Genomic DNA, 288,358 nt, shown 5'->3' with positions numbered 1-288,358 from the left:
AAATAGCCTCCATTTGAATTTCTACACAACTGATACGCTTGTCATATAGTAAACCCACCTGTGTTAATAGTGTTATTGTGGGATGTGCAAATTCCTCTTACATTACATGCTTAGGTGCTCTATAAAAATCTGAATTCCACTAATGTAACCCCTTGTTAGAGCCAAATCTGGGTTGGACGTGATTTGTGGAGCTTCCTCTGGTGTTGTGATTGTGGACTTTGACGTTTGTGAAGTATTTTGACAGGTACATGGGTGTCTTTGTGGTGTAGTTTATCTTGTAGACCAGGCCCATTGCAAGTTGCTGTACTCTGTCCTCTGCCCCGAGCCATCCGAGCCTAGCAAAGTGAGCAGGGGTTAGATGAGTTGTAGATAAGGCCAAGAAGTAGCCTTACCAGCAGCTTGTTTTGGGATGTCTGGAGCCTTGTTTTTAAGGCCTTTGTGGTGTGTACTGTGTACAATGAGGTGCATACATAAAGTCAAGAGAACCCGAGTGAGAGCAAGTCCTGTGTGGCCGTGTCATCTTTCTGCACCATTAAGGGACACAACCACCAAATCCACAAAGAGTAGACTTTTGAGTAAGCTCCAGAAAGTTGTCTGCTTCCACTAGACCTAGGCCTATGTGGTGTGTTCTTCTCAAGAGGCTGTCATGGTTGTTGCTTACAATAAATAAGCTATTTTTGTGAAATTGCAAATTTTCACCTGTGATTTTTTTTTGCCTGTGTGCAATCATTTTCTTTCAAATACAATACGATAATTTAACATTTCCCATCTGGCAACACTGGGCCCCAGTAACCCACACACCTAACACTAAGGCCTGATAATAATCATTGCTGTAGGCTATAGACTCTATACAGCAATTGTTCTTGCTGAACAAATACTCTATGGTATATGCCTACTATAGAGTCTTTGTTCAGTAACAGCCAGGGGTCTCTCCATCTCTAACGCTCTTTAACAAACAGAAAATACATTTTCAGGTGGGTTGCCAATTTCATCCAATCAAGAGTACCATTTATCAGCTTAAATTTATAGTGTTCCAGTTTGAAAATGCTCTGCTCTTGTCTTTGTGTGAACACTTCTAATTTCACTTGTTTATCCTGCATGTGTTGTCTCTCCTGGTATCCCGGACTGAAAATGCATTTTCTGTTTACTAAAGAAATGGAGAGACAGGGTGACCCATACTGAACAGTGATCACTGCACACTACAGCAATGCTTGCTATCAGCATATAGAGCTAACACTTATGTCAATTTCACTTACTGCACCTCATAGTTTAAAGTGTGTACAAATGTGTATAGAAACACTTCTCCACAGCTTTTAACCAATCTGCTGTGCTACATAACCTTATGTACTGTAACCTTATGTTTATGTGTATGGCACCTGAGTCAGTAAATTACATCATCGCTGTCATAACGGACCCTACACGTGGTTCTCCACTAGACTGTGGAATTAGCGCACATGTTTGTACGTCCGAAACTGAACAATGTGGGCTATTTGTATTTTATTTTTATTTTCCTTTCTGTTATTTTACTGTGTTGTGTTTTTACTTGTGATATGGATCAACCTAGGTCTGAAATAAAGATAGAATTGAATAACCACTTCTACCAACTCTACTAGTTGACCAGGGTCTCCCAGGGCTCGCTACTGAAAATAGCTGATGTCTTGTGAGCTTGTACATCTGCTATTTTCGCCTAATGTTTGCCCCAGAATAGAGATGCAAGGGTTTCTGTGGTTAAACTATGTTGAAAGACACGAAATCAGCAGGAATCACAAAATTGTAAATATATTTTTCATAAACATTCCTATTTAAGGCTACCAATGTATACTTTTATTTTTAAACTTGTGTATGCTTTATTTCAAACCTTTGAAAACAGATTATTTGGCTCTATCTAGTGGCAGCACTGAGAACAAGGGAATGGGATTATGGGAATGCATGTTCAAAATAAGGGGGAGTGAATTCTGATGGGGAGTTGGAAAAAATGGCACAACACCTGCCCTGACATCTGTGTATTCTATTGCACTTACCTATACTGTATCTTGTGAACCAGGATCTTGACACTGTGATGTCAAGGTCATGACTGTGGTCATAGTCTAGACTGTAAAGTTTACTCATACAGTGAGTTATGCTGTAAGCTCTTTGACCACAACAAACTCATGCCTAGCCTACCCATCCATTATAAATATTCATACGTTAAATACAACATCGACAAAGCATAATGTGTCAAAAGTTATGATTCGTAAATATCAACAGAAGGGAATGAATGTCACAAAGCCACCTGAACACGTCAATGACAACAAGTGCACGACTGATGACTAATTGTGAGGAGTGAAGTAAAAGTGCTTTACAAATAAGTGAAAGGTCATGTAGGCAACCAGAAGCAATCTTTTTCTACCACATAGCCTACATAAAACAAACAGTCTATCTGTCTTGTAATTTATCCACAAGATTAACCTTTTCACTTAGGCTATGGGCTGGTAGAAGGACACGGTCATTTTGGCTAATGTTATTCAGGTCACTTGTAAAGAGCCTTTGTTAAGAAATGCAAATGCTGGAAAAACAAGCCGGTTTAAAGAGGTTGCATGGGGGGGACCCACAATCCACTTCCCTTCTTTTAAAGCCACAGGTTTCTTTAGTCCATTACTCTATTTGTACATCACCCTGTCCCCTTGCACGATGAAGCTGTGTGGAACCCTGGCATTTCTGTTTATGACTATATCTACAGGTAAGAACTGGTATATAATCATTAAAGGTTACAATTCAGTATAAATGATTGTCTTATTACTGCAATTTGTTTACAGAGGTTTTCCATGTAACTAGCCTGGGATGAATAACATTATAGTAGAATAATGAGGCCTTTTCTAGCTCAACTTGTAACAGTAATGTCTCCTTAGTTCATGGATTAAGATGCTTCTCATGTACTGCAACTGAACCCTATTCGTGCACAGACACCAAATCATGTCCCATCATCTTCAACCGCTGTTTCTCCTTACAATTTGATGGTAAGATAGCACACCACACGTGTAGCAAATATAGTTCGTATTTAGTTTAGCATGGGTGAGATGTCACATTTCATCATAAAGCTTGCAAGTTTGTGTAATCAAGTAACCGGAAGCCTACACTTGTACCAACCAATTGATGCAATTTATTTAGGTCACTGTTTAATTTCTTTCCTTTTCTTCTGTTTACCAGGTTATAACATGGTCACCAAGGGCTGTCAGAGCAGCATAGCGTGTGGAGGTGCAATGGCTTGCTGTGAGGGAGACTTGTGTAACAGCGGCAAGCACAACGGTCCTAGCATCATACCGTGGCTGTTGTCCTCAGCTGTTATTCTCCTCAATTTGAAGATCTGAAAAAAGGAACTAATTCCTCCGAATGAAACAGCAACCCTTTGTTCTCTCCTTGCACCACTTCCTGTCTCTTATTTGTTTGATTCAATGAGAAGAAAACAATGTGTGTTAAACTTAAGTCTCTTGTCTTCCTGGTTCCTAAACACAATAATAAACAGAAAAACAATTAAACCTAATAATTGGTCACCACAAAACTGCTACATTTTTTTATTGACCACTATCGGTACAGTGTTCACATTTCCAGTTAACGATAGGTTGGTTACAAAAACCTATTTTGAAAGGACAGGGATAAAACGACAAATCATATTTCATGAGAAAAAATAAAAACACATGGTTTTATGAACTTGAGGACTGGTGTATCAATGTGACATACACAGTCAAATCTGAAGTGTTAATCTAACTCTGAAAGTGTAATTAACACTACAGATGTTACTGCATAGCTTCTAAAGTCATGTTTTCTCCACATTCAAAGCAATCGACAACAGGATGACAAACCAGAAGGCCACTATTTGCCCCCCAAAAAAGAAAATGTAAAGCGTAGCATCTTTTCCACAAAAACTAGGAAATCAGGCAATGTGGTTTATATCTATGGCACACTGAGGCTATAAGTCCTCAAATAGTCTTAATGAGGCAGAAAAGTTAACGTTTATCGGAGGCTGGAATAAGAAAATCTACACCTTACTAGAAAAGCATTAAGGAGTTTAAGAGTGACAACATACTAATGAGTGAAAAATAAATAAATTACTTAATGCAGTGTTGTTTCATTGTATGGACTGGAGCAGTTATACATTCATAGTATCTTCCGTTTAAGTTGCAGCAAATACACTATGAAAAACCACAACCACATATTGCTGTAGTCTTTGGCAGTACACCTAAATAATGCAAGAATATTCATCCATGGCTTTTTGAAGGCTCTCCCATGGTAGTGAGCCCATGGCCCATCGTCATTAGCTAATAAAAGAAACATCTTTTATTAGCTTATCGAAGCACAGAGTTGTGTACTGCAAAGGAAGAGATGGACTTTTTGTTTATGTAATCCCTTATTATATCCCTATCAAATTTAGCTTCAAGAAAGCAATCTAAGATAATATTAATACATGTAATATTACATAAAAAATAATAGATTACATAGTGAAAATAAATTAAGCCAGGCATTTCAAAGCATTTCCTTGCAATATATTACTACGACAACTGTTGACGTTGAGAAAATCTCAAAGGTGCAAATTATTATGATCATAGGCAGTTGGATAAATTACATTGTAATTTCAATATTATTTCAAGCTTTCATGGCCATCAGGTAGGAAATTGAAGGCCATATCGGCATAAATTATAATGCAGCAGGCAAGTTGTTTTTTAAAACTAAACTTGGCTGTTTTAAGGTTATGATATCTTGACTGAGCTGATAAGGCAAAGGAACAAGGCCGGAGCATGTTGCTGAAAGACATGGACGGGATGTGAATCTGGCATCTTTGAGGACAATCCCTGATTAGCAAGGCAAATGAGCAACGCAAATATTCAAACTATTGCTACAATGTCCTTCATATGAGTTAACTGCACACTTTTGAGTAGATATAAATAAAATAAATGTATGGGCTCTTTAATGTCTCCCCTGAGCTGTGATTGTATTAACCAGTGCGAGTGAAAAATGCACAATACAGTAGCTGTTGGCACTCAAATGGTGAACTGTTTGTTAAAACACCACAGATCAAGGAATGTTGACATAAACATTGTCAGTGTGCTGAGTGACACGCCTAAGCATGTTCTACATAACAAAACACCCATCTGTACAGATGCTACAATCCTATCCAAAAGCTAAAAAGGAAAAACTAAGCTAGGTTGACTACTGTGCACACACAATGGGCCTGAGAATGCAAATGGTTGTAATATACGTAGAGTTTTGTTCATTTTGAGCTCAACTGGTGGGACCCTTAGGCTTTCCTATAATAGAGCCAATTCCATGTTGACATCAGGTCAGGAAACATCAGGTAAACTTGGAATGTCCTCTGAGTCGGGGTGCAATGTCCAACTCAGAGTGCATTATTTGTTGCGCTTCAGGAACCAAACAGTGTCAAACCACAAACTAAAATACACATTGCTTATAATACCAGTATATCTTTTACTCTCACACACAAACCCACATGGTAAAATGGACTTAGTCTTGCGTAGACATATGATCAAAGATCGGCTAAAACTGGGTGGAAACAATTAACAGTGTGTTAAAATAACAGCATTGCAGAACCAATGCAAAGACTTTAGGGCGGTCCTTCATATTGGGACGGTATCAAAGCAGTAGGTTTGTTCTCTACGATCCACGCCTATTCAATAAGACGTATCAGTAGGCGTAGATCTTTGATTGCCTGGCTACGCGAGACTAAGTGGGACTAATCCCACTGCTGAAATAAAGTTCAAAAGATGGCAGAGATGGGGCGCCCAGGTAGCTTACCTGGTGGAGCATGTACCTATGAAAACTAAGTCCTTCCCGTGTGGCATGGGTTAAAATCCCACCTGAGGCCCTTTGCTGCATGGCAACCCTTTCCTGTATTTCTTGTCACTATCACAGAATACTGGGAAAAAAATCTTTAAAAACATGGCACAGAGACACGGCGATAGTCGGCGAATGTTGATCCTAAACCACCACAACCATTCAAGCCTAGCTGCTGTAGACCAGGAAGTAAAGTCTTGAATCTAGACAGCCGTAAAATGGAAGACTGTGTGATCACGATACAATCTCAGGTCAGTTGACTATTAGCTGTGGAAGGCACACATGAGGATGAGGAACAGCTTAAAGATGAGAGTCAAAGGATTAGAAAGTGAATGTGAGTTTCGCTCTAATCCCGGCAATGGGGCATTACTATGATCTAGCTGTGGGCAGAGAGCAGGGTCAGTAAAGATGTGGGGTTAATTGTTATTTACGGAGATCACTCACACTCACAAACATCCTGCTCTCCCTTGACTTGTGTGCTCATTAGAATCTGTGTGGTTGTGTTTAAGCCATTCAACTTGTGTGCCCAGTAGAATCAGTGTGTGTGTGTGTGTGTGTGTGATGGGGGGTGCATGTGGATTTGGTTGTGTGTATAGACGTGATTGTGTGATTGTGATCTGTCATTCAGTGCACCCATGTAAAGTAGGCTATTTCATCCAGGTCCACAGGGTAGTCTGTGAGATACATTGGGCCCTTATCGAAGTGCTCTCCCTTGTAGCTCTTCCACCGTCCTGCCGGCAGGTAGATGTCTCTCTCCTGCTTACCGGGCTCTAGCACCGGAGCCACCATAAGGTCATCCCCGATCAGGAACTGGGAGTCGATCTTATAGGCCGCCTCATCGTCATTGGCGATCCACCAGAGGGGACGTACAATCGGGTCTCCCGTGTCGAGCACTTCTCCGGCCAGTTCTAGAACCCTCGGGGCCACCAAGGTCTCATGAAGCTCAGTGAACTTCTGCGCTATCTCCACAACCTTTGGATAACGGCATAAATATGTTAGTATGACAGGGTAACCAGGACCTTGAATGACCATCAGCAATTTGAGCATAAACTCCTTATCATGATGTATTATGATGTATTATCTTGTGTCCTTGCTTACTGTAAGTCGCTCTGCATTAAGAGCGTCTGCAAAACTGTAAACTGTAAACTGTATTGATGGCAAGTTGGCACATTGGTTAGGGACACTACCTTGTAGCAAGGGCTGCTGCCTCCTTAGGTGTATTTATTGGCAAGTACATTTACCTGCTTACCCCCTAACCAGGGATCGACATTATGAATAGTCTGCTGGCCCAGAAGAACTATTTAAAACGTCTGGGCCAGTAGAGCACACCTTCCACTTGCCTGCTCGGGCTACTAAAATAAAGCCTTGTAAAAAGGCATTGACCTGCAGTAGGTCAATGCTTGCCCCCGCGAGACGTGCGCGTTCACTACAGTGCACAGAGCGGTGTTTATTTAATCTTTGTGGTAAAAGTATTTAAAACCAGTTACAAAGAAAAGAAAGTCACTGGAAGATTTGAGGGAGAATAAGTGTACAAGAGGAAAAGAGAAACTTTCCGCCAGCCGCACTCTGTTCTGATGTGTACATAAATCATGAGTTATGCTGTGTACGTTCCAGCATAATCCCAGTGCAGGGCTAAGAGTAGCCAATAATACCTAACCATTATATATATACACTTCCTGACAATGACAGAAAAGCAGAAAGTTAATAATAAAAAGAATAATATTCTTTACCCTTGTGATCAGAATGAGATATTTTGACCATAACCATGATATAATTATTGTAATAATAATCCAAAACAATTTCTTTATAGAAATGTATAGTATCTAGTTATAGTAGTTATTTACATGTATTTACACACGATATGGAATAGGCTCAGATGTGAGTTTTTTTTTATTCTTGATGAATTGTCCTGGGCTAGTGGTTACAATAATAACTAGAAAAAGTGCTCCTCGGAGCACAACTCTCCGCTGTTGGGAATGTTGGGAATGTTCTATCTGTATAAGTGTCCTATCCGTCCTGTCTGTATAAGTGTCCTATCCCTCCTGTCTGTATAAGTGTCCTATCCGTCCTGTCTATGTAAGTGTCCTATCCGTCCTGTCTGTGTAAGTGTCCTATCCGTCCTGTCTGTGTAAGTGTCCTATCCAATTGTTACAGTATCCGCCATTTCTCAACCATTTCGTGATTGTTCCTGTCTTACCTCACTCTTACCAGACTTGTGTTGGGAATGTTGGGAATGTTCTAATTCTTATGTTCTAACTGTCCTATCCATCCTGTCTGTATAAGTGTCCGATCCGTCCTGTCTGTATAAGTGTCCTATCCGTCTGTATAAGTGTCCTATCCGTCTTGTCTGTATAAGTGTCCTATCCGTCCTGTCTATGTAAGTGTCCTATCCCTCCTGTCTGTGTAAGTGTCCTATCCCTCCTGTCTGTATAAGTGTCCTATCCGTCCTGTCTGTATACTGTAAGTGTCCTATCCGTCCTGTCTGTATACTGTAAGTGTCCTATCCGTCCTGTCTGTGTAAGTGTCATATCCCTCCTATCTATGTAAGTGTCCTATCCGTCCTGTCTGTGTAAGTGTTCTATCCGTCCTGTCTGTATAAGTGTCCTATCCGTCCTGTCTGTATAAGTGTCCTATCCGTCCTGTCTGTATAAGTGTCCTATCCGTCCTGTCTGTGTACTGTAAGTGTCCTATCCGTCTGTGTAAGTGTCATATCCCTCCTGTCTATATAAGTGTCCTATCTGTCCTATCTGCCAATTATGTATCAGCCATGCAGCCATTTCGTGATGGTTCCTGTCTTACCTCACTTTGACAGTGTCAAGACACTGTCAAAGTGATGCCATGTATTTATACAGTATTTCACCGTATTGTCACGTGTCACGTGAGGCTTGACCAATCGGTGTGTCATATTTAGAAAGTGAAAACAATACTCTCCTGCGGAGAGTAATGATAATGAAAAGCCACTGGCCCGGAGCAAACTTCCCTTAACGTCTACCCTGCTCCTAACCGTTATAATCCACTCTCCAGCACCCTGACACCACCTCCAGCTCAAAGGCCAGGCCTTTTTGATCAAGGGCACCGTTATGAGCAGAAAGGCCCCAGTCGGCACCCAGTGGGATTCAAACCCGAAACCGTCTTGTTGTGAGCCAACAGTGCCCCTGTAGCCACCCACAGGTACCTAGCTGCTCGGTCTGCGTACCAACTTATTCCAAGGACAGTAACTTTATTATAATTATGACTGCGATCATTATCAACTGGTTAGCTTTGCTCACCTCTTTGTCATAGGCCCAGGGTGGTATAGAGAACTGCATGGCAGGCATGAAGGCAGACAGCTCTAACCATCGGATGTAGAGCTCCTTATCCGGCAGACCATCTTCACCATCTAAACCACCTAAAACACAACACAGTACTCAAGACTCTACCCTAGATTATGAAACCACATCAAAACAAGTCTAACTTCAACACATGTGTTCTGTGGGTGTTACGTACGTGTGGTGCGGTTGGGGTACGCGTTGCCTCCTATCATGTCAGGCAGGACGAACTGGTAACCCAGTATGCTTATAGTCAGCACAGTGGGGATGATGGACTTGAGGCCCAGCTCATAGCCCCACACAGAGTCCCTGTCAATGATCCTGAAAAAGCAGGAGATGTTCTGACTCTGGTATCCCACCCTTAACTCAGCACGTTCGCTGAATGGCATGGCCATCTCTGTGTAGCGGCGGGTGAAGGTGGAAGGGTCAGCGAGGGGCACCAGGGTGCTGAATTGGCGCGGGAGGTAGCTAGTCTCCCCGGCGTCAAACTTGAAGGAGACCACATCGTAGCGCTCCTTGAGCTCATGGAGTTGTGCAGAGTACCACTCGCGGGCATCCGGGTTGGTGAAGTCTAAGATCCCGCCGATGCCATTCCACCACCGGACGAGGGCGGGCAGCTCGCCACTTGGCTCGCGCACGAACAGCCCTCGCTCCACACCGACACCAAAGTTAAAGGAGTCATAGTTGATGAACGGATGTGTCCACAGCGTCACCCGGAAGCCATCCTCACGGAGTTTGTCGAACATGTCGCTGGCGTTGGGGAACTTCTGTGGGTCGAACTCAAACTCCCCATAGTCAGCGGTGTAGCGGTCATCCAGCTCCAGGTGGGAGCAGTTGAAACCATGCTTGGTGATGTCAGAGGCATAGCTCAGCAGCTTCTCCTGGGTGACGGCTGTCTTGTGGAGGGCCCAGGTGGACCACACCGGGTGTTTGAACACTTCAGGGGCAGGGACCTTGATTGGCTTCTGGAAATACCTTCGTACCTGTGCAAAACAAAAAATGTTGGCAACATTTTTATAGATTAAAAAGAAAATAATAATTGTTGATGTCATACGGTATATGTGTCAATATAAGTAATATTTTGGACAGGTACTAAATTATAGCTCTTCAATCAAAACAAGGTAAGAACATATGGCTTAGTTTGAGAACTCACCATGTATTTGTGAATGGAGGTGACGTCAGACCCCACACACACCCTGTAGCTGAGCTCAGGCAGGGCCTTTTGTCCTTCCAGTGGTTTGTATGGCGAGTCCTGGTAGCGCGCCTGGAACCTCAGAGTCCTGTCCCGCTCCGACCAGCCCAAGTGAAAGGGAACCGAGTCGTTAATCTTGATGGCCGTGGCATTCGACGACAGCCAGTAGCGTTCCAGGATCCCCCCAAAAGCATTACGGTTGGAATAAACGTCACTCGTGATGAAAGGGCGCGGCTCCTCTTCACCCTGGAAGCTGATTGGCCAGTGCTGCACCGCAGTCTCCGCCCCTCCGTACCAGTGGGAATCATTATAGGACATGGCGTGTTCCACCAAGCGCTCATGCTCCAGCTCCTCCCAGCGAACGCGGTAGCACATGACCGTGTCCTTGTGTCCATCCACTGTCTGGATGAAGAAGTTGAGCTTCCCGGAGTCTGATTGGCTGCAGGACAGAGTGTTCCTTTCCTTTTTTGAGCACGAGTCAAGGTCTAGCGTCCCGGACCTGAGGAGAAGAGGAAGTGAGATTATGTGGTGGTTATGCACAGTACTTGTACACGGGTAGTTACTATTTATTAACCCCTTAAGCCACATATACATCGTTGTACACCGAATAAAAAAGAAACAGGCGATCAACATGGTCACAACGTGTCACAACTCACAATGCAATGCGTTGTGAGCTTGTAGATTGGCTATTTAAGCTATCTTTATGAAAAATGTTAAATACATTTACCTGAATTAACTCGCAAGCTATGCATAATTTATATTATATGAATTACACAGTAAAATCTGAAGTGTTCATTTAACTATTGAGAGTGAAGAACTGTAACCAAATGGACCAATATGGGTCCATTTTGTTTGATTTTACTGTGTAATATCATTCGACCCCCATGCTAACTGTGTGTTATTCATACTCCTTCTCTCCTAACTGCAGGACATTGTTTTGCCTCTGTTTCTGTCCATAAGAGAGCAAATCTACCGAGCATGTGACCATGTTTTGTTCGTTCCCCTCAGGGTGTGTTATCATGTGTCGGTCTAGTGTCCAGCTTCTCATTGTCCATCCACACAGCACATACACACACAGGCAGGCCTGGTACAACTCGGCACCCAGCAGGCAGCACTATTCTCATTATGATCGTGTGCATTGTATTGATTGATGTCACCAATGGGAGGGTGAGTGACAAATAACCCCTCTTGATTATTGGTTCAAACAAGCAAACATGACACAAAACTACACTTCTGAATGAAACGTAGCCTAAAATACAAATATGCGATGCAGTGTGTCAAAAGCAGTATGATAAGATTTCACTTCATACATTAAACACAGAGTTGGTCCAGCAAGAGAAAAGAGAATGGGGACAGAGAGCGTCTACATAGAAAGAGAGGGGAGACAAGAGGCTTAGGAGTCAGCCCACCTGAAGGCCATAGTGAAGATGACAGCCCCCGCCTGGTTGCGGATGACAAAGCCGTCCTTGTTGAGGTCGAGAAGCTCGGCCTTCAGCAGCTGAGCCTTACGCAGCGAAGCGGAGTAGTAGCACCAGGACACCACAGCGGCCAGCACCAGCACACAGCCCAACATGCCCGCCAGCACCAGGGGGCGTCCTTCGCGGCCCAGCTTCTTCTTCATTGGGGAGCCGGCCGGCCCGCCGCCCATCATCTGGTCCCCAGGACCTCCGGGGACGATCTGGTACATAGTGCTGCTGTGATTTATTTTCTAAATCACTGCTGGTTTGTGCATGCCTGGAAGAGTGGGATTAAACATTCAGGCTCGGTAAGGTATATTGTGTAGATCAACAGATCTAAAAGGTGTTAAGGTTCCATCTATGAATAAGTAAGTAGCCTTGGGAACCGTTGGTTCCCAAGCCATGTGACCTATAGACAGGTTTCCTGTTAGTAAACATTGAGAGGAATATGACCGCGCAGCTGCGGGGGGAAGCCTATGGGTGCGTTTGGAAATTACGCACCGGAGCACACTCGCCTATTAGTTTGTATTGGCCAGTGCGCTCACTGCCGCTCAGGGCTGTATTTTCGAACGCGCCTTCCACCCCCAGGCATGCGCAGATTGCGCATTCTGCTCTGTGATGACGTCGCTCGGAAACCCGTCTATAAGTCAGGAAGGAGCTGTTTCTTGTTTCTGTTTCCTTAGCATGAGGCAGCTTGATGTAAGTACACATGGGACACAACGCTGGAAGTATTTCACTGGAAGTTAACCCCAATCCACCCCGTGATTAGGTCTGTCACAATTATGAAATAATCGCATAATCGCAATTATCTGAGATAATTGCTATTATTTTGCATAAATAGTTATAATCATTTCCATGTTGACAACTGTTCATCCATTTTCAAACATTTTCCAGAATTCTACAGAAAATCGGCTTGGCAATTTCTTTTTTTCAATTTTTAACATTTTAAAAGTATAAAAGTATTAAATATGTCAGTAATTTCTTCACATTGATTCGTCATATCTGTCCTGTGCAATTTTTGTTTACAAAGCCTAAAAGGCACACATAATTCGTATTCATATGGTCCAATGTTCAATGACAACAACACAATTAAAACGTTAGTCGCAATTATTTAATTTATATGACAATTAATCATCAAGTAAAATTTCACAATCGTGAATCGTGATAGCCCTACTCGTGATGCCGAGTGCCAAGCAGGGAGGCATTGGGTACCTTTTTTTCTTTTTGATAGTCTTTGGTATGACTCAGACGGGGATAGAACACCGACCTCCTAGTCTCACTTTAACCACTGAGATGTCATGTTTCACAATCTATGAATGAACCGCTATAAATACCAACCAGTCTGTTATACCATGTGCTGCTGTAGATGCCAGATGACAAAAGGGTCACTTGCTTCACAAATCCATTTTAAAAGGTCTCCCGATGCAATGGATTCAGGCCAAGTTAAAAACGCACATGCAGCCAACCAGCTCAGTATGTGACATGTATTATGTGTCATCTCAAAGAAAGGTATGTACTACACAGGACAATCCTCAGTGTTAATGTATCCACTTATATCTAAGAGTGAACAAATGTAACTAAATGGACTCAAACATTTGTACACTCTCACAGTTAAATTAACACTGAGGATTTTATGTCTACATTGTGCTTGTGTCCTGCAACAGAGTACAGCAGCTGCTTGCAGCAGCAGCAGCAGCAGCAGCAGTTCAACTGAGAGCACGGTGGAATTCTTCTGGTGTGTGGCAGCATGTGGCAGCATGCCAAGCCCTGGAGGTAAAAGCACCAGCTACACCACAAAACACCCTCTTAGATTCTACGATGCTAACCTGCAGACACCCTGTCAGCATGTTTCAATTACATTTATGAGATCAGGGTACCTTGGAAATCTGTAAACACTATTTATCTGGGGTAGCCCTCAAATAACTGTACTGCTACAGTTCAGTTGTGGAAAGCCTATATTTCCAAAACCACATTGCGGGCCAATCATCCACAGCAGAGCTGCACAATTACACTACACAGTCTCTTTGGGACTAGAGGTTTCTGGGGTTCTGTGCCAGCTCGGCTAGCTTTATTGAAATGTTAAGTTTTCATCCACACGGCATCCTCACTGAGGAAAGAAAAGGGATGCAATGTTTAAAAGGGATGCAACAGTTAATTTAACTAACAAATCGATTAGCGATTATAAAAAATGATACATTTTCAAAAATAGTATGCAGTATCTACAAGCTCACAAGTCCCGATGTGACACTGCTATTTTCGCATGACACCGTTGTATGACAATTGATTTAGTCAATTACAAAATAATCTATTATCATTTTTCAGTGTTGATGCATTGATATATAATATAAACAATGTAATCATCAAAAAAGACTTGCTTCAATCGATGATTCAATTAATTGAAAAAGTAATCAACTGAATAATCTGTACTGCTTTTGTCTCAAAACTCTGGCACAGGTCGTAGTTGTGTGTTACAGGTAACGGCCTAATAAAACCGTTGTGGTATTGAGAGGAAGCCTGCAAGCTAAAAAATAGTTCCTGTGTACGTGAATAAGTTATAAACCTTCTTAATTCAAAATGTGAAATGAAATATCATGATACTTGACCTTATTAGTAATTTAAAATGCTTTATAATGTGTTATGATTATTGTTATAAAGCATTATGATTATTTCTGAGTTCTTATAACTATAATTATTCCGTGTTATAAGCAGATCATAATGCCTTATAAGTATGTATATAATGCATTATAGACACGGGATGCAAAGCAAGTGTTACCCATTTTTCATTGGAGAATCACAAAAAGAAAAACGTTTCTGGGTGGATTGAGACATGTCTTTTGTATTTTAGTTACAGGTTAATGGTTTAAATTGGATCCATAAGCATAAGGAATATGAAGATTTCCATTCCACATTTTCAAACCCAACGTTTCAAATCATTCTGTAGGTAAATGCAATAATTACTGGAGAAATTGAACTTTGTTGTTAATGTGACTTATTTTGGGCTATTTCATTACTGATATTTTGTGATTCGAAATGCATCCTTTTATCAATTAAAAGATGGCTTGTACAGAACTTAGTATATAGCGTATCTGTGCCATAGACATAGTAGCATCAGTGTAAGTATACCAGTATACTGTCAATGGCCTGATCCTCTCTCTTGCTCTCATGACTGTTTACATCTCGCTCTCAATACTGTTTACATTACCTATCCTGTTTTTAAGTAAAGTAAATTATACATGATTAGAACATGCTTAAACATTCGACAATTAAGGTCTAATATTTCTACAATTGCTACAAAACCTGTATATCCAGTCATTTTGGGGCATAAACAAGAAGTTGAAGGATACAATTAAGTCTGATAATGATGTACCATGCATGTTTCAAATATTATTCTTTTTTACATTTTGGACAAAATAGAAGAGGTGCCCAGATGTCCCTAGTGCCCACCTATCCTGTATCCGTATATATCTTAGTTAGTTAGTTAGTTTAGTCTAGCCTTGGATCAAGACTATCATAGATGTATTTTATCGAGTCTGACTTTTACTTTCTATCATAGATGTGCAAATGTAAAAATCGATCAAAAATACATCTATGATAGTCTTGATCCAAGGCTAAACGGTCAAAGTGTGTTTAATAGCCTTTGATTGCTCAACACACCATTGTTTTCTTACTTTGTTGACTGATGGTAGACAACTGCTACATTGTGGCTGCAGGTCCAGCTAAGCATGCGTAGTGTTCGCAGTTGAATTATTCTACCCGAGGTAGAGGTGACATACTTCTCTACAGTACTAGGACCATAATAGGCTATTATGATATCATTCTAGTACAACACTACCCATTACAGTATGCATTCGACAGCCGTGGAAAAACTCATCGATATTCTTGCTGCATCTCTGGGAGGTTTACTGTAACCAAGTTGCTCCATATTTGCGCTATATCTCCATGGCAGTTTACTAACGCTACCTTTGAATAAACACGTTAATTTCAATGAGCAACAAACGCCTATACTTTTAGTCCAATATGCAAGTTAACTCACCTTTCCCCCCGACTCCTGTGTGTTCGTGTGTTCGTGTGTGTGTGTGTGTGTGTATATGTTGTGGAGCACTGCGCATTTGCAAAACAAGTTTTCGTCATGTGACCGGATGTAGACCGAAAACAAACGAACCCGCGTTATGGGCTTCTGGGAAATGTAGTGCCGTTGTGCCAATACCAGTCATAGAGCTATATATTTAAATAAATACATAATATATGGTATTATTACCGCTATATGTAACAACACACGTTACACAACGAACATATAACAGATAAACAAGCACGAATTGCGGACACAACAGATCTATAAACAACGGACATAACAGATCTAACAAGCTCTCTGTTCTTTTGACAAGAACACTATGACAGTATTGCCAGGTTTTGAGAGAGAAACAAGCAACCAGGCCTATGAAAACAAAACAAGGCCAAAAGAAGCGAGCCCTTCGCCTTTTAAACATTGGCTATTTACAAATAAATCTGGAAAACAATTTGACATTTTAACAACACAAATCTTGTATGGGGGTCCCCTGGCATAAAATCTTTTCAGATGGGGGTCTGCAGACAAATACATATTAATGTGGGGGTTCTTGACATTTTTTTCATGGTTTAAACAACATTAGGGAACAAGCCCAAATAAGTAACTACACTTTAGAAACAAGCCCAAATAAGTAACTATATTTAAGAAACAAGCCCAAAAAAAGGCAACCCGCAACTACCAATATTTACAAGCAACTTTACATAAAAACAAGCCCAAATTCGCTTATAATAAGCGGACATGGCAACATTGCATTTCCCCTGACCCAGGAAATGCAGAGTTGCCATGTTCACTTATTATAAGCGGGGCCCGAGCGTTATGAAAAGCAATCAAACTCACCTAGCTGCAGCTGAAGACGCTGGTTGAAAAGCAACATGATATTAAAGTGTGACAGGGTCAAAGCAGGGGGGTGAAACCAAATTGTAACATTTTTTATTGATGATGAAAAACCTGTATTACGCACTTAAAAACATCATTCTCTTAACTATATTTCTGCACTGCATGTTTTATGGTTGACAATGTATTTCCCCCCGGTCCCCGAGCCACTTGACATTGGACTCCCCTATAGGCTGTGTGACATTGGCCTTGTGACAGCGGACGGCCAATGTCCCCAGGTCACGCTGGTGGCAGAGCGAATGAGGGCGGAGTAGGGTGTGGCCCACCTTATTCAAAAGTGAGCGCGAGCCACTTGGACAGCAGAGAGACAGGCATACAGGGCAGTGTGGAAGTGACAGCCAGAAGGGACGGTTGTGCACAGGAGGAGCAGACATACCACGGAGCAGAGGTGGGGAATACAGTGATCGCGGCACGTACCAAGCCACCAGCAGCGGACGGTGAGCAGACGGCGCAGTAGCAGCAGAGACGGGGAGGACAGACAGACGAACCAAGGAACGGAGGAGAGGTCCAGTGGCGATAACGTTGCGCGCTTCACACCCTCAAAGCCAGACGTACAGTCTGGCGGGCGAGTAAGTGTCCTTCTATGCAACGTTACCTTTATAAACCCACGGTCCTAAACCTCATATGTGAAATATACCTGAACAGATGAACTGGTTCTAGTTTCTATGATTGCAGGCAATACGCACGAAGACAAGAAGAGACAGTGATTCCTGGCCTAAACCCCCGCTCCAGTTAAACCCCATATAAGGACATTCCCACCTTTTGCATTGAACCGTGATGAGTATATGACATATAGCAATTGAATTGGCACTTGGCACTTTACTGCTTCAGTAATAGTTGGCACTTTAACGCTAAATTCATTATTTATTTGCTATAGTTTGCACAAGCCCTGTCTGTTTTTAGTGTTTGGTGATTGTCTGTATTCCTGTATTTTAGTTAGTTAGTGGGCGCATTAGGAGGTTGAGGTTTTAGAATTAGTGTTATATTTTGTTTATGCTTTTCAATATTTTATGGCTTATAGACGCCACTGTATTAGCTTAATAAAATAGATTACCTTTTTATACAAACCTGTTTCCGTCCAGCTTTCTCCAAGGGATATGTGTTGAAGTGTTGTTCTCATTTAAAAGTATTGTACTTACCTGGGTAAACTCGAACCTGTGAATAGCCTAAGAAAGAGTGTTACAGAGGACCCTACCTCTTAAATAAAAAGGTGGCGTAGTCTTGCAGTACCTAACAAACAGTATTATTCTCACAGTAATTACGCACCCCGCACTTTACCGTGCAACTGATATTTTATTGTTGTGAGTTTAATGTGTATTGTTATTTATTTATTATTGAGACAAAGTAAAGAGTGTCAGCATTCTAAAAAGAAGTGGCAAGTTACATGTGACAACCTGGCCACCGTCACATATTTGGCGTAGCGCGGCAGGACTGGGTAGAGAACAACACAAAATCCCTAAGAGAAACTGTATTGAAATTTTGCTGTTTTGCTGCTTTTTGTTTTGTTTTGTTTGGTTGAATCAAGAAAGTAATGATGATGATGCCAGTGTATCCAGGGGCACCGTGGCTACCTAAGTTTTCGGGCATAGAAGGTGAGGAGAAATACAGGGAATGGAGAGAACAGATTAAAGGATTATTGGGCACTCAGGATTTAACAGAGGAGAAAAAAGTTGCTTTTGTAGTACAGACCCTTACTGAGGAAGCTAAGCGACAAATTAGTGTAATTGACAAGGAAGATCGCAATACAGTGGCCAAAGTCTTTAAATGTTTAGACACGTTGTATAAAACATCTGTTTCTGCTTCCCAAGCTCGTGCCTTGTTCTATGGCTGTGCGCAACGCGCAGGCGAAAGTGTGCAGGCTTATATTTTGAGGCTTAGAGAGTTGTTCTGCGGGCTGCGGCGGCTCGACCCAGACACCGCTCCCTCCGATGCCATTCTGCGAGAGCAGTTACTTGTAGGACTGTCTGAAGGCCCTCTGGGTCAAGCCTTAAGAATATATGCCCGTCGAAACCCCACAGAAGACTTCGCCGCCCTAAAAAATGAGGCCTTCCTACTAGACACTGAACATAGAAGAGAAGGGACTGCTGAAATCTTGTGCCATGCTGTTAAACCTGTCTCTATCCCAACACCCTCACAGGAATCTGAATGGAGAGAGAAACTGAAACAGGAGATTATGGAAGACGTCAAATCGCAAATGCAGGGGTTTACGCAGGAGCTCATGAAAGAGATCAGACCGCTCCTTCGACCCAACACCACCGATACACGACCTCGCGGTTCGCCTCCATCTGAACGACGCCGGGAGCCGTACCAACGCAACGAGTGGGATGAGGGAGGTAGGCCGATCTGTAGGAGCTGTAGGCAGTCTGGGCACATTGCTCGCTTTTGTAAATCTGACCCCAATCATTTAAACTAGTACGCCCTGTCGCCGAGGTCCGGGAGACAGGGGTGCAGCGCGCACTCGCCAGATCAAGGGCTAATGAAGTGTTTATTGGGGACTGTCCGACTATTGGGATCACTATGGGAGGAGTCCACTTAAGGGGGTTACTGGATACTGGGTCACAAGTCACATTAATGCAGCAAAGCTTATTTGAGGAAAAATTCTCACACCTAACGTTGGGAAATGGGCCCCTTGTTTTTAAATTACGCGCCGCTAATGGTCTTGACTTACCGTACACTGGCTATGCCATATTGGACCTAGAGCTGGAGGGAATGAAGATCCCAGGGAGAGGAGTTGTAATCGTGAAAGATGAACATTGTACTCAACCGCTGATTATTGGGATGAATGTCGTGAACGCTGTATGGCATGCCCTCTTTAAATGGCCTGGGAGGCCTGTGTTTCCATGTCAGCAGGGAAGGACGCTGTGGAAGGACGCATTCGCCACCTGTAGGAGGGTGGAGGCAGTGACGAACGAAGATGGGTCCATCGGTTATGTGTGGCCGGTCGGCCGGCGGAAGATTCGAATCCCCGCGCAGAGTGAAGTGATGATCTGGGGCCGCGCTTGGAGAGGACCAAATGGAGCGGACTACGAGGCCTTGATGGAAGCCTTGCCGGATGGAAAAGATTTGGGAGTGGCCCGTGCCCTCGTCACGGTGCGCCACGGACGTGTTCCCATACGAGTGTGCAACCCACACGCATATAGTCTGGTCCTGGACCGCCACCAGAAGCTGGGGAGGCTGTACCCGGTGGAAGAAGCGGATGTCCGAGGCGGCAGGGACCTGAGCCTGTCCCTGGGGACCGACGGAGAGGTGGAAGTGGCCGTAATCAGTGTGGAAGATGATGGACCACTGAAGACCCTGCCCGAAGAGATGGAAGTGTTGACGGGGCGTGATGACCTGCCGGAGGCGCAGAAGAGAGAGTTACACGAGATGTTGTGTCGGTGGAAGAAGGTGTTCGCCATCCATGACGAGGATTTCGGACGGACGGACGTCGTGCAACACCAGATACCGACCGGAGACGCGGCACCCATACGAGAGCGACACCGGCCGTTGCCGCCCTCCATGTACCGGGAGATGAAGACCCTCCTGAATGAGATGCTGGAGAAGGGAGTCATCAAGGAGAGTTGCAGTCCGTGGGCGGCACCTATCGTACTGGTCAAGAAGAAAGATGGCAGCTGGAGGTTCTGCGTCGACTACAGGAAACTTAACGCCGTGACGCACAAGGACGCCTTCCCCCTACCCAGGATAGAAGAGACGCTCACCAGCCTGACGAAGGCGCAATGGTTCTCCACGTTAGACCTGGCCAGCGGGTATTGGCAAGTAGGAATGGATCCCCGGGACCGGGAGAAGACCGCCTTTACGACCCCGCTGGGCCTGTTCGAGTTTCAACGCATGCCGTTCGGGCTTTGTAATGCGCCCGCGACGTTCCAGAGGCTGATGCAGCAGTGTCTGAGTGGTCAGGTGACAGAATCCTTGCTGGTATATCTTGATGACATTATAGTATATTCACCTGACTTCTCCTCTCATCTACAGCACCTCGAGCTCGTCTTCCAACGCCTGTGGAGACATGGACTGAAGCTGCGGTTAGACAAATGCAAACTTCTGCGGAGGGAAGTGCAATTTCTGGGCCATGTCGTGGACAAAGAGGGAGTGCGGCCCGATCCGGAGAAAGTGGTGGCAGTGCGGGACTGGACACCACCCTCAACGGTCCGCGAGGTCCGCGCGTTTCTAGGTCTAGCGGGTTACTATAGGCGTTTCGTGTCCTCTTTTGCTGCTATAGCACGACCCTTAAACAACTTATTGATAGGAATCCCAAATGACGTAAAATCCCACCAGTGTAAAGTCGAGTGGACTTCGGAGTGCCAGCGGGCGTTTGATGCGTTAAAGAGTGCCCTCACACAAGCCCCGGTGTTAGCGTATGCGGATTATACACAGCCTTTTGTGGTTTACACTGATGCGAGTGGCCGTGGGTTGGGAGCGGTTCTAGCCCAGGTCCAAGACGGTCACGAACGTGTAATAGCTTATGCAAGCCGCAGTCTCCACCCGACCGAGCAGAATGACGCAAATTATAGCTCGTTCAAATTGGAGCTTTTGGCCCTTAAATGGGCCGTGACCGAGAAGTTTAAAGATTATCTCACTGGCGCTCGATTCACAATATTCACGGACAATAACCCTGTTGCGCATCTCCAAACGGCTAGATTGGGAGCTGTGGAACAACGGTGGGCTGCTCAACTTGCGTCGTTTACTTTCGACATCAAGTATCGACCGGGCAAAAACAACGCCAACGCTGATGCCCTATCGCGGTTCCCAGTGCAGCCTGTAGATGTGGCGGCTGTACAATCGACGCCAGCAGCCCGGGAGGATGAGTGGAGGGAGACGCAGGATCGGGATCCAGATGTGCAGGTGGTGAAGAGGTGCGTGGAACGGGGGAGAGCCCCTAATATGGTGGAGAGGAAGAATTGGACTCGGGGAGCGCGGCAACTGTTACGCCAGTGGAACAAACTGATTATACGAAATCATGTGTTATATAGGAAGGTGACCGATCCTTATACCAAAGAACAATACTCACAGATCATTTGTCCAGGTTCACGCAGAGAGGAGGTATGGAGAGGAATCCACACGGCCGCGGCGCATGCTGGGTTGGAGAGGACCTTGGCCCAGCTGCGACGTCGGTTCTATTGGCCAGGCATGGAGGGAGCGGTGCGTCAGTTACAACAGGGTTGTGTCGCCTGCAGCCTGCAGAGGAACAGGTCAGAGCCTCGGGCCCCCTTACAACCCTTTGAAGTCTCATATCCACTAGAAGTAATAGCCATTGATTTCCTCACATTAGGTAGGCCTGCTGATGCGTGGCAAAACATTCTGGTAGCTACTGACTTATTCACCCGTTATAGTTGGGCTATTGCCACCCGAGACCAGACTGCGCACACCACTGTCCGTGCGTTATGGACGCATATTATCCAGCCGTTCGGCTGTCCGGCCCGGTTCCACTCAGATCGAGGCCCCAACTTCGAGTCCGAGTTAATGCACCATTTATGTCAGACTTATGGTATTGCAAAAAGTCGCACCACTCCGTACCACCCGGCTGGGAACGGTGGAGTGGAACGATTTAATCAGACATTACTGAACATGTTGCGATCACTAGACACTGATAAACAAGGAAGATGGAATGAGCACTTACCCGAGTTAGTTCATGCTTATAACAACACGATCCATAGTGCTACGGGTTATGCCCCCGCCTACTTAATGTTTGGCCGACATTTGAGGCGCCCTATAGATGTCCAGTTAGGAGTGCAGTCAGCGCAAGAGCGCATGGGAGTGGGTGGCTGGGTACAGGACCACCAACAGAGAATGGCGACAGCTTATAGGACCGCAGGGGAGAGGATGGGAGAAACGGCCAAGAGGAGAAAGCAGGTTTATGACCGTAGGGCCGGTATTACACCCCTATTACCAGGAGAGAGAGTGTGGATTCGAAATAGGAAGAGAGATGGCCAGGGGAAATTGAGTACGTGGTGGGACCCCGAGCCTTACGCAGTGATGGAACAGGTGGGAGCTACGGGGTTGGTGTACCGAGTCAGACCCGAGAAGGGGGGGCGAGAAAAGATACATAGAAATGCGTTGAAAGTGTGTGTAGCCCCCAGGTCGCCCCACGAGGACCCCCCAGCTGTAGTGCAGCCCGAGCAGGTAGAAGCAACAACGCCGCAGTATTATGGGTTTCTCTCCGTCCCGAGAGCACCAGATGAGCCACGGCGCTCGGGAAGAGCAAATATAGGCCAGCCACCCCAGAGGTATGGACATGATTAGGGACAGTTGCAGGGACTGGCAACGGAAAAGTGGGGGGGGATGTGACAGGGTCAAAGCAGGGGGGTGAAACCAAATTGTAACATTTTTTATTGATGATGAAAAACCTGTATTACGCACTTAAAAACATCATTCTCTTAACTATATTTCTGCACTGCATGTTTTATGGTTGACAATGTATTTCCCCCCGGTCCCCGAGCCACTTGACATTGGACTCCCCTATAGGCTGTGTGACATTGGCCTTGTGACAGCGGACGGCCAATGTCCCCAGGTCACGCTGGTGGCAGAGCGAATGAGGGCGGAGTAGGGTGTGGCCCACCTTATTCAAAAGTGAGCGCGAGCCACTTGGACAGCAGAGAGACAGGCATACAGGGCAGTGTGGAAGTGACAGCCAGAAGGGACGGTTGTGCACAGGAGGAGCAGACATACCACGGAGCAGAGGTGGGGAATACAGTGATCGCGGCACGTACCAAGCCACCAGCAGCGGACGGTGAGCAGACGGCGCAGTAGCAGCAGAGACGGGGAGGACAGACAGACGAACCAAGGAACGGAGGAGAGGTCCAGTGGCGATAACGTTGCGCGCTTCACACCCTCAAAGCCAGACGTACAGTCTGGCGGGCGAGTAAGTGTCCTTCTATGCAACGTTACCTTTATAAACCCACGGTCCTAAACCTCATATGTGAAATATACCTGAACAGATGAACTGGTTCTAGTTTCTATGATTGCAGGCAATACGCACGAAGACAAGAAGAGACAGTGATTCCTGGCCTAAACCCCCGCTCCAGTTAAACCCCATATAAGGACATTCCCACCTTTTGCATTGAACCGTGATGAGTATATGACATATAGCAATTGAATTGGCACTTGGCACTTTACTGCTTCAGTAATAGTTGGCACTTTAACGCTAAATTCATTATTTATTTGCTATAGTTTGCACAAGCCCTGTCTGTTTTTAGTGTTTGGTGATTGTCTGTATTCCTGTATTTTAGTTAGTTAGTGGGCGCATTAGGAGGTTGAGGTTTTAGAATTAGTGTTATATTTTGTTTATGCTTTTCAATATTTTATGGCTTATAGACGCCACTGTATTAGCTTAATAAAATAGATTACCTTTTTATACAAACCTGTTTCCGTCCAGCTTTCTCCAAGGGATATGTGTTGAAGTGTTGTTCTCATTTAAAAGTATTGTACTTACCTGGGTAAACTCGAACCTGTGAATAGCCTAAGAAAGAGTGTTACAGAGGACCCTACCTCTTAAATAAAAAGGTGGCGTAGTCTTGCAGTACCTAACAAACAGTATTATTCTCACAGTAATTACGCACCCCGCACTTTACCGTGCAACTGATATTTTATTGTTGTGAGTTTAATGTGTATTGTTATTTATTTATTATTGAGACAAAGTAAAGAGTGTCAGCATTCTAAAAAGAAGTGGCAAGTTACATGTGACAACCTGGCCACCGTCACAAAAGTGCTGCAAGAAAAACGTCAAACGTGACAAGTAATTATCAAACACCTCAACTCTGATCAAAACAAGTAGTTTACTCTCTGGGCCTTTTCATACCACCTGCCAGTGCAGCGTGCGAGCTTGTCGCTGGTCGACGTGGTCGTTGATTGGTCAGTAACTTCGAGTCACCGGTGCAACATTTAAAAATATATGACACGCGCACATTCCCTGATTCTGATTGGTCAACGCAACCTATCGGCCTCGCGATTGGCCAGGCTTTGAACGCTGTGGCGATTAAATCCGAGCGGAGCAGGTGCAGTCGTTGTAGAGTAGGAGAGACAACCAGAGAGAGAAGCACCGGAGAGACAACCAGAGAGAGACCGAACTACCAACCAAAGCAAGCTAGTCAGCAGACATCAGTTAACGGCTTTTTGTTCATCATGGGTCAATGTATTTCCCGACGGAGACCCCATCACCGTGTTCCACAGACCTTCATCCCGAGGACCAGATACTCCATTCTTCAACCCTGTGATCAGGTAAGTGTCATAACGATGAGGACGTTGACATAACGATGCGTTATAGAGACGCCATGTTTGTGCATATTTTGGAGCTTTGTGCTACAGCAGTTTAAATATGGAAGCAAGCGGCAAGAAAGACGTTGCTCTTTGTGGACTTCTGGTTCCATAAAGCTAGACAGACAAAGCTTCAGGATGATTATGTTTTCTACTTTATTTTGTTATTATAATTTTAACTTGCATTTACGGCATGTCATGTTGCCAGTAGCCTCGATCTCCAGGCTTTAATTGTTTAGTTTTGCTAAAAAAAATATGTAGCCAGTGGTGCAAAGAAACTAAGTACATTTAAGTACTACTGTCATTACCTAAGTAACATGTTTAGGTATTTTTACTTTATTGGAGTATTTCCAGTTTCCAGTACTTTTACTTCTACTCCACTACCCCGCAAAGGCAAATATTGTACTTTTACTCCACTACAATTATTTGAAAACTTTAGTTAGTAGTTACTTTGTAGATTTTGATTATTATTACAAAACCTACATTAAACACGAATTCAGCCACATTTCGGCCATTTGAAAATAGCCGTTACAAGCTCACTAATGCGCCGGGATGCCACGCATTGTGAGCTTGTTGATCGGCTATTTTCAAAATATTTTATACAATTTATACACTTAAAAACGTGTGAAATGGGACATTCTGCATATTGAGTACTTTCTACTTTTGGTACTTCTTAAGTAAATCGAATTCCGGACTTTTGCTTGTGAAAGAATATTTCTACACTGCAGTATTGATGCTTTTGAAACATGTGAATACTCTTTCCACCACTGCATGTAGCTACTCTAGTTGTTTTGATTTGAAAATAGACCGTCTAACGTCTATCCGTGTACAGTAACAGTACAGTAGTACTACATTCAAGTTTTGATTTGGAATAGACTGGACTGGACTGGATATCAGGGGTTTGTGTACAAATGTCACCAAATGGACCGTTACTGATCCACTTGGTTCCGTTTGTGTCTACTCTCTCAGAGTTGCATTAACACTGGGGACTTTACAGTGTAGATTGAACGCGGGCTCCATGACCTGATGTACAGTATATCAAACTGGAGCTCCTAGAAATTAAAAAGGTTGAGAATTACTGAAATAATAGGCCATTAAAGAATGTAAGCATATTCAACTCAATAATGCTATTGGCATTTCTTCATAAATATATGTACTACAGTGCTTCACACAAAGCAGAATTACAATTTGTGTTCTCTGTTGATAAAAAAATATGATCATTTAAAATGTTCTCACCATTGACTTACATTGCACGATGAAACAGGTTGTAAAGTCACTCTTAGCATACAAACAAATACACAGTGGATTATGACAGTATATAACATTACAAAACCCGACACTGCATTGATTTATTCTACAATTTGAATTTGAAAAAATCTGATTGGATACTATTCCGATCTTAAAATATCAAAATCAACACAAAGTTGACATTTGTATTTAAAAAAGAAATGCAATGTCAGGTTTTGTTACAGTATACGTTGGCAGAATCCACTTTGTTTGCATTTGTTTATGTGATAAAACTGTTTCACTGTGCAATGTAAGTCAATGGGGAGACTATTTTGGACTATCAACGGAGCAACTGCTGAAGATATCTCACCATTTATTTGAAGTTACATCATATTGTTAATGTGCCTATTAAAGATAGTGTAAGTGATGTTTAAGTTTTTTTAATGAAAAAGTCCAAGTAGTAATCAGCTATAGAGTGTTGGTTCAGTAACTGGGGTTTCCCTGTCTCTCCATCTCTTTGATAAAAATATATTTTTTTGTAACCATATCTTTGTTACATATTGTAGTAAATCGGAAATACATATGAAATAATGGTTAATACTATTCTGTTCTGCCAGGTTGAGGTAAAAGCCTTGGTGCCAGAGGATGCTCACAAAGATGAGGGATATGACTCTCTGGAGAGACCCACCAGACCCTTCCTGAGGAAGTCCAAGTACAAATCCAAGTCAAGAAATGTGTGGCGCTGGCGACGCCGGCGAGTCACATTTGCCACTAAAGTGCAGGTATGAGTGTTTCATTAATATGTTTATTAGAGTCAGGCACAACAAACTGACTGTTTGTTAGATTTGCATGAGATTGCATATACTGTCTATAGGTATGTAAACAAAACGTATGTGACAAAATAGGTTTAACAACTTCTTAACACCAGTGAAAATGTGGCAACAAAAGTAATCAAGAAAGTCAACCAAAGAACAAGATTTATGGGCAGGATCTCCTCGTTGGTCAGTAGGAATACACTGAGGACACTAGCTGGAGCACTAATACAATGTCATTTTGACTATGCATGCACCTCATGGTTAGCCTGGTAAACCCTCCCTCCGGAAATCTCATTTTACCCAGGGGGCAAAGGGGGGTATGCTGCATTTGCTCTGCTATAAAAGGTTGGCCACCAGAAATAATATCTATGACCCCGTAGGATCAAAACCTATATGGACAACCCGGTCAATTTTTTGCTGGAAATCCAATATGGCCGCCTCAATATTGGCCCCTATCAGTACCCAGGGGCAAAGGGGGTATGCTGCATTTGCCCTGCCATAAAAGGTTGGCCACCAGAAATAATATCTATGACCCAGTAGGATCACAACCTATATGGACAACCCGGTCAACTTGCTGCTGGAAATCCAATATGGCCGCCTCAATATTGGCCCCTATCAGAAAATAGCTTTGGCAATAACTTTTGAACCAGATGGGCTAGAAATATAAACTTGGAGCATGAGAAACTCAATGAAATACTTATCTTTATGATTGGGTGTGTCTGGACCTTTAATTTGCATGTTTCCAAGATGGAAAATGAGTTTTACTATGACTTTTACAGTGACAGCTTACTGTTATGGCAAAAAGTCTGCTTTTTAAGCAATATGAACACATTTGGTCAGTTTGAGCTTTCATTTCTATTTTGTCAATATGCCTGCAGTCATAAATAATGTATGGCATTACATTTTTCTCCAGATGTATTGATTTATAGATCTATTGTGGGGATGTTTGCAGAGAAAAAACGGAGAAAAAGCCCACAATGTATCTTATGTATCTTATATCATTTTAATAAACTAAATACAATATAAACATACACATGCACACTCCAAGACTTGCCAAAAACTTCAACTTTAGGGCTATACAAATTAACATAGTGGTATGCATTCAAGTAACATAACAAAATATAGACTACTTAGTGACAAATAGAGTAAAGGTGGAGTTGAGGTTGCCTACAAAAGGTTCATTTTGACCTCTATGGTGCTGTCTTGCCTGATTCTAAAGCCAATGATACTATGGTACAATGCTATTCACTGTCACTGTTGTCATGTGTTGCACTGATCCTGCTGCATTGTGTCTCCAGTACCTGGCAACGGCATCCTAAGTAGCATGGAATTGCCTTCTTTGCACAGGAACAGAGGCATGATATTGCCTTGTTCATTGACAAAGGCAAGGCTGGCTCGGTAGATGCAAGGGGGACTGCATTGCTAGCACTGAGAGACCAGCCATACTCTGTGAAAGAAGGAATATCCGGCTTGGCGATATGTGCACATTTATCTATTATGGTTGCTAGAGCAGCTCTTCTCAGGTGCAGGTCAAAGGCATTCTCTGTCGGGGGCAGCAGCTTTAAGAGGGTTGATCTATTATTGAGGAACTACACTCTAAGCTTACTCAGGTCAAAATCCTCCGGGTGGTCCGCTTTGGATGTATATACAGCAATTGTGAGGTCTCGTGCCTGATTGATGACTTCATATGAGAGGGAATCAGAAGAGTTTTCACCAAACTCCTCAAGTGCAGGGAGATCCAGACGCATGCTGGCCTTGAACCATGCCTTCTTCCCAGTGAAGAAGGGATAGCTGGTGGTATCTCTGCCACTTAAACTATGGATAAAGGGCAGGGCATGACACTGTGAAAGCCCCAGTGCTGATACCATTTGATGGATAGGAAGGTATGAATATTGCTCTGTTCTCACCCACAGCTCTGGAAGGCATCTGAGATGGGTTGCTGCATAGTAAAGGCACATGATGATGATGTCTGTGTCATTGGCATGGATGACAACTCTGTCAACTTTGTCATTCTGGACACTGTACAGGGTGTGGAGTATTATTCTTGTATCAGCTTCCTGTTGTGTGGATTCTAGTGCAGGGACATCTTCAATAGACCCCTCCTTGATCACCACACTCCTTGTCTCTTCTTTAAACCACCCACCCAGGTAAAGATGTGTTGGACCAAGGGCCGACTTAAGTTTCTCATTTTCACACCATTCGTCACAGAGGAAACTCAATAGGTTTGCCTTGTTAGCTGACACAGCAAAAAACTCCTGAGGATCTGGAGCTGTGTAACGCATACTGACTTCATATTCTTTGGTAGGTTTTGGTCGAGCATATCTGTGTTCTTGCTCAGCTGTCTTAAGACTAGGTCCACTGTACCGGTCACAACAGAAGTGAATGATCTCTGTGCCAGCAGGCACATCATTCAACAGCAGACGTTGGTATCGTTCAGCGATGGTTCCAAATGCTTCACCTTTCAGGAACGACCAATGGCGTATGGCATACATGGCATCAATAACTACTGCTGTTTTTCTGTCTTCTGTAGGCAGGTCAGGGATGCATGCAACTTTGGTCTCCTCTTTCAGGACCTTCACAAGGCTTGCCTTGGTACCTGTTCTCATCCTGCCATCTTCCTGGAAGAGGGAAGAGGGGAAGCCACTGCACTCGTGGTTGCCTATAAAGTCAACAAGGTTGAGTTCTCCACCACTGGCTATGATTTGGGTCATGCGCAGGAGGGCAGTAATTTCATTGCTCTTGCCAGGTGCTGAGGTTTTCCCCTTAGATTTTTTAGATTTTGTGTTTTGAGTGTGGGAAGTGTTAAGCTTCATTATGCTTGTCTTCTTCTGTTCACTGGACAATGAATCCCACAGTGCCTTCAGACCCAGTTCTTTCACACTCATCAAGTGGTCCTTGACTGTGGAATCAGCACACTGTCCTGTGGATATGTTGATCGTGGATGATGTGCTCACTGTAAATGGGTTAGTCTCCACTGCTGCCATGACCTTGACTACCATCTCTGCATCCCGGATTACACGACTCTGACCAGACTCATGGTGTGGGTTGGAGGAGTGGAGGTGGAGCATAGACTTGAGCTCTGCAGAGACAGCTGCAGTGAGTGGTTTTGTGTAGACCCATTTTGTCCTGGCAGCAGGGCTGAGTGTAATGCCATCCAGACTGCTTGCTTCCTTGGCATCGGCATTATAGGTCTGCTCCAGTAGCATGTCAAGAGAAACACTGTTGTGGCTGCCATCTGCTCGTCTGCCAACAAATACACCTGCCATCAGTGCTTCATGTACCTCTGAAGCTGTTTCTGGTAGTTTCTTCATCTCAGCCAAATACAGAGGTAAAGATTGCTGCCCGTACTTGTAGTGGCCTGCTGCAGTGAGGTAGGGTAGCATTCTTGCTGATTCACAGAGATGTCCTGTCCAGTCACCTTCCCGATCGTAGTAGATAAACCTTTGGAGAATATCTGACATCTCCAGGAAGGTTGCCCAGAGGACTGCAGTTGGTTGCCCATTCAATGATTCCTGAAAAAGCAGCAGCTGCTCTCTTAGGATTGCCATCTCTGTTGCCATAACAGTCAGCTGTCACTGTAAAAGTCATAGTAAAACTAATTTTCGCGTGGCGTCCATCTTGGTAATATGCAAATTAAAGGTCCAGACACACCCAATCATATTCCATTGAGTTTCTCATGCTCTGAAACCATGAAATAGACACCAAGTTTTTATTTCTAGCCCATCTGGTTCAAAAGTTATTGCCAAAGCTATTTTCTGATAGGGGCCAATATTGAGGCGGCCATATTGGATTTCCAGCAGCAAGTTGACCGGGTTGTCCATATAGGTTGTGATCCTACTGGGTCATAGATATTATTTCTGGTGGCCAACCTTTTAGGGCAGGGCAAATGCAGCATACCCCCATTTGCCCCTGGGTACTGTTAGGGGCCAATATTGAGGCGGCCATATTGGATTTCCAGCAAAAAATTGACCGGGTTGTCCATATAGGTTGTGATCCTACGGGGTCATAGATATTATTTCTGGTGGCCAACCTTTTATAGCAGGGCAAATGCAGCATTCCAAAAAAAAGGGGGTTTTGCCCCCTGGGTATTTGGAAATGAGATTTCCGGAGGGAGGGTTTACCAGGCTACCTCATGGTACTCTAGCACCACAAAGGCATTAAAAGCAAAACTCCAGACCTCTCAAAACAACTACTCACACCTAGGACTGACCTAACCCCTGCTCATTATGCTATGGTGGGATGGCTCAGGGTAGAGGACAGAGTACAGAAACTTGCAATGGGCCTGGTCTACAAGATACTCAAGGGATCAGTGCCCAGTATGTGTCAAACTACTTCAACAACGTGAGAGACATACACAGGCACAACACAACACCAGAGGGAGCTCCACTGATCTTCTCATTCAACCCATATTCGGCACAAACATGTTTAAATGGTTAAATTTGTTCTACTGTTATGCCACCAAAATGTGGAATGCCCTACCAACTGCCATCAAAAACTGTGACTCCTTCCTTACCCTCCTTCAAAACTGCCATAAAAGAACTGTAATTTGCAACGGGTCCTAGAAAAGTCTTCTATGCTTGACACCAGAAATGACTCCCCCAATTGTTTTCTGTACATATAGCCTACTTTTATTACTACTAATGTTGATGATTTTTTGGATGTTAATCGTATATCTTTATATGTCTTGTTGGTTGATTGAATACATACTAGGACCACAAAGGTTGTGTTATCCTTTTAGCATCATTGTATAATCGTACCACTGTACTACGGTATTTAGCAAACTGTTAATAAAGTATTCAATCAATCAATCAATCAATCAAAAATATTTCAGATCTTTGTATGCTCTTAAGACACTAACCCCCCCCCCCTTTTTTTTTACACCCACAGGTACAAGTGTTTGAAAGAGAGACAGAATCAGAATCAGAGACAGAATCAGAGACACACGAGAGTCCCACCGAGCCACCCGTTCCTCAGAAGATACTGGTACTCACCTTTCAATGGAAGGACGTCCTGGCCGAGCTGTATGGTCCGCCTCTCGCCACGCCTCCCAGTGGAGACACAAGACATTAGCCTTGTTGGCCTTGACTGCCCCAGTGCCAGTTTGTACATATTACTGATTGCTGTTGAATACTGTTGATACTTTGTAAATATTTTTTGTAAATGTATTGTAAATAAATTATTGTGTGAAATTAACTTTTTTCATTTATTTCGCTAATAGTTATACTATTTATTTAAAAAAACATTGATGAGAAAATGGGCAATATTTGCTTACCTACAAGCTCACAAAGCTTTGCAATGTGAGTTTCCATTTAGAATTATTTTTAACTGTATAACAATGTTAAGAGGTCTGCTCTTTAATAAGGTAATAACATTCTTTTCATAATTTTGGTAGCCTCCATTTGAGAACACTGTAGGTTGCACTTATGTCGATAGAGGCCTTATCCCACAGGTAATGGTTTTATTGAAGAGGGTTGTGTTGTTCAAAGCCTTTGCCAACTAAAATGAACTCAGAATTCAACATGGGTATACTCCAGCATAAAATGTGTCTGACAGAGTGCAAAAAAGCAACTACTGAAGAATTGTTTTGGGTTAAACAGAATGACAAGCACCATGCCCTGGTCATCCCTGTTTGACCGTGTTTAGCAGGAACCAGGCTTGTGGGAATACCATCTAAACATTTGAATCTGACCTGGGATCAATGATTACTCCTTGAAATTGGTTCATCATTGTTAAAATCTATATTCTTGTTGAGAAGCAAACATTTTTGGTCACAAGCATGAACAGACATGGGGAATAGAGAAAGATAACTCATAAACTACAGTATAATTAAATGAGCTAATGATCTGTTAAAATATAACAGATCATTGTGTTACATCTATCATGGCCAGACATTTACAATAGCAGAAAGAGACAGAATTATATCAAATAGACATAGACCAGGGTGCCTGGTGGCTCAGGCACAGACCATATTTGAAAACGGTTTGAATCAAAATATTTCAAAAACAAATGCCAAAAAATAATTATAAGAAATTTCAAAAATGAATAAAAATGTATGTTCCATTTTAACTGACTGATCTTCAGCAGGTCATGGGTTATCTGGAAGGCTGGTTAATTGTTCATTGTTGAAGTACTGAATCTATTTTCCAAATAATACCGATTTATATGATATATTCTAGGCCAAGTTTCAATTGAATCTATGATCCAAATAATACCGAATTATATGATATATTTTAGGCCAAGTTGCTATTAGTTAAATATGCTGTGAAATAGAAATATAGAGAGATAGAGGTCTGTCTGGTCAAATTATAATGTACAGTAATGAGGCTCCCATCATCCATTTTAAATGCCTGATGAAATAGTTTTAGATATATTTTTCCTTTTCTAAATGGTGGTAATTGAAGCTGCTTGCGGGTAAGGGAGAGGATGATACATGTGGCCACAGTCTTTTTTTGGAATAAGGTAGTTAATTATTGTAGTAAATGATTACAGGAGGTGGCGGTGTCGCACACATTACCCCTGCTTTAGCAGTATTTAAACCCTGGTTAATTTAGGAATGGGCAGTGGTGTAAAGTAACTAAGTACATTTACTGAAGTACTGTACTTAAGAACAATTTTGGCATATTTTTACTTTACTCAAGTATTTCTAATTTTCAATGCTTTTACTTCTACTCCACTACATCTCAGAGGCAAATATTATACTTTTACTCCACTATAATTATTTGAAAACTTTAGTTACTAGTTACCTTGTAGACCTATATATACATTGGCAATTAGAAAATAGCTGATCTACAAGCACATAACGTGTCGCTTTGCGATGTGTTGTGAGCTTGTAGATCTGCTATTTTTAAAGGATTTGTATACATCATACTTCTGTACTTTTACTCAAGTACATTTTTAATTCTGGACTTTTACTTGTAAACAGAGTATTTCTAGTTCCTAAGTAAAACATGAGAGTACTTTTTTGACCACTGGGAATGTGTTTGGTGTAAACTACACTCATATTAATACATGCAGTCACTTTGTGCAATGCAATCATGTCATCTCCTTTTGTATTGTTTTAAGTTGTAAGTACGCCTACAATTCCGTAATTAAAGTTCGAGAGTTGATCTATTTTAGTAGCCTACTCCAAATACTCTTTTCTTTAAAATTATATATTTCACTCCATTTTATTAAGGTTCAAATGTTATTTATATTGTCACATACATACAGTACAGGTAGTACAGTACAATAGCAACATTGGAAGCAGTGCAATTCTTGTACTTCAACCTTCCTCAACAGTGTTGATAACACTAAGAATGAAATATACTATTATAAAATACTATAGTACATTGTAATAGTAGTAATAATCTTCCTATTAAATGAAGCTAAATAGTGCAGTAAGGTTGATTAAGCAGACACACTAAAAATTAATCTTTGAAAGTTGTTCTGCAGTCGTTTTCTTTCAGCAGTGAATTAAGTGCAGAAAGAAAGGCCAACTGAGGAAAATAAAAACTTCAAAACTTCCAGTAATGGATATCAATTATTGTAATTTTCTCACAGAACATTGTTAATTACATTATTCCTACTAAAGGGTAGAAAAGGAGTTGGAATAAGCATGATTGTTTGGCAATTTAAACCGTCCTATCATGTTCCAAACGACAGTTCATTTAAAGCATAGAGCCTCCCTCAACCTCAATGAGAGCCCCCCAGAAGATGAAATCCTGACCAATGAGCCAGAGTCGATTTAATTTAATTTAATTAACAGGTTTTTATTTTGTTTTACCACTAGGGGTCAGCACTAGACAACATATCACTTTGGAAGCTTCATTGGAGGGTGATTTATTTCCAATTTATAAACAATTATTGGTCAAAAAATGTGTTAGTCAAGGCTGTTTAAAATTATGCAGAGACGATGGAATTTAAGCCTAATCTCGCTTTCCTCAATGTTATTTATTGTTGATGACAGCACTTTTGTCTTCAATTGCAGCCATTTCACCAGTGAAACTGATTGAATTTGAAACTGTTCTTTATTTTTGTTTTCGTTTTGTGTTAATTTTTTGATGTTTACAGTAAACTGTTGGCCTCTTTGAGCATCCTCCCCATGCACATCAAACATTTCCACTATACTTTTTTTGTTTGTTAACCATGGTGAAAGCACATGACAGACACAGTATCTAAGACGTCCGCCTAAATTGCTTATGCTGTGTATGTTAATATGAATGAAAGTGTTCAAGTGTGTGTGTGTGTGTGTGTGTGTGTGTGTGTGTGTGTGTGTGTGTGTGTGTGTGTGTGTGTGTGTGTGTGTGTGTGTGTGTGTTTGTGTGTGTGTTTGTTTTTGAAAAAACACACACACAAAACATTTTGCACTTCCGAAATCACAAAGAAAAACGAATAAAAGGAATATCAGATTAAAAGAGAAAAAATAGAGAAAGTAATCTAAACATATCCGAAAAGGAGTGAGATGAAGTAAAACTTTTAAATTCCCAGCCCTTTTATATCTGTAAGTTAAATAATTACTCGCTGACTTCCATGCTTCACATTATACCACTCACAAATACACCCTTCAATTATATATCAAAATGTATATCCTATATAAATATATATATATACACACACGTACACACACATATACATCCATATCATCCATATTATCAGTGTGTGTGTGTGTGTGTGTGTGTGTGTGTGTGTGTGTGTGTGTGTGTGTGTGTGTGTGTGTGTGTGTGTGTGTGTGTGTGTGTGTGTGTGCGTGCGTGCGTGCGTGCGTGTGTGTGGTGGTGGGGTTTTCATGTCTGCCTGTTTGGTGTGTGGTTGGTGTGTACAACACATTTTACAATGTTCGCCTGAACATCCTGTCACGAGTGTGTGAATGTGTGTTCCCAGGCTCTGATGCTGGCTCCTGGCTGTCCATGTGCGCAGGCTAAGAAAAAACATTAGTCTAGTAATCCTGATCCAATGAATGAAACAACAGTACCCCTCCCCCCTCTATCTCTATCCCTATCTCCATCTCCTGTCTCTCCCCCTCCCTCTCTCCCTTGCAGAGTTCCATGTGTAGGCAGAGGAGAGAGGTCAGGCTGTGTTGGACTGTTTCCTCCATCAGCATGGTCTGGTGTTGGAAAGACCACTGAAGCCTACATACAGTATCACTGGTCCCCTGGAATGAACAAGGTGCTGAGACTCTGTCTCACCTCACAACAAAAAGAAAGAAAGAAAGATATAATTTTGAAAAATATAATTTTGACTAAAGCTGACTCTAGCTGTATAACCACGAATATGGCATTTACTCCTCCACACTTTCTCCATCACTCGTGGCTTCCGAGTGAAGCTGGCTGAGAGTGTTTAAAGCTCTGGTTTTCAGGCGTGGTGCTGAATCAGCTGCGTGTGAACGGACGGGGGCTGCTCGCTTCAGGACCAAACTGGAAACATCTTCCCCTGAGTCACCTTCCTGCTCAACAATAGACCATAGAATGTAAACAAATGTTGTGTCACCAACTGAGGCAAAAGGCCTCCTCCTGGTAATCTGATGCTTGATTTATAGTTTGTCATAAATCTAATTTGGGTTAAGTAGCCACTGCGCTTCTCCACTCCAGGTCTGGTGAACCACAGTACTGCTGGTTTTCACTCAAGCCATCTCATAATCTCAACCTTTCCTACGCCCCCACCCAGCCTCCACACTTGTTGCCTGCCTGCTTTACATGACCTTTATAATCAAGTAAACTGTCACATAACTTTTTGTTTTACCTTTCTTATCTTTTTTTAAATATATTTGTATTCGCTGTCCTCTGCCCACCCACACTTCCAAGCCTCTCGTCATTCTGCCCTCCCTGACCACTCGTCTTTTCATGCCACTAAACACCTGCTGCAGTCTGTCTCCATTGTGGTCACCGCCCTGTGTCTGGCAGGCAGCGTAGGCCCTGAGACGGTGAGTGAGTGCAGCTGAGGAGCTACTAGTAGGAAGTAAATTAAGCACGCGTGAAGACGAGAGAGATGATACAATACAGAAGCCATACAGTACGTGACCAATGAGATAATATATTATAAGATATACTTTATTCCCACAAGGGAAATTTGTCTTGGGCTCCAAGTCGTTGCATGATATACACACTAGCCGGCAACATCACAAAACACATAGATCATAGATACATGATACACTCAAGCTGCACACATGAGCTTAAATTCACATGTTGAGAGTGAGGCAGTAGTTTATTGAAATAACAAAATAGTAAAAAGACAATAGTGTCAAATAATAAACCCAGATATAATTAATAAAACCATATAATAGAATCACAATATCTTAGTCCCCATCATCACCCGTAAACACGCAACAGGTTTCAGGTAAATATGCAAAGGGTACTTTTTTGCTATAATGTTGAGGAATCAAAACCAACAGCCTTACACAACAGCTGCTGTCTAATTAGTACCCAATGAGTCATGGCATGAGTCAGCTTTCTATCAAATATTCAAATTCGGAAACCTCATTCCTAGAACAGAAAATATAGTTATGAGACCACAGCACGCACACACCCCAGCAACAAACTGCTTGGCTTAACACACCATCAAAAGCCAGTTGGCAAGAACACATCAGTAAGCTGACCCTGGCAGGGACACGTTTTGCCCTGAATGGAAGGATGGTGGCAGCCACGTGGGAGAGTGCATGATGGGAACAAGGGATGGGGTAAATCTCCCACATTACGTCTTTTTTCCGCAGAGATTAATATTCCCAGCCACCCAATGAATCCCTGATAATCCCCCAGTGAGAGTGGGGGAGGGGTGGAGGAGTGAGAGCCACGTGCACCTATTTTCATATTTATTTATTTATGTATTTAATTTATTCATTCATTCAGAGAGACTGAGGCGAGGGCAGAGCTTTCCACTAGTGATGCAATTTTGCTCCAGTCCAGAAGCACTGTGCTCTTGTGCCCTGGTCAAAAGTTCAAAACTATGTCTCCTTTTCTTTAATAAAATTGATTAGTCACCCCATGGAGACTTGAATTCATGGATATGTTTTTGTTTTTGTCGCATTCCTAGGTAGGCAGCGGTTCCGGTGTATCTGTACCTGTTCCCTGTATGTACCGGTAGGAGACACAAAGGAGACTCTTTGTGTCTCCTACCGGAATTGTTGCCGGTCATCAAATTATTGGCTTCGGACAAAAACAAAAAAATATCCATGAATTGAAGTCTCCATGGGGTGACTAATCGATAGAAAGAAATACATTTTGGGGGTGAACTATCCCTTGAAGTGACATATGGGATTTATTTATCACATGTGGTCTGGTCTGTTCCAAAACACTTATCTCACTATGATCACTGTTGTTTTTATACATAATATTTGCTGGCCAGTATGTTTATGACACCAATCAATGTGTCACTCCCAGGATGTAAACCATAGCGTTGGTTAACTCAAATCCTGTGCTTAATTCTGAAAACTACAATAATCTTTGTAGTATGTATATATTGTATATATGTCAGATACTGAAATGACTCTTATATGGAACTGAAAGTTATCAATTGATTTTGCATTAGTCATCCGTCTGAAGCAGTCTTTCAATCTAGAATCCCCATTCTATTATTGAGTCAGGTCGTATTTACAGGGAGTTTCCCAATACACTCTACTTGTTTGAGGAAAAAGTCATTGATGATGAACCAGTTTGAACATTGGACGTTGATGAGTATTAAGCAGGGATGTACATGTATACTCAGTTCTCCAATTCAGCCTCAACAGCAGTTTTACAGTTTTTCTCAATTGCTAAGTCACTTCGCATGAAACTGTGATCCACCTACAAATGTTAAGTAACTACTGTATACAATTTCTTCATCAATTTCCTTTATGTAATCATCATTCTTTCTTACAAATGTCTTTACAGAATTCAACAACAACCCTGTGCTGGTGGCAGGGGTAAAGTCTTCTCTGTCATAGTGAATATGGTTGTTGTCAACAATGCCATACGATTAGAAATTCAGACAGCAGTCATTCAGGACCACAATATGTTTACCAATGTCAAAAGTTGAAATGTAGTCACCGCTGACTGAGTCCCAACAGAAAAGTAATAGTGAAAGAGATAAGATACCACCAAGTACAGGTAAAGGGGTTTACCAATGACATGTATTTTCTTACAGTAAAGGATTACATACATGCAGCTGGAATATTTTACAATGTTTTTGTAGCATTTATAATGATCTTTAAATAGCTGGAATTGTGTTTATTTATGTATGTGCATGAAGCAGGCTTCAACCTGTCAAAGGTAAACAAGCCATTGTAAATGTGCCAGGTAAAAGGGTTGCCAAAATAACCATGTGTGCTGCAATCTCCAGTGAGGGTGTTCTTATCCACATTCCCAGAACATATTAAAATACTAGAAAGGAATATTCAGTGGAGTGCAAATCTCCACGAGAAGGCACGGCCCTCCCTACCTCCATCGCTGTGTCTGCATGTGTGGTGAATGATGGCAATGTTTTGCTGTTGTGCGCGTGTATGAAAAGGCACAGGACAATGGGGGGAAAGGCTATAATAAAGGATGCTGATTGTTAATGCCCTGTAGCAATTATGTTTGCGCAGGTCCAGAATGGGAATACAAATCAGGGCAGGAATATAAATAACAGCGGGCCCCATGTCTGTCCAAATAGACATACAAACCAAGAGGCATGGCCCTATCACCCCCGATCGTAGTGTCTGTGTGGAGCATGTGATGACATTGTTTTGGCATTGTGCATATTTATGAAAAGGTACAGGACATGTCTGGAAGGCTATGACAAAGTATGCTGATTGTTAATGCCTTGTGTCAATTATGTTAGTACTGAGCCAGATGAGAACAAAAATCAGGCCCATATCTGTCCAAACGGATGTATACAAAATAATAAACAAGTTGCAGCAGTCAAGTGTGTCATACAGTTGATTGGCTAAAGTGTGGTATACAGTTTAAGTTGAGGCCCCTCAACATGTGATTCAAATTTGTGGTTGATTGGATGCTGTGATCATAATGTATTTTTTGTAATGCCACATATCATTTTGGAAGCCAATTAAGTAGAACGTGTCCCTTCCTGCTTCAAGATGTTCATTGCACGAACCGAGGAATCCAAAAGTCAAAATTGTGAGTCTACGACCTACGATTCAAGACTTGTAGGCCAAAACATGAAGTGGGATATTATTCAGGATACACTTCAATACACTTCCTTGCCTTGTTGGCAACAAGACATTATGCGGTCGGTCTAATAGGTTGTTTATGAGATTAGCTGCAAACATACACAGACACACAGGGATGAAAATGTTATCTCCGCCTCCGGCCCTGCCTTCAGCCTGGGAGAGATAATAAAGTAAAGCCTTTTGTTGCAGTTATTGCTCCTCAGGGAAATGCATTCTGCTTTAGTCTTCTCTTTAAGGCTTTCTTTTTAGGAAACAAGAATACAGGCCATGCTGTGATAGAATGTTTATTGGCCATAAAGTGTATACTGAAGTATCAAAAAGCGGCACACACACAAAATGGGTGGTAGCCATATTATAGTGTATTGACAGTTGAAGTGTATATTGTGCCAATAGGTATGTCTCAATTCAGGGGTTGCGTCCTGAATTGAGACATACCTAATGTCTACTAATGATTGAGAGAAATAACTTAAATTTGACATGACAAGTTGTGCTGTTTTGGTGGACATATTACATTTTCTCATATGCATGCATTCTATGTTGTGTGTGTGTGTGTGTGTGTGTGTGTGTGTGTGTGTGTGTGTGTGTGTGTGTGTGTGTGTGTGTGTGTGTGTGTGTGTGTGTGTGTGTGTGTGTGTGTGTGTGTGTGTGTGTGTGTGTGTGTGTGTGTGTGTGTGTGTGTGAGGGAGGGAGGGAGAGAGAGTAACAGGTGGGTGGATGCAGAAGGTTGAGGATGAGTGACAGGATGTGTGTGGTAGTGTTTCCTGTTTGGCTGACATGAGGGAGGACCACCAAAAATGAGAACACATTCAACTACTGCTAAACTTTGTGTGTGTGTGTGTGTGTGTGTGTGTGTGTGTGTGTGTGTGTGTGTGTGTGTGTGTGTGTGTGTGTGCGTGCGTGCGTGCGTGCGTGCGTGCGTGCGTGCGTGCGTGCGTGCGTGCGTGCGTGCGTGTGCTTGAGCGTATCATGCAAACCTAAGAGTGGGTTGAGAATACAGTAAATGTCTGCTCATCAACTCTACTGACAGCCATGATTAAGTGAGGGCCAGAGTGGTATGAAAATGCAGCATCAGCAGTGACTGAGGGAACATGACACATTTGGAGACCTGCTGAGGGAAGAGTGGGAAAGGGAGCATAAGGGAAGTTGTGTTGGAGGTTTGAGTGGGAGAAATACAACAGAGAGAGAGCGAGAGCGAGAGAGAGTGAGTGAGTGAGTGAAGAAGGGGTTGTGGGTTGAAAGGAAGTGAATGGGGGCTGGGGGGGGGGGGGGGGGATTTCTCCTGTAATAAAAACGACACAATAGGCTAACCAACTTCCTCTTCCTCATTGGCCAGCAATGAACCCAAATATATAATCACCCCCTCAGGGAAAACAGATAGGACCTGACAGGGCCCTCTAATCCAGAGGATAATTAGTACATCCAAAACCCGGGAAAAGGGGGTGAGTATACAAACTGTCACAGTACTACCTCATTATCACTTCTGTTCTGTGCCTCTGGTTTTGTCAGAGATCTAGTGTGTGACACATCATGGCAGAGAGACACAGACAGACACATGCAGACTGAAAGAAAAGGGGAAGAGAATGCAATCAGAGAATTAACAAACAATTATCACATATGTTACAAGCACATTTGACAAATATTGGGGACTATCTTCATAGTTAGACTATATGTTTTATTATATTTCATGGTGAACTAAGAACAAATGGAAAACAGAAGTAAAAGGGAGTATTATTTTATTACTACAGCAGTAGTAATCTACACAGAACAAAAATAAACATGTCCCAGAGAGGTTGAAGAAAAATAATCTAGCGCAAATAATAGTTTACCAAGTCCCTTGGGGTTGAGTTTTAATGGAGAAAAACGTCATTCAACACAAAAACATGAGATAACCCACAGAACCACGTGCGTGGTAGGAAAGTCACAATACGTCAATCTCCATATTTGGAGTACCGGGACATTTACCAACGACCAAATATGACTGTTCCGCTGTGACGTTGTTCCTTCAGTGGAAAGAACTGGGTGTTACCAGAGTTGCCAGGTTTTATGAGAGAACCAAGCAACCAGGTCTATGAAAACAAGCCCAAAAGAAGCAACTAATAGGCCACATGGCTGTTTGAAAATAGCAGTGAAATAGCGGGCTGTGAGCTTGTAGATCTGCTATTTTCAAAGAAAAATCTTTTTTTTTAATTGAAAATTGTGGAATATTTCCAAATCCACACAAATCTTTTATGGGGTCCCTGGCACAAAATAAATTCAGAAGGGGGGGGGGGTCTGCGGACAAATACATAATAATTTGACATGTAAAATCAATGGTTTAAACAACATTTAGATTACAAGCCCAAAAAACGCAAGCAAGCAACTTTACAGAAAAACAAGCCCAAAGTCGCTTATAATAAGCGGACATGGCAATCCTGGGTGTTACCCTACCCTGGCTTACCAGAGCCTTGTGGCCCAAGCCCAACCCACGAATCCCCGCCCCTCAGCCAGCTGTTATCAATGAGACAAGTGAAACAATCAATTTAGAACAACTCTGTCTGAAGCTGAGCAGCGTAGTAGTCACTGAAGTATACACAGTACAATTGAAATTTACAGTAGCCAGCTTAGAGTTTGTAAAGATTATTTCTATTTGTAACGAAAACCCAACAGGTAGCCTAATAGCTTCTTTTTTTTTTCATCCACATTTACACACCACTGCCCACACAGTTTAATTTTATTTCTCTTTTTTTTTGGGAATCTAAACGTTTTAAACTATGAGTTTAAACAGTGAACCGCTGGAAATCGCAGGGAATGAACTGGTTCATATCCTCAGGACTCCTCAGGACCAGTACACCTCCTCGGGTGGATGTGTGGTGCTGGACTGCAGGCCCTTTCTATCATTCTCCTGGGCACACATACGCGAATCGAGAAATGTCAACTGGAACTCGATGCTCCGCCGCAGGTCAAAGAGCTCAGCGGTGTGTCTGGAGTGGCTGGTCCCGGACAAGGCCCTCCTAGGAGGGCTGCGCCGCGGGGACTTCTCGCCCGTCGTGGTGGTGGATGAGAAGAGTCGCTGCGTGGGTGAACTAAAGGGTGAGAGCCTGGCCAATATGCTGCTCACCTCGCTTCAAAACGAAGTCCGTGGAAACTCCGATGTACAGATCTGTTTTCTACAAGGTAAATTAATGTTTTGTTTTTCTCCAAAAAACTTTCTGCAAATAGTCTATATTCAAATTAATGACATGTTTGTGCTCCTTTAAACCAATACAATATTGGAGCTGAAATACTCCCAAATACTGAAAAATAACTACTCGTTTATGTGATGTTGTTGCATATTATTGTTTGTCTTTAAATGTTTCAATTAATTGAATACCCCAATGGAAACAAGCCATAGTGCTTTCTTGGGTTTATCCTTTTAGCATCCTTTTGTATGGAACTTTAACTCTTTTTTCCCCCCATCAAATCAATTTCAAATCAATCAAAAATGCTGCCCACTATGTACAAAACCATTAAAAATGAGCCATTCCATTAATCACACAGTAGGGTAGACTTGAGGTTTACCATTCATTAATATGGTATAATTTATTTCCAGGTGGCTTTGAAGGATTCTCAGAGGCCTATCCAGACATGTGTTACACTTCACCCGGTAGTACCCTTACTACAATGGAGCCGGAGCCGATGGTAACAGGCCGGAGCACACCATTATATGATCAGGTCAGCAAAAAAAATCAATATGTTGGTCATAATCCTATTACACTTAGGCATAACAGAAATGTTCATCAGACTTAAGACACAAGGCCACAAAATTCAACCTGAAAGACCAAATGTGACAACCGAAAGTGAAACTTCAGTCTTGATCTTATAATATCTTTTGCCACATACAGTATGGTTAATTGTATTGATTGTTTGATACACAGGAGGGTCCAGTGGAGCTGCTTCCCTTCCTGTTTCTGGGAAGTGCCATCCATTCGTCTCGCAGGGAGACCCTGGCAGCGGCAGGCATCACGGCCGTGCTCAATGTGTCCTCGTCCTGTCCCAACCTGTATGAAGGGGAGCTGATGTACCTGAGACTGACTGTGGAGGATAGCTTGGCTGCTGATATCGGAGCCTGCTTTTCAGAGGCTATTGCCTTCATTGGTGAGTACAGCATTCCCCTTCAGTCTACAGTACATAGTGTAGCTCTCTGGCACTATGCTGTCTAATCATAGATTTGGGTGGAAAAGACCTGTTGTAGTGACTATGACACTGTGTGACTGTGATCTTTAAAGAAAACTGGGCAACCCACGGTGTTGTCATTAGAGCTTCATTGATAAGCTCCCCTCTCTCTCTCTCTATAGAATCTGTGAAAGAACGTGGCGGCCGGGTGTTAGTGCACTGCCAGGCGGGTATCTCACGCTCAGCCACCATCTGCCTGGCCTACCTCATGCACGCCCAGCGCGTCAAGCTGGACGAGGCTTTTGACTTTGTGAAGCGCCGTCGCCAGGTCATCTCTCCAAACCTTGCATTCATGGGACAGTTGCTTCAGTTTGAGACGGACGTTCTCTGTCACGCATGAGGAAGATTCAGGGGAGGGGGGAGGGGGGGGGGGGGGGTGGGGGGTGGTACTGCAGGCACAGGGAAGAAAACACACAGAACTGTATCCGTTTTTTCTTTTTCTTTTTTTAATGTTGTGTAAACGAAGACGTAATGGTTATGCAGGGGCCGGGGGTTTCAGAGAGACCTATACCTATAACGTTACGTCTCACACTTTAGATTCAGAGCAAAGCTGCTCGTTGCTGCTATTACCACACGGCATGCAGTTCTGGATTCTTACATGCTGAACAAACTGAGAAACTATTATTGCAACCAACTTTGTTATGGGATAACATAGACACAACATGAACTGACTGCTGTATGACCAGCTGAGCTGTGTCAAGGTCGTTTCCATTTGATTGTGAAGCAGAATGATGAGAGTATGTACTGTATTTCCTGAATTACGTGTGTGCCTGATAGTGTTTTGTGTGCCTGGGTGCTTTGAGTGGATGTGAGCAAGTGTACAGTCTCTGTACAGTTTTGTGCCTGGTCTTTGAGGGTTTTCTATTTCAAATACCCAAAAGGTACCGAGATAGTGATTACTGTGACGTGATCTATCTTGTTATGACAACCACTGTCTTTACATACTTGTTTTACCCGTTAAAATACAAAGATGCACTTATTTGTGATGTCATGTTATTCTACTGCACCACAAGAGACTGGAAAAAGACCTGTCAACTTTTTAAATTTTAAATGTTTTTATCTTGTACATTATTTTTTTTACCTCTTATTTATTATCTTTTGTGACAGAATTGTATTTCTTGCTGTCTGTTGCTGCACTTTATATGTAAATGAGTATGGCTGTTCTCATCCCTAGTCAAATTAAACATGCTGGAAAACCAACACATTCTCAACCACAACTTGTCTGCTCTTTACTGCAACTTTGTATTTTCTGCCATTAAAGTACCATATCCTGCCTTATGTGTAAAAACAAACACAAACACTGGTACAAGCGGAGGAAATTGTTTGATCTCGTGCTAATTTTAGTCTATAATTTTAATTGTGTTAAGTATTTGATCCTCTAACAAAACATGACTTGGAAACCCTTGTTGGCAAGTACAGAGGTCCGATATTTATGCGCAATTTGTTTTGATGGCAACAAATTGTATAAAGAATCTAGATAATTGTTTCCCAGTTCTTAGTGGTCAACATGAAACGGCAGAGCTAGCTGACATAAGCGTTAGGACCTCTTAACGGCTTTGTTCACAGTTTGGAAGTGTGTAAACCACACACTTGTACATGTATATTCTAAGCAGTATTGATTGTCACCATCCAACTGACCTGTTTTATCTTCATGTAGCCTACTATATATTGCAGTGGTGTGCCATTTGAAAAGCCTTGAGATTTTCTGACATCCACACATTACGATATATACTGTATAGCTTACAACTATACAAAAAGTTATTTCTTTTAAATGTGCATACTTTCCCAATACAGAGGAAAATTCTATACCCTTATAGTGTTTCCTTTTTTCTTCCATCAAGGAACTCAATATGTATACAGGTGTGCTTTGACTTGCCCATTGGTGTGCATTGGGCACAAAAAGTTTGAAAACCACTACTGTAGATATATTGACTTGGCAGAAGATAATATAATTGCTGTTGGCAGAAGAACAGAGTCCATGACTAAAATACTTACAAGCAACACCAACAATAGCCTTTTGACATTTTTTGTCACATTCATGCCATATAATATAACAAACCCTGAGTAAGACAGTAATTGTCGAAACGTTGGTTTCTTTTCATTAAAACTTTCTGCATCGTGGCTAAGAGTTGTGCGGCCTCATCCTTATCAACATATAATATACCACAGCTCCAGTTGAAGTAGATTTTTTTCATGTGACCTTTAATCAGCTAACATAGCTCATCTATAATAAGCTTCAGTAATCATTGGAGTTCTACCAAATTGTCCTATTTTGCTGGCATTTGCTGGCTGGTCAAAGAGACACAGGATTTTAAATATATTCAGACTGAGTAAACGCATCATATGTACCCAGCAGCGCTCTCAAATAAAAGGTCTTCCATATGAGAGCTGGCAGCCGATTTATGAAATAATAAATCAAAACCTCCTTCATCTCACCTTCCTATCTTAATTATTCAGTTCTGTAGACCCTGCCTTCCACCACAGCTCTTTGTTAACTATTATCCTGTATTTTTCCACCGGTTACATGGCAAAATATTAAGTGTTAGGCCTAATTTAATTCTGAGTGTGTAAAATGTGACCTGTGAGTTTCCACGGACATTTTTTGTATGTTTTTTTGTATGCTGTTTTGTATTTTTTTTTTGCACTTGTTGTATACACTATTGTTACCCCTGCTTTTTCCATATCTATGACTGTATCTTTCCAAAGTGGGCTTGCAGAAAGGCATCTTGGGTTAACTTATGAAAGCTATATTATGGTTTAAGTTTTGGACTGAGGTTAAGATGTTATTGACAAGCAGAAAAAAAGCATATTTTTTTCTATGCATATCTGAAATCAGATTTATTTAGCTTTATCTTTGTTTCACCCTTCTGCAATTAGCAGACATTCATCTAACAAAAATATACATGTCTGTTTTCATATTGGGTATTTTTAACTTTGGTGGGATTTCCCTTCAACACTGGCTTCCTGGTTTGATGGGAAACAATGACATTTTTAAACAAATCTCATCTGTCACGGTCAAATCATGTAGGCTACACCTATACAGGCGGTTGAGCCTGTTTATTTTCTAGGAGAGTGGGCAGCTGTCCTCTGTCTTCTAATTGATTGAAGACTAAAGATGGTAAAGAAAGGAGGGCATCTTTGTCTGTCTTATAAACCTCTTTCAGTGTAGTGTTTAAAACTCCAAAGTATATCCTATGTTTAGTCAGTCTCAGCTTTCCTGTTGCTGAGGAGAGTAGAGTATCCACTGCTCACTCTCCTTTAAAGAAAGGAAAAGACATGGCAGGAGTCAGGACTTTCTATATTAATCCATGTTAAAACCCACTTTGTCAAATAACTTTGGCCATGCTGGGAGTTTCCCAGGGAAGCACACTGCCAGGATAAAACATTCTCTGTTTTTGTGTGTTCTGTGTTAACAAAACAGTAGGCTACTTGTTCTCAGAGAGTCAGAGACAGACCAAGAGATCCATCACTGGGCAAGTGTGAATGTCCATGACTAGTTTATGGTTATACAGCGCTCTCCAGTGACAATTTTAGGAATTACTACAAACCAAAGTTTTTGTATTATCCAGTAGATGACGCTATCAGACTGCTAACCATGCTCGACTAACCTTCCATTGTAATTTGTCACTATATGAATTGCCCAAGTCTTCACCTCAAGTGTTGTGTGTAGGCCTGCATGTGTTTGTAGATTTTAATGTGCCTGCCTATGTAGGCTTTACACACTCATACAAAAACGTGGGCACTAGAGAAGAGTGGGCACCAGGAAGACTGGGCACTGGGAAAATGTGGGCACCCGGAAAAGTGGGTACTTTGTGGGGGGAAGAGTGGTCACCTGAAGCCTTGGGATTCATGTCCACAGAAAGTGTTTTGCATGTGATAAAGACAGTATTATTTATTATTGCTATTATTATTTTTTTTACTTTGGCAGTTGCTGGAGTGCTGTTATTTACGACCTGGCGTTCAATGTTGTTTCAGCACACACTTGTGAGCTAGATTTGTGAGTAGATTTGCTATTCCCCCCCACAAATTGTATGGAGTGGATTTCCTGCTGTAGCCTAATATGTAGGGTGCAGTGGGGATTATTAAAATCACGTGTCCAGGGTTTGGCGAACAATAGACCAAGCAATTGTAAATGTCCACTCTTTATAGTGTTCAATTTTCCCGGTGCCCAGTTTCCCTGCTGCCCACTCTTCTGTAGTGCCCACTCTTCTCCCTCCAAAGTGCCCAGATTTCCCTACACAAACACACACACACACACACACACACACACACACACACACACACACACACACACACACACACACACACACACACACACACACACACACACACACACACACACACACACACACACACACACACACACACACACACACACACAAAGTCTTACACTGCATAGCCTGATAAATATTGCCACAGTCTAATGTTATCAGGCAATCCTGACGCCACTTTAATCTGGAAACAGAAAGTGGGTAAGAATTGAGTCTGCTTATTAGTCTTCACAATGCTCACTGCTGGGGAGGCACAACAACGATACAGTGATTAAACAATCCATGTAGGCCACACAAAAGTAGGGCGGACAACTGTGTGCTCTACATGCTGAAGTTTTAGATGGTCAGGTAGAAATAATGGACCAGTCTCCACACGTGTGTGTGTGTGTGTGTGTGTGTGTGTGTGTGTGTGTGTGTGTGTGTGTGTGTGTGTGTGTGTGTGTGTGTGTGTGTGTGTGCGCACGCGCGCACGCACAGGCATGAAATCATATATATATATAAATACAAACAGAACTTAAGGCTGTACTTTAGTGAGTAGAGCCAGGGGGCGTCTAGTAATCAGAAGGTCACTGGTTCGCCCCCCAAACAAGTGGGGGGGCCCAAAAATTGTGAAACGGCACTGAAATGTATCTGGTTCTGTTATAATCTGCTCATGTTGGTCTTCCTCGTTTTGGGAGACGTCGTCCCCGCCCCCCTATTTTGTTTACTGGTTAATTAAAATCTTTCTGCTGGTTTACTGACTCCTTGGAAATTGTCTTGAATAAAATATGAGCTTTAATTAGAGCATGCAAATCCCCATGTCTTCTCAAAATGTTTTGGTCTGGGCAAGACGTTGGACTGAATCAGTTTCAAATAAACTTTAGGCTATTGACAGACAAAAGTAGCCTACATCAATGCTGAGTGTTAATATATCCATTTAACACTGACAATGTAGCCTACTAATGCACCAAATGGATCACTATGCATTACAGGTCCATTTGGTTTCATTTGTGTACACTCGTAGTTAAATTAACACTATAATATACAGTGTTATATTTCCTATATCAGTGAGCTGTGAGTGTGTGCGTGTGCACATGCGAGGGCATGGATTCATTCATGTTGGCTATGCCATGCGTGCTCTGTGTGTGTGTGGGGGGGGTATTTGGTGTGGATTTGGTTGTGTGTATACGTGATTGTGTGATTGTGATCTGTCATTCAGTGCACCCATGTAAAGTAGGCTATTTCATTCATCCAGGTCCACAGTAGTCTATGAGATACATGGGGCCCCTATCGAAGTGCTCTCCCTTGTAGCTCTTCCACCGTCCTGCCGGCAGGTAGATGTCTCTCTCCTGCTTACCGGGCTCTAGCTCCGGAGCCACCAAGGTCTCATGAAGCTCAGTGAACTTCTGCGCTATCTCCACAACCTTTGGATAACAGCAAAAACATAACAACATTACACTCAGGTTAAATTAACACTATGTGAATATTACAGTGTTATATTTCCTATATCAGTGAGCCGTGAGTGTGTGCATGTAAGGGCATGGATTCATTCATGTTGGCTACAGTAGGCCCATGCGTGCTGTGTGTGTGTGTGTGTGTGTGTGTGTGTGTGTGTGTGTGTGTGTGTGTGTGTGTGTGTGTGTGTGTGTGTGTGTGTGTGTGTGTGTGTGTGTGTGTGTGTGTGTGTGTGCGTGCGTGCGTGCGTGCGTGCGCGCGAGAGGCAATAGACCCGGCGGCCTTCCAGGGGTATGTTTGTCCGCTGTTCTAATAGCAATGGGTGGACTTACAGGCCCATGAGAACAACTACAGAGAGCGCTTTAACATCAAGCAGCAGGACTTTGTTTCCTCTGGTGATACAGCCTAGGACACACATACCCACGGACTGGTTGTTGGAGGGTTTCGACAACTTGGGATGCCCAAAGAGGCAGAAAGGCTGGCAAAGTATTGTGCTGTCTCTGCTGCCATATATGGCGGAGAGGCCGCTACTTGTGCCTATGGAGTGCTGAGTGATATGCGTATTGTATCATGAGGACATATCCATGAGTTTGTGAATGTAACCTTTACTGCACCTAGAATATTTATGTCCTTGTATGCTTTCCCTGTGTGTGGACATAAATAAATGTGTGTGTGTGTGTGTGTGTGTGCGTGCGTGCGTGCGTGCGTGCGTGCGTGCGTGCGTGCGTGCGTGCGTGCGTGCGTGCGTGCGTGCGTGCGTGTTCACTGTGTGTGCATAACCTTGGCCTCCGTGGTCCTTGTGCACGCCCCCACCCCTCCGGAAACCATTTTCAATGTTTCACATAACTACAGTTCACGAAAACATAGACACTTGATTGAAGTGCACTCTCCAGCTAAAAGCTTTATTCTCTTTACCCCTTTATATTGACAATGTGTGGTGTGGAATCGTTGGGGGGAAAATGCACCTAGCCATTATCGGCTGCAGTTTGAGGTCACATAAATGAATCGAGTGTTGCTTAGAATTGTCATTCCATGGGTGACTGACTGGGTTTCTCTCACTAAACGAGCTGCGTGGGGGAAGCACTACAAAAGCAAACAAACATGGACCACCTACTCACACACCATTCATAATAATATGTGTATGCGACGCGTGCATGTGTGAGTGTTTAGCCTATGCGAATTGACGTGGGAGAGGCCACCTGCCTACCCAGAACACACCATCCCAGTAATATTCAAATTGTATGCGTCTATATAATGGACAGCTTAATGTGTTTTTGACTTGCTAATTGAACATCAGCCACTTGATCTTTTGTTGGAGGGCGAGTCGTGAGTGGGGTTCTTTGTGGGGAGGGGGTATGCAACAAAGGTGTGTGTGTGTGTGTGTGTGTGTGTGTGTGTGTGTGTGTGTGTGTGTGTGTGTGTGTGTGTGTGTGTGTGTGTGTGTGTGTGTGTGTGTGTGTGTGTGTGTGCGCGCGCGCCTGCGTGTGCGTGCGTGCGTGCGTGCGTACATGCATGGGTGTGTGGGTGGGTGAGAGAGAGAGAGAATATATAAAGGCCGGGTGAGGTGCAAATAAAATACTCAGTGTTTTTGTATATGTCTTTACCAATCTGCATAGTATATGTTAATACAATTTAACTACGTCTGCTGTCAGGTAGGACAGTTAACATTAGCAGCTGGACAAGTGGTATAGGCTACTGTCTGAAACTCCTAATGCAATATCCCCCCTGATGTTTTATTGGAAGAACAGTAGAAATGTGGTCTCATGTTGGAGACCCAGGTTCGAATCCTAGGTCAACACACATGGAAGTTATGGATTGTGGCTTTAACTCTGAGAGCGTACAAATGTAACCAAATGGGGTCCATTTGGTTACATTTGTACACTCTCAGAGTGTAACGGATAAATGAACACTGAGGATTTTGCCATGAATGCACCTGCACACATACAGGCTCTCTGTGCTCAGTGCCTCAACGCCTGCTTGCCCTTTGCTCTTTCCCTCACACGGCAGAGTCCTGGTAATATGCTCATGTAGTGTGCCTTTGCTGCTGTTTCCACTTCAAATGAGGCAGGATGCCTGTAATAAGTAGCCTAATGCAGCCATCAAACAGAACACCTTATCTGTCCCTTAAAAGGTTTTAGACGTGTGCATGTGCTTTATTTGTCTTGGGCCTGTGTAACCTCTCCCCTTTTCCATATTTTGATGATGTATGGTCCTGGAGCTGAAGGAAGTTATAGGCCAATAAAAGCTGATGAAAGTGACCGTCCTGATAAGCAGTTCACCACATAGTAAATTCCCTTTAGAATCAGAATCAGAATTGTTTGTATTGTCAGGTATGTTTGCACATACAAGGAATTATAGTCACAGTGCAGGTTGATGCATTTCACAGAAGCAACCATATGGATATAAAAAAAGAAATTGTACTAATATTTACTCAGAATACACAGATATGAGTATAAATAGCTAGACATTAAAATATGATTGGCAGTATAGGCTATTGTACGACGTACACTATACTGGTCCCTGAGTCACCTCCCTGGTCCACCATCTCCTTTTTAAGTTATCATCATCAATTGTGTTGTATTGTTTGTCTTGTTGCTTGTCTAAATGTTGATTTTTTTTTGTGATTATCCATTTGGCTTTTTTAGCGTACAACAGTGCTGTCAATAACTTATAGCAGCACTCAGTGTTAAACTGAAATTCCTAATTTTGCACTGTATGTTCTTAGAGCATGTATGTGACCAAAGCCCTACACATAGCCTGCTACATGAGGATGATGATCATGATGACATTTCATATTGGTGAAGATGGTGATAATGGAGAAGGAGGCGGAATAAGAACATGAAGAACATGGGAAATGGAGATAGAGGAGTAGGCCTTGTATACAGAGCATATGATGGTGGTGGTGGTAACAAGCACACAGGATTATACATCCATATGTTCCATAGTTCCAGCAAAACATAGTGCTAGTTTTTCCCGAAGAGGCCAGCCATATAACATCTGATGTCAGCCAAATGACCTCAGCTGGAGATTGCAGAGTCCCGTGGAGTTAATTGACCAAAGCTATTGCCATTTATTGCAGTATATATAGGCTTATTGGCACTGTCGCATTGGGAATAGGCTTACATTCGCTTGCAGTGTGTGTGTGTGTGTGTGTGTGTGTGTGTGTGTGTGTGTGTGTGTGTGTGTGTGTGTGTGTGTGTGTGTGTGTGTGTGTGTGTGTGTGTGTGTGTGTGTGTGTGTGTGTGTGTGTGTGTGTGTGAGAGAGAGAGAGAGAGAGAGAGAGAGTGAGTGAGTGAGTGAGTGAGTGAGTGAGTGAGTGAGTGAGTGAGTGAGAGAGAGAGAGAGCTAGGCCCCATCTATCTCGCTCTCTCTATCTCTCTCTCTCTCTAGTGGTTGGAGAGAGAGAGAGAGAGAGAGAGAGAGAGAGAGAGAGAGAGAGAGAGAGAGAGAGAGAGAGAGAGAGAGAGAGAGAGAGAAAAGAAAGGGTCCCATGACGTTGGTGACAACACGCTGACATCACTTGGTCCGTGAAGAGATGCGGGGGGAGTTGAGAGACGCTGTGGTTATAGGCGCTCTGATGCTGCTGCATCTCTATGAGGATGAGGCTATGGGATGAGGAGGTTTGTGATGAGCGTCACAATCAGGGGCGTCTCGTTGAACTTTTGAGGAAACAGCCGCGCCAGCACAGAGTTAGTTTAGGCAGCACCACACATTACGCGCACCGACAGGACCAGGAGACAACTCATGAGACGCGGTTACTATTGCTGTCCTGCGCGGATCATTCATTTCACAACTCATTAACAAACGCGATTTAAAAAAAAAGTCAACGTATCTCGCGTCAATCGGGGCTTTTAACGTGTATTTCCCCCCGGGTACTTTCCAAACGTTCGTGATGTGTGGATAGCAATTTGGCAAAGAGTGTTCCACCGCTTATTATAGAAACTGGACATCAAAAGAGGTTTGGATATTTCTTACATTGAAATGCTATAATTATAGAACTACATACCGTTATTGTTTTTTAATTTATTTAACCGTTCCATCTGCATGACAGGAGAGCCATGCATGCTTACGCACGTCTTCAGTGCAAAACGCGCTGAAGGTGCAAATAGGCTATAATGCCGTTCATACTAATTTGAAATGTCGTATATAGCTCCATCATCTCGATGGTCTGACATTTTAGGATATTAATATTTATTTTCCAATTTTAAAATGTCACAGAAATCAAACCTCAAAGCAGAAAATGAAAGCTTTTTGTGCGCTAAATAAGTTTTAATTGTTTGGACTTCATTTTAAGTCTGCAAGTGCTGGTTCACAAAGCTGTAGGCTACATAACGGGAAAATGCTGTGAACATTTCATTGCAACGATTTTTTTAAATTCAAAGTCATTGTCTTGACGCATTACGGACTATTTTGAAAGATTAAAATGGAATTAGAGGACCTGCCGTGGAGGACGCGAGAAAGCTAACCTTTGACAAGAACAGAAGGAAAAAACAAAACAAAAAACAGACGAGGTAAATATCACACTTTTAAAAAATAAAATAAAAACGAATTATAGCCTATAGCCTAAAGGGCAACATTTCTAATTATGAAATACTTTCTTCCTGTAAAAAGAAGAGCTGTCAAACTAATTATTCTAAACATGTCAACATATTTTCATATTTTTTGTGACAATCATTATTTTATTTTATTTTTAAAATAATCTTCCAAATCCTAGGCAAATCCGATGGCCTCAGTTATGGACAGTGGTTGCTCCATGGAGCTGAGTGGCTGGAACAGCAGTGTCAGTGTGAGACCCTCCATCCCCTGCAACCAGAGTGTGGTGAAAGCTGCCCCTTACTCCCCTGAAGCCACAGCGGTCTTTGCTACTGCCATAACGCTCATGGTCGTCTTCACCATCGTGGGAAACATCATGGTCATCATTGCCGTTCTGACCAGCCGGTCACTTCAAAGTCCACAGAATCTGTTTTTAGTATCACTGGCTGCAGCTGACATTTTAGTGGCCACTCTTATCATTCCTTTCTCACTAGCCAATGAGCTGCTTGGGTACTGGTACTTCAAATCTCTGTGGTGTGAGATCTACCTGGCGCTGGACGTTCTCTTCTGCACCTCCTCCATTGTTCACCTGTGTGCCATTTCACTGGATCGCTATCTGTCAATCTCCCGAGTCACCTATGGTCGTCAGCGGACCTCCAAGCACATCAAGGCTGCCATCATAGTGGTGTGGCTCATCTCAGCCATTATCTCCTTCCCTCCTCTGCTGTCGCTGAACAAGAGTGAGGTTGGACCTGAGGAGCGGGAGAGAGGACCTCAGTGCCAGTTGAACGATGAACGCTGGTATATCCTGTATTCAACCATCGGCTCGTTTTTTGCTCCCTGTCTCATCATGATACTGGTCTACGTAAGAATCTACCAAATTGCCAAGCAGAGAACGAGGTGCCCACCGGGAGAGCCCAGAAAAGATGGGGTGGGCTGCGCCACCCCCATTCAGCCTCAGCGGAACGTCCATGCCAATAGAAACGGAGACAGCACCTCCCCTTCGCAGGAGAAGACTTCCAATGCCAGACCACCGACCCTCGCCATCACCCCTTCTCCCTCCCTGAAGATGGACAAACAATCCCCGTCCTGTGATAACCCCACCCCCAATAACCTCCTGCAACCCCCATCCCCATCCCCAGCCCTGACACCCAACTCTCTCACAGTCTCTCCCCATGGCCCTTCACCCACCTCTGTCTCCCCCTCAGCCCCAGCTGCTCCGCCTCAGCATTGCCCTGCAAAGTCCAAAGCGGAGGGTAAAAAGAACAAGCGAGCAGCAGGAAGGAAGGCTGACAACAACAACGGTGACAGCTCGAGCAATGAAAGTGACATTGAGCACAGTCACAGAGAAGGCAGTGTCAGCACCAGCACAGCAGGCTCCCCGGCAGGAGGGGGAATTCACTCACCAGCATCGGCCCATCACTACCGGGACATGCTAGCCACATCTAAGGGGGCTCAGCTGGTGCCTGAGAGGAGATCTCAGCCAGAGCCTGGAGCCGCCAGGCGTAAAGCCATGGTCAACCGGGAGAAACGTTTTACCTTTGTACTTGCGGTGGTGATTGGGGTCTTCGTGGTCTGCTGGTTCCCTTTCTTCTTCTCCTACTCTCTGCAGGCGGTGTGCCCTGACACCTGCACCATCCCTGACCCGCTGTTCAAATTCTTTTTCTGGATCGGCTACTGCAACTCCTGCCTCAACCCCGTTATATACACCATCTTCAACAAAGACTTTCGTAAAGCCTTCAAGAAGATACTTTGCAGCAACACTAAGGGCACGTTCTACTAGATGTTGTGTGTACTGAATAGACGCTAAAAAAGAACAACAACCACTGTAATTTCAGGGGTGTTGGAGAAGACTTTGTTTGCTCAGTTGTCACCAATATCACAAAGGGCTGCTGATTCAAAATGTGTAACTGTGTCCATTCCATCATAATATTCAGAAGTGGGAGGGCGGGAGGGGCACTGTTTAAATTACACTGTTTGTGTCTCAACTGGGATTGAGAAATGCCAGCTTACATTCAGTACACACATCATGTTATACTGGAAGCAGACCTACAAATGGGAATGGAATCGAAGTATTGTATGCTGCTTCACCTGTGTTGCTGACATTTTGTAAGCATGCACCAAATACTGAACAATGCCAGGATGCAGAAGAGAGTGGGTTCTCGGTTTACTGAATGTCCTAGGTTTTTAGCAGAGCTATAAAAGATTGTTGTAAAACATACTGTAAGCGAGATGTGGGTACGTAAAAATCATTCTGTCAGCAAAGTGAGAGGTGAGAAATCAGATACAAGACAGTAAGAATGTCAGGCAAAGGCAAAAGCACACCACACAAAATTCAATCATGATTAGCAGGGCTGACAAAGTTTTTCTTAATGATTAAAATACGTCAGTATGAATTTTGTCCTCAGTTTCATTGGGAAATGAAAAAAGAAAAAAAAAAGGTGATCAAGAAGAAATTACCTCAGATACCTGTGAGCCTAAGGCACCTTATTTATCAGTACAGAGCATGAGGAGCACACAATGCTAGTGATGATTTCTTTCATCTGCAGTCTCCATTTATCTGGCTGCAGGGCCAGCATGTGTTAATCCCAGATTTTATCTGAGCAGGCCGACAACAACTGAGCTTGTCTGCAGATCCTTACGGCAGCAAATAACTCACAACAGCACCCTCTCAAACTGAGCTCATGGGATTCCGCTTTGAAAGACACCTTTGTACACCTTACCCATGGCTTCAGTAGGTCATGATATGGACAGCCAGTATGTCCTAAAACATTTTATGGGCTCTTGGTACCCTCACTATCACCACAACCCACCTCACAACATTATTGAAATACAGAAAAGCCATACGGTGTCGCATGGACTCTTTTTTGGCTTAAGAATGTGAATAGAAAAAACTAAATGATGGGAAAAGGACAGAGTAAAGGAAAACACTTTTAATGAAATAGAAAACAGGAGGTCTAAATTGACCATTATGTTTTCTTCTTCCTAACACGATATGGACCATCGACTGCCTCATCGATGGACTGGACTAAGCAATCATCCCCGCATCACATTCACAGAAACACTGAATGTCTGCCTCACATCTTGAACTGCCTGAAGTGATGGTTATATACTGTATATGTGTACGTACGTAATTGGCGGGAGGGTGTTACAGAATGGCAGGCTGTCCACTGCAGAATGAAAGCTATTTGAATCTTACTACGGTACGCCTGATTTGTACTTTGTCGTACGATGGTGTCGCATGCCGAAATTTGCCCATATACAAACTCACAACACGTTGTTTCTGTGATGTGTTGTGAGCTTGAGATCTTCTATTTTTGGCTGCAACACTGTCGTACAACAAAGCATAGATTAGGCATAACACTTTATAATCAAGAGTTGATCTGAAGCCATGGCTCATTACAAGGCACAGCTCATATATAGACTTTTAAAACAGACATAAATCACAAAGGATACATGCATTTATGGACATGTTATGTAACCCACAGTTATGTCTCCATGAGGTATTTTGAGAACTATTTTTTAGTCACTATTTGACTGATTGATTTGGGATATTGCTTTGATGCTGAGAGGCACTGATGCCTTTTATTTCTCCCACAAAGAAACTGATGCTCTGTGGGTTTGTCCTACATAAAAGAGTGTCTAACTGTGAATGCTATACTTGCATATAGACTCAATGGGACAAGGGCTGTCAGCAAAGACAAGTGTCTAATCTTGTCTAATTCTGCTGACCTGTATGCATGTGTGTGTGTGTGTGTGTGTGTGTGTGTGTGTGTGTGTGTGTGTGTGTGTGTGTGTGTGTGTGTGTGTGTGTGTGTGTGTGTGTGTGCGTGTGTGCGTGCGTGCGTGCGTGCGTGCGTGCGTGCGTGCGTGCGTGCGTGCGTGTGTGTGTGTGTTTGGGGGGGGGGGTGAGAACATGTTCATGTGTATGGGTGTACATAGATACTGGCTTGTGCAAGAGAGTGTGTTGTTTGTGTGTGGGGGTGTGTGAGGCTGGGTGCGTGTATGTGTGCGTGTATGTGTGTGTGTGTGTGTGTGTGTGTGTGTGTGTGTGTGTGTGTGTGTGTGTGTGTGTGTGCGTGTGCGTGCGTGCATGCGTGAGTGTGTGCGTGCGTGTATGTGTGTGTATTTCTTTATGAGTTTGTTGAATGCATGTTGGTCCATTTTTTGTGGCAACAGCATGCCAGAGTGCTAATCTTTTTCAACTCAGTTCTTCTCCAGGGAGTGTCAGTGCCTCCTGGATGCTGTGAGATACAAATCTATTATGCCTAATTTATGCTCCGTCGTAGATTGGCTATTTTCAGCGCACAACACTGTCATACGACAAAGTATAAATCAGGCTTTACTGCTAAGATCAGCTAATTTAATATCCTGGGATATAGCCTAGGCAAAGGTGAACATGCTCGATGGACAAAAGTGGCAATATTAAAAGCTCATTATATGGTATGGAGAACACATTAGGGTTAGAGTCAGCATTAAATGAAATATGTGGAGTGCATGGCTTTTTTGTCTTTACCCTCGAGGGACCAAAGAGCCTTAGGACCAGCTAGACTCGATTATAAATGCCTCCGTGCTGCTTTAATAAAGCAGCATTTGATAGATGGTGTATGAGAAAGATTGAAAACGCTTAATTATTTATTTATTAAAAACAATTTTCTGTTTTCTGCATATTTATTTTTTTGTTCCCTGTTCCTAATTGTACATTAAGTTAAGATGGACAAAGAGCAAGAACATTGTACAGATTCTTTGTTGAATAATGTTTTCTCTTTTCTTTTGTTTTTTTTTTCTTTTGAATTTTTTAACTATAGGCATTGAGTTGGGGACATATTTGTATTGAAAATGAAATATGTCCATAATACAAAACCTGCAATGCAATGTGTATTGTTGTCGTTTCCTCATGGTACTGTAAATTGCACAATCAAAAATACAAGCACACTCATAAACAGACTATTTTGTCAAACATAGCTACAGAATACTCCCTCTCATAGTGTTGCTAGATATGTAACCACATATGAAATTGTCAACTGGACTTCTAACCAGTTTCAACTATAATTTTGGGGCTCTGCAGGACAGCAAAAGTACAGTCTGTGGTAGATAAAAACTCTGACATTAATGAAAAAAAACAACAACCCAATTGTCTCAGAGAACTTTGCTCTACAGTTGCTTCTCTGGCTTAACCTACTGTATGGTGGTCGCTTTTTCTCCACAATTACAAACAGTATGGCATCACAGTGTATGCAGGCTTCTTTCCGTAAATAGGAGACTACTCAATTCCTACTCCACAGCTTTACTGTACATTATGTGGTGAGACTGCTGCTTTGTTTTACAATATTGAAATATGGCGCTAAGGTGACAGATGCAGTTGTCTGTCCCTTATTAAACTTGATCTTTCCTCTGAAACCACCTGAATGCTCTCTCTCTCTCTCTCTCTCTCTCTCTCTCTCTCTCTCTCTCTCTCTCTCTCTCACTCTCTCTCCCATTTGGGCCATGACTATGATTTGAGCCGTATCATCTTCTATCCTCCCATCTGTCACACTCCCTATTCAGTTTGGAAATAAAGCACTTTGAAAAAGCACAACATTGTGTCTGTCTGATTTGATGGAATCCACAGCATCAGGAAAGTCACAGGAAATAAATAAGAGCGGAGCTATAACTACAAATACCCTTATCAATCATTTGCGAGTCATTACTGACACAGTATGAATGCAAATGATGCTACTTTTCTAGTATATCAGATATATGTTCAAATATATTCAAATTGAAGCACAATGAACATCCCTCAGTCATTATGGAGGAGGCCTTGTTTTTTTTGCAGGAAATATCCATTTCATAGTGGCGGAAATGCATTAAAGATGACACTGGTAAATCATTTACCACGACAAGATATGAGAAGTAGGACACTACAAAAGCACTAGAACTAGGCCCACTGCCAGCAGTCATCAATCTATATGGAATAGGAACGTGTTTATTACGTGGCAAACTGCACATGTGCATAAACACACTGTCAGGTCCGCAATGAATGTAACAACCATGTGTGAACTGTCATATGGATCTCAAGGCTTACAGATGGTGACACCTGCAAGTGGCAAACAGACACATACGTTCTTATGACAGCATGTTTACAGTGAGGTCAGCAGGTCTGAATTGCGGATGGTTTACGCTGATAGGTAGCTTAGGGAGTTCTCATACCCCCCACGCTGTATTCCTCGCCTCCCTCTCTCTCTCTCTCTTTCTCTCTCTCTCTCCATCTCTCTCTGTCTTTCTGTCTTTTCTCTCTCTCACTCACATCCACAGACCTCCACTTACGCACAGCAGGCACTTAAGTGGTACCCCACCACCACATGTCTTCACCGCCCGATTTCCATATTCATGCAGAGGTGTTATTAAGCAGCGAGGGGGAGGTGTTGAACAGATGACTTATTGTAGCCAAGTGCAGACAACAGTGAAGTACATATTTTCACTGTTCTATATTCACAGAGGCAGCTGCTCTTTGCAACCTGCCCAGCTCTCCAGCCTTGGCAGGAATATAAAAGAGGCTGGAGTGGACACTGTCATGGAGCATGTACATGCGTGACCAAAATGACCCACGCATTCATTAAGCCTCTTGCTCACACATAAACAAAGGGTTATTTGTAAAAAAGAAAAAAGAAAAGGAAAAGAGGTTGTGTGTGTGTGTGTGTGTGTGTGTGTGTGTGTGTGTGTGTGTGTGTGGGTGTGTGGGTGTGTGTGTGTGTGTGTGTGTGTGTGTGTGTGTGTGTGTGTGTGTGTGTGTGTGTGTGTGTGTGTGTGTGTGTGTGTGTGTGTGTGTGTGTGTGTGTGTGTGTGTGTGGGGGGAGTTACATTTTCTTTGTCCTATTATATTTCTTTGATGGATGCCAGGGTTTATGTGGTTAACATACATCTTTTTTTCTTATTTTTTTCCCCAAAGATATATCTTTGGGCTTCTGCCTTTATGATAGTCTGGAGATGGACAGGAAACAGGGAGAGAGAGATGGGGAGAGACATGCAGCAAAGATCGTCGGGAACGGGACTCGAACCCACGATGTGCTGTCAGGCTACATTAGAGCCTAAGTTCCCAGATCCGGGCCATTAACATCTTTAATAAATTGTTAAATTGTGATATTATCAAATAAAATAAAATAAATATCAAACATATCAGAGCGTCTACAGTTCCCAAAATTACATTTGTGTATTTAATTTAGTCTAAACAGAAGCAGGGATAAAACATATCCCCACTGGTGATTAAAAACAAATGACCAGAGGGGCGTATCACAAGCAGAGGCATGGATTCATCCTTCTGCACAGCAGCAGTGTAAAGTAACTAAGCACATTTACTCAAGTACTGTACTTAAGTACAATTTACAAATGAGGAACTTTTACTTTACAAGAGTATTTCCAATTTTCAATAATTTTACTTCTACTTTTTACTCTAAAAACCTTAGTCACTAGTTACTTTGTAGATTTGAATGATTATTACAAAACATATTTGACAATAGCCGATCTACATGCTCACAACTTCTGCTATTTCCAAAAGATTTTAATACACTTTATAAAAATAAAAATCAAATCTTGTGAAATGGGACATTCTGCATAATGAGTCGCCTACTTTTACTTTATACTTAAAATATATTTTGACGCCAATACTTTTGTACTATAACTCAAGTCAATTTTGATTACTGGACTTTAACTTGTAGTGTTTCTACATTGCAGTATTTATACTTTTACTTAATTAATGAATTTGTAGTAGGCCTACTTTTTCCACCACTGCTGCACAGTATGGTCCCACAGGATGCATGCATACATTTCTGAGGTGAAAAGTCAGTACAATATTTAGTATAAATTTGAGGTAGGCTACATTTACTTTACTTCTCAATTAAAAATTGTATTGGACTACTTTTTTTCCCACTACATCTTTAAAGTCAAATATTTTACTTTTTACTCCACTACCATTATTTATAATACATAAAGTCATTAAAATCATCACCACCTCTACCACCGACAACATTAACCATGCAACATCCATATTCGGCGGAAATATGGATGGATGCTGCAGATCTATAGAAGATCTACAAGCTCACAACGTGATGTGTAACTTTTTCAATTAAACAAAAGTAATTTTTGACCATAACCATTCCACATAAAAGTGTTTTTGACAACTCATCTAAACACAATTAAACACAATTTGTATTCGCAAGTGTCTACTCCCGACACTCGTGCCAAAATGACGATGTAACGGATGTATTTATTTGTATTTTACAGTTAATAAATTCAGTTTCTGACCACCTGTTTTTGCGTTCCAAAACATCGTTGGGCGCTATAGGACTTTTCCTTTTCCGTAATCTTAAAGTCGTAGTATGACTTGTCTTTAAGATTACCAACAGCAAGCTAGGAGTATTTATTTCTTCCACCACTGCATTTCTCTCATTGACACACAGGCACGCACGCATGCATGCACGCACACGCACACGCACGCACGCACACGCACACACACACACACACACACACACACACACACACACACACACACACACACGCTAACTTTTGTTTTTAGATTTATGATGGATGTAGCATTGGCCCAGTATGAATATGTATGTGTTTGGAGGGTGTTCAGCTGCATTGAACATTTTCTATTTCCAATCTCCTTCACTTTATAACACCAGATAGCTTTCTTGACTCCATAATTTGACTGTTGGAAACAGCCGAGAGGCTGGGTGAAAAATGGGAGCCGGAACGCAGTCTGGCACTCTCCCCAGTTAAAGTCAATGTAGGCTACACAGTAAAATCCTCAGTGTTCATTTAATTCTGAAAGCGTAAAAAAAGAGCCCATGGTCCATTTTTACACTCTCAAAAATCAAATACATAAAACATGGAGGATTTTCCTAGGTAGTTGAACTTAGTAAAGTCTACAATGAGAATTTTGTAAAGTTTGGGATATTGAATTATAAAAAATCTATCTATAGGATTGTACAGCTGATTCAAGCTGAACATTCTGTGAGTGTATTCCTTACAACACGTTAGCAAACAGGCCTTTGCATCTGTATGCATGCTTGCTTGCGTGTCATGTATGCAAGATGCACTGGTGCATCTTCTTATGTAACATTAATTAAGCCTTAATCAATAATCTGTCTACTGTAAAATCTAATTTATCAGAATAAAAGACATGCTGTTTCTCAGCCAGTAGAATTAAGATGATCTGGAGAAGAATATTCCCGTACATAGCATTGAATTAGGAATGAGATTCATATCTGCCTCCCCTTTGGATACAATTACCCTCATGTTATTTATGTTTTTATGGCCATCGTCACGCCTCCTATTAGTGGAGATTGGAAGGCATTGCGTGACGCTCACATTCTTATCACTACTTGACACTGGGCTGGGCTAGAACAGATGTCTTAGCTCTGTATTTCCTTAGGAAAGTTGCAGCTTGGCAACTGCTCAGACACATGGGAGTAGGGTCAGGAACAGTCTAAAAGTTCTCTGATGTTCAAGTTCTGAATATAAAGGACAAAAATCATTACGGACGAGTCATTGATTAAAAAATCCTGCTTGTGAAGTAGAGAGTTCAAAAGAGGGAAAGTGAGAAAGAGAGAGAGATGAATTATCTGTGTGAGATTTCTAAGTGAGGTTACCAAATATGCAGAGACAAGAAGGACTGTTGTGTCTTTATTTAGCCAAGCCTGCATGGAAAGATCACATAGTTTGTTCTGACACACACATACACACACACACACACACACACACACACACACACACACACACACACACACACACACACACACACACACACACACACACACACACAGCACACACAGCACACACAGCACACACACAAAGCACACACAAAATACACAAAAAGTACCCTATAAAACACACTTGCACATCCAAAATAAACACACAGAGACAAATACAACGATGTGAGCAGACACACTCCTCTGCCTTTCCTTTGACCCTTAATGGTAAAACTGATAAATGACTTGTATGTACAAACACGCACGCACGCACGCACGCACACGCACGCATGCACGACCACCTCCGTTGTTTTTATTTGTTTTACAAATAACCCTGGGTTTCTGTGTGACCAAAAGGCTAAATGAATGTGTGTCATTGTCACACACTACATTGCAGTATTACATGCACATGCATTGCAGTATTACATGCACATGCATGCACTACATGCACATGCATGCATGAACAGACGCACGCACACACTTAGGTTCTCCAAAGATCTCCGGACATATTGATTTTTGGACATATCCAGTCAAGTCATCTTTAACTCTGTAATCGTAGTCTGATATATTATCCATTCCCCCATCGATCTGTAGTAATCACCCCACCATTATGCTTGAATCCTCTGATAAAGCATGCTGTAATTATGTGTGTGTGCGTGCGTGCGTGCGTGCGTGCGTGCGTGCGTGCGTGCGTGCGTTTGTGTGTGTGTGTGTGTGCACGTGTGAATGGCAAAAACTATTATTGTGGTGGAAAAGGGAAAAGGAAGGGGATTTGTTGACGTGTGTGTGTGTGTGTGTGTGTGTGTGTGTGTGTGTGTGTGTGTGTGTGTGTGTGTGTGTACACACACACAAAGTTGGGTGTGCGCCATGTGTTTGTGTGCTTGTTCATGTTTTGGCACAGGAAGATATACAGGATGTGCTATTTGGATGCAACAGTTTCAGCAGTAGCACAGTAGCATGCCTTTCACAGCGCGCCGCCCTGCTTCCATTACAATCACTAATTCACTTTCTCACATGAACTTAAATGTCCTGCTATAATTCACTGTTCTGCTATAGCCCAGTGCAAAAAATGGTCAGAGACAACACTGTCACAAGATGGAAGTTAACAGGGTTGTCATATTTGTTTAACCACTTAAAGGACAACTTTGGTTTTTTACAACCAATGTTTATGTTTTAGATTGTAATTAAAGTAAATAAAAGATGAGTGTTAAATTTTTTAAATGTACTGCTTTCTATAGTTTTAGCAATTTTCACAATCTTTTTTACAGTGTTTTCACAGTGGGCGGGGGCATTCTGTCCGGTGGCTAAATATGTATTTTTTTAACACATTAACCCGGCGTTTTCTTTATTATTATTTACAGTAGCTCTTCTAGCCCCCAATAACTCACATCTGGCCATCTCAGACAGCCGGACCTTTTTTATTGTGTAAAAAAGGCATATTTAGCCACCGGACAGAATGCCCCCGCCCACTGTAAAAAATATTGCAAAAAATGCTAAAACTATAGAAAGCAGTAAATGAAAAAAAAATTACATTCATCATTTATTTACTTTAATTACAAGCTAAAATATAAACCTTGGTTGTAAAAAACCAAAGTTGTCCTTTAAGCCTTGCGACGCATCGTGAGCTTGTAGATCGTCAATTTCCACACATTTTGAAAGAGTGTGAAAATTCTTGAAAATGTTGAAATGTTATCAACATTTTTGAAATATTTTGCCTACAATTCAAATTGGTTTTATGTGTACACTATGTATGAACACACACAGGATTTACAGTGTAGTACAGCAAATTGTGATCTTTGGCTCCCTCCCAACAGACGATATAATATTATCAGCTGCTATAGTCAAACATTAAATGCTTGGTCACCTGTGCCTCTAGCTCCACGACTTAGACACTGACTGATTCCACCAGTTGTTTTCTTGTCTCTGATGTGGATCAGGGCTCCAAAGTGACTAATGAGTAGGACAGCATCCAGTGGAAATACAATAAATAAAAGAGGGCATTTATTTCTAAACACTATAACTGTGATGTCAGTTGATCCTTGTACCAAGAAATTCTGACACGGTTTCTGTGCTTTTGAAGTGCTGTGTTATACCATGCAGTATAATCACTTTTCTAGTTGGTCTTCTATACCCATTTAGACCTGAGGCCGATTCTAAAAACGCCTTCTAAATCCCACCTACATTTTCAGAAAAACATCAAATTCAAAAATAGCAAAAGTAGCAGATCTACAAGCTCAAAATGAATCGCTTGCTTGTGGATCTGCTACTTTTTATGCTTTTGTGCGACGCTGTAGTTAGTATCATCAAGTAAGGCGTTAAATTTACGAAAAAACACAAAAAGTTAGAATATGGAAATAAGAGGTTTCTGCCCAACAACGATATATAGCAACAACTAAAATGACACAGAGGCGTTCCCAGCTTGATGGTAACAGGTCTAAATAGGTTAATAAACCCTACCTTGTACATTAGATAAAACTTAGTAAACCGCTATTCCTATCTGAAGTTGGAACTTGTGACCTACTGCTTTGGCTAATTTATTCTTCATCGGGGGACATTGGCTCATGCTATTCTGTTATACTGTAGAACTGCATTCAGTTTATGAGTCACATGAGATGTTCTGGACGGATATCTACTGTAAATCAGTCTCTGACATATAGGGGGAATTATCTCAAACAGTATGTATCTCTGAGAGATAAAACCCCTCTTTAGTCTTTCTTTTGTGAAAGCAAGTGCAGCCAAATGCAAATCTACTTCCGTTCCCATGGCAATGATTTGGGCATACTGAACAGTCATCGAAGCTATTTTATGGCATGCAAATTTGATTTTTTTTCATCGCTGAGCAGACAACAGAAGAAGGACCCTATAGCTTCATATAAACCTAAGTGAATTATGGTAAAACAATTAGTTTGGGGATGCTGGTGAGATCCATGGAGAAATCTGCTCACTCATCATGGGCCAACCCTCGTACATATTCATACATGTTCACAGGCACACGTGCACACACAAACCCTTGTATAATTTCATGCATGTTCACAGCTACACACACACACACACACACACACACACACACACACACACACACACACATGCACACACATGCACACACCCACACAAACACACGCACGCACGCACGCACGCACGCACGTACACACACACACACACACACACACACACACACACACACACACACACACACACACACACACATAGCTGTATATTCATGCACATTCACAGGCACACGCATGCACACACACACAAAAGCATGGCCTATACAAAAATAATTTCAACTTCTGGTAGAAGTTAATTGGAGCAAGTGAGATGGAAGCGCTTGTTTTGGTGACAAACGTATTCTATTTAAAGTTAACTCTGCCCCTTGAGAACACTAACAGGATGCATATTTGAGAGTTTCATAACAGATGAACTACAGCCAAATACACAGCTTGCCACGCATATCCTCAAAGACAGTATGGAGTGTGTGTGTATGTGTATGTGTATGTGTATGTGTATGTGTATGTGTATGTATGTGTGTGTGTGTGTGTGTGTGTGTGTGTGTGTGTGTGTGTGTGTGTGTGTGCGGTCGTGCGTATACATGTGTGTGCGAATGTGTGCTTGCATTTCCTCTCAAACACATTCCACAGTCAAGTCTAAGCACAAAATAATACATGAAAGGACTGTCGCACCAATGGACAGCTTTCAATGGCAGCTTTTCTTGCAACTGACAATGTATACAAAGTGAATAAGTTGGCATTCTATAGGTCACAAGGGAAAGACAGATTGGAAAAAGCCATGTGTGATTTCATTGGGATGTGAAACAGCAGTGAAATTCTCCAGACTGGTTTAGTGGACACTGAGTGATGGGATGAATAATCAACAAAGCAGAAAGAAGGGAAAAAGGACAAGATTCAATATTTAAATCGCTGCATTTATGGAAGCATACAAATATGGGTGGGTGGGTATGTGTATGCACATATTCATATGGATATCTACATCAAACTAGGGTAGCTTAAACCCCCCAAACACATACATAGACACACCCACATAAGCAAGAATGTTACAAAAGGTCTGTGACCAACGTAGCGAGAAAACATTTAATGGGAGAGTACACAACTGCGGAATTACTCACAACACACAAAGACGAGCATGCACTCACACAGACTGCAAACATAGTATTGTCACTCTCTCTCACACACACACACACACACACACACACACACACACACACACACACACACACACACACACACACACACACACACACACACACACACACACACACACTCACACGAGGCAATAAATAAGTGGATAATAGCAACTGTGGTGCCACTTCAACAAAAAAGCCTGATTCGCCAGTCATACTGCTGCTCTACTGACTGTTGCAAACTCCTGTTACTGTTGCATATTCCTGCTGATGCTACTTTTGCATACTCCTAAAGATGCTATTGTTGCGTATTCCTACTGATGCTTCTGTTGCATAGTTCTACTGATGCTTCTAATGCATAAACTGGAGGCTTGAATAAACTAAGCCTGAGTGACGACAACACACAATCGCACTCCCTCTGTATTGCCAGGCGTGGCTCTCCAAGGGTAATGGCTCCAGCAGCTATAATCACACCAGGGCCATGTGTGAATGTGCTGCTGAGACTGTTTAGGCTGCTAATAGGGTAATTGTATGCACACATACAGTATAGTGACTCTAGTAACAATGATGTTTATTCCAAAATATATTGTTTGTGCTAATTTTAAGGCTGCATTCTGGTGAATTATATCCTGATTTGTCTTTGAGTGGCTAATAAACATCAGGAAATGTGACATACCTGTTCAACCCTGGCCCTGTGTGTGTGCACACACGCCCGTCTATGCATGAGTGCGTGTGTGGGCAGATGCCTAATTAACTTAAATCAACCCCAGCTTGCCTGGCAGAAAGCACACTAAATAACGTATTGACAACATCTATAGATGGCAGCAGAACGCCCCCACATGCAATAGAGACCAATTAAAGACATCTGTAATCAGACATTTCTCTTTCTTTCTTTGTCTCTCTCCCTTTCTCTCTATCTCTGTGAACATCTGCAGGTCTATTTCTGGGATCAGCCGCTTGCTTTCTGGCCTTATTTCCCATTTAGGCTCTCCTTTATACAAGCTGCAGTTTATCTGCCTTGGTCTGATGACATGGTTTATTTGTAGTGGTCAGGTCACAAATACGGAAGGGTGTTGGGAATCACAGCAGCCTTACACAAGATCCTCATGTTCCCAGGGTTGATTCCTCCATAGTTCAGTTCAAGTCCAATGGTGGAGACCATGTAGAGGGTTAGTTGTAAATGAGCCACCATGACCTCTAGTTAAGAAAGCTTGATAAAAGTCAGAATCAAAAGTTGTCCATGAAAATGGACCTGGGTTGCAGATACAGTACAATGGCATTCACCTATGAACTGTGCCCCTGAAGGATAGCAGACAGTTAGGCCTAAGTAGGACCTGGGTAAACATGGTGTACAATTGGCAAACAAGTCAAGATTATAGAGACCAACAACTGACAGCATCTATACATATCTACAGTAGGCTAGTCAGTCAGCCTCTCCTGCTCTCACTGTATGGGGATATATTATGTGCATATTGGATGGGGGCCATCACACTGTATGGTACTGTATGGAAATACAGTGGCTACTCCCAGGATGCGGAAGCTGCTGCTGTTGGACATGCACACCACAGGGAGCTCCATCTTGTCAGTGCAGGATGCATATGACAGCAGGTGCTTTGGTAGGGCTAAGAGGATTAGCTAGAACATATAACACCCTAGTAACAGGGTGTTTGTGACAATGTGGACTGCCAAGCGCTTGAGGTGAGCCTTGGGATCAAGGCTTATAGAAAAAGCTCTTTCCCTGCAGCTGTCAGAACTAGTCCATTTGACGTTCTCATGTGTTCAATACTCAACCTAAATAGTTGTTTCCTATGAAGTTTTTTTGTTGATTTGTGTTCATGTGGCGAAAAAGCCCAAAGGCTCGACTGGCTATCTAAACCTGAGCCAAGACCCACTGCAATGGTGTCGAAGCAGAACTTAAACCCAGATGTTCAACCTAAGTGGTTCACAAGGTGACGGAGTACTAGATGGAAAAAGAGAATCAGTGGGATGGGCTCTGTAGTCGCCGGAGTATCTGGGTTGTAAGGCCAGATACCCTGGGAGGGCTCTGTAATCGCCTGATTATCTGGGTTGTAGTGCCAGATACCCTGGCTAGTACATAGTAAGCTCCCGGTGAGAGGTTTGAGGGGTTTTCATGCGTGTAGAATCAATTTCTAATGTAATATTTTAAATTGCAGGTCAATCTCACCTCTCTAGCCGGTGCAGCTCTATAATGTAATCGACGATTGTGCATTGGGGTGGGATGCATATCATACAGCCATTCCTCAGCTGCATCGCAAAACTGATGCAGAGATCAGCATTAGAAATGCATGTGGTTGCAGCCTATGGGGGGCTGACAGGCGACTCAAATGGTATCCTGAGTGAAAGTCATGAGGGCCCTTCAGTGTGTAGTGGTTTCTGCCAATTGGGCTGAAGACAGTTGAACACATTACACATACAGTACCAGTACCTGGACACTGCTCCTGCTGGCTGACAGTGAAGTAGACTCCTTCATTCTTCCTACACTTCTCATACACCGGTGCAGAGAAAGAAGGTGACATTAGCTTGTCACCTTATCTCTCAGCACATGATGAAGTACTTCTTCCTTGCTGGCCATGTGCAGTATGCTTGATATCTATGTGTTGAGTGACGGCTCATTTACAAGTGATATTGTGGAAAGGGGCAGACCACCAAGCTCCACCTGACGAGTCGGCTGATGTTATACTGTACTTTGGATGGGAGAAGTTAAAAATGTGCAATGGCGTTCAGTGGCCATCTTGGATTATGCAAATTACAAGACTTGCCCAAAGTTGCTGTTTGGGCAATCAAGCTAAATTGTTCTATGTCCCCATATGAATGCAAATCAACAACAACAAAAAGTAAAAACATTTCTACGTTTAGTATTGAACAGATAGAAATGTTAAATTCACCTGAGGTGAGATTGAACTGTTATTTAAAATAGAACATCAGAAATTCTACACACATGGAACCCCTAGAAAAGAGGTATTACACATCGTTCTAAGAACTTAATAGGAAACAACAATTTAAGTTTTTGAAATTTCAAATGGACAAAACCCTGCACAGGACATGGACAAAAAACAAAACAAAGCGAACAAGAAATAAATAAATACAAATAAAACTGCATTCATCCATAAACAACCATGCTTGTTTTGCTCACACTGTTACTTGCACTAATGTATGCAGTAGAATAGATGAGTGTTCTTGATGCAGCCTGTGTTACCTCAACCTGCATTCTATTACCCCCCTAATTCTGCACATTCCCCATTGTTGTTTTTTTTTGTATTATTTTCTTCGTTTTCCTTAAAAAAAGGCCTGCAATTCATAATGATATTTTTGTTGTAAACTGTACTGTTGGTAGTGTTAGTACAGTCTGTCTTGCAGAACACAGCAACATTTTGCTGTCCCCTATGAGTGACAAATTTAAAAAAAAACTTTCTTGGTTGACTCACACCTGCAGTTGATAAGGATTGATTAAGGCATTAGCAAAAGTGATTCCGCAGTAGGCTTACGTTGTAAATGTGTCCACATTGGTAAGGGAATTATTTAGGCTAATGCTGTGTAGACTTTAACGCATATAAGGCCGTCACCACAGCAAAGCTATCGAGTCGTCATTATAATACAACACAATACCATTTCATATCAAATTTGTGGTAATATTTGTGTCGTGTCTTCCTGCAGAATTCGCAACACCTGCTGTGCTGTTGATGTCAAGTCAACAGTCGACCACATGATTTATCTGTTATCTTCAGGAGAAATCCCACTCTGTCCAGTAAAGCCTGGGGACGCGAGGTTGCAGTACAGTATCCCTAACTATTGGTAAGTAATTTGCTGTGTTTTAAACCAATTTCCACGTATATCGTTCAGTGCCAAGTTAACAAAACGCTTTGACTTCATAGACAAAAGCCGACTCTAAAAGCAACGTTTTAACGGTGAACATAGGTAGCTTTTTTTTTGTCAGCTGATTTAAGCTAATGAGGAATTTTTCGTGCTAGCAACTTTGTAGATTCTCTCCAGAAACCCCGTATCAGGTAAGGAAATGATGCTACAGTGTGTGTACAGTTGCAGTGGTGGAAAGTAACTAAGTACATTTACTCAAGTAGGCTATACTGTAATTAAATACAAATCTGAGGATTTTTTACTTTACTGGAGTATTTCCAATTTTCAGTACTTCTTCTACTCCACTACATCTCAGAGAGAGATATTGTACTTTTACTCCACTGCAATTATTTGACAACTTCAGTAACTACTTTGCAGATTTTGATTATTATTACAAAACATACATTAACCACAGCCCTATATACATTTCAGTATGCAAATAGCCGACCTTTAAGCTCACAATGCTTCACATCGCGAGCTTGTAGATCTGCTATTTTCAAAAGGTTTTTAAACACTTGAAACACGTGAAATGGGACATTCTGCATAATGAGTAGTTTTACTTTTGCTAATTTAAGTACATTTTGATAACAATACTTTTGTACTTACTCAAGTTTGATTGAATACTTTATCTAGAAAGACATGGTAAAAGTACATGGAAGTACAATTCACAATACAAGGTCCTTAAGGTCCCCTAAACTGGATCGCTCAGATAAAAGCCAAGTACATTTTGAATTCCGGACTTTTACTTGTAGGCTAACGAGTATTCTACATTGCAGTATCGATACTTTTACTCAAGTAAGACATTTGAGTACTTTTCCCACCACTGTACAGTACGTAGGAACAGTGGGAGTGGGGCATCTTTATAATCAGTGAACAGAACACTGCACACACGTACCCCTCTATCTCCTGGCTTATTCAGCGCCCTTCAATGTTGAGGTATGGCCCCTAATATACTGAAACGTCAACGTAGCAGGCATTTTGGTTAGGCACTTTTGTGCATCGTTTTACGTTTAGAAATGATTTCCATGTGCAAGCATTTTTGACTTTACAAATAACAGGTCTAGTCTCTTTGTGACCATTTGAATACCTAAGTGTCTGCTTGGGTTCAAGATTCATCATTTGCAATAGTCTAGGCTACTTTGCAGTATTTCCAATAGTTGCCATGCGGGAACAAACCGTTCATGCACGTTTGTGTATTTCTTGCTGACAGTGCCACTTAATGGCTGAGCTGTAAGTTAAATTATCATTTTTATACTCCAGTGAACATTTGAGTCCTTTTCTGTGGAGGCAGCGCTTTGTTAATTTAAAATGATTTTGTGAAGGGAAGAGGTCAGCTACAATCATGTAGCCCTGCCTCAACGGAATCGAAGACAAAGATGGAATTGATCAGTGCCTGACAGCCTCTGTGTTGATCTGCAAATACTATGTGTGAAATTGAATTGTATTACAGAATGTGAGAAATATCATCTGGTAGTAGGTTATTTATTGGACCGTAAGGTTCCTTCCCTAGACTATTTGCAGCCCTATCCAAATACTTAAGCCAGTTTTTAACTTAAAGGTAGGGTAAGTGATTTGCTTTGGTTAAAATAAGTGTTAAATAGCTCTATATTCTGATAGTACTCATTGCTATAGAGCAGTGGTTCTCAACCTTTTTACAACAAGTACCACCTCAGATTTTATCTGTCATTCCAAGTACCATTACCGCCAAACGTGCACGCGCGCGCAGCGCGCGTGCATGTTTGGCATCGTGCGCGCGCGAAGCGCGCGTGCGATATTTTGCGCGCGCGCAGCGCGCGCGATTTTTTGGGCGGTTATTAGCGGTTATTGATGCTTTTTGGGCGGGTTTAGGATGGATTTAGGGCAGTGGTTTTCAACCTTTATCATGCCAAGGACCCCTAAATTGATAAACATTCGGCCGTGGACCCCCATTTGAAAATGTTTTGTGCCAGGGACCCCCAGAAGCAAAGATATCAGTTCATTTTAGCTTTAAAAAAAAATATATATTCAAAGATATGCAACACTTTTTCAAGGTTTTTCCAAAAATAGCAGATCTACAAGCTCATAGCGCGGTGCCTGCTATTTTTGAATAGCCAAAGCTAAGTGGTTAAAAATGATTGTGACGCTAACTCATGTCCAACTTGACCATACTGTACAATACCAAGTACATTTTCAAAAAGCCAAAGTTTAAATGGGGCTGAAGCGGTTTATGTATTATGTATGTTTTGTCATAATAATTAAAATCCACAAAGTTACTAGTAGTAACTAAAGTTTTCAAATAATTGAGGTGGAGTAAAAGTATAATATTTGCCTCTGAGATGTATTGGAATAGAAATAAAAATATTGCAAATTGGAAATACTCCAGTCAAGTAAAATTACCTTAAAATTATACTCAAGTACAGTATTTGAGTACATGTACTTAGTTACTTTCCACCACTGTCAGCATTAGATAAGATGAATTACTCACCTTCTGAAAAGATGAAAGAAAACACACTTTTGTTCCATAGCCCCACATTGTCTTGGTTTCAGAGATCATGGTTGTAAATATGAACTTTTGCCACAAAGTCTTTATATTCCATAATGTCCCATGACCCACGTCCGTGTTATTGACATTTTGACGATGCACGTTAGTCAAGTGGAGCTGTGTTCCGTGAGCAGAAAGCTGTCAAGTGGCCTCCAGAAAATAAATCTGGTTTCCTTTCAAAACGATGTGCATTTCAGAATAAGAGGTTTTTAAAACTCTATCCTTGTAATGTTACAATTCAACACACGTTTTATTTTGAAATCATACTACTGGAAGTAGAAGTACCCAGGTAGCCTAGTTGAAACTACTTAACTTCACGCGAAAGCAGCTGTTTATGCGGAACGGGGGAGAAAAAAAAAAGTCAGACAAACAGTGGGGGGAAATCACGGATCTGTGAGAGTGTCCCGTCGTCCCGTTTGACTTTTTCTTAACGGAACGGCGTTCCGCCACCGAATCTTTTACCGGAACGCCGTTCCGGACCGTGCCGGCCCACTTTCACCCCTGCCCTTCACCGTGTTTGTTTTGATCGTGGCTACCAGTACCGGCGCATTCAAAGTAACAGCCAGGAAATGCGCTGTTCCCACGCTGACAAAGTGTTCAACAAAACCTTTTTTAAATTAAATTTGAGTGATATTATGGTAATGTTATTTCCATTCAAAGTAGTATTTCGATAGTTTTATTATGTTTTCATATATATAATTTTTTTTTTTTTTTTTTTTTCATTTTCCCCACACTTTTTTCGTTTTTGGGAAGATTCTTCCGCGTACCACCAGGGGGGGGCTCAAGTACCACCGGTGGTACGCGTACCACAGGTTGAGAACCACTGCTATAGAGTGTTTGTTCAGTATTAGGAGTCTCCTTGTCTCTCCACCTCATTATTAAACAGAAAATGCATTTTCGTTTCAGTTTCAGTTTCATTTCCAATTTTATCCAACCGGGACAGAGAACTCAATCAGGATACAGATTAAACAAGTGAAATTGGAAGTGATGACACTAAGAAATGAGCAGACAAAATTTTAACTGGAACACTATACAAATTAAGCTTAAAAATGGGTACTTTCTCCTGATTACCGAAAAATGTAGTTTCTGTTTATTAAAGAGCTGGAGAGACAGGGAGACATCTGTTACTGAAAAAGCACTCTGTAGCAATGATTACTATCAGAATATAGTATTTTAACCTTTTAACAAAATATTTTTTGTTTTAACCAAAAAATATCACTTACCCTACCTTTAACTAGTATTGCATATTTGTATATGTATGTTAACTAGTAGGCTTAACTAGATTTATATACATTTATGGTTCTTCAAGTTAGAAAGTGTAACAAAATGGCATTAGATATTGTCATAACATTCCGTTAGCAATGTAAATGGTAAACTCAAAGCAGCAAAAAAAGTTGTTCTACGTAGATCACAAGAATAAACATTTTAAAAAGGAAGTCAAAAGAAAAGATGCATACATGTGCATTGTGCATGCCTGCTGCCTGGTTTGTTATCAGTAGGTGGATGCAGTTAAATTATCTACAGTTATAGAGTAGTGTGCAGCTGTACCAGTTATGCATTGTCTCTACTGTCTTCCTCCCTCTCTCTGTCATGCACATTCATTGTCTACCAGTTGTAATGTACATTGTCTCCACTGTCTTCCTCCCTCTCTCTGTCATACACATGTAACACATTCATTGGGAGCGATTCACGTAAATAAAGTGACTAAAGGAGGGTTTCTCTAAGCAAAAACCGACGTGCAATTCACAAAGGGGTGTGTAAATCCCTAATAAGTGCGGATCACAGTTGTTCCTCATTTTTGCCTGAAGGTCAGAGGCACGTTCATGTGGGAGATCATTAGCATTGGTCCACGGCGTGCGCCCCATTTAAGACCATAAAAGGCAACCGGAAACTGACGACAAGCGATGCAACTCTCCAAAAGGGACAGATCTACAAGCTTATAATGCGCAGCGACGCACCACATGACAACTTGTAGATCAGCGTAAGCAAGTCCCTCACGCGATTAAACGTTTATAAAGTAAATGGCGAACTCTCATGTCACGTGTTAGAAGTTTACAAAGTTTAATCCCACCACCAAATAATAGGCTAATAAAACAACAACAAAATAATATTATATATGCCTTTTCTACTGAACATTGCTCACCTTTACCGAGGTGAAAAGATGATGCTAGGATCCAGCCGAACATACTGACACGCTGCTATTAGATAGATTATGGACCAGAGCTTTATTGATTTCTGAGGGGAAATTCTTCTTTTGGATTAATAGCCCATCACTGTCCTACAGTATGTCCAAATAGCTAGATTTCATCCCCTGTTTCCTCATCAGATGGTAAGACTTATTAGGCTAAGTGTGGCGCTCATGTGATATTGATCATGTGATCATGTGATCAATATCACATGAGCGCCACACTTAGCCTAATAAGTCTTACCATCTGATGAGGAAACAGGGGATGAAATCTAGCTGTTTGGACATACTGTAGGACAGCATAAATCAATACCACGAGTCCACGACACAATCAGATGGTAAGACTTATAAGTCAGATGGTAAGACTTATTAGGCTAAGTGTGGCGCTCATGTGATATTGATCACATGAGCGCCACACTTAGCCTAATAAGTCTTACCATCTGATGAGGAAACAGGGGATGAAATCTAGCTGTTTGGACATACTGTAGGACAGCATAAATCAATACCACGAGTCCACGCCACAATGGAGGCGCGTATGTGCGACATTAAGGCATGATAGACTATTTTCATCATTACGTGAAACTTTAGCTGAATCAGCCGACACTGGCAAACACGCTGAGGGAACTAATAATTCAGCTCTAAATGCAACTGATAGCCTACAAAATTAATACAAATCGGTGTGTATGTCTATATTATGCATAGGCTACAAGCAATACATTCTTTGACTTGTTTTTATGTGTGTTGACAAATGTTGGGCACATACATATTTTATTTGAGGTTTGGCACTATTGTAATTGATTTTGCGTGAAGAATAAGGCATTCTAAAGACATACGCAAGCCTCGGAGCAGACTTGAGAAAGAGCGGACCTCCTGCAAAATTCACTGACAATTAAAGATTAGTGAATCAGACTTGTAACTTGGGAAGTTGCGTAAATTCCTTTTATGTTCATTAATGGGCGTAAACAGCTTAGTGAATCGGGCCCATTGTCTATCTTTCTCCATCTTTCTCTCTATTGGGACATGTGATGACAATGTTTTTGAGGTTATATGCGCGATAAGGCACAGGGCAATGGGGTGTAAAGGATATAACAAAAGATTCTGATAACATTATATCTACTAGACAGAATAGATAAGACAGACAGTGACAGAGTATATGGAGACAAGTATTTGGACACTGGACACATTGACAAATTGTGTGCCATGATGTCATCACTAGGATAAAGTTAAAGATGGAGTGCCATGATATTTTTCAACCCTAAAACCTGATCATAAGGTATTATTATGTAAGGATTTTTTTTCAAAAAAAAAAGTGTACAGAAATTGTTAAAAAAAAAAAATATATGTGGACACGCCTCCAGTTCATTAAGTATGCCTGGTTCTCACCTTAGCACCTCCTCCACCACCTTAGCACCACCCACCTGTCCTAGTCCCTCCTCCTCCTCATGCCCACACCTGTTGTGTTATGATAATGAGGGGGAGGGTATGTTTTTTGGGGGCTCTGTGATGTCACTATGCCCCTGTTTTTGGATTGGCACGTTTGACTCAAGGTTTCAGCCTCCAGGAAAAAACTCCAAATAGTCAGAGAAGACATGAAACACCATAAAACCACCAGCGGGGGCCTTAATGAAGTTCTATCAACCTCATAGACACATGAAAAACAGAAAAAGTGCAAAACCATGGCACCACCTCTTTAAGATGTTATAGCCTGATTGATACATTGCAATATGTGCCTGACCCTTCGCAAAGTCTGATTATTTCCTGGTGTTGCTAATGTATCACCAGTCAATCAAAGGTTGTGATTGGAGATAAGTATAGAGTTTTTGTTGCCCCAAACTTGCTCTGTGAGTCCTGTATGTTCTGTGTGTACAGTGAAGAACAGAAGCAGGCCAAAAATAATAATACAAAAATATATTTTTTTCTCATTTACTCCCATTAGTTGTTGCCTGTTCCGATTTACACTGCGGTCTGTGTCCACCTGCCTCCTCTGATACACATGAAGTTGCCAGACGTTTTTCAGCTGACTGCGAATAGTTTCACCGGACAAGCTTAAGGTAGGCACTATAGTAGCGACTGCTGACGTTGGAGCGCCCGGCCATGGCACCGGAGCGGCACTGCACGGTTACTGGGATCCGAACTGGGCCTCTTCTTTTACCTATACACCACCTGGATATCCCATTATAAGAACCAATAGCCTAATCTGTGGTCTGAAGTCTTACAGCTTATTAATCATAAAGGGTCCAGTGATTTCTAACATGGCATAGGAGTGGAGTACAAAATATGAACTAAAATTCTTTAGTGGGACAGAACAAGAAAGAGAGGGGGGGGGGGGGGGCAGGATTGGACAATTTAAGCACCGACGTTGTCATGTATTATCTTTGAATGTCAACTACGGAGAATGGCCAACCTTATTGTCCCTTTTTCTTAGGTTTTGTAAACATTAAATGGGGTCTTTGGTTGATTCTTGATCGGACATGATAGAGCTACTCTAGATAAAAGAACCATAGGCCTTATTTAGATCCGGTCACTTCTAAAGAACATTGGATTGATTGTGAGGCTATCCCTTTGTATCAAAGCACTGAGATGGAGTTTGTGTTTGTGACACACACTTTTAATTAACTTTTAATCAATAATTTAATTATGTCCACATAAGAGATACAATACAAGTACACAAATATTTACAAGGTGCTGTAAAAATGTACAGTCAGCAAATCTTGGAGAAATACCCACACACCCTTCAGGGGTACAAGTAACAGCGTCTTCACCATATTTGTCGGCGTTCATAGAAGAGATTGCACAGAATTTTGCTAGCCGTGTAGCTGCTTTTTTGGCATCCCAACTTGTTTGAAGCATGTCCTAGGTTGCCAAAGATGAACACAAGTAGATTGCACCTATAACCTAGCTCTGTGATGGTATGGAGGAGTGGCTGGTAGCTGGTATTTAATGACTTGAGTCATAAAACGCACGCATGCAAGCACGCACGCACACACACACCATTTAATTTGAATTCAAACACTTATATAGTGGCTCATAAAGGGACCCTGAACAAAATTCTGCTCCTCTACGAGTTTATGGATGGAATGGAAATGTTGACTGGAGCAGTAATATTGGTATATTACTATATATAAGATGCTGTAAGTCATTGCCTAAAGTGTTTTCCTTCTTTATCTCACCTCCTACGTGTAAATTGATGTCTTTTGTGATGGGCCAAAATCGTTTATTCTATAGTCTAAACCATGCAATTTTGCACAAAAAGCCAGTAATCGCAGGTTTATTTAACCCATTTAGACCTGAGGCCGATTTTAAAGACGCCTTCTAAATCCTACATTTTCAGAAAATCTTATATGTTTTCTTCTTCAAAAAAAAAATCCTGTTGCTATATACACGGAAACATTTAAAATGGCAACGTATAGGCTTTCCCGGTCTCTCAAGTACATAACGAACATTCAGGGTAAATAGGCGAACATTTGGCGAAAATAGAAGATCTACACAGACAGTCAGACACACAGACGGGCAGATATGGAGATTTGCGGATTTATAGTAATTTCTGGACAACTGCCAATCTCACTGACTTCCCACTTGGCACATCACTTCCTCGGGTCTACGCCAAGTTTGAAGTCGATTGGTCGGACAGTTCTCAGGATATGAGGGGGACAGATGGAGAGACAAGCACACAAACTCAATGCAGTCTGCATTGCGATGCGTTGTTGTGAGTTTGGAGATCGGCTAGATTGGCTGTACTGTAGGTGTTGGTCTAAAAGTGAAAAAATAGCGTAGTCCTACCAAGTAGGCTACAGTTGTAGGTGTGTTTGACTAATTGAGGGTTTACGTGGTTCAGATTAAACTATAGCCTATGTTTCCTAAATTATATTGAATTGCATGATTTAAAAAATAAAAGGATCAACGATCAAGCACTGAAGATCAAGCCTAGTTTTGTATGAATCTATTTGAATAGATCACTCCGACGTGCACAGTAAGGCTGCAACTAACGAATGATTCCATAATCGATGAATCGGTCGATTATTTTAACGATTAATCGGATTATCCCACTTATTTAGCAATTACCTTATAATTTTGATTTTAGGTTGTTTTAGGCATGTTGTTTTAGGCATGTTCTATCTAACAATAAAGACAATACAGATGAATAATTAATTAAAAAGTACATGTTATACAATTTTGCTCAGCTGCTGATTAAGCTACTACCCATAAAATACATATACAAATAAATAAAAGCCACCTTTATGGTACCTTTTATCTTCTTCTGACTGCTTGATTTGATTAAAAAAACATTTTAGGCTGAAAGGTAACGGTACTCTTTTAAATGAATACAGGATAGGTGGGCACAAGGGACATCTGGGCACCTCGACGTACAAATTGGCTATTTTGTCCAAAATGTTAAAAATAAAAATGTTAAGCCTGAGTAGATGATAAAATGACCCAATTTAAAAAAAAGAAGTGAAATATCCCTTTAAGTAGTCCTAATGTCAATGTGTATAGGTAGTACCTATATGATGTTTTAATGCAGATTAATAAAAATAAGGAAACAAACACACAATAATTGAATAAGTGAGGGAAAACTCATTGGTTTGTGATCAGATTGACTGCTTAATGAACAGTAAAGGCAATATGATTAGTTAAACCTGGCAGTTAGCCTGGTCCAGACCAGGCTAACTTCACAGCTAAATGTCCATGGTAACTAATGTGGCATTGCTTTCATGAAACCGAGTCATGGACAAACATATCCAGGTTAACTGGCTAAATTAATCTGGTGAGATGGCGCATCTTTCATGAAACCGATTGATGGCTAATCCAAGATAAATTCATCCAGGATCATTGATAAATCCCGGGTTAATCTGCTATCTAGGTTTCGTGAAACAGGCCCCAGCTGGTCCATGACCTCTGTTATTGTTTGACCATAATCTGTAAATTGCCACGGGAAGGTCACAGCTAGTACGCTGTGAAACGGAACCCCTTTCAATAGTTTATAATGTATTGATACTGGATATGATACTATTTTCGTAGTTGTACGAAGTAGTGGCCTGTAGAACATATTGTGCTATACAAAGATGTGTTGGACTGATGGAGGAATGGGAGAGAGGAGACATGATTGATGAGCTGTGAAGAAGTGATACTGAACCATTGTGAGGAATAATTCCCTCATATCAGCGAATTTAGCCAATGTGTGAACTTTCCCCTTTTTGCAGCGGTTCCAGGGTATATGGAAAGAAATCTGACTAAAGTTGACTTTCGAAACAAACTTTTGTGCTGGCTTTGACAAAGCAGGGACCTAGGAGAGGAGTTAAAAGGATTTTGGGGTTTTGGCAATGTCACTCTGGTCCAAAACAAGATGTCTCGAAGATTACTGGATGGATCGCAATGGAATTTGCTGTGCAACTTCACGTGTTTATGTGCCAGCATTACATTAACTGTACAGGAGTTGTCAATGCTGGTATGGAATATACTCACAAGTATTGCATTCAGCTGCTGCCGGTCACCCATCTGCCAAGTTTCATTCATGCCATTAATCATTTTAAACACACCAGGGCAATAGTGGATAGACTGGATGTGTACGAATTACTGCTCTTAACTTAAACTTCATAATGAATCGGTTCGGGATGGGTCCCCGACTCGATTTTATTTTGGTTCTACAAAAGTCAATTCATAGTAATGTGGCTTGCGCTCATGGCTGGCGCCGAAGTCGCTTGTAAATATTGGGGGTCCTTGACATGAAAATATTTGTGGCCGGGAACTGCCACTCTGGCTGGGGAGTAGGGACAGACCCGGCAAGGGGGATGAATGGCGATAAATATGTCCCGTAGTTGTTTAATACAGCCTCTTTATTTTCGAATGCGCACTCATTTAATAAACTAGAGTTTCGGAAGGCTCTCACATCTAGAGTTCGGCGCCCATATATGGAGATATGGAGATATCTGTCAGTCCTTGTCCCTTTAATGCCCATATATGGATATCTCTGTATTTGCAAAAATGGGCAATATGGCAAAAGATGTTTTTTCTCAAATGCTGTTAGGCTGTGTGGTACAGCTGACTGTGTCTGCTGGTATGTTGTTGCACTGTTAATGGGGGGCGGGGGGGTGCTCACTGTTTCACCCGCGGGCCGCGTTTAAACAGGACTAACGTTGAGTGACTAACGTGTCGAGTCGCGACACGTTATTGTTAGCTTGTAGATCTGTTCTTTTTGGCAGATGACACCGCCGTACTACAGAAGTATAAATTAAGTTATAGAACTGCAGCTCATAGACTGTGCACTCGCTGTATCGCGATCTATATGATCTCTCTGGAAAGGCAGATGGTATGCCTTTATACAGTCTGTTTGGAAAACTGACTTACTGCCGTAAGAGCTGTGTCTCTCTCTCTCTCTCATTGTGTCGGCGTCTGTGTGACACACACACACACACACACACACACACACACACACACACACACACACACACACACACACACACACACACACACACACACTCGCACTCACTTATTGTGTTAATAATGGAGAATCATACAAACTGTACATAGTGTAAGTATACATGTGCGGAAAGCAGCTGTGGCTTTCTGTTGTTGTTGTTGTTGTCTGTTCCACAGATAACATCGTGAAAATAGTAGAACTACAAGCATGTTGTTTTTTAAATCGCCGATCTACAAGCTCACAACACTTGATTCGTTTTGATGCAGTAATGGTATTTTTCCTTTTCTTTCTTGAGGTATTAAAAAGATCTTAAAAGTCCTTAAATTGTGACTCCACTGTCATCTGGGGACGTTGAGAACCACTGTCCAGATGTACATTCTATATGCTACTTCTTGTAGTCACAAGCTCAGAATACAGGGTACCAACTAAGATAGTTCGTAATAATACTATGAAAAAGATAATTTACACTTCACAGGAGCAGAGATGGAACTAAAGAACAGAGATATTTGTTTTAAGAAAAGTAGATGTTTGTGCCAGTATTTATTGCTGTTGTTTTTGTAGTCCTCACTTGTGCCACTAGTCGGTGAGTGACACTTCTAGTTGTAACTTGTGTAATCGTGTAATCTGGGCTAGTCTAGGTTTAGTTTTAGGTTCGACTGCTGGAGCTGTGGGGAATACCTAATGAGACTCAGACACAAAATGTTAACTGATTGCCGGCTATTTATATTGAAAAATGATAAACATATAAAACAAACAAACAACATCAACAATGGGGAATACAAAATGGTTGGTACCAACAATGTAACAATTGCTTTGTCACTTAAATTCTCAAATTCACTTTATCTACTTGAACCTTGAATTCCCTTCTAACTTGAACCTTCAGTTGTCAACTTGTCAACATTAAATCCAAGCTTGTTCTGTTCCAGTTATATCAAATCAACAATATCAAAATAGGACAATTGCATCAAACAAAACATCCACCCTTTAAATAAGGTAATTATTCACTCAGTCAGTTCCCAATTTGAGGAGGTAAGGTAAAGTTCAGTATATGCGTCAAGGGATCAGAGTTCCAAGGATAAACCAGGAGGGTAGGTCAGTATACGTGTCAGAGTTCCAGGTGGGTTCCAACAGTGTTGGGAAAGTTCACTTAAAATATGAACTAGTTCAAAGTTCAGTTCACAAATTTTAAAATGAACTAGTTCAAAGTTCAGTTCATAATTCAAAATTTTGAACTAAAGTTCATGGTTCAAAAAATGAACTAGTTCAGTTCTTTTTCGTTCTTTTTTTCCAATATATATTAGTGCTGTCAGGCGATTAAAATTTTTAATCGCGATTAATCGCATGATTTGTGTAGTTAATCGCGCGATTAATCGCTTATTAATCGCATATTTTTATTGTCTCAAACTTGAATGATTAACTGAAAAGCAGTGCATTGTATTGTATTGTATATGGAGCAGGATGCATCCGAATCTATTATTTATTATTATTACTATACTTTTATTTTTTATCCAATACATTATATTAAATAAATAACCAATGTTATTTATTTAATTTTCTTATACATTATATCCTCTCTGGTGTACATACACAAAGCACCCTATATTTATTATTTCCAGTGGTGTAAAGTAACTAAGTACATTTATTCAAGTACTGTACTTAAGTACAATTTTGAGGTACTTTTACTTTACTAGAGTATTAGCAGTTTTCAGTACTTACTTACTTACTTCTACTCTACATCTCAGAGGCAAATATTGTACTTATTTTTAATTATTTGAAAACTGAAGTTACTAGTTACTATGTAGATTTTGCAAATACATGAATCACTTCAGCCCTATTTAAGTTTTGGCTATTGGAAAATAGCCGATCTACAAGCTCACAACCTATACCTCTATGCTCACAACAGGTCACGGTGCGACACAGTGAGCTTGTAGATCTGCTATTTTCTAAAGATTTTCATTCATCTTGGTGGGAGGCCTACTTTTCTTGGACGCTTTTTTTCTCTCTGCCAAAAATAGCAGATCTACAAGCTCACAACGCGTCGCGCTGCAACACGTTGTGAGCTTGTAGATCGGCTATTTTTGGCTTATGTTCCCCCCATCTGGGGTTCATGTGGTTAATACTAATGTAATGCATAATAATGTAATGGTGTTTTAATTTTTCATTCATCTTGGCGGGGGGGCTGGGGGCTTGTCAAAGTGAGTGTATGACACTGTTAACATCAAAAGCCAGGTGCAGAAGTCCACTTTTAATGCCAAAATAAAGTCGGGTCGCACGTCCAGACTACAATACGTTCATTCAGAGGTTCGGGGGCCGGGGCTACCGTCCTAAAGTCGGCTGTAGGCTACGGTGCACGACGCATCAGCCACGGTCCGGACATGTTGTTGTAACATCCCAAACTCATTTCGCCGTTCCGCGGTGTTTACTTTATTAATTCAGCCCAGCTTCAAGTTAATTTTGTCGGCAGTGAAGCCAAGGAAACAACACCGATACTTTGGAAGAGACACAAGTCAACTTCCAAATGCTTGTGGCCGGGAAATGAGCTTCGCAGAGCGGATAAAGTGTCAGCTCTTCGCCCTGGCCGAGTGGCCGTAACTGTCTGTGCTGTTCACTAGCTGTCGCTGCAATGAGACTTTTCACTCGGAGTCGGTCTCCGTGCTGCGCACATGAATGTGAGACGCCGCCTTGCTTTTCTATTTTTTTGGCTGATGGTGCGTTCAAGACGCCTCGGAAACACAGAATAGGATGAAATACAACATGACCAGGGGTGCACATAACTTTTTAGGTCTGGTACGCAGAGGAGCACCTGGACATGTGACTTGGTGCGCATGGCGCCCGTCCCGTTTTGTCAACGGGGGGGGGGGGGGGGGGGGTTTTCAGCCCGGACAGTTTTGTCAACGGGGGGGGGGGGGGGGGATTCAGCACGGTGCCCGCCGGACAGTTTTGTCCGGCGGGGGGGGGCGAGAAAAAAAGGACGCTCTGCTTCTAAATTCCGCCGATTTTCGCCGTTTTTTTTTCTCATGCTGTTATATAAAGCCCCCAAGGTTGGTGCCCTGTGCTGCTGCGCTGATTTTATCCGCCAGATTGGGACGTTCACGGCATATTTTGCACCATTACGGTGCGTTCATCATCGGTGACGAGTGCCTCTAACAGCCGCTGCTGGCTGCGTGCACGCAGCCAGGCAATGCGAGGCGATGCGAGGCGACGCGAGTCATATCTCTACCCCTCCACCTAATGGCTGTACATGGGGCCGACGGGTGCTTTAGAGTGATTGTGTGAGTGTGGCTTCAGGAAGTAAATTCCTAGCCTCGATCTCCAGGCTTTTATTTTTTAGTTTTGCTAAAAAATAAAAGCTTGGAAATTCCTGTCCCAGCTGTTGGTGCGCAAAAGCGCCTCGCGTCGCCTGATGTGGTGCGCATTTTTTATTTTGGGTGCGCATCCGCACCTGCGCACCAGTTATGTGCACCCCTGAACATGACAAACCGATGTAACCATGGAATTTTGGGACACTCTTGAACGAAGTTTGAACGAAGAGAGAACGCCGTTCACAAACGCCAGAATGAACGCGTTCACAATAACGTTCATCTAGCGGATATACAGTACGTTCAGTTCACGTTCGCCCAAAATACGAACGAGTTCATGAACGATCGTTCATTGAACGCGTTCAGGCACAACACTGGGTTCCAATACCTATAGACAGGGCCGAAAATGGAAAATTCCCCCTGGAAAAAATGTGGTAGGCATTTTTGAGTAAAAGTACGAAGTGAGTTGTTTCTATATGATTTTTAGGCGCTGAATCCATTTCTGCCGGATGCCGAGCTGTAAAAGTCTCGGTTTAGGCAGAAATTTGCATAATGAGCAACTTAATTGCCAAAAACTGGGAAAAGGCTATAATTTAGCTTTTAATTAACTTATAAAGGTAATCTAAGAGTTTAAGTCCATGTTTATGATGTCCAGAAATCCATCTATTACCATGGTGCAATCATGCTAACTTTCCTTATTAGCATAAATTATGCAAGAATTTGGTAAAAGCCAGGACATTACAATTCGTTTTTCTCTTTTAGTCCTAAAAGTTTAGCTCTCGAGTCTAAGTCTATGTTTTAATGTCCAGAAAGCCATCTATTGTCATTAATACATATTTTCTTCATTTGCATGAATTATGAGATAGTCCAAAACTAGGAAATATACCAAAATTTGACAAATCTCCATAAAAGGTGATAGGGATCTGAAGTATTTGATGTGTTGTTTCTGTACGTTTTTTGGGTGCTGAATGCATTTCTGTTTTAAAACAAGCTGTAAAGGTTAAGTCATAAATGATGATGATGATGATGATGATGATGATGATGATTATGATGATGATAAATAGAAAATGTAATAAAAAACACCATCCATTTATTGAATCCATCAAAAGCAAAAACTAAAAATGTACATGGTACAGATCTATTGAAACTAAACTTTTGATTCATAGGTTATTAAAGCATTTAAATAATAATAATATAATAATTAAAACAAAATTGAAAGGGACATATAGACTGTCAATACACAGCGAAAAACAAGCAACAATATTTCCAAACACGTTGCAAAACACAGAACTTTCCACAAATTAGTTATTCATACAGGTATCACTTGAGTGTCTGCACTTGCAAGATGCAGTACATGGGTTAGGTTTGCAGCCGCATCGGGCTGTCTTGCATCCAGTGGTGCAGCCACAGGTAATTAGCTCCTCACAAGCGTGTGGAACTGGAGGCAGCGACATAAGTTGAGGAACAAGCAAATTGTCCTCCATCTTCCATCCCATCGTTTCGGGGGGTGGCAGAACTGGGTGCTGCAAGTGTGCCTGCCGCCAGACCAAAGTCTGGAAGTGTGAACGCTGAATATGAAAGTAGAGAGAATCTTTGGTTGGTGGTAGTCTCTCTATTGTCATGCCCTTAATGAACATGCTTGACCGAACTTCATTGATATTGTATCAGCAGTATCAAGACGTCTGTGTCTCTTGCAGAGACGACAATGGTCGCAGCACTGCTTTTGATGTGTCTGCTTCTTCATGTTTAGCTTCTAAGCTATCAGTGTCAAGGGTTGGGTCAGAAGCTTCAACCCTCTCTTCATCACTGAAGCCACCTGCAGCAACTATGGTCTTGTTGGCTGGTGCTCTCAGAATCAGCTGTTGTGAGATAAAGCGAGCAAGGTCTGCTTTGTTGTCCTGGTGAGAAATGAAGTTCTCCCACTTTGCAGGAAGTGGTAAATCTCTGCTCGTAACTGGTCTCCTGATTGCCACGGAGCCTCTTCCACGGCGTTTCCGTGTTCCACTTTTGATTGAGTGCTTGTGGTAGCGATCGAAGAGGACATCAATTCGCTGGAACTGTGCCCCACTTTGGAGAACGGATTCAACAAAGATGTCTGCAAGATCTCCAAAAGTCTTTGCTGCTTGTGGCTTTCCAATGGCAATGACCAGAGCTTGACCATCAATGACAAGCATTGGCTCATCCTGTAGGTCTCTGTCTTTAAGGTTCTTGGGACATGGAATGTCAGCAGTCAAGATCTTAGCAAGTATTGCCTTTGAACCTGAACGAAGCTGCCCATCCACCCCTGCCAAGGACAGAGGTACAACAAACAGTTCATGTGTCATAATGTTGTCGAGATTGACTGGGCGTCCTGCTTCATATGCAGCAATGAGGCGCTGCAGGATGTTTCTGTCTGCCTTGACAGTTTTTGCCTTCCCAGTTTTTGGGTCTGACTGTCGCACTTCATACAGTGAAGCTAAAGTCAAATACTTGTTCTGTGTCAGTTTGTCCCTGAACGTAACTCTTCTTTCCTCAGATGGCATCAGCCTCTCCTCCACAAAGGCATCCAACTGATCTTGCCCTTTCTGTGGAGCTGCCAACAGATCGTCTTCAATTTCTTGGGTAGCCAAGTCTTTGTTTGCAGTGTCTGGGGCAGTTCAGCTGAAAAGAGACCAAATCTCTGCAAGACTGTGAGCAAGTTGTCTTCATCTTTGGAGTCTCGTTTCATTCTGCTTTTCGTGGTCTCATTGTGGATGCAGTCATCACCTATTCCTAGACCAAAGGCAACTCTGGTGTCATGGGCAAGTTCGGTTCGGAGGTTGAAAGACAGAGCCCAGCGGCTGAGAGCTGAAGATGTCTTTGTGATCCCAATGATGCCTCCTCCTGTTTTGCCAATACAGCCTAGCCATTCCTGACTCTGGTCTGGGTCCACTTGGTTGAAATGCTGTAAAGAGCGCTTGACTACAAAGTTTCCAGCCTCAAACTCCTTCTTGACATGCTGCGGAAGTTGGTGCATCTCATTCAGATAGATGGTCCCCCAGCGAGCATAGTTGACATGGTTATACCGCATAAAAAAAGGCAACATTCGCTGGAATGCACAAAGGTGAAGGTCCCAGATTCCTTCCCTCTGAGCGCGAGTGAACATCAGAAGGATTTGGACCATCTGCATGTAGCCCCACCAAAACTTGAAGTTTGGGTTGTCGTTGGCTGCAACGTACGCTTCTGTGACAGCTTCAAACTCTTCGGAAGCGAGCAATGTCACAAGATCTTCTGCAGGGCCATTCTTTGTCTTGTCCAATTGTTCTTTAAGGTCAGGATTCTGGTCTTCCAAGAAGCTAAGCAGCTGAGGAATAAGGAACTGAAACTAAATGTCCAGTGTCCCTTCCTGATTTGCTGAGGCCTTAATTGGTATTTCACCAGAAATTAAACTTAAGCCCCAGCCCTACACAGGGCGCTCAAGGGACCATTCAAGCCCCAATGCTGACCTTTTGAACAATAGGCCACAGCTATTTGCCATGCCCTGTTTTAGCCAGTGGATGTGTAAAGTGCATCCGTTCTTTCTTAGGCGATGACCATCCCTGCTACAAAGTTTTGTGGCGTTATGTGAAGCCATTTGGGAGTTGGGTGTCTTTTTGCGATTGACCACGCCCTTTGCCCCGCCCCCTTATGGCCGAGGGGCATGGGAAGTTAATTTGGTTCATCATCAGCCCATGCTACACCCTTCCACCAAGTTTCATAAAAGTTGGCGCAGTAGTTTTTCCGTAATCCTGCTTACAAACAGACGCTCAGACAAACAAGTGGTGGTGAAACCATATCTTCTTTGGCGGAGGAATAAAAAAAACTGGGACCCTTATTTCACCGGCATCCGGTGGATTCTTGTTGGGGACACATTGAACTTTGAAAAAATGCTGGATGCCAACTTTTACTCAAAAATGCCTACATGGTTACAGAATTTTCCATTTTCGGCCCCGTCTACTAGGAGGTAAGCATCTGAGTTCAGAGTTCCAGGGGAGTGTGTGTGTGTGTGTGTGTGTGAGGGAGAGTGGGAGAGAGGGGGAATTGGGAGTACTGCAGCTGAGACTGGGGGAGTCTGCAGAAGTAGGCCTACCACACCGTAGAGTGCAGTAGAACTGTCCAGTGATCGCTGTCAATCACTTTCTAGATCCTGGGTGGGTTAGCTCGCCATCAATTGGAACGGTCACTGGAAAAGATCCAATCCAACAAAAAACCTGACCGATTCTGTGAAACAGGCTGGGCACAGACATGAAATGGCTGCCCCAGTGAATCCACAATTGGGTTCTTGCTTCTCTGTGGTTTGCATATATATTTTATTCTTCTAGATCTCAACTTCTCCTCTCTGTGTTCTGTGCTGTCTGTTCTGTGCAACAGTGGCTTTTTTCTGGCTTCCTCCAACCTCAACAGCTGAACTGACTCTAGCTTGATTGGGGATTGGTTTGATTAGTGCAGGACTGCAGGTGTGTGTAACTGGCTGCCTTTGTAGGTCAGCATGACCTGATTGACTGCTAAATTGGCCAGAACCACTTGTCACTCTAATGTCAGTGGGAGATAATGTGCAGGTATTCTGCACCACTCAGTTGTGTAGTCCATTCCATATCATGTGTGTTACATTTTCTTCTTGCAAAGTAGGATTCCCTTCAAATGATTTATGCTTGTGTCGCACTGAAAACAACGTGTTGTGCGTCAGGGTTTCGGCTCGCGGTGGAGTGCGGGTTGCTTTGGTGCACGGCCTGAGGGTCGTGGGTCGCTTTGGTGCACGTGCTCGCGGGTCGTTTGGTTCGCGGGTCGTTCTGGTGAGCGGCTCGCTTTGGAGTGCGTCTTGCGGCTTGCTTCTGTTGTATGCGTCCCATGGACGCCTTGATTGTTGGTTTAATGCGTCCTTTATTAAAAATGTGCGTCAGATACACAGGATGCAGGACTAGCAGCATCACTGAGCATGCAGATGTTTTAGGTAGACTATTACAACAGCAGCATGCAGCAGTGTGAGGTAGCCACAGTGTTACAATACAATAGCATGCCGATGTGTGATGTAGCCACAGTGTTAAAATGCAATATAATGTAGATGGGTGTTGTAGCAATAGTGTCGCAAGACAGAAGAATGCAGATGTGTAAGGTAGCCACAGTGTTACAATAGAATGCACATGTGTGGTGTTTTGTAGCAGCAATGTCCCAATACAGTAAATGCAGATGTATGGTGTAGCCACAGTGTTCTACAATACAGTAGAATGCAGATGTAGCAACGGTTAAAATGTGTGGTTCTCTTAATTGGTTTAAAAGAGTTGGAGACACGAAGACCCCTGTTACTTCACAAACACTATAGAAATGATTACTATCAGAATATTTTAACATTTAGTTTAACCTTTCAATTACTTTTTTGTTTTAACAAAATAATAATAATTGCTTACAGCACCTTTTAAATAAACATTTACTTAATTTAAAGGTGCTGATTTTACTTTGTAGTCTGTAGAGAATAAGAAAAATGAATCCTTCAGTCATGACTCATGCAGCTCCTTGGTAAAGAGTGCATATTGCATTTTATGATAGGCATGCAACTCCCCCAAGAGGAAGAGAAAGACTGAGAGATTAATCTATGAAGATGACTCATTGGTTTACTCATTTGAAATGTGTGGAGTGTTCTTTGTGGCTGCGTCATCCACAAACGGTTCTTACCCCCAGAAATATTTGCTTGTTTAAGATTGACTCGTTTAACATTACTAGACCATACCCGTAGGGGAATATGAGCACCCAAAGTGTGCAGTTTGGCTTATGCGCTGAGAACAGACAGTTTATCAGGGATCGAAAGTGAGTTTGTACTGTGTAGTGCAGTGGTTCTCAAAGTTTTTATGTCAAGGACCCCCAAATTGACACTTGTTAGACCGCGGACCCCCATTTGAAAAGATATGCCAGGGACCCCCATAAGAGACGTTTTTTTTTACGGCTCTTGCAGTGAATCTCAACCATTTTAATTTCAAGGACCCCCAGTTTGACATGCATTAGGGCTATATGGACCCCCATTTAATGGCATTTCTATGTCTTGGACCCCAATTTATATAGTAAAGTCTATGTTTATTTAACTCTGAGAGTGTACAAATGGAACCAAATGGACCCCTTAGAGTCCATTTGGTTCCATTTGTACACTCTCAGAGTTACAGACCCGTAAGGGTCCATTTGGTACCTAATCCAACATTTAGCTGGGGACCCCCTGGAACTCCCTCAAGGACCCCTGGGGGTCCCCAGACCCCACTTTGAGAACCAATGGTGTAGTCGTGTGTACACACACACACGCACATCCCGTCGTGGAGGCTCAGAACACACACAAACACCCGCGCATATAACAGGCGGAGCCGTCCCCCGTCGGCCGCCGCGAGCGCACACACACACACACACACACACACACACACACACACACACACACACACACACACACACACACACACACACACACACACACACGCACACACCACGGTACATCCTCACGTCGGGAACACACACACGGGCGTCGCGCAAACACAAATAATGTACATTGTGACACGTGGCTCCCTAACGTGCATGCGCACGTGCGTGTCCACGCATACACGGCCGCGGACCCAAGTTGTGGTGCGATCAGATTCATCTCCCCCCACCCACACACACAGCACGGAGAATGGCGTAGGCATGTGGCGTAGGCATGTTGCTCCTATAGACCTTGTTGCTTGTAGGGTTCGTTTCGTTTGGCCTTGTTTTCATAGACCTCGCTGCTTGTTTCTCTCGCGAAACCTGGCAGGCCGCGCCTCCGCCCAAGTGTAGCCTACTATGAAACTCTGCTCGGCTTGTGGCTCTGTCTGTCTGTCTGTCTGTCTGTGTGTGTGCAGTATGTGTGCACTGCCTGCACTGCCTGTGTGCAACCGACAGAGTGCGCCAGAGTGCAGCTACAGTCAAAACACACACATACACACACACACACACACACACACACACACACACACAGTCCGTAAATACACAATATTTTCGAGCTGCGTTCGCTTCCAGCGTTCGCGCGTCTTACTTGTAGTTAGATTACTTATGTGATATTAAGTATTCTCCTGGTGTTGTGACAACCTCTTTTGAATAAAGATGCTATTCAAACAGAGGAACTGGTTTCTCTGACCACTGAGGAGAGATCAAAACAGACAAATCGATAAACAATGTTAATGTCTCACACACACACACACACACACACACACACACACACACACACACACACACACACACACACCATAAAAGCTGGTCATGTGCCACAGCCATTCTTGTCCTGTTCTCATGAGTTTATCATGCTAGTCCTGTTTTACAGATATATGCGATCACAGGCGGGGCTTGCATGTTTTTTTGTAATTACATTTTTATAGAAAAAGATACTGTATACAGAATCTTACAGGAACAACAGGAGGTAAGCAATTATCCACTTAAAACCTTCGACTTAAAGTAAACTGAATCTATGTTGGCTCTGTTCTTGGATCGCCTTTTTCTAGGGATGTTCGATATTATCGGCCTCCCGATATTATCGGCCGATATTAGCATAAAAATCGATATCGGAAAATATCAGTATCGGTTTTTGATTTTTTTCTTTTTTTTTTCTTTTTTATAAGTTACAGGAGTTCTTACTGTATGGTGTGTGTGATATGAAATTTGAGCTTACCCTAATCACAGTAATCCCTGCATATATCGGTATCGGTTGATATCGGTATCGGTAATTAAGAGTTGGACAATATCGGTATATCGGTTATCGGTAAAAAAAGCCAATATCGGACAACCCTACCCTTTTCTGTTCACTAAATCTCCTTGCCAAAAATAGCAGATCTACAAGCTTGTAGATCTGCCATTTTTGGCCAATGTTACCCCCAGAATATGGATGCTGGGGTTCAAGTGATTAAAGCAGGAGCTCCAAGTAAGGGTTCATTTACGTCTCTCGACTGGCCTGGCGTTTTTTGCAAGGTGCACATGCAGTACCACTCCAAAAAACGGCAAAATAAGTGAGGTTCATTCCCCTATGATGTTCTGTTATGCAGTAATACGCAGATAACTTTCATATAAACATTACAACTGTCCTTCCAGGTTGGATGCATTTTTCATCCATTTCCCCAAGCTGAAATCTGCACTGACAAATGTAGGCTGTGGCTGTGTTGCTGAACACAAACACAGCGTCGGGGAAATTACACTGCTCAACCACCCAGGTGATGACAATAATAGTACTGATTATAATTACATCAATTGTAATAAAGGTACAAATCATATAAAACAAACAAATGTTAAAATCATACCCACTCCAGAGAACACAGATCTCTGCCAGCTTGTAAATCAAATTTCAATTCAATTAACTTTTTTATTTTTTTACTATAATGTTCTTACTTGATTCAGATGCCGTCCATCTCATTGGAATGGTAGCAGGCCATTCTCTTGTAGAAAGCTACAGAGGTACCGTGTGCAGCTGTAGTTGACCTTCACTTACAGTATGTTATTTTTGTTAAGATCAGGGGTAGCTTCATGCAACACAGTGGCGTTCTGTCAGTTTTTTTTTTTTTTGTAGGATCACACACACGCACATACTGTACACCGGCATGCCCTTTCGTGCCCGCCAGCATGCGTTTCCATACTATGGTCACTTGTACTACTGTAGTACCCAATACCGCTGTTGTAGCCTATCATGCAGATTAGTTGTTGGTAGGATAGCTACATCAGGAAAACAATAGCCAGCAGTAGGCATTTCACACCACATCAACCCAACCCCTGTCTGGTCTCTCCGTTCAGTAGAATGCGTTAGTGCCAGGGCAAAGGAGTTATTTTCTCCTCTTTGTTGTCTGTGTGTGTTCATGGGAATAATTACAACAGAACATAGACACGTAGCTATGACAAAATACTGCTGAAAAGTGAGTTTAAGAATCTTTTTTTATTTTCAGAAGCCATAGTCAGGATAGCTTATCTGATCATTGTCACACAACACACTCAAAATAACAATGCAAAATGATCACCCTATCCTGGCTTCGACCACTACCACCATAGGCGCAGGGCCTGAATGTCCCCCACTATTGAGGGGACACTATTGCGATCGACTGGTCTATTTATTTTCTGACCGGCGCTGGTCTAGCACCCCACTGTTTCCCATTGTGTCGCGCAATCGTTGTTGCGTATTGGCTGCAGTCTTGCCTCTCGCCGCAATGACCTTTCTGTTTTACTGGCTACGTGCAGTTGTTCTCTCAACTCGATCAACTAGGTGCCAGACAAGCTAATACACAACAAATCGTTGTTCTTTGTATGCTGGCTGTGGGTGTGAAAGAAGTGAATGCCCACGGGGCTCGGGCTGCTAGAATCAAGTGCTGCTATGATAGACTGACTTACCAGGGATCAGATTACTGCAGCGCAATATGGGGGAGCAAAGATGTTCCCCCGTCAGATAAAGTGAGAGCCGAGAGCGCACACACAAAGGGCATCAAACTATACCTCCGTGGAATCAAAGTACACCGTGGCATGTGTGACATGGACCCGATTCCTTATTTCAACTTAAGAGAGACTTCACGCTAAGATGAATGCAATGATATTTATTGATAAATACAGATGATGACATGAATGTAGTAGTATGCATGTATGAATAGTAGTACAATATTATATTTGATATGTTGGAACACTTTGGCGCAGGCCCCATCGCAGGAGAAGAATCAGATCAGATCCGTCCTGATCAGATCCTGCCTGCCTAAGGCAGGGGGCTCTTCAGGAGCCTGCCCCCTGTAGATGGGGCCAACCTGGTGGTGCCTGCTGCTTGCGCGGTGTCGGGAAGGTGGTGGGTGACCTGAACAGAGAGTATGAGAGTGAGACAAGGAAGGAGTAGGCTATAGCTGACATCTCGCTGACTGTGTTAGAACAGCATTTCAGGTTTGTCGGGTCCATAAAATAATGGGTGCCGTCCGGGTGCGTCTTTTAAGTTTTATGTCGGCTCCACTCAGATCTCGGCACCAATTTCAGGGGTCCATTGGGGTTTGGTTGGTGAGGCACAAAACCGAAAGCTCACGTGGCTTACAGAAAATCATAGACGCATCCCCATTAAAACAGTTCTTAACTAGAAAAAGTGCTCCTCGGAGCACAAGTCTCCATGAGGCTGATGTGAACGTTTTCAAGTGACATTTCTTCCTGGGCCAAGTGGGAATCTACGTGGATAATTTCACGGAAATCGCATGCTGCGTTCATGATTTGAGGCATTTTGTTCAAAACAAACCAATCCTGCAAACTTTGGAAGACAATCTTAGCCAATCAGGATGGAATATCGAAAATAGATCCATGTTGATCACATGACTATAGAGATACTGTGTACTGATTTGTGTGTTTGGACAAAATCTGTAGGAGTAATATCCAAAAATGTGTTTAGCAAAAGTCGGCCTCATGGTGGCGCTATGACAGGCTGATCTGAAAAATGTGGGGTAGAGGTTCTGCTGTGGCATCCAGGGAGTGTGTGTGTGCAGTTTCACAGCGACTGGGCCAACGGTGGCGGAGATTAGCTGTTAACAGACAGAAGGACGGACGGACGGACACACGGACAGACGGACGGACAGACAGGGGGCAAAACATACTCTTTCGGCCTGGCGGAGACAATAACAATTCACTACGAGAATTTCTACAAGAAAGTAGTGATTGCACAAACCAGAAAGTGCAACTTTACTAGGGAAGGGGCTTGTAAAGAAAACCACCGCTCCCCTTCCCACGTTGAATCACAGCGTAGAATCAAATAACGCACCTGTGACTGACCAGCTGTATGTGGTGTATATACGGTATTGTATTTTAGCACCGGAATCAGCCAATCAACGGATTGTCCCATGGATTGGGACTATCCGTTTTAGAAGTGTAAACGGAGCTGTCAACTTTGCCACCAGGTTAAGTATAGCAGGTGCAAAACTTATAAATACAAACTAAGAAATTGCGTTTTTCATTTTAGAAAAAATACAAACACATAAACAAAGATACTTGATAACAAAGATACTTGGTAAAAATGTAAGAAATGGCAGCACTTTTTCAAATGCATTTAAAGTTATATACTCTGTAGTAATATGTACTGAGAGCATGCTAAATGCTAAATGACTGTAATTAGCTAGGCAGATACCGGGAATAATCGTTCACTTCCGGATAAAAGCGCCAAAATTGGTACACATACTCCTTGGGTAGTACTGTTTTGATAAAACCCGTTAGCCACCTGAAAATTCAAGATGGCGTCCATTTTTCAAGATGGCCGCCATTGAATATACAGTAATATTACATTTCCCAACAAAATCCCATAGATACAAGCGCCAAAATTGGCAAACATACTCCTTGGGTATTGCTCTTTTGATAAAAAACAAAGATTTTAAGATGGTGGCCATTTTTCAAGATGGCCACCATTGAATATACAGTAATTTGCAGTCATTTCACAATAAAATGTCATAGATATGCACCAAAATTGGCACACACACTCTTTGGGTATTGCTCTTTTGATGAAACCTGTTACCCATGTAAAAATTCAAGATGGCAGCCATTTTTCAAGATGGCCACCATTGTACAGTAGGCTATATACAGTCAAATCCCATTTAGAAGTAAAATAGCTTAGAAGCAAGCACCAAAATTGGCTCATATACCATTCTTTTAATAACATATTAGCAGCCACCTAAAAATTCAAGATGGTGGCCCTTTTTCAAGATGGCTGCCATTTAATATACAGTATTGCTACATTTTGCAATAAAATCACATAGATTAGCGCTGAGAGACTAGCGGATCTTGCAAGTGTAGATTACAAGTAGTAATAGTGCCCTGGGATCACCCTTCGTCTAGTCTCTACCCTTCGACCTGTTTGGCTTGGGTAACCCTGCCAGGAGTACAAGACTCCTGCCGACATAGTTCTAGGGGTCATGGAGACATGCAAACTGCCCCACCACGATAAGGTGATGATCCCGTTGAGGCAGGTTGTTTTTTTGTCTTTTCTTTATTTTTTTATTTTTATATAGACAGTAGGCCTATACTTATTCGCTTGACCAAATTGTCTGTTTGTTCGCTTATTGTCTTGCTGCCTGGATGAGGAAGACACTTCTAAACCTCGCATCTGCAGCTGCACTGTGCCGTGCAGGTCAGACCAAATCTATAGCATTTGCATCGACCGCAGCACTCCGACTTGCATCCACACTTGGTCAGCTGCTTGCAACTCTCTGCAATGGGTGGGAGCTCTGTCCAAGATATCTGCCACAGATCTCCATTCTTCTTCCAGCCCCAGTTGGCAGGATCCTCTGTTTCTGGTTGACTTATTGTTGACTGACTCCAGATACAGCCCGCCTGGTAGGCAGCACGCTTTACATGCTCCTTCAGCGCTGATCGGGTTGGAGGAATAGCTTCATATGGTCTCTGCTTCCGAGCAAACATGTCCAACCTTGCATCATCAACACCTTCAGCTGCGCTTGATCTGTCATACATCATGAGCGAACTCTCTCTCCTCTGTCCTGATACTCCTGGACCTGTCTGCAGCGTTCGACACAATGAACCATCAGATCCTCCTCTCCACCCTTAAGGGGATGGGTGTCTCAGGCTCTGCACTCTCCCTGTTTGCATCCTACCTGACGGGTCGCTCCTACCAGGTGATGCTGAGAGGGTCTGTATCAGAACCACACAGACTCACTACTGGGGTTCCCCAAGGCTCGGTTCTGGGTCCTCTTCTTTTCTCTCTCTACACTACATCTCTTGGTGCTGTCATCCACTCCCATGGCTTTTCCTACCACTGCTATGCCGATGACACCCAGCTGATCCTCTCATTCCCCCCCTCTGACACACAAGTGGAGGCACGCATTGCTGCTTGTCTGGCTGACATCTCGGAGTGGATGTCGACGCACCACCTGAAGCTCAACCTGGACAAGAGTCAAGACCGAGCTGATGTTCCTCCCGGGGAAGGGCTGTCCGCACCGAGACATGGCCATCACCATTGATAATGCTGTGGTGACGTCAACTCGGACTGCGAAGAATCTGGGTGTGACCCTGGACGATCAACTGTCGTTCTCGGCAAACATCGCATCAGTGACACGGTCCTGCAGATTCCTCCTCTACAACATCAGGAGGATTCGCCCCTTCCTCACGGAGAAGGCAGCCCAGGTGCTCATCCAGGGCCAGGCTCTTGTCATCTCCCGCCTGGACTACTGCAACTCCCTCCTGGCTGGTGCTCCGGCATCTGCCATCAGACCTCTGGAGCTTGTTCAGAAAGCTGCAGCTCGTCTGGTGTTCAACCGCCCCAAGTTCTCCCACACAACTATCCTTCTCCGATCTCTACACTGGCTCCCCGTAGCAGCTCGGATCCAGTTTAAAACCCTGGTGCTAGCCTATAGGGCAGTGAAAGGAACAGCTCCTTCTTACTTCCGGGCTATGGTCGATGCCTACACCCCTGCCCGACCACTTCGGTCTGCCACCTCGGGGCGACTGATTGCCTCGTCACTCAAGGGTCCTTCTGGTCGATCGACACGGTCACGACTTTTTTCTGTTCTGGCCCCACAGTGGTGGAATGAACTTCCCACTGATGTCAGGACAGCAGAGTCACTGCCCATCTTTCACCGCAGGCTGAAAACACTACCCTTCCTCTTTGTCTTGTACAAGAAAATGCTACACATAATAGACTTATAACATAGCATGATCCCCTAATTTAGCAGAAGATTAGGATTCCGGGGCTGATATATGGTACAAGGAAGCCAGTGAGTCAGTCCATGGGTCCAGATTCAGATTCTACATAGTGAAAAATGTATGATTTGACACCAAGATTACTCAAATAGGACATTTCTTGGTGATTTTATTCAGAAATGCATTATTAGTGTATATTCAATGTCGGCCACCTTGCAAATGGCCGCCATCTTGAATTTTTAGGTGTCTGCTAAAATGTTATTAAAAGAATGGTATATGAGCCAATTTTGGTGCTTGCTTCTAAGCTCTTTTACTTCTAAATGTGATTTGACTGTATATAGCCTACTGTACAATGGTGGCCATCTTGAAAAATGGCTGCCATCTTGAATTTTGACATGGGTAACAGGTTTCATCAAAAGAGCAATACCCAAAGAGTGTGTGTGCCAATTTTGGTGCATATCTATGACATTTTATTGTGAAATTACTGCGAATTACTGTATATTCAATGGTGGCCATCTTGAAAAATGGCCACCATCTTAAAATCTTTGGTTTTTATCAAAAGAGCAATACCCAAGGAGTATGTTTGCCAATTTTGGCGCTTGTATCTATGTGATTTTGTTGGGAAATGTAATATTACTCTATATTCAATAGCGGCCATCTTGAAAAATGGACGCCATCTTGAATTTTCAGGTGGCTAACGGGTTTTATCAAAACAGTACTACCCAAGGAGTATGTGTACCAATTTTGGCGCTTTTATCCGGAAGTGAACGATTCGCCTGTTTTTCACCTGTTATCTGCCTAGCTAAATGTAATAAAACAGGATTACATGTATGATTGACGACTTACTTTTCCTAGCCTTTTCTTATCTTTATTGTCAAATGTTATATTACTCTTAAACTTAACACCAATCAGTACACATTATCTCTATAGTCATGTGATCAACACGGATCAGTCCAAAAGATTGGCTTCCAAAGTTTGCAGGACTGGCCCGTTTTGAACAAAATGCCTCAAATCATGAACGCATCGTCCGATTGCCGTGAGACATTCCATCTATGCCAAGGAAGAAATGCCATCCTACATTTTTCAAATCGGCCTCATGGTGGCGCTATAACAGGCAGATTTCTGTGAGAAGCTAATCTCTGGCAACGTTGGAGCGATCGGTGTGAAACTTTGCACGCATACTCATTGGAGGCCAAGTAAAAAACAAATTTCTCACATTGGCCTGTTACAGTGCCACAAGGAGGCCGAATTTTTTATTATTCTTTTTCATGGTGGTTGTATTCCATTGGATGTCCTTTTCCTGTCACAACAGATCACAAATCTTGCTGCTCTGTTTGCACATTGTTGCTCTCAGTCACTCACTCAGTGGGAAGGATACAGTATGTCTCTGTCTTGGTACAGTTGGCAGGTATTTAGAAAGTGCAGCTCAGTTCCCACATGTCCCTCTCTTAACTGAACTCTCTCTCTCTCTCTCTCTCTGCCTCTGCCTCTGCGCCTGTACTGCTGTCTCGTCTATTTGTGTTGCGGGCCTAATGCATGCACCCTTGATATGAGTCGCAATGTATCTGTGTGTCATAGTTAACCACGCGCGGTTCGTGTGTGGGTTGCGTTTGTTACTGTGTGTGAGGAATTGTAAAACTGCTGAATTGTAAAAAGTGTGGAGCTTGTAAATCCAATGCATTCACAAAAATATGAAATAACTTAGTTGTCGTTGATGGTCGGAGAGATATATATATAGTGAGTGTCTTCCTTGGCCTACTGCAGGCCTAGCTGTGACAGCACAAACAAAATGCAAAAAGTAATGAAATAAACAGACACATTAATTAAAATGAAATTATAATGATCTAATTTAATGTTAATGCATGATTGGTGCATTTGTTTTGAAGTTTCTAGTTATGCCGTTTCTTGCCATGGTCACTGTTTAACCTGCACCAGCTGTTGATCGCTCTGTGCTATGCTGTCCTCCTTCTCTACTAAATGTTTTGGATGATTAATTACAATCAATGAGGGAGCATTGAATCTGCTCATTAGCAGCATTATAACCAAGGACAAAATAATAATCCAATATGATCACAGAAAACACATTACAGCTCCATCATGTACATACACACAGACAGAACACACATACTCAAACACTTGAGACACAGACAGAACACACATACTCAAACACTTGAGACAATGTGCGTCTGACAATATCGTATGTTTTTTTGTCTCCGCCAGGCGTTTGTCTGTGTAATGATAATCTCCGGCACCGTTCGACCGATCGCTGTGAAAGGTTGATGTCAGGCGTTCACTGTGGGGTAACGAAGAATCATCCACAAAACCGCTCATTGACAGCGTTAAAAATAAGATGTAACATATCTGTCAGCAGTAAATCTTATAGCTATATGAATGACGTAAATGACGGAGAGTTGGTGTACTGTCTGGCTGAGAATCTTGTGCTCGGCGTACTTCCTTGGCCTCCCGGGAGCAGGCACACTCCCTAGAGCCAAGGAAACCTCTGCCCCAAATCTTTACATCGGACTGTTAAAGTGCCACCAGGAGGCCGAGTCTTGCAAAACATTTTTTTATATTATTACTACCGATTTTGTCCAAACATCACGCCAGTTTGCAGGAGTGGCCCGAACAAAATGCCTAAAATCATGAACGCAGCGTCCAATTGCCGTGAAACATTGCTGGCCCACACTAAGCTACCTGCCCTGGCAGAGACCTACTAGTCATCTTTTAAATGGCATCCTCCAACAGTGCTACACATTCAACTTTAAACTTAATGAAAGTTATTATGTTAAAGGTTTGGAAAGTAATCTATTGAAAGGTTGTGTACCTGTGTACTTGTAGCACGGTTCATTACCTACCTTTTTGCTGAGCACATGGTTGTAAAAGAGCATTCTCTAAACACCCTGTTCCCATTGCGTGGGTTGAGGTTAGGCAAATGAAGGTAGGGAGCAATGAGAGATGGAGAGCACTGCAGAGGCTGAATCAAAGCCTAATGCAATGTGTTGGAGCTCTAACGGGATCAGAGGTATCATGTTATTTCACCCTCTGATGGAGAGGAGAGGAGAGAAGAGCCACAGCATTGTTACACGAGCTAATCCGCCTCTCATGCCCCCCCTATGCGTAGGCCGTGGGTGCCTTGACGTCCATTTGGAGAGAGCAGGTGTGAGACAATACTCTAATCTGCGTATTTCCTGTCCCACCTGCGCTCATCCACTGCATGTGCGTGTGCTGGAAGCGGTATGTAGCATGACATGCGTGTTTGTCAGTATGTGTGCATGCTTGTGTCATAGTAGATGGAGAAATGAGGTGATCACTCCCCTCTGTCCCCTCTAGGCTCTCCTGTCTCTCAGGTGTCTCCCACTGTGCATTCATGTTTCTGCTATTACCGCTGATTTTTGCTTGTGTGGATGTGAATACCCAATCATATTGAAGATGTGCACTTTTATTCGCTGAATCCCCTCTCTCCACTGATTTGTTTTGCTCTTCTCATTGCCTCTTCTCTCTGTGCCTGTGAATATAACACGCTGTACTACCATAGCTAGCTTCATACCGTAACAGATTTACTTGTTTTTACGTCTCAATCTGTCTCTCCACACACACACACACACACACACACACACACACACACACACACACACACACACACACACACACACACACACACACACACACACACACACACACACACACACACACACACACACACACACACAACCAACCTATGTACATGTCCTAGGCTGCTAAAGATAAACACAAGTAGATTGCACCTATAACCTAGCTCTGTGATGGTATGGAGGAGCGGCTGGTAGCTGCTGGTATTTAATGACTTGAATCATAACACACACACACACACACACACACACACACACACACACACACACACACACACACACACACACACACACACACACACACACACACCCCAGGTGTTCATCTACTTGCAGTCACTGAAAAGTAAATGGCTTCCTTTCATTCCGCTAGCATGGACAGATGTGGCCTTGAGTGCCTCAAAATATTTTCTCAATGTCTTTTGTTGTGAAAACTGTTTTTATTGTGGAAAACAGTGTTTTATTGTGAAGACAGCCTTGAGCCTCTGGCTTCTAACAGTATTCAGCAAATCCAACCCTGCTGGTGATTGGGGACAAAGTGAGATCAATATGAGTCTTTCCTGTCACCAACCTTGTCCCACAAATGTGGAATGGACTCTTGCTTGCAATTATGTGCATGTTTGTGTCCACATGTGGGTGTACAACAGTCTCATACTTATTCATGCATGGTTGCTGGGGGTATTATGCCCTTGGGGTTGCTCTCAAGGCCTTGGTTGGGGGGCCTACAGCCGTGCTATGGAAAATATATTGAACAAGTCACTTAGTTGCTATGTTACAAGTGACCATAGCAACAGTCCATCGTCATCACTATCTGCAAGCAATGGGTTTTTCTGTATTCTGTGTAAACATCCACTGAATTTTAAGCACAGTCCAGTCCACCAAATTCTGTGTATGCGTGTTTGCAGCCATGAAGTGTGGGGAAAACGGTACCATAGAGGGAGACAGGGCAAGTGGCATTTTGATGATGAAATATCTCTCTATGGATCTAGGAATATAGATGAACCTACTTAATCACAGTGGTAAAGAGAGAATAATGCGCCCTCTCACTCTGACAAACTTGGTAGGAATAATTTGCACAGTTAGAAATCTCTATTTCTCTTGCCCTTCCTTTTTACTTGCATTCTCTCTACACAAAGCTACAGAATAAACCTTGAATGCTGGTTGGATGCAGCCAACTTGATTTGCATTTGTTCTTTTGAAGTGGTGTGTCTTATGAGTGCCTTTTGTCGAGGGAACTGTAGCGGTGATGGATGGCATCTGCTGGACAATGATTGCATCTGTCTCAGTCTACATAAGAGCTCTTGAGGGACTATGGTAGTTAATCTGTTTATATGTCTGTGTTAGGGCTGCAATGGGTTTTAAAAACAAAGGTGTAAAGGAGACGGGTCTCCAGGGAATGTGGTTTAGAGTGGCGCAAGGTATGGATGTGTGTCCCGGTTAAAGGACACAGAAGGAACCAGACTTTCCCAGTTGAGGGGATTTATTACAGCTGTGGTCTTTGGGCATCCACACACAGCAAATAATAAAAGGAACCGTAGCACACGGCAAAACTGAAGAGCGAGAGAGGGACAAACTCCCGGCCAGGTCAAACTAGAACTGAATCAAAGGCAATCAGCTGGTATACATGGCTGAATTAAATGATAAGCATCTATGATCAGAGTGAACTAGGAAGAAGCCATACCCAATCAGTATCGGGAGGCAATAAACACAATTATTAGGTAAGGTCGTGTGGCCTTTCTAACAAAAGGTGTTTGTCAACTGTCTCAAAATTTTCATTACATTTTCATTCAGTATTACTTTAAAATTAACTTTAAAATAAGTTTGAAGTTTACTAAAACTTGACTAAGCTCTTTAAAAAAAGACTGAGATGAATGATGAGCGAGTATTTTGTGGGTATGCACATCGTCAATTAATAGACCATAAAATGACAGTATGACAAGGACAGAATACAGTATGAGACCATCACAAGTGGAGCTGAACCCAGGTCAGCAGGGAGTGTTGGGGCGGGAGGAGTAGGATGGTGAGTCAGTGCAGGATACAACAGCAGTGGCAACACACAGAAATGTATGAGGGGAGGTATCAATTGACATAAAGGGGTAAAATAAATAAGTTGTAAATATCACATAGGATTCTGTATTTTGCAATACATTAATTTGATACATTTTCTGAGGGTTGATAAATCGATTATTAAATTCATCGTTAATTCTGTCAGCTCTATAACCCCTTGATTAACTACAGTATCATAATAATATTATTCCTGAGCATAGCCCAATGAATCACTGAATGACTAGCTTAAATAAGTGGCTTCAAGTTGTGTAAATCATCAACTACAGTTGGGTTGCGTGTGTGATGTAAAGATCAACTTCATTGTATCCAAAATGGATGTCATTTTTGGAATGTACAGTATATTATTCACCATGAACGCATGCGAATATCACCTTTTTTCATAAGGTATTCTAGGCAACACGGGGTCAGTAAACAAGGATGAGGCAGGCCTTTGGGGGATTAGGCCTTGTGTTGAGGATGTGAGGGAGGGATAGTAGGGAGTTGAGTAGCCTGTCTGCCTGGGGGAAGAGCTGTTCTGCCCAAGCCCTGCCTTGTTTTGAAGGCTGCTTCAATGTTGTGCTAGCCTTGCAGCAAAATCCCTGTGTTGTGTTCAAAGAAACTTCACCTGTGTTTCAACTGGCATGACAGTGAGTAGATGACAGAATGACGCAACCTGCCTCTGGTTGGCCAGTTCTTGTTGCCATGTCAACAAAGATGGCGGCGCTCAGCAACCTAATTTAAAAGGACGTTGTAGCTAATCTGTCGGCATAAAATGCTTATTTAAGCAGATTGAGTAATCTACCAACCTGTTACAGTAATATGTTGAGTTTGTAGTTTTGTGTTCATGTGTGTGATACTGTAGCTATTTGTTCAGGTTGGCAACATACCATTAGCTCTAGCCTTGTATGTCAACTCTGTACTGTCATTGGAGTACAGTACATAATACTGTATGGACTATCGTTCTTTTCATACATCCATGATGTAGCTAGTGGCAGCTACTCAGTTACGAGAATAACAAACACAAATGTATAGGCATGTCAGTTTTAGGTTATCCCAAGACAACATTGTTAACTATCTGAAACGTGTACATTATGTATACAGATGGTTTAAGGATATGCTACAACAATATCACTGTATTCAACCAATGTTCCTCAAAGTTATCTTTGCTAACACAAGGGACCCTGAGTCCCTGAAGACAGTGAGTGTGAAGCAGGGCATTGCTGAAAAAGAACATTTGTGCTCAGCAACCTCCCCAGGGTAAATAAAGGTACAACCAGTTACAATGCTATACCCAGAGACAAACACTAACAAAAATACTTAAGGACACTCCTATAAAATAATAGATGGAATACATCAATACAATAATTGAGCAGTCTAATTGTAAACTGTACTGGTGGCATCTGGAAATGTCTGTGCTGAAAATCTTCAGCACAGTCTTATGAATATTCTTTTGCATTTATGTTAGAGCCTGACCAATGTCACCTTTTGGATCTGATACCGATTTTGGAGAGTTCTGGATCACTGATGTACAAATAAAAGCAAATAAATACAACTAAATAAATGTTTTGATAAAATCTAATATTAAACTTAAATACGCACCATTTACAATACATTTGTTGTGGCAAAGACATTTGAACAGAAATATCAGAAAAATGAACACTCACATATTGGAGCACTGTAGGGCTTAATTTACTACAGTATATATTATATTGGAACACTGTAGGGCTCCAATATAACAGATGCTTTAATGCTCCAACTGCTACTGTGCCTAGTCTGATGAAGAGCGTTAACTCGAAACGTCCCAGTAGTTGGTTGGAGAGTTATTTTTCTTTTATTCCAAAATGAAAGAATGACAATAAAATGGTAAATGGTGCATTTATCCTGTATAGTGCTTTTATCCAAAGCGATTTACATAGATAGACTTCGACACTAACTGTGGGGGAGCCCCGGATTTGGGAACCTCGCGGTTCCCATCCGGCCGCTCTTACCGGCCACTCTACTCCTGAGCCACTGCCGCCCCCCATAAGGAACAAACGCAAAGAATTTGTGAAATATTTCACAAGGCCTTACGCCAGATATGTCTCACACCCTGTACCGTTCTGCCTCTAATGTTAACCATACATAAGGTCATGTGTGGTGTCTTGAATGAAACACACACAATACACATGCATTTTGAGTGGTCAGTGGTAATTTCTCACTGATTCTGGGTTTGCCATGTATATCCCCACCCCCCAGCAGAAAGCCAGTATGTACACACACTGTTGATGTACAACAATCTCAGAATCCAGTCGGTATAAGAAACAGTTTTTTTAAGGATCTGTCGAGTGATTAGATATACCATGATTGTATCATTTAACATACTGTAACAGTCAAATGTATACATTTTTCACTTTGTCTCACATACCCCCTGTAGTACACAAACCCCCATTTGAGAAACGATGCTAAGGAAAAACAAACACACAGATTTGCAGGTATCAATGTAGAAAGGGGAGGAGTTTATTGACATACTTAAAATATAATTGACTTCGACTTCAATCAACTAAAGATTTCTTTGTATGTCCCTTCCTCAGTCTTATACACAAAGTAAAGAGTCAGGACACGAATCAGAATCAGTTTTATTGCCACATCACAGGTTTACAGAAGTAAAAGAGTGTGTGAAATTCGTTTTCATGCATAGTTCCCATTGTATTATTTCCTTTGAAAGAATAAGAAGGGGGGGGGGGGGCAAGGGGGAAAGGAGATCAAAGAAAACAAGCAAATTATCTACATATTTACACATGGTACCTAAGATTAGATATAAAGGTGTGTGAGCATAGCAGCAGATGTATGGTGCTAGAAAACACAAAAAAAAAAGACAAAAGTCTGTGCTGTGCGTTGTACATTGTGATTTTTAAGGTACAAAATGTCAGTGTTTGTCGACCACATAATCCACATAAGGTCGACTGACACTGGTGTAATCTGCAAGTAGGTCCATGAGGAAGAGCAAAGAAAAAAGTCCAAGTCACTCCCTGGTATAATCTAATCCATAGGTAGGTCCGATGAAGAGCAAAGCAGCCTGATGACACCGCCTGTCATCAGACTGCAACAAGGCGACGCAGCCGTGTGATACTGCGGTAGGCCCCCTTGCCCGGCCGTGATCATTGTAGGGCAACACTATTATGATTGGACCAGAAAAATGTGTTACTAAGAGTCATGCTTCATCATTAAAGAAAGATTCAAAGACTTTAGACTCCCTGCACAGTATAATCGATTGATGAAATGGTCAAAACTATGGGTAACTATTTATAACAGGGGCACAGAAGGTGGGCTGGACAGTGGGGGATACGTCTCTCATTCAGTTCCATAGGGACCCTGTACATGGGGATGCGATGAGCAGAATCACAGATCTAAATGAGGACATTAGGCCTGTTTAAAAATGGCCAAAAATGAATATTCATTTAAAGAGACAACGTAGATTCGATCCATTCAAACCTATCGAATTTAGAATATATTTTGGCGAAGAAGGAGAGGACATTTAAGCCTTTTTTATTGATGAAGGTTCTAGCAAAGGTGACTGACATTTCGTTGCCAAGTCATGATCAAGAATTGATGGCTCTGAGGAAGATAGTTGACATCGAAACGTCAGTCACCTTTGCTAGCACCTTCATCAATAAAAAAGCTTAAATGTTCGAGCTGCTCCAGTGTCCTCTTCTTCACTGCTGTTATGTCTCGTTCCGGTGACACCCCAGACCTGTCTTGTTCTGGCTGAGGCGCAGTTGTACTCCTCTTCTTCCAATATATAGTATTTTTAATATAAAATATTGTATGCAGTGATAAAAGTAATGATTAATACATAATTATCTCATTCTATAGCCTCATTTAAGCTTATGTACAAGCTGGGGTATGATACAAGCCCAGACAGAGAACAGATACGCATCGCTCCGAGCATCTAGCTGTGATGGAAGCATGGAACAATATTTACCTTGACATGAAACGGAAGTTATAACCAAAATAATCTATTCAGTCAGATTAAACGTTTTTGTTTAAATAAAATTCAGGCACATGGGAAATGTGACAAGGAGGACGTATTACAGTAAGGAACAATCCAAAATGTTTACATCGCTTTCTCGGTCGATTCTGGTTGTAGGCTAAACTGTCTGCCATCACTACCAAATGGATGTTTGACCCATGTTATCATTTTGAATCAATTAAAGTGACGTATGATTATGAACGTGTGTACATTCAGTACAGCGATGCTTTTAGTTTTCTACCAATGTTCCAAGCATGTCTGGTTGTGTGTGTGTGTGTCTGCTGTGTTGAATCTGTGTTTACAGCAACTAGACCATACCCGGTCGGCGCAGCGCAGCCGTGGGGGGATATGCGCACATGATCTGGCAACCCGGGAGGCAGTTCGTCCCATAGCTGGGCAGCCCCGTAACCATGGCGACAGTGTTTGACAGAAAAACGCTAATAAGAAGCTGAGATTTGATGAAATTGAAAAACGGGCTTCACAGTTGTGTTCAGATGGTAATGGTCAATGGCTGTGTGCAAAATCAGAGCAATTGGTCCAGCCAGTGAGGAGAACCGGGTGTCTTCACCACCACTACAGAGGTTACTAGAATTATAGTAGGATTATAGTAGGATAGTAGGATGCAGGGGCGTACCTGATTTATGCTTTGTTGCATCCGCGCTGCATCTGCGACACGTTATGGTCTTGTAGATCGGCACGCAACACCGCCGTACGACGAGTTTGACTTAAAGTTGCTTCTCGCTTGCTCAGAGCTCAGTCTGAAGCTTGAACTGCTCAATTACAGAGAGGAAATTGTCAGTGGTCTGATACAGTAGACTGAAAGTGTTTTTTGAAATTGATTACACTGGAGAGAGATACTTAGATTAGCTATTTGTACCTAAAATATGCACATTCATGCATTCATTCTGCAGTTTTTATTATTAGTTGCAAGTTTCAGACCCTATACAGTACACTAATACCTAAGTGTTTGTTGTGTTTTAACGCTGTCTTTATTTTTATGAATAAATTGTTGCCTTCTCCTCTGTATTCCTGTGTTCTTTTTTTTAAACAAATTGCAACTTCATTATAAACATTTGAGCATGTACAAAATTCAATATGGTTTGATTGATCTTTATTTTCAGTCCATTGTTGGATCTACTGTATGTGAGAATGTCAAACAGTTCAATTACTAAGCATATTTCACATTTTATTTTACAGGTAATCAGTCTCTTGCACACCCGATTAAAGACTCAGCGACAGGTGTGGTGTGTTGGTGTAGCAGCCGCAACAGGTAAGAAGAATACACACCCAGAATTGATTTATTCGAAATTGCAGTCAAAGACCTTACTGACGAGTGGAAACACCACGGATATATACAAACACAGCGGTCGACATCGACCAATCACACACTTCTCACTAATGAGGATACGGTACACCTGATCTATACAATCAATACCAAACTATTCTCAGTACAGTAAAAATATAGGTGATGAATCAATTGAAGCATAGCCAATCAACTCATCAAAAGAAAGTGAAAAATTTACGATATACACCTTAACAATAATACACATTAAAACAAAGCCAGAGAAATACAAAAGGTTTGACAAATACAGTATATCAGGCCAGGCAGAAGGTTGTGTGTACCGTCTGGCAGTGGATAAATAACATAAAAAGCAGCAGAACAACATCAGCATTACAAATCATATGGCTACAACATCACATTGAGCAAGAGCTCAGTGCCCTTGGGGGGGGGGGGGGGGGGGTGTGTGTGTGTGTGTGTGTGTGTGTGTGTGTGTGTGTGTGTGTGTGTGTGTGTGTGTGTGTGTGTGTGTGTGTGTTCAATAAGCTTCACATTGTTTAAGTAGAAGGTCTAGGTTACCACCTCTTTTTGGTAGGCAGACTTATTCAATGCCAGTGAACCGAAAACTAGAAACATCATGTTTGAAATCCTTAAAGACGTGGTGAAATGAAAAAAAAAGAAAGAAAAAAAACACACACTTTTAGACCATATCCGTGGTGAGAATATGGACATAACTAACAATAAATGCCAAAAACATCGAAAAAAAAACAAACACTTTCTGTGTGTTCCTGTAGCCTTTTCTGTCCAGAGCGCAAACCTACCTTATTGATTTTTAATTATAATGTGCTGATAGAATGCACACATCAGCTGTTGGGGTGCTGCTGGGTTTAAAGAGGATCATGAAATAATCCACCTGGCTCTCATTGAATCTAATGCATGTGTCAGGGTTGCTTTACCTCCCAATGTGTTACGTAACGTTCTCTAAATTTTTAGAAAATAAATTGCCCATTTCTCCGCCTAAGATGATCAGACGCTATTTCTGCTAGACTACTTCAGTGATTGATGAATGCCTAAACATTAATGGATAATGGCTGGTGTTTGGTGGGAGTTACCGAGCTCCAATCTCCTGCTGATGTCCTGTGGCCAAAAACCCACAATATGAAGAAGAGCTCCTGCGTTTACATCGGTTATATCCTTAACCAATGTTGCATAGCCTATATCCTCAGAAGGACGTAGTAGCTTACTGTAGGACAGGCTACCCAAGTTGAGAGACCTCCAATAAAAGACCATAGGTCTACAGAATGCAATTCGTTACTATAGTAGAACATAGTACTATCTTCGTTACTATAGTTAGGTAGTTAAGTTCCTACTATACAAGTGTATGCTATGCAATGACAGTGAGGAATATTTAATAAATTATGTAGGCTATAAGCTAATTTTGATATTATATTATATTACTGTACTCCCACTGCGCATGCTTATAATGTGGAAACCTCCATTTATGTCGTCCACACCACGACGCAAAAACAGTGTTTTAAAAACAATCTACACTGTGGCCGGAGTTCTGAAAAAGATTTGTTTTCATGGGCCAAAAACGCGTTTGAATGTGGACGAACCCCCGCCAAACGCATATAAAAAGCTATGTTTTTAAAAATACCCATGTACGTGTAGACGGGGCCACAGTCAAGAATTAAGACGCCGTCCAGACGGTGTTTTACACTTTTTTTAATGTATCTGAAAACATTTAGGTTAGAAATAAGCAAACGTAGTAACAAGTACGAATTGAACTTTAATGTTCACTGATCTTCTGTTCACGTTGTCTAGACGTTTTGCCCACATGTGCAAGACCACAAGGACAGTATATCAGATACACAACACCAGTAGAAACACAGGTATTAGTACTTTTGATATTACGTTTTTTCCCTGTGTGAGGGTGACTGAAAAAAGTGGTTTTAGATGTGATGTTGATGTAGTGTAGTAATAACTTTGTAGAGAAAAACGGCATCCAATACAACATGACATCTTGAGTGATTACAAGCTACTGTATACGATCCGTTGCCAATGACCCATCTCTCTAACATGTAATTGACTTCCGTAAAATGTATGCTTCACTGAGCAAGGGTGTTCCCATTTGTCAAAACGAATCTGATCCGAGTCCTCCATCTTCGCATCTCATCTTTGCATACTTCTTCGGGGGAGGGACTAATGCCCTGCTCACACTACGAGATAACCTGTGTCTCCTGACATTATTATATCACATCGTAGATTTTAAATTGCCTTGCTTCACTTCATGCAGGACATTTGTTTTGTTGCTAGGAAAGCATTATGTGCTCTTTTGATCTCGCCACAATAGCACTGTGCCTCACAGAGGTCGCAACCTCTTCTTAAATGTGTTGTCATCGGACACTCTGATTTGGTTTTATTTATGTAACGCCCCAAGACACACCCAGGACTAATTCAGGGCTGTTTAGCGCCCAATTTAGTAGAGTGTAAATAGCAACATTGCGCTGGACACACCCACACGGTGCAAGTTAAGACCTGAACAAGCTATGGTGTTAATTCGTCTTGTGAAAATAGGGCCTTTGTGTCATTTGTGTATTCTATTCTTGTAATGTATGACTTCCTTGTTATTTTGTCCTTGAACAGAACACAGAGGTCAGAGGTAGGCTGATTGTTATTTTGTCCTGAACAGAACACAGAGGTTAGAGGTAGGCTGATATTTTTATACATCACATAAGGGCAGTCAGACATTCAGTGAAGTGTTCCTCTTCCCTTGTTGTTTTTTTGCCCTCCAGAAATGTTCCATCTCTGTGGTCTGGTCTAGGAACAGAAGCATTAGTCAAAACTATTTTCGTAGCAAAGTGGGTGCTAAACCAAAAGCATTGATTGTACCAATTCAGTCAACTTGCGCTCTCTACTCACTCTTTCATTTCTCCCTCTCCTTTTTCTCTCCTCCGGATGTGTCAACAATGACTTTGAAGCAACAAAACCTTGTGACAAGACTTTGGCCGCACTCTTCCCTTTTATCCTCCTTCTCTTCTCTCCTGGAGCATGTGTACCCAGACAAAGCTGGCATTCTATTAGTTTTTTAATGGGGTATTTGTCAGGGACAAGGTCATAAAAAGTATTGTGTAATACAAACTCAACAAAACACATAAACATTTGTAATCACAATGAAAAGTCACACAGCTAAAAAACTTCAAATGTCATATCTACCCAAAATACTGGGGCTTATTTATGAAATACATTGACAAAGATGAAAAATATGCAATTTTCTCTCTGATTTTAATTTATTTTAGTTTTCACACAATACAGTATCGGTTAGTTATAGTTTTTATCTAAAGCCTTGTTCTTATTTCAATTATTATTATTATTTCCACATCTGATTGATTGATTGATCTAGTTTTAATTTCGTAGTTTGAGTTGACTATAATAATCTTGGTTAGAAGTGGAAGATACTGGGGAGAAGAGAGTGCATGATGATTTAAGTGAGCTAGTTTAGTATGCTACTCAAACGTTTTTTTAAATGAATGATTGTAATTATTGATGGTTATGAATGAAACAAAATCACGCAGTTTACTTCGTTATTGAAAAGAATGGTGCTTTCTGTGGGAGTACTGAAGCTGAATTCAGAAACTGCATTTAGAGGGATAGAATTAGAAGTGCACTAAGCTCTCATGACTCAAACTAGTGTGAGGCACTTCGTTCTTTGTGGTGTTTTGCCTGTGCAATGTTTTGCTCACTTCACATTGTAGTGCTTTGCCATGGCGGCTGCCGCTACATCTGCATAATGTGAAGAGGCTTGTGGAGTGTTTATTCATTTCAGTATGCTTCTAAAAAAGTCTGCCTGTTAAGCACCGCCATATAGTACCTCCATCAAATTAACACTCTAGTGGGTGTTTTTGTAATTTCCCCACTGTTTGTATTGTCAATTTCAGCTCCCTTTTTTTCATCACCACCACTGGGTTGCACTTCAAATGTAACCCCTTACCATTTATTTTTCGATCCTCCTTTCTTTCTTTTCTCAATTTGTATCCCTCTTTCTTTTCCTTTCTCTGGAAGTAATTTCTTCTTCCCGTATCACAGAGTTGCCCCCTGGGGAGTTAAGAGTGTACTCCGTAGGATGTTTACTCATATCATCTCTAAGTTGTTTGGCTCGATCTCACAGAGCAGGCCTGTTATTAGAATGGGTTATTTATCAGATTCTGTGTTTGGGGAAATGGAGTTGTCATTATTTTTATGTAATTAAAAAGGATTCCCACCGGGGTGCTGTTCATTTACAGTATGTCTGAAATGCCTCTCAATACACACCCAACACTGTCTTGGGCCGTGGAGGAAAGCAGGGTGTAATTTGCTCTCTTCTCTTTGTTGAATTGATTAAGTCTTGGCTTCATGCTTTTTCACCAGGAACCAAGCCTTACAGTATATCCTAATTTCTTAGCCTGATTATGTGTCTGTATATAGCCTACAAGTTGACTGGGCCTCTCTGTTGTTGGCATAATTGAATAGGATATGATTTAACATGAATGGTTTCACAGCTCAAACAAGAGCATGCCAATGATAATAATAATAATAAAAGTATGATTCTTATTAGACATTAGGCATAGCTATTAAGTTTCTTAGTTAAACATGTTAGTTATACCCATTACATTCTCCCTGTTTTGTGGTTATCCTTATTTCTGTCCCCATTAGTTTTTAGTATATCCGCTAATAAGTGCAAGGCAAAGCAGAATGTTTAATGTAATGTGTAGTATAATTTGATGTTCCCAATTTAAAAAACAGAACTGTGTCATGTACAGCTACAGTACAGTATGTGTATTGTGGATTAATATGCACTGTCTTAGGAAAAGCATCTCTGTATTCAGAGTAGAAGTGGTAAATAGAAATTAATTAACCACTGCCACTTTTAGAAATGTAAAAATAGGCAATTAGGCATGTGCTGTAATTCCTTTTAATTTATTTGCTGTGCATATTGACCGTGCACTAAAGTATTTATTGGTAGTCATATTCCAACATGTGCTGGACATGCTGTCCCTTTAAGGACATTTTTGCGGCTGTATTCCCATGACATTAATCAACTGCTCCTCAGGGCTCTCAACTTTGTGTACATGTGCACGCTCGAACGTGATTACATGCGTGGGTGTGTACTTGTATGATTGTGTGGCTTTGCATGCATCTGTACTGTATGTGAGGGGCTGTGTTCAAATGACCCATGTGCTACTTGTAAGTGTAGACTGTTCTGTATCCTGATTAGGTTTGACAGTTTGCTTTTTTGTGTCGGGTGTCTTGTTTTCTGCAAATCATGCTACTGCAGGGTGAAGAATGAGTTTCCCAGCAGCATTGAAATAACACACAGACACATAAAATTGTCATGAGTTATGATAGACCCCTTGGGTTCTTGGTCTTTGCTCCCTGTAGAATAACCATTTAACCCATTTAGACCTGAGGCCGATTCTACAAATGTCGTTTTCTGAAAAACTTGTGTTGCTATAGTGGTTCTCAAACTTTTTCATGTCAAGGACCCCCAAAATGATATGTTTTTGGCCGCCGACCCCCATCTCAAAATATTGTGTAATAGGGACTCCCAGAAGCAAAGATTTTAGTCAAAAATGTTCCCTTTAAAAAATATATATTCAAATATTTGCACAAATGTTTGAGATTTTTCAAAAATAGCAGATCTATAAGTTGAGTGCCACGCTATGAGCTTGTATATCTGCTATTTTTGAATAGCCAAAGTATAAATAACGGTTAAACAGTTGTTACACAGATGGGTTGCCGGTTTAAATGGGTTAAAGCAGTGGACATGTCAACTCATGGGAGGTACTATAGCTCTAGAGTCTGTATTCTCCCATAACATATGTGTTTTGCAGACATGTCCCATATATTCCCAAATGCATGCTGTTTGCTGTGCAGCAGTGGAGTTCAACAGCCAATAAATGATTTACTAGGGTACGTTCTTTGTTTGGTTATTAGCACTAGACCATACCCGGTGAAGTGCGCAGGCGAAAGTAGTTGCAAACGTGGGGTTATTGCACGTCCTGTCGCGCGTCCCCCCTGCGCGTACCGTCGTGTGGGTGGGAAAGTCCTTTCCCCCCCGACTTTTTTTTGAAAGTCCTTGGATGGATGTCGTCGTGTCTCTGAAGTTGTTGTGTTGCACTGAACGGAACGTAGTGAATGGAATGTGGCGGAAGTTGGTGTTGCCATGTTCGCCTATTGTAAACGGTTTAGGGGCAATGTTGGTGGTAGTGGGTTTTTGGTGTTGGTTGTGAAAGTGCAGGTGCGTGTGGGAACGCGTTGTGAGCTTGTTGATCGGCTGTTTTCCAAGAGGCAATGTATATGTGTGAAGGCGCTTTGTTTGGCCTTCTTTTCATAGACCTTGTTGCTTGTAGGGCTCACTTCGTTTGGGCTTTTTTTCATAGCTCTCCCATTGTTTGACAATAAACGCTAATAATAAGCTGAGATTTGATTACATTGGAAAAAGGGCTTAGCAGTTGAATTCAGATGGTAATGGTCAATGGCTGTGTGCAAATTCAGATCAATTGCTCCAGGCAGTGAGGAGAACCGGGCACACAGTTTTGCTGACACAATGACACGATGGCTACAGAGGTTTGTCAAATTATAGGAGGATACATGTGCAACTAACACAGAATCTAACTCCATTCCTGAGGATTTTACTGTGAGGAGAGAGCCTAGGAGATGTGATAAAGGTCATTTGTGGGATTTGAACCTGTGACATGACTATCTGGGTCTGTGGCTGTGTAGTGCATGTACCAACTGGTGGGCCATTAGGGCGCCTAGCAAAGAATACAGTATTCTCTTTTCTTTTTTTTGCCAGGCTATGCTCTTCCAAAATGTAGTAAAAGCAAAATAGTCTGAAAAGCAACAGTCGGTGTCAAAGTTCTCCATTGTTCACATTAATCCATGTGACAGGGTCATGTGTAGGCACTGCCTCCTTTAAAACTGATGCTGGCAGGAAGGTGGGAGATGGATTCAAGATGTTAAGTTGAATCCTGGACTTTTCTTTACACGGCCGTCTTTCTTTACAGCTGTCCTCGTCTTCCTATCAGAACAGGGATTCATGGTATGTTGTTAAGTTCACAGACACTGTGTGTTAGGACTCGTGTTACCCAACCCAGGCATCAGTGACAGGAAGATTATCTGCCTGCAGCATGGCTGGAACTGATGTAAAAGAAGGGAGGAGGGACAAAAGGAACACAAGTGAAAAAAATGATGTGTTGGTGCTATTGAGCTGTGTTTGTTCATTTAGTACTACCTTCACACAAAAGCGTAGACGCACGCACAGACATGCTGTTTTTCCAATCACTTTCTGTTGTCTGTTCTGTCTCTTCTTACTTACTGCCCCCCACACACACACGTACAGCCATGTACAGAGCCTCTGAAATGTCATTTCAGAATTTCTGATTTATTTATTTTTTGCTTCATTTGATTGCGATCGGGCCAGGGGCCGTGGGCGAAGACTTCATTTCTTCAAATGTTAAATTGATGTTTGTTTTTGCCGTTTTTCATCCCCCCATCATGATATGAAATTGGGGGGTGGGGGGATGCACCACCACTATGAACAGGCCAAGACACACTGCCTTCTACAGCTTGGGTCTTGCCCGAGAGCCAAATAATTACTATTTATTATGCACATTATACCCACTCTACTATTTAATTTGCCATTTAATAAAACTCATTTAAGTTCAACTCGTAGATATTTAAGATGCCATTTTATGTATGAAATATCTGAATACTTGCACTGTTTAATTTAGGCTTAGTCCACCCGTACATTTAAAAAATAGTTGTAAATATCTGTGTCTACACTGCCATGTTGTTTCTCCATCCACATGAAAACGTATTAAAAAGGTAAAAACGCTACTGACAGCCAGTCAACAATGTCATTGTCTTGCAATGACATTCAAATATAGCGCCCGTTCTTTGCCCTTTGTATCTCAATAAAATTAGCCTATACTTCAAACAGTGAGCAGCACATCGGAAAACAAGGGATCAGAGAACAATGTGTAGGATATTATGTCTTCTTTTATTTCCATGAACCGATTATTTGACAAAGTTTGCAATACCGTATTTTCCGCATCGGATTATAAGGCGCATCCGCACTATAAGGCGCACTGACGGTGCGCCTTATAATCCGATGCGCCTTATATATGTATCAATATTGGTTCCCTTGGTTTCCGCACCATAAGGCGCACCGTCAGTGCGCCTTATAGTGCGGATGCACCTTATAAAGCGGTGCGCCCTATATATGAAAATAATACATTTATTGAAGGTGCGCCTTATACTCAGATGCGCCTTATAGTGCGGAAAATACGGTAATTAAAATATAGTGTTTATTCATGAGCTTGTCCATCTGGCTCTCATTGAATTCAATGCATGCGTCATGGCTCAGTGACCCAGTGCCTAACATAACGTAGTCATTATCTCTTATTAAATAAGCAGCGACTGGATTCAAGTGACGGTGAGCGACGGACAATCACATGGCAGACGTGTTTGTATTTTATTTTATTAGTCATAGCCTACTGTATGTCCCAAAACTATTGTACTGTAGCTGTTGCCAATGTGAAATGAGTGGGCCTAAATATTGAGCAAATACATGCCTCATTTCTCGCCTAAAATGTTATCAGACGGCAGACACTATTTCTGGTTTGGTGAAATATAGATTTACAGAGAAACTGCCATTGTAGTCTAGGCTGCTTCAGAACGACGTCTGCACGGGCAGCGTCATCAGCTGCCTGCTGCCCAATGCAGAGCTCTGGGCACCCGGAGTGCACTGCACACTGACTGTTCCACAACTCCATTAGTAGTAATGGCCATTATGGCGATTTTTGAATTAGCCTTTGAAATGCTGATAGAATGCACACATCATCAGCTGTTGGGGTGCAGGGTTAAAAGAGGATTATGAAAGGGAATATAAACGGTGTATGACATTTATTGGAGCAAGGACCGTACAAGTGTAGCGCGTTCCATTATTAATTATGATTGACTTATAGTCATAAATAACGCAAAATATTTCCCCAGCGCAAACTTGATTTTCTTTAATTCATTCATTATTAAGACAGTTCGATCATAACTGATCATCCTAGTTTATAAGCTATAGGACTCGGAGTCATCATGCAATGACAGCGGGGAATATTAAAATAACTGTACTCACATTGCGCATGCTTATAATGTGAGAAACCTCTATAAACAGTCTAACTGATACTGTACTGTAGCCTATGTCCCGAAACTAGCTACCAATAGCTGCCGCCTGCCAATATGAAATGAATTGGCCTAAATATTGAGCAAATGCATACCAGGCACTATTTCTGGTTGTACACTAGCGAGGAGTGTACAAGCAGTGTAACAACCAGTGTAATTATGATTGACATATGGTCACAATTAATTCTGCAAAATGTTTCCTCAGCGCAAACATAGTTTTGTTTGTTCATACATGAAGGCAATTCGATCGTAACAGAACATCCTTCGCTAGTGTAGACCTACAGTATATGCTATGGAGTCAACATGTAATGACAGCAAGGAATATTAAATAAATGATCTAGGCTATAATATACTGTACTCCCACTGACTGCGCATGTTTATTATGTACGAAACATCAGTTTGTCGTCTACACGGCAATGCAAAAACTGCGTTTAAAAAAATCTTCACTCTCTTTACTCAACATTTTTCATTTTCAGGGGACAAATGTGTTTGCGTGTGGACGAACCACCCCAAAACGCATATAAAAAGCTATGTTTAAAAAAGATACCCGTGTACGTGTGGACATGGGCTTGAACTTAATGCTACAGAGTGTCAATCTGGCTAACCCAGAGAGGAATGGGGGGTGTTGGAGTGCGGGTGGGTGGGGGGCGTTGGGAGTTCGGAAGCTTTTGTCACAGTAAAGTGCAGATGGGGATGGTGCAAAGCTGTAACAGCATAGATTTAGTGGTGAGGGAAAGACGATTGGTAGAGAATAAGCTGGGAACAGACGGCGAAAGTGGGATGTAAATCAGACTTGTGAGCGAGTATAGCGAGAGGGACCGGGGGAGTGAGAGAGCGTGTGAGGCCAAGAGATGGAGAGAAGGCTCGGGCGGGGTGTTGATTGATGGAGGAGGGCTCGCTCGGTTGTCCATCACCTGGGCTAAGACGGTGTTAAGTAGCCATATGCCGTCACAGGGGAGAAGTGTGAGGCAGCAGGGAGCTGAATGAGAGAAAATAATTATGGCCAGTTGGTGGCTGACAGTCGCGCGCGTGTGTGTCTGTCTCTGTCACATAGGCTGGATTAACATTTAGGGTGGGCAAAATGTCGGGCACGTGTGTGTACTGTATATTGAGGGGTTGGGGATGCGAGGATGGAGGACTTAAGGGGACTGGTGGAAAACAATATAAAATGGTAAGGAGATGAAGTGAGCAGGAGGGGATTGCCGAGTTGCCGAGGGGGAACGTTGGTAGAGGCTGTGGGAATTGACCTCGTTAGTATTCCTGTTTTTCTCGCTGCCTGCTGTTAGAATAGAATTTGAAACTGCTGACTTCCAAATCTAGAGTTGCCATCCTTTACATTTCCACAGAGGAATAGGAGAGCAGCAGGGGGAAATGCCAAACTCAGCTGTCATCTTTCTCCAATTACATTTCTTATTTTTTTATTTTATCATATTCATCTCATCTGTGTATCTCTGGGCTGTGCGCCAAAGTAGTGATTATATCCTCTTTTCTATCTGGCTTCCTTCTTCAGCTCCTCTTTTGCGCATTACTCGTCGTATTCCTGCAGTCCTTACCCAACCAGTAAATCTCTCTCTCACTTTAGTTGTTACTCTCCCTCACCCATTTTGTATTTATCAGTTGGTGCATGTCACCGCCCCCCCCCCCCCCCCCCCCCATGAAAAAGGTTGTAAGGATGTAATTGAGCTGGGTCCTGGCGGTCAGTCACTCCCAGTGGTGGATAGTAACAAAGTTAATTGAATTGAATACTGTACTTCAGTAAATTGTTTGAGTATCTGTACTTAGTTAAGTTTGTTTTTTAATACTTGGCTTTCACTCCACTTAATTTCAAAGACAGATGTTGTACTTTTTACTCCACTACATTTCTAGGAAGGTTAAAAACACATTAGTACAATAGGAATTTACCACTTGATCACTATTTCAAAAATAGTGAAAATAGCACATCTACACGCTCACCACGCATTGCAATGCAAAACAGTGTGAGCTTGTAGATCTGCTATTTTTTTAACAAAAAAGTGTATTCAATATTTTGAGGAAATTTTCTCAATTTCAATACAGCAATGCATTGATATAAAAAAGAATGTACTTTTGATTACATGAGTATTTCAAGTACAAATTTGACTGAGCAACTTTCACTTGCTGAGTTGAATAATATTTAACTCATTCACTGCCAGACTTTTTTCTGGCTGTGTGGTCCCACTGCCAGGATTTTGCGATTCTCTTACCTTTTCAAGTAGTCACAGAATATTTAGCAAATCTCGGGCATAAATATTGTCTTGTGTGAGGGTTCAAAGATCCAATCTTAACCCTCCAGAGTTGGTCACAGGACAGTCGGGCTGCCCCGACCATTTTCAAACATGTTTGATATTTATCTGGATCGCTACTGTATGGAATGGCATAGCGGGGGAGCGAGAGAAATACGGCCGATGTTTCGACACAAGGGACGGGGGCAGCCTGCTAATCTGACACGCGCGTGCACACACACACACACACACACTTTTCATACCGTCAGGTTGTTACGTAGGATGGACATAATTTCTCCATGTATCACGTCTGTCTCGCTCTCTCTGTCTGTATTCACTGACGGAGGAATAGATTAATAGGTAGGCTACTATAACACAATCAATAGATTAAACTGTGTGTCTGTCTGTCACTAGGGACCCTCATACACAATTTCTGTAGGCTATACAAGATGCTATTATTCTGGCCAGGTGTTAAATGTATCGCCCATAACTTAATACACGTCACGTGCGTGTTTAGATAGTACGTAGGCATACGCGGGCATCACCCAAATGAAACAGTTAACATGATACAGTTAATAAAAAGGAAGCTTAATATGTAATCAAGTGACACCCCTGCATGATCGAGTTGATAAATGATGCTTTATGAATGACACTGGTGTCATTTGGGGTGCCTGTGTTCTTCCATCACTTTCCAAAATGTTCTCTCCATTTGACGATGTCATTGACAGTGTCACTGTGCTTGTAGGCCTACAGTTAGTCTCGCGTAGCCAGACCCCACAGAAAATGAAAAACAGCGACCTCTGCTGTTCGTGATATTGTCTGTGGGGTCTGGCCGGAGGCAAATGGAAAGCCAGTGCGCAGGGAAACCGGGGTTTCATGTCTGCCTTCAGCGCATCACTTCAGGTTGGTGCGACTACGTTTTCATTCCCACTAACAATATTTCTACACGGAACACTAACACCACTTCTCCCAGAGAACATGGATGGTTTTGGTTATAAGCCCACTTGTTTCTATGATGAAAGAGTAATTTAAAATGTGAATATCTTTCCGTGGTTTTGTCCGCTCCGAGGACGCTATTGTTAAATTAGTTTCGGCTAGTTTCGAGGGGGGAAGGGTGGATGGACACGTGAATCCCGGCCACTACATTTGATTGGGTAAAGCGCGGCCTGCTTCCTGATCTGAAGGCACGCCCACTTGCAGCCAATGCGCACACGTTATGACGAACCTCTCCGACAGATTCCACCGCAGGGCAGAATCTTTTCTTGAGAGATTAGCCTACAGTAGGTAATTAATTATATCCACGATGGTTCCATAGTCGGAGGCTTTTACACTGTAGAATGTACAGATAGTAGCAACATTGCAATGAATTGTGAATGCTGTCATTTTCGGCCTGGCGAGAGTATGTTTTACCCCCTGTCCGTCCGTCCGTGTGTGTGTGTGTGTGTGTGTGTGTGTGTGTGTCCGTCTGTGAACAGCTAATCTCCGGCACCGTTAGCCCGGTCGCTCCGAAACTGTGCACACACACTCCCTGGATGCCAATTCAGAACCTCTGCCCCAATGTTTTCACTTGGGCCTGTTATAGCGCCACCAGGAGGCCGATTTGCGCAAAACCCATTTACTCCTAGAGATTTTATCCAAACGTCATGCAAATCGGTACACAGTATCTCTATAGTCATGTGATCAACACGGATCTGTCCAATTTTCCATATTCCATCCTCATTGCCTATGGTTGGCTTCCAAAGTTTGCAAGATTGGTCCGTTTTGAACAAAATGCCTCAAATCATGAACGCAGCATGCGATTTCATTGAAATTTCACAAACACATTCCCACTAGGCCGAGGAAGAAATGGCACCCTTTTCACATTGGCCTGTTATTTTTGTGGAACAAAATGCCTCAAATCATGAAAGCAGTGTCCGATTGCCGTGAAAGGCCTGAGAAGACATGACACCCTTTTCACATTGGCTATTATAGCGCCACCAGGAGGCCACAATAACGTACCTGACCTGGCGGAGACCTGTGCTCCGAGGAGCACTTTTTCTAGTTTTGTGATATGTTGTACAACTTTTGAGCTGTGATATGAGCCTACAGTACTACACACAGTACCACCCATTGTACCCCCCTTCCACTACATTGTGGGTGGCCAAGGGCCCACAATGTGGGTGGCCAGGGGCCACCCACTGACTCTATTCAGCACTGTGATTGGCTAGCGAGACAGATGATGAAATTAAGATGAAATTAATAACCTATAAATAGGACTATGCACTTTTTTTTTAAGTGAGCTTCCATCACTGTGATGACCACACCGCCCACTTCACACTGGATGTGATTTTTAGCGGCGCTAGGTCCTGCTCTATACCTGACTTTGTCCGTGTTCACCGTCAACGCTCTGATTGGTCAGACCCGTCAACGCTCTGATTGGTCAGACCCGTCAACGCTCTGATTGGTCAGACCCGCCAACAAAGTGATTGGTCAAGCTTCACGTGACACATGGCTATAAACACATTATAAACACATATCGATGACAAAATGTATCAAAGGCGCCGCTACCTTCACACAGGGTGTGATTTTTTATTTATTTATTATTGTTGTGTTCGGGCAAGCCCGAGAATCTGGATAGAATCCTGTAGTGTGTGATGCCTTCAAGATTATTTTATAAAATAATCTTATAAGATTATCCTGTAGTGTGCAATGCTACCAGATTTCAAAATCGTTTAAGATTTAAAAAATTGTTTCGTGTTAGGCCAGCTCTGCTGGAACACCCCGTGTTCCACCACCACTCCCTGAAGTTTTCTTCTGTGAGTTTTTTTTTTTAATGAAACCGGTGCTCCCCTTATCGCCCTGATATGAGGGCTGGGAGATGTATTCACACGCTCTTCATTTACATTCATATGCAACCACTGAAGTGCAAGTTCTTCTGGTTTGAATTTGCATTTCCATTAATTTAAGGACTTTGAGAGAACTTGGTTTGCCCTACGAGCTGCATTACAGATTTCATCATTGTTGACCCGTTAACAAAGAGGGAATCTAGTTATAATTCAGCACCAGGCTGATGATGATGACAATGGGCCACACCTTCATAAGCAAAAGTATAAAGGGATCACAACACAAAGGGTGTGTGTGCGCGCGCGCGCTCTTAAAGGAGTACTTCACCCAAGAAATTATTTAATTCTGTCATTTATCTACCCGGTGATGTCTTCGAGTCATCATTTTTGTTTGTAAAACATTCCTTAACAGTGAATGAAGAATCCAAAAATTAAGAAACAACTTGATGAATGGAATTAATCACAGACCTGATTTAACAACAGCAAAACTATATGAAAAATCTGTCCATAAACGCCAAAACACCGCACATTTTATCATTTAGCTTCGCTTCTACTGAAGCGAAGCTAAAAAATATTTTGGAAAATCTTTTCCAAAATATCACCACAGAAGACAAATGTTACTTTTAACACACTGCCAGGGGCTTTCTAATGCTCGCAGTTAGCTTCTGCCAGCATTTTTAAGCATTCTGACAAATTTCTCAAGAACGACAGAATATGTATGTCCAGTATGATCGATCCCCTGATGTTTGCTAATCACGGAGGAAATAACTGTGCTTCTGTGGAAAAAAAATGTCATTGTGACCTCCCGTTCTCTTGTTATACCCAGTTGAAAATAGCATGTTTCGCCAAAAATACATACTGTAGTAAAATACAGAAGCCGAGATACAGAATTTTTAAGAAATGGAGCAGTAAATATTTGGATCACGTCATCTTGGGTTCTGGACGTTTTTTTATTTATTTTATTTTTATGACGGAGATATCCATCAATGGCGGTGAACGGGTGGATTTAAAATGACGGATATGTCCGTCAATGGCAGTTAATGTGTTAAAACACTTCTGGTTAAAACCGTGACATGCACGAGTGAAGAATGCACATGGGCGTGCCCGTGGGGTTCAACCGGAGCTCATTCACATGCACGCTATCGCCTAGGCACGTGTGTCTTTCGTGCATGAGCCGGTTTAGTGTGGAAGTGTTTAAATAGGTATTTACTTCTTCTATGGTCACTTCTTCAAAACACTTTGAAGCCATACATGAGCGGTGTTTTGGACTTTAGGGACAGATCTTTTATACAGTGTTGTTGTTAAATCAAGATTCTTCATTCACTGTAAAGGAATATTTTTCAAACAAAAATTCTCCGTGACTCAAAGACATCACCGGGTAGTTAAACGATAGAATTAAAGTAATTTCTTGGGTGAAGTACTCCTTTAAGGTACCAAAGACAAGTGGTGCCAGGAACAACAAACCCCACCCACCTTTAAATAGAACAAATGCAAGACAAGCTCAGGCTTTTTGGGGGCATTGATCCATTTCAGAAAAATGAATGAGTATGACCTTCCAAGGTCGCTCAACGTTAAAGGTTATGTTGCCAAATGAAAGACCATGTGAAGACTTCCTTTTTGTCGATAATGGTAAACCTGTCTACCTTAACGTTTTCAAACGACTGATGACTTTGACTCCCAGTAGGATGAAGTAGACTCCAGAATCTTTTTTTTTAATCTATTGTATCAAGAGACACTCACATGGCCCTACCTGCTCTCTGGGGTGAATTTGCGATAGCTTAAAGGACCATATCAATGTTTGTACATATCATTGTTTATCCATAGCATTGGCTGTATATCATACATGGATAATGTTTTTTCTCCACTGGACGCTGGGCTCAAAACCTGGCTATTTCTGTCTGTCCACTGAAGCCCATCTGGCCGGATTGCCATGGAATTGTCTGTGCACCTTAATGAACCCCAAATGATGGGCCCTACTGATTTTGGTGATCCAATGGCCTTTTTGCGACACCCTTAGACCAAAATGCATTTTCACACAGCTGTGCCATTACGTCTTATGACCGGTCATCATTTATAACGTTATTTTCCATTATTGTCTTTGGAAATGCATTCAAATGAACGTTGATTCATCTCGTGTGTAAACGTAATTGTAACTAGGGATCAACTGATATGGGTTTTTCATGTTCAATACCGATTAGTAGTGATCAAAGAGGCCGATATCCGATATTAAGAGATGATTAAAAAATGTATTGATAAAAAAAAGGTCAGAATTTACAGTAACACAAAACGGCATTCTTTAAATGCATTTAAGAATATTTCTTCTTCAATGCTCACTGCTGTCTGTCTGCGTATCAGTCGATCCGATGAGAATGTGTTGGAAGTGATGTTAAGTTAAAGCTGAAGTTCCGATGAGAATGTGTTGGAAGTGATGTTAAGTTAAAGCTGAAGTTGTGACGAGCGGGTGGTGTCTGTCTGTTGCAGGCTCATGTATGTGCCCATATATGGACTGCTAGTTTGTCTGTTAGGCAACGGTTCCTGTTGTGTGTGACGAAATAATTGTATTTGTACAACCTACGGTTCAAGAGTAGGCCAAAACGTGAAGTGGCCTGTTACAGCGCTACCATTAGGACTATTTGAAACATTTGAGGTAGACGGTCTTATTTGTCCCACTGGGTGTGTGCGTGCAAAGTTTCTCGCTGATCGTTTCAGCAGTGCCAGAGAGTAGCTGTTTACACACACACACACACACACACACACACACACACACACACACACACACACACACACACACACACACACACACACACACACACACACACACACACACACACACACACACACACACACACACACACACACACACACACACACACGAATGAACAGCAGTGAAAACCTAATCTCTGGCCTTCGGCCGACTAGCCTGGTGGAGATAATTAGACTTAAAAGTGAAGTGAGGCAGAGAGAACGATGTAATGGATGAAAAAAAGGTATGTGGTGGTGGGGGGTGTCAATAGTTTTTGCAATAATGAATACAGATTATTGCCACACTCAATCATGTAAGCTAATTATATTGATTTTGGATGTCAATCTTGTATTTATAATGCAGTGTCAGTTGTGCATGTGTCAAGTCACACAAGGGACTGTCAAAGGTCTCATCCTGTAATTAAAGACTGACAGTTTCCCATTAGGATGCCAGTAGCACATCTCAGCCTGGTGACTTGGTGGTCTGTCAGGAACGGCCTACGTCCTCCTGTTCAACACAATAGAATTGAACAGTAACATGTGGCCTAACTGGTCGGTGTCATCGCATCTTGGTTTCTTTTGCCCGCTTGCCTGTTGTATCTGTATTCCTCCGTGTAGCCTACTCTCTTCCTCAAATAAATAGGGACGGCCATCGTTTTCAAATGCTAATTCCTCATCTATATGTTCAAACTCAGGTGAACAACAAACTCCTCTGCTCAGAACCCCTGTCCCCTTCCAGCAACACAATTACACTCCCATGGGACGTCCCTGCTTCATCTCTCTCTCAGCTAAGGGGTCCTTTGCCTGTTAAACGTTGAAGATCCCTGGCATAGTGCATTGAAAAGGGGATAGACACCCTCATTCTCTGCTGATTCCGACAATAAGCCACTACGACCTAGTTTGTGGTTCATTTGACTTGAAATGACTGAATAGGTGAGAGATTGTTCTTGAAACGGTTCTGCATGATAATATGAAAGATAGACTTTACACCACCAGCTGATTTTATTTAACAACCGTGATGACATTCATGCATTTTCATATTATGCTGATTTCAATAACTCCAACACACTCCATATTTGGTCGCAGCTGCATAAGGAACTCCTTATATTTTTATGGTTGAGTCATGGTGACATGAGCGTGACGTCAGAGGTCCACCCACTCGCCAATTTTGATATAGGATAGGATGGATAAGCACTTAAGATTCAAAGTCTTCTCGTTTTTAACAACTCATATTAGGCATAGCTTTTTAGCTCTCCTGTAAAGTTCTTGCACTTAACTCATGTAAATACACAGGATTTAGCAAGAGATTCATCCATAGTCCCCAATGTAAAAACAGGTAACATACATCAATACGATCGGACACCATAAATAATACAAATAAATCACAAATACAGGGTTACAAGCTAAAATATGGTGGTCAGAGACCATGAGAGACTTTTTTTAATATATGGTCACATGATTGGTGTTCTAGTAACCGATTTTTTACATTGAGTTTCAAAACAGTGGAAGTTGGACAGTCTAACAGTAGTGGGTTTATTGAGGACAACCATAATGGACCCACAACAATAGTCCTGTTGTCACACGGCCAGCCACTGAGACACACACAAAGGAGAGATTTGTCACACCTTCAGAGCTACACCTATTAACAATGCAATGATTTCTGGAATATGTCAAGCAGCTCCTGGGTAGAACAAAATACCTTTTTTATCTTAATGTGACACTATTGATTCCTATTGTTGTTCTAAAACAATAGAGAGAACAACTGTTAATGTCTTGATCTTTCAGACTGACGAAGATGGGTGCTGGAAGAGTTGGTAATGAATTTTAAAGTAATACTCTCTTTTTCACTTTCAATTTTACAATTTCACAATAAATTCCACAAACATTTTTTTTAACAATAGTTTTTTTTTCTGTTTCTGCCCCAGTCACTCATGCAAAGATGACACAGGCACTGGCAATGTACTGAAATTATATTTATTTATGGAGTTTAAGAATTGATACATGCCGTTTCTGACAATGTAGTTGTTGTGTTCCAAAACATCTTTGGTGCTAGCGACCCTGCAGCATTCATTTTGTAGTGGTACTTATGTGGTTTTCTTTCAACTGAATTCTGAGAATCATAGATCTATCAGATCATTATACACCATAGAGCTGCTGTACCAGTTGTGAACTTGTGACTCTAAAAAGACAACTAAAATGAACGTTACACAGTAGGACTTTAACTCATTGAGTGCCTGAATTATTTCTGACTATTTCTGTCCAGTACGATTTAGATTTTTATTTTTTTTATTTTTAAGTAAAAAAAAAGTGCTTAGGAAGCGAGATACAGCCTTTTTCAGTTAAACAAGGAGTGGATGGAGCTGCAAATCTTCAGATAATGATATCTTGGGTTCAGATTTCTTTTAATTTTATTTTTTTTGTTTTTTTCATTTTTTTTCAAAAACACGTGAAACACGCCATAGCGGTAAAACACGTGAAACACGTTAATGGCACTCAATGTTGTCCAAATTGACCCCAAAATCAATTAACAATTTAGATTTTGGTGTAGCACACTCCTTGTTATGCATTTGTAGGGTAATGTAAATGTATTCACTAAATAAAACAATTAAAACATTAACAATATAAATTAAAAAAACAACCCTGATACACCCTTTACTATTTCTGGTTAGACTGCTAATACATTGTCTGGGCTCAGCAGAAATAGGATATTAAGGCTTGATGGGGAGTTTTATTAATGTCTTTCCTTTCTCGTTATTTCGACATTGCCAACTGAGAACATGGTGTCTGAAAATACACCTTCTCTTTATGTTGTTTATCCTTCTCACCCCAAGGCCATCTCATACTCTAGATTATTCTCCTTATGTTCTCTTTGTCATTCTATTGAGCTGTTGATGTCTCCCTGTCACCACCTATAAAGCCTTACTTATTACTTGGTGTACTGTGCGAATTCGTTTACCAAAATCTACAAGCTATCAGACCATGCAATCCAACAATAGATTTAGCTACGACTCAGTGGTAAGAGGTGGTTGGTCTTATACTTTGCTACCAGACAAAATGTGTTTTCTTAATTTTTTACATATGTCACATGTTTGGATGCTTAGGGCTGTTTTGTTTGCAGTATCTATAAATTTCCCTGAATCACTAAATGTCAGTAAAGACACACATCCTTTTTGTTCTGCTTAACCTAGTTATGCCTATTGACTGGCCTGTACATCCCTTAAGAGGGATGCTGGATGCAGCAGGGCGACATCCTTCGATTTATCTCTCTCTATCTCTCTCTCTCTCTCTCGCACACAGACCAGACAGATGTAGGCGCGCACACACACACACACACACACGCACGCACGCACGCACATGCACATGCACATGCACACGCACACGCACATTAGAGATGTTACGTAAAGGATGGGCAATGTTATTGATATGTGTAATCATGGATTGGCCCACTCTAATGGAGGAAGAGTGGGTGCCTCTCTGGAACTCTGGCCTTTTGAAATGTCACAGCCATTTCAGAACACTGTCTCTTTTAACAGGCAGGATCCATAGACTTCCAGTTGATTCTTCTTTCGCTTTCTATGGGCCCACCTACCAGCCTTCTTTTTTAATTTTTTCATTCTTATTTTCTTGTCGTCCTTTCATTGTTGCAGTCTATCGCCGTGTATACAGTAGAAGATCTGAAGATGGTCAAAAAGATGTCTCTTGATTCTGGCAGAGATCATGTTCCAGCGGCACTACTTACTGTCTATACTGTTGTTCATGCCACTGGGACCCGGCAGATTGGATTGAGTTTCTTGCACTTGATCTGAGCAGAAAGCCTTTAAATACTCCCGACAAGTGAAGGAGCACCATGCCCCATCAAAGGTTACTCCCAGAGATTTCTTCCATTCTGGTTCAAATACTTGGCCGCGAGGAGACAAAGGGTCAACCAGTGGTCTGCCTCCTTTATGAGGTCAGGAAGAATATGCCTCTGGGACATAAAAGTATATCTGTGATCTGAATTTCTATGGCGCTTGTGCTGCACACGTTGAATACTTCCTCGCTTAGTGAAGGTAATGCACGCTGATCCCCATAACGGATGAATCACAGTATATCCCCCTGACGTTCTCAGCCACAGCGTTTGCAAGGACATAAAGAATAATTCTCTTTGATGTACAGTACTTGTGGATATGGGCGTGCTTGCTTGGGCGCCCAAGTGCATTTCTGAGATGGATGTGTTGTAGTGGTGCGTGGTGGCAGGCATTTCGGACGCCTTAACCTGGGTGATCTCTTTTAATGGCCTTACCTTTATGGATGATAATGTGCTTAGTGTTTTCACTCCTCATTGTGCAGCACACAAACCAAGAGCTTCCTTCCATATCAGTGCCAGGTGCAGGGTACTCCTCTCTAAATGTGCAATTTTTCGGTCAATTTGTCGCTAGGATCCTTTTATGATTTGAGATGTTAACGACATCAGGAGGATTGGATATTGACACACTGGCCATCTTTGTATCACCGGTGGATTTATGGGCCCTATAGCTATGCACGGTTGAGGGATAGTTTAATTTGTAAAATCGGATTGCAGGAGATGGCTGTGGGTTGGGCAGGGATTTTTTGAGTTTAAAGGATGACTCACAGCCATAACGGTTTGAACCCCATGACCCTGTGTGTTTTGGAGACAGTCTATACGCCTCTTTTGCATCACTTCACCCCCCCACCCCTTACCATTCATGTGTTCTGACCCTCACTTATTTATTTGTCCCCCCATCTCACTCCCTCTTTCCTCTCGCCTTCCGCGACCTGCTTTCTAACCACCATAACCTTATAACCTTGCGTAGTTATCTTTAACCTCGCTTACCTAACGACTTATATGCACACACACGCTCACACACACACACACACACACACACACACACACACACACACACACACACACACACACACACACACACACACACACACACACTATATGCGCGTTTAGCTCCCTCTCCTCACCACTCTGCTGCAGCAGGGAATAGAAGCCACAGAGAGCTGAAATGAAGATGCATAGGAAAACTTATTTTACATTGTGACACTTCCCTGTCCGTCTGCCATGCTCCCCCCTCCCATCTGCATTCGTTCCCTCCCTCCCTGGCGGTGCAGAGTAAATGCAGCCTTGGCCTCAGATCTTGTAATGGATCAGTCAGTCTGTTTGAAGAGCAAACGGCATTTATCTTTATCCTTCCCGTATGCTACCCCACCTCCCCCCACCACCTCTCCCTCCACCTGTTTAGCATCATCTTCCTCTCTGCGGCTGCCTCATCTATCTCACTCCGTCCCTTCCCAAGTTTGGAAGCCCCTCCCTCACTCACACTTTCCCCCAACTGTCTCACATTAACAAGTCTGTCATCCAGTTGTCATTTGGCAGCCGGACATGCCAGGTGTGGCAAACGTGTGGCAACTGTTATTACTATGTTGACTAATATGTTTTTTAGTTTTTTTTAAGCCTCTGTCATTGTTCTCTCCCCATGGTAAGAGATGCTCTTTTCACGGTCTACTGTAACTCCAAAACCTTAACAAACTTTCTCAGTGTGCATTTTAGTTTTTATTATTATTGATAAATGTTTCGTGTGTCTGTTTGCTGTGTCTGCTGGCTTACAGACTTAAAAGGCCTCGTTTGCGTTGGTCAGAGCCCCGGGGGGAGGGTGAGGGCATCTATTGATTTCCTCTGAACAACAGGAAACATCACTGGCTTCACAGCCGGCTCCTCTGCCCCCACCCTGGGCAGATGAAGACCTTCATCCTTCCCTCTATCCCTCTCTCCATCCTTCTGTTGGAGTCTCTCTCTGCTTAAATGTGTGTCTATCTTTGTCTCTCGTTGCTGTACCCCACTGTCCTTTTGACAGTCATTTAACCTCTGATGTGAGAACACATCAGATATCACCGCCTGGCCTTGAACTTAACCACAGCCTAGTTCTGGGAACGCCTCCACTGCAGAAACAAACAGGCCGGGGGCCAATCGAACCATATTGAACACTTTGTGTCTTTGATCTGTTCTCATAAAGAGGGAAGTGGCGCTTTGTGCTTTTGTTTGCCACCTACTTCTGTCCTTGTAGGTGATGTTTGTGCACCCCCACCCTCCCCAACCTCTCAGCCCTTGCTTTAGTTAATGTTTTTGTCCAAATCGTCCATCAGCACATTTTGTATACACTCCATCTAGCTTGAGTCACCATTTTCCCATTATGTCACAGTCAACACCAGGCAGAGAGGAAAGAGTGAAGGACTGTACTCGATGCCGCACCATACGGCAGCACAGCAGTGATTAGTTGCAGTGAGTCTGGTAGATATATTCCCTAATAATCCCAAGCATGGTGACTACCATCATGCCCGGCAAACTTTTTAGCTGGATTCATACTTAGTTGCGCGCAAGTGGCACTCACTAAAAATAGACAGTCTATCTTTGGTCCATCAAACAGTATTTTTATACTTCATACTGTATGCCTGCCTGTAAATTGCCCTTTTCTGACAAAAACACCATAAATCATGAACACAACATACGGTCAACTCTAAATTGAAATTGTATGTTGAGGGGACACTATGGAACGGATAACCAAAACGGCTTTCTTTTCTGTCCATAGTGGGCCCCACAACTGTGCAAAAGTTAAACTATATGTCGTAGAGAGAGAGATAGATTTGAAATGCAAACAAAGTAGGGGGGTTGAAAATGAAAACTGAAACGACGAGACATCTGTGTCAAGAAGAGATGGAACGAGTGATTCCCCTTATTCTCTCTCTCAGTTTGTCCCTTGCAGGCCTATTCAGTCAGAGGGCCAACCAGGCATTGACTTATCTATTTCTATAGCAGTGAGATCATGCATCGGCATTGTGATCCTATTCCACCCTCCCTCCCTCTCCCCCAGAATCTAATATCGCATTAATTTAAAATGCTTAGATGAGACATCCAGAAGGCTTTGTTAGTTCCTCCTCTGTCTTTCTTCTCCCCGCCCTCCCCCTGCCTCTTCTTACTGCAGCTTTGTAACACGTCTTGAAAAACCCCATTTATTTTGTTAACCCCACCACTCTCCATATTATAGGTCCTTGCGATGGCAGTCATCTTCTATATGGACAGAGATGGGGCATCAGCACATGTTTTTTCTCTCACTCCCCCAGGCAGCCAACTCTGCACACTAATGGCAGAGACAAGGGAGTCATCATGGGCATGAAGACAGAGGAGGGGAGGGAGTGGGGCATCGGGGAGGAGGACATTAAGAGACCTATTCTACAGATAGTCCAAAACCATGACACACAAACACACACACAAAAGCAGACACTCACACAATCACTTCATTTGGCTTAATGGTGTTGTGTCTTAACCCCCCTGTGGGACAATGTGTTCCAGTGTCAATTCTCTCCATGACTCCTTGTCATGCTCAACTTGCTCAAGTCCCCCTACCCCCCCCCCCCCCCCCCCCCCCCCCTTGTGTCCTTGCTGAGGTTGTGCACCGGACAAGCAACTGCACGCCTGCACTAAAACACCAGGCTGCAATGAGTTTCCCCCTTAACAATGCCTGTATTGCCCCAAAAGGACTACCAAACAGTTGCTGTGGACCTAACCACTTCATTGAAATTCATAGACAACAAGCACCAGCACTCCCTGCACACCCTTACCAAGACATTGTTCTCTCCTCTCTCGTCCATTACCAAGCAGATGCGCAGATGCTTCCAGATTGCCTTTGTTTGAGGCGGGGTGGGGGGGTGGGGGAGGCAACACTCACGCCCTCAATTAGGTTAAACAAAATTAATTAAACATTGAAAACCATGTTGAAGAGCAGTAAGGGATATTTTCTTTATTATGTGATTATGTTATGCTAAATTGATTCCCTTTCCCCTATGTTTATGATCTGGACCTTGCCAATGGCATGGGCCCAAGGGTATAAAAATGGGCATTCGTCTAACTTTAGGGTCATTCAATGAGGTGAGGCTGTTGTTTTTTGGCTGAAAATAAAATACAATAACATTCAATTTTATTTTCAATGCTGCAGAATATGAGCTGTTGGTCAAATCTGTAAATAGACCCCCCTTGCACCTTGTTCCTGTGTGCTGTGCCATCCTTCGCCCACGTTATGAGCTTGTTGACATTAAAACATTTCTCCAGTCTCTGAGGTTATAGGTGCCACCCCACCCACTTGCCCTCCCTCCTTTTCTCTGAAAGCTGACAAGAGACCCTGCTGTTAACCCAGGCCCTCATAAAACTGTAACAACTCGCTGCATCAGAATTCATAATTAACAAACAGACACACTTGTTTGCTTTACAGTAGTAATTAGAATGGTCACATTGTTCTCATGCCCCTGAAGGGCTCGATATAGCTGTATGTATTCACCAGCATGGACCCCTGCAATACAATAAAGCCAAGCCTAACACGTAGCAATGTGTTGTGAGCTTGTAGATTGGATATTTGTCACGGTACACCATCGTATAACTAAGTATAAATCAGGCATAAACTTCTTCAGTGGACAAAGATTGTTATTTCTGTGAGAGATGGACAGGCAGAAGGGGGCTTACTTTATTAATTGTCGCGGAGAGGAAACGATGCATGTGTCACACTATGCTTGTTTTAACATACATTATATTACCCACAGCCTTCCCGTTTGAGCTGTAAGAAGGGGTGCATTTAATAGATGCCATGACACCAGTCTATTACCATTTTCCCCCTAATTAATTGCATGGTGAAAGAATTCCCCTCTGACTCTCGTCTAAAGCTTGACAGTTTGCTTGATGTCAATGTCATTGACTTTCTCTTGTTCTCTGTTGGATTCCATCCACTGCTCACTGCTCAGTGACTCTGGACAGTGTCGGCGAGATTTAGCAGAGCACACACACATCCAGTACTTAGAGTTTCTGTCTGAGCTGGGAAATCGTGCCTGACCTGCATCGCTTCCTCTCTGCTGCTAATTGCCTTGTTTTCCATCTGGAGTATCTGGCAGTAGCATGGCTCGTTCGCTTCTTTAAGTCGGATTTAAACTTCGTTGCACGGAATGCGTGGCAGTGTTGTGCACCGGAAATAGAAGATCTACAAGCTCACAATGCATCGCACGACAAAGCATTGTGAGCTTGTAGATCTGCCATTTTTGGGACGCGACACTGTGTGCAAAGTATATCAAGCCTTTTACCCCTGCATTTCTTGTTCTCATATCAGCGGGCCTGGCCTTTGTTAGATTCTACGAGTCGCCACTTGAAGCCACCAACACTCCATTAGCCTTTGTAGAAAATGGAGATTACTTGGGTCAGGGCCCATAATATATCATTGAAGTTACTTTATTATGGCCAACGGGAAGTACAACTGTACATTTCATACCGAATTTAGGTTTAATGTTTGAATCTCAGCAGCATGACGTTTATCCAGGTCATGCTTAAGATGTGAGGATCAATTTGTTACGTGTTTCAGTTTAATTTAAGGGCAGGATTTGGGAAAGTAAGCATATCGTAGGTTTCTTTATCAGTGTCTGAAAGCGGCTTATTTTGTTTACTGAAATCTCTTCTTCTCTTCACTTCAGTGGCCCTACTATACAGTGGAAAAGTCACATGCTTATTTCTTTGTTTGGCCCCAGTGCCAGAAATATTTAACTCATTATCTATAGAGTGCACTAAAAAGGTCTGTGGCATTCTACAATTTTGAGATGCAGCAGGGTAGGGGGAGGGTTCCAGCATTTATGGGGCCCATTTAATCAAAAACCTGACATCCAAAAAGACTCGCATCAGAATTATGTTCGTCTGTTGTTTTCCCAATAAGCCTTACTTGTTTTTTGTAGCTTTGTTTTTCCATTTTAGTCCCATAGGTCCCTCAATTTCAAGGGCACTTTAGTGCACTTAGGCTCAGTGGTACGTACTGTACTGTACTGTATGTTCAGAAATTAGACCCTACACTGTAAAATCCTCAGTGTCAATTTAACACTGAGGACTATACTTTGTATTTTATGCCTTGATTGTTTCTTAAATCTCTTAAGTGTAAAAAAGGTTTTTACACAGGTCAATTTTATTAAATCTACCAAGCAATAATGGTAGTTAATAGTACATTTAAGGAACAAAAAATGTTGATCTGTTGGTCTGTCTTGACAAATTCATTGTAAAAGTACATGTCCGTTATCACGGACAATGTGTGTCATCTTCACTCTATGGGCAACATCAGTGTTGGGTAACCTTACTTTTAAAAGTAACTGGTTACATTACAAGATGACTGCCAATAAAGCACAATTAGTTATGCTACAGGATTACCTACTGAGAAAAGTAACTTGTTGGAGTACCTTTAGAGTATTCTTGCAATACCGAAAAGAAAAAACCCTTTGTGATTCCTTGCGTAATTTGGTTATACTGTCCAGAGGGATCGTAGCTTGCTGTATTGACTCTAGCATCAGGCTAGTGTACGGCCTGTAATCTTTAACTCTGAAGGCTAATAACATATGCAATATCACTTTTACAGCTCTTTATTAACGATTATGTTTGATTACATGTAGATTGAACGTAAAACAAGAATGTGCCGGAAACACCCCCAGTGTATTCAAAATAATGCAAGTACTTCCACAATGTAAAGGCTGACCTCTTTGTCTACTGCCATCTCGCTAGCCGACTGAACTGCAAATGTGCACTGACATACCCACCTGGAAACTTCCCCTGTATGCTCACGAAGTAGGAAATAAACAGAAACGGTGTAAATTTCTTGATTGTCTTTTTCATTTGTGTACAACAGGAGGAATAAGGAAATCATTCTTTAAAGTAACTGATTGCTTATTTGAAAATGTGATGAAGTAACTGATTACTTAAGTCGAATTGCAAAACCAACGCATTAATGTTACTCGTTACACAAAAATGGAATCAGAGTATCCTAACATGTGACTTTTAACGTATGATGACCCCATTTATGTCAAATAGGGAAATGTGCTGGTGAGGCTGTTCCATGGCTAATCAGTCGTTTCATCACAGTGCATGACCTCATACACCTTGCATGACCTGCTTGTGTAGCGAGTGAAGAGAAGGCTTGTTTGTTGTTTCACTGATGCTACAACAAAGTAACTCTACTCTAATACAATTTTCTCATAAAATAAAGCAAATTTTGCATACAAAAACATATAATATATATAATATTACAATATTGTCCACTTGGTGCAAATTATGGTCAGACTATTTTCCACACTAGTTACATTTTGTTGGATCTTTTTCCAGCTGAGAAATTAGAATCCAATTGGTTTTGCTTGGCCTGTATTTTAGAAAGCACTCTAAAAGACCACAAACTAAATTGTGCGGTTCAAGTGTTTCGTGTTTGGATGGTTGAACTCATGCATTTCCATTTGAAATTTGGGTAGCAGAATGTGCAATGTAGGTCTATGGTGCCAAATGTGATAAGATATATTATTGTGAAATAACATTCTGATATATTCAACTAGTTTTTGGCTGATGTCTTCCTTGCATTCTCCCAGCAGTATTTTGAGTGGTGGCAGGTCACAGGCAGTCCAATAGCAGTTATATAGCCACCATCATCAGAGTTTTCATTACTCTCCAGATGACTTTTTATTGCTGGCCAAATCATTGAATTGTGCATGTTAGAACATTTGAACATTTTGGCCATAGGGGAGTCTTTCATTGAGTTGTGAAAGGGAGCAAATGACAGTTAAAAACAATGACGATAAGCCTTTCCTGTCTTATTGCCAGTTGTATAATTTATTTCAAGATGTGTTGATGGACTGTTAGGCTGGATTCTGAATAACTGCTTCCATTTTGCTGCATGTAAAACGTTATATTGTTGTGAAAGCTTAACTGTTTTCAACCAGAAGCAGCTGAAATCAGCAGGCTGAGTCTGAATTGATTACGGAATCATCCGCCCAACACAGCTCTTTGACTTGATTACACACACACACACACACACACACACACACACACACACACACACACACACACACACACACACACACACACACACACACACACACACAGTGTAATGCAGAGAGGTACATCTGAGTCCTCTAAAGAAGAACACTGTATAGATACAGTACAGTAGATACCTTAATACACCGCTGTGTCCTTAAAAATGTCACTGTTTTCAACATGAGCTCTGTGTATTTAGCTATTTTCAACAATACATGCATGTAATTCACTATCTTAACATTATCTCTACAGTATTTACTTGTAAGCCTAACGTTTTCGCAGCCATAAGTAGTAGTTTTCAGTTTTTTAAATGCTGCAAAACTTTATCCTAGTTATGTCACTCGAGTAAAATCAATGAATGTGAAAACTACAACCCTCATTCGCCAACCATTCTCAAGAAGATATGTGTTCTTCGACCCACTTACGTGGGACAAAATTCTGCCATTCACCAATGTTTTTTAGGAAGGAACACAATCTATGCACACCTATGCACGTTTGAGTTTTGACCATTTAAAAAAAAAAAAGGGTCTTCTCTGCCTTAATTGATAGTACAGGAGATAGACAGGAAACGGGGAGAGAGATGGAGAGTGACACGCAGCAATGGTCGTCAGGATCGGGACTCGAACCCGCGACACGCTGTCAGGCATTAGAGCCTATACTATATGCGGTATGCGCCTGAACTTTTCCACGATATCATTTTTTTTGAAGGATCTGTATATATTAGTGCCATAAATCTTTTTTTTTTGCATTCAAGTGTGCCTTTAACATATTTTCTCCAGAATATGTCCATACTGTATGTGGACATATCGGTTGGATCTTTGGCTCTGGACAACCGGATCTTCATATGTGCCAATGGGCGTATCAAGTTTGTTTATGGTTATGTCTGAGTCATAGTGACATGCCTATGTATGGGCGTATCAGTTTTTTTTTATGGTTATGTCTGAGTCAGAGTGACGTGGCCATGGTCCAGCTTATGGGCGTATCAGGTTTGTTTATGGTTATGAGTGACGTGGTCTGCCAGCCGGCTGGCCCGTCCTCCCATTAGCAAATTTTAATATAGGATAACATTTTAGGAAGTTAAGGCTAAACACCTAACAAGAAAAAGTGATTCATTTGAACTTCAACAGTATGGCACTGCCTTTTGTACCTGTGTAATGTTACCAAGGAAGGACGACTTCTATACATGTACACTTCATGTCTCCTCCAATGACAGTTCATAATGTAAGGGACAGATTCTTGGTGCATGTACTGTACCGCTCACCTTGTGATGTGGGTAAATGCTCAGGATCTGTGGGTCACCAAGTGTTTTTTATTTTGTTGGGTACATTATGAATAACGTTATGAATAAATACAAATTGGTGTGGATAGAAGATCATAAAAAAGCTCTCATATCCTTGGCTAAATTAGCATATTAATTAATTCTTGCTTAACTGCGGGTTCATGCGGAGGCGGGTCTGATGTTTATCATTTTCACCACGTTGGGGGTTGCAGGCAGGTGAATAACAATTGCTGGCAAGTGTGGGTAATGTGAGGGCCTATAAATCACTGTATATTTCTCATGTCAACTTTGATAAAATGTAGATCTTGATGTTAGAATGTTCTGTTTGTAGATTATTTGCTTTGAGTTACAGGTTAAGCTTAACAAGGTCAAATGATATGTATTGTCACCAATAAAAAATAACAAATTATTCTATGCTTGGTGGGTGACTGAACTGGATTCTCCCTTGGAATAACAAGCCTGTCATTCAATTGAGTATGACATTACAACTTAGTCAAGCCATGGAAGTAAATGATGCCGCAAACTAAAAACAGGTGACACTAAGTGAATGGTGCAGGATATGACATAAAAACATCATAACATATCCTGCACCATTCACTTTGTATCACCTGTTTTTATTTTGCGGCATCATTCCATGGCTTGTAATGTAATCTGAATCACTTATTGACTCGGATGATAAAATTGGTTGTAACAAAATTAATACTGGCTATTTGAGTGAAATGTGTCCAGCACACAGACAGCTTTATTTTACAACTATGGTTAAATGTCCCACAGCATTTATGTTGCAGTACATATAATGCATATAATGCCCTCATAATGTAGACAATTTATTTTCATTGTTCATCACAGCAGATGAAGAAGAGTCTCTAAAACCAAAGTCGATGATGAATGACATAATGCACATGGATATTCTCACACAATCCTCCCGGACACCACACACAAAGAGTGTTTGACATACATTTCCATTTCGCTTCTAATTAATCCCCTCATCAGAATAAGAGGTTGATGGCAACCCTTGGATCAGAAACATAATGAAGAATAAACCACTGACATCCCAATCCTCTCTGTTAGCGCCTACTGTACATGTTGAGGATGGTCAAAGTACAGTATTATTTTCCCGCTAGCTGCTCAAGCCAACACTAACGCCCTGTTCAGACTTTAACACGATCAATAAAAACTGAATGAAATCCATCTCATCCCATAGTCGGGTACATTCAATTTCACTGAGCCCAGCGCTTCACACTGCAGCATTGTGGAACATAAAGCTCTCTAGAGGCAAAAAAGCAACAACAACTAATTGGTAAACACCAATTAATTAATTTCCATGTGCTTTACCATCTTTTGTCAGAATACAGAGGGGTCAGAGAAACAGGTCTCCAAAGAAATGGAATGGAAGCGGGAAGGCCCAAACCTTTTTATTCATTTGAGCTTAGAGGGTTTAGATTGAGCACCTCCCTACCCCTGTAATCACATTATCTCCCACTCTGTGAACACTGGTGTTTTGCCTTCACAGTGAATTTCATGCGTTTGCCATTTTTAATAATGCATACCCAGATAGCATACTGAGCTGAGGTCAAAGCAGGAGCAGAAGGATTAGGAGACACCATTTAATTCTCAACAAGCGCTGTACAGTAGGTTCTGGGTTGGGTAGTGGTAGAAGGATACCCAGGGAGACCTTTGGGTCAATTAAGTGACAAAATCCCAGCCAATCCATGTTTATAATTGGTGACTAAATACACTTGATCTGTTTATCAATATGTGTTGTGAATGCTTGGGAAAAAAAGAAATGACATGGGCAATTCAGAAACTTTAAGAATTCAGTGATGTATGTGTTGACATACAAAGAGCATTCATACCCACACCTTTTCACCAACACAGTTTTAAGTACTACTTTTTGTCGGGATTGATTTGTGATTGTTCTATTCTTGTATACACCCCATGTTGTGTCAAGAGGTGGGTGACTGCATGCAGTAGACTGCATGCACACGTGTGTCTTGTGTGTGCGTGTGTGTGTGCACGCACGCTTTGTGGTGCATACATGTGCTGCTGCGTATCGGGTGTGTGGATTGATTCGCTGCTCTGTGGGAGCTAGCGATGTTGATAGATCGGTTATTGGGACTGATTCCCTGCAAGTGTTTCTTGTTGATAAAGCCTTCAGGGCCCCCTGCTGTTGCCAGCAGCCAATGAGGATGTACTGTACAAATATTCCAAGCATGCTAGAGCCTTCCATCAAAGATGCCAAGTCGGCAAGCGCTGCCAGCCGCCGCTGAGCTATGGGGCAGCCTGGTGTCAAAGCGGAATGACGACTACCAGAAAAGACATTCAGTCAGGAACACTCACAGATTGTAGATTTAACCAATTATCGCAAAAAATGGAATGCAGATATACTTGGCGCTGATGGCTCCACTCTTAAGATGCTCTCTGAATTATCCAAGAAGCATGCTAAGCTGAAAGAGGAAGTGCCATGCAGTGCTTGGTTATACAGGAGTGGGCCCCAACTTTTGAGTAATGCAAAGACTTAGAACTAGGCTAGGGTGGTGGAGACAAAGCCACCAGCAGCAGTGAGTGTGGCAGCATTGGTATAGCAGGGATCAAGTGAAGGAGCCTTGTGAGAATGGGCTGGGATTGGTGCGTAGATGCGTGGCTGATTAGAAACACTGATTCAGTCAGAGGGCTGACAGCTGATTACAGCTGGGGTGTATGACTCCTGTGTCCGTGTGATGGTTCATTTAACATGCAATATCCACTAATCAAAAGGGGATAGTTGTTTAAATAAATATATCATCAATCTGTGGTGGGTAGTACATCTACTGGGCCCACAAGTTCAGCATTTTTAATCCCTATCAGATCAGTCCAATCCAGCCAACATTTTCCTGGTATTGTATGGGCATGTGGGCACTTCTTTCTAGCACCCCAAATAGGGACACTATGGGGCAGGGGTACTCACCTACAAATCTTTACGGTCCACAAATATTTTTTTCTAATAAAGCAAAGGTCTGTTTATTTAAGTCGGATCCCCTCCCAAGTCCCAACCAAGCAGCGGCGCAAATCTGGGTTGAAGCTAGAGGGGGTCGGCGCCAAAATGTTTTTTTTTTTCTCCCTTAATTTTCCTCTAATCTAGCTAATTTGACACTGTGTTATGTTAATTCTTCATTATTAATTACTTACGATGCATAAGTGGGTTCAGGTTCTATTAACTCTCTCACTGCCAGACTTATTTCTTCGTGACCTCGTTGACATTAATTGTCTGCCTTTGAAAATAGCATGTCTGGGCCAAAAATACATGGTAAAAAAAAAAGTACACAGGAGCCGAGATACAGCCGAGATACAAGTAATAAGTCAAACAAGAAAATAAACATGAAAACAACAGAAAAACAATTCAAATACTTTTTCACACCCCCTTCAAGAATCCCCCAAAAATAGATATCTTTAAATATATCTCTTTACTATAATTTCCCAGGGTCCGAAGAGAGTTGTCCCGCGGTCCGGTCATGGACAAGTTTTGAACTTGTGGGCCCTGGTGATAATACTGGCCTCTCTAAGGCATATAACATCATGATTTTATTTTCTTCATCCATTCACATTCCACAACATAGCTGCTACAGTGAATTCTTATTAGCAGCAGCAAGTGAGGGAAACAAGGATTTATTTCTCCATCTTTGATATAATCTTCAGAACGTGTCTTAAATGGGACAGAGACAGACACTCCTACTCTGCAGTTGTGTAACAGATGCACAACACTTGAGAGGATTGAGTGGATTGATGGTGTTTTATGTGTCCCTCAGGGAATATCCTCCGGGATTTCTTAAACATCAAGGCAATAAACAAAAGTAATACACCCAGAAGTAACAGAGAAGGGACAAAAGTTCAAAAGTTGGTGTGAAAATCTGTATTAAGTTGCTGGCGTGAAAACAGTCCATCTAGATTTCTCAGCCCTTAGTTGAAAAGTGTAGGGTTGGTGTATGTGCAGTATACATATGATCCAGAATTTATGATTATTCATTCTCCTCTTGCTCCGAGTACCTCTGTGGAACAAGTCATGGGGAGCCAGGGGCATTTCTGTCGAGTAGTCTTCTATCCAGGGCAGAGCTAGATTTGGCTGTTAAATATTAATAGTGGCAGGCATTCATTATTGACTGACACAATACTATAGGTGTAGAGGACTGCGAACTCAAGAAGGAGACTGGGGAGAGAAGTGACTACATTAGTAGGCCTCTTGAGATTGCAGCTGGCTCATAGGTGGGGTTTATCCCCAAACCTTTACTGCTTAACAGGATCGCAGTGGTCCTTCAGGGAAGGAGTCCACATGTGTGTTAGCTGGGAGGCGAGCTCAAGGGGTTCTGAGGAAGACTAGAAACTATGCTGATACAATATTTAGTGAGCAGTGTGATGTGATTAGCTTGCTAGCAAGTTTAATCTATTATTTCTATACCTTCTCAAAATGAGCTTCTGCATCTATGGAAAAATGTTTTGTGAGGGGCCTTATAAGATAATAAGTGTGGCAGCAGACATGCAATTTTTGCTGGGAGTTTGTTCCAGATATGTGGTGCATAAAAACCAAATGCTGCTTCCCCACGTTTATTTTTGAGTGGTGCTAGCCACTCCAAGGACTGACTTTGTCCGTGTGTCCGGGTGTCCGTATGTTATGTCCGGGCGACCTGAGCATGACCTCAACAGCTGCGGCTGATTGCAACCAGTTACACTAATTATACACAAACAGGAGTGCAACACACATGCGCACGCGCGCGCGCACACACACACACACACACACACACACACACACACACACACACACACACACACACACACACACACACACACACACACACACACACACACACACACACACACACACGTTTGTGTAAAAATATTTAAACTGAGTACAAATACTTAAAATTAGTAAAAATACTTAAAATGACCAAAAATACGTAAAACATGTTAAAATGAGTAAAAACACGTAAAAGTCAGTAGAAACATTTTAAAGTACTTAAAATGAGTAAAAATACTTTAAAGTCATCAAAGTCTGTAAAAAGTAACTCATTCAAGTCAAAGCACTTGAAAGTTACTAAATTGAGTAAAAATACTTGGGGGCCAGTCTTAGGCTAATAATAGCTTAATGAAATGAACTCATGATAGGCACCACTCTCTTCACACTGGGTGTGATTTCTTGTTTTAGGGACAGAAAACAGACCTTTACCAGATGACCTGAGAGATCTGGATGGTTCATGATATCGCACAAGATCAGAAATGTATTTTGGCCCTAAACCATTCAAAGCTTTATAGACCAGCAGTAGTATTTTGAAATCGATTATTTTACACATAGGGAGCCAGTGTAAGGATTTAAGAACTGGAGTGATATGCTCCACTTTCTTGGTATTAGTAAGGACTTGAGCAGCAGCGTTTTTTTAGGGAGACCTGCAAAGACACGGTTACAGTTGTCAAGTCTACTGAAGATGAATGCATGGACAAGTTTTTCTAGATCATGTTGAGACCTTTAACCCGTGCTATATTTTTGAGGTGATAGTAGGCTGACTTTGTGATTGTGTTAATGTGGCTGTTTAAATTCAGGTCCGAGTCCACGACTACACCCAGGTTTTTGACTTGGCTAGAGGTCTTTAACATTACTGATTGGAGTTGGGCTTGGAGGTTTTTTTTTTTACAGTTTTGTCTTGTTTAATTGAAGAAAATGATGGCACATCCAATTGTTGATTTGTTCAATGCATTTACTCGTGTTTGTATTGGACCGTAGTCCTCTGGTGATACGGTCATATAGATTTGTGTATCATCTGCAAGACTATGGTAGGTTATTTTGTTGTTTCCATAATCTAAGCTAGTGGGAACATGTAGACCAGTTTAGTACTGTGCCAGAAAGGTACGGTTTCCTGAAATGTATTCAAAGACGAGAGGTCTTTAAACCTATTTCAAAGATGAATGGTCTTTGATCATAATTTTCTATCAGCAATCAAAATGTATTTATTTAAATAAATGTCATCTCTCTCTCTTCGACTCCGTGGGGCTGAAAGAAACAGCATCCTAGGAAGACTTTCCAAGCTAAACAGCATCACGTTAATGACTCCGCCCCTATAGCTGGCAGTTTTATGTTATGTGTGCAGGTGGGCACATGCATCGGAGTTGCAGGAAATGCTGATGTGAAACTGTAGCGGGGCAAATTAAACTGTACCATAACTAAAGTTGTGCCATCTAAAGTAAACTTTCATTGCATCAATGAGCAGATTTTTTTGTGTCTTCGTTTACTCTATCTTTGTGCTGTTTCCTCCATGCATCCTCGTGGGAGGGAATAGGACACAAGGAAAGGATTTACTTTCTAGACCTTGGATGCTGCCCATGACAACTATTCTGTCAACCACAATTATGTTAGGGCATTCTAGAAAGTCACAGGCACAGAATCAATGCATGGTAAGCCATCTGCAAAACAAAGACATTTCATCTGTTGCCTGCAATGTTTGTCCTTGCAGTAGAGATGTGTTCTGTATGCAAATGACAACATTTGGACACAAAGGGGAGGCAGAAAATGTCCTACAAGCTCCAGAGCAAAGCCTGTCATTGCTACTTATACAGTGCCTTGCCCAGCTTTGTCAAGGGATTTACGCTGACAATGTGTCTCTTCGCTTTTCGATCAGAGTTATGATTTCAGTACCCAGCAATGGCGAGTTAATTAATCAGTGCTGGTCGAGTTATTGGGTGGGTGAAATAGGCTCTCTATTGGCTGTACAGACATGCCTCTTTATTTTTGTAATATAACTTGTAATGTAGGTATCTACTTTGTCTTTAGTGTTTAAATAGAAATTTGTATTTGGTAAGATTTTTACTGTGATTTGCTTTCTTGTGTATTTTATCCCAGTGTAAAAAGGCATTGCTGGATCATTTCATTGAAGCTATTAATTTGTAATGGTTTGCCGTTAAGATGTGACGGATATCTTTGAGAATGGGACATAAGGAACACACTGGTTTTGGTTGAACTACTATGGACAAATTATTCTGGCCAGAGAATCTATTCAGAGAGGATATTTTAATTTCCGAGGTTACAAGAGTGAAAGTTTGTAGTTTCTGATTCCCTCACGCATACAATTACAAAGAATAAGAAGGAAAAAGGTTAATTGTCCAATTTGTCGCTACTGAGCACAACCAAACAGTTTATTACTCTGTGTGTGTGTGTGTGTGTGTGTGTGTGTGTGTGTGTGTGTGTGTGTGTGTGTGTGTGTGTGTGTGTGTGTGTGTGTGTGTGTGTGTGTGTGTGTGTGTGTGTGTGTGTGTGTGTGTGTGTGTGTGTGTGTGTGTGTGTGTGCGCGCGCGCGATGGAGAGCGATAGATAGATTAAAGCAATAAGCCACAAAGAGGTCCCAGTTTACCTTGTATTTTATAATGGCTGAGAGGCGTAGTGAGGCACGACGTGCCAGGTTGCTCTGAGAGGTAGTCTGTGATCCATTCCACCAGGCTGTGGTCCAGCCCCATCACCACAGTGATGAAGTCATGAAGTCAAAAAACATGATTCTGACTGTGTTGCCCTGGATGTTTAGCATGTAGATGATGGCATCATCAACGCCGATGTCCGCCTGGTATGCGAACTGAAGGGGGTCGAGGTGGTCATTCGCCATCGGTGAGTGACGACCTCAGTCACAGTACCAGCCGCTCAGAAGTCTTCATGACCTGTGATGTCAGAGCCGCTGGCCTGTAGTCATTGAGGACAGAGAGATTACTTTTCTTGGGCACCGGGACAATGCAGGAAGATTACCACATAGCTGCGGCACTCTTCCCGTCTTCAGGGAGAGGTTAAAGAGATGTGTAAATGGGACAGCTAAAACAGCCTTAAAATGTTTGGAAACTTAACTTTCGATTATGTCTCCCCTATAATTATGCCAATTGGTACCAATTATCGTTGATTAGTCACCTTTACAACAAGGTACCGCTTGCAAGTTTAAAGTTATACAGTGCAGGTCCACAAATAACGATTTTTAGCAGCCTCTGCTGGTCATTACCGTCACTGCTGGCCGTTCGTTTATTCCTCTGTTACCCAGAATTCCATTTGTTTTCACCGGAAGACGGAAGCGTTTCAAAAAGCGTTCTTTTAATTGTCTTATACGATCTGTGGATCGTTTCTCTTAGCCAGTGGAGCTTTAGTTACCGTGAGCTGTGTTTTATTTTTCTGTTTTTCAATCTTCAAATCATACAATCTCTTAAAATCAGCGTGAGTTTCCTTTTTGTTATTAGCGCGGTAGTTCCTGGCCAAACAGGAAACCGGTGCATTTCCGCTTCCTCACAAAAGATATACAATTTAACTTTAGTTTTATTGAAAAACGTACCTAGTATTACTTTTAAGGATCGGGTATTTGTGGAGTGAGCAACACAGCTAAACGTGTGTGTAGCGCCCCCAAAGAAATTGCCAAAGATCTTCCACACACTACTGCTCTCCCTGAGTGTAAAATGTATAAAGTGTAAAAATGGGCAATATGCGTTGTTTTTTCCTTATTACTGTGGGAGAGTGCAATCATCCAATCCACCAAGCAACTCAAAACAAGGGTGAATACCAACAGAACAATATTGCTGGAGATTTTGGCAAAAGAAATTGTGGCGCTACCCACACGTTTAGCTGTGTTGCTCATTCCACGAATGCCCGATCATTACAAGCTGTACCTCATTGTAAAGGCAGGGTTCCCACGGTCGGTGACTAATCAACAATAAAAATGATATAAAAGACAATAACAATTGGTATTATTAAAGGGGAGAAATAATCGACCAAAGTTAAGTTTTGGAACTTTTTGAGGGCAATTTAGTTGCTCTGCACACACCTTCAGCACCCGAGAGTTGATATTATCCGGTCCCCGAGCTGACGCCTTACTTGCTCTTTGGTGAGGATCAGAGGAGGGTTAGGTGTAGTGCGGCTGCTGGATCCGCTTGCCACTGCCCCCTCCCCTGTGTGGCAGCTACTGGTCCCTCTGGCGTTCTGCTTGGCTGCTGTGAGATCACCACTGCTCCTGTTGGCGATCACCTCGACCGCTGCATGCTGAACACCATCAGGTCCTCCATCCCCGTCGAAACGGTTGAAGTATCGGTTCATCTCGTTTGTCCACTCCTTGGTCCCTGACACGGCTGTGTTCGCTGAGCCAACACACTTCTCTGGTATTATTCTCCAGTTTAGCCCTGTAGCTATCCCTTGCGTGTGCTTTGGCTGTTTTCAACTCTTTCCCCACTACCCTCCCTCCCACGAAGAGAGAGAGAGAGAGAGAATAAATGTAAAAAAGAGACACCAAAATCAAACCCTAATCACAGTGTACAGTATAGATCTACCCATATGTGCATGCCATCCAAGTGTTAACCCCTAATGAATTAGGCCTACTAACTAGTCTTTACTAAAAGATGAGATGTAGGCATTGGGTTTGTAATAAGACGGGCAATAACAATGAATCACCCGGCTCTCTCGCTCTCTCTCTCTGGAAAGCACTTGAATGGATCTCACAAGCAGGGACATCATGTGTTGTCCGCACATATTGTATCATATTGTATTACAAACAACACACAGTATGGCACGGCGGCACATCAGAACCTAACACATGTCATTTAATAATAAACCATCTGTCTCATTTACACACACAGCAAGCCAAGACCAATTTCTTCTTTACAAAACAAAAATAACACACAAACACATCAATATTCGTTTGTTCTTAACCACGGCACTGGGGTGCAACACCTGGGGGCGAGTTTTGCTGCCAATTAACAATAAAGAACTCTGTTTAGAACAAAATGTCTGTTTATTTAGCTCAGTCCTGACAATTGTAAGTCCTGACGGTGCTTAAATTTGTTGTTTGTGTTGGGTGGGCCGGGTTCGGGAGGTTGACTGATGCATATTTGTGTCGGTTGGGTGGTGCAGGTTTCTGATAACGGGTCAGGTGGGTATAGGACATCAAAAAAAAACCTGACCCTTGCATCACTGGTAGAAACAGAAATAAAAGCAATGCAACATCGTAAAGTAATAAACATAATAAAACAAATGTGTGGGAATAAAGCAATACAAATAAAAGCAAAACCAATAGCACCAAAAACTGTTGAAAAACATTATAAAACAATATGGTTAGGGAAAAGAAAGATTGAAGGGATCACAGGAAGGCTAGACTAGAAAAGTGTGTTTGAACACAAACTCAAATGAAGTAATAGACTTAACCATCCTGACCTCGTCTGGAAGCTTATTTCAAAGTCTGGGCGCCCTAATGGCAAACTATTAGGAAGCACCAGGAGAGCAGCATTTGAGGATCTAAGGGCGCGTGACGGCACATGGGGAGTTAAAAGATCAGAATTGTAGCTTGGGGCCCAACTGTTTAGTGCTTTAAAAGTCATAAGTAAAATCTTAACAGGCAGGCAGTGCAAAGATGAAAGGATAGGTGTAACTATAAACAATAAAGTCTGCACACTGAATCATGCTCCAGAGTAAAACATTTATTTGTTCCTTTATACCATTGGACGTAACGTTTCGAGCCTCACCGGCTCTTCATCAGACGGTGAAGCTTTGTTTCTTTAGGTGTAATGTGCTCTCATTTTCTGGTGCCTGATAAAATCCTGGCAGCTGCCTTTCATGATAATTGAAGAGAGGAGACTAGAAAAGTACACTCCTCGGAGCGCAGATCCCCGCCAGACCAGATTGCCTACCCAGAGCTGTGTTTTGTTAGCCTGGGATCCAGCCTGCTTCGCTACGTTCGGCGGACTTTTTTTTCCTCTCTTCGCTTATCAGTCTGGAATGCCTCCGATTGACTCGTTTTGCAGAACTACACTGGAACTACATACAGTATGTTACGTTAGGCAACGTCGTTGCTGATTGGATGTTGTTCAAACGGATGACGAATCACAACGATCACACCGTTTTTTTTGTCCCGCCCCGCACCACAGACCAATCAGAAGCCACGGCACGATTCCAGCCGTATGCCATGTCCCGCCTCCCTTGGAGATAGGAGGCATTCCAGACTGAGAAGCGAAGAGAGAAAAAAAAGTCCGCCGAACGTAGCGAAGCAGGCTGGATCCCAGGCTAGTGTTTTGTGACCTGTAATAGCACCACCATGAAACCGATTTGAAACATTTTGGTGCCAGATTTTCATTGTGGCGTTTTGTGCCCCTCCCGCAACTTTGAAAGCCATCATCTGACAGATACAACTTGAACATACAGTATGATTATAGAGATGAGGTTTGGGTGAGTTTTGGACAACATTTGTAGGAGTAGTAGCAAAAACACACAGCGGAAAATCTAGTCAGCCACAAATGGCCGGGGTCTACAGTATATGTGGGGGTGAATTAGTGCATTTATTATATATTTGGTGATGAATAAGTCTGTTATAGCGCCACCATGAGGCCGATTAGAAAAATTTGGGATGGAGGTTTTTCCTTGGCCTACTGGCAGTCTGAGGCAATCCAGCCAGGTGCAGATTTGTACTCCGTTGAGTGCACTGTTCTATCTCAGGTCTCAACCTTTAGGTGCCTTAGTTCAATACTAAAGTGCCTTAGTTCCCTACTATAGTGCCTTAGTTTCCTACTATGGTGCCCTGGCATCTTTACCAGTCAAATTAAGTGACAGCTGTAAAGGCATCAAAGCTTGACTCAACATTCCTGTTGTTGTTTTTTCTCCTGTGTGTTAACACTGCGGGGAAGGTACTTTCACCTCTGTTTTAAGCTAGCCTTGAGTTGCCTGTTCTAAGCTAGCCTTGCCTGTGTGATGAGGTTCACAAGTGCAGCCGGATCCTTACCTTCAAGAAACAAAAGAAAATATGATGCAGCTTTAGCAGGAAAATAAAAGCCAGGTGCAGTCAGACTGTTTATTTTCTGTCTTTCACTGATAGGAAAGGGGAGCCAGAAGCAGATGAGAAAGTAGAGAGAAAGTGGAACAGAGGGCAGGTTTGACATAAGGGACCTAGGTATAATTTCTTGCTGAAAGAAAAACTAAACTTAAGGAAAGTGTGGTCAGGACATTTTTGCCTCATGGCAGCTCTCTTTCGCTCTCTCTCTCTCTCTCTCTCTCTCTCACTCACTCACTCACTCACTCACTCACTCACTCACTCACTCACTCACTCACTCACTCACTCACACACACACACACCATGGTATTAGATATTTTATCCTTTTTATGAACTTTCACTGCCCACGTCTTTTTCTTTGATGGTTCTTTCCTCTTTTGATTGATAGATTGAATATTTTATTAGGCAAAAATGTAAAACAGCACAGTTACATTTAAAATACTTTGTCTAAAAGGTCTGTTCATAAAAGTCCTTGCGGTCTTCTTTCCAACGAGGTCCTTGATATCCTCTACTCCTCTACTGCTCTTTCCATTGGCTGTGGATAAATAGAATTCTAGAAACATCCATAAACTAGCCATCAATTATTATTATGGTTCTCAAAATGCATGCCAAGTTTAAAGTTGATCGGTCAGACAGTTCTCAAGATATGCGGGGAAAGCCTGGACCCACAGATCTATACTGTAGATAGATGTTTACTATTATTATTATTATTGATGCTGCTACAATATCATATGGAACTGTAACACAATTACTTGTATGCACCTGTATACAAGATATAACAATAAAGAACCCCTTGAACCACAATGATTTTCTTCTGGAACCTTTTTTTTTTTTTTTTCAGACCTTTTACAGACCTTTCCACCCATAAACTACCTCAGTCCTATTTCTTGTTTGCAGACAAGATGAATTATATATAATTTTATTATTGTTATACAATACAACCTGCTTGCACACTCTTTTGGAATTGTTTTCAAATGAGCTATCCTAATTAGGTTAGCCTTGTTCTAAATCCAGCCAATGCATTTTACATATATTTGGTGATAAAAGAAGAGAGCATATCAGCACTTCTAGTTTCTAGTTTTTGAGAAATATTGTTTGGTGAGTGGACGGACCGACTGACTGCCCCTCTGTTAGCAAGGCTAAAAGAGAATACAATCTATACCACAGTTCAAGTTTCAAAAAACTTAGTTGAACTCCAACTCAAGTTCCAAAATAGAAGAATTACTTACAGTATTGTGAAAAAGACTGGATGCCCGGGGGCATGGCCGTCCGTGATCAAGCATTCCATTGTTTGTGTAAAGGAGCCAGGTAGAGGTGTGGAGGTACTGTAGAAGGTCATGGAAAGTATGTTTGGCCTTGTGGATGTGTCTGACCAGTCTGCTAGAGAGCTGCCCTCACTGTTTCTGCAGGTCATGGAGCTGCAGGGAAGTATCCTGCTGCTTTTTAATTATTTGCACTGCTCTTTTTTTTAAGTCTATACCACATGAAAGACAGACCATGAAAGGGAGAGCATGGCAAAATGCCGTACAGCATTTGTTAGTCCATGTCATACTGTAAATGAGACTACAGCTTGTGCATATCAGAAAACACCTTCTCTTGCTAAACATACAGTATATTAATCATCCAAATACTCATTAATCTTTGTTGAAGGTACGTTGACAGATACATATCCATTCTTGAATTCATTGATCTGTGTACATAAACTCGATAGATAGTGAGTGATAGATGTATATTTATCTCCACCGGCCGGGATTGGGCATTATGTTTTCATCCCTACTTCTGTCGGGAACGATGGAAGTCGGGAATACATGTCCCACACTTTGTGCAATACCCCTATCTGATCTATTTGTACCCCGTTGTTAGCACGACACACACACACACACACACACACACACACACACACACACACACACACACACACACACACACACACACACACACACACACACACAGCTTAACATCTGGGAAATTACACCGCTCACCCACCCAGGTGATGACAATGATACTAATGCTTATAATGACATGAATCATTTAAAACAAACGTTACAATCTTCAGTGATAGCCTTGAAATGTTTTCGTTGGCATGGTGCATAGTGAACCACTCTTTATTAGATTCATGAGCATGTTTAGAAACGTGGAGTTTAAGGTGTTTATGTTTGATAGCTGTTGTGTAATTGTGATGGAGACAATCAGTGGCTTCCAAAAGGACCGGGTTCGAGTACACACCAGAAACATGCACTAGTACTGTACCATACACCTTGTTAAAGTGTTTATTCATTTGTTTGTCTATTTATTAACTGCTTCTATTTGTAGTCTTACTTTACTTTACTTTACTTTACTTTACTTTATTATGGATCCCCATTAGCATGGCTATTCTTCCTGGATAGCCATGCTTACACTGAGGTATACAAACACTCCTGTCCGGTGATCATATAGTTAACATAGTTAACGTAGTTGATTGATCTTACTGTCGATGCGGTAGAGCCATCTTTCTTTGGTACCGATAGTGATAAACATTTGACGGTATTTTGTTTGTTGAAATAGTATGGCATGCACATATTTTACCAGTGCATACTGCAGGCCTTGATGACGGGATTTGGAAGAGGTTTTTAAGCGCTGGCTCCAATAATGTATTTTATGCGATAAATCCATGATATTCCAATGAAAATGAATGGGCGAGCTGTCAAACCAGGGCTATTTTGTCAGAGAATAGGACTGAGGCTTAGAGAACGGTCCATTAGACTGTCTTTCTTGATCTTAACAAAGACAGCAGAGTGAAAGGCAAAAGGCCAATCAGCCTTTGTCAGTTCATGTCATACATTTAACTACAGCTTGTATTGTGTTTCAGCTGTGTGTGTGTGTGTGTGTGTGTGTGTGTGTGTGTGTGTGTGTGTGTGTGTGTGTGTGTGTGTGTGTGTGTGTGTGTGTGTGTGTGTGTGTGTGTGTGTGTGTGTGTGTGTGTGTGTGTGTGTGTGTGTGTGTGTGTGTGTGTGTGTGTGCGCGCGCGCGTTGAATTTACTACTTGAAATTCTCAAATGCTTCGAGTGTGATCTATAAAAATATCAGAGGGTCAATACTGCTCAGGAGGGGCTCTCTATTCCTCTGGTGTTTGTGTTTATGCCTCCTGTATGTAAGCTATGCTCTGTGTCAGTGTCTAAAGCCTCAAACAGAGAAAGCATTAAATAGATGTAAGTATAGGTGCTGTGAGTTACCACCTGCAGTTACAGTACACCACCATGAGAACCCACGAGGGGCGTCCATAAACAAGAACATGGTGAGCTTAAATAATCGAAATTGTGGGGGTGTGTACCACACAGCTCAGTTCATGCTGCTATGTCAATCACAGCTCAGTTTACGCCATTGGTTCTTCAATGTGGGGTCCCGGGACCCCCAGGGGTCCTTTTGAGGGGGGGTTCCAGGGGGTCCCCAGCAGAATGTGTTAATACTGCATCACAATCATTTTAACCCCTCTATGCATATTTTATACGTTGGCTATTCAGAAATAGCAGATATACAAGCTCACAGCGCGCAGTGTTTGATTTGTTTCGATTATTTTTAACCCAAACCTTCTCTTCTGGGGGTCCCTGGCACAAAACATTTTCAGATGGGGTTCCGCAGCCAAATATATATCAATTTGGGGGTCCTTAGCACGAAAACGTTTGAGAACTACTTACTGGCTTAAAGAATGTAAATTGTGTGTGGGTGTGTGGAACAACCACACAGCTCGGTTAATGTCAATCACAGCTCAGCCTACGCTGCTACCTCAATCACACCTCATGCTGCTTCTACATGCATATGCATAAGCGTTCTTTTTTTAATATATATTTTTTTTTAAATGGTTAAAATAGCCGATCTACAAGCTGTCGCATCATGACACGTAGTGAGGTTGTAGAACTGCTATTTACACTCTTGTATGATGTTGTATGATTGTATGAACTACTAGAGCATTAATTCACAAAGAAACTTAAAAAGTTAAAATATGGAAATATGATGTTTCTGCCTGATTTCTACGTATAAAAGTTTAGAGAGGCATTTTAGTGTGTGCCCACAAGTGAAGCTAACATTTTGTTCATAAACTACACACTTGTTATCCAAAGCTACAGATTGCACAAGGAATCCACACCATTTTGGGGAGAATAATTCTTATAACAAGCATGTAATTTGTGATAAACTGTGACCAGCTTAGTTTGCCTAGAGCAGTGCTGAACCTTTTTTGGGACAGTACCCGCCTATCAATATCCAGGTCCCTTAGCCCCACCCCCCCCCCCCCACACACACACACCCCCAATTAAAATTAGGCTAATGTTCTGCTCTGAAAATGCTTATTTATTATTCTGTGTTATATAATTTTGGAAAAATCTAATTGAATGCTAAAAAACAGATTTTAACTTCAGCTGGACTTTTAGAATATCATTATTAGCCTACTTCCCAGGGAGCTAAAAAACTAAAGAAACACAAAGTAAACTGCACCAGTCTTCTTTTATAGTATGTGCACTTGTTCCTCAACTGTAAACAAAAATGCGTTGACAGTGTCTGTCACGTGTCTGTCACGCCTACGTAGAATAGCCCAGATCGCAGTCGGCAGGATGCTCCTAAGACACGGCTGGAACACCCAAGCTATCACTGAGTTCCTTCGGGAAAGTTCCTGTAGCAAGGAATACCAGAGTGGAGAGTACATGGACAGGTATAAGTATGGCATGGTTACAGCTTGCCAGGTGTAATAATAATAATAATCTAACAAAACGTTTCTTGAGAAATAAAAGTGACTTCAAAAAATAACAAAAAACATATCCCATTATAAATATCTGTGCGTGTGAGTGTATCTGTTCTTCGCGCATTTTAGAGCCACTTACCGGCCCACGGATCGACTTCAAACCTGGACCCAAGGGTGTGCGGTGCCCGGCACGAAGGTGGTCAGATTGGCGGTTGTCCAGGATCACCGATCCGACCAATATGCATATACAGTATATGTGTGTGTGTGTGTGTGTGTGTGTGTGTGTGTGTGTATATATATACCCGTGTGTGTGTATATATTCACGTAATGCTGTATATTCTTTTCTGAATATTGAAGTATGAAAACAACCATTGTCATCTTTTCTGATTTCAATATCTATAAAATTGATTGAATTTTTATTGTAATCCAATGAAAGCCTCACATTGGTGTTAGTGTTATTCAGGTAATTATGGAAGGACTCATCTTAAGTACCATTCCACCAATAATTATGTTATCTATATACAAAAAATAAACCTGATTCTGATATATAGCGGGACCACCAAATAATCTTATCTAAGCAAGCCATTATTGAACATAAAATCTTCCTCCCATTTACCCATGAATAAGACTGTATACAGTACAATAACTCCAGTAACTAAAACAGGCTACCACACAGCCTTTCACCTGTTGGAATAGCTTAACCTGCAAAAGAAAATGAGTTGGAGATCCATGTGGGTGTGAGCGTTTATCCAAAGAAATCTGGAAAATTGTTAGAATCAATCTGTTCTCTGTACAAATTTCACGGGTCCTCTAGGGTTTGGGTCAGGCATTTTGGACCTTTGAAGAGCTCGAATTCATAGCCCTATTGTAGTCCTGTACACACACACACACACACACACACACACACACACACACACACACACACACACACACACACACACACACACACACACACACACACACACACACACACACCCTAAGGCTTGGGGTGAAAAACTCTTACAGTAGGCTGAAACATAGCAGAATGCATTCAGTGCTGCGACTACATGCACACGCACACACACACGTCTGTGGTTGACCCTGGAGAGCAACATGGTCCATGGAAATAGTGCAGCATTATGCAACAGAACTTTGAGTGGCTGACCCGTTTTGTTTAAACTCCAGGTTGAGTTTCTGCACTATGCTTACACACACCAATGCCAACACAGTACACCAATGTTACTTTTAGTACAAAAGTACTGAGATTGTGCCGTAGCCTACCGTAGAATTTAAGTTTCAGAAACATTTGTCATCCTTATTTTAGTTTGCAGATTTTTTATCTTCACAGCTGTTCTAGTTGACGACGCGTAGAAAAACAGTCCTGTTCTGTCTGTTCTAGTACAATTTTTTTACTCTGCGCAGAAGTCAAATAATGACACGTAGTACCTCAGAAATAAAGCTGCCATGTGGCAAGTGAAGCATCCAGCCAAGGAACGCAGTTGACACTATTCTCGCCATGACAAAGTTGCAGTTGTCAGAAGCCACGATAAGCCATTGTAACGTCACCGGACACGGCGTCAATGTCAGATGTCTGTCAGGCTTCATGGAAGCCTGTCAGTTAGATGTCTGCCTTCATCTCTCTCGTTCAGCTTTCATCATTCTTTATCTTCCATCAGCAGTCATTTCCAGCCTTCCTTATCCTCTGGCCGTCTTTGACATGAAAGCTTGGTACACTGCAAAATACTGAGGGTAAATTTAACGTTGGAGTGTACACATAAATATAACACTGAGAATTTTAATGTGTGGCCGCTGGGATGCAGGGGGTGTTCGCAAAAATAAATGAATTATTTCACATTGTACTACTTAGGGAACATGGATACAATATGGTGTGAGTCTGTACTGCATAGCATACAGTTTGCACAGTATGTTACAGGTACACGTGACTAGAACCGTTGAAACAGCCAGGCATTCTGTTGGGATTCAGTGAACACATCCCAGGATTGATTCACATAGACGGCCAGATCCACTCTTCTGCCTTAACACCTCTCTGTTCTTATCCACTCCCTCACTTCTCCGCTGGAGTATTCCCTGCCGGGGTGTAAAGAAACTCCTCTCTGAGAGTAAGCGTTACATTTATGATGGAAAAAATACTTTTTGATTCTCAGTCATAGTTTAACTGGACTGATCTCTTATTGCAGTTCATTGTTTTCTGTAGTATTCTGCAGTATAGGTTGTTATGGACTCGGGAATGTAGGGTATCAATACACCTCACTGGAATGGGGGGGCATTGTTGTGCTGCCTTTCAGCTGACAATGGAGGTAGTCACAAAGCTTAATCGACATCTGTGTAAAAGGAACGGCCGGCAAGGCAGGACAGGAGCGTGATGTCTAAGGTCCATGCACCTTTCTGTATTGAACTGCTCCCTGCATCTCTTCAATTTCTCTTCCAATGTATTTCTGATCACACAAACACAGCTTTAGCGCCTTTGTCTGGTATTGAAGATAGACATAGTATTTTCAATGGGAAAATACAAACCTTTTATTATATGTAAAACACACTTAATATCACTCTCCCTTTCTCGTATTCACTCTCTCTGTCTTTCTCTCTCTCTCATGCGCACACAATTGACAGCTGTCGGTAGACTATAGCCTACATTAACAATATGATAGCCTGCTACACATTAATTAATTCATTGTCGACAAAAGAAAAAAAAAAGAAATATATGTATACTCTGTATACAACTGAATGTATATATTTTTGTTGCCTTTTTTCATTTTTTTTGTCGACACGAGTCAGTCCTCACATGTTACATGGCAACAACAGATTGAATCAGTTACCCTAAATGAATAACAATAGACCAATTATTTGTTTACTAACATTGAGACTGGACGCACAGGTGATTGTTTCACGCAATCAATTCCCAACCTGTTGTTTTGGGGTGCGCTGGTTTCAGCACACCCCAACCCCCTCCTGTGTGTTGGCTAGTGAGGCGCGTCCTAGCAAGACCTGACAGAATGGGTTTCATTGCACGCATACTGGTTGCGCGCATACTGGTTCTTATCAGTGTGACGTCGTCTGTTAAGGGGTCTATACATAGTCTTTCATCTTTGTCAGCATTTTGTTAAATTAATGCGTAGACTGTCGTTTTAAATGTAGACTATAGTTTGTGCATGAAAGAGAGAGAGTGAATAAGAGAAAGAGATAGAGAGTGACATGTAATTATGAAGTGAATTTTGTAACTTTAAAAAAAACTTTTGATCAGGTTTTCAAAAATTTGCAAAAAAAAACATTGCAACAATCTGATCTGCCTACCTTCACTCAGCCCAGGCCTTGAAACCCACTGAGGGGAGATTTTTTAGATACACTATAGAGCAAATTATACAACTTTAGCATGCTCTACTTATTTGAAAACAGCCTTTATAATGGATCTTCTGTAACTGCAGTCTGCTACTATACGTTGTCAGCCCATTTTGTATAGGTATTATTTTAAATAAACAAGGGCGTTGCCTGTCGGGAACGATGCCTGTTGGGATGCATACTGTACCCTCCGGTTATGCAGTACCCGTTGAGAGTACTTACTGCAGTATCCATTATCATAGTACTTATCTATGACGTCAGTACTATGACATCATATTGCTGACATAATTAATCTCCATATATGGGCATAAAATGGACAAAGACACACAGACGTCAGGTTGATGACATCAGGGATCTCCATATATAGGGATTTGTGTATTTACTGAACTTTTTGGTTAATTGCCGATCCGAATTAACACCGGGCACGGCAACCCCTCGGGTCGATTGTCCTTTAACCCGTCGTACCGGCTGTCAGAGTACGCGTTGTGCATGGCACCCGGGGCATAGCACTGCCTCTGGTCCTCTGCAACACACACGGCAAGTTTCAAGTCGATCAGTCATGGTTCTCAAGATAGATGGGGGGGAGTACCCGGACATGCACGCACGCAGAGATGCCATGCATTTATATATAGATATAGGCTATGTATAGTTATATAAATCTATAGAATCTATCAACAACAGCAGTTAAATAGCATAGTCTAAAACACATCACGCCTCTTATTCCGGAACGCTGGCTTGCATTGTAAAAACATGGATGCAGCATTGTTTGGTTATATGTAAAACATTTAATCCAGTATTAAATATGGCCCTTTCTTAACCAGTGCAGAATCTCTCTATAAATGTTGCCTCTGTTTGTCTTGCTGTACTGTAGCGTTATTGTAAATTATTATAGCAATTTCTCTGTTTCAAGAGATGGGTGTCGAATTCTTAGCCGTAGTAATAACCAATAAAGGGAAAGGAGGCGATATAAAACACAGAGGTGTGGGGGAAGAGATTGGATCCTGCCAAAGAGATTCAAATTCTGTTTAAACCTGTGCATCACTGCCAAGGGAAGAGAAAATAACATGTGTAAGCAGAACTCTGGGCCATATAGAATCAGTTGGAATTAGTTTACTAAGCCATCCGGCACAGGAACAAGCAATCGTTTGTTCTGCTTCCCAGGCGGTAGATCGTACATTGACGATGCCAATTGACTTTTTTCGCCGCACTTCTGGATTTTCCTCACAGCGAAGCCTCAATGCAATCAACCAAAACGTCAGCCATCATAGCTTCGCCCCACACACTTTCACATGCAATACATGCCTACAGCAAGGTGTCTTCCGTGTACCAGTCACACATTAATTGTACCACCATGACCTCTCGGAACACATGCAGTATATATTTAACTCCCTTGCCATATGCAGGCATGCTGCTGATGTTTAGTATTCATACTGGGGGTCATTGAGCCGTGGCCTTTTGGCGGCCACTGGGGCGCTTAGATGCTGGGAGCAGCAGATCCATATTTAATGTCTTCTAGGCAGTCGGCAGGACAACAGGTTACCATTTGATGTGCCCTCCCATGCCACAGTGCCATCCTGCGAGGCTCAATGTTCACACTGTCAGTGTCACTTAAAGAAGACCACTCATTGTAATCCTCAGACTCAGTATTTGTGAATGAGAACAGCAAATCTCAACTGTTTTAATTATTTCAAGGACCCTCAGTTTGATACTATGCACACATCTACACTGTAAAATCCTCAGTGTCTATTGTGAGTCGTTAAAGCGAGCGAGCACACTGTTATCCTCACTATATTTATTCTTTATTGTCTCTTCCCCTAGTGGACTCGAGGTCAGGGGCTCGAAGTTAGGATGGAAAAGTTTGTTAGCCAGAACCAATCAAATTCAGGTTACGTTTTTTTTTTTTAACCAATCTCATAAGTTATACAGTGGGGGGGGGGGGGTACTCTTTACCCTGGTACCCCATAGATCCTCCTCAAGGACACCAGACCCCACGATGAGAACCAGAGAAGTAGAGCAAGTTAAATTCTCGAAGTGCATGATACCAGAGCACACAGCACAGGGCCCCCAGTTAAGCGGCGTAACAAGGCAGCAGTGGGCCCCGACGCGGAGTGGTCACCGTGGGCCCTCAACCCCCCAGAACAGAACTCAGAAAACAGCCCAAACTGGAGATCTCTGTATCTGTCAATCCTTTTTTATTTTTTTTATTCTACTGTCTGTCTGTCCGTCTGTGAACAGCTAATCTACGACTGATCCGTGTGAAACTGTGCACGCACACTCCCAGTATGCCAAGGAAGAAACTCAGCCCAAAATGTTTCTAATCGGCCTGATAGTGGCGCTATAATAGGCCAATTTGCGTTTCTCTGGATTCCTTGGATTCTTGGACTTGGGTTACACAGGACATGCCCATTTCCGCCTGACCAGATTTTCCGCCATATTGTGGTACTACTCCTACAGATTTTGTCCCAAACTCACGCAAATTGGTACACATGACTTTGTGTGTCTGTCTGTCTGTCTGTCTGTCTTCCCAGCATATTCAGGCTCTCCATTAGGCTCTTATGCCAGATCCAAGACTGTCACATAATATGAATATGATTTTCCATATTCCATCCTGATTGGCTAAGGTTGGCTTCCAAAGTTTGCAGGATTGGTCCGTTTTGAACTAAATGCCTCAAATCATGAATGCAGCATGCGATTTCCGTGAAATTTCACATGCACATTCCCGCTAGGCAGATGAAAAAATGCCACTCGAAAATGTTCAAATCAGCCTCATGGTGGTGCTATAAAAGGTCGATTTGCATTTTTAACTATAACTGCACCGATCTGAGTGAAACTTTGCACGCATACTCAAGGAAAAACATCTGCCCTGCATTTTTCACATTAGCCTTTTATAACGCCACCAGGAGGCCGACTTATGGAAAACTCATTTTTTTAGATTAAGCCTTTTTTATTTTATCCAAATTTCACGCAAATCGGTACACATGATCTCTATAGTCATATGATCAAGATGGATCTGTTTGATTTTCCATATTCCATCCTGATTGGCTAACATTGACATCTAAAGTTTGCAGGAGTGGCCCGTTTTCAACAAAATTACGCAAATCATGAACGCAGCACCCGATTGCGGTGAAACTTTGCACGCACATTTGCACTACGTTGAGAAACAAATGCCACCCGTTTAACATTGCCCTATTATAGCGCCACTAGGAGGCCAATTTTTCCAACACTTTTCTTTTTTATATTACTTTATATTATTTTGTCCAAACATCATGCAAATTGGTACACATTATCTCTATAGTCAAATGATCAAGATGGTACCGTCCAATTTTTCATATTCCATCCTGATTGGCGAATTCCGAATATTGCTGGCCCACAATAACCTACCTGACCGGGTGGAGACCTGTGCTCTGAGGAGCACTTTTTCTAGTTTTGAATTGTGTAGTGAAGATTGGTATCCTGACCCGAAAACATTTTTTTTGTGAGCTGGAGACAATTAATAATAATAATAATAATAGCTTGGATTTATATAGGCCTTTCATGAACCCAAGGACGCTTTACATCTAAAACAATGAAGAACCAACAAACAAACAACCAAACAAAACAACAAATATCTATTTGCCATAAGCCTGAGAGAATAGGTGTCTTAAAATAATACTGTTGGAGCATGGCGAATCTCCATTGGGACAGAGTTCCTGAACAAACACTCTGTAGCGATTACTATTAGAATATAGAGCTAACACTTATTTTAACAAAAGTATCACTTACTGCACCTTTAATAAATTAAACGATATTAACAGAAAAAGCTCCTGCTCGATAAGTAACTCACAACTCTGGTCATATGCAGTGCACTCTTGGCTTTGCTGAATGTCGTGTCAAATGGAGGGTGAGATGCATGGCTGGTTTATTGTGCAAAATAGCCTGGTGTGCAGTTTCAAATGGATGGCTCATGGGTAAATGTGTGCTATATCTGTGATGTTGCATGCTATTGAAAACTTGCTTGAGATTGATTGTTACTTCTCGAGTAGGGGACCTTGGTTAATAATGTCTCCTCATGCTCCGATGGAGACGGGCTACAACCAAGCCCATATCGTCTTTTTTCATCTCATCTGTCTGTGAAGTTGCCCCTTTGAAACATATTGGACTGCTATTGGATCCTGGCTAATCAGCGATCACCCATTATCTCTAACAAGTTAATTGTAAAATGTGTTTTTAATTAAAAGAAATATGTATTAACATTAAAATACATAAATAAACATACAAATAAAGATGATATAAGATGTGCAAGAAAATACAAGGTAAATAACTTCCTTAATTGAAAAGGTTACACAGTGACTTACAGCTCATTGCGATGTGAGCATCTAGATAGGCTATTATCACTACTGACAAACAAGTATATTAGGTTTAAGTGGATAAGTCAAACCACTTCTCCTGTCGGTTACTTCCTTTCCAATGGAATGGCATTAAAAAGTATTCTACCCTGCTCTCCTTGCTCTAGTTAAAGCCGGTACAGAGAGGTCTACTTTTTTTTTAAGTGGAATTAAAACTTTGACCTTGTGTCTAAATAGTCCTTTTTCCTTTGTTCTCTTTGCCAGTCTCATTTTCAACCTCGGCTACATGTGGTATTTAAGCAGAAGGTTTGTTTCCGTATATGGTTAATTCGGCATATTTTGTTAATGAGAAGAATGAGTTTGCATGAGCACAGGGTTTTAGAATGTGTGGGTTTCATCAAGGGACGATTACTAACAGGTGGTGATGAATATAAATTTCATACATGCGTAAAATATAATCAAATTTTCTTCAACGCAGTGTTGATAAATGAGGTCTCTAGGTAATACGAAAACAACACAGATCTTTTGCATCTTTTCCAAGTCCTTCTAAATGAATCTGGTTGTAGTAATATCAAAGATGAGAAGTTTTTTTCTTTCATTTCTGGATCTGGAAAAGTGTTCACATTGCTTCCTAGTCATGTGGAAGAAGAACATGCTGAAGTCTTATATTGCTGCAATTCAATGTTATATCCCTCTAATTAAAATTGGTAGTCTGGACCACAGTTAATCCCATGGTGGCACACATTAAATATACATTACCTATGCATTCATATTGCATAAGATGGTCATTGGTGACTACTAACCTTCGGCTCCTGGCTACGTGCGTTACCGTAGCCCCAGGGCCCACCTCTTTTTAGGTCAGAGATTTGTATGGCATGCTTGGTTTTCTATCTTTGAGATCCATAATAAGCATCACATCGTAAGGATGAAAGCTTGATCTACAACCTCACGACGTGTTGCGTTGTGAGCTTTTACGTCGGCTATTTTCGGTACTGGACACAGGCACCCAATCAAGTATACTGTAAATCAGGCGTTAGCATCTAATTGATTGACGTACCTTCCCTTCCACCACCTAGACTGCTTTCCGGACCTGGAAGAAATAAAGCTAGTGATAAATGGAGGGAGAGATGGTGAGGGAGAGCAGCCAGTAGGCGAGAGAAAGCTCAGGCGCTGTTCCCTCACCTAAATGAGCTTCTCCCGGAATTATTGGCCAAATCAATCGGAGTGCTGTGTGACGCTGGTACTGTCTACCTGCAGGGCAGGACTACAATAGTTTTATATCACTCTCTCTGTACGGAAAAAGTGGACACATAATACAGTGGAAAAAAGGCATTTAGTCTATCCTTATTACTGTATATGTTGCTCTGCCATGTTTCAACAGTAGATACTTGTTTTGATCACTTAGACTTATTTTTTTGTCAAGTAGAAAACATACAGATGGTCTTACTTCAGGTCTCATTATTGTCAGTACTGTAAGTAAATAGGTCGGAATGGTTTATTGTTTGTATCAGCATCAAGGGCTACTCCCCCCCCCCCCAAGGCTGAGGTGAAGTGTTTTAATGCAAATCTATCACAGTCAGTGCTTAAAAAAAAGGTTTCAACTCCTAGTACTGCAGTGTACTCTGCCCCCACTGTTTTCTGTAGCTGAAATGTGTTTTCACGAAGTGCCCGGCGATAGCTTAGTAATGCGTTATATTAACCAGCAGCTAAATTACATTTACCATTACAAATTCCATTTGTGCACTCTCAGCGTTAGATTAACACAATCTTTTACAGTGCATAAAGATATTGAAATATAGCTTTTTTCTTTTTGCAATACTAATTTCAGCATATCAAGTTTTTACAAAATGCTCTTGCTATTACACCATGCACTCACTGCACTACAGCATTCATTTGAGATGATTCCATTTAGTATGAACACAGTGTCACTGTAGGATACAGCTTACCACTCGATATATATCAAGGATGAAGAGAATATTATACTTGTGAGCTCAGGGATCCAAAGTTAGAAAAAGTTGTTTTTTAGAAGCTCAGACATGTAGCAACAGCTGCAAGATGCATCAATGAATCTCTCAAACTAAGCAAGACTGTTCTGTCTTGTACGCACACTCCCTGGAGGCAAAGGAACAACCTCTGCACCAGCCTGAGGTTTCAGCCTGTTATAGCGCCACCAGGAGGCAGATTTGTTATATTACTCCTTCATATTTTGTCCAAACATCACACAAATCGGTACACATTATCTCTATAGCCATGTGATCAAGACCGATCTGTCAGATTTTTGGCTAAGATTGGCTTCCAAAGTTTGCAGGAGTGGCCTGTTATGAGCAAAATGCCAAGGAGAAAGACAACCTACATTTTCCAAAACGGCCTGGTGGCGCTATAACAGACCGAGTCACGCTTTGGTCAGGTCTATAACTTTTGAACTGTAGGTCATACAATAAAATAAAATAAATCCTTGGATCATTATGCAACTCCCCAAATAAGCCACGCCCATTTCCACCTAACAAGTTTTTTTTGCAAAGCACACTTTTTGCTACTACTCATACCGATTTTGTCCAAACCCAAATTGGTACACCATATCTCTGTAGTCATGTGATCAAGATGTATCTGTCATATTTTTCGGATTCCATTCCGATTGACTATGATTGGCTTTCAAAGTTTGCGGAAGGGGCTCATTTTGCACGCAATGCTACAAGTACCGCTGGATCAATCGGTGGGACACTTTGCACGCATGTCGCATGCACACTCCCAGTAGGCCAAGTAAGAATCTCCACCCAATTTCTTTTAAAATCGGCCTCTATAGTGCCACCATGAGACCCATTTATACTAAACAAATTTTTTGTTACTTTTCCGTCTCCTACAGATTTTGTCCAAGCCTCATCCCATTCTAATTGGCTATGACTGCCTTCCTGGGTAGGCAACCCGGCCTGGAGACCTGTGCTCCGAGGAGCATACATACTTTACTAGTTCTATATCAAACTTGTGCTTATACTTTGTTGTACACAGGCTTCTTCCAAACAGACTTGGAGTAAACGGTTATTTTTCTTAAGGTTTCACTTGTTATCGCTCAATACAAGATGATCAGTACTTTCAGTGAAACAAGATAGATGGATGGCATGTGGGGAAAACCCTGGTTGTGAACTATTGATTAAGACCTGACGAGTGAATTTTGGTAACGTTGGACGTTGAGTATCAACTGAGTATATACAGTATATATTTTTATTAAAACATTTTTGACAGCCTTTTTTACCTTTAACACATTCCCTGCCAGAGTTTATTCATAAGGTACTCACCCACTGCCAGCGTTTTTGAGTTTTATAGCCTTTTGAACCGTTCACAAAAAAATTATATCCATTAAAATCCGCGATCGGATGGTGTTTATAAACAGCAACGACGGACGTACGAGCCCTCATAATGTTTACACTTTTTTTCCTTTTTCTTCTTCTGTGGTATCGGCCGCTGAAAGAGGCTGCAAACGTCATATCCGTTTGGCTGTGACGTGGCTGTGACGTTTCCCCACCGGCCATCTTAGATTAGCTTAGCCTCCGATCGGCTATCAGATCGTTTTTAAACACAAAGAGGATAACCGTTCGTCGATCAAAGAAAAGAAAATACAACCGGAGCTTACCATTCGTTTTTTAAACCGTGTGAAAATCATGATCTTTAGCCAAAACCAGGGAAAAACTGTTTTTTCAGGATAAAAAACGAACCGGAAACGGTTGTCGGAAATGTTCTCATAGGATGGGTCGGAAGCGTCATGGGGAAAAAAAAAAAATCAAGGATGGTACCAAAAACATTTTTTTTCGTTATTAAACCACATTAAAAGACGATCCCGAGATATCTCGGGATACGCAGGTAACGGGTGGATTTAATGTCCCGAGATATCTCGGGATTGGCAGTATATGTGTTAAGCAGAGAGGTACACTTTCTCAGAGCCTCAACACGGTTGGCAAGCCAGAGGAATGTTTCCCTATGAAAGGGAAACGCAATTAGAAAGTTATTGTTTTTTATCTCATAAATTGCCTTCTTAAATTGATTTGACTTCTTTGGCATGTGCATGTTTGTATGTCAGACGATGAGAGCGCGAGATCTGCCCGATATATTTTCTCTCCATTAGTCATATGAACGGCACTGATAATGCTAGTGTGCTTCTTTATTACCATCATCAGTTTTATTGGTGGTGTTAATACTACGCTCTGTTCCTCTGGCTCTCTAATGCCGAACAGATGAGAGGATCAATCACAGCAAGATTGGCTCCTGGAGGAGAAATAACCCGCATCAATGAGAGGGAGAGAGGGAATCAAACCAAGGTAACGTGAGGAAAGGAGGGAGAGAGGGAGAGGGAGAGAGAGAATATCAGAGGTGACGTACGTGAGTGAGAGACAATCAAACATACGTAGGTAATGTGAGTGAGAGAGAGAATCAGAGGTACAGTAATGCGAGTGAAAAGGAGAGAGAGAATCAAACAGAGGTAACGTGGGTGAGAGAGGGAGAGAATCAAACCGAGGTATTGCGAGGGAGAGAGAATAAGGAAATGCGAGTGAGAGAGATAATCAGAGGTAACGAGAGTGAGAGAATCAAATTGAGGTAATGTGAGAGGGAGAGAGAATCGGGTAATGTGAGTGAGAGAATCAAACAGAGCTAATGCAAGAGAGTGAGATGAGTTATTCATTCAGAGAAAAGCAGGAGGGAAAAAAGGCAGTGGACATAAAAGTGATTTATGGAGGAACAGGAAACAACATGTTAAGGGTGGGGGGGCACATTGGTGTCACAGAAGCAAACAGAGAGAAACTAGGGAGAGAAATGGTAGCTCCATGGAAAAGGGTGCGATAATGGAAAGGGAGTGAAAACGAACAAAGGGTGGTGGTGGTGGAGGGGGAGTGTTCATGCTTTTTACTTGTCTCTTTGAAGCCCTCATCCACAGCACACAGCTGCACGTTTCTGTCTCTCCACAAGCACCTTGCCCCAAACCTTTACAGTGAAAAAAGGCAGATGGATGGAGACTCTCATGCCTTTGATTATGTGCCACAGGATGCTCTCCACTAAGGCCCCAGAGTCACGCTCTATTTCTACCCGTGCAATAACTAAGGCGGCCATAATAGCCCTGCCTTCTGGCTCGGCTCCTATGAGGCACAGTTATGTCTGGCAAGAACGGCACCCCAGGGCACGTGTTGGGTGGGGGGACTCAACTTCAGCAGTAAAACTGAGAAATATTAGGCTGCTTATGGACTTACGGACAAAAGTGTCTGTCCAGGAAGTCGTCAACTTCAATTGTATTTCTGTTCGAGAGAGAGAGAGAGCACAGAAGGCAGGAAGTGTTGGAAGACAAAAAAATGTACAGTAAGTATCTCATTCCCTGCCATGGACGTCTGTAAATTGAAAGCCCAGTCCGTCAAGGACGTCTTTTGACGTTTCTAGTTTTTTTTGGTGTTTCCACTAGATGGTGCTCTTGGCTGGAATATGGGTGACCACTTTATCCCTAGCCTGGTTCCAGACCATGGACCCCGCCCACTCTCTGAGTGGACTGCCCCTCTTGGTCTGGTGTTGTAATGTGAGCCTAGGATTTATTCGGTACAAAAAGTACCGTCCCTTGTGATTGGTTTAGAGAAATTCTAAACCAATTCTAATTGGTTTAGGGAAATCATAATCCCCTCCCCCTTGTAATCGCCTACACTGGAGCTAATGTCAGACTGAAGCTCCACGCAGCTTCAGTCTGATAATCAGGCTACTTCATCCCCAGATACACACAGAAGCAGGAGATCACGTGATCCCAAGATTTACTGCTCCACTCACTTCCTGTTTAGCGTCTCTGGGAAAACAGCTGTAACTTGAGTTGCTTTTATTTCCCAGCATTTTTCGCGAGACATGCTATTTTGAATGGCCCAAGCGAAGGAGGGGTCGCGGGTGCCTTTTTCCCCCTTTTTTTCACGGAAGCACAGTGAAAGCCTCAGTGTTTTGCAACCATCAGGGAATTGATCATACTGGAGATAAATATTTTGTGACCACTTGAAAAGGTAAGAAATATGAAAAATTGTGGCAGTGGATGATTTATTTAAAGGTAGGGTAAGTGATATTTTTGGGTTAAAACAAAAAGTATTTTGTTAAAAGGTTAAAGCACTATATTCTGATAGTAATCATTGCTATAGAGTGCTTGTTCAGTAAGGACCTCTACACACTGTACGATATTTGAAATGGTCGGCGAGAGAACAGATCGTTAAGCATTTCACATTGCACAAGTTTCTCTCTTGAAATCGGGCTAAATATATCGTTGTGATTCTCGCACGATTGATTGATCGGCGACAGGGGTTCACTGATTACAAGATATTTCACCACGATGTGATCCCGACCCAATACATACATTTGTTTTTATTCCAAACGTCTCACGAAAACGTGAAAGGCTCCTGTGATATATGCGCGAGACCGAGACAGGACGCTAATGATTGACATTAATTCATTCTCAATTTCTCTGTATTTCTCTCTCTCTCCCTCTCTGAAACAAACGTTTCAAAAGTCAGCCAGTTCAGCTCAGCAGCAGTGTTGCCGTGTCCGCTTATAATAAGCGAGTTGCTTGTAAAAAATATTGGTGGTTGCGTTTCTTTTTAGCTTATTTCCAAAGTGTAGTTGCTTATTTGGCTTCATTTCTTAATGTTGCTTTTTTTCTTTGAAAATAGTTGCGACGCGTTGTGCGCTTGTAGATCAGCTATTTTATTTGTATATAGGTTTAAAGTGCTCATGCAGCCTATAGTCTTTCGTTGGGCTTGTTTTCATAGACCTGGTTGCTTACTTCTCGCGCAAAACCTGGCAATACTATTCAGAGATACGTGCGTGTCACACACACACACACACACACACACACACACACACACACACACACACACACACACAGCTCTCTCTCTCTCTGTCTGTAAGCGCTATTCCTTTCTAATAATAAACAGCCCCATCGTCAAGCAGGCTCGCTCACTCTATCAATCTGTTTATCATGTTTAACTAATACAGGACTGGACTGTCTGTACGATAATATTGCGGTTCTATGCGGGAGGACTAGCCACGGTGCGTCTCTGTTGTAGACTCAACAGTGAATCATGCTGATAATAAAATAGTTTTCCCACCAGCTACCTCGCTGGCTGGTACTGAGCTCGTATTGGCTGTAGCACGGCTCTCATCGGATCCGACAAATCCAAGTATCCAACATGCTAGAAAAGTAAAAATTATCGGGAACCGCTCGCGAGCGCAATTTATCGGGGCGTTTCTTCTCGGAGTACCTTACACACTGCGCGATCAACAACTCGCCGAGGAACGCCCGATCTGGACTGAGATCGGTGGTTTTGTCGGTGATCACCCAAAAATATTCCCGAGAGCCAAATCGGGTTAAATATCGTACAGTGTGTAGAGGTTATAACAGGAGTCTCCCCGTCTCTCCAGCTCTTTAATAAACAGAAAATACATTTTCCGGTAGGTGTCAAAATCTCAGCCAATCAGGAGAAAGTACCCGTTTTTAAGCTTCATTTTTATAGTGTTCCAGTTCCAATTTTGCCTGCTCATTTCTTAGTGTCACACTTCCATTTTCACTTGTTTAATCCATATCCTGATTGAGTTCTCTATCTTGATTGGATAAAATTGGAAATGAAACTGAAACGAAAATGCATTTTCTGTTTTATAAAGAGCTGGAGAGACAAGGAGACTCCTTTTACTGAACAAACACTCTATAGCAATGAGTACTATCAGAATATAGAGCTATTTAACACTTATTTTAACCAAAGAAAATCACTTACCCTACCTTTACTTATTTATTCTGGTAGTGAATGAGTTAATGCTACTTATTCTTTCAAGCAGGGCTCTTGCATCTGATCATCTCTTTTTCTTTGTGTTTTTTGAGTGCCTCAAAGGTTAGGCACACACAAAGACATCTAATGACGTCAGAATGTCCTGATAGGATGCAAGTTATGTTAAAAGAAGGTACTGTCATCTACGTCATTTTATCTATCCAGCAATTCCAGCTGGCAGATTTGTCGCATTAGGAGGCAAACTGCAGCCGGAAGGTTGATGGAATGCACTGCAGTCAATGGGCCAGGTGGACAAGATTATGAACTAGAAAAAGTGCTCCTCGGAGCACAGGTCTCCGCCAGGTCAGGTAGGTTATCGTGGGCCAGCAATGTTGATGGAATATGAAGAATCGGACAGATCCGTCTTGATCACATGACTATAGAGATAATGTACTGATTTGCGTGATGTTAGGACAAAATATGTTGGAGTAATATAAAAAAAAATGTCTTGCAAAAATTGGCACCGGCTTCGAATGCTATCAATGCATTGGCTACATACTGTACTGACCTACCCGTGATTTATTAGACCACCATTAAATGGGCGAAGTACGCGACATAATGACCTACCCGCGATTTATCAGACCATTCATTGGGCGTAATCAGGATACTAACCTACTCGGAGGCAGAGCAGTCCCCACAACATGATTGACGTTTCTGTGCCTATCGGTACATAACTCGAACGGCGCTGAGTAGGCTCAAGGGAACGTCGTAACGTTCAGGACGGCAACTCGCTCGCTTTACCTCGCTCGGTGGTCCTTCACGTGGCTCCAGTTCGCTTGAGACTGCGCGCCTCCGTCATGGTCCGAAACCAAAACCGAATCTTTTTAAGTAATCTCCGTCGGTAGGTCAGTCAGTATGTCCTGATAACACCCAATGAATGGTCTGATAAATCGTTGGTAGGTCAGTATGTCGCCTACTTTGCCCATTCAATCGTCTGATAAAACGTGATAATGTCCCATTCAATGTATTGATAGCATCCGAATGGGGTGAAATTGGTCTCCTGTTGGCGCTATAATAGGGCAATGTCAAAAGGGTGGCATTTGTGTGCAAAGCTTCACCGCAATCGGACGCTGCATTCATGATTTGAGGCATTTTGTTCAAAGCGGGCCTCTCCTGAAAACATTCGATGTCAATCTGACTGAGATCATGTGTACCGATTTGCATGAAATTTGGATAAAAGGAGTAATATCTTTTTATATATATATATATATATATATATATATATATATATATATATATATATATATATATATATATATATATATATATATATGTATATATATGTATATATGTATATATATGTATATATATGTATATATGTATATATATATATATATGTATATATATATATATATGTATGTATATATATATATATGTATATATATATATATATATATATATATATATATATATATATATATATATATATATATATATATATATATGTCGGCCTCCTGGTGGCAATTTAAAAGGCAGATCATGTTAAAAATGCAGGGCAAAGGTTTTTCCTTGGCCTCTAGGAATTGCGCAAAGAAGGTTTTATATACCGTATGTAAAAACTTGAATTGGCCTGTTATAGCACCGTCATGATATGAGGCTGATTTCAAAAAAATTCTAGTGGCATTTCTTCCTCAGCCTAGTGGGAATGTGTGTGAAAAATTTCACAGGAATCGTAACCTGCATTCATTATTTGAGGCATTTTGTTCAAAACGGAGCACTCCTGCAAACTTTGGAAGCCAATCTTAGTCAATCAGGGTGGAATATGTAATATCTGAAAGACCCGTTTTGTTTAATGACTGTAGAGATACCTGCGTGATGTTTGGACAAAATCTGTAGGAGTAATATCAAAAAAGGTGTTTCGCTCAAATCGACCTCCTGGTGGCGCCATAACAGGCCGATCTGAAACATTTGGGGGAGAGGTTGTGCATGCACAGTTTCGCTGCGATCGGCACACGGACGGACGGATGGATGAACGGGGTGCAAAACTTAGTCTCTGCCACGCCTTAGGTCTGGCGGAGACAATAAACACTTCCGGTTCCAATTTGCCTCCAGTGCCTCCCATGCATCGAAAGTTTTTGCCGATGTTCCTCTTTCAAATTTTTCTTGCAGCGGTTGCAGTCGAAGTTGTGAGTAGAATATTGAAAGTAGTGATCCCCAGACCCTGACTGTTCCAGAGCATTGCAAAATATGTCTTGACTTGATGAATACTGTATATTCATGAGCGTATTTGAGATAAGATCTCTCCACGGTTGCCTTTTTCAAATAAAATAAAAATATAATTAAATATTTCAGTCCTGCTGCTCAGCTTCCCTTGCAATCCAAAGAAACACAACTTACTTAGTGTTATAGGTGAGCAGGTGAAGAGATTTGTTTTCAAAACAAAACATCAAAGAAGAAAAACTGGCGATGCTTGGTATTTCTCCAGTTTTTTCACTTGGTGACAGAATGGGGCAAGCCGATTTGGAGCTGGAGAGAGGGGGCTTCAGCAGGAGAAGTGGGCGAGAGTTATTTAGCTGCTTGTGTTTCACCACCGTTAAAAATTCTGCACAGATGTGAGGAGATTGCGCTGGAGACCCGGGGAGGAGGAAGAATGAGAGTTAAGGATGAGGAGGGGAGGAATGGTGGTGGTGCGAAGAGACGTCAGTGTGGTGTTTTGTAGTGTAATTAGAAGAGCTTCTAGCCTATACGCTATCACCAGGGACAAAAGCGTTCTCCACTTGACTTCGCTGTTGTTTACTTCCTCAGCTGGTGGAGAAGGAGGGATCCAGAGCTGGGTGTGGGAGGGGGTGAAAGCAAGTGTTGAAAGTGGAAGTTTGACCTGAGGGAGGAGGCCTGGCGAGGATTGACCTCATCTTTTGAAGTGATATTAGATATGCACAGGCGTAACTAATACATGCATGTCCTTGTTTCTCCCAGGGCTTGTTTATGTTTATGTACAGTATTATGCCTGTGGGTGTTGAGGGATGGGGTATGTTCTGTATCTGACTGAGTGTGGTATGTCATAAAAGCTTGGCTACTGTATGCATGTCTTTCTTCATTTATTTTGGTGAGAGGCAGAGGGTAATATCGCTTCTTGCATCCTCATTGTCCCAACAACCCTTTTACACCCCACTCTGCTGTTTTATTTTTTGTAATTAACCTAAGGTGACCAACAAATTCTCATTACCGCAGGCTTATACAAAAGACAAACGCACACACACGCACGCACACGCGCACACACACACACACACACACACACACACACACACACACACACACACACACACACACACACACACACACACACACACACACACACATACTCTCTCACACAGTACAATTGGGAGGTGTTAGAAACAGCTTCAGTCTTTTGCTGTTGGCCCCTGTGTAGCTCCCCTGTTGCCATATCTTTATTAAAAGTTTAAAGATAGGAAAGTGTAGGCACTTCAGGTGAAGACTAGCGCTAAAGGATTAGCATTTCCTTTCATCCTGTGTCTACATTACATACTGTACCTACTATACTCCTTCATGTCCCGCAAAAGCGGTTTTGCTGTCCTGTGAGTGATCTGTTTTGACTTGGTCACCCTAGTAGTCCCATCCTCTGGATCGCCTCCTACGCAGAAATAGAAACGACATGTTGCTGCAGAGTGGAAGGGGTCAACACACAATCTTTCATAGGGCATTAGTGCATACACTATATTAAAAAGTGCAGAAAGAAATAAAACATTAAGAAAATCAAATTTGACTCAATCCACAGTTAAAGGACGACTTCACCACTTTTCAACATATCTTCATATAATAGGTCCTCACTAATGCTCATGATAAAATGATACCATTTTTTTCTACTTGGTCTGTGTCTCATAGGTGGGCTGTGGACAGTCCAGAAACCCGTCTACCAGTGACATCATTGTCAGGCAGGATTTCTTTTTCCAAAAAGATTACAATTTTTTTATTCAGATTTTTATTAAGGCGAGAACAATGGGATCTATTTTTGCATTGCAACTTTCCACGAATGCAAAGCCTGCAGTTTCTATTAGCTTGGATTCCCCATCGATGATGTCACTGGTAGACGGGTTTCTGAACTGTCTACAGCCCTCCTCTGAGACACAGACTGATTAGGAAAAAATTGTAATATTTTATCATGAGCATTAGTGAGGACCTATTATATGAAGATATGTTGAAAAGTGGTGAAGTCGTCCTTTAAGCATTGACATCAAAGGCATGTCACCCTTTGCTTTCGTGCCTAGAGGGGCGGGTTTAACATCTCCGGCGAGAGAATGCGCGTGATCCCATTGGTTCACCGATCTGTCCGTCAGCCCCCGCCCCGTCAACACAACATTACGAGCGACGCCCACTGCACTCTGGTTGGTTGGGGAAATGAAACACTTCCTATACCGGGTACACCGACGCGCTGGTCCAGGCTTTTATTTTTTAGCAAAACTAAACAATAAAAGCCTGGAGATCGAGGCTACCCTTTAGCTAAATCCCAATACCCAAATTTCTGCCTCCTCCGTCCTCAAGTGGGACCCGGAAATCGTTTGCGTCCCAAATGTAAAACTTATTTTGAATGAGCCAAGAACAATGAGAGAGGAGGCTCCCCAAGCCGCTTGGAACGAGGATGCATAACGCGTCCTTCAAGTCTCCTTTTTTGACCAAAAATGTTGACAGGTGTCAACGTTGAGTTTTTTTTTTACAATTTTTTTTTTGTCAATCAGATGATGTTACACTCATTGTAGTATCTAAAGGTTTAGGCTGGGATTAAATAAGTCACCAAAGTGTTTGGCAACAGGCCTGACATTACAATAGATAAGGATCAAGAGATGACAGAATTTGTGAATGTAAGTGATTTGGACCAATTATGAGAATTTCAGTTTTCATATTTTTTTAAAGTCCAGATTTAGCTAATACGACTGTGAAATTCCCGTGTAAACTGCCAGCCTAGCTACTTAGGAGCGCTTGTTTTCTTTACAAGCCCTGAAGCCCTCCGTCACTCGCCGTCCTACGCGTACAGTAACACGCCGGTGCTTAGAAGCCCAGCACGCCCGGGGCAGGTAAAGAAAACAAGCGCTCCCCTTCCCTTGTTCAGCTACAGATATGCTGGATCATCTAGAAACAAATAAACCACCTGTGATTGATATAAGCTGATCTAAGGAGTAGTTTATAGTGTCTTTTATCTCGTCTGCTAGCCAATCGGACTCAAGGATTGGGACTAACTATTTCAGAATAATTATTTTGGTTTTGATTGGTTTTGATTAATGAATTCCATAGGCCTATAGGCATAGTACAGCATTGTAAAGATTGTGTCGTTCTGAAATCGGCATCAGCTGAGGGAGCAATGTCACGTCCATTTAATTAAATTAGCAAAACAAAAATCTTGCTAATTTCCCCATCAAATATTTATTGGCAGTTTGTAGATGGAAAGCCAGTATCTGATTATGCGTTCATCATGAATAAAAAGCCAGATCAAAGCAAGGGTAAGGGTGACATGGCCTCCACAGTTTCCTGCAAAACAAGAAAGAGGTAGGCTTCATTTGTTTGTAAAAAATTACTAGGGCCGGGACTTTATCGCGTTAAATTAGATCAATTAATTACAGAAAAATTATCGCGTTAAAAAAATTAACGCATTTTAATCGCACCTATTTTTGCACCGCGGAACGTTTCTCACTGGACGAGTTTCAGACGGACCGTTTATAGCAGCGCACCAACAGACGGTCATTCTCACTTCTCAGGCATGACAGACAACAACAAAGTCTACTGCAGCCAGCCAGCACAGTGCATGAAAACATGATGCCTGCTTGAAAATGTTGGCTGGGCAAGTCAGAATCTGTAATGGAAGCCCCCGCCTACGCGCGCGTTTGTCCCGTTTAGGGGGGGGGGGGGGCGCTGGTGGGGGGGGGGTTTCCACGATGCGGTGCGGATCACATGCGCGCGATTTTAATTCATAATAATTAATGAATCTACTAAAAACAACAGTAACAACACTCTACCAGCCTCCAGTGGTGGAAAATTGCTGATCTACAAGCTCACAATGCCTTGCGCTTGTAGATCTGCTATTTTCACATGGATGTAATGTTTTATAATAATAATCGAAATCTACAAAGTAACTAGTAACTGTTTTTCAAGTTTTCAAATAATTGTAGTGGAGTAAAAGTACAATATTTGCCTCTGAGATATAGTGAGTTACTGGAGTAGAAGTAAAAGTATTAGAAATTGGAAATACTCTAGAGTCAAGTGCAAATACCTAAAAATTGTACTTAAGTACAGTTCTTGAGTACATGTACTTAATGACGTATGCCAAAATCCATTTGAAAAAATTGCTTTTCACTGTTCTCAGGTAAAATATTGATATGCGATTAAAATGCGATTAATTGCGATTAATTAATTACAAAGCCTCTAATTAATTAGATTAATTTTTTTAATCGAGTCCCAGCCCTAAAAATTACATTTGTTTATTAGACAAAAGGGAAAAGAAGGCCACGTGCACAGTATTCAAATGTTGATTTAGAATCTCTGGGTCAATGTTAAGAATGTAGCTTTGAAGCATCAAACTATTGGTACAGCATCCTTATGAATAGACCTAGATCACAGGCCTCATAGTTTAGCTTAACTTTTAACCCGAGCATGCCCCTGCAATGATACTGCATCGCATCACTGTTAATCTATAGAGGTAGCCAAATGAGGTTTGGGCTAGTACTGGGCTGTGAGGGGAGTATAACTGGAGTCACAGAAAGGGCAGAGACATTTTCCGTTTTATTGTAGAAAGTGTGTGTGCATACACTGATGAGTGTGACTCAGTGAGGACAGCCGTATGGGTAGCACAGAGCCAGGGAACACACTGTACAAAGAATCACAAGTGGGCCAGCTGCTCCTGTTCAAAAGAGATTTTTGATTCTCTCTCGGTCTCTCTCTCTCCTTTTTTTTAGCCGCCAGCTGAAAGCGCGGCTCTGTATTCACTCTGACTCTGACCCGACAGATGTCCGTCATGTATTCAACACTTTTTTTGCTATTGGCTGTCCTGGCTGTCCTTCACTACTTCACAGCCAATGGGGAGACACTACTTTAAAGCCAATGGACGGCCGTCCTAGCCAATGGACGGCCGTCGTTTACAGCACCCGCCTTGGTATGTTGTTAGCTGCTAGCATGGCCTGCTACTTGTATTGTGTAACTGCTGGTTCATAATGCAACCTGATAATAATGTCCAAAGCATGTCTGTGAACGTTTACATCCATTACTGTGTTGGCATTAGTTGGGATTAATGATTATTAGCCAAACCAACTTAATATGAGCCGTTAACGGACGTTTAGCGTTAGCATGCGGCTAACGTTAATGCTAACGTCGTCACCGTGACTGAACTAACAATGTAAACATCTCATCTACAAACTTTATGAACCTTACTGTGGTTAATGTTATCAGTGCTACCCAAGTAGTCCATTGAAAAGTATTATTTTGGTGTATTTTGTGTATTGTAACTTGGACACTGTAACTTAATGGTAGAGGGGGACGCGTTGTACGTTCAGAATGCCTCATGGGTAATGTAGTCATTTTCTGCTATTTCGGTTCTACTGTGATAGACTGTATTGGGGCAAAAAAAGCCTGCCGCTGGCGGCTATATTATGACTTGTCATATCTTGTTTCTCTTTTACAGTCTGATAATTTAACCTTTTTGTAAAGTCTCTTTTTCTCACTCTCCGGACAAAACAATCCTATCAGCCTTTTCCTATCCCGTATTGCGCAGGAATGCTTTTTCAGAATCTTCGTATAGTACTCTATAATACTATGGTATAAACATAATTAATTTTGAAGGGCTTTTAATTTCCACAGTTCAGCCATTGTAAATAGAATAGCTAATTGCACCTTCACACCTTCACCCCACATGCACTCTACGACCACCACTCCGAGTGGAGTGTGGAAATAAATTCTCATAGTGTAGATCACCTGTGCAGTATAAGATATGCATTGTCAAACTTGCCACTTAATTATAGATCATCAGCATTCCATAAAATCAAGCAAAAAGGCAAAACACTATGGACAATATGTACTCTTTAGTAATTTCACTAAAGAGTTCTTGAATAGATCAAATGCACATCCCTACTGTGTTCAGTTAAAGTAAGACACAGTGACATCATATTGCCGATGAATGCCATCATATTTTGGCTTCCAAGTACCTCTGATAACAGGTGATGCATTAGATACTGAAACGATAGATATTTACAGTATAATGTACAGTACATCTTTAGGACAATATTATACAGCGTAAGCTATTTCCTCCATTTTTTACAATCCAGTCTGCTACCTGTACAGCTGCCATTTCTGGACAAAATTGGACCCTGAGAGGAGTCAGAGTGCCCTTGAGAATGATGATGAGGGCCTGCCTGCCCACTCGCTTGAAGTTGATCTTAATAAGTGTGAGAGAAAAGCACTTAAAAGGCAACTGTATAGATATAGCATCAAAGGTATAAGGTACAGTACTTGATGTTGTTTAGAGAAAAGGAGCCTTTCCATTTTCCATTCTGTCTGCCTCCTACACTAAATTCAGAATTCCATTTATTTGTACTTGAGAGAGCAATTTTGTCATTATTGTTAAAACTAGGGAAGTTACTTAGTTACTTTTCTTGTTTTTTCCACATAGATTTTCTTTCAGTATTTATAAGACACAAAAACCAGTTACACAACAGGTCAGTTTCCCAGCTTCTCTTCATCAAGACCAGGCTCTGGGCAGAGAGGGCAGAATACCCCTCTGAAAACATATTTACATTAAGAAAAGAAAATATAATAAATAAAATCTTGACTTTTAGGAAGGAAACCAGCAAGCTCCTTGTGTGTTGATGATTACATTTCACTGGCTGGTTTCAGATTTCAAAATAGGGATATCAAAATGAACATATAATAGTAATTACCATCATGGCCATTTGGACCTGCAACTGGTCCGGCACCATGTACTGTATGCTTGGTGCTGGTTGGTAATCAGAAGTTTGCTTCCTGGCCTACCAATGTCTACATGCCGAAATGTCCCTGATTAAAGACACTTAACCATAGCAGCTCCCCCCAAGCGCTCATCATGACCATCTGAGCAGCCACCAACTGGGAGAACCTGAAACTGAATTTCCCCTGTGGATGAATAAATATCTCCCCCTTCCCTTGTTAATATAGTATAGTATAGTATAATATAGTATGCGAAAGTCAGTCTTGATTAGGACTGGGTTTTCCCGCACATACCATAATCTTACTTCCCAGTTGACAATGGGCGTCATTCACTCGTTTACGCACATATTTTGTACGTTAAGAGTCTGATTCATCAATCTTTTTTTGTCTTTGTTTTGACGGGTGTCCGCTCAAACTCACGTCTGCTCGGAGGCAGACTTAAATGGGACCAAAGCTTACATACAGTATGTCATTAGAATACATCATTCTTCATGCAAAATCAATTACAATGGTGCCAAACCTCAAATAAAATATGTATGTGCCCAACATTTGTCAACACCCGATTTTTATTTATTTTCAGTTGACGCATTTAGCATAATAACAGTTTAGAGACAGTTCCCTTACCAGTGACTGCATCTGTTAATTGAATATCAATAGTTTCTTTATTATTAAAAGTAATGTTTTTAAGTGTGTAATCGTGCAGGATAAATCTAAATGTATCTCAAGTTCATGAAGATGTATATTATCTCCATCCTTTAGTTTACTTACCAGCTCAGCAATATTTCTATGTTGCCAGTTAGAAATTGGTTTACCACTAGCTGTGAATAATGGGTTCTTCCATATGGGACAAGAGAGCATGACTAAACCACGGATTCTAAGACGTTTATGTAATGCTTTAACCACTTTGCATAAAACATAATTAAAGCAATTTTGATACGCTTATCATGTTTAGGATGATGCCAGAAGGAAAATATGGAAACGTTAATGAAATAATTTTCTAATCCATCGACCTGCATCTACATGATTTGTCTTGTAAGCCCTGGATATTGGATATACACCATTGCATCTAGTATCCTATTCCACCGTAGTTCCTAGAGACAGACCATTTTTTTAAGGCTGCTTTTTATTTATAATATATAGGAAGACTGAAAATAATTTGCTAATCTCGTGAGGAAGTTTTAGTGGGAGTACTGGTGAAGTTAAGTTAATGGCGTGTTGCCCCAGTTGCACAAAGTTTTCCCACCATTGAAGGCTCTCTGTTATTCATTTGACTCTGTGCCTGCAGAAAACATAAAAATAGATTTTTCCCTCCCACCTCACGTCCTTACACATTCTATCCATAGTCCCCTTCCTCCTTTCCATAAAACGCTGCTATGAGTGTATTGTCGCATCAAAAGGCTTTTTCAAATAACATTAATTCAAATAAATTGGACAGTGTCGTGTGTACCCATAGCCTCAAAGGAAAAGCCACTGTTTCTCCACTAGTGATGAAATAAGCAAAAACCTCCATGGTGGCACTGGTACTTTCCTTCAGCTGTACACCAACAACCAACTGAGAGAAATAATTAGAAAAGAGACACCCACGCGCGTGCACACTTAAATATGCACCCCTTGTCAAGCCCACAGGCCAACCTAATGACCCTCACATGTCTGCCCCTCTGTCTCTATCCCTCTATTGCTCTCTCTCTCTATCCCTCTATTGCTCTCTCTCTCTATCCCTCTATTGCTCTCTCTCTCTCTCTCTCTCTCTCTCTCTGTCTCTCTGTCTCTCGCTCTCGCTCTCGCTCTCTCTCTCACTCACACACACACACACACACACACACACACACACACACACACACACACACACACACACACACACACAACCACAGGGCCATTTGCTGTTATTGTATTAGGTTGAATAGGTTCATCTGCTTTTCTACACTTGATCATAAGACTTCAATAACTTACCCTCTGTCTTTTCTTGGAAAACCGCCAGACCATGTGCCAGTATTGCATATCCGTTCACAGCACACACACACACACACACACACAAACACACACACACAGCAATACAAGGAAGTATGTTTGATAAAGATAATTTCATAGATGCAGCGAGGGATCTGTGATAGGGATCTTTGGCATTCAGTCTGTCTCCCCCAGCTCCTCCACCTATACACTAAATTAGATCTTCTCTTTCCAATAGACCATCCATTGTGTTGAGAGGAGATGCATGTCTATCGTGAGCTCAGCTATTTACTGTGGCTCTGTGAAAATGTCTGATAAATTAAGACTATGAACTCTGTGCGTGTGGCTCTGTCTTGAAGAGTGCTGGCTGTGTGGCAGTGGCTTGTGCAGGGATGCTTGTTAGACTTCCTATCAGCTATCCACAAACATTGTCCTTCTGAAGATTGGTTCCAGGCATACAGAAACGACTCACTGTTTCATTCAACCAATAAGTGTTGCTACCAGGCCTGGAATTTTGTCATTTTAGGGGCAAGACCACTTGGCCTTTGGTGTTCTTTTTTTTAGGGCACAAAGGCCAAATGCCAGGGCAGGAAGGCCATCAAATAAAACAAGATTTTAGTCCATTGAAATAATTAATTGAATTTAAGGGTTAAGGATGATTTTAAATTTAATATGTAGTCTATCTGCAGTGAAATAAATCAATTATGGTATTAACAATCTGATCCATGCTCAGCCCTGCACCAATCAAAGTTACTGGATTGGTTTAAAGATGGGGACTCAAGTTTAGAAGAATTAAGAATTCGAAATCTCAACAAAAGACACTGGAAAGAAAGAGACACTGGTGTCTACATATTGATAAGAAAGAGACAGAGGAGAAAGTGCTACAGCCAGCTGGGGCATTAAGTCCACTGTGGCCTCGGGGCATGCACTTTTTTTGAGGGGAACAAGGCCAAGCTGAGAGGCAACAATGTCCATGGCCTTCGTGGCCTCCCTGAAATTCCTGCCCTGGTTCCTACCATACTGCTTAGAGTACAGAATGTTTCCCTTTTACAGAGTAGTTTCGTTTTGAATCCTGCAACAACAAAATAAAGAACTAGAACTTATATCGGATAGGAGTTTGTACATATTTTGTGGCTTATTCGTCTTTTTGGGGAGAGATTACCTAAAGCACAGAGTTGAGAGGAGATGGTAATACCTGGTCTGAATTGAAGACGATAACTTCAACATCGCTACAATCCTGGCTACCCTGAAGGCATCGGCGAGATGTAATGTTTCTCATCAATCTGCACACTGTTCCACATTGACCAACCAAAAAACAATTGTTGGACTGTTTTGTATTGTACATTTATTAACCACTTAAATCATACTGTGTATATATACGTGGTTGACTGGGGTCCCTCGCAGTTCTGTAAATGGACCCTTCCTTTTTTCTCTCAACACCAAACCTCTTTGCTGAAAATAGCCGATCTACAAGCTTACAAGGCGTTGTGAGGTTGTACTCTGGCTAGGCTCTGGATAGGCTACAATAGGACTTTCACAGGATTTTCCTAAAGCCTCTACTGTGTTTTTATTGCTGTATGCTTCGGGTTGTTGTTGTCTTGTTAAAATGTAAAACCTCTGCCCATCCTCAGATCCAGAGCACCACTCAGGATTGTTCTATATAGTCCATGGGCCAGACGAGATGTCGGTACACCGAAAGGTGGCAAAGGTTACTTATCATTTTTGAGAAGCTCTATGTCTGTAGATAACATTTTGGTATGATAACCCTTCCTGAGTCACAGCTAAATTGGTGTTATCAGGTGCTGAAGTTACCCTCCCCCATTGAAAAAAGCCATTTTAGATGCAGGTGCATATCTTGGTATTGGCACCTGTTGAGTATATATTTCAATATCTTTCACTATAGTGTTTGGTATCATTTTTAAGGGGACACTTTAAGCTTTCATTCAAGCCCTTTTGTGTATATGTGGGACAAGTACAGTGGATACTGGAGCTCTTCAAACTTCGAATAAAACATTTTTAACACAATATTTGCCGAAATCATATTTTTTCTTTTAGTCCTGTGCCATCAAAAAACATCAGTGGCACAAAACACAAAATCTGGAATGCTGACATGACCCTAAGGATTCGGGAAATGTATAATTTACCCATATTATTTCATTCTGAGGGACAGATTTTCAGCCTTATATTAAACAAGCAGTTTTAACGCGAAACTAATCAGACCATAGTCAGTTACAACACAGACTTGTTTTAAGCATTTGTTCAATAGTAGCATTTTATAATAAAGCAGTTCATGAGTCACAGTAGTAGTCAAATCAACAGTATGTGCATGAAATTATGTTTCCTTTTATCTACATACTGTATATCAGCAGTAACAGTGTAGTAACATCAACAGTATATAGATATACATTGTGCAACATTGGGTTGATCACACTATACAAGAGACTTCAGTCCTTTGTGCCGACCCACTTTATTTTTGCTCAGTTTTTTCCTTGTATGGCGTATTCTTTATTTCCTTTTTTCTCTTTTTGTCTATTTTTTCCCTTGTTCATGGTCTATCTGCCGGGTAGAAGTTTTTTTCCAAGCCTAGGGCCATGTTACACATTAAAACTGGTCATCAATTTCTCCATCTGACTCCCCAAGTTCAAATTCTGGTTGTGGATCATCTGCCTGTATTGGTTGCTGCAGGTCTGCAACCTGCACATGTCGGTGCAGGTCAGTCCATTACAGGCACGTGCAATCTGGCAGTTTGCACACACTTGCAGGACAACAGCTCCAAGACCACATCTGGTTTAGGTGGGGAACGCATCCAGTGAATGGCCAGCTTGCCATCGCTGTCGGTACGTACATCCATGAAGAATAGGGCTTGGCACAACAGGAGATGCCTGTAGACAGCAGTTCCAGATTGCTGCCTGGTAGTTTGCCCGTTCAATAATGCATATAGAGACAATCTCTACATGGTGGCAGCTGGCTGGATTCGATTTCCCCCCTTTTGGTGCAGAACAGTTTGTGGCGCAGCTTACTTACATCTTATTTACATCACCTGTGCTGCTATTGGCGATGTACATGCAACAGGTAAACTTCTCAATTTTCTGGAAGAGATCATCAGATACATTCCATGACTTCCCCAGTTGACTGAAAGTATCTTGCCAGAAAGGGTCCTCATCTTCAGAGCATTCAGCTTCCCTCGACCGGCGAATGCACTCACTGTGTCACATCCTTTGAAGGTGGGTAAGCCAATTAGGCCGTCACATACACTACGTCCGATTGAGCCTACCAGTTTTGTGATGTCCAGAAAACGTGTGCGGTTCTGTGTCCCACATTTTTGATAGATGGGACAGGCAATATCTTTCTGGAAGCCAAGACAGAGCACCATGACATCAGTATCTTCAGCTGTAATTACTACTGCCTGTGAGCCTTTATTAGATGCATGCAAGGCATGGCGAAGCAAATGAGTATCAGCTTCCTCATGCGTGGAGTGCAACTCTGCTATTTCCTCACACTTGTCCTTGGCCTCTTCGCCTATCTCAGGAACTCTCAAGAGATCCCTGGTCACATCAGGTGGTGCAATGGAGCCAGTGGAGAGGCCAACCAGATCAATGCCATTTGGAGCCACAGGATTGAACCAGTTATTCTCCATATGGTCAATGAAAGCCTTGACATCCTCATAATTTCTTTTGATCCTTGGACCCTGTAGATCTGGATGGGACAGCTTGTAACTGCCTTGACCTATCAAGTCTCTCAGATGTCTGAGGAACAAGGTTCTGTACTCGGCTGTAAGGTTATCACAGCTCCTGGCTTCAAGCTGAATCCCTTTGTCCCTCCAGCTGTCTGGGTGTCTTTGTTCACCATTTCTTCTATGGCTTGGTCAACAGGGATTCGGGGAAAGGGATTGGTGGAGCCCATTTGAACTGAGAAACCCCCTTCCATGAATTCTGTATACACATCTGGGTGTGTGATGGGCAGTTGAGACATTTGGGCGTAATAGTAGGGAAGGTACCGTGCATAATTAATTTGGTCATATGCAAAGCACCAAGGAATCATTGCTTGAATGCTTGCCAGGTGAAGCATCCACTCTCCCTCTCTAGATGCTCGAATGAGGCCCAACATGATTTAAACCATGTCCAAATAAGACATCCAGAAGGCAGAGAGACTGCCATTTCCATTCTTTCCAACTCAACCACTACCAGGCAGCAATCTGGAACTGCTGTCTACAGTGATGTGCCGTGGCAGACCTGTCACTCTTGGTTCAATGAACCCTAAAGTCCAGTTTATAGACGACATACACAGAAATTACCGTTCACATGCGCAAGGCATCTTTATTGACAAACAAGGGAGACTCCCTTTATACTATGTGGATAAAAGAACAGCAAATTAATGATATTAAAACAATACGACCTGATATATCACGAAGGCAATTCGCTCCACATCTAGGTCTGCATGCAAACAAGCGTTCGGTTGAGCGCCTGGAGAATTCTGAAGTTCTTATCTATAACATTCAGTATATCAACGCTGTGGCTGTCAAGGCCTTCCTTCTTACTAGAGCACAGCTACTGTGCTCCACACTCTATAAAGTAAAGGTTGACGGCCCAAGGTTCCACAATGGACCATCAACAGGCATCTCCTGTTGTGCCAAGCCCTATTCTCCATGGATGGACCGACAACGATGGCAAGCTGGCCATTCACTGGATTCTGTTCACTGGAACAGAATTTGAACTTAGGGAGTCAGATGGAGAAATTGATGACCAGTTTTAATGTGTAACATGGCCCTAGGTTTGGAAAAAAACTTCTACCCGGCAGCTAGACCATGAACAAGGACATTGGGAAAAAAGAGACAAAAAGAGAAAAAAGGAAATAAAGAATAAGCCATACAAGGAGAAAACTGAACAAAAAATAAAGTGGGTCGGCACAAAGGACTGAAGTCTCTTATATAGTGCGATCAACCCAATGTTGCACAATGTATATCTATATTGATGTTACTACACTGTTGTTACTGCTGTATATACAGCATTATGTAGATAAAAGGACACATCATTTCATGCATATACTTTCATGTTGATTTGACTACTACTGTGACGCATGAACGGCTTTATTATAAAATGCTACTATTGAACAAATACTTAAAACGAGTCTGTGTTGTAACTGACTATGGTCTGATTAGTTTCGCGTTAAAACTGCTTGTTTAATATAAAGCTGAAAATCTGTCGCTCAAAATGAAATAATATGGGTAAATTATACATTTCCTGAATCCTTAGGGTCATGTCAGCATTCCAGATTTTGTGTTTTGTGCCACTGATGTTTTTTGATGGCACAGGACTAAAAGAAAAAATATGATTTCGGCAAATATTGTGTTAAAAATGTTTTATTCGAAGTTTGAAGAGCTCCAGTATCCACTGTACTTGTCCCACATATACACAAAAGGGCTTGAATGAAAGCTTAAAGTGTCCCCTTAAAAATGATACCAAACACTATAGTGAAAGATATTGAAATATGTACTCAACAGGTGCCAATACCAAGATATGCACCTGCATCTAAAATGGCTTTTTTCAATGGGGGAGGGTAACTTCAGCACCTGATAACACCAATTTAGCTGTGACCCAGGAAGGGTTATCATACCAAAATGTTATCTACAGACATAGAGCTTCTCAAAAATGATAAGTAACCTTTGCCACCTTTCGGTGTACCGACATCTCGTCTGGCCCATGGACTAATATTGTCTACATCCATCTAGTGACTGGTCTCCTAGTTAATCCCTGTCACAGAAAAACATCTCCATAGCGTGATTCTGCCCCCACTGTAGGGATGGTATTAATGAGGTGAAGCTCAGTGTCTGGTTTCCAATGCCATTGGGAATTGTAGTGGCCAGTTAGTACAATCTTAATCTCATCAGATCAGAGGATTTTTCTTCTTATGGTCTGAGAGTCATTCGGATGTCTTTGGCAAACTCCCAGCAGGCTGTCATGTGCCTTTTAGTGAGCAATGTTTTCCATCTGGCCACTCCACCATAAAGGCTACTGTGGCAGAGATTGCTGCACTGATGGTTGTCCTTAAAGCAGTCTTGTAAAGCAGTATGTAATATTTATTTATTCTAATTTTGTCTTATATAATGTGTTAACATACCAGCCAAATTTGAATGATTCAAATAATTGCCAAATTTTAAAAATAATTGTTGGACGATAAATTATTTAGAAATCTGGTATTATCACACACTACAGGATAATCTTATGAGATTCACATCTGTCTCCTTGTAGACTGTCTCTCGGTCGCGCACCACTCTCACCGTGCCGTTACACTCGGCCAATAGTGATCATCCAGATAAATATCAAACATGTTTGACGGCCCTGAACATCCTGTGAGCAAATAGGGAGGTTTAAGATTGGATCTTTGAACCGCTCACACTAGAGGATAATCTCGCCTGATCATCACTCCTGATCAAAACTGGGCTAGGGAACGCGGAAGATCACCCCCATAGCATGATGCTGGGCAGGGACTATTTTGGGATCATGAGAAAAATGTGAGGTGGTGGTTCTTCCTTGAAGTGTGCGTCCAAAGTTTCATGCCGATCAGTCCAGCGGTGCCCGAGATTAGCATATGGCATATGGCATATTCTGTATGTCTAAATATATTGGCATATACCGTATGTCTATAATATACATAGCATATGTAAACAAGTAACCAACTTTTCTGCCTACAGTAGCATAACTAGTAAAGGAAAGTGTTAGGGGGTGAGGTAGAGTCTGAAGAAATTTGGGGAGTGAATCTGCAGTCCTGACTGATGGGGGAAGGTTTTACATACACAATCAACTGTGAGACCTTATACAGTATAGACTGGTGTGTCTTTCCTAATTTATGTCCATATGAATTTAGTAAGGCACAGGCAGACTTCAATCAAGTTTTAGAAGCATCTCGGCAGTATCTCTATAGTCATGTGATCAAGACGGATCTGTCAGATTTTTCTTATTCCAGCCTGATTGGCTGAGATTGGCATCTAAAGTTTGTAGGAGTCGGAGCTCGTTTTGAACAAAATGCCTCATCCTCAACGCTGCGTCCGAATGCCGTAAAACTTTGCACGCACATTGCCACTAGGTCAAGGAAGAAATACCACCCTTTTCACATTGGCCTTTTACAGCGCCACCAGCAGGCAGATTTTTGCAAAAAGAAAATTTGATATTACTCCTACAGATTTTTTCAAATCAAATTATCTCTATAGTCTATGTGATCATGACGGATCCGTCCGATTTTTCATATTCCATCCTGATTGGCTAACATTGGCATCTGAAGTTTGCAGGAGTGGTTCGCTTTGATCAACATGTCTCAAATCATGAATGCAGCAATTCCACTCACCTCTATAATGACTGAATTCCAAACATTGCTGGCCCACAATAACCTACCAGGCCTGGCAGAGACCTGTGCTCTGTGCGGCACTTTTTCTAGTTATTTTTATGTACAAAACACTATTGAATAGTATTACGTCTAGTTTGATGAGGAAAAAATAGTTTAATTGAATACATTTTCAGATCAGTCTGAAACATAAAATGTGGAAAACTTGAAAGGGTCGCAAGAGATTCTGTATGCACTGTACATCTATCACGACTTTCATAAGACATGCACATGCACACGCACACTCACTCTCACTCTCACTCTCACTCTCACACAGAGATACTCAAGACTCACACACAGCCCTGATCTCCCGCTGAACTCAGACCCTCACATTCATTCCAGCAGACATCATAATTGCATAACTCCCACTACATCTGTCATACCATACTCAGTTAGGAGTGTCAGTTAGGGTGTGCGTGCATGCGTGCGTGCGTGTGACAGAGAGAGAAAATAATGCCTGTGATCATGTGCTGATGTTATATATCCAGCGCTATGTGGACTGTGGGATGAAGTGTTGTCACCTTGGGTTGTATGTTTGACCAACAAGTCTGCGACTGAGGCAGCCTTCCTGCGTTTGTGTGTCCACGTACGTGTCTGCAGCATAACATGAGTTGAGATACCGGCAGAGCATGATTCACAAGATCTCCCATTATTCTGAGTTTAAAGTTTCATCACGTCATAAAAATTATGGTTAAAGGGGCTACACCATGAATTTCATTTTTTTTTAGGTTTTTAGTATTTTTTCGGCTCCCCAGTGTCTCTTGTACCCAAAAAAATATTTTTTTTTAACATTCAGTCATTCATGCTCATTTCATGGATTTCCTGAATGGGCGTGTCTGAACAGGCCATTTCAGAATGGCAGGGCAAGTGATGTCACTTGCCCTGATTTTGCATTGATGATGGCCAGACAGAATTGCTCAGTAGCTCCCCCCTGCCCAATAGGACGTTTTGGTATTGCAGCTGAAAAAGCTTGGAATGACAGACAGTCAGATTGTGAGAAAAAATATCTGGATGTTTTTTAGGCTTACAACCTGTTTAAAACGTATTAGGGGGCAATATTTATATATAATATTTTTTTTTTTAATTCATGGTGTAGCCCCTTTAAGTCTATGGAGGTCACGCTCTCCCCCATCACTAATCTAATCTTCCCGAAAAAGAGCTCAACTAACACCTTGCGTAATGTAACCAACTAACAAACTAAGTTTGACTCCCAATGCGCGGCATTGCACACCTCCAAATTTGTACTGAAGTTGTCCAAAAATAACACATGGACAATCTGGGTGAGGGTAAAATGTGCTGCTGTTAATCTCTGTTACTGCCCCTCACACACACACACACACACACACACACACACACACACACACACACACACACACACACACACACGCACACGCACACATACCAAGTGCAGTATCTGTTGCGTCGGAGTATAAGACAGTATTTTTGGCCATCCTCTCTCATTCTCCACCACCAACCCCTCCCATAAACCTGTCTCTGTCCTCAGTTCTGATGGAAAGATATTGTTATTCTCAGCCAGGTCGGCATGCAGGGGGCTACACAGGAAAGTCCTGAGTGTTCATTTAACTTTGAGGCCATACAAATTGACCCTGAACAGTTCATTTTTACACTCTTAAAATTTGAATTAATGCTCATGGTTTTCCCCGTGTGCACACTACTTCGTCAGGCTTGTTTCTGTCTGTCACGCCTCAAATTGGATCAAATCACATCCACTTCCACTCTCATTCGTTTATGTTTTGCATGCGTGGGCATGCCGCCCCGGCCCTCTCCTGACCGTGTAGGAGTGGGTGGAGCTCTGTGTTGAAAGTCAAAGATGAATGCTCCCTTTTGTTTACATCAGTGCGATTTGTTTAATGTGACCTTTTAACACACCATGTTTTTTTATGAGCCAGTGGACCAGCACTGGTCAAACAAACTCACAATGTTCCATGTCAATGTCACCCGGGACAGACCCTTGTGTATGCATCAACATGCACGCATGCGTGGCAGGCAGCAACCAGGCACATTTATACACAGTACAGTATGTTTACCCAATCAACTCTCAAGCATTGCGTAAGGCCTACAAACCCTTGAAGAATATTTTTGGACCGACTTATGAATCAATTAACAAATAGGGCAGTTACATAAGACAGCATGCATTGTATGTGTCCATGACATTTTCTGAGGTCTCTGTATATAAATTCTATATAGATATTTTTTCGATTTGTTTGCAATGATTCATATACACACTTGTGTGTACTGTACATTTTCATGTTTGCATTACACTATTGCAGCATGCACATTTTGTTGTGTTCATAGTGTTGCTTGGAGCCAGATGTTACAGTTGCCTGACTGTGAAGGCATTTAGGCATCCGTAAAACTCTGATTTATACATAGTCTTACACCGATCGCGATGTGTTGTGGGCTTGTAGATTGGCTATTTTCGGTGTGTGACATATGACAAAGTACGAAGTGCTCATAAATTAAGCATAACTATTTGGATTGGAGCTCTCTGGCCAGTATAGCTGAATTACAAAGCAACAGAGCAGAGCAGATGAGCTCCAGTTGCCGCCGGTAGTTAATAAAACATCATTGCTGTCAAGAGACAGGTGGAGAAAGGCAGAAAGAAAGGAGAACTCTGAAGGAGGAGAGAGAAATAACAGACTGTAGCAGGAGGGAGACGGAGGATGGAGTGTGTGGATTTGATTCGGTCCCGATTGCAACCCGTGTTCTGTGAAGGCCAAGATGAAAAAATCCCTTTATTTGTCTGACAGGATCAGATGACTGACTGATCAGTGCAATTATCCTCAGATCTTATCAGACCAAAAGCATCTGTTGCCTCCTTCCAAAGTTCCAATCTGCTCTCTTTCTGTCTCGCTGTGGGTGTGTGGGTGGGTGTGGGTTTATGTACTTGTATTACTATACTAGGGCCAAATCTCCCCACAAGTGTAGAAGAATTTTCCTGGTTAAAAAATATGTTTAGGGTTAGGCTTGGAGTTACGTCTGATTTATCCTTGGTTGCATGCAGGTTGCATGGTGTCTCGCACCAAAGATAGCTGATTGCTACAAGCTCACATCATGTGGCTGTAGGGTCAGGGTTAAAATTACCAAAAAATGTTGATGTCCTCACAATTATAGTATTACAAACGTGTGTATGTGTGTGCACTCACGTGTGTTCAGGGACTGTGAGTGGATGCGTTGGTGCTTCGGGGGGCTGCACTGGCATGGGTCTTTGTTATGTTTATCTTGTCTGCTTTAATGATGCTTAATTAGAGAACATCAAACATCAGGGTAAAAAGTCACCTCTCTCTCTCTCTCTCTCTCTCTCTCTCCCTTTTTGCTCATTTGTCTGTCTATTTCTGTCCTCTTTTTGCCCTCTTGTCCTTGTTTGGCGCTGGTGCAATTTACCCTGAAACATCTTTTGCACAATAAAGCTGTCAGGAGCATGAAAGTACACGCACGCACGCACGCACGCACGCACGCACGCACGCACGCACGCACGCACGCACGCACGCACGCACGCACGCACGCACGCACGCACGCACGCACGCACGCACGCACGCACGCACACACACACACACACACACACACACACACACACACACACACACACACACACACACACACACACACACACACACACACACTCAATCGCCTTGTGATGGACTGTAATTTTGATGGAATTTCTGGCTGATATAATTAATAATCTTTATCGTGTAAGCTAGGGTGCTGTCAGTAATTGTTTTGGACAGTTTTCTTTTCCTTTTTTTTAAGGACATTGCTTCATTAGTGACCATGTACCCACTCAGATATCACCTGTATTTATGTAATGGAGGTCTGAAGCCTTTGTGACATGATGGTTTTGTGTCATATTTTCTTATCTAGGCTGCATTGCACCTTTCATTGCCTCCGCCGACAGAGTTATTAAGTGGATTAGACTTAGAAGGCGAAGATATGTCATTCTAAAGACAGACTGGACTGCTTTCTTTCAGATTTGGGAACCCTGGTCTGAAGAGAAGCTGTTGTTGGACACATGGAACTATTTTGCCCCACATTGTGTAACTGTCCTAAATAATGTGCACATATGTCATCCTAGAGGAGCGACAACATCCTCTGCTACAATGTGTGACCTGGCATTTAGAGAATAATGCGATTAAAGGAAATTGTTTATTTTTAAGTCAAGACTATTTGTATTTGGGGATATAGTCACTTTTCCCTAGTTACACTTTAAAACAACACATTCGTCCGCACTTTTTTGCCAATGCTGGACAGTGTACAGTAATAGTAGTAATAGGGGAAATAGTCCAGCTGAGAAATGGCCAAAAATAGACAACAGGGAGAAGAGGAAAGGTTAGTAAAACAAAGAGAAGGCTGGATGAAGAAGAGGATCCCATGCAGAGTTTTCAGAAGTAATCCAGAGGGATTCAGTTTGGAATGAAAACTGTAAATCTCACATAACGAGTTTAAATGTGTTCCTATAATGCAGGACCAGAAATGAAGTTGATTAAATCAGACCAAAAACAATAGAAATATTTAATATCTAAGCCATTAGTGAGTTAGTGTTTTTTTTTTCCACACACACACACACACACACACACACACACACACACACACACACACACACACACACTGGCCGCGTTTGCCCACTGCCAAGATTTTTCATTGAAAAAAAAAAGTACTCAGGAGCCGAGATACAGCATTTTTAAGTTTTAAGTTAACAAGGAAGTGGATGGGAGTCTAGATCTTCGAAAAATCATATCTCCTTGGTCTTTGGGTCAAATAAAAAAAAAAAAAGTATATATATATATATATATATATATATTATTTTTTTTCCCAGTCGTTTTAGTCGTTCTAGGCAGGCATGGCTTATGGGACAGAAGTCGTTTTAGTCGTTCTAGGCAGGGAATGAGTTAACAGGAAACACCTATCTGTTGGTACAAAAAAAATCAAATGTATTCAGTTATTTTTCAAGTACACTCAACTTTTCTTTGGCTCTTTTCATAGCTCCTCTTTCCCCCTCCGTTCGCCTTTGCTCCGCGGCTCCATGGTTGGATCCCGTGCGCCCGTCCTCCTCCACCGTTGGGTCCATTGTCGACTCGACGTGTCTCCCGTCCTCCCTCTGCGATTCAGCGTCTCGTTCCTCGCTCGTTTTTTTCCTCTCTCCCTCATGACTTGTGTGACCTCTGTTGCATTTCTGTAGATCCTCACTCCGTCAAGCCAATGGATCCTCATCTTCGTGAAGGGGGTCTGGAAGCGGATTCCTTTTTCTTTTAGGAGTTTTTTAGCTGGGAAATATTCTTTCCTTATACGGACAACTTCATGTGGGTAGTCGTGGTCGAAACCCAGTTGCTTGTCTCCAACTTGAATCTTCGTCTCAAATTGAAGAAAGTTAATCACAATGGATCGGGGGGTGGCCGATGGGTTGTTGGGTTTCTGAGTGTGGGCGCGGTATCCCCTTTGTATATGGAGTTGGGTCCCTTTAGGTAGAACAAGCTCTGTTTGAAACAATTGTTCCATATATTTCACTACTGAAGTCCCTTCAGTCCCTACCGTGAGACCGAAGACACGTATGTTGCACCGCTTTGCTTTTGACTGCATATTATCCAGTAGCTCCGTTTGTAGTTGTTCCACACGGTTCACCAACCCCGTCACCACACCATCTGCCCCCACTTTCCAATCTTCCATTTCTGAAATGTGCATTTGTGCACCAGCCATCAGCGTCGTCACCTCTTCATCGTGTCTTTGTATCTGGTGGTCTATCTCCCTGCGAAAACTTGTGATTTCCTCTATCATTTCCTTTTTCACTTCTTCTTTAAACAACGACTGCTCCTGCTGCCTTTCTTACTTGTCAGATTTTAGTTCTTTAGTGATATTAGCAAGTCCTGTACGCAGTATTTCCGCGAGGTTCTCCATTATCTTACCCGCTAATTCTTTCTTTATATTGGCGATTCCCTCATGCAATACCTCAGCAAGGCCCCCATCCATTTTTCCACCCGAGTCTTCCTCACTTATTTTCAGCCGGTCGTCGTCGTTGATTTTGCTACTTTATTTTTCTGCTGTATGTCTTCGAGTGTTCCTGCGGCTTCATCTGTGTCTCCAAAACATTTATTTTCATTCCTTTTCCACTTTGGTTCTGTTTTTGTCGAGTTATTCTGACCAACTGTAGAGAGCTAACTACTTAAGCTGCACCTCTCTCCGCCATCTTACCGGAAGTCCAGTGAGTTAGTGTTTTATGTCTATCAATGGAATTAGCTTCAGGGAATATTGACAGATTTCTGTATTTTTTCTTTCTTCAAGAATAATGTTCTAAAAGGTTGAAACTGGTGTTGTGCCACCAGCAGGAAGTGAGTATAGAGGAGAAACTCCTGAAATCCTTTTATTTGTGTAAATCAATGTCAATCCACTGTCTCCATGACACATTGATTCACTTATAATTGTGTTACATGCGCTTGCATTCTATGCACGTGTGTGCATCTGTGAAAGAAGGCCTAGAGGTACAATTGATGGCTCTAGGTGAATGTGCACGCCCACACCTTTGTGTGAGTGCCTGGTTATGTGTGTGTGTGTGCGTATATGCATGCATGTATTTACTACACTGCCATTCGCTTGGAATCAGCCTTGGCTTACATGTTGAGTGTACATAAATGCCTATCACATTGCTGTCCCTGTGGCGTTATCTGTCTGCCTGCTCAGCAGAATCCTTCCTCCCAATTGGCTTGTCTGACAAAGCTCATTAGCATGTCAAAGACAAGCTGCCTAAGCCAACGCCAAGTGCACAGCACTGGATTTTCCTCTTTTTATGCCACGTTCCTCGTTATTGTGATGTACAGATTAAGAAATGGCCCTTTTAACAAAATTCTCTGCCTCCGCTATGCATTCATCATCATTGGAGAATAGTTCCAGGTATGTTTACACCAGATAGCAAAATGAATTGAATGGGCTCTATTGTACTAAGAGGCCAACACCAATTTTGTTCAGCTATGTTTTTCCCCCCCTTCAGTAGACAAGTGGCCCCAGTTAACAATTAAAAAGCCTTGTATGCCGATCAGACATGGTGGGAGGCTTGTATATGTGAGTTGGTGGCCGTGAGAAAATGTTAAACCTTTGACCGAGCTGGATTTTTTTTATATCCCCTCTAAAGTCTCCACATACAGTGGGTGACCATTGACTTTGTCGCTTTTCATAAGAGTATCACTTCACTCATTTGCCTCACCCGCTTTGCAGTAAATTTAAGTTCCAAATACTACCACAAGGTGCCGCTTTGGAGTCACTTTTTTTTGTGACAGACAGACAGACAGACAGACAGACAGACAGACAGACAGCCAGACAGACAGACAGACAGACAGACAGACAGACAGACAGACAGATAGATGTCTTATATTATTATTAATAATAATAATAATAACTAGCAATAATTACGTGTGCTTAGAGCGTTTAAATTGGGTTTTCTGTTCAGCGTCGGGCAGTCAGGAACGCATCTCTGTCATTTTAGAAATGTTCAGACACACATTGGTTTCTGTCTGTCTGTCTGTCTGTCTGTCTGTCTGTCTGTCTGTCTGTCTGTCTGTCTGTCTGTCTGTCTCAAAAGTCCGTGGAGAGACAGACAGACAGACGTCTTATATGTTGTTTTTTTTCTCGCATCAATTTCTGTATAGTAGGATTCTACCTCTTTCCTCTATAAATGAAATAGTCCAGTTAGTGTAGCGGTTAAAACTGATGTAAGGCGATTTTACGACCTGGGTTAGAATCTCACGCTATAAGCATGCTGACCTGCTATTTTTACTTTTACTTCTACTCCACTACATCTCAGAGGAAAATATTGTACTTTTACTCCACTACCATAATTTGAACGCTTTAGTTACTAGTTACTTTGCAGATATAAATCATTACATTATAAAACATACATTAATTGCCCTATTTCACATAGTCTATTTGAAAATGGCCGATCTACAAGCTCACAATGCATTGCGATGCATTGTGAGCTTGTAGATCAGCTATTATCAAACATTTATTTGCCAATACTTTTGCACTTTTACTTTGATTGAACTCAAGTAACATTTTGAGTTCATCCATGACCGTAACAGACGACCGTCATGTGATCCATGGCCAACAGTGAGGCGTTTGTTTTCATTCTTATAAGACCGCGTGGCTCATTTATATGCACGTGAAAGTAACTAAGCGGAAAGTAACTAAGTACATTTACTCCATGTCCACTTGTTGCTGACGGTGGTAGTGGAGCAGCGCTGTAAAAGCCCCAAGCGTCATCGGTGCAGGAAAGATGCGTATTTGGTTGTACACACGGAGACGCAAGGGTGGCGTTTTCAGTCGGAATTCAAATCATGATGCAACACTTTGTGAGCTTGTAGATCGGCTATTTTCGCTACTTTTATGGGACACTGTTGTACAACAAAGTAGAATTCATTTGTGAAGAAAGAAAAACCCATTAACAGTTGAAAATAGCCTACACCAGAGGTTTTCAACCAGTGGTCCGGGGACCACCAGTGGTCCTTGAGGGGGTTCCAGGGGGTCCCCAGCCAAATTAATAGTTAGCAACCAAATTGACACTTATGTGTCTGTAACTCTTAATGTACAAATGGAACCAAATGGACCCGTCAGGGTCCATTTGGTTCCATTTGTACACTCTCAGAGTTAAATGAACACTGATGATGATGATACAGTGTAGATTGGGACGCCCAAGAAATCTAAATGGTTGAGTCCCTGGCATAATCTTTTCAAATGGGGGTCCCTGGGCTAATATGTGTCAATTTGGGGGTCCTTGATGGGAATAAGGTTGAAAACCACTGGCCTACACCATTTCTGCCCATCCCTCTAACTTCATGTAGGCGCATTAAAAATATCAAAATTGGCCGCTCTGAATTTGTATCTGAACAAATACTTTGATAGAAGAGATAGGCCTACAGAGGTACTGTAGGGGGGAGGGGGAACCTGATAGCAGAGTTCCTCACTTGGCTTATTTGGAATAGGCTGCATATGATTAACATAACCGGTTTGGCAAGAGACTGGGCCAGTGTTGTAGGCTAGTGCTAATTTTGGAAGTGGGGGAGCAAGGTTCTTGAGCGGATTGGAGTTTTTTTTTTGTTACTTTATTTCGGTTTTAGGGTTAAGCTCTGATCCACCCGTCCCCCCCTCCCACGAAAGCCCCCTGACCCCCCGCACGCAACCACTCCGCCGCGCTGCGCCAGGCCGCGCTGCGCTAAAACGCACTGTCTGTGCCTGTGGTGGCCTACTGAAAGCTAATAACATAGTAGTATGACAAGGGTGCAATTATATTCAATGATATTCAATTGTTTTGTGAAAAAACACATGGCTCATCATGCTTAATTAAAGAGAGACTCACTTGCCTTTTCTTAGTGCTTTTCATTGTTTGGACAGAAGAAATTGTAAACATTTAGCCAATATTAGATCATCATTAAATAACAGACAGTGAACTGGTAAACTGGTGACAGCATGTCATGGATAGCACATTAATTCTTAAACAATATTGAGGAGGAAATAAGTATAAACGAGGAAATAAAATAAAACAAACCAAAAAGACGCCAATAACCCCTGTCTTATAAAAACTGCCAAAGTGGGTCGGGGTTATCTGACATGACAGGCTGTGCCACTTTGTTTTTTGTGCTTTCTGCCGTGCGATGTGCTCGCAGCCAAGTCTTGACATAAGGCTCTGGATTCCAGGACCTGAGCGGAGGTCCATGCTGTCTAATAACCATCAGAGCCGACACACGTTCTGTATGCAGTCGCGAACGGAGTGATGTTATTATGAGGTTCAATGTTCATCAAACTAAAGCCGCACACGCATTCTGCCGAGCTGCATGGAATGAGGCGAGCATATTACAGTTAATAAGGGGTACAAGTGCAGCTGGTATCCTTCTCCACATTCTATGTAGGCCTAGGCATAGTCCCTAAAAGCATTCACTGAAGATTTTTCGAAATCTCACCTGCACAACCCAATATTATGCTGTTGTTACAAATGTAATGCAGTAAACATGAACGTAGCGTTAACCGTGGTGATGTGTTGGATAATATTCACCCGCAGCTGGTTTTAACGAGACAGCAGCGTATATGAAAATGCTTCACAGATGATCCGATCATCTTTATTTTTAAATTGATGATGAAAGCCGCACACGCAAAATGGGGGTCTCCAATATGGTTATTTTGGGGGGTCATGGCCTGAAAAAGATTGAGAACCCCTACTTTGATGCATCTCTCTCTCTCTCTACAATTTGTCAATTCAAATGAGCTATTGGCAAGAGAAAAAAAATACGTTTATTTTTCCGTCTCGTTTTATCAATTAAGACGTTAAAATTAAACTAATGTTAAGCTCAGCATCATGCTATCTAACTTTATTTGCTTAATATTTTGCTTAATATAAATGTCACATCTTGTACTGTAAGCAACAGACAGGATCTTTCTCTGTCTTTCTAGGAAAAACAGTGCCTAAAAACCCCAAAACAAACAATTTTGCTATTCAAATGAGCTATTGGCATGATAAAACATACGTTTACATTTTCCAAAGCAAGTGTCAAAACATAATACAAAAGTGTAAAGTAATGTATGTACAGTTTGGAGAGGATATACAGTATACTAGTAACAAATATATTCTTGCTGTCTGCTGTGGGCTGTAGGCAGCTGTAGGCAGTAGACCGCTGCTGCCCCTAGTGGCACAGAGTGGAAATCATACATGCCCTGCATGAAACGCATGAGAAGAATGAAAAAAAACGACAAAGTCAATGGTCACCCACTGTATGTAGGCATCATAACATCCACTGAAACAGATCAAAAGTTGATTTTAAAGACCCCCCAATCAGCGACCCGATATACGTAGGCTTGATTTGTTCTTGGTTGCGCACTGGTGTCGCATGCTGCAAATTGCCGATCTACAAGCTCACAGCGCATTGCATGTATTGTGTGCTGAAGTATACAGTAGATCAGGCTTTTGTCACTCCAACCCACTGCAACAACATTCACTCCACTGACCTGCCAGTGATTTTTCATCCTTCCTAATCACCGCCCTACTTAGGTCCGAGATAGCACTTTAGCAAACCCTGGCATATTAATTAAAGTTTAATTAATAAATGAACTGCTAGGGAAAGACTTTACGGATCAGTGAAGCCCACGCTATAACAGGTAGCTTGGGGCCTAGATTTGAATTACATAACTTATATTCTAGGTTAATGTGCGCTTACTGTGTGTGTGTGTGTGTGTGTGTGTGTGTGTGTGTGTGTGTGTGTGTGTGCGTGTGCGGCCCGAAGCTGCATGTGTTATGTTGCTTGTTAACAAATAGGGAAGTATGAGTGAGCGGTAGCTAATTATTAGCATGTGCAATCTGTAACCATTTCCCTGTGGTCTTGTATTCCCACAAGGGACAGATTACATATCCCCATTAGAGCCTCTGCTATGATATATGCAGATGCCCTGCATTTTACCCCCCCCCCCCCCCCCCCCCCCCCCCTCTTCCTCCCTCCGTGCACTCCTGCTCCTAACAGGCAGGATGGGCAAGACTGTCTAATCGAAGTCCAGGGTTTCCCATGGGAAAACGGCAATGAATCTGGGAACCTGAGCCCGTTGAATTAGCGCATTAGGCTACCCATGGCAGGGTGCGGGGAGGGGGGGGTGTCTTGGTTTTAATTAGCCAAATTAATGGGGCAGAGAGACGGAGGGACGACATCGCGAACAACAAAATTTCCCTTTGAACACAGTTCCACTTACACACACGAACTGTGGCTAGAACCATGTGAATCCATACAATACAGTAGGCTACCAGCAGCAAACCACACAGCAACAATAACAGCAGAATATCTCCACCATGCTAATGATGTATAGACCCTTTCATATTTATCTGTTTTGAAGATAGTTGGATGTGGTTGCTGTATGTGTGTTTTATGTTTTTTAATATTGCACTTTTTAATCCCTATTCTGGTCATGTCATAAAAGGTGAAAATAGGCAAACATTCGGCGAAAACAGCAGATCTGCTTGTAGAAAGGCTATTTTTTGGCAAAGAGATTTAATGTAGAGTGGAAAAAGGAGGGGGCAAAGTATAGACCCCTGGGGACCCCGGTCAACAAAGTATATAGGGTTTAAGTAGTTAATTCAATTGTGGGTGACCACATTGCAAATTAACTTCTCTCTCTGTATCTGTCTAGCTACAGTAAGTTAGATAATGTTACTGTACATTGTGACGTACATACCTTTTATCCTCTGTTGTTGTTTACGGGGGTTATTGAGAAGGCATGAAGACATCATTAGCCATAGGTGTGTTTCTTTTTCTGATGTCTGTGAACCCTGCTTCACTCAACTCCTGTCACGGTCTGCTCCTCGGGCCGTGGATTTTGACTTTATTATTTAGACCTTGATGCCCTTTTGTGGTCGTGGACACTTTAGGCCGGTTAGGCCGACGTTATTATTTAGACCTTGAAGGCCTTATATGGTCATGGACACTTTGGGCCGGTTAGACCTTTAGTGCTTACTGCATGTTCTGCCTACTGCAGGTTCTATTTGTATATCTGTATTGTTACTCTGTTGCCTTTTGCCCTGATGTGTATCTTATTTTGTAGTATTGTTTCCTGTCTGCCTTGTTTGCTGTTTCCTGTCTTGTCTCACCAGTCCTCTGATTAACTCTGTCTTGCACTTGTGTCCTTTTAGTCCTAGCCTATCCCTGTGTTGATTGTCTGTTAGTTTCACCTGTGTCCAGTTAACCGTATGTCTATATATACTCCCCTGTTTGTTCAGTCCCTTGTTCGTTCGTAAAAGTAAGTCACTATATACTCCCCTGTTTGTTCAGTCCCTTGTTCGTTCGTAAAAGTAAGTCACTGTGTTAGTTAGCTCCATGTGATATTCTAAGTTTCTAGTATTTCCGCTTTGCTCTTAGTTAGTGTTATTTTCCTAGTCTCCTCGTATTCGTGTGTTTATTCCTGTTCCTCTGTTCTGGTTAACTAGACCATACCCGGTGAAGGGCGCAGACGAAAGTAGTTGCAAACTTAGGGTTAATGCACGTCCTGTCGCGCGGTTTCTCCCCCGCGCGCGTCCCGTCGTGGCGCCCCCCCCCCCTCCTCCCCCCCGTGGGTCCCGTCGCGCCACCCCCCGGCCCGCGGTCACCCCTCCCCACGGGCGGATATATATATATATATATATCAGCACGGAGAATGGCGTAGGCATGTTACTCGCCCGCCCCGGGTCCGTCTGGTGTGTTTACTTTCCACAGAAAGAATTGTACTTAGAGAGTGGGCGGGGTCTCGGTGTTGCGATGTCGGCCTACTGTAAGCGCTTTAGGGGCAATATTGGTGTAATAGGGTTCGTTTGGTTTGGCCTTGTTTTCATAGACCTTGCTGCTTGTTTCTCTCGCGAAACCTGGCAACGACGCATGCGCAGTTTGATCAAGAGTCCCCCCAAGACACCACCACCGTGAGGTTACTAGAATTATGCAAGGGATAATGCATGGGGAGGCAGTCATTATTGAAATTTAAAGCCCTTCAGGGCAATTAACCACCTCGGCGCCGAGGTGGTTAATCGCCCTGAAGGGCTTTAAATTTCAATAATGACTGCCTCCCCATGCATTATCCCGCTTATTACACGGCTACTTAATAAATACATAAATAAATGTACCCAAAAGTAACAACAAAACAAAGTATTTCCTTGCTTACGGCAATGAAAGTATTCCATAAGTAGCCTATTGGGCTGGGCGGAGTTTGCCTCGGAAAACAAATGACAAAATAGAAAAAAACTCGCCCCAAAACACACTCGCCCCCCATTCTATATACTGCCGATTTGCCTGTAATACTGCCGGATTTGCCCCGGGGCGACTGTGTTTTGGGGCGAGCGTTTTGGTATTTCCCCCGTAGCCACGATAAACAAGGAAGTGCAGTGGATCAAATAGAATCACTTTTCGGTCATTGCATCGTCTATTTCTCACTTCAAATGTTTTCAAAAACATTCTTGAGAGCAACGTTTAGTTGTAAATGACATTGGTTGTTTGTTTACATGGCTGTCATGTTGGATAAAGCATAAAACAAAGCAGCGGAGGTTGATATGAGCAGGTGTTCTGAGTCTCTGATTACACAGCGGTCCGTTATTGAGCTCAGCGGTCATTATCGAGAAATAATGACCGATGACTGACCAATCAGAATCGAGCATTCAACCAAGCCGTGTAATAAAGTAGGATAAACCACCCTCTGATTAACTCTGTCTTGCACCTGTGTCCTTTTAGTCCTAGCCTATCCCTGTGTTGATTGTCTGTTAGTTTCACCTGTGTCCAGTTAACCGTGTGTCTATATATACTCCCCTGTTTGTTCAGTCCCTTGTTTGTTCGTAAAAGTAAGTCACTGTGTTAGTTAGCTCCATGTGATATTCTAAGTTTCTAGTATTTCCGCTTTGCTCTTAGTTAGTGTTATTTTCCTAGTCTCCTCGTATTCGTGTGTTTATTCCTGTTCCTCTGTTTTGGTTGATAAACCACCCTTGCATTCGATCTACCCTGTGTCTGCCTCGTCCTCTGCCTTTGTCCTGCGCTTGGGTCCTACACTCCGTCCTGACTCAAACCGTGACAACTCCACCTTTGCCAGGTTACTGCAAACACTCTCATTTATCCCTGTTGACCCCAATGCTTTAAATACATACTCATTCCATTGTAGTTCCTTACAGTACCTTGCATGCAGATGCAAGCACCAAACTTTGAAACTATAGTTTCTAAACAATTTTCAAACAAGTTTCTAAAAAGGAGACCGGGTGAAGTCGAAACTGAAACTTCTGTTCCTTAATGAGAAAAGTATGAAGGAAACGGTAAGAGGTATGAATTTGAGGGAAGATTGCAGGAGGGAAGGAGGGGTGGGGGGGTAGATGGATGGAGGTAATTGTAGCTATGGGCACTGAGTGATAGATGGGTGAGCAGTGGCAACGTTCCCCCGCCAGGACTGGAGGACTAAATGATTTTTATGTAATGCAGAGATGGTGTGTGCTGTGTGTGTGTGTGTGTGTGTGTGTGTGTGTGTGTGTGTGTGTGTGTGTGTGTGTGTGTGTGTGTGTGCGTGTGCGCGTGCGAGTGTAAGTGTGTCTTGTATTTGCTGAAATTAAAGCGATAAAAGATAAAGCACACTCACCAAACGTTTGCCTGCTGAAAAACTGACAATGTTACCCTGCAGCTCAATATTTATGATATACCTGCTCACGCACGCACGCACATGCAAACACACACATATCACTGCTCTGCAATAACACACTAAACTGTACCTCCTTTTATTTATGCTGGTAGGTGTGTGTGAGGAAGGAGTGTAAAGCTGTGGAGGCAGCCCACCATGGAACAAGGAGGTGACTTCAACACAGTGATGGTCCCCCCATCAACTCAACAGAAGAAACCTGCTGTAAGACCAATAACCCTACATTACAACCTACAATAAGCCTGTCTGGTTATAATAGCGTGCATTTTAACATTAACATGAGCAACAATAGAGTACAGAAGTCCTGACGTAACTCGTTCATCCCCAGGTTCGTAAAGTCATTTCGCTATGGAGAATAACATTGGGTCATCTTAGAATCGTCTCATTTGTGGTCCAAAAATAAACAAACTGTCTCGGCGATATTGTCAGGGAGGAGGTTCTGTATCGTCTATGATAGTCAGTCACTTATATTTGATACAGTCTGTTTCTGGCGAAAATGTAACTAATTCGGCGGAAGTAACATTATTGTTTTCTCACGTCAGTTGATTCTTCATATCCATAAGAGTAAAACCGCCAGGGTCATTTGTTTATTTTTGGAACACAGTTCTTATTTGACGCGATATTAAATACGTCTATGGGGATTCAGAATGGGGGTGGAAAACCGCGAACCAGGTAGACAAACCTAGGATGTGTAAATTACGTCAGACTTCGGTGCTCTATAGGGGGGAAATAATTGGGACAAACACTGTTTAGTACAGTGGTTTTCAAATTGGGGGCCGGAGGGGCCAATTGGAAAGGATAGGAGGGGAAAGAAATTCATTTTGTGCCAGTTTAACCACTTTCAACCTGACATTTTTGGGGTATATCATTATTGTAAAAAACAAATGAATGAATACAACTGTTTCAAAAACATTTGAAAATGGCAGATTTACAAATTCAGAATATGTGGCAGCCTGATGCGCTGTGAGCTTGTAGATCGTCTATTATATATATATGTATGTATGTATGTGTGTGTGTGTGTATATATATATATATATATATATATATATATATATATATATATATATATATATATATATATATATATATATATATATATATATATATATATATATATATATATATATATCCAGAGGCTATGGTTATTTGGTTTTTTTTGACATGGAAAGGTTTGGGAAACCCTGGTTTAGTACATTGTTGTTGATTTAGATCAGACTGTGGCTAAGATGAGGGTTGTTGGAACATGGGTGGCATGTACCAATCCCAGGGGTACAGAATCTACAGTAGCATCTACTATTGTGGCTTGTTGAGACTAGATTTTAGATCCCAAATACTGGAGGGATGGTCATGCTTTGAATAACGAGTTGCAGGGTTCCCATGGTCAAGGAATTCCTGGAAATATTTACGGGGCCAGAGCTCAGCTCTGGACCTGTTTTGTTATTGGCAGTATTCTGTCACTTCTTCTTCTTCTGCCACTTTTCGCAGTTCTGGCTGAACCGTGCAGTCGCTTTTTACGAAACTAGGCCATATGGTAGATGGTCATGAAAAACTATCAAGAAATAATTCTCACAATCTTTCGTCCAAAGGTGGCGCTATAGCACTCAATTGAAAATGGCAACTTTGAACAGGTACAACTCATGCCCTGTTTGACCTACAGCCATGAAACTTGGATACACATATGCGTCTCCTCATGCTGAACAACTTTCACCCTCTGACTTTTGACCTCTGACCTTTAGATCTCCCACCATTTTGAATTATATGAAAAACAGTCATTGGCTCCTAACTTCTGCATTTTTTCACTTATGGAAAATTCGGAAAAGGTCCAAAGTTGAAGTGTTAAACGTTTCATGCAGATTGCTCAAAAATCCCAGGAGGAGATAGATTTTAACTATTACAGTTTTATGAAAATTATTCATCTGCACCTAAAACATACATGCAGACTCACATTTCTTTGAAACTTTGCAGAAATGTACAGGGTCATTCCAAATATCACTGAAACCAATCTTACTCCAATTGGCCAAAGGGGGGCGCTATAGCAATTCTTTGAAAATGCAAACTTTAAACAGGCATAAGTCAGGCCTCGTTTGGCCGAAAGTCGTGAAACTTGCTTACACTTGTGCCTTGACTCATGAGGAACACATGTATCGCTTTGACCAGTAAGCTCCGCCCTTAGATTGTCCGCAATTTTGAGCAGTTTGAAAAATACTTGTTTTTGGCAATTCTGGCTTAACCGTGCATACGCTTTTTACGAAACTCGGCCATATGGTAGATGCACATGAAAAACTATCAAGAAATAATTCTCACACTCATTCGTCAAAGGGTGGCGCTATAGCACTCAATTGAAAGTGCCAACTTTGAACAGGTACAACTCATGCCCTGTTTGACCTACAACCATGAAACTTCGATACACACATGCGTCTCTTCATGCCCGACAACTTTCGTGGTCTGACTTTTGACCTCTGACCTTTAGATCGCCCACCATTTTGAATTATATGAAAAACAGCCATTGGCTCATAACTTCTGCATTTTTTCACTTATGGAAAATCCGCCGCTTTCGTTTTGTCGGCAAAGGTCCTAAGTTCATGTGTAAAATGTTTCGTGCAGATTACTCAAAAATCCCAGGAGGAAATAGATTTTAACTATTGCAGTTTTATGAAAATTATTCATCTGCCCCTAACACATACATGCAAGACTCACATTTCTTTGAAACGTTGCAGTAATGTAGAGAGTCATTCCAAATATCACTGAAACCAATCTCACTCCAATTGGCCAAAGGGGGGCGCTATAGCAATTTTTTGAAAATGCAAACTTTAAACAGGCAAAAGTCATGCCTCGTTTGGCCGAAAGTCGTGAAACTTGCTTACACTTGTGCCTTGACTCATGAGGAACACATCTATCGCTTTGACCAGTAAGCTCCGCCCTTAGATTGTCCGCAATTTTGAGCAGTTTGAAAAACACTTAAACCCAGGATTTTTCAGCTATTTGCGTGAAACTGTATCATCAGTGTGGTCTCCTTTTTCACAGTTCCTTGTCTGTTGGTCCAATGGCGTCTCCCTTAAATGAGTGCCTCACAATCTCAAGGTCGCCAGTTCAAGCCTCACTTGATGTAGACTTCATTTAAGTTGAATTGCAAACAACATGACTGTATCAATGAATACATGTGCAAATGGTAAAGATAACCTGAAATGCTTATTTGAGAGTACGCTTTTTCGATGTATGACATACTTCATTCTGAAAATAGCCGATCTACAATCTCAAAACTTTTCAGATAGCAACGTGTTTCTGAGCTTGTAGATCAGCTGCTTTCACTGTTTTCGGTTGCGAGGAGACATACAATTTCTCTATTGGTAAATGGTTTGTGAACGAGTGATCTTAGTGTTGGCTTGGTTCATGACAGAAGGCAAGAGTTTATGATCTTCAACAGACAACATCAGCCTGGACAAAGCTATAGCACTATAGGTAATGTTGAAGCCTATTAGTCCGAAGGTTGAGAATTCGATTCCTGTCAATGGCAATAGGTTGAGATGTCCAATCAATCCATTCTGTTTCCATCTCTCTCTCTCTCATCAATCTATTCCGTTTCCATGTCTCTTTTCAATCTATACCGTTTCCATGTCTCTCTCTCTCTCTCTCTCTCTCTCTCTCTCTCTCTCTCTCTCTCTCTCTCTCTCTCTCTCTCTCTCTCTCTCTCTCTCTAGTTTCCATCTCTCTCCAGTTTCCACGTCTCTCTCTCTCTCTCTCTCCAGTTTCCATCTCTCTCTCTCTCTCTCTCTCTCTCTCTCTCTCTCTCTCTCTCTCTCTCTCTCTCTCTCTCCAGTTTCCATGTCTGTCTGTCTCTCTCTCACTGGCCCCGTATTATCGCTGCTTGCAGCTATATTTAGAATTGTATTCCAGTCCTGGAAAAGGTTTGGAATGTATGTGTTATTTAAGTGTTCTGGAAAAATATTTGGCTATGCATTGTTTTGAGCTATTGATTTTGTTAATCAAAAACATGTTTCAAAACATGTTTAACATTACATGAAATATGTAACCGAACAGGCTTTGTGATTTCAGCCTAATGAATACCACACGCCAGGTGACAAAAAGAACCGACCTACAAGCTCACAACGTGCTCCAGCATAATGTGTTCTAAGCTTGTAGATCTGTTCTTTAGTCACATGACATGACGCCCTCACTTGAGTATGAATCAATCAAGTGGCACAACGAATAGTGATGGGAATTATCATCTAACTATATAAATGGCGAGCAACTTCCGCACCCTCGGTGGTGACACCCCACAGCTCTGTTATCGGATAAACAACGCACCGCCAGACCACATGTCGCCTACTGACTCGCCACGGCGGCCGCACTGAATTTACGCCTCGCGTAGGGGACATCTCACTGTTCACTACACCTTTTCCACCGCGCAACATAATTAATTCTACTCACCAAATGTCGGACAAAACGGAAGGGGAGGCAGCTTCGTACCGTTTACCCTGCGCACGACCTCATCACCAAAACAGCAGGCAGCCGCTGCGGGGTTTTTTTCCTTTTTTTCCAAACTTTTTTTTTGGTCACCATTTTCTCCAGGCACCATTTCTGGTGTAACGTCGGGTGTTTCTTTTCACCAGCCAATCACCTTTCACGTTGCCACGTCCGTTGCCACGTCGCGCTGACGTACGCTAAACAAGCGCTGCCGTGCGCACAATGCAAACGAGCCCAAAGGCGCGCAAAAATAAGCCGACCATTGCTTAGACACAAAGTCAGACCTGGCAACGCAGCCTACGCCAATCATGTGTGAGAGATCTACAAGCTATGGGGCAGAGACGCCACCGTATCTTAGCAACAACTACAGCGCTCACTCTCATTGGTCGTGTCACGCTAAGAGCAGTCTCCAGACAATGGCATCGCAGACAGCTTGCTGTTACTGCTGTAGCCATCACAGGCAGTTGCAGCACGACGGACAGGGCGCTGTGATAGCTGCCATGTCGCTAACGCTAACCTGGTTGTCATGCCTGCAGCGGCTGTGCAATCACTTTGTCAACAATGCACGTTCGTGTGGTGAATGTCTATATTGCTGCTCAGTTCGTCCATTGTAGATGGTGTATGTTTGTGTGTGTCTTCTGGAGAACTATGTAGCTCCACAGCTCCACAGCTCCACAGCCCCCCCCCCCCCCCCCCCCCCCCAAATACACGTACTCACAACAACACCAGGCGGCCGCCATCTTGCAGAAAGGGCTGCCATTCGCCAGCTTTCAGAAAAACAAGCAACCACCTTCATATTTTTTTTTTTTTTTTTTTTTTTTTCCTTTTGGACATTTTCATCCCACGATTTCCGCGCGGACCACCAGGGGGTCCGCGGACCCCCTGGTGGTCCGCGAAACATACACAATATAATTTCTTCTACTTATTTTTCATCATTTTGTAACTTTTACATTACACTTTCTTACAATTTCTTTTTTTTTTTTTCCCTTTTTGCAAATGTTACTTACACAATTTGTCTACCCCCATATACACACGCCCACGCGGGCCCCGTGCGCGTACATGCCTCTAACAGCCATAATCCCCATCTATACTGCCCACTCAGTGCTGCAGCTACACGGATATAGACACAGGGACACGGAGGGACCAACAAACGCAAAGCCCCGTGCGCGGCTGGCGTTGAGGGGGGCGTAGCCCCCCGAAACTCTAGTTCTTTATAGTACAGTTCACTAAAAAGATTTGTTCATCCAGTACTATTTCCCTGACTGAATCAGGAACAGTAGGCTATTGACCGAAACCACCTCAAATGAAATCGCTCAGTAAATTACTGTACGGTTTGAGGTGGCCTCGGTCAGTAGTAATATGTAATATGGTAATGAGTCTTGTACTCCAGTGTGCTATGCCTTTATACAGGTGGTTTATATACAAGCTCATAGTGTGGCACAGAGTGTGCTGTTTTTTTTTTTTCAAATCTTGAAAATTTGAGCAAATCTTGAGCAAAGTATATTGTAAGTATATTGTTTTAAAGCAAACATCTTTAACTCAAATCTTTGCTTGTGGGTGTCCCTGGAACAACGTATTTGAGACATAGCTTGAGAAACACTGGTTATAGCAACATACATTTAAAAAAAAAAGACATTTGTGACATTGGACTTGATACCAAGAGATGGAAATCTTGGTCACCGAGTTCTAGTAGGTTGTATGAGGTTGTATACCTTGTTACCAAGGTAATGTAGCAGGGAGATCTTGCTTCAGGAGAGGAGCGGTTGCGTTGTCGTAGAGTAAGTTATTACCAGCTGTAATGGTCTTTAAGATTTATTTTGGGCATTTATGCCTAATTTCAGACAGACGGTGAACAGAGAGACTGGAAAGGCGGGGGAGGGGGGTGACATGCAATAAAAAGACTTGGGTTGGTTTCGAACCCAGGCCAGCTGCGGGAAGGACTTAAGCCTTATTTATGTGGTATGCACTTTTACTCAGTGATCCACCTGGATGCCTCAGTTTTAGCCATCAATGACTTAGGTTGTCTTGCACATGTTTAGCAAAGTAAATCTATCAGGCTAAGCAGGCAAATGAGTATCCTAGGTTATGTGCACTCAGTGGCCAATAGGGGAACCCTCAGATGAAAGTTGTGCATGATGGTTTGTGTCCGGGTAGCTCAGTCGGTAGACCTTTGGACCACAAGGTCATGGGTTTGATTCCGGACACCGCCAACTCAATGTATGAGTAGCACGGCTTTGGTGCGGTAAGTAGGGGATTTAATGGTACTGTAGGTGTGGAACTCCACCTCAGCAATACATTTCCCAGGGGTCTAGCGCATTGTAACGGGGATAGAATCCTGTGTTTCTCGGCTGATAACGACAATGAGCCTCTCCGACCTACTTACTTACTTAATTATGGTGAGTGCTAATAATTGGAAGAGTGAGATGAGATCCTATTTGCATGGGATTACCTGGGGACCTCTTGTAATTTACCCCCGACATCTGTGTTTTGTGTCATATTCGCACAGGATAAGTGAAGTCTGTATTTTACTTCCACTTACAGACATTATCCATTATCTGACCTCAAATGAGTGTCTGAGTTAGCATTTACATGAACATCATTTATTCAGTCTAATGGAAATCATTCTGTTCCAACTAACACTAAATAAAGTGATCCGCCCGTCCCCAACGCATTTAATCAGAATATACATTTATTTTGGGACATACCCAAAGTGGTTTAGCCTGTTTTTTCCGTACATTTTCTACATGGACCCACGTGTCCAGATTTAGTTTCTGCTCTTCTTTCTACTAAAGAAAATTTCCGAATGACACAACGGTCACTCATGAAATTATACACATTAATGGAGCAAGTTGACCACTCTCTCAGCGGAGGTGACCAAGAGCTCTAAGGGAGTTGTGCAGAATTTGGGATCATAAACGCGCCATCAATAAGATGTGTATAGCCTTTGTTTTGTGTGGCCATGGTGAACGAGCCAATTAACCAACTGTACCAGAGGCGTTTTTTTGCCAGAACGTCTGAGGCAGGCAGCACATCGCATCTCCCAGATTATGGGACTGATAGATGGGTCGTATATTCCCTTCCTGACCCCAAGGCTAGAACAAGCGTATGAAATTACGCACCTGAAAGTTTGCTTAATGTGCATCTGGAAAGTTCCAATTAGACTATTAGACTACCAGCTACAACAGGCGTGCGGTGTGATCGCATATGCACGAGCCTTGTGTACACTGCCGTGCGCATGCTGTAAATTAGGTATTTCCGAATAGGCCTAGTTTGGCATATTCATCTTCTATCGATCACACTATGACTGATACGACATATTTTTATAATGCTTTCATTTGTCACCAATCACCACTAACCCCCATGTTGGGGAAAACGTGCTGAAAGTTATTCTAACCAGAGAGAATGAGAAATGATCAGAATAAGTGTTGGTTATTATGGGCTACAAAAAGGTTTACAACCTGAATACCGATTGAAAATTACTTGATAATAAAACCATATTGGAGCAGTGCAAATTGAGGTGAGGCATTTCTATTCTGACTGACCTATCATTCCGATTATTATTTAATGTAATATTAGAGTCAATGGACTGTCATGCTGTATGCTGTGTGCAGAGATGAGCCGAATTTACACCCGAAATGCTGTCAAAACTAAAACTTTGAGGGAAAAGGGCAGAAAAAAGGCGCAGAGAAAGCAAAACCTTTGCTAAAAACGAAAAGCAGGCCTGTCAGTTTATTAACGTGTTTGAGCAAATCTCATGTCACTGAAGTTCAAGGTATGTCATGGACATGGTATATAGCAGAACGATATTCAGTTCAAATGAGTCTAATTCTCTTAATGCTCATCTACTTTTGGGGTAGAGATTCCTACCTGTTCTCCTGGGGCTGTTTTGGTAAGTCCCAAACTGAACCTGAAATCCACTGTAGTAGATCTGATAGATTTCAGGTTCAGCGTGGGACTTTCTCACTCCCTCTCCTTGCGGGTGTTCACCTACCTTCTCTTGCCCCCTCTCCCCCCCACTCATCATTGAAATGACTGAGGATGATTTAATTTATCGTTGATCAAAGGTTATGGTAATGTGTCTCACCAGGTATCAATTCAGATTCAGCTACTCTGTTTTGTTTGCAATTTATCACAATTGCTCAAGCGTGGGGGGAAAAAAACATTACCGACGTCTGGAGGATTCATGAGGCCAATTCACACCTGAGCACCGTAATCGATGCCATTTTCAAGCACAGCACTTTATCTCACGGACAGATAGAGACTCACGCACACCTGTACTGTACATACTTGGATGCGCGTGCGCGCGCACACACACACACACACACACACACACACACACACACACACACACACACACACACACACACACACACATACACACAATAATAATTCCACCTGATGTCATTACTGTCCGTGTTTACACTTGTAATTTCATTCAACACTGAGCAGTGGTTGGCTGTTGGTGTGGTGGTATGTGGTATGTAAATAACCAGGCCTGTGTACTGTACTACAGTGTGCACTTCTGTACTTGCCTAATACTAGGCACAGGGGATTACTGGGGTTATGATGGTATCCATGTGTGATGTAAAATATGTACTGTAAGTAATACCTGACACATATATTTTTTTTGTGTTTCCCATCCTCAGTTGTCATGGGGACTGAAGATCAAGAGGAAGCTGAAGGTGGTGGTTCCCTTCCTGGCCAAGTTCAGGCCTCCCGTGGGCGAGTGCTGCCACCAGTGTACCCCACTCAGTCTGGTGAGAGAGTTTAAATAATATTTAAACTCTGTGCATCAAGCGTTTTTAGGACAGCGCCTTGAGTTTTGGGAAAAACGCTTTGGTAGACGCCACTTAAAGGCGGTTAGATTGGAGCTTCCACAAGGGAAGCTGCAGTGGGTAGAATGGTAGGCAGTAATAAAATGGTAATGACAGGTGATAGCATCCAAGGGACCTATTTGTTTTTGTACAGTCTGGTAGCAATGACTCTCCGTCCTGATAGGCCTAATTGGGTGTGGAGGCAATGTATGAGTGGAGTCCACATTATCAGGTTACATATAACTGCAGATTCTGAGATAAACACCCTCATAGGGTGGGCTGACCTGTCACACTAAAGCACATTTAGCAGATCCAGAGATGCCTTAATAGACGGCCCCATTAAGACTGCATCCTACAGGGGCCTCTAATGTTATAATGGCATCTTTCATGTGATTAATGTGATTCTGTGTGACAGCGTGTAATCTGAGCTGGTGTCATGGGCCACGTCTGATGGAGAATGTCTGCCTCGGTGTCTGTCTCTGTGTGTGTCTGTCTGCGTCTGTCCCACTCACGTCATGGCTCAGGACAAAAAGTCCGGACACAGCCCCCCTTCCCTTGGCTTCCAGAACCTTCTTGGCATCAACGAGACCCACACAAGGTATGTTGATGATGTTAGCCTGTACAATACAAGTTGAGATTCTTCAATAAAAATTTAAAAAATTCAAGGACCCCAGTTTGATATGCATTTGGCCACGGAGCCCCATTAGATAAAAAATATCCTCTGTGTTAATTTAACATATTCTCTGCCAGGTATTAATTAATTAATTCATCCGCTCCTGCCAGAATTGAAGTTTTACCATATTTTGACGATCCACTGAGAGCCTAGCCTGGTAAACCCTCCCTCCGGAAATCTCATTTCAATTCGATTTCAGAAAGGAGTCTGGTCTGAAACGCCTTTCTGCAATAATCGCTGTGGGCTGGAGTTGGGCGGGAGTAATACCGTTGACTGACAACCCCTTCAACCAATGATCGTTTTTCCCCTTCAGCCAATGAGCAGTTCAATTTGACGAGCTCCAGACTATGTGACGCAACGGGACTTTTGGGACGGCCATGCCGAAAATAGGTTGCCTTATTGGGATACATGCGTGTCACTCCCCGCCCCTGCCGGTTCTCTAAATTTATATTTTTAAATAGGCTCTGTCATGATTAATTGACCACATATATGAAGTTAAACAACTAAATTCTATCCAAACGATATCTTATAAGTAAATTCCGTGCCTCAAAAAAGAAGTTTGAAAGCGTTATAAAACTGAAAGTAAGAAGTGAAGGCACTCATAAGGCACTCGCACAAACAACAATGGCTGCCGTTCGTCTTTTTTCGGCGGCTCTCAGGCTGCACTCGGGTTCATTCGGGCTCACTCGAACTCGCCACCTGATTGGCCAACTGTCGCTGTCAATCACAGAACAATGAGCGACGACGCTGATAGGCTCGTCGGCTCGGCGAGCAGAGCGATTATTGGAGAAAGGCGTTTCAGACCAGACTCCTTTCTGAAATCGAATTGAAATGAGATTTCCGGAGGGAGGGTTTACCAGGCTACTGAGAGCCACAGAAGCCACGATGTGGACACGGATGTGGACACGGATGTGTCCACATCCGTGCAGTCTGGGGGGAGGGTCTCGTCTATCCACCGGAACAAAAACATTTTCGTCCATTCTGTTGTAATCGGCAGTTGAATATGGCTCGTTTTCATAAAAAAAAAAAAAATCCGAGCTAGATGTGTCTTTCTACATCTCATAACATAGGAGTGGACGGAAGTGAATCTTTTTGGGATGACGCCATGTCCGTCCATTCCTTCTCTCGCAGTCAAGGGATCATTCAGAGGTTGCGGAAGAGCGCCCTCTAGCATAATTTCTAAAAAAAAATGTTTTTTTAATTGACGGAGATCTCTGTCAATGGCAGTCAAGTGTTGGATTTGAAATGATGAAGATCTCCGTCAATGGCAGGGAATGTTAACTCTGAGAGTCTACAAATGGAACCAAATGGACCACATTGTTTCCATTTGTACACAGTTAAATTAACACAAGATTTTACAGTCCCAGAGATACAACGCTCAGCGTTACGTAAGTAAGTGTCCAGTTGGATCCTAGGCTAGCTATGCATAATTTAGCTGCGTACTTCCTGGAAACCCCCCAAGGAGTCCTAGGGGTCCCCAGACCCCATGTTGAGAACCAGTGCTTTAATTCACACTAAGTGCTTTAATTCACACTAAATTAAAGTATTGTGTTGAGACACAGGCCCCAGTTGGAGCCTACAGTGTCATTCACAAAGGCGGTGAATGCAACACAAAAAAAGTAAAAACAGAGGGTGAAACACACATTTTCTAACTACAGTCCATGTTTTGTATGGAAGGTACCGTGGCTGGCTGGTGCGGAGGGTGTGCTGTATGCTGTTCGTGAATGGATGTAAGGTCTACCCGAGTCCAGTCACTAACAGACTGGAGAGAATCTGCAACAGCAACAGGTGTGTGTGTGTGTGTGTGTGTGTGTGTGTGTGTGTGTGTGTGTGTGTGTGTGTGTGTGTGTGTGTGTGTGGTGTGTGTGTGTGTGTGAGTGATGTGGGTCCAAATATTGTCTATCATCTTCATCTGTTGCTGCTGTGCAAAACCGGAAGTAGTGATTCCATTCACTCATTGTGTCGCAAAACAGGTCTGAAATGTCCTATTCGCATGGGAGTGGTGTTCTCATGGAATTTATGTAGCCCCCCGATTTCTGTGTTTTGTGTGCCGCATTCGCACAGGATAAGTAAAGTCTGTATTTTACTGACATTAATTTGTCACCATTCCCCCCACCTGGGGCATACATACAGTATGCAGAAAGAAGTTATTCCAACCAGAGAGAAGTTATCGGAATAAGTGTTGGTTATGAGAGGCTAATATTTTCCTGGACTAGAATTCCAGCACGAGAGATATTGAAATAGTGATTCAAGTACACAATTGTGTAGTGAGAAGAGCCCAATTTGCACCCAAAAACTTTCATTCATAATTTCCTACACAGGCTCCACAATTCTCCACCAGGAAAATAGCAGAAAATAAAAGCCATAAACAAAACCTTTGCTAAAACCAAAACTAACCCAAATTACTGACATGCCGATTCGCACAGGATTATTATTATCAGATGACCATCCCTGTTTGCTGAAAAACAGGGGGGTAACTGTCTCCGGCAGGGGGTAAAACAGCAGGGGGTAAAAACAGCAGGGGGTCAAACACCGATCGAAGCGAAACTGTGCACACACACTCCCTGGATGCCAGAGCAGAACCTCTGCCCTAACTTTTTTAGATCGGCCTGTTATAGCGCCACCAGGCAAAATACAGTTTGTGAAATTTTGCACGCACATTCACACTAGGCCGAGGAAGAAATGCCACCCAAAATGTTTAAAATTAGCCTCATGGTGGCGCTATAACAGGCCGATTTGCGTTCATACCTATAACTGCACCGGCATGAAACTTTGCACGCACACTCCCTAGAGGCCATGGAAAACCTCTGCCCTGCATTTTTCATATCAGCCTTTTATAGCCTCTTTCCCTGACGTTTTGACAGCCTGTTGGATGCAAATTCAGCTAATCTCTGTAGCATGAAAACAGCATGACAGTTCGTGGAGTCTAATATTACACTGATCAAAATGACTTCAATCAGAGTGAATAAATGTCCATGCAAACGTTAACTAAAATGGAACAATAGTGAACCGTAAGGGTTCGTTTGGTTCCATTTGAAGATAATGGATAATGTCAACTGACTATATCCCGTATGAAGGTGCCACACAACACAGACGTCGGTCCCCAGGTAATGTCTGAATAGGGCTTTCATTACACGGTCTACAGGGATGGGCAACTGGCGGCCCACGGGCCGCATGCGGCCCTCACCGTCCACCAGTAGAGCGCACTCTCGTTTATTTTAATAGAAGCCTTATTCATTATAATTCTGGTGTTCATTTTTGAATATTTTTTGTTTTGTAAAAGTTTAGCAGTACAGTTTTGTTTTGTTTAGCAGTACAACTGTATTTAAGTTGATGCATTACTAAATGCTAAATAAAAACAAAGTTACAACGAAGGATATTGTTAATATCCCTTATTTATAATTTTTTGGAGTAATGGGGTACTACTGGCGAGAGTGCCGATAAACAATGTGCCCCCCAGACCTCACCATCTACAGAGTTGCCCACCCCTGGTCTACAATGAGCCTTCATAACCAAATGCGTTTGTTGCAGGACGTGCACGCACACACACACACACACACACACACACACACATGCACACGCACACGCACACACTTGCTTGTGGTTGTCCATCGTGTCCGATGATGACCATCTTCTCCTATTTGTGAGTTTTCTGGTGGCTGAATAGTCCGATCCTGGATCCACAGTTGTGGTTGCAGACCGGGCATGTAAAAGCGATACTGGGAGCAGGGGTGGCTTTGCGGGCATGCCTCTTTGCACGCTTTTCTGCACGGTGTTGTGTGTGCTGACTTTTCATATACTGCACTCCCTGTGCACGCACGCACGCAGTGTGTCCCACTTTAGAGTATTCTATACTACTAAAATACTAAAATACTAATGCCATGTTTTTGCACTTTTTCTGTTTTTCATGTGTCTATGAGGTTGATAGAACTTCATTAAGCCCCCCGGTGGTGGTTTTATGGTGTTTTATGTCTTCTCTGATTATTTGGAGTTTCTTCCTGGAGGCTGAAATCTTGAGGGTTAAACGTGCCAATAGAGAAACAGCCCTTTAGTGACATCACAGAGCCCCCAAAAAACATATCCTCCCCCTCATTATCATAACACAACAGGTGTGGGCATGAGGAGGAGGAGGGACTAGGACAGGTGGGTGGTGCTAAGGTGGTGGAGGAGGTGCTAAGGTGAGAACCAGGCATACTTAATGAACTGGAGGCGTGTCCACATAAACATTTTTTTTTAACAATTTCTGTACACTTTTTTTTTTTGTTTTTTAAATCCTTACATAATAATAATTATAAAACCTTATGATCAGGTTTTAGGGTTGAAAAATATCATGGCACTCCATCTTTAAAGCTGATGTTGACTTGCCTGACGTATAATCATCTTCATATTCCTGATACCTTTCCAGCTTACTCCCTAAATGCCCCCTTCTGTAACCTGTAATAAAGATACCTGTAATTTTACTATACACAGCGGAGTAACATTCATCTATCAGAAATATGAAATTCCTCGATGAAAAAAATAATGGTAGTCGTTAAATAGAATTGGTACATATGCTTTTATTGCAGGCAGTTTTGCTTAGCAAGTGATTGTCTACTCTAGATCTACAGTAGATCAAATAGTAAAAGTCAAATCAGGGATAAAAAAAAGAAGACAATACCATTATCCATTTTTGAGGAAACCAGAGCAGATGGCCAGTGCTGCTATAATTTCCTTTCAGCTGTCTTGGCAGCTCTTCCTCTGTAGTAGTGCTATAATAAACAGTTTCGAAATTTAAATTTTAGGAAAGAGGAACCAAGGTCCTCCCTAGAGGTTACAGAGTAGCCAGAGAGCTGCCTTTGGCATCCAGATGAGGAATCCCCATACTTCTCTATTTGGCAATTATATTTATACCATCTCTCTAACTTTCTAGGCTGGTCTAGGGTGGTCCAGTGATTTTCATACTCTGGTTCCTATCAAATCATACCGATCACATCAGTAACTCAAGCTCTGGTTTTCCAATAAAATCATACAGATTGCATTTCTACATTCTAAATCACTCCCCGATGAATCATTTCCCACTAACATGATAGGTTTCACAACCTCTGAGGTTCAGGTACATTTTTATGTTTGTTTATGTCATATAGCTACTTGGTTCCTGTTTCAATAGCTCTAATATTGTTCTCTAAATTGTTTGTCCGCAGGTAATATCACAACACGTTACCTATCAGCGTCATATTTCTTCTGCACGCTGGCAGCATGCCAATTAAGGAACTAAATTCCTGTATATATTTCAAATCGGTCAGTGGCCGCGAGGCTATTAAGTGTAACTATGCCAATTTGCTCCTCCCTTAGGCTGCAGAAATGCATTGTAGTTGATTATCTGTATATGTAAAGAAGGCAGGGTCTAATAACGGTGTTGCTTCCATGTGCAGTCAGTACTTGAGGCCAGCTTCCTATGAGCTTTTTGGCTTTCCCCACTCTATTCCTAAATCTTCCATAACATTCTCCTAATTTTTACCCATTTTCTCTATTTTGTGTGTGTGCATGCGTGCACGCTTTCTTCGTGCTCTGAATCTTACCTTCTCTCTTGTGATTTTTTATTATTACTCTCTTTTCTAATAGAATTTTCCCTGGCTCTGCACTTTCTATTCGCCATGTTCCATTCTCTCATTCCCCTGACATGTGCGCGCACACACACACGCACACATCATGCATTTGGCTAAACGCACGATCTGGCGGAGATTAAAAAGAACACTATTTCTAAGCTTGTCTCCTTAACCAAGACTTTCTGCAGGACCCTGTACGTTTTGTCCTTCTGGTTATCCTTTATCTTATACCCTCTCCTGAGATAAGGGTCTCTGAACGAATTTATCAAGTGCTGACACCGGCCAACACACACACACACCACTCCATCTCTGACCCCACGCTCCCAAACTCCACAGTTGTAGGAGTGGGAAGAAAAATAAATAAATTAAAGTTTCTGAATACAGGTCCTAACTCGAAATGTGTGCTCCTCTTCGGGCACAGATCTCCGCCAGGGCAGGTAGCTTATTGTGGGCCAGCAATGTTTCAAGCCAATCGGACACTGCGTTCATGATTTCAGGCATTTTGTTCAAAACAGGCCACTCCTGCAAAATTTAGAAGCCAATCTTAGCCAATCAGGATGGAATATGAAACATCTGACAGATCTGTCTTGATCACATGACTATATAAATTTAGAAAATGTGTACCGATTTGTGTTATGTTTGGACAAAATCGGGCCAACGGCGCCGGAGATTGGCTGTACACAGACAAACGGACGGAGGGACACACACACGGAGAGACGGACAGGGGCGAGAACATAATCTCGGCCACGCTTTCGGCCTGGTGGAGACAATAAAAATATGTACTTCCATGAAGTACGCTGAGATCACATCCGACAACAACACTTAGTCCAACCACATATTACAATATCAACAAAAACAATATTAGCCTTAGAGCCAGTGATTCTGAAAATGAAAAGGATCCTATCATCATTGCCACTAATAAGAAACAAAGAGTGTAATGATAATAAGCAATAAAGTAAGATAGGCATACAGTAGGGGTGTGCCGATACGATACGATACACGATATTGGGCTCACGATATCGATACGATACGATATACAGCACTTTTTTATCATGAAAATATATGGGGGGGGAAAATGCAAACAAATACTTGTTTACTGTTTTTGCATTATTATTATTGCAAAAATACATTTTAAAAATAAAACGATACATATCGTCACAAAAACGTATCGCAATATATATCGTGGGACGATATATCGGCACACCCCTAGCATACAATGGTAAACTTCTGGATCTATTCAATACAAGATCAAGTATACAGCCATGGGAGAAATGCCCTAGACTACTGGAGCCCCACCCACCCACATTAAGATTGCTTGACTACATTTAACGTTGCCCGTCTCTTGGCGATCAGAATCGCAGAGAAGATCTGCAGTAATTGCACTCAAGTTGTCGAGCCCACCCACCTCAAGGCCTCGCGGACATGATGGAAACAGACCACACATGCTCAATGCTTCACAGAACTCCCCTGTCTATGTTTAGCCCATTAAGACCTGAGGCCGATTAAATGGCTTCTAAATAAGTAGTTCTCAAAGTTTTTTGTACAGGGACTCCCAAAATGATATGTATTTGGGCGCGGACCCCCCATCTGAAAATGTTTTGTGCCAGGGACCCCCAGAAGATAAGATTTGTGTTTAAAAAAATCATAATTATAAATAATTATTCAAAAATGGCACATGTACAAGCTCGCAGTGCCTTGCAGTGGCCTATATTTTGGCTGTAAATTAACCATAAACATTGTTATATTATGAACGTAAAATCGAAATATTAAAATAGAATTTGGAGACTGCCACGAATATTATCAAATAAATCTAATTTTCGGCGGCATCCCTAATATATTGATATATATTATATATAGACATAATTGGCTTTTATTGTGTTAGTTTATGTACTAAAAGTCCCTACTTTCGATACCTCAATCACAGAGAACAGTTCGCTACTGTATAATGTAGCCGGACAATGTTTTTATAATGCCACGGTAGCTATAATACAACACAAGGTTCTACCAAAGTTAAATATCTCTTTAAAGAAGGGCAGAGAGACCAGACGAGTCTAAACAAGCGATAGGCAGAGATACCGAAACTTTCAGTTCCCACCATAATAAGAGAGAGAGAGAGAATGGGAAGGAGGTGTGATAAGCGATGCAGACAGAGATATAAGGAATGAAGGGTAGCGTGAGGATGTGGGGTGGGGACATTTGACAGTCTAGTCTGGTTCCATATGTTCCTGTCACTGAGGCCAGAGCCTTGAGTAGTGTTATGTTAAATTCAGTTCAAATGAGGGGAGAGAAGAGTGAGTTTAACCTCTGTGTGACAGGCCACAGTGTTGCTGTTGTTGTTTTCATTGTTGTCCTACTGGAAGCGGAGGACGGAGGGAGGTGCTTAAGAGTGCATCTGTGCCTTCACATCTGTGCCATGCTAAATCCCCCCTGTGTCCATGTGTTTCAGGGTGCAGGAGGCTCTTGCTGCGTTGCCAGAGGTGGAAGAGGAACCAGAACGACAGAGCTGCCTCTCAACCTATCTGCCCCTCATTAACACCTGCATCTCCCCACGCCTCTTGCGGTGTGTGTGTGTGTGTGTGTGTGTGTGTGTGTGTGTGTGTGTGTGTGTGTGTGTGTGTGTGTGTGTGTGTGTGTGTGTGTGTGTGTGTGTGTGTGTGTGTGTGTGTGTGTGTGTGTGTGTGTGTGTGTGTGCGTGCGTGCGTGCGGAAGTATGTTTTTGTGTATGACTTATAGTTTTGTGCCTGTCTGGGTCCTCCAGCCTTTTTTTTATAATTTTTTTGAGTGGTGGGAGGTTAATCACCCGGTGTTTGGTACTGGAATTCTGTGAATCGCCAGTGAAATGGAACCTAAATCTAATCCTGTCTATTGAGATTCAAGTCTTTTCTCCGTCCCATTTTTTGTGAAGTCTTTGGAATGCATACTTGAAAATCTCCCCTGCACTTGTCTTTTTCACCGCTCCTTTCTTCTCTTACTCGCTTTCTCTGTCTCTCTCCCACCCCCTTCATTGCTTCTGTTTACATCGCTCTCTGCACCCCCCTCACACACACGTTCACTTTATTGCTCTCCATCTTGTTCTCCTCCAGCAGCACGAGTTCCTTTCTTATAGCCATCCATCTTTTCTGTTCCTCCGTCCATCACACGTTGCCACTTCTTTCCTTCCGTTTTTACTTCCTTCCACTGTTCAATTTGCTTTCTGTTTCCATCTGCATTACCTCTCTCCATTACCCCCCGAGTGTAGTTTTATATATTCTCCCCTCCTGCTCTCTTCACTCTCTCTCTATCCATCTAGTCATCCATCTCTCCCATCCTATCCACTCCTACCTTCCAACCCCCCCCTCCAACGCCTCTCTCTCTTTTTTCCCCTGTTCAGATTTGTGGGCTGGGTGATGTTGAAGATTCTCGGCTCAGTGTTCTGCAGTGTTCAGGTTAATCTCAACCACCTGGCAGCTTTGCACAGAGAGACACAAAAGGTATACACACTCAGCACGTGCACATCCCAAAGTAAAAAATAAGACGGATGCACATAAATAAGGCAAGGCCCACAAAGCCCTGTAGTTTTTCATTCAAAGTACTATCTGTTTTTTTTTTTTTTTTTTCAAAGTACTATCTGTGCTAAATACTCCTATAATTGGGACTGGAAGCGAGGCAAACCTATTTCTCCCTCCTCAATACACAGAATTGCACAAGTAATTGTTCAGCGGTGCATTGTTGATGTTTTGGTTCCATACTTGTTAGAAATGACTGCTTAGGAAGTTTAAGCACAAACCTTGCTTTTGGCTTTAACTTTTCCAGCCAATAAACATCCACAGACTTTGACTAAGAGAGGTTAAATAGGTATCATTGTAACATTTCAGTATATTTTTGTGAGTAGTCAGGAGTGACCTATAGTTAACTTTAATTACATGCTTGGCTAAATTAGTACATGTGCACACAGTTTTATACAGTTTGAGTTTTTAAATGAACTTGGAGGCATTTTCTCCACTTAAAGAGCTATAATTTAGGCATGAATGACTGCAGTAGTTTGTTTGCACCTAATTTCCAAAACATAATTCAAAAGGTAAATTTATGCGGCCATTGATAACAATCTTAATGTTCTGTAGCGGTGTGATGATTTTAGACTGGTTTGATGACTCATACCTGAATTCAAGTCAATCAGTCAATCTCTCTAGGCATCGACTCTGTAGGCAAATAAAACAGTGGGACAATAAGCAATTATATGTGAATGAGTGAATACATATTCAAAACATTAACTTCATGTCAACAGTCACTTTCCTTGGTGACAGGCAGCAGTGGTTGGTGGGTTTCAAAATGTATCCCGTCCACCACTGTAGTAAAAAAAAACATATTTTGAAAACTATACTGGCTGGATTTCTATGGATTTTACTCTGCACCTTCATGCACCCAAGAGGTCAGATTTTTTTTACCCAATGGTCTCTCCTCTAGCACCACCATTTGACAAAAATGTCCACTTGCACACAAGATATCTGAATATAATAGCCGGCTCTCGGGTGCCGCATGGGTAACATTCCTGGCCACCACCATGGAGACTGATTGATTGATTGATTGATTGAATACTAACAGTTTGCAAAAAAAAAGCACAGAAAGTACAGTTCTATACAAAAGGATGCTTAAAGGATTAAACCCAAGAAAGCACTAGGGCTTGTTTCCATTTGGATCCTGTGTATTCAATTCATTGAAACATTTAATGACAGATAAATACAATACTATGGGGGGGGGGCATTTCTGGTGATAGGCTTGGACTTTTTACTGGGGCCAGTTCCGAATTGCAACCACCTGTAAGTCCTCTTTTAGAGCAGTTTTGAGGAGAGTAAGGATTCACACTTTGCCTTACTGTTGGTAGGGCATACCACATTTTGGTGGCATAGCAGTAGAACGAATTTAACCCCTTGTTTGAGCCAAATCTGGGTTGAACGTGATTTGTGGTGCTCCCTCTGGTGTTATGTTTGTGGACATCGTTGACATTTTTGACAGGTACATGGGTGTCTCTCTTTGTGGTGTAGTGTATCTTGTAGACCAGGCCCATTGCAAGTTGCTGTACTCTGTCCTCTATCCTGAGCCATCCCACCCTAGCAAAGTGAGCAGGGGTTAGATGAGTCGTAGGTGTGAGGCCAAGCAGTAGCCTGACCAGTTTGTTTTGGGCTGTCCGGAGCCTTGTTTTTAAGGCCTTTGTGGTGCTATGGTACCATGAGGTGCATGCATAGTCGAAGGGACATTGGATGAGTGCTCCTGCTAGAGTCCTCAATGTATTACTAGATTTCCTACTGACCAGTGAGGAGATCCTGACCAACAGTCAGAGTTTTCCCTCCTCCAACCAGGCTCCGTGGCTAGCCTGGCCCCCAGGTGCTGTTTATCGGGTGCCATGTCATTATTCCGACAGTCTATTATTCTGGTCCGACTGGCCCCATTCCCTAAACCTAACCTCACACTAATCTAACGTTTGTTGGGCTATTGGGACGTCAGAATAATGGGTGGTTGGAATTATGAGCGAACCCCGTCTGTCAAGCACTACTCCTGGGCCTGGCTCCAGAAAAGGGCCCTGGGCTTTCCCCGGGCAGGGTATCCTGTCTTCTTCCTCATTCTTAATGGGGTCTTCTCGAACCATCCTTTGTCGAGCCCCTCCCCCGAGATCAATTTGGTAGGAAACCCTACCAAGAGCACCAGGCTCCAACACGGCTCATTGGGGCACACAAACCTCTCCACCACGATAAGGTAAAGGTTTCTTGGAGACGTTTCAGCAGCAGAAACATAAGTGTTGTAATTATGTCCTTTATTATGTCCTACATCACAATGCAGCGACCAAATCAAACACATTGAAGTTCTTGTTCAGATCTTGTGAATCTTTTTCAAACATCTTTAAATGACATTTAGGGATCATCTTTGTCAGAGAAAAAGAGATTTGAGATAATTTTCTCTTGAAAGAAATGGCAGGATTCTCAACCCGTTAAATGTTGCACAGTAAAATCTAGCTATCTAATCTAATGCATAAATTGGCAGTTTTATTAGCAATGTTATCATTTACAAAAGCCATTATTAGTTTAAATGTAAATTTAAATTGTGTGGTGAAATCTGCTACAAATTCCCAGATCTCTTCAGAAAACAAAGCAACCTGTCTTCCAAAAGAAAGTTTACAATGTGAAATGTCAAACACATAATAAGAGAACGCTCTCGCTTGGAATAAAACCCCCCTGAAGATGTATTCTTGGTCTGGTTATACACTCTAACATTCAGTGATGCATACTGTGTAGATCTTTAATGCAGCCTTCCTTGCCACTTTCAGCCCTCCTGCAGTGGCATCTCTGTTTAACATATAAATGTACTTTTCAGCGTTCCATTTGGCTGTTATTAAGTTAGATGCGCTTTGTGGGCCATGATGATCGATATTGATCAAACGTTGAACCACAGCAATATGTTTTGTGTGTGTGAGCTTCCATTCTCGTCTTGCTCATGTACCTCTACACAGTCTGGCAGCATTCACCATGATAAGTGGCCGTGAATACAATTATCTAAAACTCTGTATGTTTCGTCTCTTTCCCAGGGCTCCCTGCTGGTGTATGTGTATGTGCATCAGAGCATTATGGACTACGTTCTGATCTCTCTGGTTCTCTTCTGCCACAATCTGAGAGTCCCCTACACACTCTGTCCCCTGCAGATTAACTGCTCCTGGCTACGGTACAGTTGTGCACTTGCATGCACACATCCAGTACACGCATGCACAGACGAGCTGTTATGCAAGTCGCATAGAGGTAACACGAGATGACGTGGAAGGCCAGCCGCTGCATGTTGTCAGCGAATGTTCGCTGTTCCTCCCACAGGTTGATCCTGCAGAAGCTTGGAGTGATCCTCCTCCCACCTGGCGTACTCACCGAGCAGGATGCCCAGATGGACAGCCTGTACTCTCCAGTCATGACGACCGTAAGTCCCGACACTGACTCCCACAGGCCATGTGACGTGTGCTCAACCTCACGTGTGCACGTGGGTACTGCATTATAAACCTTTTCGCGGCTCTCGTGAGCATACCGTTTTCACCCTCATTGGGGCTAGCTCAGTCAGAATGAGACCCACCTGCTTCCTCCCCTCCTCGTTCTCCGGCCTCATCCCACGTCGCTGTCCATTCGCACCTGCATATCGTTGCTGTCGGGGGGGACACCTCCAAAACTGTTGCTTTTCAGGAAATGTAAAAAAGACCTGTGTTCCAATGAATCGAAAAGTGGTTATTATTTAGTCATAAGCTCTTGTTAATACTTTTCATTGGATAACTAATAATAAAACCTGCAGACAGCTACTTTAGCGAGACACTGTCGAGACATATGATGAAGTATAAAATAGGACATTCATTTATGAAAGAAACACAAACAGGTGAAATATGGAGATACAAGTTTTCTGCCCGACAGTGATGATAATACCAGCACACTTCGTTTTGGGACGTTTGGGAGCCAAATGCTGTGAGTAATGAAACTCTGGTAAAGAAGGAGGGGAGAAATGGATGGGGGGGAGCGGGGGCGTTGGGGAGCGTCGGCAGCTTATGCGTGGTAGGCAGGCCCAGGCAGGTGGCTTCACTCTTATCTTCATGGAAAGGTAATTTGCTGGTGTGTTTCTTTTGTAGATTTCCTTGGAGTGATATTACGGTCCCTCTCCTCGTTCCCTGTCTTTGACGCCATTACCTCAGATCAATTCTCACTTCGCTTCACACTAACACTATTTCCCCCTGTTTTTTCCCCCCTTTTTTTCCGCTTTCCTTTTACAATCACCTGTGCATTATATCTGTATCTGACTGGGGAGGGTTCTTTCATGCACATTGTACTCTGTTTGGCAAATAAAGTACTTTTCATTTAGCGAGTTACTGGCTTTATTAAGATCAATATCATGCCATACAGCTCAATAAAATAGCCCTCGCTGACATTAATCTGAGGCACTGTAGCCCTGGTGGAGTGTAAGCACGTTGTTTATGTGTGAGGCGAGACCTTTCTCTCTCTCTCTCTCTCACACTCTATCTTTCTCTCTCTCTCTCTCTCTCTCTCTCTCTCTCTCTCTCTCTCTCTCTCTCTCTCTCTCTCCCCCCCCCCCTCTCTCCCTCTTTCCTTTCCAGTGGCCATTTATGTGAGTAAGCACATTGGCTCTGCGTGAGAAAGCAGGTTGTTTATTGGCTGTATTTCACTGTTAATAGACCTTTATTGTTTATTGAGTGTAGGCCTGCTCAGCTACTGTTCAATAGTAATTGAATTTTCTCAATAAAGAGGAAAACAGTACTTGAGGCCAAGGAAGTATCTCTGGATCTTTGGAAGTGTCCCTTCACAGGTCCTCTTTATCGTCCCCGTCCTCTATTGTAACTCCACTCCTCCTCCTGCTCTGCAAAATCCTGTGTGTGTGTTGACAAGAACCCGAAAACTAGGGTCAGATCCCAATACTCAAATTTCTGCCTCCTCGCCGCCTCTATCCTCCAAAATGGCGGTGTTATGGTGAAATATGTGACCATCATGTGGACTGCACATAACACACATTGAGGTCTTGCAATACGTGGCCAAATACCACTAGGTTTAACTTCTGTTAATAATACCAGTGATTTGTGTTCGGGCAGTGACGTTATGTGAAGTCCACAAGATGGTCATGTATTTCCGTAAGGCACAGCAGTCTATAATGCATATTAAGCAGATGTAAAAATCAGCTGTTTTGTTCACATCTGTATTCATTTGTCCTCAGCTGGTATGCGAGCTGCTCCGTGAAGGCCAGGCGTTGAGCATGGGTGTGTCGCGGCAGTCAGGTCGAGGTGGCCAGTGGCTGGCGCTCATCAGCCAAATCATCACAGAGGGAGCTGTATCTGACGTCTCTCTGGTCCCCGTGGGAATCGCATACGACCGTGTACCGAAGGCTAACTTTCAGGTGTGTGTTCTCCATACACATACACTAATCTAAGCACTCTTGCAAAGAACACAGAATGCACACCCACCTCTTAAAATGAGCCATTTGTAACCTTAAAGCAGTAGTTCACCCGAAAAAAATACTTATTTTCTATCTATTACATACCCCATGAAGCCTTGAATTCATGGAGACTCAGTAGGAGACTCCACTGGTTTCTGCCAGTTTCTTACCTAAAAGAAAAAAGAAGCATATGTACTGTATATTTTGCCCTGTCTGAGAACACCCTACCCTATATGCTGAATAAAAAACTTAAAATGTGAAAAATTATTGGCTCAAGAATGTGACAAAAACTAAAAAATCTCAATGAATTCAAGGTTTCATGGGGTGTGTAATTGATAGAAAATAAGTCATGTTTTGGGTGAGCTACTCCTTTAATGTCCTTGGGGAGTAATGAAGAATTTTTCACGCAGGATATATCACAATTAAAAATGCCTGGGCAAAGAAATATAGCATTGAGAATTGTGCCCTCCAAGCCAGAGTTGGCTGATAACATTAGGCATGCTTTCTAATTTGTAAGATGATGGTGATTGCCAATAGCCCCCTGTGTACATTTTCTGCGGGTTATTGAAGAGTGGGTGTTGCTTTGGGTTAATTGCCATAATAATACCCTCTCCTCTCCATTTTGCTCACTGCTGCTGACACACAGCAGTAGTAGCAGCACACACCATGTTGCACACAGACACAGGCAGCATGCACGCCACTCGCTACCTCTTTTATCTTCCTGCTCATCGCAGATGCAGCTCATTAGTGATATTGCTGCTGTAATGTACTTCCTAAAGGCAGGGCCTTATTATGATATGATCACTACGGGTGACTCGTTTAACACTCTGATATCTGTGTGCGTGTGTGTGTGTGTGTGTGTGTGTGTGTGTGTGTGTGTGTGTGTGTGTGTGTGTGTGTGTGTGTGTGTCGGTGTGTCGGTGTGTGTGTGTGTGTGTGTGCGCACATGTACCATTTGTCCACAGATTGGCCTGAGCTCTGCTTTGCGGACCCTATATTCTGCTCTGTGTGGAGAATGGAGGGGGAGTGTGAGGATCCACTTCGCCCAGCCTTTCTCTCTCAAGGTGCACCACGGAACTAAAGCAGAATATTAAGCACCTCTTAATCGTTTAACGACTCGTTATACACACACAGATTAAAGCCCCTAGATTGATGTGGCCTATTTAACTGCACCCAGTAAATCAGCCTTTTACCTACAATGTTTAGGAAAGATCTTTTAATGTAAAGGCTGGAGTTCAGTAATTGCCTTTTCCACAGACAACGATTGGAGTTACTGGAGAATTAAGGGTTACGCAGGTTTAACTCCAGATTAGCGTTAATGGACAGTGTCAGTAGATGGGAGTGGACTGTGGCATTGATAACCAATTAACCTCAGTAGAGGCAAGAAAGTCTAGTCCAGCGTGTTAAAACCTGATTCAGTGAAACTTTTCATAGGCACATTAAAACACCACCTTTGGGCCTAGACCGTGGCGTCGCGGTCTAGGCACCCTGGTTGAAAATCCTTAATAGCAGTGTGCCGCGGGTTCGCGTCCCGTTCCCGTCGGCCTTTCCTGCATGTCTTCCCCCCATCTCTCTCCCCATTCTTCCTGTCAGACTACTTTCCCTGTCCCTCTTCAATGAAAAATAATAAAAAACTACCAAAAACAAATCTTAAAAAAAAAAAAAAAACACCACCTTTGCTTATTGGAGCTTCAATATTCCCTGACTTGCAGATATCATATATTATTAAGGGTCCAAGCAACTCAGACGTTGCACTGCATTAAACCAATCAGATTATCTTGCGGATGATGGCAGATATTTTATTATGGAACTTGAAAGCATGAAAGATTTGTTTATGCCAAAATTTGTTCTTTCAAGGCTTCTGTCAATTCTAATTTAGTGGCAGAAGATATTCTTGGGTATTAGGATTACAGAGCTGTAACATGCATCAGCTTTCCAAACCATTAATTTATTTCATTTTGTGATAATACTCCCTTGTACAATGCAAGTTCAAATCTCACTGTGAACAACAACATTGTTTTTTTCCATTTCTTCAATTCTGTGCTTAGACCTCATTATTTGCCGCTTGTGGCCATACTTAGATATGATCTATTCTACATGGATGTGTGTGTGTGTGTGTGTGTGTGTGTGTGTGTGTGTGTGTGTGTGTGTGTGTGTGTGTGTGTGTGTGTGTGTGTGTGTGTGTGTGTGTGTGTGTGTGTGTGTGTGTGTGTGTGTGTGTGTGTGTGTGTGTGTGTGTGTGTGTGTGCACATGCAGGAGATATGTGAGACAGGACGGTGCAGAGTGGATAGATGGCGCCCTCTACAGGACCTGTTGCTACCTGTCATCCTCACCAACAGGTAGTAAACTGTGTGTGTGTGTGTGTGTGTGTGTGTGTCAACCTTTCAAAGTGGGATTAGGCGTGCAGGTATTGGATTGTGTTTTATCGTCAAAATCTGTGAAAGTTACTTTTGCCTTAACTTTGTTCATGAACTTAACAGCGTAAAAGCTTAAACTTGCCATCGATGCAACATGTCCCTGATAAATCTGAGCGTTCCCATCCTCTTAGACTCGGTCCAATTAGCAGTGACATTACACAGTCAGTGCCAGTGAAACAGATAATCCAACAGGAAACATCTTCCCAAGCTGTCAATCTCCACTAGGCTTATGCACTGCGTTTCAAGCTGGAATTCCGCCGCAAGAGTGGGAAGCTCAAAGGAAATGACAGTGGGTGATGGACAGGAAGAGAACGACAGTGGAGTTGTTAGCTGGGACCGTTACCCACGCATGAGCCATTAAGTGCTTTGTGCCTGGCCTACATTATGAAAAGACGTGCTCATTGTGTCCGTGCCACATTCACTGGCTCCATTTGTGTCAGCCTACTTAGGTTCTTCTTTTGAGGCTTGTTTTGTTTCTTTCGATGAAGACACATTCAACAGGGTAGAGGGGGAGCCGATTCCACTGAAAATAGATGACACATCTGCACAAGGACCTGCCTCATTAAGATATTTTATCACAATACTCAAATAGGCGCACACACGCACCTAACTGGGCAGTGGCGTGCACAGACATTTTGAGGGGCAGGTGCTCAAGTAAATTATACTTTTTTTTGTTTACTTGGTCTGCTCTTTTTTCCCTCTACACCTATACCTCTTTGCCAAAAATAGCCGATCTACAATCTGCTAGGTTTCGAGTGGTTTCGAGTGGTTATGGTAAAAAGAAAAATCATATCACATAAAGATTTGGCGGACCCCCTGTAGTAACTCTGAGGACCCCCTGTTAACACATTCCCTGCCAGAGTTTATTCATAAGGTACTCACCCACTGCCAGCGTTTTTGAGTTTTATAGCCTTTTGAACCGTTCACAAAAAAATTATATCCATTAAAATCCGCGTTCGGATGGTGTTTATAAACAGCAACGACGGACGTACGAGCCCTCATAATGTTTACACTTTTCTTTCTTTTTCTTCTTCTGTGGTATCAGCGGCTAAAAGGGGCTGCAAACGTCATATCCGTTTGGCTGTGACGTGGCTGTGACGTTTCCCCACCGGCCATCTTAGATTAGCTTAGCCTCCGATCGGCTATCAGATCGTTTTTAAACACAAAGAGGATAACCGTTTGTCGATCAAAGAAAAGAAAATACAACCGGAGCTTACCATTCGTTTTTTAAACCGTGTGAAAACCATGATCTTTAGCCAAAACCAGGGAAAAACTGTTTTTTCAAGATAAAAAACGAACCGGAAACGGTTGTCGGAAATGTTCTCATAGGATGGGTCGGAAGCGTCATGGGGAAAAAAAACAAAACAAGGATGGTACCAAAACATTTTTTTTTTCGTTATCAAACCACATAAAAAGACGATCCCGAGATATCTCGGTATCCGCAGGTAACGGGTGGATTTAATGTCCCGAGATATCTCGGGATTGGCAGTATATGTGTTAAAGACCCCTGCTGTAAACTGAAAAAAAAAAAACTTTTTTTTTTATTTTTTTCAAAAGGGCACTTCTGGTCAAGAGGGCAAAGGGCAGATGCTCTAGCACCACCTAGAGTCTATCTGTGCACGTCCCTGTAACTGGGCCCTTTCTTTACATTTAAAAAGTTACAAGTTAATCTTATGTTTTTCTCACACCCTTTCTTTCTCACATACAGACACATTGACGGTGCATAAATAATAGTTCACGTACATGCAGTATAATTTTAGCTCTACCTGTGATAGACCACAGACCGATGTGTTATGCACATTTCCATTTATAACTGAAGCTGATAATGAGCCCCTTCAACACCAAAAGTGCTCTCTCTAGAGTGTTTCCTGTTTGAAACCTGCACATCACATTTTTTCCACAGAAATATGGTCTTAGTCATCCACTTGGCTCTAATAATGATACTTAATGGGCTCCCAGCAAATGCTGCAAAGGGTGCACTTGAATTGCTGCAATGCGAAACCAAACTGGACTAAATGAAAAAATATTATATTATATCCAAGAACTCGGGTACAAACTTAAGCAAAAATATAGCTGCAAGCAGCAATTAGCGGTTTCGAGAATAATGGCAGACTGGCAGACTGTGACAAGAGTGGCAGACTGGCAGACTGGCAGACTTTGACAGAGTGGCAGACTGGCAGACTGGCAGACTTTGACAGAGTGGCAGACTGGCAGAGTGGCAGACTGGCAGACTGGCAGACTGTGACAGACTGTGGCAGACTGGCAGACTGGCAGACAGACAGACTGTGGCAGACTGGCAGACTGGCAGACAGACAGACAGACAGTGACAGAGTGGCAGACTGGCAGACTGTGACAGACTGGCAGACTGGCAGACTGTGACAGAGTGGCAGACAGACAAACAGACAGACTGTGACAGAGTGGCAGAGTGGCAGACTGGCAGACAGACAGACAGACAGTGACAGAGTGGCAGACTGGCAGACTGGCAGACAGACAGACTGTGGCAGACTGGCAGACTGGCAGACAGACAGACAGTGACAGAGTGGCAGACTGGCAGACAGACTGTGACAGAGTGGCAGACTGGCAGACAGACAGACAGACAGTGACAGAGTGGCAGACTGGCAGACAGACAGACAGACAGTGACAGAGTGGCAGACAGGCAGACAGACAGACTGTGACAGAGTGACAGAGTGGCAGACTGGCAGACTGGCAGACAGACAGACAGACAGACAGACAGACAGACAGACAGTGACAGAGTGGCAGACTGGCAGACAGACAGACAGTGACAGAGTGGCAGACAGGCAGACAGACAGACTGTGACAGAGAGAGAGAGAGAGAGAGAGAGAGAGAGAGAGAGAGAGAGAGAGAGAGAGAGAGAGAGAGAGAGAGAGAGAGAGAGAGAGAGAGAGAGAGAGAGAGAGAGAGAGAGAGAGAGAGAGAGAGAGAGAGAGAGAGAGAGAGAGAGCAAAGTGCACATGTCTGAATTAACAGGGTCATGTTTTGCATAATGCAATTTAAATGTAAACTGTGACAAGTGGGGTTTGAGCCGTGGACCTTTGGCACATGAGACTAACACTGTATTGATCAAGCTATTCAATCCACAGCCTTGGTCAGTGAGAAGGGAGAATCCAACAAAACAAAACAAAACAAAAGAGGGAATGAAGTACATCATACATTGAAAACAACTACTCTCAATAAGCGTTTCATTTAACAATTGCATGTTTATTCATTGATACAGTCATGTTGTGTGTAATGCAATTGAGTTGAGGTCTGCATGAGGTGAGATTTGAACCGGCGACGCTCTGGTATCAAGGCAGATGATTAAGCCATTGGGCCAACAGACCTGAACTGATGAAAAGGGAGTTCACACACATGACACACTTTCACGCAAATTGCTCAGAAATACTGGATTTAAATGTTTTTCAAACTGCTCAAAATTGCAGACAATCTAAGGGCGGAGTTTACTGGTTAACAATTGCACATGCATTCATTGATACAGTCATGTTGTGTGCAATGCAATTATAATGAATTCTACATGACGTGGGATTCGAACCAGGAACCCTGTGGTTTCAAGGCAGATGATTAAGCCATTGGGCCAACAGACCTGTACTAGTGAAAAGGGAGTTCACACACATGACACACTTTCACGCAAATTGCTCAGAAATCCTTGGTTTAAATGTTTTTCAAACTGCTCAATATATTTCGGAATGGAAACTAGTGGAAAATAGTCGATCTACAAGCTCACAACGCGTTGCTATCTAAAAAGGTGTGAGATTGTAGATCGGCTATTTTCACAAGAAAGTATGTCATACATAAAAAAAAACTACTCTCAAAAGCATTTCGTGTTATTGTCTAAACATTGCACTTGTCTGAATTAACAGGGTCATGTTTTGTACAATGCAATTTAAATGTGAACTGTAATAAGTGGGATTCGAACCAGGGACCTTCGGCACATGAGACTCACACTCTACTGGTGGAGCTATCCAATACACAGCCTTAGACAGTGAAAAGGGAGAATCCAACAAAACAAAACAAAAGCGCGAATGAAGTACGTCATACATTGAAAATAACTACTTTCAAGTATGCATTTCTCGTCATCTTTAACAATTGCACATGTATTCATTGATATAGTCATGTTGTGTGCAATGCAATTATAATTAAGTCTACCTGAGGTGGGATTCGAACCGGCTACCCTATGGTTTCAAGGCAGATGATTAAGCGATCAAGCTATTGAACCAACACACCTGAACCTGTGAAAAAGGGCCTCAAACATGTATTTGACACAGTTTCATGCAAATTGCTCAGAAATCCTGGATTTAAATGTTTTTCAAACTGCTCAAAATTGCAGACAATCTAAGGGCAGAGCTTACTGGTCAAAGTGATACATGTGTTCCTCATGAGTCAAGGCACATGTGTAAGCAGGTTTAACGGCTGTCGGCCAAACGAGGCATGACTTTTGCCTGTTTAAAGTTTGCATTTTCAAAAAATTGCTATAGCGCCCCCCTTTGACCAATTGGAGTAAGATTGGTTTCAGTGATACTTGGAAGGACCCTCTACAATATTGCAAAGTGTCAAACAAATGTGAGTCTGCATGTATGTGTTAGGGGCAGATGAATAATTTTAAAAAAGCTGCAATTTTCATTGGCTTATAAAAGCTTAACGTTTTCACTTATGGAAAATCCGCTTGGTTACGTCTGTCGGCATTGGTCCAAAGTTCATGTGTATACAGTTTCGTACAGATTGCTCATAAATCCCAGGAGGAGTAGGCTTTTTACTGCTTTTTACTGCTTTTCATAGAATTCGAAATGGTGGGAGATCTAAAGGTCAGAGGTCAAAAGTCAAACAGTGAAAGTTGTTAGGCATGAGGAGACGCATGTGTGTATCAAAGTTTCATGGCTGTAGGTGAAACAGGGCATGAGCTGTACCTGTTCAAAGTTGGCATTTTCAATTGAGTGCTACAGCGCCACCCTTTGGCCAATGTTTGTGAGTTTCGGGTTTTCGCCGTTTGGCATAGCCCTCTACCATATTGCCGAATTTCATAAAAAGTGACCACGCGGTTAGGCCAGAACTGGCAAAACCGGCGGAAGATCATGAACTCTTACTGATGTAATAAGGCTTCGAGCCTATTGGCCTCGAAACCTTAATAACTGTTTTTTTTAAAGTGTAGAAACAGCCTAGGTTTCATTACTGTCACCGAGTCATGCAGCAAACGTCCACTGAAGATGAATGACAGTTACCTATAATACATTTCCAACGGCATGACAGCTAAATCTTAATGATTAGGCCTAGCTGTCCTTCATGGATGGTACAGTTGCTAAAATATAAAAGAGAGGGTGGGAATGAGCCCATTATTCTCCTAATTGTGCTTTGTCCTCCCACTTCGTTTATCTGCTTCATTAAAGCACCGACTCCATTTTCGGTCAGAGGCTGACATCGTGGTTACTGCCCCCTCGCTGTGCACCAGAACTCGTCCAATCGGAGCGTGACCTCGGCATCGCCCTCATCCTCCACCTCATCTACTGTAAGTCTGGGATTACGTACATCAGCTGAATCACAAATTCTTCATCCCTTGCTTGTTCAGAATGTATAACGAGGCACGAATATGGCAACGGCAATTTACTTTCTGTGACTCTGTAGCATTACTGCACTCTGTGACTATTATAACATACACTCTGTTGTCATCTTTAACATTACCTGTGGTTTGTGCTGATGTCATAACTATAGGATTACCTTGCTACTCTCTTGTTCTGCATCAGGCAGGATGATTGTATAGAGTGTATACATCTGTATACGTATTATTTATTGACAGTTGCGCTAGGTGGGATGATTGTATAGGGTGTCTGTGTACTTGTATAAATGTTTGTTTGAGGGTGTCTTTATTCTGATGTTCTTTCTTCTGTACCTACTGTACCTCTATGCCCTGTATCTGTAACTTTTATTGCTGTGCTGTCTCTGGTGCCTGAATTTCCCCTGCGGGATCAATAAAGGTATCTATCTTGATGAGACATTTGGTGTTTGTTTCTGTTTGTTCACGCTTTGTGTAGCCACAACTTCCTGCATGGCTGTGATGTCCACCAGTGTGATGTCTGGTCTTCTGCTGCACAAACACCGCAAGGTATGTGTACTGTGTGTGTGCGTGCGCGCGTGCAGTGGGTACATAATCAGATGGTGATGGCACACATGGTAATGTCAGAGATTCTTGTTGTTCCCTCAATAAGCACTTCAGCATAAACAAAGCACCCATAAATACTCTAGTCGGCCCATAAAAACAAAATGGTTTCTATATTGTGTCAGCATGCGTCAGTGTTTTCCTGAGCTATGCTCTCTCATCTCCATCTAATCTACGCCTGGCGTGTTATCGCCACTTATTTTCTGTATCACTTCTTTGGTTATTACTTTTTCTCATCCCTCTACAGGTATTATATTCCCGTATTAGTTTCAATAATGCATGATGAGTACCTCCTCAAAAGCATTTATATTGACAATTTTGTTTTTTCCTTCAGTTGTTTGCTTTAAACATGTAGAAAATAAATTGGATGTAACACCTGTCAGTGACATTGTTTTTAGTATTTTGCTTGTTTTTTTTTTCAATGTTTTTTTTTTACATTTTGAGTGAAATGTTCTCCCCCCTCCATCACTTATCCTTGTTCTCCAGGGTGTGTATCTATCTGCCCTCTGCCGTGATGTGGTCTGGCTGATAGAGGAGGTCCTGTTGAGGGATATGGATGTGGGGTTCGGGGGTAGTTTGGTGGAGGTGGTCTACCATTCTCTTTGCCTCCTCACCCCTCACCTCATCATCGCAGGCATACCCTCCAGGTTGGTCTTCAGCTTATGAAGGCAGAACTGTAGGGGAGGGGGGACTGTTCAGAGATGCCAACCAAACATAACCTCCATCATTGCTAACCCCGTTTTCCTCCAACACTCCTAGAAAAGACCCATTCATCATCCTTCGCCCTTCCCTCTCTGCCACCTTGAGTCTCTCTCAACATACCCACATTCTCACACACACCTTCATATTGGAGGCTGTTGGCGGTAAGTGACCATCCATGTCTTGAACATTTTGTATCTGAGCCTCAATGCCCACTCCCCTCCTGAGTTGTACTGTACTGTTTTTAGCTGGCAGCTCAAACTGATGCGTGTGAGGAAGCGCTGGTCAGAGCTACTTTCGCTGACAGTCAGACTAATAAAGGCTTGTTTTTTTATGTGACAACTCTTTGGTTGTAAGAAATATTTCTTTCCATTAGCACTCGACAGCCTGAGCAATATGAAACATTCTGAGGTCTCAGCGCTGTTGGGAATACTCAGCAGAGCATGCTTGCTATTGACAGCAAAGAGAAAAAGTAATCAACAGCACTATGAAGCCAATCTCCCAGTGGATATGCAGTCACTGTGATGCTTTGCTAGCTGGTAGATCCTCGATTCACCCCAGTCTGTGTATGACAGACTGGGATTGTATTATCCAATATGGGTCGACCAACATGTTTCTTCTGGGCTGATGCTGATTATTAGAAAGCGGTTCATATTATAAGAGTGATATTTCATTGCAGTGAATGTAAGAAGTGCTAAAAAATTACACTGACAAAAAATGACATTACACATTTAAATAACAAACACTTGACAGCATTTGAGGAAGATTCAAATTATAAAGTGCATAGAGAGGAACTAAACTAAACCAAACAAGATTTTGAACTATTAATTTGGAAAACTTCCTTCTCTCTAGTCCCCTGGCCCTGTTAACCCTTCAATTATCCCAATTCAGCAAAACTACGGTATGCTGTAATGCATGAGTAGTTTTTCTTCAAAATTCTCCTGTGAGATTCATTTAACCGCCACAATGAGGAGGAAAAGGTGCATTCAGGCCATGAAATGTGAGACAAAAGGAGGCCTGGCTCCTGCCGCCCACTCGTTGAGTGGACTGCTTCTCTAGCTTCAGTCAGATAATCAGGCTAGGACAACAGTTTTACTAATTTATTGGCATTTTTGGGTAATATTCCTGGGCAGTGGGTTATGGTTAGATACATTAGCTAGTAAAAACAACTGTTAACCACTGCTTTAAATCTGTAAACCTGTGATGTGACAATAAAGTGGATAAGAAGTGATATAAGCTTTCTAGTAGCATTTTAATTATCTGTATTTTGTGTTTATTAACATGCTGCTTTGCCCATTTCACCCATACATCTAGTATAAGTCCATGCTGGTATGCAGGCCTACATAGGCTACTTGAGGCCAGAAGACACAGTTTTATCCCTACAATGCTCCATTTGTCAATGTACCTTGTTCTGTCTTAAGGGCAGAGTCTATAGAAATAATCCTTAGACATAATAATTGCATTGTCGAAAAGGCCTGTCTAAGTGATGTGTTTCTGCACCATTATCCAACAAAATGATTAACCAGCTTATGCGTGTGTTCCCAGCGTGCTCGGTGTCAGCAATGCTGTGTGACGTGGCTGGCAGTGGCATCGGCAGTGGGGTGAGGAGTGCTGAGGCGAGTGGTGACGAGGCCAAAGCTGACGCGGAGTTTGATGTGGCTCTGTGTCAGACGGAGCTAACTGAGCGAGCCCTGCAGCTCTGCCACCTCTTGCCTCCGGGCTTTATGCCGGTGAGCATCAATTCACATCACACATAAACATGCACGTACACGCGCGCACACACACCAGAGTCCATCCAGCGTATCTTATTCAGTGGACATTTAATGGAGCCGAACAACCATTCATCTTGCACCGCCGCTTCTAACTCAGACAGCGAGGTGTGTGTGTGTGTGTGTGTGTGTGTGTGTGTGTGAGTGTGAGAAAGAGCGCAAGTGTGTTCCATCTGACATCAAGGGCTCTTAATCCAAGCCATAAATACTATTCCTTGCCCCCTTTGCTCACTGCTGCCTTCTTCTCCATTCGTCGAGTCTTTTATTCCTTGCAGCCGCGTCTAGCTTCCAATTTCTCACCGGCTAATACCTTTCTTACCTCTGGCCCTGCGGCCTGCTATCTCTCCTCCTCTCATTTTAACCAACATCTCCGCTACACATTTAATGCTGTCTGGCAGCTGTCCTCCCTCAGCAATTCTCAGATGTGTGATGCGTCAAAGCTATTTGGCCTCGCTAACTCCCTGTTGTCCCCGAGGCGAATCAGAGCATTAAGCATTTAGAAGTAGAACTGAGCTCACCCAATAGCTCTCTCATTGTCTCTCTCCCTCTCTCTTTCTCTCTCTCTCTGTCTCTCTCTCTCCTCTCCAGCCTTGTCGATCTGCTAACGGTTTTGCTGTCGAGGCAGTGGACAGCCTGGTACGCTGTGGCGTCCTGATCATGGAGGAGGTAAGACAAAAGCGCACACCAACACACGCCCGGAAATAAATAACACTTTCATATAACCTCCCTACCTGACTTTTGTTCTCTGTATGGTGTGGCCAGGTTCTCAGGGATGCTCCTGCCTGTGATGCCTACAAGAAACTGGGCACCCTGTCCTGGAGCACCTCTGATGACCCGTACCATGATGAGTCTGACTCTGAGGATGTAGAGTCACGTTTCTACAAGGTACAGAAGACACACACACACACACACACACACACACACACACACACACACACACACACACACACACACACACACACACACACACACACACACACACACACACACACACAATCTAAACTCACAGCCTTAGTCCCACATGTAATCTCCTGTCTTTGTACAGTTGACCGACGTGTACTGTAAATCATCCTGACTTCCAGTCCGTATTTCTCTGTCGTTCTCAGTGCATCCAGCTTTATCTCATCAAACCCCCTCCTCCCATCAACCTCCTGACATTGTTTTTGTCCCTCTAGTTGAGCCAGCCATCCCAGTGTCCAGAGATGCTCCTCTTCCTCTGTAGTTTGCTATCTGGGCATCTGAGGGCACTGCGCTTGGCCACACAAGGACTGGACCTCCTCCGTACTCCTCTGCCAGGTGTGTGTGTGTGTGTGTGTGTGTGTGTGTGTGTGTGTGTGTGTGTGTGTGCATCTACAGCCTAGGGAATATGTGCTATACATGTACAGTATATACACAGTAAAATATACTGTATTCATTATTGTGAGTAAAAAAAATCATTATGAACTCATAATGAATATTTATTTGTGTCCTCCTGTGTCCTTGATACTTGTGATCTCTCCATCCAAGCCATTTTCCCATTTTGTTTCAGCTCAACCACCTTTCATGATTATTAATGACCACTAGTCTATAAGACTATACTGCTAGACCATTATAGATCGACCATTATAGATATATTATTAACTTGAGGTACCAGTTACATGTCATGGTAGACCAAGCATGCAATACCCATTTCCCTTTGGAATGGAGTAACTGGCTCCATTTGCCAGGTCATTTTTTCTTTTTTTTTGTTGAACTGAACAATGCTTTTCTTCATACAGAGGCTGTCTGTGTTGCTCAAATACACTCGCATCTGTGCAACATGGCGCATAAGGACAGATGGCACTATGGTGAGTGCTATTTTCGGCATCCCACCAAGTCTCTCCCACACACACGCTTTTCTTAAGTTCTTAATGGCCTAAATGTAAAAGCTTTTCATTACGCCTCTTCCTACTGGTTCAGTCCATGTGCGTGCCAACTATCACCAGAGACAGGAACAGACCCACCGTATACTCCCACACTTCAAATCTCACACTGCCTTCCTCTGTAATGGCTCTATTCGACTACGAAGGGTAACCCAGAACCTTCCATATCCTGAAACTTTATAGAACCTGTGAAGTTCTCTGATCGCTTTTTGTAGAGTTTCCATTATAACCGGAACCATCCCTGAAGGGCTCCTCCTTCAGGGATGAAAATAGACAATAGACAATCTACAAGCTCAAGATGCGTCGCATCGTGACGCATTATGAGCTTGTAGATTGCCTATTTTTGAACAATTTTGAACAAGTTCTGGGTTCCCTGCACTCAGGGTTAGTACCACCTCCTGAGCAGGGCCTAAATTAGGTTCTGAGAACCTTTCATGGAAACAAATCCAGAAAATATGATACACAGCACACTGAGCACAGTGCAGTTTGATTAATTCTTGTGGTGGAAAAGAGCCATATGTAATAAGGCAAAGAGGAACCACGCTCTTCAGTATTACGCTGCATAAAATGCCATCCATCAGACTGGTAATGGCTTTAGTATTATCTGGAGGTGGTGTTTAAAAAGCATATTGAAAAGCTGTCTGCGGTTTTGATGTATGCGAGTCTTTGTGCCACATTTCATAGAGAGCTGCTCCGAGGAAGTGGCACGCACTGCTGTGAGAACGCTAATAGACTTGGGGGTAAGTGACAGCCGCCTGTGTGTTGTTTTTTGTGTGTCTAAATGTAGCTCTGACACTGAACAGAATTGGAGCACCACGTTAGCTGGAGAATTTCAGCCTCAGTTCATAGTTTCTATTCAGGCACCAACCAGACCCCAGGTGTACCAAGCTTTTGTGAGCCCAAACCCAACTAAAGCCTGTAATTGACAATAATTACTACTTCCTCAATGTAATATGTTTTAATTAAAAGTATCTTGATACTCCATCCCCATCCAATTTGGAGTTATCAGGCAATAAATTAAGGCGACCCAGGCCCACTGGTTCTGGTCTGGCCAGTTTGTTGGCAGAAGTGTTTAGATCAAAGGTGAATCTAGAGAGCAATGGCACAAGTCTTATCAACTAAAGCCCCCCATGATTGCTACTATTGCAACACTTTGTTTTTCTTCTTCTTTTTGTTCAAGTAGATCAATACTCCATGCATGGGTGCTGCAGCACTTTAAGTCACTGGAGACAGTTTGGCACTCATTCAGTTCACCCTCTGCACTGTATACAGTAGCACTCTGTGGTTTGGCAATCATTCCCTGCAAAAATAGAGCAGGCTTCACTATATTTAGCCGCTAAGGCTTCATATACGGGCTGTCGCATTATCTCCCTTCTCTATACCATTTTACATCAATCGATGTTTGTGCTTGAGGCTCCCGGGCTTTAGAAGTTCCACATGTCAGAAGGGAATTAAGGAAAGCTGCTTGCAGTTTTTATGCAGCCAACAAAGGCAAAAGATGATGGGATGATCTCAAGTTAAGAGTCTCACTCCAAGTTCACATGTGAGAACCACTACTGTCAATAAACAGTTTCTTCTTACTGTATTTTCTTTAATTGTAACAGTGCTGTATTGTCTGTTGTAAGTTCTTTGGCATTACATAGGTTAGTTTTTTGTTGTTTTAGCCTTGTTGACATCATGTCCATGTGTCCTCCTATTTATATTACATGTGTGTCTGTGTCCGCAGGTCATTGTGGAGGAGCAAAGAAACGGCATGTTCCTGGCAGTCAGCCCCCGCTTCCAGCTGGCAGACAACCAACAGAAACTGCAGTGCTTCATCTCACAATATATCTACGATTGACATGTGTTGAGAGAAGAAAAAATCGGTGCCTTTAAAATTTGTATTTCCTGTTGACCATTATAATTTTGTGTTAATAGCATTCAGCAGCAGTCTCTATGTATATTTAGTTGTCATGTTGCATGTTTTTTTTCCTTTTCAGAATCTGTTCAGGTTGACTTTTATTTTTTGAGGCATTAGTGTCACCTCAACGGTTTTTAGTTTATGTTTGAAGCACTAGTGCCACCCTGTGTTGGTTTTAGAGAATTGCAATGTATAGCATTTCCTTGGTCGAGAATGTTCCTTTTTTTATTGGTTGTGATGCAAACACACAATTATTTTTTTGTTATGATCCAAAACAGTTAAACAATACTGTGACAATTGGGTGTGATATGTGATGTGGATGCCTTCATCGCTGACTTTGTTCTAGATCCAGAGGCTTACATGGATAAAAATGTTAAAATATTCTTGTGTATGTCTGACTACAATATGCAATGGGTCCTTCAGTGGTGGAATTTATCCAAGGTAGTCCTCTTACTAAGGTCAATTTAAAAAAGCAAATTAGCATAGACAAATGCTTTAGGCCCTGAGGTAGGATAGCAGGTCGATGAATTATGAGCAATGAGCTGTGCTTGAATTACAGCCAAGATTGACACAGTTGGGGTCCAAAGTTCCTCCAAGGCAGCAAGATACCATAAATCTTTTAAAGTAAGACGTTATACTTTTTCTTCTGCAAGCCAAATATTAAGTATACAAGGAAAAGTTTGTAACTTTGTACAATTTAAAAAACATTCATATCTATACACATTTGACAATCTATAATATATATTTTTATTATAAAATAAGGCAAAAATCCATACACTTGCAGAGTTTATCACATTTTCAATCACAGCAACAGTAGTGGGTGGCTGACCAGTGTAGTTTGATACTTTTAAGAGATACAGACAGCAGATGTGATGGCCAAATGAATGAAGGTTGTTAGTGAAAGCCCGGATGACTCATCCAATTAGTTCATACAATATTACAAATACTTCGCTTACATCCCAGCACACAAACATAAAAGCAACCCATTCTGAAACAGAAACCAATATAACAATAGATTTTCACTGACATGATTAAATGTCTGTGATGGTCCTTTTTTCAAGAGGCTATCAGTAAACTTATAAACCAGTAAAGTAATCCATTTGGCTAGAGTGATCTTAGTTAGCAAATCAGTCTTCGGTGGCTTGGTGGAAGGGAGCAGGGTTCACTCTCTTGTCACGTCACGTGTTAGACCACTTTGTTCAGTATAGATCCAAGCTGGTCTATCTGACACTCCACCACGTCGCCTCTCTGAAAGAAGGGTGAAATGATTCATCAAATATAGTCAAGGAAAAGTTATGTTCTTGACTACTGGGTAAACGCATTAAACGTTTTCAAGCTGTCTGTTTGGGTTCAGATACTGTATGTTGTGATGGGCATTTACCATCATTTTGTACTTTATTACCATACAACTTTATTACAGTACCATATAACTTTATTGCCAGCTTGCCCAGCATTGCAAGGGATATTGTGTTGACGACGTGCCAATCAGCGTGATCAAGTTTTGGTACCTTGCATTGGCAGGGTTATAGGCTCTGTGCATAACCTTAGTCCCGGGTTTCCAGAAGGTGGCATACCCGTTTACTGTTGATTGTCTCTGCAGCATATTTGAACCAGAAACACATATGAAGGTGTCATATGTGTTCCCGGTTCATGTCTCCTGTTCATCATGATGAACGGGTTATAAAATGTCTGATCAATACATCTAGTTCTAAAACAAAAGGTCTGATCATCCTCACCTTGAGAAAGACGGGAGGATTTCTGAACACACCCACACCTGGAGGGGTGCCCGTGAGGAAAACATCACCTGGAGTTAAGGTCACAAATCTATCAGAGGAGACAAACGGAGTTACGATCACAAATATATCAGAGGAAACTGAGTTAAGATCACAAATCTAACAGAGGACACAGTTATAGTCACAAATCTAACAGGAGACAAACGTGCATAAATGGCGAAGTCCTCAGTCACAGAAGCTAGATTGTGAGCAGTGATTGAATACCAACTTGACTTACTTTGAGACCCACGCAACCAGTTCCTCTGTCTTGAAGATCATCTGATCAGTGCTGCTGTTTTGGACCGTGTCTCCATTAACTAAACAGCGAATGCCCAAGTTGTGGGGATCTGGAAGCACAGTAATTTGTTCCATTAAAGTCCTCAATGAATGCTATAAATTAGCTGTACTGATCTTCAGAGAAACAACGTGTTGCTGTCGGGCAGAAACCTTGCATTTGTTTCATATTTTTTCATAAATTAACGCCCTATTCTATACTTAACTCAATGGCTTATTTGTTTTCCATTGCGGTCCTTTTACATGCACATGTACATTTGTATGACATGCTTGTAGATCTATGCTATTTTGCATTTGTGTGTTGCTGGTAAGTTGAGGAGAAAAGTCAGAACACACTGCTGGTACTCAGATATTCAGATTGAATCAATGTAGCCTACTGAAAAAGTTTGATTTCGACATGATTCCAGGGGCATGTCATATTAGCATATTAATGAGGGGTTGAGCCTACAGTACAAGCGTGGCATATTGTAATAATTAATAGATCATGAAGGCAAATATAGAGCCAAGTTTGAGGTACTATAGAACTCCTTTATGGATGAGTAATTTATTTTTGAGTGAGAAAAATACTTGACATGAACATTTGTTGATCGGAGATTGCTTTGTCTGAACTGGAACTTAAAGTGTCTGTGGGTTTTGTAAATATTTAACCAATGACAAGTATTAAAAAGAGCTTATGTCTAAATAATACTACATTGGACCCATTGGGACACAGGTGCTTTTTCCATTTCCTGAAGTAATAGTTTCGGAAATACAAGGTTTCTGCCCAACAGTGATGAAATGGTATAATAGTAATAAACTAATAATTCCTTTACAGTAACTTTAAAATTTCTCCCCCGTTTGTCAGCTGGTGTCATTTGCTGTCTCTCTCACCTTTCACCGAATCAGTGGTCACTAAGGCAGGGCCGAGTGGACAGAAGCTGTCAAATGTTTTTCCCAGCAGCCACTGCTTCCCATTGCGCTTCATTTGCCAATCACGTGCGCTGACATCATTGGCTACAGTGAACCCTGCCACGTATGATAGAGCGTCTTCCTCCTGAATAACAAGAGCAGGGCAGATGGCAATGTGTCAGAATGGGTTATCTGTGGGTTTCAAATGTCCTGTTTGTCATATTTTACTTTCTATATTTCTGTAGTTGATGTGATGCTTCACCTTGATGTGTTTCCCCCTTCGTCCAATCACAAAGGCAAGCTCCACCTCCCAGTCCACCTCCTTCAATCAGACAGCACACAGTTTCACAACTTAACCTCTGCAACATACTGTACATCTAAAAGGTATAGGCAGGGGTAGACCTGTCGCATACATGCCAACACTCACAATTCTAGTAGGATTCTCACTCTTTTTAACCCTTTCTCTTGCTGTGCTCCGAATTTGTTATTGCTGCCGTTAATCTCCCGATTTCATGTGCAATGCATACGCAAACAAGTTCAACCCTGCCTGGCCTTTGTAGCTCATCATTGCGCTTGCTCAAAGACACAAGTTAAAATGGATGAAACAGTTCCCATGTCAAGAAGTATTATACAACAAAATGTCAGTCCACTTGGTCTGAGACCTTCCCCTTACTTTTTGAAAGTAAATTTTTCTGGCTTTATTGATAGTATCAGGGGAGAGAGACGGGTAACAAGGAGAGAGAGTAGTGGAGTGACATGTAGCAAATAGTCCACCAGGGTTGGGAGTGAAACTGGGGACTCACTGTCAGGCATCAGAGCCTACACGTATATGGTACGTGTCCCAAACACTCCGCTATCGGGCGCCCCAACCTTCCCCTTTCTAACATTTGCTGATACACCAGAAACATTTCACAGCCTAGTGTTGGCAGGTATGGCCTGTCACACTCTGACTTCAACGCTTTTCAGCTCTTTTCAGATGATCATCAATGATGCAGTAAAGTGTCAAACAGTCATGTTTTTCATAATTTCCACTCCCCTTCACTCTCCGTACAATTCATGCTCTGTTCCGTAAAAGGAAGAAAAACTCATTCTGGCTGGTAAACAGTTCCCTCCCTGCCTGTGCTATTTACAGCACAGGGAACTCTGCAGCAATGTAACTGGCCATGCTTGGACGTTTTGTAGCTTTTGTCTCCGCTAATGTGAACGCAACATGGTCCAAATGGACCATTATGGGTCTATTTGGTAAAGTATCATAGTATCACACTGTCAGAATTAAATGAACACTCAGGATTTGACAGTGTATTATTAGTTTCATGTCTGTGCCTCACCTGGCTCTCTGATGGTAGAGTGATGTCACAGTATGGTCCGGTGATGGCACTGGGGAACTTGCTGAAGATGATTGGTTCTTTGGGGATGGGGGCGTTCTGTTCCAAGCAGTGGTCGCGGTAGTTCATACCCACACATATGACCTTCTCTGGGGCCAGCACAGGAGACAACAGCTTGATGTCTGACCGTGCCACCACACACTGACCAGAGGACAGGGCCCTGGGAGGGGGGGAGCAGAGGAGAATGTAGGAAGATGTTAATTGGTGCTGTCCGCACATAGGATGGAGATCTATGGTGGGATTGAGAATGGGGTTCATTCAAAGACATAAACCCTTAAGTCCCTATGTAGAGCACACCTTCAAAACATTTGTAATGTTTTCAAAGGTTTCTAATTCTAAAAGATGTTCAAAACAAGCTAAAATAGCCGATCTACAAGCTCACAATGCAATGCATCGGGACGTTTTGTGATACTATGATACTTGTTGTACTTCTTTTAAGAAGTATGGCCTTAGCCTGATGTGGCAGTACCATTCTGACATATTAAATACTGTACCTGTGTGCACCCTCCAGCCCTTTGTCACCCATCTCCAGCAGCTGTCTCATGGTTGAGGGCATGGAGGGGTCAAAAGCCTTCAAGTCCACTACTCCGAGACCCTCACCTTGTTCAATTCCCACTCTTATCCCCCCTTCATCTCCGTGATGATGAAACTGCACCAACCGCATTGCTGCACTGCACAATCCACGTCTCCCTGGGTTTACTGGTAACTTACTGGAGAAACTCCTCAAGATCAACAAGGAGCGAGAAGGAAGTATCATCTGTTGAGAAAAGATGAGTCAAACTACTGTGAGAAAGGAGAGTGAAGATTGATTGATTGATTGATTGAATACTTTACAGTTTGCAATTAGTACAGAGGTACTATTTACAATGATTGTTAAAAGGATAACACAGGAAGCCCTATAGATTGTGGTCCTGTGTATTCATTTCATTAAGACCTTTAAAGACATACAATAACAAAGGTAGCTAGACATCATAGTAGCCTTTGACTAAAAAGACAAATTGTAAAATGTAGTCTTCTATGTTACTTCTCAGCCTATGCATACTCTCTTTGGGGTCGCGATATAAAACAGTATGGGTCAGTTAATCTGTTGAAAGGGTACATATGTCCAAATTTGATATCATGTCTTATCTGACACCTTGTTTGTGCAATTATCAGTAGCTGAAACTACCCTATACACTTGCTTATGATTTATGACTCATGATCACGATAAGAAAACTGTCTGCTGGTGAAGACAATAGATCACATTTTCTGAAAGAAAAGTTAAAAATAAAAACGAACAAAAAGAATAACGACTGCCTGCCTGCGTTCTGCCTCTATCTGCAGCTGGCGTGTAGAGGTGTATGACAATTATTTTTAATTTGTGCAATTTTGTATAGTGCAAAATATGAAAACACTAACCTGCTATCAAGAATCATGTGAGAAGTGTTCTTACCTACCATGCCCTTTGGACGTGACTCCCCTAACCAGTAACCATTAACCTGCTTCCGGGTTTGGGTTTGTAGTTCATGGTCGCATTCGGGTCGGCTTCAAAGTTATGAAAGGGAGCAGCCCTGAAACATGAACTTCAACCTGGTGTTTGCACATTCCCATTTACGGCCTGTACATTACATAAACGTTCAGATTTCAAATATATAGTGCTTACCCCATGGTCACGGATGTTACAATTCTGTTCGGACCCTCAAAAGTACCTGTATATTCCTTATTGTTCAATAAAAAAGCATTTTATTCCGATTGGTGGCCATTTTATCCGTATTTCCTTAACCGCTTTCAACTACGCGAACCCATTTGGTTGGGAGGTGTACTGCACTGTGATACATTAGATTATAACTATGATAAAATGGCCACCGATCCGATCAAAATGTTTTTTATTTAACAATACGGAAGATATGGGTACTTCTGTGGACCCGAACAGAATGTTAACATCCATGGCTATGGGGTAAGCACTTTATATTTGAAATTTGAACGTTCATATTATGTAGATGTACGGGCCGTAAATGGAGAACGTGCAAACACCAGGTTGAAGTTCATCCATGACGGTCGTGACAGACGACCGTCATGTGATCCATGGCTAGAAAGGAATTGCAGCCAACGTCATGGTATGCATGGATACGCTGGTATCCATGCATACCATGATGTAAAGAAGACGTTTTGTGCAAACTATTTCCCAGGATTGTATTTGTACTTGCTCGTTTTTCGAAGCAGTTTTGATAAAACTACAATTCCCAACAACATGGCCTGAACAACGCTCTCAAGTCATGTGACCAATCGGAGGAGTGGTTGTGGAACCGGTGGTCAGCTGTCTCTTTCTCTCTGAAGACGTCGGAGGAGGAGGACAATAATGTGCACCAGGTAATCTTCATCCATTTAATAAGTCATTCTTTCGACATTACGATCAATAAGTATTTTCTGATCTGTATGTTTCAATGTGTGTGCAGTGTGTGTGCACGAATGAATAGGACCAATCGCTTTAAAGACTTGCCAAATTTATATTTGGTCCAGTATTGTTACAGCACAGATGGAGATCATGAATCTATGCTAATGCTTAACACTTTTTGTGTTTTTAGATTTTTGAAGACATTCATTTATGTGCACCTAAAATGATCACGTGATGAAATGGCTTTAAACCTTAAACCGTTATGCAATCAAACTATAGATGTAGGAAAAAAATCTGCTGTCTTGGACATCCCGTTCCTTGCATGATCGTCGTTGTACATTGGGTTCCTCAGAACGGGCTGACAATTCGAACGAATAGCAAGTCACTGCATTAGTTAGTTTGATGTTAATTTGAATACTTTTGCTATTATTGGGTAATTGACACGAAGAAGGCAGTGGGTGATGCCCTTTATTCAAAAACAAGTTGATGTTTTTTCGCCATTGTTTCAGTTTTGGTTTCGCTAATTTCTGAGGTTTCTCACAGTGCAAAATGCGAACCTCTCATGGAAGAAAAGTGATGACAGAGTGGATTTGCCAAACAATCAAAGTAAATTATTGTCCCAGACAAAACCTCGAGGTACCATGGCAACACACCCACACGCCTGAAGGCGGTGTGCTGCTGTATACAGTAAGCATGTAATAGGCGAAATAATTTGACAAAATATAAATGCAGCTTTGGTGGCATAACGTGAACAGTGAACACCCTAATATGTCAAGAGATGATGTTTACTTTGCATATTGATTCTGTTTGAGTAGGCCTACAGTGTGAATGGATTAATTTTGCATGATATTCATTGCCTTTTAAGAAGACATTGTAACCAAACCCTCTGTATGAAAGCCTGATCCTCTTGCATCAAGAAAGAAAACTCAGTGAACTCGTATAGTTAAGTAAAGTAAACGTCTCAAAGGTCCTGTCATGGCCCCAGACTTTGCCCCAGTGTGTTATCTCTAGCCCTGCATTATTTAGTAGGGATAAACTGTAGCACAGGCTAATAATAAGATCTCAAGAGATTCCATCTATCAAACATCAGGTAGTGTTTGTAAACAGCTGAGTAAACTGACCTATATATTGATTTATATGATTGAGTAAGAAAGTTCAAATAGCTATATTTTTCCATTTACAAATCAAACTCTGAGAACGTTGTGATTATGACCCAAATGTTACGTTCAGGGCAATTGGATTGGGCCTTTACTACTTGGAATACATGATAATTATGATGTTGTGATAACTCTGGACATTACTTTTTTCAGCATCCAACCCATTGAGTGGACCACTGACTGTAAAGACCAGAAGTGAGTACATAATGTTTTTTTTTTTGTGGGGGGGAGGGTTTGCACACAAAGCATTTTCACTTCAGTTTTCTTTGTGCCTCTTTAACAGACAGCGCTTTTCCTCTTCTCTCTAGTTTCGATGGCATTGTCTTGGTGGCCCAGAGCCATGACACGCTGCCCCCACAGCTGGAATGTCTGAAAGCACCACTGCTGGACTACAGCTCTGTAAGTTGATCTCGGCCTTTCTCTCTCTCTCTCTCCGACACACAAACTAGGGCTGGGCAATTAAGCGAAAATATATCGAAACCAATACCGACTACTAACCGGATAATGGAGAAGCAAGATTTTTTTGCATTTCCTCAGCACCTTGAACAGTGATGGAAACGGTCAACATTTGTACTGAAAATCCATATACCCCACCTCATCCACCCCCCCCTATATACAGTATCAACAGATCGACCCAAAAACGTTCTAATAGATTTTTTAATCATTTACTACATCTTTATTTTGTATATTTTATAATCGCTCAATAATCGTAATCGAGGAAAATGTTTGAAATAATCGTGATATTCATTTGAAGTCATATCACCCAACCCTAACACAAACTGTAATGTTTCACTGTCTCGGTGCTGTCTTCTCTCTCTCTCTCTCCCTCTGCCTATCTCTCTAGGTAGACACTGGTCTTGGGGAGGAGGTGGTGCTGTTGAAGGTACCTGGTGCCCCTGGTAATCGGCTGGTGTTTGCCTCCACCGGCCCAGTGAACCGTGACTACGATGATGTCAGGCGCTTCAGTGATGCCGCTGTCAATGGCATCAAGCGGTCAGTCTAACCTTGAACAGTGACCGGAAACGGTCAACATTTGTACTGAAAATCCATATACCCCACCTCATCCACCCCCTCTACATCTGGTTGGTTCCGTGCTGTCTAACTCTCTCTTGTCTCCCCTTAGGGCCATGAAAGCAGGTATGCAGCGGCCCTTGCTGGTCTGTCCTACTCACGGTGACTACGAGAAGAGCACCCTGGTGGCAGCCCTTGGGGCACTTCACGCGCTCTACATGGTGAGAAAACATGTTGTCCTCACAGTGTGAGTAGATGAAAATGTATTAAACAAATGAATGAATAAATCATCTTGTTATCTCCCCCGCTTGAAGCCCCTGGAGGTGAGGGAGGCCAACATGAAGCCCAGCCCATACAAGGTGTGCGTTCTGGGCCTGTGGGTAACACAGCAGGCCCTTGGGCCAAAACTGGTGGAACTGGCCAATGCAATGGAAAGTGGGAGGTGAGCACAGCACAAAATCTGACCCGGACAGGAACCTTTGACAATCTGTTGCTCATTTGCTCATGCTGTACCTGTCTTCACCGCCCTCCTTCAGACTGGTGTACCGTGACATTGGTGGCTCCGACCCTGAGCGTATGGCTGCTCCCCGTGTGGCAGATTATGTCCAGGAACTCTTCAAGGACAGCCCTGTGCAGGTATTTATTTATTTTACTTTATATACAGCTTATAGGCAGTAAAGTAGCTCAGTAGCAGTGGTTTGATACATTGCTGTATATCATATCATGTTATGATACGTTACTGCTTTGTTAGAATTACCTGTGGAATTAGTGAGACCAATTGCTCTGTTGACTGTTTTCTAGGTGGAAGTGTTGAAAGATGTACGTATCCTGGAGAAGGAGTACCCCTGTCTGGCTGCAGTCAACCGCTGTGCCAATGGTAGGAGAATCAAGTTAGACTGGCAGGGAAATATCTCTAACGTTCGAAGTCGTATCCATAATTGTGTTGCGTATTTCCCATACAGCTGTACCTCGTCACCAGGCCAGAGTAATCAAGCTCCAGTACTCTGGAGAGGGACCCATCCAAAAAACTCTGATGCTGGTGGGCAAGGTGAGAAGGGACTTCTATAATTACATTAGTACGTTTTACATGTACAATAAAGTGTGCACTTATTAGTGACAGTAATGTCTGGATATGTGACAGACAGTCCCTTTGTCATGTTTCCAGGGTATCACTTATGACACTGGTGGAGCAGACATCAAAGCTGGAGGTTTCATGGCTGGGATGCACAGGGACAAGTGTGGAGCTGCTGCCGTCGCTGGTTTCTTCCAGGTAAACTCAAGCCCAGGCTTCAAACCTACCCCGACGTGTCACATGTTTTGGGCTTGTAGAACTCCTTAATGTATTATGACAACCAGTAGTAAGGGTTCACAACCTAGCTGCCTTCATTCCAGTATTACTTTATAAAGTGTCCAAAGTAGTACAACACCTCCCTCCCTCCCTCTCTCTCTCATTAGATCCTGGCCAAGCTGAGGCCACAGCATCTGAAAGTGGTGGGCTCCTTGGCGATGGTGAGGAACAGTGTGGGTTCAGGTTAGTGTAGTTCACTCTTAAGCCTGATTTATACTGTTTGTGTGCGACTGAAAATAGCAGGTCTACAAACGTACTACGTGTCGCAGCGCAATCCGTTGTAAGCTTATAGATTGGCTATTTCTGGTTTCCTACACATCTTTGTCCCTCTCAGTGAGTGATGTATTATGTAGCTCCTTCCCTCAGGACACTAATGTGTGTGTGTGTGTGTGTGTGTGTGTGTGTGTGTGTGTGTGTGTGTGTGTGTGTGTGTGTGTGTGTGTGTGTGTGTGTGTGTGTGTGTGTGTGTGTGTGTGTGTGTGTGTGTGTGTGTGTGTGTGTGTGTGTGTGTGTGTGTGTGTGTGTGTGTGTGTACTCAGACTGCTACGTGGCTGATGAGCTAGTGGTGTCCCGTGCTGGTCGCAGAGTGAGAGTGGGCAACACTGATGCAGAGGGACGCATGGTGATGGTGGACCTTCTATGTGAGATGAAGGAGAAGGTCAGAACCTAGTGTTTTACTGTAGATTCTCATACTTATCCCAGTTGTCCTCCTTCCTGTTCATACACCGGCGTTCCTCCTCTTCACAATATTCTCATTTCTTCTCTGCAGGCCGTGCGTGAGGTATCTCCCCAGCTGTTTACTATCGCTACTCTGACTGGCCATGCCATCCGGGCCATGGGACCCAACTACTCTGTGAGTACTGCTGAGACGCAACCGCTACTGCAACTTAAATGGGCACTCGCCTCTGTGTTGATCAATTCAAACATCTGAGCATTCAAATGTAAAGAATTCAATTATTCAGACATAATGTGTGCAGGCTGTTGATCTTTTGAATATGTCCTTGTGTAGATTATCATGGATAACGGCCCAGCCCATCGCTCGGGAAATGCTGCGCAGTGGCAGAAAGGTAAAAGGGACAACAACAGTAGTAACATTTACTGTAGGTCACGTCTGTAGGTCACGTCACAAAGTGCCAAAGGAATGAATCACACCTCAACTTGAATCTCATCCGTTGATTTGTTTTTAATAACCTGTGTCTCATGTGTAGCTGGAGAAGTTTTGGGGGACGTGTTTGAAGTGTCCAACATTAGGCGAGAGGACTACGAGGCCCACAAAGGGAAGTCTGAGTATGAGGATATTCTCCAGAGCAACAACCTGCCATCCTCTGGTACTCCCCGAGGACACCAGACCCCAGCAGCTTTCCTCATCATGGCCTCTGGGCTTGATAAGGTACGCAGATTATTCTAAGACTTACAGAAGATTTTTAACTGACACATGTACAGTATGATGGCAAAATTACAAAAAGTGACCAGTAAAATCATAACCCATGTTCTTTTTATTATCTCTTTGAATTTAGTTTGGTGTTGACTCTGCCAACCCTCTGCCATACTCCCATGTCGATATTGCTGGGTCCAGTGGTCCTTTCCCCGGAGTGCCCACAGGCGCTCCCATCCTTGCCATGGCTACCAACTACATCCTGTCTAACTAGTTGGACATTTTCTGTCGGCGTACCAACAGAAATGTTCAAATTGTTTCTCTTGTATGCTTAGTCACAACACAAATTGCACAGCCGTCCCAACAGAAATGACATCATGCTCAACACACAGGATACAAATATGCATTTTTCCTTTTTGTCTCAACATTCCAGAATACCTCAGAGGAACATTGTTCTGTGAGAAAGTAGTTTATTCATTGAGTTATTTTGATAAGATTCTGCAACGTCCGTCCAATCTACACCACTTGTGTCCAGTGTTCTGTGTTCCCATTTCTAACTTGAGTGGCCTGTATTGATATACTCAGGGGTGAAATGGCGGTATTAAAAAATGCCATCCTTTTTTTACGTGTGAACCGAGGACTTGGTTGTGTGATTAATGTTGTGTGCCAGTCAGATTAAAAAAAATGCCTCTTTGATCAATAAAATACATTTACAAAACAAGTTTTTTTTTATGACACCTTGGACCAAAGTTTGAAAATTATTAAAAAGCCAATTTTCATCAGTCAAATAAATATATGTTACAGTTGGGGATATAAAAACAAAAACAAAATCATAATTTCTACAGGTAACATCTGTGTAGTGGAAATGGATTTTTTTCCTTATCCATTAGTTGAAGCAGTATACACAATTAAAGCATAGATATTACAAAAAGATATTGTGTTGAAGAATGTACATTAGCTTAATAGTGAGTAGAGAACTGCAGTTTTTATTATAGCAATGAAATATTAATATTCATCAGGAAATGTATCACTGTTGTACACAAATCAAAGTAAGTTATTGCCACACAGGGAAATTAACATGATGGGAAACTTGCAGGTTTAAGTTAAACAACACTGACCTATGTATATCACAAATAATATGCATATGATTGTCTGCAATGACAGCATAACTGATATTGCACACACAACTCCATGGTAGACTTATGAAAACATTGCAAGGAAGCATGCACGGCACATTATCAGGCTTAATTTTATCCTTCAACTTCTTGTTTATGCTCCAAAATGACTGGATATAGAGATTTCGCAGCTATTTGTAGCAATTGTAGAAATATTAGGCCTTAATTGTCGAATGTTTAAGCATGTTATCATGTATACTTTTTAAAAAAAATATATATATATATATGTTTGTTTGTTTTTTACATTTTGGACACAAAATAGCCAATTTTACATTGAGGTGCCCAGATGTCCCTAGTGCCCAGTTATCCTGTTAACGAAGGGAGAACTCAATCGTTTGGATCCCATAGCCGGGATGAACAGAAGCAATGTGATTGGATACGTAGCATGCCGGGTGCAGCGTGATGGACGGCCTACTTTCATGCTTTGTTGTAGCTGGCCAATGGCAATTTCTTCAAAACGTCAATGAATTCCACATTGGCTCAACCAATTGCCTGGCAACCAACTAGCCAATCAGAACGTGAATGAGCGTCCCCCGCCCCGGCTATGGCATCTACAAACTAAACACGGAAATCAGTGTTGCCATGTCGCCTTATTATAAGCGACTTTGGGCTTCTTTTTCTGTAAAGTTTCTTGTGAAAATTGGTAGTTTTGGGTTGCGTTTTTTTGGACTTGTTTCCAAAGTGTCCTTGCTTATTTCTGCTTGCTTCCCAAAAAATATTTATTATTTAAACCAGTGGTTCTCAAATATTTTCATGAAAATGTTTTGAGCCCAGGGAGCATTTGTGTTGTTAGAAAAATGAATAAAATGTTTCCAAATATTCCACATTTTATTGCAATAGTTTTTGAAAATAGCCGATAGCATATCGGTTTATAAAGCGCTCATGTGGCCTTAAGTTGCTTCTTTTGGGCATTCTTTCCTAGACCTGGTTGCTTATTTGTCCCACAAAACCTGGCAACGCTGACGGAAATGACGGAATGGCGGAAATGACGGAATGACGCAGAATGAGAATCATTAAAACCACACGTTAGCAGCGCGCCAATAGTCATCTTGTTTCTCTCTTCGGAAGAGTGTGTCGCAGGCAGCTTTAGCTCTTTCTCTTCTCCAATACAACACAACACAGAGACGTCTCTCTTTACCAAACGTGTCTAATCTAGACCAGCTGTAACTTTGAAGCCTCTGTTCGGAGGATCATCAACAGACAACTTTAATTTCTTTCACGGACGACACAACAACACAACTTTGAGAGACCATGTTTGAGGCTCGCTTGGTGCAGGGCTCCATCCTGAAGAAGGTGCTGGAGGCTCTGAAGGACCTGATCACAGAGGCGTGCTGGGATGTCAGCTCGTCCGGCATCTCCCTGCAGAGCATGGACTCGTCTCACGTCTCTCTGGTGCAGCTGACGCTCCGGAGCGATGGCTTCGACTCGTACCGCTGCGACAGGAACCTCGCCATGGGGGTCAACCTCAGCAGGTGGGCCGCACAATCAACACAATAACGTGGAAAGATTTGACAGCCACCGAAAAGTAGCACGAGTAACTTTGTAGGACATTATTTACTTGATAAACGCTTGCTTGGCTGCCAAGTTGTCGTTTTATGTTACGGGTTAAGTCAGTTGTCTGATGGGTACAACTTGTACCCATCAAGCTTGTATTAAATGCTACTTTGAGTCGATTGTGTGTTAAAGAAAACGTTTAGACAACAATCATTATATTATGGCTCGTCCAAGTTTGGTCTGAAAGTGAACCTTACAAAGAGAACTCTATCTTGCTCGGGCAGAGTTGCCCGGGCTTGTCCTTTTTTCATCCATATGTATAACCGCAATGGATGTTGGTTACTGAAGTTAAGTAACTGAACATTACAGATCTATTTCCCCGACATTGCGTTAAAGAATGTTGTTGAGGGGTTTAAATAGTTGATTTGACTGAGGTCTAATCCACTCTTAATGTGCGAGTTGTTTAAATCATGCTCATATTTGCAGCACAATACGCGCGCGGGGCGCCAAAGCATTACTAGGTGACGTCACTTGAGCGCCAAATTCATTGCAGCGACGATGGCGCGAATTGTTGCTTTGTTGCGGGAACTTGCATTTCCGCCATGTTGTCAGTGGATTTTAATTGACTTAGCACAGTTGGCAGTAGTTGTGTTTTTGCTATTAGTACTACACTACTAACGCTCTCTTATGGATTCGTTTTGATTAGATTTTTTGATTAGATTTTCACATGTCAGCACTTTTATGTCAAGTCTGGCTTTGCTTGTCCTACATTGCCCATAGCAATGCCTTTTTTTTTTTTACTTGTAGTTTTATAGTTTCTATATGCTGTTTGTCTTGTTGTTGCATGTTTATTTATTGTAAAACTGTTTGCTGGTATAGTAGATTACTTGGCATGCATTCCTAATATTTGCCCTCTTCTCCCATACAGTATGTCCAAAATCTTGAAGTGTGCAGGGAATGAAGATATCATCACCCTCCGAGCAGAAGACAATGCAGACACACTTGCCCTTGTGTTCGAGACACTCAGTGAGTCATTGACAACTCATAAACCACATTATTATTATTGATTTGTTTTAACAATATGTAGTGTCTACTACTTGATTTGTCAACTGGAATTAAGTGATGTTCTGGTTACTTACAGTCCCATTCACTATGTTCTTTCAGACCAGGAGAAAGTCTCTGATTATGAGATGAAATTGATGGACCTGGATGTAGAACAGTTAGGAATTCCAGTAAGTATTTTGTCTCTGTTCATAAAGCATATGTCGACAGACAGGCTTTTCTCCTCCACCATATGCATTTATCTGCATGGATTAAAGTTCTCAGTCACCATGACTGATTTCAGTCATTTTTATTTTGATTAAAGAGTATTAGAATAGTTCAAACTAGCAATAGAATACATGTTCAGAAAAGCATCTTCCAAAAAAAGGTTAACGTCTCAATATGTGATTTCTGCAACTGGTTGGCTGTATGCAGAACGGCAAGATGAATAATACCTAAACATAACAATTTTAGTTATTGTGCAAATTGATTTGGAAGCGTAGCACTAGTGTGGAGGATTTCTTTCATGCCGTTTCACAAATCACAGATTGGGGCTTGGTCTAACACATATTTCAGTCATTACATGTGTTTTTGCTTTAATCCCTGTACCTGTCTGTGTGTTGCCCCTCTAGGAGCAGGAATACAGCTGTGTGGTGAAGATGCCCTCGGGAGAGTTTGCCCGTATCTGCCGTGACCTGTCGCAGATCGGTGATGCCGTCATGATCTCCTGTGCCAAGGACGGAGTCAAGTTCTCTGCCACTGGAGAGTTGGGCACCGGAAACGTCAAGCTGTCCCAGACCAGCAATGTGGACAAGGAGGAAGAGGCAGTGAGTCTCACTGGCTTCGCATTCACACAGCAAGGTTGATGGGTTAACTGTAGCTGTTCTGAACTCAGATATGGAACCTTTTTTTCCTTTGTCCTGTTTTTAGGTGACCATTGAGATGAATGAACCTGTCCAGCTTATCTTTGCTCTGAACTACCTGAACTTCTTCACAAAGGCCACACCTCTGTCCAAGACAGTCATTCTCAGCATGTCTGCAGATATCCCCCTGGGTAAGCATGTCCGTTTAACACCTACTTTTTGCTGTAGCTTTACGACACCTTATTCAGTGTTGGGATTAATCTCCCCTCATTGCATTTTTACACCAGTTCAACTAATTTGTACATTTTATTTTCCGTTTCCAGTGGTGGAATACAAGATAGCCGACATGGGCCACGTCAAGTATTACCTGGCACCGAAGATCGACGAAGAGGCTTCTTAAATGTGGTTTACAGCTCGCCAAAAGGGGACAGTGGAGGGAGCAGGGCCGTGGGATTTCAGCAAAGAACGCTCAGCATGCTCACTTGACATCTGTTTGCTTTGGTTCCTCGTCATGAGCAGATGTTGCATGGGAGTCGTGCTGGGTCGTTGTATACCCACGTCATATAATCAGCATTGTGAACGATACAGTCAGGAGTTAACTCGTGGGGGATCACAGGCACTTATTTTAGGCGTACTGTTTTTTTTTGCCAAACCAAGCATCGTATTGTTTGAGCTTTTGTGATTTAACTCCAAAGTGTGTTGTTCAGAATGGTTGGTTGTCAAATGCACAGCCCTGGGGGAATCTTAAGCCTGAGTTATACTTGGTTGTGCATGTGTGTCCCATACTGAAAATGGCAGATCTACAAGCTTGGTCTAGATTGGGTGTCCCAAATGGCAAATCAACTACAAGCTCACTGTAGATCAGCTATTTTTGGTGCGCTACACCTGCATGGATCCAAGTATAAATCAGGTTTTAAGCACTTGTTCACTCCTCCTGTTTTCCCCTCCTCTTCCCTGGTAATGAAAATTCAATTTCATATCGCCCATTCCTACTTGTAGATATATCTGTAAATACTTTGTGTTGTCTCACATCATCCAACTGCAGTTCTTTTGTTTTCCATTCATTGAAAAAGTGATCAAATAAATAATTTGGATTGTTTCAGGATGTGTATTGTGTGTTTTGTTCAATTTGTTGATTAAAAGTAATCTGAGTGAAGCAGCTTTAATTGCCATATATAACCACAAGGTGGTGCTCTCATACTTCGTGTGCCAGCCCATAGCTCAGCAGTAGTGCAATATAAACATGTTTGATAGGAAATTGTTCAAGGATTATATTCATTATTTTGTGCTCACATGGAAAGTGTTTTAAGTAACACCTTTGAGCATAATGGAAATGGCATTTTCTAGACCAGGGCATCTCAGTTAACATTTAGTTCTAAACCCATTCTATTTCATAAATCAGTTTTAATCTGGTTGAGAAAGGGAATTCTAATTCCAGTGTGGTAGCAAAGGTGTGTGTAATGTAGTTCAGTGGACAGTAAATGAAGCGGCAAACATTAAATGCTAGTTGATCTTCTAGCTTCCTCTATAGGGTGTATAGCTGCCCAGTCAGGGATTTGCAAAACCATAATCTGATTGGCAGGCATGTCTATCTGTGGTAAGGACTCTTCCCCCTGCTTTAAATAGGGTAAGCACAGAGCAGAGATTAAATCTAATGTTTCACTTAAAGGAAATGTATTTGTTAGGTATTGTCTTTTCTGCCATTTGCCCTCTGTATTATTCACTCCTTGATTTCTTTTTCTCTGCCTGTGATGTATTTATTTTCTGGCCCCTAAACCCACAAAGAAGCAATTTGAACCCTTAATAAGAAATACATCAGTACAGTGTTTTATTAATTCATCTGCCTGCTAAAATGAAAGTTAAATACAGTTTGAAAGCGGATCGCATTTGCAGAACAGATGACCTCAAAGCAGACTGCCCACCAGTGTAATCACAGCTTCACTTAAGATCTCAAAACTCCTGTAAGTGCTGAGCTAGTTTTTCCCATTTAGTACTGAAGGAGCGGTTTCATTGATAGTTTTTCTTTTAATCATTTTAAATACAGTTTAAGAATATATTTAATGACTCAATAGCCTACCTTTGTTATATTGCAATGGTTCTCAAATCTTTTCATATCAAGGACCCCAAAATTAATGTGTATTTGGCCACGGACCCCCATCTGCAAATATTTTTGGCCATTCAAGATTTGTGGTGTTAAACATTTTTAGACCCCTGTGGGTCCCTGGACCACACTTTGAGAACCACTGTTCTATTGCTTAGGTTCAATCTTGGCAGGCTACTACCACTTATGAAATATGCCTCAGTGAAATGATGACACAAGTAGTAGGCATGGGTCTGTTGAAGCTATTTCTGACATATATTTTAAACTTGAATTCATCTGAGAGATTCTTCCTGTGAGGCGAGGGAGACTTCACATTCAGAGTATGGGGCAGAAAGAGGAGAGATAGAGCTGTCATCTGTGGAGGGGGCCGATAAAGAAAAGAGAAGGTCATTACATTTACGCTCTTAAAGCTGCCTCGATATTTAATTAACTACTGCCATCCAGGTTAGGAGGATTAAATGCTTAGAGAAAAAAAAGAAGGAAAAAAGCCTCAACCATATTTCCTCATTGGAACATATTAGTCACAGTGACAGAACAGGAGGTGTTTGTTTTTATGATTGCTACTGTATGTATTAATGAATTATCACTGGATATGCTGCTCCTCCACACAGTATAAACAATATGTTTTCGTTTTGAAACATAGTTGGAAGCTGTATGGCTAATGTGTTGCCAGTATGGCGGCGGCCATTTTGTGGTTCCACTGATAGAAAGTCCATACATTTTCCACATAGAGATTTCTGAAAATATTAGTTACCTGGTGAATCATGACCATTGATTCTGTGTCAACAACATTTTGAAAACTCCAAAAAAGGTATATTGAATATAGTATAATATGATTAAATATTTAAATATGTTTTGACACAGTCTAGTGTGTCAAAACATTGTGTGTGTGTGTGTGTGTGTGTGTGTGTGTGTGTGTGTGTGTGTGTGTGTGTGTGTGTGTGTGTGTTCATTCATTTTATTTACTAAAATCATGATGCATCAAATGTTGCATTAAACTGTATTATTAAAATTGTTTAATACTGTTTTAAAAACAGTATAGATAAATTATGTGTCTGTGTGTACAGTATCGATAACTTCTTACAATCTCCTGAACGTTACTATAGACCTTTTCACAGTTGACAACAGACATTTTAGTGGGTCCAAGTTTATTTCCTACTACACTGTTTGTGAATGTCAGTAGCTGACAGGAAATAAACTTGGATCCAAACTGTTCCCTAGCAACACAATTCCACTGACCAGGTCCTTTGCCAACAGAACGTCCCTCTACTGTATGCTATACTCTGGGGGGTAACAAACTCCATGTGAATATGGTCAATGCAGGTTTTGATGATTGGACGGGTGGTGTTATCTTCTGCATTTTAATTTACCATTTAATCTGCAGATTAGTATTGGCTAAACCATTAATTTATCTTCCACACTAGAGACAGGCTAGTAACTTGCTCGTTTTAATTAGAGTTTTTTTTCTATGGGGAAAAACAACATTTAAACATTAGAAGGCTTCATTTTAATTATCTCAGCATTGTAATATGTGTTCTAGTATGTAGCCTTCTGTACCACAGCAGCTTGGATCTCAGATACTGTAGTCACGCTGTTGCATTCTCCAATTTCTCCTTTTGCTTTCTCTCACTGTCTAGCCCTTAAATTACTTTCTGGAGGCAAGGGATTTCGGCCAGGGAGATAAGGGGAATGGGATGAGACATTCTCTTACTTTCTATCTCTGAGGTTCTCCATGAGGCAGAGGGAGTCTTAGCACAGTGCCTTTAGAGAGAACAAGGAGGGCAGTTGCTCCAAGCTTTCCTCTTGGGTCAGTGAGGTTGAGGAGAAACAATGGTGGACAAAATAAAGACAAGTATGGAGTACCAACCACTTTACGTGTGTGTGTCTTTCTGTTTGCCATCCTGTCTGGGCCCAGTGGGATTCCACCAGTCTGACCTCTTACATAAGCCCTCTGTTGTCTCCCTCCTCCACAAGAGCAAAATCCATAGATTATTGATGTCCGTCCCAAGGAAGCGAGGCCACACATGGCAAGGACATACCACTGCACCGCTGTGTAAAATAACAAACAGTGTCCAATTAATATCCAACTGTATTTTCAACATATATGCATCAGACGAAGTCATTGTTTCTGTGCTCATAGTCTGTGCTCATAGTGGCACACAAACTTGGAGATTCCCTCAGCACGTACATGGTAGCCGCAGCTTAATATAATTTAGTTTGTGATTGGCGGATCAGAGCGTTCTTCATATTGCCACCCTTGCTGTGCTGTGATTTATTAATGGGGCGCGTCTCAGACTATTACCACATAGATGTTCAGTTTATGCCTTATGGCATGCGTGCTGAAGTCACTCCCGCATGGATTAGCATATTAATGTGATGTCCTCTTTGTCGTACACCGCCACTCACATTTCACAGCAAACTGGGAAATAACGATGTGGACGGGGAATAATGGTGAGGGAGAGAAGATGAAAAATGGAGCCACATGTGAAGAACAGGGGCTGGCAGTCATACAAACAGATTTGAGCCTTACGTAAGTGCTCTATAGCCATCTGGGCTCATGCCTTTGGCAGTGGTGACAATATAGATTGTATGTGTGTGTGTACACACACACACACACACACACACACACACACACACACACACAGTGGCGTGCACAGACATTTTGAGGGGTAGGTGCTCAAGTAAATTATACTTTTTTTTGTTTACTTGGCCTGCTCTTTTTTCCCTCTCGCAGCGTGAGGCGTTGTGGGCTTGTAGATCTGCTATTTTTGGCTAAAGTTCTCCTCAGAAAAGGGATGCTAGGTTTCGAGTGGTTATGGTAAAAAGAAAAATCATATCACATAAAGATTTGGCGGACCCCTTGTAGTAACTCTGAGGACCCCTAGGGGTCTCGGACCCCCTGTTGAAGACCCCTGCTGTAAACTGGAAAAAAAAGGGCACTTCTGGTCAAGAGGGCAAAGGGCAGGTGCTCTAGCACCACCTAGAGTCTATCTGTGCACGTCCCTGCACACACACACACACACACACACACACACACACACACACACACACACACACACACACACACACACACACACACACACACACACACACACACACACACACACACACACACACACACACAGGCTCATGTTGTACACAAAACAATATGCTTAGTTGTGCAGTTCTTTTCTGTCAGGCCTCTCCAGTATGTCTTCCTCCACTTTGCACCCCATCACACTTTGATCCTCACTGTCCAGGGCTCCCTGCTGGTCCGCTACTTAGCAACTGTTTCCACGGCTACAAAGTTGCTCCCTTTCCTCGCCCCCACCCCTACAGTAAGTCGCTGATGTGATGTCCCCCTGTTCTCTTGTGTCCACCTCCTAAAGCATGCGTCCCATGTCTTCCTCTGCCATACCAAGGTTCTTTGACCTTAAAGACAGCTACTTTGTTAGATACAGTAGATGCCTGTTGGGTGTATCAATACAGCTTGAGTAACCCAATACCAGTGCCTGAGACGGATACTGTGGATCAGATGGCAGCAATTGATAACAAGAGAGTGGTTGAAATCAACAAAATACGATTTGAGATATGATGTGTGTGATGGTCTTGGAGGAACTGGTTGGGGCACGTACTCAAAAAGAGTGTGCCAACGACTGCATGACAGCACTATCGGTGGTCTCAAGAGGGTTGAAGTGCAATGTGCCAATGTGAAAGAAAACGACGTGTACAAGGGAGCTGGACATGGATGGATGGTAGTGCTGGAGAGGGGCCAAATCGGTAATGTATAGGACAGAATCAGTCAGCATGGCGGATTTATGCACCTACTGGCAGTGAGAGGATAATTAAAGAACAAAAGATTTTGTTTCTGAGCTAGAATACATGCTTACTATAATCAACAAAACAGGAAGTCATTTGACAACAGGACCTTTGACCTTGAGTGACCTTGAAAGGTCGACCTCAGTCACCCGTTTTTAAAGTGGATCAATGTCCAGATCGCTAAACGTGGAACACACTGGCATGCATCACGTCAGCATGGAGGCAAAGTTGCTGTAACAGTAGAGTCTAACTTGTGTCTGTTGTCCGCACCCTCTTTCAATACCTCTCTATACATCGAGGTAGAGTAATCAAGTAGAGTTTATGTATTAACTGAAATGAGATCATAGGCAGTATGCAACAGTATTATAGGGTGCGTTCGGAAATGCGCACCGGGAGCGCACTCACGTATTAGTTTGTATTGGCCAGTGCACTCAGTGCTATATATCCTAACAGACCCAAATGTAGGCTTTTTATAGTATAGTCCAGATATTTTAACCCCTAGTTAAAGGGGTGTGAAACCCTAAGCTGATTTAGTTGCTTGTTATCCAGTTCAGGTTAAAGACTACAGCAATTAAAAACATGGCATTCTTGTAAGCAATGCAGGTGCAGCTAGTAAAAATGAATAATGGGTCTGTTAGATTTGGGTGTGGCCAGGGCCATGGGTGTGCCAATGTGCAAGCATAGACAGCAGTCAACAATATTGTCAATGCACACTGACTCACAAATCTAACACACACATGTATTATTAATTTGATTGAACTGTGAACGTCTGACACTGCTGGCCCTCCTCCCAGCTGTCCCCATCACCTGTACTGGAAACCCCCACAAATTGTCAATAATGATTGCGTAAAGAAAAATTCCTATACATTTGCTCTACATACAGCATGCTTTTATTCATTTGTCTTAACAAGAAGAGAAAGGATAATTGAGTGCTCAGCACAAGTCAGAGGGTACAGAGGGACCATTGTAACCAATGATGATTATTTCTGTGATTAAAATTGCTGCTGTATACCCGATTATTCTGTGTATCCTGCCTGCACCTGTATCTGTGCATGTTCCTGTATTTCTGGGTGACTGACTGGAGCAATACATTTGGATTATCCCTTGAATTCCTGTCTACTCTGTCCTGCATTTGTGTCCTGCTAAAATACCCCTGGACAATAACATCTAGCCCATAGAATCAAATAACAAGAAAATAATACAAGACTGTAGGCTACATTCAGAACATGAATGCAAATGTTTGAGCCAAGGCCTATTTTTAGAACTACCTCTAAAAATAGACATTCTTCTCCATAGAAACATGAAATCCATCTGAGTGGTGAATTACAGTGAATCTGCTGTGGCTGTGTGCGGCTGTGTGCATGCGTGCGTGTGTGTGTGTGTGTCTTTCAGATATTAAGGACAAGACTAGGGCAAAACCCTAGTCTGGTTGACCATGTATGAAACGCTAGAGGATTTGTAATTTGAAACGACGGATACATGGTGATATTCGTCTGAGTATCGCCATGTATTCGTCTGAGTCTTCAGGAGAAGCTATGTTATGTTTTTGGACGTCCATGTGGCGCATGGCTAAAGTTCCTGCCCACTGCCATGGAGAATGGTTTGATAATAACAAAAACAGAGGTATAAAACAGGTACAAAAGGTGCAAAGTATCTATTTACGTGTTTGTGGGTTGGACGCAGGGGCGTAGCACCACATTCTGGGCCCTGGGGACAAAGATTCACTGTGGCCCCCCTTAAGATCTTTTTCTTTAAAAAAAGACCAAGGGGTCCTTGGGGAGGTTCCAGGGGGTCCACAGCAAGATGTGTTAATATAGCATCACAATCATTTCAACCACTTTATCCACATTTTAATACGTTGGCTATTCAAAAAAAGAGGATATACAAGCTCACAGCTTTACTATATATCTGAATTATTTTGAAAAATCTTAAAAAATGTGTATGTTCGTCAGTCAATTGATCGTGATGGGAAATAATGCTGTTGAGGTCATACAAAAAAAGACTCAAGCAAATTGCTAACTGTATCATCCTTCCTGTCCTGCATTGCATTTTCCTGAAGGAATCTCCATTCTCTCCCTCAGGCTGTAGGAGACAAGCTTCACAGCACTTTGATGATCGTTGCTCCCCTTCTCTCTCTCTCCCAGTAGTACAGAGGGCCTGCTCATTAGTACACAGCAGCAATGGAAATTGTGCCTTCTTTCCTCTCATTTGTCACATGGCTTATAATAAAAAAGGATATGCTGTGATATTAAAAGATCACATTCAAACAGCTAGCTTAATGTCCTCCATAAAATCCTCAGATATTTAGTTTCCCCACCAGAAAATAACTGTTACGTCTTGATTCTGTAACAGATAAAAATCTCTTCCTAAAGGATTTGGATGTTAATTAGGTTCAGCTGTCTTTGCTTTATGGTAGCCTGTGATGAGGTGTGGTGTTCTTTTTTGGCTCAACAATTACAATTCCACAATGCAGTGTTAGGGCCTTGAAGATGGGGAAAGATTGAAACATATCAACCTCCTATAACCACTTAAAGGGCAAGACCACTTATGTAGAGGTTTGGTTTGTGTAGCTACCTTGCCATGATGTAACTCCAAAGGTGGTCAAGAAATTAAAAATAATTGCTCCATTAATTAGAAATTGATAATTAAAAATATGCTCCCCATTGACCTACATTGTACACTGAAACAGCTCTCAAAGTCACTCTTTTAGCCCATAAACGAACACAAATTAAGCTGATTCAGACAATATAGAACATCTCCAAACCCAGTACTGTTTGTTTTTTTGATAAAAATGTCAACTTCCTGATGATTTTACTATTTGAAGATTCGGATCCGGATCCGCCGATCCAGTCCAGGTTTTCTCTCTAATAAAAGTAGCTAAATCAACAGTAAATTAACATTTTTATTAAAAAAAAAACAGTACTGGGTTTGGTGATGTTCTATATTGTCTGAATTGACTTTGTTTACATCCGTTTACGTGCTAAAAGAGCGACTTTGAGAGCTGTTTTACTGTACAATGTAAGTCAATGGGGAGCATATTTTGAGTTATCAATTTCTAATCAATGCAGCAAATATTTTTTATTTCTTGACCACCTTTGGAGTTACATCATGGCGAGGTAACTACACAACCCAAACCTCTACCAAAGTGGTCTTGCCCTTTAAGTCTACAAGCTCACAATGTGTCTATGCAATGAGTTTTGAGCTTGCCTATATATTTTTTCAAAACTCTTTATAAAATGGCCAAAAAGTCAAATATAATGTGCTGCATTATATATGCAGCGCATTTACAACGTATTCTGGTACCCCCGGCCTAGGCTAGGGGTACCAGAACCATAACAAAAAACGAGGGAGACAGTTAAAAAGGCAAAATGAATTATCATTAATTAACCAAAAACAAATAACCAACCAAATAACCAAAAACAAAACTCATGGGATGTGAGGATCAGTAGAATCAGTAATGTAGTGCATGTGTGCACGAGTGTACTGTGTGAGGTGTGTTGTCTGTACGTATTAACCAAAATGTTGAGAAGTGTGCATGGGTGGTGAAAATCTACTTAAAGGGCAAGACCACTTTGGTAGAGGTTTGGGTTGTGTAGTTACCTTGCCATGATGTAACTCCAAAGGTGGGCAAGAAATCAAAAATAATTGCTCCATTCATTAGAAATTGATCATTCAAAATATGCTCCTCATTGACTTACATTGTACGGTAAAACTGCTCTCAAAGTCACTCTTTTAGCACAAAAACGAACGCAAACAAAGTTGATTCAGACAATATAGAACATCACCAAACCCAGTACTGTTTTTTTTTTAATAAAAATGTCAACTTCCTGTTGATTTTGCCATTTTTAATAAGTAGAAAACCCGGACTGGATCGGCGGATCCGGATCCAGATCTTCAAATAGTAAAATCAACAGGAAGTTGACATTTTTATTAAAAAAAACAAACAGTACTGGGTTCGGTGATGCTCTATATTGTCTGAATCAGCTATGTTTGGGTTCATTTATGTGCTAAAAGAGTGACTTTGAGAGCAGTTTTACCGTACAATGTAAGTCAATGAGGAGCATATTTTGAATTATATTATTTTTTCAATTTCTAATCAATGGAGCAATTATTTTTGATTTCTTGCCCACCTTTGGAGTTACATCATGGCAAGGTAACTACACAACCCAAACCTCTACTAAAGTGGTCTTACCCTTTAACTGAAAAGTGACTAGGGGGGCAGGGTTTTAAAGAGGTAGAGCACCGGCACAGGTGCCACCAATTACTCTGATGAGACCAGCCACTGCTTCCCAAATCCTGAGAATCAATACAAAACACAGGTAAGAACAAAGCAAACACACAAAATGATCATACAGTAAACTAAAAGGTGAACTACAGTGAAATACATAGGCCTATATCATACATACACAGGGAACCGTCACATAGATAGATAGAGCTTTATTGATCCCACAAGGATCAATGTAGTGGGATCAAAACCTGTGTAGTTTTCAGCATACAGTATATTCCTGGATCAATTAGTATTGTTCAGTTAAGAGACTATATGTGCGTGGCTGCTTGGGTCTCTGTATCTGTATGCGTTGGAATGTGTGTAACAAAGACAGATAGGGATTAAAAAACAATTGTACTGAGTATTCTGCCTGGGTCTAGATAACATTCTCAAAGAGCTGCATGGAGTTCATGATGCTCTCACACACACACACACACACACACACACACACACACACACACACACACACACACACACACACACACACACACACACACACACACACACACACAGTGTTGTCATAAATATTGACAGCAATCTACAGTGAGTAAAAAAAGAGAAATATACAATCTGTCATCATAGTGAAAAGCATTCATGACAGTTTTGCAGGCCTCTAATTATGATGGCAGAAATCCCAGTAGTCCATGAGTAAGGGCGCCAGAGACATGAGCGAGAGTATTCGTCGTTATATATTTAGTTTTATGTTTCATATTATAGCCGTCAACATTGATTCAACGTGATCATGTTCTCTTTGAGCATGTTAGGAATATTAGATAGGCTACAATATATATATGTGAAGAGTGACATTTTTCAACTGACTTGCTTTCTTAACCACATGAACCCTAGTGTGTCATATAATAAGCAAACATTCTGTGGAATTAGCAGACCTACAAGCTTACAATGTGACGCACAGGGGACTTTTAGATCGTCTATTTCTCCTATTTGATGTACAACAAAGTACTGTATAGTGTTTAAGAGGTTAAGACTTGGCTATTGAGTCAGTGATTAACCTAGCAATGGATTGGATTCCATTCTATCCTTTCTGCTCGCTTGAGAGGTGTTGATTTAAATCAGGTCACAAGTGAGAGCCCATCGGAAGAGCTAATAAGAGCTGAGCGCCAGGGAAAGCTGCTTGAAAGGATTGTTGGGGTTTCTCCAAAGATATTGTAGCCGACTTATCCTTTTTTCTACCACATTCAATGTAAATGCTGAACTCAGCTTAAAACAGTTGGGCGATAAGCAACTAATTTGCACAATTATTCCTTATCATTTACACTTAATGGTAACAGCCTTCTCTTGCTATTACCATTTCCACTTTACACTATTGTAGTATGTAATGTTTTAACTTATAGAATTGGGGTGAAGTCGAGGGCAAAATTAGATTATTATTATTACAGTAAATTCAGGCCATTAGCAACTTCACAGGAAAATAGCTTCATGGGATGAATGAAACCTACAAAGGATGCATGGAATTTATACAAAGGAGGTGGTTTATGGTCCTTAGACCTGTCCAACCATGCTGGACAGGTCTCAGAGGAGAAGACAGACAAAAGCACCCCCTGGCCCTCCAGCCAGGCTGGAGGTTGGCACCTGCCCTGTAAAAAAAAGCTCACAGAGTCGGAAGCCCAAAGTCCAATAGGTGTCCCAAAGCAACAAACCAAGGAGAGTATATGAAATGTAAGTGTTAGGAGTATATGGATGGCAGAAGTACTGTAGATGAAAGAGGATGGGATCATTAAAATTACAAAGTTGTGACACGGTGGTACGTAACCATAATGATAAGCTCAAGAGCAAGAATAACTCTGATACCGTGAAAGGTGGTCAGAAAAATTATCATAAAAGTACAGTTCTAATTGAAACACCCTGGGGTGCCCCATGGCCGACAGAGTAAGTGATAATTGAGACCCCTGCGATTTTTCTCCTCAGCGTTCTAATGCTTAATTTATGTGCCAAAGGTAGCAGATCTACATGCTCGTTGCGAGCTTTTTTGGCAAGCAACACAGTCATAGGATGAAGTATGGGCTTAAAACTGTTTTGTCTGATCGCAAATCTTTGGTCTGAACTAGGTATAAAAGCACACACGGTAATATAGCTATAAAGTAATTCCTGCAGGCAGCTAACTTGAGCTCTTTACTGCATGTCATCCCCTTTCTCTCTCCTGTCTCTCCTGTCTCTCTGTTCATTTATACCCATTTTGCTCAGCACCAAAATGTGTAATGACATTTCTACAATATAACACAAAAAGCATGTAAACATGTATTTGTTCATTGATTCATTTAATGATTTGTTTCTCTTGTTCTTGTAGCATCATGTTTATGAAATGAATATTGGTTAATTCACTTGTACCCTACTCCTTTATGTAATTTTGTAAATGGGTGTCTTGCTTTTGCTGATGGGACAGATAAGGGTGGTCAGCAATAGAAAGTGTAAAAAAGATTTTTGTGTGCTTCTGTACTACTCTATATATATATGTTTTGTTATACTATGTTTATCAATTTAGGTAATTATTACTGCTGTCTATCTTGGTGCTATTGTTTGTATTTGTGTTTTTTCCCCTGTTTTTCTTTTTTGTCCTTTTTTGTGGTCCTGGATGTATCACTTTGGTGCTCACGTTATGAAAAATAAAGTATAGAAAAGAGAGGATGCGAAGGCATTTATGTACCTCTGAGCCATCATAGACAGGGAGGGTAGAGGTAATAAAGACAGCAAGAACAGACGTCAGAAGGCAAGAAATTAATTCCAAAGTCTACGGAAGGTGTGGACAGAGGAATAGGAAGGAGAACAAAAAATACTTGCCCAAATGGTTCTACTTTATAGCTGTGAAACATGAAAGACCACAATGACCAACGAAAGATAGCTGAAATACTCTCCAGTATTAGTGCCTGAGATGGATACTAAAGGATCATATGACAGTAAAGGATAACAAATAAGACAGTGGGTGAAATCCACAAAATAAGTCACATTGGTAAAAAAATATTTACATATTATACATAACAACTCAAACGGTTAAAGATAAAGAAAGACATGCTTACTATTATCAACAAATAGGAAGTCACAAATGGTCAAACACAAGGTCACTAAAGGTCGTGACATATGACCGGAATACCATAAGTTTAGTATACAGTAACAACTTTTTCATAACATTTTAGTTTAAGTTGGTCTACTGTGATTATTATAAAAAACATGAAGTGCATACTTTTCTCAAATGATCATATAATAAAAACATTGCAACTCACCATGTCTCTGAATCAGTGGGAGCCCTGAGCTTGTTTCCCAGCAACAAGACAGTCCCACCGAGGGGCAGAGACAGAGACTTCTGTAATTTTATTTTCGTTGCCATCATTGTGGGAAAACCCAGATTCACAGAGATAGGATGTTGGAAATGGAAACATCATTTTCAGTGCTTTACCATCCAGATAGTGTGAATTCACATTATCATGTGTCTTCTGCAGACCGGTCTGGCCCCAAGCGCTGGGTGGGCGTTTTGCAGAAACCAAAACGTGGAAGAGCCAATCAGTGTCTGTCAATCACACGGTGCTGAGCGCAGAAGCTGATTGGCTCTTCCTAAAAAAGCCCTAAATAACTTGAACTAAAGTCATATGTGCGAGTCTGCACCAAGTTCAATGTGATTACTGCATGAATAGGCAATTATATCACCCTATAATTGCATTAATTGGCAAGTATAGCACTTCTAATATCCTCAAAACAACTCTACAGACCTCTCAAAACAGAATGATTAGATTAATCCTTAAACTACATCCCAGAACACATCTTCTCCTTGCCCACTTTATTAGCCTAAAGTGGCCTCGAGTCAAGGAGAGAGTATCTCACATGAAAATGTGTATGGTTCACAGGATTGCAAACAGTGAGGAAGTATCTAGTTAACTATTTTGTGAAGGTCAGGGACACCCATAGATATTCTACCAGAGGGAGCTCTACAGACTTTGTACCAATGCCGATTTAACAGCTGTATGGGCAAGAGCACATTCGTATACTCAGCAGCTGTCATGTGGAATGGGCTTCCTAAAAGTCTAAAGTCCATGGTCTCAAAGGCCAATTTCAAATCTTCACACAAAAAATGTCTGAATGTCATGGAAATACCATGTTCGTTTGAAACGATACCACAATAGCAGGACATATTCATAACTATGCCATAATTGTAACATCCTCCAGATATATCACTTTTATATAATACTAGACTATACTGTACGTACCTGTCGGGGGATATGAGCACCCACGCTTGTTTCACAGATGTGGCAACACCGTCGCTTGTTTCACGCACATGATTTGGCAACCCGGGAGCCAGCGAACACAAAAACGCTAATAAACAGCTGACATTTGGGGAAAGCGAAAAACGGGCTTTGGTGTTCCGTGCACATGGTAATGGTCAATGGCTGTGTGCAAATGCAGATCAATTACTCCAGGCTCCAGCCACTGAGGAGAACCGGGCAGAAGAGTTTGTGGGGCACACACAGACAGACGCACAGACGCACACACAGAGCCACAGAGCTTTGTAGACTTACTGTATAGGTGTTTACTGTTGTGTGTTGATATGTGTAGTTCTGATGTGTAATTCTTAATACTCATTTGTTTTTTGTCTTTTACTTTCTTCTGTGCAATTTTTGTGTTTTCTTTTGTATTGTTCTTATTGAACTTTTATTATGTTTTTTAATGACCTCTTCTATTAAGGAAAGGATTCTAAATAAGCCTATTGGCTTCTTCCTTTTCTTGCACAATATTGTTTTTTCTTTTGATATGTATTGTTTCTATTTTACATTACAATGTGCTAATGAATAAACTAAACTAAAGACATTTTTGTGCATGGTGCCAAAGGGTCCAGCCCTCTAGAAAAGTGTTGGTCTATATCTCTGTCCCTATCACACTACTGTCAAGTACATACAGCACTAACCTTGCATCACCAGGCTTTCCACACTGCAATACATGTGTAGGCAACTATAGGAATTGATTTAGATATATATGCATATCACTGTAGCGCAGTGTAAAAGGATGAAGGAAAGCAATTGTCCCTCTAAATGTAAACTCTGTATCCTGTATTGTCACATCTCAGCATGCAAGTTCTGATTATTATCCTGGTAATTATATTAATTAATCCACAAACAACGCCCCTGTATGCTATTCACCTTCTGCAAGCCTCTGCATGCTTTTCGCCCTTTCGTCTTTCACTCTCTCTTCTACATGCACACATGCGTCTTTGGAGTAAGATCAGGGCGATTACATCAGGACATTGCGGTTTTGTGTGTCAGCTTTACTATCTGTCCCTCCCTCCCTGCATGGTTGCTGTTTGTCTAATCTGATGTGTTGTCGTCAGCGGAGACTCCTGGTCGTCCTTGGGGAAACCAATAGGTGATTCAAAATGCTGAGCCAGACGATTCCACTGGGATGATAACAAAGGGGTAGATGTCCCCATGTTGTTTCTTCTGTATGTGTTAGTGGGCTTGAGATGGAATTGACCCCAAACACAGATTTTCCTCTGTTTTTCCCCTCCTGCTGAGCCAGTCATTCAAACTGTTATGCCTACTACTCACTACCACAGTATATAGATGCATAGAATGCAGTTTGTGAATGTGCACACCACGTGTTTGTATGTAGTAAATGTATTGTATGCATGCCTGAGTTGAAGAGGTAGGAATAGCAGAGATCTGAAAAAGAGGTTAAAGTCAGATTATAGACTTATAGACCATGCAGTTTGAAAACAGTAACTGATTTGATTCGGTCATGAGAGGAAACAAACTGTTTGAGTAATATACACATGAATAATAATATGTGATATCCACGTCCAACAAAAAACAAGATTTTGCTAGCATGTGTGTGCATTCTCTCTCTCTCTCTCTCTCTGAGCACATGTAAATTACCCATAGGGTCAGCCAGAATTGTCGCACACGTGCATACGTGTGTGTGTGCGTGCGTGCCTGTGTGTCTGTGCTGTGATCATGGTGGGAGGGGGTGAGATGAAGTACAGTACTGTAAACATGATTCAGTGACAAATGATATACGGTATAAGATAACGGGGTGGGGGCGGGTTGGGTCAGAGCTTTATACAGACAAACAGACACAGACAGAGGCAGAGTATGGTGCTGCTTGCGGGGCATATCCTGAACAAATGGGAAGACAGCAGACATCAGCGTCACCTCCATCTTCAACTTAATTGTAAAATCACACAGAACTTTACTGAATGACATGCAGGGAGGTGAATGACCAGTCCCTGCGACATACTAGCGTCATGTGCAGGGGGTGTACTTGTACATCAACCTGCCTCACGCTAAGGAAACAGGAGATAGGCTCATGACCTGTAGGTCAAATGCTTGGGAACTGTTGGTTCTAAAGGCTACTTAGTTCCAGGAATGGTATTAATGTCACATATTCAATGTTCTGCTCTATTTTGCCAAATATAAAATATCAGAAACAAATGCCAAATATAAAGTGTGTGCCTGTGTTCTGCAGTCTGTTGTGCAACATATCTCATAACAAAAGACATCAAATATGCATAAGATGTATGATAATGTATCTACAGTGTCATATGAATAAAGTGAGTGACAGGTCCATCTGGAAGGACCTTGACATTGCTTAGTCTTTAGAGGGCCACACATCTCCGCTGTAGACAGAATGAGGATAACGGGGTGCATCGACCCTGTCGCTATTGGAACATGACACGATGAATAGTTTCGAATGGATAAAAAAAAAGTTGATTGCAAATAGAAATATTTTGTAGTTTGTAAATGTTGCTCATGTTGGGCTCAGGTTTCCTCCAGCGGCATTGCAGATACTGTAGTGGGACGTTTTGAGTGTAGGGAGAGACAATGGTCCTCTCCTCTGCCCTGCAGGCATTTACAACGCTTCACTGTTCATTATGCAATCAACAAGATGTGTGTGAGGATGCTTGACCTGGCTTGATTGCCACTACCCCCCCCCCACTCCCCGAACACACACGCACACACGCGCGCGCGCGCACACACACACACACACACACACACACACACACACACACACACACACACACACACACACACACACACACACACACACACACACACACACACACACACACACACACACACACACACACACACACACACACACACACACTCTTCCCTCTCTCCCTCCATCTCTCTCTGCCCTGGGCACCTACAGAGGCAAGGTCACCTAACTACATAGATTCACTTCCTTGCCAGGCAGGAAGAATCAACAGCAGTATTTTTAATTGCATTTCTCTATCAATATCGGATCGTAAACGTGCGCACCTGGAGAAACAACAGGATTTTTAGTATACTAGTGGTTCGGGCAGCTACGCGGCCCTCACACCTACGTTATGTCTGAGTCAGTTGGTCGTTCCCATATATGCACATGACACATGACCCATGACACATAGCGGTCTGACCTGTGGGTCTGGACAACCGGATCTCCATAATATGCCTACGGGCATATCAGGTTTGTTAATGGTTATGTCTGAGTCATAGTGACATGCCTATATATGGGCCTATTATCGGGTTTGTTTATGGTGGTGCCTGAGTCAGAGTGACGTCAGAGGTCCGCAGGCCAGCCGGTTCTGCAAGGGCAAGAACACTTTGGTAGAGGTTTGGGTTCTGTAGTTACCTTGCCATGATGCTCCATGGGTTTGAGTGTAGGGAGACACAACTGTCCTCTCCTCAGCCCTGTAAATGTACTATTTGAAGATCCGGATCCGTGGATCCAGTCCGTGTTTTCTTCCTAATAAAAATAGCAAAATCAAAAGTTGGCATTTTTATTTAAAAAACAAACACTGGGTTTTGTGATGTTTTCTATTGTCTACGGTCTACAGTCTACAGTCAATGCAACAAGCATATTTTGAAATTTGAATGATCAATTTCAACAATCAATTCGTTTTTGATATAATATATCAAAAATATTGTCCACCTTTGGATTTACATCATGGCAAGGTAACAACAAACCCCAAACCTCTACCAAAGTGTTCTTGTCCTTTAATCCATTTTAATATAGGATGTAGGCAGCCTATGTTCGGACAGTTAGCCTGTTCAACACAGACAGTGTTTTTATTCATGTCATATATGCCTGATTGAGGATTAATTTTGGTACAAGCCCGTTGATGACAGAAGCCATAACTTCATTATTTTACGCATCACCTCTCTTGCTCTTTCTCTCCCTCTCTCTCCCCCCCTCTCTCTCTTTCTCTCTCCATATCTCTATCGCTCTCTCTCTCTCTCTCTCTCGCTCACTCGCTCGCTCGCTCTCTCTCTCTCTCTCTCTCTCGCTCACTCGCTCGCTCGCTCTCTCTCTCTCTCTCTCTCTCTCTCTCTCTCTCTCTCTCTCTCTCTCTCTCTCTCTCTCTCTCTCTCTCTCTCTCTCGCTGACCCCATCCTTTCTATCGGCATCGGGCTCAGTCAGGGACAGAGTGAGGCGAGCATTCCTGTGCATGTGGTGGAAGTGGAACGTGGAGGTTGTCTACAAGAAGAAACGCACGGGAACTCAACAAGCAGAGCAACTGTAGCCCATTATAACAACACGTGAAAACATGCAGGTAAGAAAAATGAAACACAAGCCATTCCCGTTATGCATGCAATGCAATATAATTATCCTGTAACTGATTTCGGTTTGGTTTCTTGTGCGCCCGCGGACAGATGCGAGCGCAAATCGGCTCAATATTTGAATAGTGCTTTGTTATGTGTAGGCTATGATCAATGGATTATCCTATTGATTGCGCGCTTGTTTCAGCAACATACTTCCACACACTTCATTGAAAGGCGAGTTTTTCAGTGAAGTTACGTAATTCCATGCTGGTGCTCAGTAGCTGCTCGGAGCAGAGCAGAGCGCACCATGGAGAGCGCCCTGTGCTCCAGGCAGCTTCCAGCAAATGTCACATAGCATTCTTTTACATCTTCCACCACTTTTTTTTTTTTGTCTTCTTCTTAACTTCTAGTTAAGAAGTGTACTGTTTCCCAAACAGTGGGCCGGGACCCATGTGTGGGTCACGGACACATTTTTATGGGTCACTAGTAAATGTCAAAACATTTATTTTTTGTAATGATTTTTCAAAAGAATTTCATGAATAAATACAAAATTCTATGAATTAGAAAATATATTTAAGAACTAGTGAAAATAGCAGATCTGCAAGCTCACAACGCGACGTGAAGGTAGTGTTGTGAGCTTGTAGATCTGCTATTTTCACTAGTTTGGGTACCGGGCAAACATCTTCTCTTTTGGGTCTTGAGCTAAAAAGTTTGGGAACCACTGTCCTAGTGTGTGTGTGTGTGTGTGTGTGTGTGTGTGTGTGTGTGTGTGTGTGTGTGTGTGTGTGTGTGTGTGTGTGTGTGTGTGTGTGTGTGTGTGTGTGTGTACCCCCCTTTCACACGTGAAAGGGGGGTACAGGGATCTCATCTCCTCATATGTCTGGTGATTCATGCATGACTAAACATTTGCCAGCATTCTGGCATTTACAATGTAGGCATTTAGCAGACACTGTTATCCAGAGGAGCAATTTAAATGTACAAATCCCATAGGCCTATACCTCAAGTCCATAGCCCCACGAATTCAGAGGGAGATGTAAAAATTGCAGCCTAACTCATCTCACAGCTTATATTGGATGTTAAGGTGTTAAGTACCCTGTACAAGGTGACCTCCAGATATAGTTTGTTATTATTATACCATCATGATTCCCTGAATGGGTCCAAGAGTTCAATCGTAATTCAAGTGGACCAATTTGCTATTGGAACTTGCTTGTGATTCTCTGACTGATTGTGGTGTCTCAATGGCCCACCCTCAGGCCTAAATGACAGACAGACAGACAGACAGACAGACAGACAGACAGACAGACAGACAGACAGACAGACAGACAGACAGACAGACAGACAGTCAGTCAGTCAGTCAGTCAGTCAGTGAGTCAGTGAGTCAGTGAGTCAAGGAAGCATGTTCAGATGGACAGCTGTGTGCACCTTTTTATGTGAGCAAATATTTACAGTATCTTCATTTGTGTATTTATAAGATTATCTACTTTATTTAGTGGGGAAATGAAACAGTCGGATTACATTAGGAACAGGTAAACATGAAGTCCCACACTGATGCACAGAACAATGACTGCTTGTGCACACAAGGACAGAGGAGACATAATTAAATAATACCAAGGCCCTCATTGGAAACAAGTCCGCAAGGACTTTTATGAACGGACCTGTTAGACAAAGTATTTTAAATGTAAATGTTTTACATTTTTTGCCTAATAAAATATTCAATCAATCAATCAATCAGTCAACACATTACAGAAATCCCCAGATCCTTCTTTTATTTATAAAAAATCCTAACCACATTATTCTCACACCCATTATTTTTAATGCCTTCTTATATTGTACTTTGTGGTGTTTGTACTCAATGGTGTAATGCTTTTTTGGTTGATGGACTTGTAAAATCCGCCTCAAATTGCCATTTAAGTAAGTACCCTATGTGGCCATAGGGCAGGAGCCTATCTCCTGTTTCTGTTGTGTGAGGCTGCTTGATGTACAAATACATCCCCCAGCCAAGATGTACAAGTACACCCGCTGGACATGACACTAGTATGTCGCAGGGATTTACCCACAATCCAACCCTTGATGCTGAGTGTCAAGCAGTGAGTGAGACATTGGGTCCCATTTTATGGTCTTCGGTATGACCTGGCTGGGGAATTGAACCCAGACCTCCCAATCTCAGGGTGGACACTTAAAACTACAAAGCCACTGAGCTGATTGACGTTTTAAGTTTTTCTATATAACTGTGACGTTATGTTGATACTTGTGTACAGTTTATGTATATCTGTTCGATAAGTAATGGGTGTTTTTCTGTTGGCAAGAGTTTTGACACATTTCACAAAATCCATAGTGATCTTTTAAGATGTAAAAATTAACACCAGATTTGACTGGGCACATCAGTGCTGTCTCAGCCTATTGCAGGCATCATGGCACCTCAGATGAGTTATGAGCACTGTCACCTGTTTACACATTCAGGGTGTTTATACTGTATGCAATAGACAGCAGCTTTGAATAACCCAGATGCCGTCCTGTGTCTGGATGAGTGCTATTGTTGTGTGATCGGCTTCAGTTTGCTTTTTACCTTTAGTGTGCCGTTGAAAGTAGAACATGAAAGGTGATAGATTGCATTTGCAGGATCGCTTGGGCACGATTTTATCTGAAGCTAGTGTATTTCAGTGATTGGCTAGATCACTGCTTCTCAACTTGTTTCACACATGTATTTATTTTACTTGTTATTTTTAGTTTCCCTTTTCTTCCCATTTAGTCAGTTTGCCAATTCCCAATTCCCCCATGTAGTCCCTGTCACTGTTGACCCTTACTGGTTGGTCTTGGGGAGTGTGTAGTCAACACGACTCAACGTGCCAGCCGCTTCTTTTCATCTGACAGTGAGGAGTTTCACTGGGAGGAGGTAACGCATGCAGAGGAACATGCTATCCTTCTAAATTCCACTAAACAGGCACCCCAATCAACCTGTAGGAGTTGCTAATACAGTGACAGAGATTACCTTACCCACCCAGCTTCCGTCCCACAAACACAGGCAATTGTGTTTATTGGAACTCCCGGCCAAGCACCGTGGTGGATTCAAACCCCAGTCTCTACAGTGGTCAGGAATTTAATCCCTGCGCCACCCGGTTGCCCCGGTAGAGCTGACCATAATGTCAGGATTCACTGAATTAAATGTCCCAATATTCCTTGTTCTTAACCTGCAACCCTGTCAGAACGTTTTGTGGACCATGTTGGGTACCAACCCAATGTTGAGAAACACCCGTAGAGTAGACAGTTGTTTTGTCCTTAATCCATTCTAAGTGATTATCAGTGAGGATGGGTGACAGCTTGCGGGCCTAGTGGGATGTATGCCTTCATTGGATATGGCTCAGTCCAGGCAGCACAGTTTTCCACAACGCACTGTTTCCACGTCAATCAAAGCATTCACATATAATTAGCCTTTACAAGATCAGTGACCATTATACCACACTGGCTGACAGCTACACCAGTGTTAACACATACACACACAAACACACCCACTCACACAGACGCACACACGCACACATTCACATACACAGTTTTATGTGCGTCACCTTCTCAAATGGGTGAGGGACAGGTTTAGTGATAGCAGATTTAGACTCATGGATAATTTAAACGCTCTGGTAACACTAACCCCCAAAGAGGCCATGATGAGTTTGGGAGACTCACACTTTTGATCTAATCACTAGATCTGCCAAAACCATACATAGCTGTGAACAGATGGGAGCCATGCAATCCTACGATCAAGATACTATCAAGGAGGAAATCATGTTTAGTGCTCAATCTGGTGTTATCATCTCGAACCATGATAGATCAATAGCAGGGCTGCACAGTATTGACAAAACAACATACTGCAATATGAACTGCAATACTTGCAAACACATCATTTTTTACACATACATTTTTGTTTCTTCTTAATTCCAATTAAATGTAAGATTTCTAATGATCTGAGGTTCTGCACAGAACACCTTTTTTTAGGAATCTTCTTGAAACATAGAAAATTGCAGCCACTTAAATTATGAATATGTATTGTGATTTATATATTGCAGTGATATAAAGTGAAGCCCTTGTAAACAGTAAGTGCTATTAGTTTCTGGTCGTTGTGTTATGTGCCTCTGATCCCCTATTTCCTAGGAGTCTGCCTTGTCTCCTTTCTAATACAAGTTTAGTAGGGGTTTTATATGTTGTGTATGGCATGAGGCTATAATACTACATGCTGAAATTAAAATGACAATTTCAAAAGGTTTTGATTATAATGTCAGAGGGGTTTTCAGAACACTTTCACGATCAAATGAACACACACACACACACACACACACACACACACACACACACACACACACACACACACACACACACACACACACACACACACACACACACACACACACACACACACACACACACACACACACACACACACACACACACACTATCGTATATCATACCGTGAGTGTCATTGCCCTGACTAAGTCACAGTAAGATCGATCCAGAGTAGAAATAATGCAGTGAGGTTGAGGTGATTGGCTTTTGGAGACGGAGAGGCGGGGTGCTGATCAATTTGTCGTATCTTTATCATATATCAATATACTCTCTGGAACGCTGGGACAAAGATGATGCATGAATTATCTGCATTAATTGTCTATTGTCTTTAACATAGAATGCTCCCTGTGTGTGTGTGTGTGTGTGTGTGTGTGTGTGTGTGTGTGTGTGTGCGTGTGCGTGTGCGTGTGTGTGTGTGTTTTAGACTCTAGACTGACAATTAAAACATACATCCTCTATTGCTCTGGAACCCCCAAGAGAATTAATTCTCGCTTCACATGAAGTCTCACACATCAGTACAATGCGCGCAGCCGCATGCACGCACTCGTGCACGCACTCGTGCACACACACACACACACACACACACACACACACACACACACACACACACACACACACACACACACACACACACACACACACACACACACACACACACACACACACAGATTGCATGCAGCTATGGATTCCCCATCCTCCCACAGACACATTCATACACAGTGACAGCCATGCAATGCGGCTCAAGCAACAAGGACACAAATAGTATCGCCTTTCGACCATCAGCATGTGTACACAGATTTTTCAGTTGAATGCAAAAACAGAATCAACTTTATAGTCACATCACAAATAAGGAATGAGACAATAAAGAAAGGAACAGAACAGTCAAATCAAATATACAAAGTCCAGTATACATAAGGTGGTAAAATAATAAATGATGAATTACAAGGAATTCATGATGAACTAATGCTTAATTAATGCTTAAATAATGTATTAAGTAATTGCGCAGGTGGAAAACATATCCAGCATTTAACCACTTAAACCCCAGCATCCTTATTGTGTTGAAGACTTTCTCACGTTGTGAGCTTGTCGATCTGCTATTTTCAGCAAAAGCTTTCCCCATAACAGAAAACAGAAAATACACTATAGAGCCCTGAGGGACTCAGGACTCAGGGACTCAGGTCAACCATATGGTGTCATACTGTGTAACCTTTTCAATTAAACACAAGTGATTTTGATATAATCTTTAACTGACATATTTTATAATAACCATTCCACATAAAGTGTTCTTGACAACTTCTCTAAACACTGTTAAACATTATGACACTCACGGCACAATGACATACGCACCGGAATTGTATTTATGTATTTTACAGTTAATACATACTGTTTCTAACAACGTGCTGTTGCTAAAACAGACCACTAAAATGAATGTTACAAAGTACGAGTTCAAAAACTCATACATTCCCTGGAGGGAGGGTAGCTTACCTCCGACGATGCTCTGGGCTGTCTGCACCATCCGGTGTAGTGCTTTGCGAGTTGAGTGTGGTGCAGTTACCAATAGGCAGTGGGCTGTCACTATTTTAAGTTGACTATTAATTGTTACTCAAATAATTGCGATTAACGATTTAATTGTGTGTTTGGCCATTGAACATTGGAGCATATAAAGCCTTTTAGGCTTCGTAATAAAGAATTGCACAGGGCAGATATGACAAATTTGAACATACAAAGAAATTATTATTATATTTAACAATTGTATCCGCGTTGTAAGCTTGTAGATCAACTATTTCTGCATTTTTTGAATGTTTTGTGTGAACATTTTTCAACATGGAAACGATTATGACGATTATGCAAAAATAATTGCAATTATTTCAAATAATTGCATTTGACGATTATTAAATAATTGTGACAGGCCTGCATTCGGGTTGTGTGTGGCCTCTTTGAGGTCCTCAGAGATGTGTATTCCAAGGAACTAGAAATCACTGACCCTCTCCACTATGGCATCGTCGATGTGATTGTGCACATGCTCAATCCTCAGACTCCTGAAGTCCACGGTCAGCTCCTTGGTCTTGTTGACATTGAGAGTGAGTTTGTTCTCCTGGTATCAGTCATCTGACCTCGTCCCTGTAGGCCGTCTCGTTGTTGTTGTTGTTGTTGATGATCCAGGCCATCCATCACCGTTGTGAAGTCGTCAACACGCTTGATGATGATGTCAGATGCGTGACCACGCAGTCGTGTGTGTGTGTGTGTGTGTGTGTGTGTGTGTGTGTGTGTGTGTGTGTGTGTGTGTGTGTGTGTGTGTGTGTGTGTGTGTGTGTGTGTGTGTGTGTGTGTGTGTGTGTGTGTGTGTGTGTGTGTGTGTGTGTGAATGCCAGCATGCATCCCTGTGGGGCTCCTGTGTTGAGGGTCACAGGGTCTGACGTGATATTGCTCATTCTGACCACCTGGCAGCGGCCTGACAAGAAGTCCATTGTGAAAGCCAAACCCAGGGAAATTATGTTTGAATATGTTTATGTTTTATATAATATAATTCATTATTTGAATCACAATGTAAATGAATATGAGAAAACATCTAATTTATGTTTTACATGCTGATGCTTTAATGGTTGGATAAGAGCTTCTTGCTGCGCATGCTTAAACAACCTGAACCTACAGCTGTAGATTATTACATCAATGATTGAGTGGAGTGATGCAGTGTTGAAAGCACACAGATTCTTGACCGTGATCCTAAACTTATTATTTGACAAGAAAAGAACATTTTAAGAATGATATAACCCGTACTTGCCTATACTTACCTGAGGGAAGAAATCTGTAAAAGAAAGTGTACCTATGTACCTGAAAGGAAACCTGTAAAATACTGGATTTCACCTTGTATTCCTGGAGTACTGCGTGAGTTCTTTATCTGCATCAGAACCTGGATAAGAAAGAACTAAGTGCTTGGATACGAGTCAAAACTGCTCACTTTGAAAACGAAGTGGCTTAATGATTAAG

At 42.1% G+C, this 288,358-nt stretch overlaps 7 protein-coding genes across 9 annotated transcripts; 5 read left to right on the top strand and 2 right to left on the bottom strand.

Moving 5' to 3' along the window:
* Positions 1-3,535: 3,535 nt before the first annotated feature.
* LOC311043885 (myogenesis-regulating glycosidase-like) lies at positions 3,536-15,904 on the bottom strand. The gene is made up of 6 exons (XM_084055295.1): positions 15,817-15,904; positions 11,736-12,060; positions 10,288-10,825; positions 9,313-10,117; positions 9,096-9,214; positions 3,536-6,798 (listed from the first exon to the last, which is right to left on the bottom strand). Exons 2-6 carry the CDS (start codon positions 12,011-12,013, stop codon positions 6,451-6,453), a joined length of 2,088 nt encoding a protein of 695 aa, XP_083911421.1. The 5' UTR covers positions 12,014-12,060; positions 15,817-15,904; the 3' UTR covers positions 3,536-6,450.
* A 26,785-nt stretch (positions 15,905-42,689) lies between these two features.
* dusp2 (dual specificity phosphatase 2) lies at positions 42,690-44,680 on the top strand (the record flags this gene model as incomplete). The annotated part of the gene is made up of 4 exons (XM_084054186.1): positions 42,690-43,302; positions 43,718-43,839; positions 44,043-44,262; positions 44,463-44,680. The coding sequence occupies exons 1-4, from the start codon at positions 42,900-42,902 to the stop codon at positions 44,678-44,680; spliced, it is 963 nt and encodes a 320-aa protein (XP_083910312.1). The 5' UTR covers positions 42,690-42,899.
* Positions 44,681-54,411: 9,731 nt separating this feature from the next.
* adra2b (adrenoceptor alpha 2B) lies at positions 54,412-58,146 on the top strand. Its single transcript, XM_084055047.1, has 2 exons — positions 54,412-54,556; positions 54,760-58,146. Exon 2 carries the CDS (start codon positions 54,769-54,771, stop codon positions 56,359-56,361), a length of 1,593 nt encoding a protein of 530 aa, XP_083911173.1. The 5' UTR covers positions 54,412-54,556; positions 54,760-54,768; the 3' UTR covers positions 56,362-58,146.
* Positions 58,147-154,596: 96,450 nt separating this feature from the next.
* On the top strand, positions 154,597-246,587 carry gpat2 (glycerol-3-phosphate acyltransferase 2, mitochondrial; the record flags this gene model as incomplete). Its single annotated transcript, XM_084055444.1, has 24 exons — positions 154,597-154,687; positions 157,790-157,943; positions 158,103-158,172; positions 215,958-216,068; positions 216,554-216,723; positions 218,476-218,586; positions 224,830-224,943; positions 225,754-225,853; positions 228,940-229,073; positions 229,217-229,316; positions 231,102-231,281; positions 232,286-232,384; positions 233,578-233,660; positions 239,138-239,256; positions 239,780-239,850; positions 240,391-240,551; positions 240,664-240,767; positions 242,149-242,333; positions 242,961-243,038; positions 243,135-243,257; positions 243,548-243,668; positions 244,130-244,198; positions 244,958-245,013; positions 246,000-246,587. 24 exons carry the CDS (start codon positions 154,597-154,599, stop codon positions 246,111-246,113), a joined length of 2,718 nt encoding a protein of 905 aa, XP_083911570.1. The 3' UTR covers positions 246,114-246,587.
* A 364-nt stretch (positions 246,588-246,951) lies between these two features.
* Positions 246,952-252,000, bottom strand: fahd2a (fumarylacetoacetate hydrolase domain containing 2A). Of its 3 annotated transcripts, none has more exons than XM_084054471.1 (8): positions 251,945-251,999; positions 251,007-251,269; positions 250,456-250,672; positions 249,390-249,449; positions 249,110-249,272; positions 248,184-248,292; positions 247,910-247,997; positions 246,952-247,421 (listed from the first exon to the last, which is right to left on the bottom strand). In XM_084054471.1, the coding sequence occupies exons 2-8, from the start codon at positions 251,267-251,269 to the stop codon at positions 247,359-247,361; spliced, it is 963 nt and encodes a 320-aa protein (XP_083910597.1). In that variant the 5' UTR covers positions 251,945-251,999; the 3' UTR covers positions 246,952-247,358. The 3 variants fall into 3 exon arrangements, with proteins under 3 accessions (XP_083910597.1, XP_083910595.1, XP_083910596.1); XM_084054469.1 differs by having other exon boundaries at positions 251,949-251,989; XM_084054470.1 differs by having other exon boundaries at positions 246,953-247,421; positions 251,911-252,000.
* A 773-nt stretch (positions 252,001-252,773) lies between these two features.
* Positions 252,774-258,492, top strand: LOC311043420 (putative aminopeptidase W07G4.4). Its single transcript, XM_084054658.1, has 16 exons — positions 252,774-252,861; positions 254,197-254,238; positions 254,352-254,442; positions 254,888-255,036; positions 255,167-255,275; positions 255,369-255,496; positions 255,591-255,690; positions 255,856-255,931; positions 256,017-256,102; positions 256,220-256,324; positions 256,510-256,585; positions 256,942-257,060; positions 257,172-257,255; positions 257,412-257,469; positions 257,611-257,792; positions 257,920-258,492. The coding sequence occupies exons 1-16, from the start codon at positions 252,851-252,853 to the stop codon at positions 258,049-258,051; spliced, it is 1,548 nt and encodes a 515-aa protein (XP_083910784.1). The 5' UTR covers positions 252,774-252,850; the 3' UTR covers positions 258,052-258,492.
* A 1,503-nt stretch (positions 258,493-259,995) lies between these two features.
* On the top strand, positions 259,996-263,449 carry LOC311043293 (proliferating cell nuclear antigen). The gene is made up of 6 exons (XM_084054484.1): positions 259,996-260,424; positions 261,375-261,472; positions 261,611-261,678; positions 262,120-262,314; positions 262,418-262,541; positions 262,674-263,449. Exons 1-6 carry the CDS (start codon positions 260,204-260,206, stop codon positions 262,748-262,750), a joined length of 783 nt encoding a protein of 260 aa, XP_083910610.1. The 5' UTR covers positions 259,996-260,203; the 3' UTR covers positions 262,751-263,449.
* The last annotated feature ends 24,909 nt before the right edge of the window (positions 263,450-288,358 follow it).

This window comes from Gymnoscopelus microlampas (genome assembly GCF_963454915.1).
Source record: "Gymnoscopelus microlampas genome assembly, chromosome: 4".
Classification (NCBI taxonomy): Eukaryota; Metazoa; Chordata; class Actinopteri; order Myctophiformes; family Myctophidae; genus Gymnoscopelus; species Gymnoscopelus microlampas.
The sequence above is the reverse complement of the archived record's forward strand: the minus strand, read 5'-3'. Positions and strand labels throughout refer to the sequence as shown.

What these genes read in the sequence shown, in the direction of transcription:
- adra2b (XM_084055047.1), top strand. Translation starts at nt 54,769, where the DNA reads ATGGCCTCAGTTATGGACAGTGGTTGCTCCATGGAGCTGAGTGGCTGG.
- fahd2a (XM_084054469.1), bottom strand. An exon ending in GAAGGGGGAAACACATCAAG is followed by an intron (nt 249,273 to 249,389) that starts GTGAAGCATCAC and finishes CTTGTTATTCAG; the next exon opens with GAGGAAGACGCTCTATCATA. An exon ending in ATCCTCCCGTCTTTCTCAAG is followed by an intron (nt 247,422 to 247,909) that starts GTGAGGATGATC and finishes CCCTTCTTTCAG; the next exon opens with AGAGGCGACGTGGTGGAGTG.
- LOC311043293 (XM_084054484.1), top strand. Translation starts at nt 260,204, where the DNA reads ATGTTTGAGGCTCGCTTGGTGCAGGGCTCCATCCTGAAGAAGGTGCTG. An exon ending in ATGGGGGTCAACCTCAGCAG is followed by an intron (nt 260,425 to 261,374) that starts GTGGGCCGCACA and finishes TCTCCCATACAG; the next exon opens with TATGTCCAAAATCTTGAAGT. An exon ending in TAGAACAGTTAGGAATTCCA is followed by an intron (nt 261,679 to 262,119) that starts GTAAGTATTTTG and finishes TTGCCCCTCTAG; the next exon opens with GAGCAGGAATACAGCTGTGT.
- LOC311043885 (XM_084055295.1), bottom strand. Translation starts at nt 12,013, where the DNA reads ATGTACCAGATCGTCCCCGGAGGTCCTGGGGACCAGATGATGGGCGGC. An exon ending in CCTCCATTCACAAATACATG is followed by an intron (nt 10,118 to 10,287) that starts GTGAGTTCTCAA and finishes TGTTTTGCACAG; the next exon opens with GTACGAAGGTATTTCCAGAA. An exon ending in GTACCCCAACCGCACCACAC is followed by an intron (nt 9,215 to 9,312) that starts GTACGTAACACC and finishes GTTGTGTTTTAG; the next exon opens with GTGGTTTAGATGGTGAAGAT.
- LOC311043420 (XM_084054658.1), top strand. An exon ending in CCGTCGCTGGTTTCTTCCAG is followed by an intron (nt 256,325 to 256,509) that starts GTAAACTCAAGC and finishes CTCTCTCATTAG; the next exon opens with ATCCTGGCCAAGCTGAGGCC. An exon ending in TGCTGCGCAGTGGCAGAAAG is followed by an intron (nt 257,470 to 257,610) that starts GTAAAAGGGACA and finishes TCTCATGTGTAG; the next exon opens with CTGGAGAAGTTTTGGGGGAC.